The 260477-nt window shown below is 38.5% G+C and overlaps 4 protein-coding genes, 1 long non-coding RNA gene and 1 pseudogene across 9 annotated transcripts; 4 read left to right on the forward strand and 2 right to left on the reverse strand.

The window, feature by feature from the left end:
* Nucleotides 1-4040: 4040 nt before the first annotated feature.
* BIRC3 (baculoviral IAP repeat containing 3) lies at nt 4041-20390 on the forward strand. Of its 3 annotated transcripts, none has more exons than XM_022562061.3 (9): nt 4041-4169; nt 8132-11263; nt 11375-11474; nt 13146-13224; nt 14018-14066; nt 15655-15897; nt 19051-19305; nt 19574-19615; nt 19733-20390. In XM_022562061.3, the coding sequence occupies exons 2-9, from the start codon at nt 10411-10413 to the stop codon at nt 19924-19926; spliced, it is 1815 nt and encodes a 604-aa protein (XP_022417769.1). In that variant the 5' UTR covers nt 4041-4169; nt 8132-10410; the 3' UTR covers nt 19927-20390. The 3 variants fall into 3 exon arrangements, with proteins under 3 accessions (XP_022417769.1, XP_022417770.1, XP_089771581.1); XM_089915455.1 differs by lacking the exon at nt 4041-4169 and adding an exon at nt 5022-5044; XM_022562062.3 differs by lacking the exon at nt 15655-15897.
* Nucleotides 20391-39561: 19171 nt separating this feature from the next.
* BIRC2 (baculoviral IAP repeat containing 2) lies at nt 39562-82083 on the forward strand. Of its 2 annotated transcripts, none has more exons than XM_022562059.3 (9): nt 39562-40043; nt 41280-43443; nt 43539-43638; nt 48143-48221; nt 48794-48842; nt 54423-54665; nt 57706-57960; nt 58699-58740; nt 58821-82083. In XM_022562059.3, exons 2-9 carry the CDS (start codon nt 42543-42545, stop codon nt 59012-59014), a joined length of 1863 nt encoding a protein of 620 aa, XP_022417767.1. In that variant the 5' UTR covers nt 39562-40043; nt 41280-42542; the 3' UTR covers nt 59015-82083. The 2 variants fall into 2 exon arrangements, with proteins under 2 accessions (XP_022417767.1, XP_022417768.1); XM_022562060.3 differs by lacking the exon at nt 39562-40043 and adding an exon at nt 40161-40510.
* TMEM123 (transmembrane protein 123) lies at nt 81641-154060 on the reverse strand. 2 transcript variants are annotated; one of them, XM_089915456.1, is made up of 5 exons: nt 153715-154060; nt 149377-149433; nt 88115-88534; nt 86800-86953; nt 81641-84239 (listed from the first exon to the last, which is right to left on the reverse strand). In XM_089915456.1, the coding sequence occupies exons 1-5, from the start codon at nt 154043-154045 to the stop codon at nt 84215-84217; spliced, it is 987 nt and encodes a 328-aa protein (XP_089771582.1). In that variant the 5' UTR covers nt 154046-154060; the 3' UTR covers nt 81641-84214. The 2 variants fall into 2 exon arrangements, with proteins under 2 accessions (XP_089771582.1, XP_022417752.2); XM_022562044.3 differs by having other exon boundaries at nt 153634-154060.
* Nucleotides 109522-111530, forward strand: LOC149748769 (synaptobrevin homolog YKT6 pseudogene; annotated as a pseudogene).
* LOC111168377 (uncharacterized) lies at nt 153988-180064 on the forward strand. Its single transcript, XR_002643031.2, has 3 exons — nt 153988-154197; nt 167876-168341; nt 173046-180064. It is a non-coding gene; the product is annotated as an uncharacterized LOC111168377 (long non-coding RNA).
* Nucleotides 180065-220282: 40218 nt separating this feature from the next.
* On the reverse strand, nt 220283-232739 carry MMP7 (matrix metallopeptidase 7). The gene is made up of 5 exons (XM_022562067.2): nt 232552-232739; nt 229815-230041; nt 229581-229729; nt 228106-228234; nt 220283-221049 (listed from the first exon to the last, which is right to left on the reverse strand). Exons 1-5 carry the CDS (start codon nt 232666-232668, stop codon nt 220736-220738), a joined length of 936 nt encoding a protein of 311 aa, XP_022417775.2. The 5' UTR covers nt 232669-232739; the 3' UTR covers nt 220283-220735.
* Nucleotides 232740-260477: the final 27738 nt, after the last annotated feature.

Below are 260477 nucleotides of genomic sequence, written 5' to 3' on the forward strand. Positions count from 1 at the left end.
GCCTGTCTATATTAAATGATATTTCTTTGTAAATTTCTTCATTAGGACTTTTTCAAGGATGATCTAATTGTATTTTATTTGCAAGAAATGAAGTTGTCAACAGTCTAAGAAATTCCCAGAATTTACAATGACTCTCATATTTACTTTGGAATTAGAATGGTATGTTCCCTTTGTTAGATTTCACTTTTACTTTCAGTTCTAGGTTCCTGGTTAGAAGCTTTATGTATTTCTTTAATTAAAAATGTAAAAATTTACAATAGCAGTAGGCTGGAATTGAAGTTGTTACAATAGTATTATGTGGAATTCCTTCCAGAGAAAGAATGTTTTTTATCATGATTACCCTCAAGGAAAAAATACTTTAAAGCTGATTATTTAACAATAGGATATTGAGAACACACCACTGTTAAGAATTATCAAAGTTCCAAACCAGGAATGGGATGGAAACTCTTTCATACACTTCTTATACCTTGCTTGCACATTGCAGATAGAAGAAAACTGGCAAACAAGAGATAGTAATAACCATATGTCTGTCTACATTGTCACTTTCCTCAAATATTTTCTTGCTTATTTCTGTCTCTAAAGAGTATTTGGAGAGAAAATATATTTAGGAAAGTTGGATGTTAGGAGGAAAAGGGGAGTTTTTACATAAAATATTTGGGAGAGTCAAAGGGTTACAGGGAAAAAGTAAGATATTAAAAATTTGGGTGCAGGTTTAGGCTAGAGAAGGCCCAAGCAGCTAGACTGACTGCATTTTTGTCAGTCGGTCAACAAAGATTTATTGAGCACCTTCTGTTTGCAGGTTCCCCACTAGTGCTAGAATAATGTGGTTAATGAAATACATAGAATCCTTGATCACAAGCAACTCAGAATTACTACAGGAAAACAATTACTTTTAAAATATCCAGGACTTCCTGGTGGCACAGTGGTTAGAATCCACCTGCCGATGCAGGGGACACGGGTTCAATCCCTCATCCGGGAAAATCCCACACGCTGTGAAGCAACTAAGCCAAGCGCCGCAACTACTGAAGCCTGCGTGCCTAGAGCACGTGCTCTGCAACGAGAAGCCTGCACAATGAGAAGCCCGTGCACTGCAACGAAGAGCAGCCCTCGCTCATGGCAACTGGAGAAAGCCAGGGAGCAGCAATGAAAACCCAACTCAGCGAAAAAAAAAAAAAGAATCAATAATTAAAGTTGTGCAAAATTTTGCAAAGGAGACATATTGATCCATTTTAGGCCCTGACAGGTCTGATCCCAACTTTTATTACTAGTTTGAAGAATGTGGGAATCCTAGTTAGTTCAGGTTTCTTAGGCCATGGTCTTTAAATTGGGATAAACTTACCAAGTATTTACAGAAATTTAGCATTGGGTAAGTGGGAACTCAAATAGTTTTAAGGGAATTAACAACCTGATCCTCAGTTTCAACAATGTAGTTTTTCTTAAAACTGATCTGAGTGAAAACAAGAGCTGTCACAGCTTCCAGGCTTGTTCTGTCTTCTCACCAACCTTTTCACAATAGTTCTTTCTTCTTAAAAAAAACAGGCCCACCTCTCACCCATCTTGGGTTTTCAAATGGTATAGTATCGGCCATGGGTATAAAATATTCCTGGACAATTAGAAATAACTGGTGTTAATGTTGAGAAAATGAATGACTCTAATATCTGGGTATAGAGTTATCAGATAAAATATAGGTCACCCGTGGGCTTCCCTGGTGGCGCAGTGGATGAGAGACCGCCTGCCGATGCAGGGGACACGGGTTCGTGTCCCGGTTCGGGAAGATCCCACATGCCGTGAAGCGGCTAGGCCCGTGAGCCATGGCCGCTGAGCCTGCGCGTCCGGAGCCTGTGCTCCGCAACGGGAGGCGCCACAACAGTGAGAGGCCTGTGTACGGCAAAAAAAAAAAAGTCACCTAGTTAAATTTGAATTCTAGCTAATCAATGATTAATGTATTCAATGAATAATATATTGCATGGAACATACTTATACTAAAAAATTATTTGTTGTTTATCTCAAATTTAAATTTAACTAGGTATCCTGTATTTTAATTCCTAACTCTGGCTACCCTATCTGGGTAAAATTCCTGTGGTTTCTAAGTCACTGATTTCAACAAAATTGAGTTGTCTACTGATAACTAATTACATTTTAGGATTAAAGATCACTAAAGAATTTTTGGGCTATAAAACAGATGTTTAAAAAGTTGTGAAAAAATCGATATAATAACATTTCTTCTGGGCCTCTCTACTTATTTATGTGAAAAAGATTTTTCAACACTTACAATCTTTAGAAACTAAAAAAAGGAAGAGAATCTATGCTGAACCCTATAATATTCTAGTAATAGGTAATATTCATGAACACACACTTGAACAAATTGTTCAAATTTAAGCTGCCCCACTGAGATTGCATTTGTAAAAGAATTTTACTTTTTATCTTGAGTAATTATTAACATTTATATTTAGATGTTTTGATCAACTGACTTTCAATATACGTACTGAAAGTAATATATGATAATGCAATCAAGGAGAAATTTTTCTTTAAGTTACAGCCATATGATCACAGGAAAAAAGTTAAATTTCTATTTATACATATGTTTGTTTCAGAAATATGTGCCAGAGGGATCATAAAGATGTCCATTATAAACATATATTAAAATTCTGTGGGAGAAGTAGAATTTTCAAGGACAAAAAGCATTGATATAATATTTCCGATGATTAAAGATGAGCTGATATATAATGATGGGGGGGTATCAAATGGCTATGGTATTTGTAGTCCATTGAATACATTTAAAAGACTGCTGATCAATTTTATTCTAAAACATCTATGTCTACATTTTGTAGTTCCTTAGCAACTACAGCAACTTTTTTGTTTTAATCTTAAGTTAAAAATATGCAGAGGAATATAGTTTTTCAAAATTATTTTGGTAGGCACATGATCATAAGTATATAAGGATCACAAAATTTCTTCCACCATCTCAAGGGTGAGTTGAAAATGGCTTATAAAGTTTTGAACTAAGCAGGCTCAAAAATGAATTGAAATCTCCACATAAGTAAACTTAATCTTTTTGATATATTTCCAATTGGAACTCTAACTACTATGGGCAGCCAAATCCACCTAATCCAGAAGATACCCCAGCTCATCCTGACTGTACTGCATTCTTGTTTCCATAGGATGTTGAAGTACTGAGTAATATTATGGGTTCTGCCTTTAGTGCTTGATATCTTTGATTTACTGGAAGGCAGGAAAATCAGGTGAGCTCTCCCAAGCCATCTGTTACCCTGGCATGCACTGTCTTTAGATAATTATGCTTAAATTTACTGCTTAGGCAGGAAATGTTGAGGAAAATATGGCAGTGCAGTTAGACTCTGACTTCAGGTTTCTATGAGACTGTCATGGTAATTTAGACATCTCCCCTGTGAGACAAAAGGCTAAAAGGCGGAATTTGTTTTATAGCCAACTCCACCCTAGTTATAAAAACAACCAACGAACCAAAAAAAAAAAAAAAAGATTTCAATATAGCAAACTAAGATGGTAATCTCAATCTTTTAAAACACTAAAAATAAACTGAAAAGGAGAATCTTGTGATTTTTTTTTTACAAACCCCTACATTTCCATTCATGCTTTGCAATTATAACATAATTAGAACAAAAAGTAAAAATTATCAGAAAGAGTTCACAAAGTTTCGCGGTTTTTTTTTTATTATGTGGGAGATGGACCTTTTCCAGTCAGGCTGACCAATGCTTATCTTCCCCCTCACAGATTATCAAGATTTCCTCTGACCCACGAACAAAGAAGCAAAGGTATTTCAGTAAATGCCACGCCGATACGCCCCGGTTAAGAAACAGTCACGCTTTTCGGGTCATGGAAATCCCCGAGTGGGTCTGCCAGGCCACTGATTAAGGGGAAGTGTGTGTGGTTATTACCGCTGGAGTTCCCCTAAATCTTAAGAGGAAAGCACCAGCGAACAAGCAAACCGCTGGGACGAGTGCGGGACAAATGGAGCGGGGTGGGGGTGGGGAAGGGGAGGAGCGGGGGTGGGGGAAGACGTTTAAAAGGCAGCGTGAGACTCCAGCCCGCACCGAACAGCGGGCCGACGGCTGTCACCCGCCAAGCCTCGGCCGGCACAACCCGACTGCCGCGCACCTGCCGGGGTCAGCAGGCCGGGCGGTAGAGCTGAGGTGAGTGAGCGAGCGTGCGCGTGCGCGCGACCGTTTGTGTCTGTGCGCGTGTCCGTGCGCGCGACCCCCAACGTCTCCGCACTGCGTCCCGCGCGGGCGGGGGCCACGTCTGCCGCTCGTCTAGGGGCGCACGGTAGTCAGACCTGCTGCAGGGCCCAGAGGTCGGCTCCAGGCCGGCTCTCGAGCCGACCAGGGACGGCAAGAGAGTGGGAGCCCGGGCGGCCCTTCCCGGCGCGGCCGTGCTGGTCCGGCCGGTCTTCGCCGCCGCCCAGACTTGCCCTCCAGCCCGTGGGGCCTCCGGGTCCGGCGCTGCCTCGCCGACACTCACTTTCCGTCCGCCTTCCTGCCGGGTGTGCAGTTCCTGTTTTCCTTTTGCAATGAGTCAGTGGAATGGGGAAGCTTTGACAGTTTGTTTAACTCGATTGCCAAGGGATATCACCGGGCCTTAGACGGTGCCAGATGAGCTTCAGCACAGAGCCTAAAGCAGAGCTTGGGCATAGAAAGGACTCGGTAAAATCTTTTTTTAATGGACAGACGGAGGAGTGTTCCCAAGTGGTGGCAGAAAAAGCAGATTTTTGGTGGTTTTCCTGGTGATCAGCATGGAAACCCTGTAGTGCTCTTAATCTAGTTAGTAAAGTGCTGGAGGTATTTACCCGATCCTAAACTTACAGTAATATTAACTTTGTTTGCCATTATTTGTTGCTAACATTAGGTGTTTCTAATATCCACTGTATTCAACGACTCCCTTAGAAGACTTTACATGTGTTTTCAGGTTTAATTCTCACAGGCCTAAGAAGCACTTGCCCAGGATCACACCCCTGGTATGCAGAGACTGAATGATATTGGAAACTCAGGATGTCTGACTCCAAAGCCTGGTATTAAACCATCACTGAGCAGACTTCGTAGTCATTAATGTAAAATTGATATCCTTAATACCATGCAAATGAGGGTGCTGCGGTCCTGGGGGGCTCAGTCAAGTTAGCGAAATTCACTTCTCAGCAAAAAGTCTTAAGTGTCTACATTATATGCCAGGCTGAATGGATGGTGGGAGTGGGAGGGCTGGTACAGAGCTGAAACAGTTATGCTGTGAAGGAGCTCACAGACTAGGGGGAGGCAGAGAGAAAAGGCACACTTAAACTCCAGTGTCTGAAACATGGATGTGCTAAGTGCCCAAGAGGATAGACACACCCAACATCGCTGGCATCAGGGAGGTTGCCCACTGGAAATGATGGAGTAGGAAGAGATGAGGTTGGGGACTTGAGCCAACCTGAGAAGGAGCCACAAGAAAGGAAAGAGGAATCCCAAGAGAGTGGTTTCAGAAGCCAAGGGACTAGAACATTTCATAGAGGAAGTGGACCCCAGTGTTAGGTGTGAAAAATTCCACTGGTTTTGGGAAAGAAAAGATTGGTGTTACTCATACTGAGAGTGGTTTTCCACAGACACAGAAAACAAACGTGGTTACCAAAGGGAAAGGCGGGGGATGGATAAATTAGGAGGATGGGATTGACATATACACACTACTATATATAAAATAGATAACCAACAAGGACCTACTGTGCAGCATAGGAACTATACTCACTATTTTGTAATAACCTATAAGGGAAAATAATCTGAAAAAAAACATATATATATATATATAAAATTGAATCATTGTGCTGTACACCTGAAGCTAACACAACATTGTAAATCAACTATACTTCAAATAAATAAAAGAAAAAGAGAGTGGTTTTAAGTGGTGCTGGCTAAAGCCAGTTGTATTGGGAGACCTTCACCATAGACAGTTGTTCATTTCATTTGGCTGTGAAGCGAAGGTGAGATACAGGGTAGTTGCTAGAGTGAAAAGTAGGGTTGAAAGAGGGTTTTTTGGTTTTGTTTTCATTTGAAAGCTGAGACAGAATTAAGCATGCTTGTTATATTGAAGGAAAAGACCCAGTAGAGAGAGTAGAAGAAATGAGGAGGATGGGGTTAAGAGCAAGGTTTCTGAGGCCAGTGCGGGAGGATGGGATTCTTTTAAGTGAGGCAGTAAGTGGGTTGTGAGCAAAAAGGGCATGGATTTGAGAATGTGAAAGGATTACTACTCAATTATGTCTCTTTTCTTTGAGAAATCGAAGTCAAAACAATCTACTGAAAGTGAGATGGGGAGTTGTGGAGGAGAAATTTGAGGAAGGTATTGAAGGTTTAGAAGAGTTGCATAGGCCAGTGGGCTAGGCTTAAGAAGAATTGATGAGAGATAGTGAAGGGCCAGCCAAGGTGGAGCCTGACGTCATGCTGGTTTCTGTCTACAAGGTTGTAGATCTTCCCCAGCAGCATTTAGAATTCTAGGTGTTGGAAATGGATAGGACAGAGGTTGAATGGATCCAGGGTTGGCATCTTGGCATATTTTTGTATACTTATTGTATAACTGTTGCCTAAATGTCCACAGACATGCCTTGTTTCCACATCAAAGCTTCTTTAGGGCAAGATCTGTGTAAGGGGTTTGAAAACTGCATAGGGGCCAGGCAGGTGATATAAATGAACAAAACTAGGGGTGACTTTTTTAAACAAAAGCACACTTTGCTTACATATTTAACATGTAGGAATAGTCTTCCTTTCCACAAAGAAATATGTTACTCTCATTTTTCTCAAAAAATGTCCCTCTTTGTCTACCTTTCATTTTTGTTACTTTTGATAGACACAGGTATTAGAACAATTCCACTTTCTTCATAATTCTACTGTGAGAAAAACAACAGTGCCAGCTCAGTGACAAAAAGCAACTGACAGTCTCCGTATCAGAGCGCCAAAGGGGAGAGCATGTGCCTTCCCTAAAGGGTGCAGCCACTGCTCGGCACTAGCTGATTGTTGCCATGCAGGAATAAATGCCCGGTGTAGCCAGGTCTTCTGATTTTTCAGGATAAGGTTGGGATGTAGAATGTCCTGAGAAATCTCTTACTTTTTTTTTTTTTGGCCCCTCCATGTGTGGCATGTGGGATCTTAGTTCACTGTCCAGGGATTGAACCCGCGCCCCCTGCAGTGGAAGCGCGGAGTCTTAACCACTGGACCACCAGGGAAGTCCAGAAATCTTACTTTTATTTTATTTATTACTTCTTTTTTACAGAAATCCCTTTAAAATATTTTTATTTATTTTATTTTAATTTATTTTTGGCCACATTGGGTCTTTGTTGCTGCGCGGGGGCTTTCTCTAGTTCCGGCGAGCGGGAGCTACTCTTTGTTGCAGTGCGCGGGCTTCTCCTTGCAGTGACTTCTCTTGTTGCGGATCACGGGCTCTAGGCGCGCGGGCTTCAGTAGTTGTGGCACATGGGCTCAGTAGTTGTGGCTCGCGAGCTCTAGAGCACAGGCTCTGTAGTTGTGGCGAACAGGCTTAGTTGCTCCACGGCATGTGGGACCTTCCTGGACCAGGGCTCAAACCCGTGTCCCCCGCATTGACAGGCGGATTCTTAACCACTGAGCCACCAGGGAAGCCCAGAAATCTCTTACTTTTAAAAAATGTTGGTAATTAACTAAAACATTTAAATGTACTGTGGTATTTTTCTAAGAAAAATCTTACTTGGAAAACTGGTGAAATTCAAATAAGGCATATAGATTAACAGCATTGAATCAGTGTTACTTTCCTGGTTTCTATGGTTATATGTGGATATGTAAATGCAGGATATGTGGGAACTCTTATTTTTATGTTTTCTCTATGTATAAATTAATTGCAAAATAAAACGTTAAAAGAATTAGTGAAATGCTGGAGTCCAATTCTGTGCAAGCCAAACATAATACCTCTGCTGGCCACCAGTTTGAGCCTTCTGGTTTTCATCTGGGATTTCTTGGCCTCTGCAGTACCTAATACAGCACCTTGTATGTCACAGACATTCAGTAAATACTAGTGCTCTGCTTTGGAAAAAATGTTTAAAAAGAGATCATGGTGTTACATCTATGAATTATTTGACTTTTAAAATTGTCTTTTTTTTTTTTAACAGGTTTTACAAAAGAGACGAACTGTTCTACTTCTAGGTTTATTCCAGTTTTTTCTATAAATCAAACATCTCAAAATGGAGGCCTAAAACTCTTAAAAGGGACTTAGTCTAATCTCCGGGAGGTAGTTTTGTGCATGAATAAACAAAGTAGTTAACAGGAGTTTTTGGTATCGAAAGAATGTTAATTTTAAAAATATGATTTGGTTATAAGAGGTATAACTATAAAGTAATAATAAGTTTGATTCTGAATTTGATTTGTGGATATCAAGAAATGATTGTAGCTGGGACATATTGTTGAACTACTTTTCTCAAAGTTGGCCAGGCAGTCTCCCACTGGCTGCTGTGTAGAATAGAAAAAAGTACCTGTGTTTGGTAAAGATTTTAAAATGAGTGACAGTTATCTAGAACAAAGAGTTAATATTCAACCCTCTGCTAAATTAGAGAAACATGCATATAAAACCTTTGGCATGTTAAAAGATTTCTGCGATGACAAAGAAATGTCAAGAATAAAACTTTTTGATAGGTGCAACAAATTTAGAGCAAGTATGAAAGATAAACGTGATGATTGGTAAAGAAATTAACCATTTATAAGACTGTTGATATTTTGAAAGTCAAAACTTTAGTTTGTTCAAATGGGCTGTTATTTCTGAGAATAATTAGAATGAGAATGATGACTGGATGGTTACATTTTGGTAAATGAACAAACTTATTCCAAAAGAAAATTCACACAGAGACAGTAGTAACACCAAGAATGAAAGGAATACTGAAGTTAGACATAATAATTCACCTCTGAGGTCAGTTATCACTAGTGTTTAGATATGTTTCTTCTCCCACCTGGAAATAAAGCATTGAAGTCTGCAGTAAAAAGCCCCAACATATGTGGGACCCAGGAAGCATGCTTGCAAAACACTTCTAGAAAAAAAAAAACATGTTGACTTGTTTATTGGTTATTACTGACATTATTGACACAGAACCTACTGACTAATAGCTACTTATAATTGAGAAATTCTGAATTTTGAGATCTCTGCTGTTCAAAAGAAGTGGATTGTGACAAAATAAATTTATTATTTTTTGTCATGATAAATTCTGGTTCAAGGTATGCTATCTGTGAAATAATTTCTGACCAAAGCCAGATTTTTTTATCTATCTTTTTTTTTTTTTTTGATTATTTAGCTTGCAGACTCAGCACTCTGACTGTTGACTGTTTTTAAAAGTAAATCCATTATCAGGAGATTAGATTTTGGTTCTCAACAGCATGAAGCTGAGTCTAAAAGACCAAGTGAGCAAATATATTCATCTCTGATAATTTATTTGAAATGCATTGTTTAATTTGCTAAGATCTAGTGGCATTGCTATGACTAAGCAATCAGGTACCTATCTATGGGAAGTAATTATTATTTAATAAATCTTGAAACCAGGTCTTGAGATGTAGGAACCAATTCTATTATTACTTAAGCTCTTTATTTGGAAGAAAATTTTGAATTGTTTTGTTCTCCCTAATAAAATGATTGTAGGAAGAAAAATTAATTTGAGCAAGATTTTGGATAGACTGTATTTCATTGAATCTAAGATGTCATCATTTGTAAAGCACACCATTATTTTATGTACCTCTAAGAAATAAAAATGCTGTTAATTAAAATGTGACATGCCATTCATTAATTGTAAGATACCTCTCCATAGCACAGATGTTAAAACATGCATCTTAGAATCAATGAAATATGATAGTCCATTCTTTTCCTCTTTCGAGGTAGTCTTATGCTTTTTTTTTTTTCTGGCTACAAAATTTCACAATTTAAAAACAAACATAGTTTGAATATTTTTGTGTGTATAGAACACTTACACAGCATAGCTTTCTGCCAAAACAAACTAGCTATGTGAGACATTTTATCTTCAGGCTGACTGGATGTCACTGAAGCATACTAGTGGAGAGGGTGACCTACCTGTGGAGATATCTGACACTAAATGGCATCTTGATGACCTAAAGCACTCTACACTTTTATGAAGGGTTTTAATTTTCATCACAAGGTACTGTGTAGCATCATGTTTACATTGTATGCAAGAGTATACAAAGGTGCAGATACATAATTGGCCCTTAAACTGTATCAATATAGGATTTAGAATCTTGCCATGCTATAACCCTAAATGCATAGAAGAAAAAAGAATGAAAGATTTCCTGTTCTAAGTGTTCAGTCTAGTACTAAAATTAATAAAAATCAAAACCCATGCACAAAACTACCTCCCCAGAGAAAGGCTAGTCCCTTTTCCTCCCCATCCATTTCATTATGAACATAGTAGAAAATAGCGTATTCTTATCAAATTTGATGAAAAGTGCCAACATATTTGAATTGAAGTATGACTTTTCATGTGAGCTGTACCGAATGTCTACCTATTCGGCTTTCCCCGCTGGTGTTCCTGTCTCAGAAAGGAGTCTTGCTCGTGCTGGTTTTTATTATACTGGTGTGAATGACAAGGTCAAATGCTTCTGTTGCGGACTTATGCTGGATAACTGGAAACAAGGAGATAATCCTATTGAAAAGCATAAAAAGTTGTATCCTAGCTGTAGCTTTGTTCAGAATCTAAATTCAGTTAACATCTCAGGAGCCACTTCTCAGCCTACTTTTCCTTCTTCAGTAACAAATTCCACGCACTTATTACTTCCAAGTTTGGAAAACAGTGGCTGTTTCAGTGGCTCTTATTCAAGCTTTCCATCAAATCTTTTAAACTCTGGACCAAATCAAGATTTTTCTGCCTTGAGGATAAGTCCCTACCATTGTGCAATGAATACCGAAAAAGCCAGATTACTTACTTTCCAGATGTGGCCATTGACTTTTCTGTCACCAACGGATCTGGCAAAAGCAGGTTTTTACTACATAGGACCTGGAGATAGAGTGGCCTGCTTTGCCTGTGGTGGAAAATTGAGCAACTGGGAACCAAAGGATGATGCTATGTCAGAACACCTGAGACATTTCCCCAACTGCCCATTTTTAGGAAGTCAGCTTCAAGGCACTTCAAGATACACTGTTTCTAATCTGAGCATGCAGACATATGCAGCCCGCTTCAAAACATTCTGTAACTGGCCCTCTAGTGTTCCAGTTCATCCTGAGCAGCTTGCAAGTGCAGGTTTTTATTATATGGGTAAGAAACTTAATCTGATAATAAAAAACAAATATTCAACATGTGTTATCTCATACATTTTAGTGGTCAAATTATATGTATTCATAAGTTTTGGTCCAAAATTAATTTTAGGTCACAGTGATGATGTGAAATGCTTTTGCTGTGATGGTGGGCTGAGGTGTTGGGAATCTGGAGATGATCCATGGGTGGAACATGCCAAGTGGTTTCCAAGGTAATTGTTGTGAAATTTTCTTTGCAAATGTGTGTGATTATTGTGAGAGGAGTTATATGTGTTTACCTTATAATCAACTGTTGCTTTATTCTGTCTTTGTTTCAAAAATACATTTATGAATAAATTTAGGAGGGATTACTTAGAAAAATAATTACTTAAAAGGTTTCGATGGAAAGTTAAGATAAAGAGGAAATAATTTAGGGTTTCTTTGTGTGTGTAATTAATATATATACATGTATATTAAAATAACATATGCTCATTATAAAACCAAAGTTACACATTGTAGGAAAGTAGGAAAGTACAGAGACACAAAAAAATTTAAATGTCCAGAAACCTCACCACCTAAAGTTGACCACAGTCACCATTTTAGTGAACATCCCTCCAGAGACATCTCTTTATGCATATGTACATATATACATAAATGTATACAATTTTACATGAATTAGATGTATTTACTGTTTTGAAACTTTTTTCAGTCAACATGTTTTGAACATATTTCCATTTATTCAACACTCAATAATATTAACTGATTACCTATTATCAGGCACTATTGTAGATGCTTAATATACTCAGTTGAACAAAACCAAGACTCCTGGTCTCGTATGCTAGACTTACAGCAGGAGAGGACAGACAATGAATAAAAACTTAATAAATAAGTTATATAGCATGTTGGAAGATAATAAGTGCTATGGATAAAAAGAAAAAAGGGAGCTTGGGTAAGGGAGATCAGAGGCACCAGGCTGGTTACAATATTAAGTAGGGTCATCAGAGTAAATATAGACCCATCTCATCTGTTTTGATCACTACATAGCATTTTGTTGTCATGTCTTACACTTTTGATTATTCTATACTTGTTTACACTCTCCCTTTTTTACTAAAATCAGGTAGCCTATAATTTTTCATGGTCAACACTTTTAGTATTTTTAGTGTTGATTACTAAACTTAGTATCCTAACATTTGCATTATATAATTTTTTATATGATACTGTCTTCATTTATAGCAACTTTGCACTCCCCAAATATTTCAAATTTCAAAAATTATGAAGATTAAAAAGAACACCTTACATAGACATTTTTAAAAAGTGCTGCTAGCTTTCTATTGTGGTAATTTTGTGAATATATAAAAAGAACAGTAAATTTGCTTTGGTAGTGTCATGAATTCATTTTGTACTTAAATTTGACCATGGATATATATTATCTAGAAACTACCAAACTTGTGAATGTCTGACTTCTTAGAAAATGTGTTAAGCTTCCTCATTCTTTCTATGTATATTTTCAGCTTTTAAACATACAAAGCTTATGTATGAACAGTATCATTTATTAGGGAACTTTCTACCTGTCTCCTTGGCTCATGAATGTTCAGAATGTTTTTAGGAATCTTAGAATAGTTGAAGAGAGCAGCAAGGACCTTGGGGTGGAGACAGCCTTACTTATCTCAGTAGACTGAGAGCCGCACAATCCTTATCCACATCAGCCTTGGCCGAGTACCAGTTACAGCCTTCCTCTTGCTTACATCATCTTACCTTTGAGTGCAGTATCTCTTATCACTTCCTATATGCTAAATGACTAGTCAAGTGGTTATAATTATGTTTATGTTCACTTGAAATATTTAGCAGTCTACAAATGACCAGATTAAAATAACCCCCCAGATTTAATTTTCCTTACATTTTAGGTGTGAGTACTTGATACGAATTAAAGGACAAGAGTTCATCAGTCGAGTTCAAGCCAGTTACCCTCATCTACTTGAACAGGTAGGGACAGTTTTTTTGTTTTTTAAATCATTCATTAAATTGATTTTCTGATAAATTATTTTCTGATAATTACAGAGAGTAGAATTTTAGTGAAAAGACAAGTCAATTTAAAAATACATTTTCTTTTTTCAACACCCAGCATGATCTTAGAGAGTGCTATTCTTTGGATAACAGCAGATCCAGAATTAGAAACCTTCTGAAAAATAATATTTAAGTTATGTTTCTGAGTATTTCTCCAACAAAGTTGCAATAAATTAAATTATTTGAGGAAAAAATTGACTGGATAGTAGCATTTAATAATTTTACTATATAAATTTTTCTTAAAAGGATTTGAGGAAGATAATTGTATTCCTCTTTCTAATCTTCCCAGAAAAGTAAGTAAGAACTTAGAGAATAGTTTGAGGGTCAAACACTTCCTAGCCACAGTCAATGGGAATAAAGGGTCCAGCTTATCCCAAAGGAACACCCAGAAAATGGAAGATCTTTGGGATGATAGGCAAACAGTGATTGTCTTACAGGTCACTGAAAAGGTGTAGCCCTTTTCCTGCCTTAATGAAAATGGATTTTATTTGTTAATACACACATACACACGCACACACGAAGAAACTCTATTAGTTTATGGCCTACAGAATTGCTGTTGAATGTAAATGAAATTTTGCTTTTGACATAAAAAATTATGTTGCCAGTAAACAAGTTAGTTTGCAATAAATTGAATAAATTAGGTCTCTTGATTAATTTTTATTGCAATGAACAAGATAAGATTTACATTTTAATTTATATACATTTTTTTTAGCTGTTATCTACTTCAGACAATCCAGAAGATGAAAATGCAGAGTCACCAAGTATGTATACTAATAATAATTACTGCATTTAAATGTTAGAACCGTTTGATACTGTTAAGATTGAAAGTTGATAATTATAATAATGTACATTTATATTATGATTTATAATTTACAGTGAATTTTCAAATACATTATTGGTATTTTTCAAATTTTAGTGCATATCATAATTGCCTGAGGAACTCTAAAAAATATTACAGATTTCTAGTCTCCACTTTAACCCTACTGAATTGAATCATAGTATCTGAAGGTGGGGCTTGAGCATCTATAGTTTTAACAAGCTTCAGACATCCAGCCTAACCCTTGTTCTCAGACCAGTGTGGGAACAGGTGCACTATGACATTAGATTGCATACATATTCTTTCTATGAAACGGAGAGAGTAGAAAATAATGTTCTCATTTTTCAATAGGTACTCAGAGGCTCAGAGAGGTTAAGTGACTTGTCCACCACCTTAAACTTGAAAGGTGATAGAGCCAATATTTGAACAAGCTCTTCTCCCTTATCTAGTGTTAAATTCAGTTCAATAAATATTTGTTGTGCTTCTGCTATTCTGGGGAAAGAATAGACAACAGGATAAACATAACACCTGCTCTCATGAGCTAGTGTCTAAGGAATACAGGCAAATACACAGATAGGAGAACAGTATGGAAAGTAAAGTGTGCTCTGAGAGCACATGCGGGACAATTAGCCCAGACTTGGAAGATCAGAAAAGGCTTTCCAGAGGAAGTATTTGTCTTAGCACAGAATCAAAGGGAAGAATAGTAGTTAACCAAATAACAACGGGAGGAAAAGAATATTCTTGGCAGAGAGAACAGCACATGAAAGACTTAAGTAACAAAAGAGAACAGGAACACTTGAAGAACTGAACAAAATTCTGTATGGCTAGAAGTAGGATTTGCAAACAGGTAAATGAATGAAGCAGGCTAGCTTAAGAGTGGTCAGCACTGTAGGCAGAATTTGACCCAAGAGCCATCAGTTTGTGGCTTCTGGGATAGAAGGCGAATGAGTAAGTGGCAAGAGATGAGGCTGAAGGGGTAAACAGGGTCCAGATTGCATAAGATATTGTAAGGCACAGTTGAATGTTATCCTAAAAGCAAAGGAATCGTTGTTGGAATTTAAGAAGGAATGTGACACATTCAGATTTTTGTTTTTAAAAAGTCATTCTGGTTACAATGTTGAGAATGAATTAGACAGGAGCAATAGTTTAGGAGGCCATTGCAGTAATAGATATGAGTGATTACAATTGGCCTCTTTCAAAATTATGTTAAACATATTTAATTTAGAAAGCTCATTTGTTCGTTCAACATGGGGAAAAAGGAATCTCAGTGCTGGTGGGGATGATCCCAACATTCTGTTTCTTTCTCCCACTCATATTTATGCCAGATAATGCATATTTTGAGTCTGAATACAATATTCCATATTCCTATTTTAGTGACTGAACATGTATATCGTTATTTTAAATTTAAGAAAGGTAATACAAAATAGCACCTACACATTTTCTGGGCCTTATGTTTTTGATATTGTAATAACTCGCAATTTAGAAAATATACAGACTATCCCAATATGTGTTAAATTCTTTATTCCGTATAGTTGTTCATTTTGGACCTGGAGAAAACCATTCAGAAGATGCAGTCATGATGAATACACCTGTTGTTAAAGCTGCTTTGGAAATGGGCTTTAGTAGAAGGCTGATAAAGCAGACAGTTCAGAGTAAAATCCTAACAACTGGAGAGAATTACAGAACTGTCAGTGATCTTGTATTAGATTTACTTAATGCAGAAGATGAAATAAGGGAAGAGGAGAAAGAAAGAGCAACTGAGGAAAAAGAATCAGGTACACATATTTACTTACAGTCTCCATTTCCGTAAGGATGTCACTGCACATAAGTTATTGAAAATATAGTCAATGCAATTGGATTTTAAGTTCAACATTCTGCATTTGAATTCTGAAAACTTTCTTCACATTAAAATATATTTGAATTGCTTATTAGTAAATTGAAAATATAAGTACATATATTGAGTGAAAGCATTTCACAGGAAACCAAAAGTTTCCTGCTTTTTCTTAATTTCTATTTTTATTCTGGGAAATTGACTGTGTGTGTAATTATTCATGGCACATTTTTGATCCCAGACTAGTTGCTCACTCCTCTTTGCTATAAACTGGGGTGGGATCAGGAACAATTATTAATTTTAATATTAGTGTAACAGTGTGTCTCAGCCTGTGACTGTAAATTAATGTACAAATTATGATTACGTTTCCTATTTGCCCACACAAGAACTGAATTCCCCTTTGGAGTGTCCCTGTGTTATTTAGGGGAGCTCTAAGACACTGTTTCACATTCTCCCAAGACAAGTTATCCATGCCCTTCCATGCTAGCCTTGTCTGCTCCCTGTTGCCTCTACTGTGTTGAGGCTCATCCCCTCCTCTGGATGAGCATGTTCATTCTAATCTGGTTGCTCCACTGCTATCATCACTCTGGCCTAGACAAAGAGAAATGTTGGTCTCTCCTTTGCCACTCCTTCCAAAGCATGGACCAGATCCAAGAGTCCTTTCAACACAACTGAAAACAGATTACAATTTTTAACAAGCTCTTACTGGAGATTTAGGGATAACAGAAGGGCATTACATCACAGATGGCAGTTGACAGCTATAACTGTATGTGGTCTCTCTTGGTGCCCCTAAGCCCGTCCTCATGAATCTCTTGGCCTAGCTCCTGATTCATCTCTGTGTAGCTCTGGCCAGTTTTAACAAATGACTAGGAAAGTCCCAAGTGGAGCTCAGGTCCCCAAGTATCCACAAAGCCCAGAATGAGAAAGGTTTGCCCCATATCCTTGTCCAAGGCCATCTGGGACCTCTTTCTTCCCAGGATGTTGACGGTGAGATTGTTCACTCCATTCCCGGAAAAATCTACCCTTGGCCAACCCAGACAAACATATCAGATCACAGTAATACAGCATCCTCTATTTACCAAAGTGTGAATTATTCAGTTCTACATGTCACCAGTACAGCAGCAACGTAGTCCAAGTTCATCTTTGCCCAGCCAAGTTCTCCTTTTCATTGTGAAGTGAAGATAGGGCTGCATGTCCTTCCTGTAGTCCTCTCAGTCTTAACCACTGGTCGTCAGTGAACAACTGCTCAAAGAAGAGAACACCCATTTCCACAATTGTTTATAGACCCTATGAAGTCTAAAGCCATCCAGCTATAAAATACTTATTTTTCTTCCAAAGAAAAAAATCAACAGTTTCCAGAGTTGACTCCAAGTCAACAGTATACAATAACTTGCATTGTCAAAAATATCCGTTAGCTTCTCAGCTCACTGTTATATCCGTACTACCTAGCGCAGTATCTGTATATAGTCTATAGTCTGTGCTCAAGAAATATTTTTTTGAATGACAATGAAAATACTTAACGTTTACGTTACTGATTATTTTATAGTTTCCCAGAACAGTAGGTGAGTGATTTCTTGACAGATGTGTAAATAAAGAGGCAATTTAGGATTTCTTTTCCAGGATAAAAGAACATGCTTCAAAGGTTTATTCAAGTCTTTACCTCTTATAAACCGGAATACAGTCTATGACTTTGAAGTGAGACTATTTTCTGCAGCTACTAGCAATCCAATTTTAGAAATCTTAAGAATTTCAGAGAATTTCTTACATTAGTTTAAGTAAAATGTAATTAGAAAAATTAAAAAATTAATATACTTTAACATCAAGTATAAATTATATTTTAATTTTCTAAAATATCACTACTTCTTAACCATAGATTACTTAACAATATGTTAAGTTCTAATTCTTCCATTCCTCTGGCTGTTATTTCTTTGTTCCTACTGCTGTTTAAGTTGCCAAGGCCTGATGGTTCATTTGTTCAACAGGTATTTGTGGAACATTGACTTTGTGCCAGACACTGTTCTAGGTCCTGATCCTTTTCTCATTTATTCTCAGAGCTTCAATTCTCTTCAAAATGTGTATCTAGAGCCTGGACTTTCTGACTAAGCACTGTTTTTTATTCCTTATTAAACAGTTCTATTTATATGTCCTATTATTTGACAAAGTCAGAGTTTCTAAAATCTAATGATCATCTCCCCTCAAATAATTCTTCTTTAAACAGCCTAACTTCTCTTTTTATTTTATAGAAAAGCTTTATGGATCATGGTAAAACTATATGATAGTTAATTAATAAACTTGGAATCATAAGTCATATTCCAAAGAGATAATAAAATTGCAGAGTTTCAAATATAAAATATTTTACCACTAGATACAAAATCTAGATCTGGAAGAAGAATACGGAGATCCTATAGGACAGGAAGGTATTGACAAGTAGGATTTATTTTTCAAAATGCTGCTAGTGCCTTTCCCCCCTTACTATAAAACATTGAGGTAATAGCAATATCATGTCTAATTTTGGGAAATAATAATTAATTAATAATTTCATCTTAAAATGGAATTTTAAAGAAGTTTTATGGGTGACTGATAATTTAAGAAATGTTCTATCATTTTAATTCCCTTGATTTTGCCTTTCCCCACTTTGACTAGATTGGATTAAAATTTCAATTTTATTTGGTTCTAAGTTTTATTTGGTTAAAGGATTGGCAGTATTGCAGAATGGTAGAGAGCATAGATTATGAAACCAAATTGCCTCAGTTTGACTTTTGCTAGTTGTGTGTCCTTCAGCAATTTACTTGCCTCACTGTACCTCTATTTTCTTACCTGCTAAATAAGGGCACTAGTACCTACCTCAAAGGGCTGTTGTGAAGATGAAATTAGTTAATGCATGGAAAGTGCCTACCACAGTGCTCAGTGTTAGTTCTTATTATAAGTAGAGTTACTATCAAGCACAGGGCATCAGGTACCCCCAAAGCTAGCAATCAACTTCAGTGCCAACTGATTATGAATTATGGTTGTTTTCATTCAGTTATATGTGTATATGTGGGAGGAAGTTTGTGGGCAGAGTTTGAACGTGATTGTGTTTGTGTTATTTTCTATAAAGATGACCTATCATTAATCCGGAAGAATAGAATGGCACTTTTTCAACGTTTGACTTGTGCGCTTCCAATCCTGGATAGTCTACTAACTGCCAGAGTGATTAGCGAGCAAGAACGTGATGTTATTAAACAAAAAACACAGACATCCTTACAAGCAAGAGAACTGATTGATACGATCTTAGTAAAAGGAAATTTTGCAGCCACCATATTCAAAAACTCTCTACAAGAAATTGACCCCATGTTATACCAGCATTTATTTGGTGAGTGCTGGAAAATTACTTCTGGAACTTCCTAGGTCAATTGAAAATACGCTTTTATTAATGATTTGTGATTATTGAAAATAATTCAACCTAATTTATAAACTATTAATTGTACAAAAAGATTGAAGGCTTTCATTGCCTTGACATTATGAAAATTATCTATAGTATTTGGGCAGAGTCTAAACTGTTAGTTTAAAAATATATATTCTGTGACTAAATATTGTTAACCTTATTTGTCATAGTAATGCTTTTGCTTTTTCTCCCTTAGTGCAACAAGACATAAAATACATTCCCACAGAAAATGTTTCAGGTAAAATAGTATTAATAATTTAAATCAGTAGAAAACATTGTTTTTTTATTTTCTTGGCTTTTCATTGGAGGAGAAGCAGCAAATTGCCTTTTATTAAAATTTTTTTTCTCTTCTTAGATTTACCAATGGAAGAACAATTGAGGCGACTACAAGAAGAAAGAACATGTAAAGTGTGTATGGACAAAGAAGTGTCCATAGTGTTTATTCCTTGCGGTCATCTAGTAGTTTGCAAAGATTGTGCCCCTTCTCTAAGAAAATGCCCTATTTGTAGAGGTACAATCAAGGGTACAGTTCGTACATTTCTTTCATGAAGAAGATCTAAAACTATGTCTAAATTTTAGAATTAGTGGATTACATATATTGTAATTTTAACTTTGATACTGATTTGGTTTCTTTAAGATTTCTTATTTATTTACAACAATTTTGTTTTATATAAATATCTAAAACATGAACATACATATTTTATGTAGCATGAGAATGATAGGCTTTTGTTTTTGTGAACAAAAAACAGGGATAGCACTATAAGCACAATACTAAATGAAAATTTCAGCACTATTGAAATTGTAAGTGAAGTAAAATTTAAGATTTTGAACTGAACTTTCATAATTTTAAATATTTTGGAGTTGTATTCAGGATCAGGAACATGGATTCTCTTGCTTTTTCCATCAATGTCCTATACACAGAAGGTCTTGATGTTTGTTGAATGACTTTTTCGGGACATGATGTTTTTGTAAAGAATTCTGTGAGGAACATTTTAATAAATGAATCAAAATTACGCTTGTTCTTAATACCTTCATTTCTATGATAATCGGATAGTTTACTGACTCCCAGCCTCCTTCCATACCTCCCTAAGACCTCTTGAATATTGAACTACAGTTTAGGTCCCTTTCTGTAAGATGCTTCTTCATTTATACTTGTAGAGCACAGAGGTCAACCACACCTGGCTTTAATCTATAGGATTTTATAGGATGTCTGAGTCAAAATCAAATAATCTTCCCAGTAAATTTCTTTTTTTTTTTTTTTTAAACATCTTTATTGGGGTATAATTGCTTTACAATGGTGTGTTAGTTTCTGCTTTATAACAAAGTGAATCAGTTATACATATACATATGTTCCCATATGTCTTCCCTCTTGCGTCTCCCTCCCTCCCACTCTCCCTATCCCACCCCTCCAGGCTGTCACAAAGCACCGAGCTAATATCCCTGTGCCTTGCGGCTGCTTCCCCCTAGCTATCTACCTTACTACATTTGTTAGTGTGTATATGTCCATGACTCTCTCTCGCCCTGTCAAAGCTCACCCTTCCCCCTCCCCATATCCTCAAGTCCGTTCTCCAGTAGGTCTGCGTCTTTATTCCTGTCTTACCCCTAGGTTCTTCATGACATTTTTTTTCCCTTAAATTCCATATATATGTGTTAGCATATGGTATTTGTCTTTTTCTTTCTGACTTACTTCACTCTGTATGACAGACTCTAGGTCTATCCATCTCATTACAAATAGCTCAATTTCATTTCTTTTTAAGGCTGAGTAATATTCCATCGTATATATGTGCCACATCTTCTTTATGCATTCATCTGATGATGGGCGCTTAGGTTGTTTCCATCTCCGGGCTATTGTAAATAGAGCTGCAATGAACATTTTGGTACATGACTCTTTTTGAATTTTGGTTTTCTCAGGGTATATGCCGGGTAGTGGGATTGCTGGGTCATATGGTAATTCTATTTGTAGTTTTTTAAGGAACCTCCATACTGTTCTCCATAGTGGCTGAACCAATTCACATTCCCACCAGCAGTGCAAGAGTGTTCCCTTTTCTCCACACCCTCTCCAGCATTTATTGTTTCTAGATTTTTTGATGATGGCCTTCCCAGTAAATTTCTTTATTCATTTGTCTGTTGATTCATTCAAGGAAGTCTCATGCCTGCCCTACCCATTGGGAAAAGCCCCTAGTTTTATTCTCACCACTTTGGTATTAATTCTGGGACTTGAAAAGTACACTGGTTAGCAGCGTTTGGAACAAACAGCTTGTTCTCATAAATCAATTTGTTCTGTACTGCCAGTGCAGAAAAATTTCCTCCTTTGCATTACTTTTTGGTACTCAACATGTCCAATTCATAATTCTCTATCTTTGCTTCCTGTAGAGTTTTTAGGGCTTTAAAACCAGAAGTGACACTATAGTTGGGAATAGACTGGAGAGACAAGCAAAGGCCAATCATCTAAACCAGTTCTAGATGTCTGCTGGAGTTCTACAGAAAGATTAGGAACCAAGCAAGAGGGGAGATTCCATCTCTTCATTCTGATGCTGGGAGACTACTTAGGATGCAACTGATTTTGCCTCTTTGTTAGAAAATTCAGTTGGCTAGCCTCATGCTAACCACAGTGTCCTGCTGGAGTGCAAGGCTGAATCCATTGTATTATTGCTTAGGTGATTTGTAACTCAGCTTTAAGATAAATACTTAGTATATACCCTTCTTGCAGCAGCTACTTTTTATCTGGTTCTTAGTTCATACTACACTTAATATTTGAACTTTGCCGTCTCCACTGTGAAACTCTTGCTTATTTCTCATTTTGGTAATATATGTATAGCTAACATAACCAACTTATTTATCCAAATATTCTGTTATTTGCCTAAGTGTTAGTTAAATTGAAATTTTGTTTCGGAAAAAAAAAGTCACTGTAGATAATAATGGTAGCTTCACTTGCTGATGGCGTGTCAGGCATTAGGCATGTTTTTAGGTGCTTGACATGCATTCATTCATTTGATTCTCTCCAACTTCACCCACCATCCAACCTGGCCTTCAGTCCCCAGAATTGGGTAGATAATTTAAACCTCAATATACAATATATAATAAGCGTTATAATTCAGAACTTTGCAGTGGGCTTAATTTCATACTTAGGTTATGCTCCTTATAACTTCCATCCATTCTTTTTATCCATTTCCTTATATTACTTGATACTATTAGCCATTAAATTCCTTTGCAGTCACAGGCAATGTCATTCAAACATCTTTACCTCCTTTTGATGTCTTGCACATCATAGTAGATAGTGTGGATATTTACCATGTAAGTTCCAGTCAAAACTATCAGATGGAATGTTTAAGAGATTCACTATTTTAGAAGCAACACTATAGTACGCTTGAAACAAAGAGTATTAGTAGGTCAGGATTACTCATTCTTTTAAAAACTGTGCTGACCCCTACCCTTCTAGTAAAGAAGAGATAGGCAAGGTCCAACCTCTGGAGTTTGTACCGTGCAAATACAATAATAGGTATTTTGCTCTTTATCAGATTCTGACATGGCCCTGTATAGTTTTCAGCCTCATTTTCTACCACTTTCCTCTTGTTCACTATATCTCAGCTACCTTGGCTTTCTTCAGTGTCTAAATAAACATGGCAAGCTCTTTTGCTTCAGGGTCTTTGACTGGACTGTTCTTTCATTCACTCTTTCCCTGACAAATTTCTACTCATTCTTCAGGTCTTACTTAGCTTAGATGCTACTACTTCAGAGAGGCCTTCTCTGACTTCCTCCATCTAAATTATACCCCTTAGACTGTCTTTCTGATGGCCTATTTGTTCTTTTTCTTCATGACATTTACCACAATTTGTATTCATACATTTATTTGTTTAATGTCATGTTCTATTGTCAAAATTTCCATGAGAAAAGGAACTATGTGTTTTGTTCACCAGTATGTGTCTAGCACTGAGCTCAGAGCCTGACATAGAATAGGCCCTTAACTGAAAAAAATGAGTGAATAAATGACTTTCTATGAGTGGAGGTGGGATGTGGGAGGGAATTTTTTCCTCCTTAATTACCACTGTTGTTAAAGTAATAAGGCATAATCATTGGTGGAGAATCATGGGCCAAATTCTGCACTTCTTTAAATATCAAAGGGAATTTTTAGCAAAGAGCAATCAACTTAGTTAAAAAAAGATTTATGGGGGCTTCCCTGGTGGAGCAGTTGTTGAGAGTCCGCCTGCTGATGCAGGGGACACGGGTTCGTGCCCCGGTCTGGGAGGATCCCACATGCCGCGGAGCGGCTGGGCCCGTGAGCCATGGCCGCTGAGCCTGCGCGTCTGGAGCCTGTGCTCCTCAATGGGAGAGGCCACAGTAGTGAGAGGCCTGTGCACCGAAAAAAAAAAAAAAAAGATTTATGTAGGAGGTGGGACTTGGAATTATTTTCAGAATGATGAAGCAAGGCATTTCCAATTAGGAAAGAGCATTTTAGAAAGGTACAAATATGGGCATCAGAATCTTAATAATAACAATAATAAACTGACACTGAACTTGCATGTACTAAATGTCTGTGTGTATTATCTCATTTGAGAATCACTGTAACTTAAGAAAGACAGTATATAGCACGGGGATTAAAATTGCAGGTTTTGGGTTCAAATTACAGCTGAGTAATCTTGGACAAATTATTTAACGTCGCTGTGCCTCTGCGTGCATCTGTGTGGAATGGGGATAATATAGCAACATCTCATGGGATTGCGGTGAGGATTTAAAGAGCTGGTGCATGTAAGATGCCTAGAGTGCTCAACAAATATTAAGTAGATACTGTTCTTGTTTTTTAAAGATGAAAAAACAAAGGTTTAGAAAGGTTTAGTATGTTGCCTAAGGTCTCACAGCTGGTAAGTAAGAGAGTTGGGAGGAAAACCCATATTAAATACTACCATCAACTGGAAGAGACCTTAGGAATTCTTTAACAATCATCTTGCTACCAGGATATTTGAATCATATCTATAAGGAACCTCTCAAAAAGTGCTCATCTGTCAGCTTTATTGATCTTACTGTAATAGGGGTGGATACAATAGAACTTAGGTGATGCCTAAAAATAGTGAACTATATGTTCTGTCAGGCCAAAATCCAAATTCAAATTAGCTTAAGCATATTATGTGATATCATACTATGATATGGGATGATATATAATATCATATCTTAGGGTACCATTTTTCAAACACATGTAGACACTGTTATACAAAATCAACATACATGGAAAAGCATTGTTAAATTTGCTCAAAAGAGCTTTTTCAATATGATTTATCAATTGATGGATATTAAAAGTGTCAAACTATAATGTGGATATCCTCAAAGTATTTTGAGAGGTCTTCATACTTTAAGATATTGGGAACCATTAGTTCAAAATAGATCTGTGTTAGCTGATATATTATTCCCATGTCAGGCCATTGAGCACTTGAAATGTGGCTTAGTTTGAATTGAGATGTGTGGTAAGTATAAAATACAAAATAAATATAGAAAACCTAGAAGAATATAAAATATCTCAATAATTTATACTGATTACATGTTGAAATGATAATATTTTAGATGTTTAGATATGTTGTGTTATATAAATATATTATTAAAATAAATTTCACTTGTTTCTTTTTACTTTCTTAATATGGTTACTAGAAAATTTTAAATTAATTATGTATATCACATTACATTTCTGTCGGACAGTACTGATCTAGATAATATAATTGCTCCTAATTTTATCATTTCAAGACATTAGAGACTCATCAGAAATTATTAAAAGGTAATATGTAACTATAAAATATCTTCTCTAGAAAGCTACTCTCTCCATGCACCATCCACCCCCTTTTTTCTGGGCTGAGTTAAAAGTTTTCTTCATGCTCCATATTTAAAATTTTTTCATTTTATTGAAGTATAGTTGATTTTCCTTCATGATCGTTTATTGCCCCTGTACTTGACTTTATGCTAGCACTTATCACATTGTACAGGGTTCATTTATTGGTCTCTTTTGCTAGTTTGTGAGCTCTTGGGAAGGGACTGTTTTTTATTTGCACTGTCCTTAGAATTTGTGCACATGGTATGTACTCCACGATTCTTTTTTATTCCAGGTTTATTGAGATATAATTGACATACAGTACTATATAAGTTTAAGATATCCAGCATAATGATTTGCTTTACATACATCATGAAGCGACTATGACAAGTTTAATAAACATCCATTGTCTCCTATAGGTGCACAATTAAAGAAATAGAAAAAAATTTTTCTTCTTATGATGAGAACTCCAGGAATTTACTCTCACTTTCATATATAACATACAACAGTGTTGATTATATTTATCATGTTGTATGTTACATCCCTAGTACTTAGGTATAATACATTTAATACCCATGACTCATTTATTTTGCAACTAGAAATTTGTGTTTCTTAACTTCCCTCACCTAGTTCTTTTCTCCCCCTGCCCTCCTCCCCTCTGGCATATACCTCCTTGTTCTCTATACTATAACTCTGTTTATGTTTTGTTATGTTTGCTCATTTCTTTTGTGTTTTTAGATTACACATATAAGTGAAATCATATGGTATTTGTCTTTGTCTAAATTTTTTCACCTAGCATAATACCCTCTAGGTCCATCCATGTTGTCACAAATAACAAGACTTCCTTCTTTTTTATGGCTTAGTAATATTCCATTGTATGTATATATAGCACATCTTCTTTATCCAGTCATCTCTTGATGGACACTTAGGTTGCTTCCATATCTCGACTACTGTAAGTAATGCTGCAATGAACATAGGAGTGCATATATATTCTAGTGTTTTTGTTTTCTTCGGATAAATGTCCAGAAGTGCTGTTGCTGGATCATATGGTAGTTCTATTCGTAATTTTTTGAGGAATCTCCATACTGTTTTCTATAGTAGCTGTACCAATTTACATTGCCACCAACAGTGTACAGGATTCCTTTTTCTCCAAATTCTTACCAACATTTATTTGTGGCTGTTTTGATGACAGCCATTCTGACAGGTGTGAGGTGATATTTCATTGTTGTTTTGATTTGCATTTCACTAATAATTGGCAATGTTGAACATTTTTTCATATGCTTGTTGGCCATCTGTATGTCTTCCTTGGAACAATGTTTATTCAGATCCTCTGCCCATTTTTAAATGGATTGTTTGTGGGGTTTTCGTGTTTTTTTTTTTTTGATGTTTAGTTGTATGAGTTATTTGCATATTTTGCATAGTAACCCCTTATCAGTATATCGTTTGCAAATATTTTCTCCCATTCAGTAAGTGGCCTTTTTGTTTTCTTGATTGTTTCCTTTGCTGTGCAAAGGCTTTTTAATTTGATGTAGTGCCATTTGTTTCTTTTGCCTGAGGAGACAGATCCAAATAATATTACAAAGACCGTTGTCAAAGAGTGTACTGCCTATGTTTTCTTCTAGAAGTTTTATGATTTCAAGTCTTACATTTAAGTCTTTAATCCATTTTGAATTTATTTTTGTGCATAGAGTGAGACAGTAGTCCAGTTTGATTCTTTTGCATGTAGCAGTCCAGTTTTCACAAATGATTGAAGAGGCTGTCTTTTCCCCATTGTATATTCTTGCCTCCTTTGTCATACATTAATTGCCCATATAAGTTTGGGTTCATTTCTGAGCTCTCTATTTTGTTCCATTGATCTATGTGTCTGTTTTTGTGCTAGTGCCATACTGTTTTGATGACTGTAGCTTTGTAGTGTAGTTTGAAATCAGGGAGCATGATACCTGTAGCTTTGTTCTTTCTTAAGATTGTTTTAGCTATTTGAAGTCTTCTGTGTTTTCATACAAATTTTAGATTTATTTGTTTTAGTTCTGTGAAAATGCCATTGGTATTTTGATAGTGATTGCATTGAATCTGTAGATTGCCTTGGACAGTACGGGCATTTTAACAATATTAATTCTTCCAATCCATGAACATAGTATATCTTTCCATTTGGTGTCATTTTCAATTTCTCTCATCAGTGTCTTATAGTTTTCCAAGCACAGGTCTTTATTTCCTCAGTTAGATTAGTTAGACTTATTCCTAGGTATTTTATTCTTTCTAATGTGATGGTAAATGGGATTGTTTTCTTAATTTCTCTTGTTCATTGTTAGTGTAAAGAAATGCAACAGATTTCTATTTGTTAATTTTGTATCCTACAATTTCACCAAATTGTTGATGAGCTCAAGTAGTTTCTGGGGGGTGTCTTTAGAATTTTCTATGTATAGTATCATATCATCTGCAAACAGTGACAGTTTCACTTCTTTCGACTTGGACTCCTTTTATTTATTTTTCTTCTCTGATCGCTGTGGCTAGGACTTCTATTGATAATACTATGTTGAATAAAAGTGGTGAGAGTGGGCACCCTTGTCATGTTCCTGTTCTTAGAGGAAATGTTTTCAGTTTTTCACCATTGAGTATGATGTTAGCTGTCAGTTTGTTATATATGGCCTTTATTATGTTGAGGTATGTTCCATCTATACCCACTTTCTGGAGAGTTTTTATTGTAAATTGATGTTGAATTTTGTCAAAAGCTTTTTCTGCATCTATTGAGATGATCAAATGATTTTTTATTCTTCAGTTTGTTAATGTGATCTGTCACATTGATTGATTTGTGGATATTGAATCATCCTTGCATCTGTGGTATAAATCTCACTTGATAATGATCCTTTTAATGTATTGTTAGATTTGGTTTGCTAGTATTTTGTTGAGGAGTTTTGTACCTATGTTCGTCAGTGATATTGGCCTGTAATTTTCTTTTTTTGTAATATCTTTGTCTCGTTTGATATCAGGGTGATGCTGGCCTCATAAATTAGTTGGGAAGTGTCCCTGCCTCTGCAAGTTTTTGGAATAGTTTGAGAAGGATAGGTGTTAATTCTTCTTTAAACGTTTGGTAGAATTCACATATGAAGTCATCTGGTCCTGGACTTTTGTTTGTTGGAAGCTTTTTTTTTCTTTAATTACTGATTCAATTTCATTACTAGTAATTGGTCTGTCCTTATTTTCTACTTTTTCCTGATTCAATGTTGGGAGATTGTGCGTTTCTAGGAATTTGTCCATTTCTTCTAGGTTGTCCATTTTATTGGTGTATAATTCTTCATAGTAATCTCTTACAATCTTTTGTATTTCTGTGGTATCATTTGTAACTTCTCTCTTGTTTCTGATTTTATTGATTTGGGTCCTCTCTTTGTTTCTTGCAAGTCTGGCTAACAGTTTATCAATTTTGTTTATCTTTTCAAGGAACCAGCTCTTAGTTTTACTGATCTTTTCTATTGTTTTCTCCATCTCTATTTACTTTATTTATGCTCTGATCTTTATGATTTCTTTCCTTATATTAACTTTGGATTTTGTTTGTTCTTCTTTTTCTAGTTCTTTTAGGTGTAAGGTTAGGTAGTTTATTTGAGATTTTTCTTGTTTCCTGAGGTAGGCTTTTATCGAGGTAAACTTCCCTCTTAGAAATGTTTTTCCTACATGCGATAGATTTTGGATCATCATTTTTTTTTCATTTGTCTCCAGGTATTTTTAATTCTTTTCTCTTATCCTTTCATTGTTTAGTAGCATGCTGTTTAATCTCCACATATTTGTGTGTTTTTTGCAGTTTTTTGTCTTGTAGTTGATATCGAGTCTTATAGAATTGTGGTTGGAAAAGATGCTTGATATAATTTCAGTTTTTTTTAATTTATTGAGACTTGTTTTGTGGCCTGGCATGTGATCTATCCTGGAGAATGTCCCATGTGCACTTGAAAAGAATGTGTATTCTGCCATTGTTGGGTAGAATGTTCTGTATATATCTATTAAGTCAATTTGGTCTAATGTGTCATTTAAGGCCAGTGTTTCCTTATTGATTCTGTGTCTGAATGATCTGTTGATTGATGTAAATGGGGTGTTAAAGTCCCCTACTAATATTGTGTTACTGTCAGTTTGTCTCTTTATGTCTGTTAACATTTTCTTTATGTATTTAGGTGCTCCTATGTCGGATACATATGTATTTACAATTGTTATATCTTCTTCTTGTATTGGTCCCTTGAGCATTATGTAATGTCCTTCTTTGTCTCTTGTTACACTCTTTATTTTAAAGTCCATTTTGTCTGACATAAATATTGCTACCCCAGCTTTCTTTTCATTGCCATTTGCATGGAATACCTTTTTCCATCCTCTCATTTTCAGACTGTGCCTTTAGATCTGAAATGTGTCTCTTGTAGACCACATAAATATAGGTTTTGTTTTTGTGTCTATTCAGCCACTCTATGTCTTTTGATTGAAGTATTTAGTCCATTTACATTTAACGTAATTATTGATAGGTATGTACTTCTTGCAATTTTGTTAATTTTGGGGGGTTGTTTTTGTTGTTGTTGTTCTTTCTTCTTCTTTTGTTCTCTTTCTTTGTGATTTGATGACTATCTTTAGTGCTATGTTTGGATTCCTTTCTTTTGTGTGTGTGTATCTATTATAGATTTTTGGTTTGTGGTTACCATGAGGTTTATATGTAGCAATCTATCTATCTATCTATCTATCTATACATATGTATATATATATATATATATATATATAATCATATATATGATTATATTAAGTTGTGATCTCTTAATTTCAAATGCATTTTAACAACCCTGCATTTTTACTCCTCTTTCCCCCATTTACTCTTTTTGACATACTTTATATATTTTTATTTTGTGTATCCCTTAACCACTTATTACAGATATAGATGACTTTACTACTTTTGTCTTTTAGCCTTCCTACTAGCTTTATACATGGTTGATTTCCTACATTTACTGTATATTTGCCTTTACCAATGAGATTTTTTATTTCATAATTTTCATGTTTCTAGTTGTGGCCTTTTCTTTTTCACTTAGAGAAGTCCTTTTAACATTTCTTGTAAAGCTGGTTTGTTGTGCTGAACTCTTAGCTTTTGCTTGTCTGTAAAGATTTTGATCTCTCCATCAAATCTGAATGAGAGCCTTGAGGGGTAGAGTATTCTTGGTTATAGGTTTCTCCCTTTCATCACTTTAAATATATCATGCCAGGGACTTCCCTGATGGTCCAGTGGTTAAGAATCCATGCTTCCAATGCAGGGGTCATGGGTTTGATCCCTGGTTGGGCAACTAAGATCCCACAAGCTGTGCAGCACAACCAAATAAATAAATGAATGAATAAATAAATAAATCATGCCACTCCATTCTGGCCTGCAGGGTTTCTGCTGAAAAGTCAGCTGATAGCCTTAGGGAAGTTCCTTTGTATTGTTGCTTTTCTCTTGCTTCTTTTAATATTCTCTCTTTAATTTTTGACATTTTAATTATGTCTTGGTGTGGTCCTCTTTGGGTTAATCCTGTTTGTGACTATCTGTGCTTCTTGGATCTGTGTGCCTGTTTCCTTTCCCAGGTTGGGGAATTTTTCAGCTATTATGTCTTCAAATATGTTTTCTGCCCCTTTCTCTCTCTTTTCCTTCTGGGACCCTTGTAATGTGAATATTAGTGCACTTGATGTTGTCTTAGAGATCTCTTAAACTGTCCTCATTTCTTTTTATTGTTTTCTTTTTTCTTTTCAGCATCAGTGATTTCCATTATTCTGTCTTCCAGCTCACTGATTTTTTCCTCTATTGCATCTAATCTACTCTTGATTCCTTCTACTATATTTTTCATTTCAGTTTTTGTATTCATCTCTGGTTCTTCTTTATATTTTCTAACTAACTCTTGTTAAAAACGTCTAACATCTCTGTCCATTCTATATTCTCCTGAGTTCTTTGATCATCTTTATGTTCCTCTGTCACCTCATTTTGCCTAATTTGCTGTTTTTATTTCTGTGTATCTGATAGGTTGATTATGTTTCCTAACCTTGGAGAAGTGGCCTTTTGTAGGAGCCATCTTACACATCCCAGCAGCACACTCCCCTCTGGTCACGAGAGCTATACACTCTAGAGGTGCCCCCAATGTGGACTGCATTGGTCCTCTGTTGTGGTGGGCTGACTACTTTGTGTGGTCTAGTAGGTGTGGCTGGCCCCCAGTTTGGTTGGTTGCCAAGTTCTTCCCAGTGTGTAGACTGCTGGCCACTGGTTGGTGGGGCTGGGTCATGGGGCGGCTGGCTGCAGAGCCTCATGGGGTTCCCAGGGCTAGTACAGGCTCACTGGTGGGTAGAACCAGGTTACAGGGCCAGGGTTTCTAGATCTAGTGTCAGCCTGCTGGTGGGCGAGACCAGTTCCTGATGTGGCTTGCTGCAAGCTCTGTGGGCTGCTGGCCCACCTGTGAGTGGGGCTGGATCCCAGAGTGGCTGGCTGAGGGGTTCAGTCTCTTGTAGCTGGTGTTGGCCTGCTGGTGGGCAGAGCCTGGGCTCAGGATGTCCTGGGGCTTGTGCTGGTCACTGGTAGTCAGAGCCATGTCCTGGGTTCTCTGGGTGCAAAACCCTGTGGTCCTGAAACTAGTGTCAGCCCCCTAGTAGGTGGGGCCAGATCCTGGGGCCACTGGCTGATAGGCCCAAGGTTCCCAGAATTGGTGTTGACCTGATGGTGGGCAGGGCCAGGGCACAGGGGGTCCTGGGGCTGGGGCAAGTCTGCTGGTGGGTTGGCTGGGTGCTGACAAGGCAGTATGTGTGTTGTTGTATTCCTGGGACTAGTGCCAGCCCACTGGCGGGCAGAGCAGTGTCCTGGGATTATTGGCTGTAGGGCCCTAGGGGTTCTGGAGCTTGTTTGGTCTGCTGGTGGGTGGGTGCTGCCTGTGGGGTCTGGGGTGCCCTGAAGGCTTGTGTCAGCCCACTGGTGGATGGGGCCAGATCCTGGGGCAGCTGGTTAATTGGCCCAATGTGTCTCAGAGCTGGTGTTGGCTTGTTGGTGGATGGGCTGGGTCCTGCTACGGCAGGCTGTGGGGCTGCAGTGGTCCTAGGGCTTGTGCCCACCTACTCGTGGGTAAGGCCAAGGCCCAGGGGTTCCTGGGGCTGGTTCTGGCCTGGTAGATGGAGCTTGGTCCTGGCATCTCTGGCTGCAGGGCGCTGGGGTTCTGAAGTTGGTATATTGACCCACTGATGGGTGGAGCCGGGTCCCAGGGGGTCCTGGGGCTGGTGTCTGCTCACTGGTGGGTGGCTGGTTCCAAGGCTAGTGTCAGCTCCCTGGTGGGCAGGCTTCGAGATCCTGGGACTGGTGCCTGCCCACTGGTGGGTGAGGCTGGTCCCAAGGCTAGTACAGGCCCACTGGTGGGTGGAGCTGTGTCCCAAGGTCTCTAGCTGCAGGGTCCTGGGGTTCTTGGGGCTAGTGCTGGCTCACTGGTGTGTGGAGCCAGGTCCTGGACCCTCTGTTGGATATGACCATATCCCAGGATGTCTGTGGGCTCAGTGGTCTTAAGGCAGCCTGCCTTATTAGTCCTGATGCTAAGAAGCTAGAGTGAGGATTCCAAAATGGCACTTGCCAGCACCAGTGTCCTAGGGGTAGAATGAGCTGCCAAATGTGGTTGTCTATGTCTCAAGGGTGAGCTCCATTTGCCTCCTGCCTCTCCAGGAGGCTCTCCAAGATCATCAGGTGGCTCTGACCCAGGCTCATTTCAAATTACTGCTTCTGCCCTGGGTCCTGGAACATGTAAGATTTTGTATGTGCCCTTTAAGTGTGGAGTCTCTATTTCCCACAACCCTCTGGCTCTCCCCAAAGTAAGCCCCACTAGCCTTCAAAGCCAAATATTCTGGAGGTTCATCTTCCAGGTATAGGACCCCTGGGATGGGGAGCCCTATGTGGGGTTCCTTGGGGAGAACCTCTGTAATTGTAATCATCCTCCCCTTTGTGGATCACCCACCAGGGGGTATGGGTCAGGACTATACTGTGTCTCCTCCCATGCTACCCATCTCATTGTGGTTCCTTCTTTATAACTTTAGTTGTAGACAATCTTTTCTTCTAGATTCCAGTCTTTCTTATCAATAGTTGCTTTGTAAATAGTTGTAATTTTGGTTTGCCCATGGGACGAGATGAGCTCAGGGTCTTCCTACTCTGTTATCTTGGCCACTCATCTCCATGATTCTTAAATGAATGAAAGAGTTAAATAATTTATTCAAAGGCATGTTACTCAAGGAGAAACAGCAGAGATTAAAGCAAAATCTGTTTCACTGTAATGCCCAAGTTTTTGTGACATATTGCACATATTTCAAAGACGAATGATTTTGCACTGTCATCTATAAAAGGGTATGTTTTCACTAACATAGTTTACCTATGTTGTGAAGAGAGCTCAAATTTCTAAGTCACTTGAAGTTTTATTTGTCGCACTTTACTAAGGCTTTCAAATAATTCTACTACAGATTCAACTTCTCAGTTTCTCTCACATGATTATTTTCAGGAAAACCACAGGAAAAACTTTCTCTAGATCTGCATCAGCTTTTTGGATCCTAGAAGTCTTTTATCTTCTCCTCCCTTGACAGGAAATATGCATAGAAAGAACAAGGTCCTCTATGCCTTGCGTTTGCCAACATGACTTCTTGTGACTATTTTTCTCCAATCCTAAGGCTTTTCCTTTTGTTGTGAGTTCGAGGATTTCAGGACTTATTAAAGAAAAGACCACCAGGTGGCAGTAGCACACAACAAGCTTTATTTCGGTGTGCTTGGCAGGTTCGGACAAGGGGAAATCCCTCACAACAGGCGACCTTCCAGAGTCAGGTGTGGGGCCACCACCATAAGGGGAAGAGGACAAGGGAACTCCCAGGCAAGAGGGGTACCAGAGAGGAGGCTTACATAGCTAGGTGATGTTGCAGACAGCTTAGTCATGGATCTCGGAAGGGTAGCAGTGACTTGGGTTCTTAAGCTGAGGTTTGTCTTGCGGATGCTGGGCATGCAAAACAGGCAGGCTCTAAATGGCTTAAAATATGGTTATTTAGGATATAGTTAAAGCAATTAGATGTGTAAAAATTTGAATTTGGCAGAGGCAAGCTTTTGAGCTAGTGGTCCCAATCTGCTATGAAGTAAAAAATATAGGGCCAATATGCAGGGGCTATTTTTAATCCATTTATGTAAACCTTTATCATCCTAACTTTTAACTCATTGATTTTTTTCAATTAGAGCTGCTGAGATTCTACTTTATATTAAATAAAGTTCGCTAATTAAGCTTTTAAATATTTCTGATATTTAAAAATTTTGACTTGCTACAGACAACAAAATTTTAAAGCTGTCATGATGAAGATAGATATATAGTGTTTTTTTTTCAACAGGTAGAAAGGTAATGCTTGGGATGTTTTAAGTAACTAGACGTTGGGGAAGAAAATTGTGATGTGGCCAAAATTTCCAAGTTCTTAATGTGTTGGGTTTTGTTTATTGAATTTTTTTAATACTTCAAAAATTCAGGGAAGTATACATTTCATTCATGTACTGAGGGGTAACAGAGTATGCCACCCCAAAATGTACTTTTGGCAAATGGATTATTTTGAGCTAAAGGGTATTGAGATTTATCAAGAAAAGCTCTAAAGTAAATTTCCATTTGTAGAGGTGTCTCCCTCTTCAGTATCTGAAAGAGAAGTACTCTTAAAACTCTTATCAAAGGAGAAGGCAAGGACTCAAATTTGCATAACAAACCTCACTAAACAGCTCTTGTTTACCATGCTTTTCTTGGTGACCTTCCTATAACTTGCCTCTCTCACCCAGAAGCTCCAAACCTCTTTTCCTTTGTTGGTATTAAAACCCAAGTTCTAACCCTCTCTTTAAGGTTTCTCATCACTGAGGGTTCTTATTGGTACATGTGCAATGCACGTATTAATTAGCTTGTTTTTCTCTTGCTAATATATTTTTGGCTAGTCTAGTTTACAGGACCCCAGCTGGAGAACCTAAAATGGGCATAGGAAGAGATTTTTCCTTCCCTACGGTATATACTAACGTAGGGGAGAAAAAAATAATTTTCCCTCTACCTTTCTGAGTTCTTGGCTGACACCCCTGTAGTAAAAGACTGATTAACAAGAAAAACCAACAGAAGTTTCACATATATACCTCATGTATACATGGGAGATACCCAGGGAAAAATGAGTAACTCCCTGAGGTGGACTAAGCCACAGGCTTAAATACCATTTTCAGCTCAAGACAAAAGAGAGAAAGAAGGGTGTGAGGAAGCCAGTTATGTGGAAATTACCAGGAAAAGCATGGTAAACCAGGGTAAAGTTTGTTATGTAGATTTAAGTCAGTGCCGTCTCCATTTGTCACCCCCCACCCCATCTTTGGCCTGTCTAGCCCAGTCTTAGCAAGAATCCTGCTAAGTCAGGTTAGTGAGAATGCTCCCACCCTTGATATCTGACTAAATTCTTTATCTTCCACTTTTGATGTATAAGCCCTTGGCCAATCTTCAGCAAGAATCCACCTGCCCTTGATGTCTCCACTAAGTAATTTTTCTTCCACTGACCCCTTCATTCCATTGTTTGGCTACAAATCCTCAGCTATCTTTGCTGTATTCAGAGTTGAGCCTGATCTCTCTCCCCCATTGCAATGCTCTTATTGCAGTAGTCTTGAATAAAGTCTTCCTTACTTGTAGTTCCTTACTTGTTAATGTTTTAACAAGTGTCAGAATAATTTTTCTTTAATAATACCACATAATCAATCCTAACATTCCTTTATACTTTCAAAAAAATAAACCATTACATATGCAATTGATACACTAAAAAGATTATCGATCTTATTCATAACACAGCAATGAAATTAAAACCATACTGAGATTCTATTTAACAGACTGGCAAAAATCCAAAAGTTTGACAACATACTCCCCTGATGAAACTGTGTAGAAAAAAGGAATTTACATACATTGCTGACTGGGTTGCAAAATGCCAACAGTTCCATGGAGGGGGAGGGGTATTTGATCATACTTAGCAAAATTACGTATGAATTTGCTATTTGACCTAAGAATCCAACTTCTGGAACATATCCTAAAACAAGATATCCATAACTATTCATTACAGCATTATTTGTAATAGCAAAAGATTGGAAACCACCCAGATGTCCATCAATAGGGAAGTAGTTGAATACATTATGGTATATGAAATAAAATTATATTTTATGGCAAAACAAGAAAAATTTAAACATAAAAAAATTTTCTCTGCTCTTTGGTCCCCTCTTCCCACCTCTACTGTGCATTGTGTATCTGCATTATGCATCAACCAAACCTCTCCATTGGCAGGAATACCTGCTCAACAATAAAGAGCAACATTCTCCTAGCCCCAACAAGCCAACTCCTTACAAGATAACATTCCTTCTTAATCTTATATGGGGCCACAATGACCCATGACCCACTACATGCTAGATTATATTAACTGTCAATAATACATCATTTAACATACAGCCCTCTGTCTCAAAAACTTATACAACTGTGCTTTGACCTGTAAAAGGCAGAACAGTTCTTGGAGCTTTCTGAGAGACTGTTCCTGGGTTATAACCCTCAATTTGGCACAAGTGGGCTTTCCTGGTGGCACAGTGGTTAAGAATCCAGCTTCCAATGCAGGGGACATGGGTTCAAGCCCTGGTCCGGGAAGATCCCACATGCCACAGAGCAACTAAGCCCGTGTGCCACAACTACTGAGCCTGCGCTCTAGTGTCCACGTGCCACAACTGCTGAAGCCCGCATGCCCAGAGCCCGTGCTCCGCAACAAGAGAAGCCACCAAAATGAGAAGCCCATGTACCGCAACGAAGAGTAGCCCCCCAACAACTCACCACAACCAGAGAAAGTCTGCACGCAGCAACTAAAACCCAATGCAGCCAAAAATAAATAAAGTATATAAATTTATTTTTTAAAAATTTGGCTCAAGTAAAATTTCCATTTCTTTCTTAGATCAAATGATTTTTTCATCAACAGGGACTAGTTGAATATATTGTGCTACATCTACACAATGGAGTACTGTGCAGAAATGAGGAATCTCTCTCTATATATACTAGTATTGAGTGATCTCCATAATTTATTAGTAAGTAAAAAAAGGTGGAAAAAAGTATGCTACCAGTTATCTAAGAAAAAGGGAGGTATGGATAAATGTGCATAAACCCTATTTTTAGAATAAAAAAACATTAAAAAAATGTTTAAATCATTGCCTACAGGGCAGGAAGGGAGTACAGGTGAGAGTAAGGATTTTTCCGTGTGCAGGAAGGAAGGGAGCTGTACAATCAATGAGGTTAAATGAAACCTTGAATTCCTGAATTTGAATTGGAAGTTAGAGTTCATGATGCTTTTTATTAAAAAAACCAAAAGGCCATATTTACCCAACTGTGTCCACAGAACAGGTTATAAAAACAATACAACTCAATAACAATTAGTACCACAAACATTCAGATTATGGTCTTTATATATCATTTCCCACTAAAGGAACCAGAGCACTTTGAATAAATGGTTAATTATAGGTATTGGGTAAGAAATGTACAAAGCCAGCCAACAAAGCAATCAAAGACTACTATGGCCATGTCAAAAGGACTCAGGAGCCAACGTGAATAAGCTCCCATTGGTCTACTATGGCCTACAATAACTGCAATGGATTATAACTCAAAAAATATGTTTTGATTCACAATCATAGCTGTTCACTTTTAGGGTCTTTATCCATCAGGAATTTTTTTTAACAGTTAGGTGATTATCTAATTTTATTTTTCATTAGAATAACCATTCATTCAGTATTACTTATTGACCAGTTAATCCTTTTCTCACTGATATGTAATACCAATGTCATATATCAAATTCACATATACATACATATCTTTTCTGGGCTATTTATCTTGCTCTTTTATTTGTCCATCCTTGTGCTAATACTATCTGAATTACTATGACTTTATATATAACTTATCTAGTGGACAAGCCCCTTCAGTCTTATATTCCTCCTCAAATTGTCTTGGATCCTGTAAATATTTTTCTACATAAATGTGAAAAATATTAGTATAGCAACCTCAGCAGAAAAACACAACTTATTTTTAAAAATCACCAGCAATTCTACACTGGAACTATGAAAAAGATTAACTGAATAAGTGGATAACTGAATAAATTTAACACTCAACTACAAGGTTATATAGGATTAAAAGTTGTAAAGTAGTATTTATTATACCTGAATGTTATTACGTGGTTTCTTGGGGAAAATATATAAGGACTTTGAGTTTTTGAAATATGAATTTTCCCCTATACTTTTTTGGTAAGGACAAGAACTGAAAGAGAGAAATAATCTTTAATAATCTTGAATCCAGAACGAACAATTCTTGCTAATATATATTTTCCCACACATAAAAGTCCCGTAACTTTCCCAGAAATTGCAACTTGAACTACATACTGAACTACTATCAAAACTCATGTGCATATTTGTAAGTTTTTAGTCATTGGGAGCCATGGCATTTCTTTTCTCTGTATCACAAACTGTTACAAATACTTTCTTTTTACTATTAACACTGGAACAGAAGCCCTATTCTGTGACTGATTGGCATGCAGAAATGACAGGGACAGGAAATGGGAAACGGTTCAGGGTCTTGGAATTCCCCCGGCTGCCTAATTAAGTGGCTTGTTATTTGGAAGTTTTTGAAATATTTGCCCCCTGGAGTTCCCCTGAAAGAAGAAAACATCTGATTTCATTGACAAAGAGTGTCTTCACGGAACATAAACTAAAAAATTCTCTCGCTGCAATGCAGCAAATATTTACTGTGTTCACCGCACTGCTAGAGAGGGGGGGAGAAAAACGTCCCTGACTAGGAAAACCAAGATTTTGTATTTACAATTTTTCTATCAGTTAACTAGTCATTGATATGAAATGAAACATGTCATTGATACAGGGCTCCTCTGTGGTTCACGTATGATTTATATATACACACGTATATGAATGTATACACTCCATCCTAGTCACATTCAGGAAAAAAAAAAGGGGAGTGAAGCCTGGCCTGAAGCACCGAACCGTTGCTAGTGATGAGCTTCTGAAATTAGGACACTTTCGTCAGTGCATTCGCCTCCAGAACAGAAAAACAAAAGTTTAAAACTAAAAGATACAGTGGTTGATTATAAAATAGATATACTCCCCAAAAGACTATAAAATCAAAGCTTCACAATTAATCCTCTGATGCTGTTCTGCTTTCCAACCCTCGTCTTTTTTCCATTTTCACGGCCAGCTGTTTAAGATTGACATCACAAAGCTGCTGAGGAAAACGGTTACAACCGTTCACTTAATCGAAGCCGAAACGCCGCCGGGTTGACTCCACCCCCGGACGACGCGGTCACCCACGCCGAGGGGAGGCCCCACTAGAGGAATCCGGCTGGGGCTAGACCCCAACCGGGTGACGCGGGGGAGGCGCTCACCGCCCGCGCTGGGGCGTTTCCGCAGGGCTTCCCGCGATTCACAATCTACGGCTCACGCTTCGCCACGTCCCCCTCAGGAGAATGTCAGGAACTGCGAGGGAAGGAAACGTCAAAAGTGCTCACGCGGCGAAATTAAAGGTTGGAACGCCGAGGGGACGCCCGGCCCCGCCGCCCCCGCGGGCTAACAGACTGCGTACGGCCTAGCGCCCGCTTCGGGCCGCTCTTCGCCTGCAGACGCCCCGGCGCCCTCGCGCGGCATGACGCGATCCCGGCCGGCGCGCTGTCGTCACTGCGCGTCGGCGTGGGCCCTGCGCGGGCGGGGGGCTTTGTGAGCACCGGAGACGAGCTGTCCGGCTTCTTATTCTGTCGGCGTAGCAGCTCTCGGGGCTGTGGAGGATCCAGACTGCCGCGCCGTTTCCGCGTTTGCTACGCCGGCCCAGCGGTGAGTGCAGCTCCTTCCGGGCCCCGGCCGCGCGAGGCGGGTGGGGGCGCGCGGGCCGCGGGGGCCCGCTTCCCTGAGGCTGCAGTTGGGTGACGGAAGACAGGGCCGGGGGCCGAGGCCGGGGGTCGCAGTGAGCTCTCTGTTCTCTACTCTTCACTCTCGCCGAGGCTGTTTAATTCGGAAGCTCCAGCTCCAAGACTTGCTGTCGAAAATAATTTTTTTTCAGTTGACCTGTTTGCAAGTCTGCTCTGGCCGCCGCCCACTTCTCCGGCCCTTGGACTCTGACCAAGATGTTCGTCAAGTTTTTGCAGGATTTTAAACTTAACCCTCGGTATTCCTTTGTTTAGTATGTTCAAACGGAGACAGTTGTGTGGCGGCAGATTCCCTATATCAGATAGTTGCAACCGCGCTCTGCCACTTTAGTAGTCTATTGTGTATTGTGAGAAATAGCTCCGGGAAATTAATAGGTAAATTCCATAGTTTCTCTTATTTTCCCTTGCAGTTTGTCTCCCGCCTTCAACCCCCAAAGCCACAGTTTGCCTAAAGAGGGCAAATCCACCGTACGGTGCTTGTAGATAAAAATCTGTAAAGACAGGACACCAAGTTCTGGTGTAACGAAAGCATTCATGCAAGTAGTCACATTCCCAAGGCCAGTGTTTCACAAGCCGTTACTGTATATTGTTTTCAAGTTGCTTTCTGTGGTTGTTGCTTTGGAATTGTGAGGGCATTGTAGAGTTGTAGGGTTTTATGGGTGGGTTCCTGATGCATTTACTCTCACTGGTCAGTTTGCCTAGTCCTGGAGAGACTTGACATTAAAAAATTAACGTTACAGTCTATTATGCCATCTAAATGGCTGCTGCACTGTTGCTGATGGGTGCAGTCTCTTTCACCACTAGTCCCCCTTTGCCTGTAGCAAACTGCCAGAGATATTATCCTTAAACTATTAAAAGTTGTCACCAGAAGAGGGGAGGAGACCAAGGCCAAAATATGTTTCTGTGTCCATCTGTCTTCAAAGTTGTGCATTAAAAAAAGTATTCTTAGTGCTACGGGGAGTATATTGCATTTATTTTGATTAAAAGCTTTTCTAATTAGTTTTGTTGACAAATAGCTGAATGAAGCTGTATTATCTAAAGTGTAAATCACTTTTAGAATTTACTGAATAAATTGAAAAGAATATAAATTGTATTCATCGTGAAAATACAGTTTTCTAAAATAGCGTTTGTTTTTTCTTTTCAGATTTACAGCCCTGAAGAGTCTACTTTTTCCCCCTCATTTTTCCCCCTGCAGTAATAAATCCTATTATGGAGACTCAGAAACTTTATAAAGGGATATAGTTTGAATTCTGTGGAGTGTAATTTTGTGTATGAATTATACTTTTAAAATATGAAGGGTTTTCAGAAAGAAGGCTAGTAGAGTTAATTACTGGTTTATTATGCATGAGCAGTAATTTTGTTGGTAATACAGTACCTTAGGCATTTGTGATAACACTAGAAAGGACAAGCTGTACCTTGATAAATTGATTTACCTTTAATTACAAAATGAATGATATTATAGATGCATGATTCTTAAATGAAAGACAAGTTATTTAATATTTTTGTAAGAAGTTTCAAGTGTGGAAATTTTATGGTTAACTAGTTTATGGAGAAAATACCTTCATTTGATCAAGTATACTAAAGTGGTAGGCAAAGTTAGGAAGAAAGACAACATAATAATGATGCTGCAGGAAATGGAAACAAATACAGACAATATTTAACAAAGACAGAAGAGTTAGCAGTTTGTGAGTTTTAAGCAAAATTCATTTCATTTGACATTGTACGCAGTATAACAGGTTTAGGTTCAACAACACTTGTAGGTGTTGACATCTCCAAAAGTTGTTAGCTGAAGCTAGTTTAACCTTCTTAAGTAAATACTATGATGATAAACTTTGTGAAATTGGCCTTTAGATAATGTGACCATATGAAGACTTTAATTCTTCTTGTTTACTAGAATAAAAGAAGATTAAAAAAAAATATGTTAAAGTGCTCATAGGGAAAGAAGCCTGCATATAGTTTTTTCCTCTTGTAGCATAGTCATTAATTGGCTTGATATCCTGGCTTTGTAGCTTGTAACCGAAAGCAAATTAAAGGCATAATTTAGGTATTCTATCCTTGTTTAGAATTTTTGGAATATAAACCTCCTTGAAAAGTCAAGGAGTCTTAGCATATTTTTGGAGGTGTGTCAGCTTCTTTCAGGCTATTAGGTCAGTATTACACCAAATAACGAGCAAATAACATTTGAGTTAATATAATCCCAGAGAGTATTAAATAGTATCTTCATAATTTAGGAGAGATATTCATCCTACCTGAGTATCAACTCAGGTATAAATCCAGTAAAGAAGGTGTAGTGAATTTTCCATTAGTAGGGGCCTATCATTTGATTCTTTTTTATGGAAAAAATCTAATGTGAAGGGAAGAGAATTGTCACGTGAAGGGTTTTAGCAGTCAAAAAGTAAAATGACTCATGCACAAAACTACCTCCCAAAGACTTTTCCCAGATCCCTTGTATCAAAAAATTAAGAGTATGATGGAAGATAGCACGATCTTGTCAAATTGGACAACTGTCAACAAACAAAAAATGAAATATGACTTTTCATGTGAACTCTACCGAATGTCTACATATTCAACTTTCCCCGTTGGTGTTCCTGTCTCAGAAAGGAGTCTTGCTCGTGCTGGTTTTTATTACACTGGTGTGAATGACAAAGTCAAATGCTTTTGTTGTGGCCTGATGCTGGATAACTGGAAACAAGGAGACAATCCTATTGAAAAGCATAAACAACTGTATCCTAGCTGTAGCTTTATTCAGAATCTAGTTTCTGTTACTAGTCTGGAATCCACCTCTAAAAATGTTTCCTCTTCAATGAGAAACAATTTTACACATTCATTATTACCTACTTTGGAACATAGTAGCTTGTTCAGTGGTTCTTATTCCAACCTTTCACCAAACCCTGTTAATTCTAGAGCAGTTGAAGACTTTTCCCCAATGAGGACTAACCCCTACAGTTATGCCATGAGTACTGAAGAAGCGAGATTTCTTACTTACCAGATGTGGCCATTAACCTTTTTGTCACCATCAGAATTGGCAAGAGCTGGCTTTTATTATATAGGACCTGGAGATAGAGTAGCCTGCTTTGCCTGTGGTGGGACTCTAAGTAACTGGGAACCAAAGGATGATGCTGTGTCAGAACACCGGAGACATTTCCCCAACTGTCCATTTTTGGAAAATTCTCTGGAAACGCTGAGGTTTAGCATTTCAAATTTGAGCATGCAGACACATGCAGCTCGACTGAGAACATTTATGTACTGGCCTTCAACTGTACCAGTTCAGCCTGAGCAGCTTGCAAGTGCTGGTTTCTATTATGTGGGTAAGAAAATGTATAGCTATACATTTTATCTAGTTCATTTTGATTTATATATTAGGACACGTATATATTCAGTTTTATTATTGTGTTTTCTTTAGGTCGCAATGATGATGTCAAATGCTTTTGTTGTGACGGTGGCTTAAGGTGTTGGGAATCTGGAGATGACCCATGGGTTGAACACGCCAAGTGGTTTCCAAGGTAATTGTTTTGAAAGGTATTTCTACACAAATTCTGTGCTTAAAATGAGTAGTAAAAAAAAAAAAAAAAAAAAAAAAATGAGTAGGCATGCTTGCATGATTAAGTTTACATTTCAATATAACAAAGCTTCTTTATACCATTAGGGAATTAGCCTTTTTAAAACACCAAATTGTAACATTAATTGTTTTGGTACAAAATGTTGTAGAATGTTGTATGATTTCTTCTTTTGTAAGCCATGTATTCAGGATATAATTTAACTTATTCTTGATGACTCACTTACAATTATGGCCATACGTTTCATTATGTTTTCCATTTTGCTTTAAAGAAGACTTAAGTATTATAAAAATATGTAAAATAGAATGAAAAGGAGATAAGTAAGAAAAAGATAAGGAAAAAGGAAAATAAGAAGGGACATGAAATGGATCTAGGAATAGGATAAGTACAAAAATGCATATAATGAAAGCTGATTGTACAATCAGTATTAAGTCTGATTATAATTGTAAATTATTTTTTCTCTGTACAATTTTATCTTGTCACGATATGTCAAATATCTCCCTTTAGTCACTCTGTTTCTCCCACTATGTCCTATTTTTTACTATAGCATAGAAAGAATTTAGAGGCAGTGCTGTTGATGGAAATAGAATTAGAAATTAATTCTGTCTTTGTTACTGAGTAGCTATGTGAACTTGGACAAGTCATGTGACACCTTTGATCCTTTCCTCATTTGTAAAATGAGGGAGTTGAAATAGATAATACGGTCTTTTAAAAAAATTGTAAAATGTACCTAACATAAAATTTGCCATTTTAACCATTTTTAAGTATACAGTTCTATGACATTAAGTACATTTACATTATTCCTCATTCATTACCACCATCTATTTCCAGACTTTTTAAAAATCTTCCCAGACTGAATCTTGTACTCATTTCATTAATTCCTCATCCCTCCGTCCCTGCAGCCCCTAGCAACCACCATTCTGCTTTCTGTCTCTATGAATTTGACCATGCTAGGTACTTTATATAAAAGTGGAATCACATCATGTAGGTAATGTTTTGACTGGTGAGTGCCTTTCACAATAATGAGGAATCTCTTGAACCTCTTTAATATTCATAATGTATCAAGATAAATTGTGACTTTTTAATTCTCAAAAGTGATACATATTTTGTTTACTTTAAATTATTATTGTAGGAAAAAAGCATGTTCCATTGTCAGAATTGTATTTTCTTTTCTTTTTTTATTTTTGGCCCCACCACATGGCTTGCGGGATCTTAGTTCCCCAGCCAGGGTTGGAACCCAGGCCACAGCAGTGGAAGGGCTGAGTCCTAACCACTGGTCCACCAGAGAATTCCTGATTGTCAGAATTTTAAGTGATTTGATTGTGCTTGGCTCTATGAGAGTATGTACATATAATTTGAAATTTAATACTGTATTAAAAAGACAGAAACAGCTTTCCAATTCCAGTGTTTCAGTTGCTACATTTTGTCCTTTATAAAACAAAACCAAACAAAATCTTGGTTTACTTCTGTAATTTGTGTTTTGTTTTAGATGGTTAAGTAAGGGAAAAGGCCAGTGGTGCTTTTTGTAAGCAACAAATTTCAATTGTGGATAATCTTTAATCTCAGAAAATGAAAAACTAAAGTGGATAATCATTATCACTGTATTTCACACAATTTATTCATTAATTAAATATTTATATGCCTACTGGATACTGTTTTATTTTATTTTTTCCCTCTTAACATTTTTAGTAATAATCATTTGAAAGAAGAGGTAATAGGGTTTACATTTCTATATACAAAAGGAATTTCTGTTTTTCATCAGTATTGGTATTTACACAACAGTGTGGAGTCAAATAAAAAATCAAGCCAAAGCAAAAGAAAGAAGAACCAAATTAAAGTGAAAGGCAAAAATTGTGGTACCATTGCATATGAGGTTGAAAATGAAATTAATAGGCAGACAAATGCAGATTTTGCAGCAGACCAGGAAGAATACTGGGATTCATTTCGATTGAGCATGATAATTCATGACAGTAACAGCATTGTCTGAAGGCAAGAGTCCTAGGAATAAATAGTTGAAAGTAATGATGGGAAATCAGACATCATCATGAGGATCTTTTTTTCCCTTCTAATATCTTTTTTTTTAATTGAAATATGTGACACAATATTATATTAGTTTGAGGTGTACTACATGGTGATTTGATATTTGCATACATTATGAAATTGTTACCATGATAAGCCTAGTAACCATCTGTCCCCATACAGAGTTATTGCAATATTATGACCATATTCTTTATGCTGTATATTACATCCCCATGGCTTATTTATTTTATAACTCAGGTTTGTACCTGTTAATCCCTTTCACCTATTTCCCTATATCCCCCTGATAACTATTTTAGATGCTGGGAATATATCAGTGAATAAGACAGACAAAAATCTCTGTCCTCATAGAATTTATTGGAGAAGGGGGAAATACGGGGCAGCCAATGTTCATTATACTTCCTGTCTTTAGTCGTTATGAATATAAGTTAGTCCCAGAATAAAAATACTTTAGAACTATATTAAGATCATGAACAATGACAAGCTGTATTCTCTGCATGATGAACTTGAGTCTTGAGCATGCTTACATGATCTCTACTAAATCTAACCATTTACCAGTTGAAGGACATTTGGGGCAATAATGAATAAAGCCACTCTAAACATGAATAAACCTTTGTGAACATATGTTTTTGTTTTGCTTAGGTAAATGTTGTACTTAGGAGTGGGATTAGTGGGTTGGATGGCAAGTTTTGTTTACTATTGTAACTTTAGCAGGAACTGCCAAATCGTTTTCTGAAGTGGCTGTACCATTTTAAATTCCCACCAGGAATGTATGATACCTCTAAGAATTCCAGATTCTTAATGACACACGGTATTGTCAGTCTTTTTGATTTTAACCATTCTAATTGATGTGTAGTGGTATTTCACTGTGATTTTAATTAGCATTTCCTTAATGATTAATGATGGTGAGCTTCTTATTTGCCATCTATATACAGTTGTCCCTCAGTATCAGTGGGGGATTGGTTCCAGGACACTCCCAGGGATTCCCCTCAAGAAACCAAAATTCATGGATGCTCAAGTCCCTCATATGACATAGTACAGTCAGCCCTCTGTATCTGTGGGTTCTTCATCCTTGGAACTGTATTTTCTTTGATGCAGTGTCTCTTTTAAATTTTTTTTTGTTTTCATTACTAAGTTCCAAGACTTTTCAATATATTCTGGATACAAGTCTTATATCAGATGTCTTTTGCAGTCTGTGGCTTGTCTTTCCTTTTCTTATTAGTGTATTTGATGAGCAGAAGTTTTTAATTTTGAAGATGTCAGTTTATCAATTTTATCTTTTATGGATTGTGCTGTTGGTCTCTTAGCTAAAAAATCTTTACCTAACCTAAGGACAGAAAGATTTTCTCCTAGGGTTTCCCTGGTGGTGCAGTGGATAAGAATCTGCCTGCCAATGCAGGCGACACAGGTTCAATCCCTGGTCCAGGAAGATCCCACATGCATGAGCAGCTACGCCTGTGTGCCACAACTACTGAGCCTGTGCTCTAGAGCCCGTGAGCAGCAACTACTGAAGTCCTGTGCCTAGAGCCCATGCTCCGCAACAGGAGAAGCCACTGCAGTGAGAAGCTCGTGCACCGCAACGAAGAGTAGCCCCAGCTTGCCGCAACTAGAGAAAGCCCGCGTGCAGCAACGAAGACCAACACAGCCAAAAATAAATAAATAAAATAAAAATTAGAAGAAAAAGAAAAGATTTTCTCCTGTGTTTTCTTCTAGAAGTTAAATTGACAGGTTTTGTATTTAGGCATATGATTCATTTTTAGTTTGTTTTTGTGTATACTATGGACATAAATCAAGGCTTGTTTTTTGCATATTATATCAAGTTGTCTAGCACCGTTTGTTGAAAAAACAAAAGAGAAGAAACAGAAACAGAAGTTCATGTTATATGAACTTCCTGGAACACCATTGAGAAATTCTAGTAGTTTGAAAGCGAGTATTTGGGAAACACTGTCACATGTATAGATGAAAATACTTGATTCTCTATTTTTTAGAGAGAGGGTTTGTGTTAAGTATAATGGTAGAGTGGACAATGGAGATAGATTAGCAGATATTTTGTGAAAGATCACATTTTAGGAATAGCAAATTAAAGTTTCTGCTATGTTAAGTCCCTAAAGTAAATTATCTAGAACAGTATTTTTCAAGCCTTAGCTTGTGCTCCTTTGAGATCCAGACCTTTTTATTGTTGTGATTGTATTAGTGCAATCAAACAAAATATGACAATGCATCAATGCATAGTAAGAATTTGTAATATTGTATGAGAGTTTTGTTCCTGTTAGATGTGTATATGTACTAGGTTGTGATGTAAAATGTTTGTACTTTGGGGTACAATCAAATAATTTGAAAGCCACTTTTCTAGAATAATCAGATTATATTTTTGATATAAAAGAACTTAAAAATTTTTCCTCTTACGTTTTAGGTGTGAGTTCTTGATACGCATGAAAGGGCGGGAGTTTGTTGATGAGATTCAAGCTAGGTATCCTCATCTTCTTGAACAGGTAAATATGTTTTTATAATTGGCAACATTGAGTTCTCCTAGATAATAATTACAAATATGATTAGAAGTGACAATTACATCTGTTTTCTCATTAATTATAGTTACATGTTTTGTGTCCATCTTAATGGACATGTTTGTTCAGGGGCTTTTAAAAAAAGACTCTTTTTTCCTTTTTTTTGAAAAATCACTCAACCTGCCACTGTACAAATTTGTGGTGGGGTTGGAGAAGAGTCCTTAGTGTCTCCTCCATATTTTTGAGAAAAACAAAATAACTTGTTAGCAGTTTGGAGTCTCTGAGAGTGATTCAGCTGAAATATGACTTTCTAAGTGGGATGAGAAACCATTAATACTTTTTCCTGTTTTCTTGAAACTAGAGAAATACTTGAATTCTAATTTGGAATTGGGTGATGTATAAGGAAATGTTTTTTGATGATTAAAGTAAAACATAGCAAATTGAAGTATGTTTTCAAAAGCGTGTATACAGTAATTAAGATAAACTTATCTTAATGTTGCTATGTTCAGGTTGTTTGAGATTTCTGATTTTATCTATTATTTTTTTCTCCTGTTTCATAGCTATTGTCAACTTCAGATACTCCTGGAGATGAAAATGCTGATCCACCAAGTATGTATGAAAATATTCCAAATGTAGGATAGGATTTTTTTGTAAGAATATTAAGAATTGAAGTATGTAAACAAAGGACTTCTGAGGTCATAGAAAAAAGTGCTAGAAAGTTAATAAATATTATGTATCTACTAAGATTCATGACATTTTTAGAGGATTCTTGGAAGTATTCTAGTTTTTGTTCTTAAAGTGCTGACATTCTCACTGGAGAGACAAGACAAGTGCAAAAGAAAAACAACTTCAGGGAATACCAAATGAGAAGAGCAAATAATAAGCCCTCCAAAGAGGAAATGTTTGTATAAGCTAGCATGTTTGGAAAGACCCAGTTCACATGGTTTGAAAATCGGGCTAGATATTAGGTATTTGCCAGGTATGTAGTAGTTTAGTGCAAGGATAGGAAATATGTCTTCTGGTTATAATCTAATTTTAGCCACATCTGGCATTTAGTGTATAGTGTTATTCAGGTCTCCTTTTTCCTTATTAACTTTCTGTCTGGATGATCTAGCCAGTCTTGAAAGTGGGATATTGAAGTCCCCTACTATTATTGTATTGCTCTCTGTTTCTTCCTTTAGTTATGTTAATATTTGCTTTAAATATTTAGATGCTTCAATGTTTGTTGCATATAAATTTACAATTGTTTTGTGTACTTTTAATGAGTTGACCCCTTCATCACTACCTACAGTGATCTTTGTCTCTTGTCACTGATTTTGACTGAAAGTCTATTTTATTTTATGTAAGTATAACCATTCCTCATTACTTTTGATTACCATTTGCATAGAACACCTTTTATATCTTTTCATTTTCAACCTTTCTGTGTCCTTAAAACTAAAATGATTCTTTTATAGGCAGCATACTGTTGGATCTAGTGGGGTTCTTTTAATCCATTCAGCCATTCTGTGTCTTTTGATTGGAGAATTTAGTCCATTTACATTTAAAATAATTATTGGTATTGTAATTATTGATATATAAGGACTTTTTATTATGATTTTATTAATTGTTTTCTGACTTTTTTTAGTTCCTTCGTTCATTTCTTCCTCTTTTGCTCTCTTCCTTTCTGATTTATTTTCTGTAGTAGTGTGCTTTAATTTCTCTATTGTATTTTCTGTATGTACTATAGGTTTCTTCTTTGTGTTTACCATGAAGCTTATGTAAAATATCTTAGATACAATAGTCTATTTTAAGCTGATAACAACTTACCTTCATTTACAAAAACTCTACAGTTTTACTTCTTCTCACCCCATGTTTTACACTATTGATGTCATACTTTTTATCTTTTTATATTCTGCATCCAGTAACAAGTTATTATATAGTTAATAATATTATTGTTTTGTGTTTTTTATTTTTATGTTTTTTTCTATAAATATTTCTTTTTTCTTTTAACTTTTATTGGAGTATAGTTGGTTTACAATGTTGTGTTAGTTTCAGGTGTACAGCATAGTGATTCAGTTATACATATACATATATTCGTTCTTTTTCAGATTCTTTTCCCATATAGGTTATTGTAGAATATTGAGTAGAGTTTCCTCTATAAGTCCTTGTTGGTTATCTATTTTATATATAGTTATGTGTGTATGTTAATCCCAAGCTCCTAATTTATCCCTCCCCCCCACATTTCCCTTTTGGTAACCATAAGTTTGTTTCTGAAATCTGTGAGTCTGTTGCATTTTGTAAATAAGTTCATTAAATCAGTTTTTAAAAAATTAGATTCCATATGAGTGATACCATATGATATTTGTCTTTCTCTGACTTCTCTTAGTATGATAATCTCTGGGTCTATCTATGTTGCTGCAAATGGCATTATTTCGCTCTTTTTTATGGCTAATATTTCATTGTATATATGTACCACATTTTCTTTATCCATTCCTCTACTATCAGTGGACGTTTGGGTTGCTTCCATGTCTTGGCTATTGTAAACAGTGCTGTAGTGAACATTGGGGTGCATGTTTCTTTCCAAATTACGCTTTTCTCCAGATATATGCCCAGGAGTGGGATTGCTGGATCATATGGTAGTTCTGTTTTTTAGTTTTTTAAGAAACCTCCATACTGTTCTCCATAGTGGTTATACCAATGTACATTCCCACCAACAGCATAGGAGGGTTCCCTCTTCTCTACACCCTCTCCAGTGTTTATTGTTTGTAGACTTTGATAATGGCCGTTCTGACTGGTGTGAGGTGATACCTCACTGTAGTTTTGATTTACATTTCTCTGATAATTAGTGATGATGAGCATCTTTTTATGTGCTTTTTGGCCATCTGTATGTCTTCTGTGGAGAAATGTCTATTTAGATCTTCTGCACATTTTTTGATTGAGTTGGTTTTTTTTTGACATAGAGCTGCATGTGCTGTTTGTATATTTTGGGAAGTAAGCTCTTGTTGGTCGCATCATTTGCAAATATTTTCTCCCATTCTGTGAGTTGTCTTTTCATTTTGTTTATGGTTTCTTTTGCTGTGCAAAATATATTGTTGTTTTTTAACTTATGCTAGAGATACAGTATAGGGTGTTATGAATTTGACTACATATTTACCTTTACCAGTAAGTTTTATTTCATGTTGTTACTTAGCATCTCTTCATTTTAACTTGAAATCACTTTAGTATTTCTTCTAAGGCAGGTTTAGTGTTGATGAACTCCCTCAACTTTTGCTTGTCTGGAATGTTTTTATCTCTCCTTCATTTCTGAAGGACAGTTTTGCCAGTGTTCTTGGTTGGCATTTTTTTTTTCTTTTAGCACTTTGATATATTAAGTCATTCTCTCCTGGCCTTCAAGGTTTCTGCAGAGAAATGTGCTGATAGCCTTAGGGGGTTCCTTTGTATATGAGGAGTCATTTTTTTCTTGCTGCTTTCAAAATGGTTTCTCTGTCTTTTCACTTTTAATATTTTGACTATAATGTGTCTTGGAGTAATCTTTGGGCTGATCTTACTTGAGGTTCCTTGAGCTTACTGTTTGTGGATATCCATATCTCTCCCAAGATTTAGGAGCTGAAGTTTTCAGCTATTATTCCTTTAAGCTTTCTTCCCTTTTTTCTGTCTTCTGGGATTCCCATGATTTGACTGTTTATTCATTTGGTTGTGTCCTATAATTCATGTAGGCTTCCTTCACTCTTTCATTCTCTTTTCTTTTTGTTCCTATAACTGGCTAATTTCAAATGATCTCCATTTGAGTTCTCTGATTCTTTCTTCTGCATGAGCAAGTCTGTTGTTGAAGTTCTCTATTGATGTTTTTCAGTTCTGTCCTTGTATTCTTCAGCTCCAGGTTTTCTGCTTGATTCTTTTTTGTGGTTTCTGTTTCTTGATTAAACTTCTGATTTTGTTCATGCATTGTTATCTTCATTTCATTTAGTTGTTTATCTTTGTTCTCTTGAATTTTGTTGAGTTTTTTTAAGGTGACTCTATTGAGTTCATTGTCAGGCAAATCATAGATCTTCATTTCTTTGGGGTCAGTTCTGGATCTTTATTGGTTTCTTGTGATGGTGTCATATGTGCCTGATTTGTATGATATTTGTATGTAGCCTTGCCTTGGTGTCTGTGCATTTGAGGGAGCAAATGCTGCTTGCAGTCTTTATTGACTGGTTTTGGCAGGTAAAGACCTTCTGCTTTCAGTCTTGATGGATACTGAGCTGTTTCTGGGTTTGTAGCTGGGACCTTGGTCAGGGATTCAGGTGCCTGGTACAGGCCAGTCTTCTCAAAATGGCTCTCCTTGGTCTTGGAATACACTTGGGTTTCATAATCTTATACCTAAATCCCAAAGCCTCCCACAAAAGGCACTTTTGTCCTTGGATGGATTCTAAAATGTTGTTGTGTGGGGTACAAGTTGGGGGCATCTTAACCGGCAATCTTGCTATCATAGTTTCCTGCATCCTTCTTAAGGTACGTTCCTCACTTGGCTTCCTGGACACCACATTCTTTTTGTTTGTTTGTTTTTGTTTTTTTTCGGTACGCGGGCCTCTCACTGTTGTGGCCTCTCCCGTTGCGGAGCACAGGTTCCGGACGCACAGGTTCACAGGCCCAGCGCCCTGCGGCATGTGGGATCTTCCCGGACCGGGGCGCGAACCCACATCTCTTGCATTGGCAGGTGGACACCAGAGAAGCCCTGGACACCACATTCTTGGTTTTCCCCTATTTCCCTGGTTGATCATGAACAATTTCCTTTGGTGGTTACTCCTTTTTCAAACCTCTAAATGATGGAGTACCTCTCAACATTCAACCCAAATGTATTTCTCCATTTCCTGAGCTGCCGACTGTTCAACTACCTGTTTAAATCTCTACTTGGTTATACTGGGTGTCTCAGAGTTAATATAACCAAAGCAAACATTTTCTCCCCGTCCTTCATCCTTCAAATTTGCTCTTTCTCTGGTCTTCCCAACTCAGTTAATGGCACTCACTTCCTAAGGTCAAAAGTTGACTTAGGTTAGACATCATCCCTGATTCCTCCTTTTACTTTGTATATTTAATCTGTTAGAAGTCCTTCCATCTCTGCCTTTGTAATATGTCCCAAATCTTACCACTTCTCTCCATCTCCACCACTATTAGCCTGATTCAAGCTGCCATGAGTGCCATAACATCATTTTATGACTTTTTGTCATAAAATCCTAACAGGGCTCCCTGATTCCATTTTACCTCATTAAAATTTATCACAGAGCTGCCAGAATCATCTTTTGAAAAAACAAATCAGGTTTTATCAGTACCCTACTTAAAACCCTCTTAGAATATTGTAGCAAACTTAGAATGAAATATAAATTCCTCAAAAGGCTCTACATCTAGGCATCACCCTCGTCTCTGACTTTGCATCACCTTTCTGTTTCTTGAATATATCAAGCTTTTCTCTTGACTTGAGGCTTTTATACTTGCTGTTCTCTTTGCCTGAAAGACTTCTTTCAGATGTTCCCATAGCTCACTCCTTATCTTTCAGGTGTGTGTTCTGGCGTGTTCTCTCTTCAGACAGGGTTTCCACATATGTTTGAGCAAGGGAGCACATGCACATTGTATATTTATTTTTATTATAAAACAGTTTTCCAGCAGATGGCGGTAAAGTGTCTTGAAGAATTATGTCATTTTGTAATTTTCACAGAAGTGCCATATTGGCTAACATTGGCCCTGTTCTCAGAAAATGCTTCTCTGATCACACTCATCTATCCACCTTTCTAGGTCTTGTCCATCCTTTAAGTTCAAACTCTAATGCCATCTTTTCCATGAAGTTTTTTTTGATTTACCCCACTTTTCTAGCTGAATTAAGATAATTTTTCACTTCTAAATTTGTGTAGCATCTCAGTTTCCAAAATTGACTGTACATCAGAATCATTTGAGGAATATTTAGAATATTCCTATGCCCCATCCCTAAGAGTCTCTAATTAAGTAGGTCTAAGATGTGGGAAGTGGTATTTTTTAAAAGTACAGCCTATTACTACACTCTCATTTGATGCTTATCAGGTTCAAACGTTTGTTGGAGTTATAGGTAGTTGGTGTATATAGCTCATCTCCCTTACCAGGACATAATCCGTACTAGAGTAAAGACTGTATCATAGGCATTATTCTCTGTATTTTTATATTTATGGAATTTATACAAATACATGTCTTTTAAACTAGTTGTTCATTTTGGACCTGGGGAAAGTTCTTCAGAGGATGCAGTCATGATGAATACACCTGTGGTTAAAGCTGCCTTGGAAATGGGCTTTAGTAGAAGCCTGGTAAAGCAGACAATTCAGAGTAAAATCCTAACAACTGGAGAGAATTACAGAACAGTTAATGATATTGTGTCAGCACTTCTTAATGCTGAAGATGAAAAGAGAGAAGAAGAGAAGGAGAGACAAACTGAAGAAACAGCATCAGGTATTTGGGAATGTTAGTCACCTGCGTTACTTCCATTGAGGGCTCATAGGACTGTCTCACATGTTGCAGGACAGTGAGCATCCCCCTCTGTCCACTAACTGCTGGTGACAGCCACCAGTCATTTCTAGCCTCACATCCCCTTCTCCACTGTGGGCAATGTATCACCCTAGTCGAGAAGCACTGACTACAGTTGTTTTTGTTTTTTTGAATGCTTATTTTCCAAGAAGATTGCTGATTTATGCTAATCAGAGGATTTTAGCATAATTCCTTTCTTGAGCTATATTGCATTTCTTCCTCATACATTAACAAATTTAAACTATTTTGAAAAAGCAAGATTTTATAGTTGGGTGCCTGTCTTGTTTCTACCTTTTTTTTTTTAAGTTCCTTCAAATCATATTCTTAACATGGTGTTTGACTGTCTAATCCTTGCTTAGTGATCCTTATGCAAAAAATAGAACCCATGATGAAATCCTAGGCTTTGATGAGAAGCACCTGCCCAGTCCAAAGATAGTAGAGAACTGATTTTGGTATTCATCCAGATTATGTTAAGCCTCAGACTCCCAAAACAAGTCTTTTGAGTAATCATTCCTTTAATAAATGTTAATTGAGGATGAGCACCTGTGCCAAATACTGTGCTTGCTATTCATGGTGCTTGCTTTCAAGGAGCTTATAGACTAGCTGTGGAAACTAGTATGCAGAAGATAGGGTTAAAGGGCCAGCAGAGGTGAAGGTTGCATATATAGTGTAAATTGGGGCATTTGGGTTGGAAGACACTTTCTCGGTTCAAGCTCTTAAGTAATGTTAGGAATAGTTTGAGAACCTCATTGTTTGGCCATATTACACAGTGTTTGAAGTCTGATTTCTAGTTGAGACAGGTTTGTGTTTAAACCCTGGCTCTGTCAGTTACCAGGTTGGCAGTTAACTTAACCAGACCTCAGTTTTTCTCATCTGTAAAATGGGGATGATAACAGTACCAATTGCATGGAGCAGCTATAGGAATCAAATGAGATGTTACAAGTAAAACAGTTTAGCACAGTGCCTAGAACATCAAAAAAAAATTCTAAGTAGATTTATTTGGGAAATGGGAAGGGCTTCGTGAAAGAAAGGGCCTGAGGAAAGTGAAAAGATTTTAAGATTGTTAACCAGTAATAAAACACAGGTTAAATGAAATCACTCTAATAAAACTGGTCACCATAGTTTTGTGACTTTCTTATTCTTTGTAAGGTTCAACGAATAGTCTTAAATTATGGATTTTTTGTTGTTTGTTTTGTTTTGTTTTTGGCCAAGTGGCATGTGGGATCTTAGTTTCCTGACCAGGGATCGAACCATGCCCCCTGCAGTGGAAGTGCAGAATCTTAACCACTGGACTGCCAGCGAAGTCCCTTGAATTACGGATTTGAAATTGTTTCTTAATAAGCAAACAAGTCAGAAAAGGAATAGGGAGGAAGAATTTAGGATGCTAATAAGAGAAGATCATTGAGACACCTGACTACATCTAGACTAGAATGGGAAGTAAGCAAAGCCAGGAGACAACTCTTGTGTTAGTAGATGGGAATGACATGGAGATTGAAGAACAAATGTTAGTAGTGAGGTGAATTAGTAAGGTAGAAGGATATAAGTTGTGGTCAGAGAAGGGAATTCAATAGTTTTGAGATGAATAGAGCGTTTGACTTCTAGAAAGAAGTAAAAGGTGAAGGAAATGGTCTTTTTTTTTTTCCCAGAACTTTACAATAGACTTCTTTTTTATTTCTCATTAAACTTGTAAATATAGAAATGTACTTTTTTTTTTTTAAGGTTGAAAGCAGGCAATTAAATATTATGGTGATTGCAGGCAACAGAAGAGGAACTTTTTGAAAAATACTGTAGGAATTTATGCCCGTATTCCATAAATGTAGGAAATTTAACAATGGATTTTGTGCTTTTTAAAAAAGATTAGGCTTGATTCATACGCAGTCTTTTTTAATTGCTATAAACCTAGACCTTTATTATTTTTTATTTTATTTTATTTTTTTTGCGGTACGCGGGCCTCTCCCTGCTGTGGCCTCTCCCGCTGCAGAGCACAGGCTCTGGACGCGCAGGCTCAGCGGCCATGGCTCACGGGCCTAGCCGCTCCACGACATGTGGGATCTTCCCGGAACGGGGCACGAACCCATGTCCCCTGCATCGGCAGGCGGACTCTCAACCACTGCGCCACCAGGGAAGTCCAAACCTAGACCTTTATAAGACAATATTGGTAGCTAATTATGTGCCAGATATTGTGATAAATACTTCACATGTATCTCATTTAATCCTTACAACTCTTTGAGAAAGGTACTATTATTATCTGCATTTTACAGATGAGGAAACTGAGGTGTATGGAGGTTAGGGCACATAGCTAGTAAGTGGCTAAGCCAGTGTGGGGCTCTAGATCTGTCCTAACTCTACAGCTCAAACTCTTCAACACTGCTTACTGCTTCTTAAACATGGAGTTGAAGACACTAATCTAGGAGACCTGATTCTATAACTGATTCTTTCTGTGACCTTGGATAGTTCACAGTTAATGATATTGTGAGTCTGTCTCTCCCTATCTGAAAATGAGAAGCAGTCATACCTGCCTTGTTTAATTGATAGGATCTTTTTATCAAAGGAGACAATTCATATGAAAATGCTCATAAAAGTAAAGTGATATAATGCAAAGAGAAGTCAGTAGTAATTCCATGGGGGCAAGGTACAGAGGTTGCAAATTTATACTGCCCTCTAAAATTCTCTGCTTACTCAGCAGGATAAAGCAGGGTTCTAAGACAGGTAAATATATAGACTTTAATAAGTTAAAGAAACAGAGACCATGTGTGTACTTATATATAATATGCCTTAGCTAAATCTTCTGAAAGTTTTCCAAGTGACAGACATTAAACTGCAGAGGAGTAATTTTGTCCTTCTTTTTCCAGCTCCTATTTATTTAGTGTCTGAATTGTTCATAGGGTTGGTTGTTAGTATATGAGTGTAGTTGGAGCAGTTTATAATCTAATGGATTTTTCTTTCTTTTTTTTTTAACATGAAGATGATTTGTCCTTGATTCGGAGGAATAGAATGGCTCTCTTTCAACAGTTGACATGTGTGCTTCCTATCCTGGATAATCTTTTAAAGGCCAATGTAATTAATAAACAGGAACATGATATTATTAAACAAAAAACACAGATACCTTTGCAAGCAAGAGAACTGATTGATACCATTTTAGTTAAAGGAAATGGTGCTGCCAACATCTTCAAGAACTGTCTTCAAGAAATTGACTCTACATTATATAAGAACTTATTTGGTGAGTTTGTTGGTAAAGTTATTTTAGAAATTCTTGGGATTATGTTCATCTTTGTGTTTGACAAACAAAACGAATCCAATTAGCAAACTATACATTTAACTTGTTCTGAAAAGTGAAGTCTTTTATTACCCAAGTAGCATGGCTAAATAATTTCTGATGATAAATGGCTAGAATCTGTGTTGTTCGGGATATAGTAGGTGAAAAATAATAGGTAGTAGATGAAGCAGTCTTGTTTTTGGTAGAGTGATGCCTTAAAAAATTTTTTTTTAATTGAGGTATAGTTGATTTACAATATTATATAAGTTCCAGGTGTACAGCACAGTGATTCAGAATTTTTGTAGATTATACTCTGTTTATAGTCATTATAAAATATTGGCTATATTCCCTGTGCTGTACCATAAATCCTTGTAGCTTGTTTATTTTATACATAGTAGTTTGAACCCCTTAGTCCCCCTATCCTTATCTTCCCCTCAACTTCCCTCTCCCCACTGGTAACCACTAGTTTGTTCTTTATATCTTTGTCTTTATCTTATTTGTTATATTCACTAGTTTTATTTTTTAGATTCCACATACAAGTGATAAAATAGAGTATATGTCTTTCTCTGTCTTATTTCACTAAGCACAATACACTCCAGGTCCATCCATGTTGTTGCACATGACAAAATTTCATTTTTTTATGAAAAAAAATTTTTAATGAGTTATTAGAGTGATATTTTTGTTATGTTTTTCTTTCTTCAGTGGAAAAGAATATGAAGTATATTCCAACAGAAGATGTTTCAGGTAAAACAAAATTAAGACTTAGGACCAACATGAAATATTACCCTTTCAGTTTTTTTAATGGAAGTTTCTGTTGTTACTAGGTCTGTCACTGGAAGAACAATTGAGAAGGTTGCAAGAAGAAAGAACTTGTAAAGTGTGTATGGACAAAGAAGTTTCTATTGTATTCATTCCTTGTGGTCATCTGGTAGTATGCCAGGAATGTGCCCCTTCTCTAAGAAAATGCCCTATTTGCAGGGGTATAATTAAGGGTACTGTTCGTACATTTCTCTCATAAAAGGAAAATAGGCTATATGTTGCCTACATATAAAAGTCTTTAAAATACTGTTTGAACATTTGAAGCTATCTGAAGTAAAAAAGGAATTATTGGTTCTTTAATTAGTAACATTTTTGTTCTACTCTGCTTTCTTTGGTACTAGTAATCTTGTTTCCAAAAGAATACCATATATAATATTTAATCTTAACCTCTGTTTATATGAAAGGTAAGATTTATGTTTGAGCTATATTACTGTACATGTATGAACACAGGAGGAGTTAAAGGAGCAGTCTTAATGCTATTATGTATCATTTTAGGAGTGACTAGGTTTGGTATTCTTTCTGAAAGCTTTGAGTACTACTGTAGAGTGTAGTTGAAAGAAATGGAAACCAGGAGCTCTGGAGTTTATCACAGTTATATTGCCAAATTCTCATTGGTGTTTTTTCAGTTGTGTTGTAAAATAAGGATTTTTCTCTTACAGGTAAAAAAGCTTTTCCCTAATTTGTGAGAAACATCTTAATAAAGGTCTTTAAAAAGACTACATTATCGATTTTTTTCCTCTGATTTAAAAAGTAATTTCCGTAAGCCTTCACAGGGTTATATAAGGATGAGATAATGTACATAAGCATAGTATCTGTCACATCGTAAGCACTTCAGATGCTAGTTATTAAGTTAAAAAATTGAATTCATGAAACATTACCATGAAGTGTTTTTTTTAATAGTAATGGGATTTATGAGAATTTCCTTTAGATGGTAATATCTGTCTAGTTGCTTTGTATATTATAGATATTATTTGAATTAAAAATCCATATCAAAAATTATTAACAAATAGAATTATGTAAATCTTCATTGGAATTTTAAAAAATAGTTTAATCATTTTGTTGTTGAGTAAGTGTTGGTGGGATGAGGAGGTGGAATACAGGCAATGGTAAGTATCTTTTTTTGGGTCCAGTCATATTTGACCTTTCCCAGGTCTGGGTCTATGGCAGACTTCTGAGGCCAGGTGGAAAGGAGGTCTAATATTAAAAACTCTTCTTATCCTAAAACTCCTTTAGATCCCTTTAAATAGAGAATATAGTAGGAAGAAAGAAAATGTATCTTTTTTTTTTTTTTTTTTTTTTGCCACAGAGCATAGGTGCTCTTTAATGACGGTTAAATAAAAATAGGCAGGAGTTCTATAGAAAACAGTATCCACAAGGCCCTGGCATGCATCCCAAGGGCCATGGGGGTGGGTTCTGTGCCACCCTGGCCACAGCATGGCCCCTTTCTTCTGTGACTTGTGGGACGCTCACCACTTTTGGCCTGGGCCTGGGTTCCCAGAAAGCCCGAGTCCTCTGCTGGGCAGAGAGCTGCCCTGCAGGCTCCACGAAATTTCCATGGGCCCAGGCCTGGCCCTATAAGAAGTCTGAGGCTCTGTGTCTGTCAGGGAGCTGCAGCAAGTTTTCCATGATGCAGGAGAGGTCCTGGCTGATGGGGGTGTGTGTGGCAAAGCCAGGAGCAGGTGTGCTTGTAGAGAGTCTGGGGCCCACCAGCCGGGCTCTTGCTTTGTTTCCATCCTGATGTGTTGATGCATTTATTTAAGTCCAAATGCATATGTCTTGGTGCAAGACCTTATGTCAGTGAGAGAAAGTTTCTCCCTGCCATCATAGAGGGAATCAAATCATTTTTGACACTGGTCTTTAATAAAACCTATATTGAGGATTCACTGTGTACCAGGCACAGGGCTACTAGATTCTTTTAATAATTAAGATGTGTTGTCAGCTGAATTGTGTCCCCCAAATTTGTATGTTAAAGTCCTAATCCTGAGTATCCCAAAATGTGACTGTATTTCACGATTGGGCATTTAAAGAGGTAATTAAGGTAAAATGAGGCCATGTGAGCCCTAATCCAGTACTGTATGACTGGTATCCTTATAAGAAGAGATTAGGGCACAGACACACCCAGGCAGTGGACCATGTGAAGATACCTGAGGAAGACGGTCATCAGCAAGCCAAGGTAAGGACTTCCCTGGTGGCACAGTGGTTAAGAATCCGCCTGCTAATGCAGGGGATATGGGTTCGATCCCTGGTCTGGGAGCATCCCACATGCTGCAGAGCAACTAAGCCTGTGCACCACAACTACTGAGCCTGTGCTCTAGAGCCAGCGAGCCCTGACTACTGAGCCTGCGTGCCACGACTACTGAAGCCCGCACACCTAGAGCCGTCTGTGCTCTGCAACGAGAAGCCACCACAATGAGAAGCCCATGCACTGCATTGAAGAGTGGACCCCGTTTGCAGCAACTAGAGAAAGCCTGCACGCAGCAACGAAGACCCAACATAGCCAAAAATAAAAATAATTAATTTTTTAAAAATCTTGGGGAAAAAAAAAAAAGCCAAGGTAAAAAAGCTTCAAAAGAAACCACATCTTCCAACATCTTGATTTCAGACTTCCAGCCACCAGAACTCTGAAAAAATAAATTTCTGTCGTTTAAGCCACCCAGACTTAGTACTTTGTATGGCAGCCCTAGCAAAGTAATACAAGGTGCTAAATAATTCAAAGCACGTTAGCTGTAATCCTTTTGTTTGGCTGTACCCTGCAGGCCTGCAAGCCCTTTACTTGCCCCACCTGTAGACAAAGACCGAAGAAAAAGCCCAAAGTCAGTGACAGAGACATCAACGGTTTAATGCAGGGGTCCCCAACCCCCAGGCCACAGACTGGTACTACTCTGTGGTCCATTAGGAACTGGGCCACACAGCAGGAGGTGAGCGGCGGGATCTGTATTTACAGCCACTCCCCATAGCTTGCATTACCGCCTGAGCTCCACCTCCTGTCAGATCAGTGGCAGCACTAGATTCTCATAGGAGCATGAACGCTACTGTGAACTGAGCATGTAAGGGGTCTAGGTTGTGTGCTCCACATGATAATCTAATGCCTGATGATCTGAGGTGGAGCTGAGGTGGTGATGCTAGTGCTGGGGAGTGGCTGCAGATACAGATCATTAGCAGAGAGGTTTGCACACAGACCATAATAAATCAGTTGCTTGCAGACTCATATCAAAACTCAGCGAGTGGCAAGTGAAAACAAGCTCAGGGATCCCACTGATTCTGCGTTATGGTGAGTTGTATAATTATTTCATTATATATTACAATGTAATAGTAATAGAAATAAAGTACACAATAAATGTGCTTGAATCATCCCAAAACCGTCCCTCCCCCCACCCCCAGTCCATGGAAAAATTGTCTTCCATGAAACTGGTCCCTGGTGCCAAAAAGGTTGGGGACCACTGGTTTAATGGATAGGGGGATTTTCCATGTCTGAAGTAAGGTCCCCCTGGAGTGACATTTCACTGTCTGGTAGAAGGGGGCGGGACATGGCATCAGGTACCAGTTATAAGGCGAATTGATGTCAGGTTGGCTCTTCAGTTACCAGGGAAACCAGCAGAGGTGCCATGCCCCTCACTGCCCCTTTGATAAGCTATCTTAGTGGAGATGTTCTGATCTAAAGTCAGAACAATCATTAGCTGGGACATAGTGCAAGTAGGTAAGGTCAGTAAGGTGAGTAGGGTGTAGGTGAAGCAGGCACTGGTTGAGCAGGGGATGTACAGAGAGCAAGAGAACAGCCATCTTGAGGGCCGGACCATGCACCTTTAAACAACTGCAAAATAAAGTTTGAACATGGGTCTTCTTTGACTCCTTAGCTTGTGCTTTTTAGGCAAATTGTCCAACTAAGCTGTATTAATATTTTTGAAAATTTCATGTGCTACCATCCAGCATAAAAATTAACTTTCTATTTGAGTTTGAGAGTATCTTGTTTGGCTTTATTCAGCTAGTCAGTTTTAATAATGTATAAAAACATTTTCGCATTCAGTAAAAATACTGCATAAAGTATAAGTAAATGGTAATGTAATTAATATGTTATCCACTAGCCAAATCCTCTTATGCACCTAGATCAGAGAGTAGGATTTAACCTCTTGCTGGGTAAGTCCCTTTTTGCCCTTCTAATGATAATAATCAGTGTCATAATGGGATTCATTATGTTGAACAAATAGGTGAAATGTCAGATCTTTGTTAGGTTTATTTATTGCCTTATTTAATCCTTAATACCTTAAGAGACTCGTTATCCCTTTTTTTGTAAATGTGGAAATTTAGGCTCAGTGAAATGATGCAGGTTGCCAGAGATACGTGTCTCAGCATGTTGCTCCTTGGGTTTATCTGTCTGGGACTCTGTGCTTCCTGGACTTGGGTGACTATTTTCTTTCCCATGTTAGGGAAATTTTCGACTACAGTCTCTTCAGATATTTTTCTCAGGCCCTTTCTCTTTCTCTTCTTCTTCTGGGACCTCTATAATGTGAATATTTGTGTGTTTAATGCTGTCCCAGAGGTCTCTGAGACTGTCCTCATTTCTTTTCATTCTTTTTTCTTTATTCTATTCTGTGGCAGTGATTTCCACCATCCTGTTTTCCAGCTTACTTATTCATTCTTCTGCCTCAGTTATTCTATTGATTCCTTCTAGTATATTTTTGTTTCAGTTATTGTGTTGTTCATCTCTGTTTGTTCTTTAAATCTTCTATCTCTTTGTTAAACATTTCTTGTATCTTCTTGGTCCATGCCTCCATTTTTTCCCCAAGATTTTGAATCGTCTTTACTATCATTACTCTGAATTCTTTTTCAGGTAGATTGCCTATCTCCTCTTCATTTAGTTGTTCTTGTAAGTTTTCATCTTGCTCCTTCTCTGTTGTCTCATTTTGTCTAACTTATTGTGTTTGTGGTCTCCTTTCTGCAGGCTGCAAGATTGTAGTTCCTCTTGCTTCTGATGTCTGCCCCCTAGTAGGTGAGGTTGGTCCTGCTGCTTGAGCAGGCTTCCCGGTGGGAGGGACTGGTGCCTGCCCTCTGGTGGGTGGAGCTGGGTCTTGTCCCTCTGGTGGGCAGGGCCGTATCAAGGACTGTGTTTTGGGGTGGCTGTGAGCTTAGTACAACTTTAGGCAGCCTGTCTGCTGATGGGTGGGGGTGTGTTTCTGTATTGCTGGTTGTTTGGCTTGAGGTGTTCCAGCACTGGAGCCTGTAGGCTGTTGGGTGGGGCTGGGTCTTGGTGCTGAAATGGGGACCTCTGGGAGAGCTCATGCCAATTAATATTCCCTGGGGCCTCTGCTACCAGTGTTCTTACCCCCATAGTGAGCTACAACCAACCCCCACCTCCCTAGGAGACCTTCCAAGACCTGTTGGTAGGTCTAGCCTAGGTTCCTATGGAGGGACTGCTTTGTGCTGGGTCCCAGTGCATGTGAGACCTTGTGTGTGCCCTCCAAGAGTGGAGTCTGTTTCGCGCAGCCCTGTGGGGTTCCTGCACTCAAGCCCCACTGGCCTTCAAGGCTAAGTGCTCTGGGGGTTCTTCCTCCCAATGCCAGACCCTCAGACTGTTTTGGAGGGCTATTTTTATGTGGAAATGCCCCTGTGTAGCCTGTGTGGGTTTTTTTAAATTTAATTTTACTTTATTTTACTTTACTTTTTACTTCACTTCACTCCACTTCACTTCACTTCACTTCACTTTTTTACCCTCCTTCCTCAGTGTATGCTGGCCATTACCCCTTTGATAGGGGGTGTAAGTGATGTTGTGGTGACCAGAGCCTGCACCGGATGTTGAGTGGGGCCTTCCCTTTGCTCTTGGTTGTCACTGCCCTGTCTGGGGTGGGGCCTGCTCCCTAGTTGTTGGCATAGAGGCCCCCAGATCTGTTTCTTAGCCGAGCTGTGCAGGCAGCTCAGACTCTGGACTGGCCCAACCCCTGCATGTACATGCCCACAAAGCCCACAGCTGCTAAAGCCACACCCATCTCAGCTACGGGAGCACTTGTCTGGGTGTTCCGCAGGCGCTGGATTTATGAAGCCGTCAGCAGAGGTGTAACTCCTCAGTTTGCTCATCTGCGAGGAGAGATTTCAGCTCTTCTTCCTTAGTCACACAGTCCCTGGGGCTCAACTGTGGTTTCAGCCCCACCTCTGCGTCTGCTCCCAAGGCTGCCAGAGCACGCAAGTCCATCAGGTGGGAGGGTGCTGGGGCAGCAATCGGGGGAAACAGGCAGCCCAGGTGGGGAGGGGGTAGAGGAGGTGATGGCCAGGGCTGTGTGAGCCTACTCCAGCGGGAGCCCTCCCTAGTGTCTGTGGAGGCAGGGGCTGGTGCGCGGGGAGAAAGGCTGAAATGGCGGCCTCACCCTTTGCACGTCACTCACCAATGGCACTTTGCTTCTGTGGTGCTCTGGACTTCCTTCCATGAGCATTCCTGGTTGTGGAGCTCCTCACTCCCATTGTTACTGGGCCCAAGCTCGTTCTGCTCGCCACATGGCAGGCCAATAAATCAGGAGACAAGTTGTTGGAACAAGGAATAATGATTTTGATTGGAAAGCTAGCAGACTGAGAAGATGGCAGACTAGCATCTTCAAAAAACCATCTTACCTCAGGCTGAGTTAGAGCTCCTTTTATACAGAAGAGGGGGAGGGGGCGGGCCCACTGTGGCATTGACCAATGGCTGAGCAGGACCACTAGCTGTTGCTCGTTGACAGTTGCTTGCTTGTGGGAGGGGCCCACTGTGGTGCCTGTCAGTGGCTGAGTGGGACCACTACCAGTGGCTCATTGATGGCCGCTCACTTCGGGGAGAGACCCACTGTGGCACCAACCAATGGCTGAGCAGGGCTGCTACAGCTCATGCCTGCCCCGCCAGTATTACTATTACCCACTGTCAATGTCCATTCCACAATCTTGTGGGAAAGGAGGCAATGAACTTTCTGGCCAGTTCCTGCTGAACAGGGGCAATGAGGGAGTGATTGTGAAATGGAATTGATCAGCTTTGGGTCGGGAATACTCCTTAAAACTTTTAGTAACCAATACAATTCTCTTTGTCTACAACTATTTGAATCTGATGAAATTACCTCTACAATGAAATTTTCACCTCAATACTTATTCTTTTTGAAGAGCAACCTTAACCCTTCTGAGGGTTCACAAACCCATTGCTCTCTAGGCCTCTCAGGAGTTATGTCATTTTCTGATGACAATGGTGCTGCTTTAACCCAAGTGTGATGAATCCATGGCTTTACTCCAGCTAACTTGACAGATGAGTGTGTGGTAAGTAATATCACTTGTGGTCCTGTCCACCTTGCAGTCAGCTGGTGTTCAGGCCCTTGCTCTCTCCAGGTTTTAAGGAGAACTCAGTCTCTAGGCCAGAAAGGATATAAGGCTACCTTAGTTGGATAGCCAGACCTGCTGGAAGCAAACTCATGAACAAAGGTTAGTATAGTGCCCAGAGTTTTAACATAATTGGCAATTGCTAGATCTTTCAGAGCATTTATATCAATAGATTCTCCCACCTGGGCAGACACCCGAGTGGCCTACCATATAATATTTCAAAGGGGCTAAATTTAAGTCTCTTCTGGGAGCCACTCTGATCCATAGCAGGGCAACTGGCAAAGCCTTATCCCAAGTTAAATTAAACTCGACTTATTTTAGCAATGCTCCTTTTTAATGTATAGTTCATTTTCTCAGCTTTTCCCATTGATTGTGGTCTCCAGGATGAATGTAGCTTCCAATTAATTTGCAATGCTTTAGACACTTGTTAGGTTATGCTAGAGACAAAAGCAGGCCCATTATCACTTTGAAGGGAGTTAGGCAGTCCAAATCGGGGGATAATTTCCTTAAGGAGGACTCTAATTACTTCAGATGCTTTTTCTGTCCTGGTGGGATATGCCTCTACCCATCCTGAAGGTGTCCACAAATACAGGTGTCTGAAATTTTCTGTGGCTCGAGGCATTTGAGTAAAGTCTATTTGCCAGTCCTCAGTGAGGTAGGTTCCTCTGTGATGAGTCCCCATCTGGGGAAGTCTGATAGCAGTCTTTGGGTTATTTTTAGCACAAAGCATGCAATTTTGAGTGACTCACTGGATGGCCCTTTGTAAGTTAGGACCTATTATATATTTTTGAATCCATTATAAGGTGGCATCTCTCCCGTAACGGGTACTATTATGAATGTGCCGCAGCGCAGTGTCCAAGAGTGCCTCAGGAATCAAAACAAGGCCTTGTGCACTACACTTCCAGCCAGATGAGTTGTGATCGAGAGGGAATCCCTACTCTTTGGCCCTCTCCTTGTCCTTTCCTGAAAACACTGGCTGGTATTTTGACAAGTCAATCTGTGGGAGGAGTGACCCTATCAGGGCAAATCTAAGTATTGGGAAGCTCTCAAGCTCACAGAGGTAGATACAAATTTTCTAAAATTTTAAGTTTTGCTTAAAAGCTTGATTCTTTATCATTTAGCTACAACACTATCAGCTGTTTTCTCAGACTCACTTCAAGAGAATGACTGTCAAATTCTTAAGACTGTCAGTATTTTTTCAGTCATTCTTTTAAATAAAAATGCTATCCCATGAAAAAAGCAACTATTGTACCATCAGTGAAAATGGTAAATAACATCTTAGTATTGTTTTTGAATTTCCAGAGCCCCAAAGAGTTTCAGGAACCCTCAGAGATCCACGAAGCACCCTTTAAGAACCAGTGGTGTGTGGTAACCATAAAGTATTATTCGCTACAAAAATTAATCCAGAAAAAACTGTGTTAAGGGAGAGCATTTAGTCTACTTCTTTGAGGTTTCCTTTGGCATAGAAGGAGCTCTAAACTTTGCCCCTGCAAATTACCTTCTTGGTGCCTTTTGGAGAGAAACTTGGGTATGCCTAGTAGCTCAATCTCATCTTCCCTCTTTTTCCTCTTTGGGAAATCCAGACTGCCTGCAGATTTTGTGATTTTTGGCAACACAGCGGCCTGCTTTGGTTTTTCAGTATTTCCAGTAACTGAGTAGTAAAGTTTCATTTTGGGATTCAGTATAGGAAATCTACACCTAAGTGTTGTCCTCAAAGTCTTTATCAGTAATAAAGATGCCATTTTAATCTATGTGTGATCATTTCTTTTTTTCAAATATTTATTTACTTATTTTTGGTTGCATTGGGTCTTCGTTGCTGTGCGCGGGCTTTTTCTAGTTGCGTCAAGCGGGGGCTACTCTTCATTATGGTGCGCAGGCTTCTCATTGCGGTGGCTTCTCTTGTTGTGGAGTATGGGCTCTGGGCACGTGGACTTCAGTAGATGTGGCACTAGGCTCAGTAGTTGTGGCTCGTGGGCTCTGGAGCACAGGCTCAGTAGTTGTGGCACACGGGCTTAGTTGCTCCACGGCATGTGGGATCTTCCCAGACCAGGGATCAAACCCACGTCCCCTGCACTGGCAGTTGGATTCTTAACCACTGCGCCACCAAGGGAAGTCCCATGTGTGTGATCATTTCTTTTACTCTTTATTGGTTCTGCACTCGGGTAAAAGAGGGGTGTATTATTTATTGGGCCCCACAAGCCCACAACAGATTGTATTGCCTGGTTGATCTGTTGGGATATATGTGATTAGCTTAGTGAAAGCAGAAAAACCATGATAACAATTGATAATTATGCGAGGTCCTGTTACATTTCTGGTATAATGGTGTCCAGACAGGTTTTAACCAGTGAATCCCTGGCACTTTTATTTTATTTTATTTTTTTTTTTTGCAGTACGTGGGCCCCTCACTGTTGTGGCCTCTCCCATTGCAGAGCATAGGCTCAGCGAGCCCGCTCCGCGGCATGTGGGATCTTCCCTGACCGGGGCACGAAACCGTGTCCCCTGCATCGGCAGGCAGACTCCCAACCCCTGCGTCACCGGGGAAGCCCTCCTTGGCACTTTTAATCCTTTGCAGCTCTGGCAATAAAAGGTAGTGTATAATTATCTTGTAAGCCAAGTGACTGTGTATTGTGGTACTGTGAAAAGAGCCCAGAATTTCAAATCCAAAGACTTTGTCTCTAAGCTCAGTTCTACCATTTAATAAGGGTTTTAGCAAGCCCTTTATAACCCTCTTTGATCCTCGGCTTTTCTTTGCAGATCAATTTCTGCCTTACTTATTCCTCATAAGATTATAGTGGGGTCTAATGTGGGGCTGCATATAAGAATTTCTGTGTTCTCTGTTAGCGGGCAGTGCTGATGACAGTGTCATTGGTCTCATCCCCAAGTAGCAAGCATCTTCTTCGATGTCAGACCTGGATAAACTGAGTCACAGCATTGTGTTCCACTCAGTGTTTTTTTGTTTTGTTTTGTTTTGTTGTGCTTTGTTTTTTAAAGGCCAGGTAAAACTTGAACAGATACTTGTTGTAAAAGATTCAGAGTATTGATATATAAAGTAAATGTTGAAGTCCTCCTTAATTTCTCCCCACTGCTACTTTCAATCTCATTCCCAGGGCTTAATCACCCAGAGGTAATCATTAAATTTGCTATGTATTTAATGTGTGTGAATGTGTATACATACATGTGCATAGAAAATATGAATGTTCTTGGGACTTCCCTGGTGGTGCAGTGATTAGGACTCCACACTCCCAATGCAGGGGGCCCGGGTTCGATCCCTGGTCAGGGAACTAGATCCCACATGCATGCCACAGCTAAGAGTTCGCATGCCACAACTAAGGAGTTGGCAAGCCGCAACTAAGCAGCCCGCCTGCCACAACTAAGACCCAGTGCAACCAAATAAATAAATATTAAAAGAAAATATGAATGTTCTTTAGGTTGCTTTTTCACTCAACAGTATGCCTTGAAGAACTCTACTTTTCCATGTCAGTAGGTAAATACCCCATGATTTTTCTATGAAAATAGAAATCATAATCTTGGTTTCAAAGTTACAAGGAAACAAAAGATTTTTCTCTGTTCTTATCTGGTATATATAATCTCTGTAGCATTTCAGATGATTGCATGTACAATCTCCGTTTCCACCAGAATTCACTGTCTCTTGAGGAAGTTATCCATTTTGAAGCTATTGTGATTGCTAAAGTAATTCATAGAACAATGTAATTTGGAATAATTAGGATATGCTTTACAGATGTCAAAGGTGAAAAAGCATGGGGGCAGGTATAGAGACTGGTGATAGGTTTGGCATGTGTAAAGGCACAGAGGTGCAAAAGAATAAGATGGGGTACTGAGGCTCTGAGAGATATGTTTTAATTCAAAGTAGAAAATAATTGCTGTAAGAGAGGTTCAGATAAAGTGCTATGGGGATTTTTAAGAAGAATTTTAACTAAGGTAGCAATCAATTGGGTATTGAGGATTAAATAGGATTAGAGTATACAAAGTTGGAGAACAGAGTTATTGGGAAGTATTTTCCAGGTAGAAGGAAAAATATGAAGAAAGAGAAAAATGCATGAAGTAGTTTTCGGAAAAAGTGAGTAGTTGTAGGATCAATGAAAGTATTTAGGGAAACAAGGTTAGAAAGTTAGGATGGGAACCAGATTTAAAAGGGCTACAGATTATGGGCTTTGCTGTCTAGACATCATTCTAAAGGTAAAGAAGAACTACTGATTTTTTCAGTAGATGAGTTATATGATTGTAGCTGTTATAAAGAATAATGTAGTGGCAGAATTGAATTTCTATATAAAAGGAGTTTGGGAAGGCTAGTTGGTTGGACTTAAAGCTCAATTCATAAACACCATAAATAATACTGAAAAACATCATTTGTGCCAAAAAAGGGAGAAGGGGATGTAGATTATGCAGATGACTAAAGCCAAAAGAGAATCCAGTACCCTTTAAGCAGTCAGTCCCCATGCCCTCTTCCCCATTGCCCCTGGCAAACAATTTGCTTTTTGTCTGTGGGTTTATTTAATTTGGGTATTTTATATAAATGGAGCCAAACAATACGTGGCTTTTTGTGTCTGGCTTTTTTCACTTAGCACAATGTTTCACATTGTAGCATGTATAAGTACTTCATTCCTTTTTATGGATGAGTAATATTCCGTTGAATGTATATACCATTTTATTTATCCATTCATCCATTGGTGGACTTGTGTAGTTTCTACCTTTTGGCTACTGTGATTAGTGCTGCTATGAATGGTCTTCTACAAGTATTTGTTTGGGTACCTGTTTTCAGTTCTTTTGGTTATATACCTGGAATGAGGTTATTTAGGAACTGCCAGACTGTTTTCAACAACAGCTGCACCATTCATTTTACATTCCAAACAGCAATCCACAAGGGATCCCATTTCTCCACATTCCCTGCAACACTTTGTATTTTCTTCTTTCTTGCTCTCTCTTTTTTATACATGTCCTAGTGGATATGAAATTGTTTCTCATCATCGCTTTCATTTGTATTTCCCTAATGGCTAATGACGTTGAGCATCTTTTCATGTGCTTTTTGGCCATTTGTATATTTTTGGAGAAATGTCTATTCCAGCTCTTTGTCCACTTTTCAATTGGGTTGCTTGTCTTTTTGTTGTTGAGTTGTAGTAGTTCTTTATATATGCTGTATATTAGACCCTTCTTAAAAATATGATTGCAAATATTTTCTTGAATTCTATAGGTTATCTTTTTACTTTCTTGATAATGTTCTTGATGCAAAAGTTTGGTTTTTAATTTTGATGAAGTTTGATATATCTAGTTTTTCTTTGGTTGCTCATGATTTTGGCGTTATATTTAAGAATCCATTGCCAAATTCAGGGTCATGAAGATTTACCCATTTTAAGAGTTTTATAGTTTGGCTTTTATATTTAAATTGTTGATCCATTTTGAATTAATTTTTCTATATGGTGTGAGGTGAGGGTCCAATTCCATTCTTTTGCATTTTTGAACAGGGACAACAGGATATTCGTTGAAGAGACTATTCTTTTCCCATTGAATGGCCTTGGAACCCTTGTCAAAAATCAATTGAACATTGAAGGAAAAACTTAAAGAAAAAAATAAATGAAAAGATACCTTGTATAATGAATTGGAAGAATTAATATTGTTAAAATGTCCATACCACCCAAAACAATATACAGATTCAATGCATCCCTATCAAAATTCCAGTGGCATTTTCCACAGAAATAGAAAAAAATTCTAAAATTTGTATGGAACTACACACACACACAAGACCCCCAAACCTCTGACTTGCTACAGCCATCTTGAGAAAGAAGAATAGAGTTGAGGGCATCACACTTCCTGATTTCAAATTATGTTGCAAAGCTATAGTAATCAAAAGAGTATGATACTGGCATTAAAACAGACACATAGACCAATGGAACAGAATAGAGGGCCTAGAAATAAACCCAAGCATATATGGTCAGCTAATTTTTGACAAGGGTGTGAAGAATACACAACAGGAAAAGGGTAGTCTCTTCAATAAAATGTATAGGGAAAATGATATCCACATGCAAAGGAATAAAACTGGACCCATATCATACACCATACACAAAAATAACTCAAAATGGATCAAAGACTTAAACATAATACCTGAAACTATAAAACTTCTGAAGGAAAAAAAATAGGGAAAAAGCTCCTTGACATTACTCTTGGCTATAATTTTTTGTATATGACGTCTAAAATTCAGACAACAAAAGCAAAAATAAACAAGTGGGACTACATCAAACTAAAATGCTTCTGCACAGCAAAGGAAACAATCAACAAAATTAAAAGGGAAAAATATTTGCAAACCATATATCTGATAATGTCCAAAATATGTAAGCAACTTGTACAACTCAATAGCAAAAAAACAACTCAATTTAAAAAGTGGACAGAGGAACTGAATAGACATTTTTCCAAAGAAGACATACAAGTGACCAATAGGTAAATGAAAAGGTGCTAATGTGACTAATCATCAGGGAAATGCAAATCAAAGCTACAATGAGATAGCAACAAACACCTGTTAGGATGGCTACTATCAAAAAGACGAGATAAGTGCTGGTGAGAAAGTGGAGAAAAAGGAACCTTGTACACACTTGGCGGGATTGTAAATTGTATACTCACTATGGAGTTTCCTCAAAAAACTACAAATAAAACTATCATGACCCTGCAATCCCTCTTCTGGGCATATAAACAAAGAAAATGAAATCAGTACCTTGAAGAGATATCTGCTCTCTCATGTTTATTGCGGCATTATTCACAATAGGTAAGATGTGGAAACAACCTAAGTGTCCATTCAACAAAGAATGGATTAAAAAATTGAGAGATTTTATATATATAATATATATATTTCAGCCTTGAAAAAGAAGGAGATCCTGCCATTTGCAACAACATGAATGAACCTGGGTGACATTAGACTAAGTGAAATAAGCCAGACACAGAAAGAAATAAAAACATGATCTCACTTGTATGTCAAATCTAAAAAAGTCAAATTTAGAAGTAGAGAGTAGAATTGTGGATGCTGGGAAGAAGAAAGTGGGGAAATGGGGAGATATTGGTCAAAGAGCACAAAATTGCAGTTATATTGGATGCATACATATAGAGATCTAATGTACAGCATAATGACTATTGTTATTATAGTTAATAATATTGTACTGAATAATGGAAATTTGCTAAGAGAATAGAATCAGGCGTTCTCATCACAAAAATATCACGTGGTAAATATATTTTTTATTTAAAATATAAAATTTTAAAAAATGGGCACTTGCTCTCAAGTGTACAGCACACACACACATCTTAATTGGCCATAGATTATGGGTTTATTCCTGATGTTCAGTTCAATTCCATTGGTCTATATGTCTATCCTCTGCTAGTATAACACTGTTTTAATTACTGTAGACTTGTAGTAACTTTTTAAATTGGGAACTGTGATCCTCCAACATAGTTCTTATTTTTCAAGATTGTTTCTGCTATTTGGGGGTCTCTTGTAATTCCATATGAATGTGAGGAAAAAGCTGATGGACTTTCAATAGGGACTGCATTGAATCTGTGGATTGCCTTGGGTAGTAGTGCCATCTTTACAATATTAAATCTTCCCATCCATGAACATGGGGATTTTTTCCATTATTTAAGTCTTTAATATCAGCAATGTTTTGTAGTTTTCAGTGTACAAGACTTGCACTTTCTTGGTTAAATTTTCTCCTAGGTGTTTTATTCTTTTGAATGTTGTTTTCTTAACGTCCTTTTGGACTGTTCATTGCTAGTGTATAGAGACACAACTGATTTTTGTGTGTTGATCTTGTACCCTGCAACTTTGTGAATTTATTAGCTCTATATTCCTTGTTGTTTTATTGGGAATTTTTATGTCTAGAATCATGCCAGCTACAAATAGAGATAGTTTTACTTTTTTTCCAGTTTTGAAGATTTTTCTCTCACCTAATTTCTTTGGCTAGAATTTTCAGCACAATGTTGAACATCAGTGATGAAAGTGGGCTTCCTTAGTGGGAAAGTTTTAGTCTTTTACCATTGAGTACGTTACTGGTTTTTGTTTTGTTTTGTTTTTTAATAAATGCCATTTGTCAGGTTGATGAAGTCACTTCCATTTCTAGTTTTCTGAGTGTTATCATGAAAGATGTTGGCTATTGTCAAATAATTTTTCTCCATTGAAATGATCATATGATTCCCCTCCACGTTTGTTTATTAATGTGGTATATTGCATTGATTGATTTTGTTGTGTTGAAACACCCAGCATTCCTGGGATAAATCCCATTTGATCAGGGTGTATAATATTTTTAATATGTTGTTGGATTCAGATTGCTAATATTTTGTTGAAGATTTTTGCGTTTATATTCATAAGGGATATTGGTTTGTCATTATCTTGTGGTGTGTTTGTCTGGCTTTGGTATCAGGGTAATGCTAGCTAACTTCACAGAATGAGTTAGGAAGTGTTCCATCTCAGCTGATTTTTTTTTTTTTTTTTTAATATCCTTTGGTGCAGAGCATTTGAAGTTCCTAGAAACTTCCTTCCTGATCCCACAGCAAAAGCAGCAGGACAGGACGTTTTGAGAATCCTTTTGCTATATGCCCTCCTGTCAACACTTTGAAGCAGCAGCAATAGCAGAAAACACAGAACAGAAGAAAAAGAGCAGGCTTGGGGGCATGAGAAAAGTTATACATAAAAAAGGTGGCACTTTAACTGGTTCTTAAGAAATTATTAATGATTATGGTATTTTATTAATAAAAATAAGCAAGGCTTTTGAGTAGTCGGGAGGTGATAAAACTAGACATTTTGGGGCAGAAATCTATCTCTTCCTGAAATGGAATGGAAGAGGGTTAGGATGGATGGATGTGTGTAGGGGGAAGATAGGTGTAGTGGTGCTGCTGCAGGAAAAGGGCAGGAAGCTGAGTACTTTCTATTCACAGTAGAAATTTTCTAGGACTTAATTACAGATCTCCAACTAGTTTTCTTCTTAGTTATCAGCTATTTATATCCAGAGATATGTATTAAATTGTGTTCTCCCCTTTACTACAAACTCACTAATGAATCTGTGAATCTGCAATCACACAACAGCAGAGTAAATATAAAATGTTCATACTTATTAAATGTTTCTTTTTATCATGCATTACTTCTTAGGAAATTGTCAGTCACTGCGCTCTTACACAAAGTACTTGCAGGGATAATAACAAACATTTCTTTTGCCAGAAACATATTTAATGAAAATATACCATATGCTATTTAAATTACACTCTTAGTTCCTTGCATAGAACAAAAATTAATTTTCCTATATTTATTAAATGTAAGCTATGGATTTGGAGAGATATATTTGTACACATATTACTGATGAAAACTTACATCAAGGATATACAGAAAATTACAAATCAACAAAAAGACAGAAAACCTATCAGAAAAATGGGCAAGAGATTCAAACAGGAACTTCCCAAGAGTATAGCCAAATGGCCAACAAACAAGTGAAAATGTGTGTAACCTTGTATAAAGAGTTATCAGAGAAATGCAAAGTACACCCACAGTGGGATACCACCACACATCTGCCAGAATGACTAAAATCCAGGACAGATAAATCAAGTGCAGATTAGGATATGAGACAATTAGAACTCTCAGGCTACCATGGGGGTGCAGACTGATTGAATCACTTTGAAAAACTGTTTAGCTTTTTTTTTTATGTTCTTTTTAAAAATTTTTTTTAATTTTATTTTTTATACAGCAGGTTCTTATTGTTTAGCATTTTCTACTGCAGCTATACTCACAAATTATCTGACCCAGCAATTCCTGTCCTAGGTATATACCCAAAAGAAATGCTTACAGATTTGCATCAATGGCCATGTATAATTAGTTCATATCCATGTTATTTGTGTAAACCAAATTCTGGAGACCCAAATGTGCAGGAGATAAACAAATCGATATGCTCATAATGGAATACTAAACAGCAATGACTATAAATTAGTGACTGCTTACAATAATGTGAATGAATCTCACAGACGTTGACTGAAAAAACCTAGATGCGAAAGTAGCATGATTCCATCACATGAAATTCTAAAACAGGCAATACTAATCTATGACCTTAAAAGTCAATGGGCTTCCCTGGTGGTGCAGTGGTTGCGAGTTCACCTGCCGATGCAGGGGACACGGGTTCATGTCCCGGTCCGGGAAGATCCCATCTGCCGCAGAGCAGCTAGGCACGTGAGCTATGGCCGCTGAGCCTGCGCGTCCGGGGCCTGTGCTCTGCAACGGCAGACGCCACAACAGTGAGAGGCCCCCGTACCAGAAAAAAAAAAAAAAAAGTCAAGCAGTTGTTAACCTCAGAAGAGAAGGAGAGAAGTGTGGTTGGGAGGGGGCAGAGAGGGACTTCTAAAGTGTTGGTAATTCTAGTCTTTGACCTGGGTGGGGGTTAAAGAGGTTTTCTCACTTTGTGATAAAACTTTGTTCACTTTGGGATAATTCATTGTGCTGTATATTTATGATTTATGCATTTTTAATTTTATTGAGATATAATTGACATTTGACACTGTATAAGTTTAAGGTTTACAGCATAATGATTTGACTTACATACACTGTGAAATGATTACCACAGTAAGTTTAGTTAACATCCACCATCTCATATAGATACAAAAGAAAAAAATTTTTTTCCTTGTAATGAGAATTCTTAGGATTTACTCTCTTAACTTTCTTACATATCATACAGCAGTGTTAACTGTTAGTCATCATGTTGTACGTTATATCCCCAGTATATATTTATCTTATAACTGGAAGTTTGTACATTTTGACCCCCTTTATCCAATTGTCCCCTCCCCCTACACCCCACTTCTGGGAAACAAATCTGCTCTCTTTTTCTATGAGTTTAGGTTTTTGTTTGTTTTTTAGATTCTACATATAAGTGAGATATTCACTATTTGTCTTTCTCTGTCCATGTATTTCACTTAGCATAATGTCCTCAAAGTCCATCTATGCTGTTAAAAATGGCAGGATTTCCTTTTTATGGCTGAATAATATTCCATTGTATATATATGCACCACAACTTTTTTATCCATTCATCCATTAGTGGTCATTTAGGTTGTTTCCATGTCTTGGCTACTGTAAATAATGCTGCTAATGAACATGGGGGTGCAGATATCTCTTCAACATAGTGTTTTTATTTCCTTTGGTTACATTCCCAGAAGTGAAATTCCTAAGTCATATGATAGTTCTATTTTTAATGTTTTGAGGAACCTCCATACTGTTTTCCATAGTGGTTGTACCAGTCTACAATCCCACCAACAGTGAACAGGTGTTCCTTTCTCTCCACATCCTCACCAGCATCTGTTATATCTTGTTTTTTGGGGGATGATAGCCATTCTAACAGATGTGAGCTAATATTTCATTGTGGTTTTGATTTGCATTTCCTAATAATGAGTGATGTTGAGCATATTTTCATATGCTTGTTTGCCATTTGTATCTTCTTTGGAAAAATGTCTATTCAGTTCCTTTCCCCCTTAATTTTTTTTTTTTTTGCTATTATTGCATGAGTTCATTATACACTTTGGATATTAACCCCTTATTAGATATATGGTTTGCAAATATTTTTACCCTTTCCATTGGTTGTCTTTTCATTTTGTTGATCATTTCTTTTGCTATGCAGAAGCTTTTTAGTTTGATGTGGTCCCACTTGTTTATTTTTGATTTTGTTGCTTTTGCTTTGTGTCATATCCAAAAACCATTGCCAAGACCCATGTCAAGGAGCTTTGTTCCTATGTTTTCTTCTAGGAGTTTTATGGTTTTTACATGTAAGTCTTTAATCCATTTGAGTTAATTTTTGTGAGGAGTGTAAGATAGGGGTCTAATTTCACTCTTTTACATGTGAATATCCAAATTTCCTAGCACCACTTATCAAAAAGACTTTTTCTCCACTGAGAATTTTTGGCTCCCTTGTCAAATATTACTTGACCATATATGCAGGGGTTTATTTTTGGGACCTGGATTCTGCTCCATTGTTCTATGTGTCTGTTTTTATGTGTCAGTACCATACTGCCCTGATTACTATAGCTTTATAATATAGCTTGAAATCAGGAAGTATGATGCCTCCTGCTTTCTTCTCTCTCAGGATTGCTTTGACTCTTTGGGGTCCTTGTGGTTCCATCTAAATGTTTGGATTTTTGTTCTACTTCTGTAAAAAAAATGCCATTTGAATCTTGATAGGGATTGCATTGAATCTCTAGATGGCTTTCGGTAGTGTTGATATTTTAACAATATTAACTCTTCCAGTCCAGGAACACAGGATACATTTCCATTTCTTTGTGTCTTCTTCAATTTCTTTCATCAGTGTTTTATAATTTCAGACTAGAGATCTTTCATCTCCTTGGTTAAGTTTATTACTAAGTATTTTATTGTTTTTGATGCTACTGTAAATGGGACCATTTCTTTATTTCTTTTTCAGATAATTCATTGTTAGTGTATAGAAATGCTACTGTTTTTGAATGTTAATTTTGTATACTGCAACTTTACTGAATTTGTTGAATAGACCTAAAGTTTTTGGTGGCATCTTTAGGACTTTTTTATATATAAAATCATGTCTTCTGCAAATAGGGACGATTTTACTTCTTCCTTTCCAATTCTGATGCCTTTTATTTTTCTTGCCTGATAGCTCTGGCTAGGACTTCCAGTATTATGTTGAATAGGAGTGTTGAATAGGAGTGGTGAGAGTGAACTCTTGTCTTGTTCTTGATCTTGCAGGATAAACTTTCAACCCTTTCACTAATGACTATGTTAGCTGTGGGCTTGTCATATATGACTTTTATTATGTTGAGGTACATTCCTTAATACATAAAATGTTAAGTTTTTTTAATCATGAATGGATGTTGAATTTTTCAAATGCTTTTTCTGTGTCATTGAGATGATATTTTTTCATTCATTCTATTAATGTGATGTATCAGACTGACTTATTTGCATATGTTAAATCATCCTTGCATCACCGAGATAAAAATCCCAGGGATTTTGGTGAATGATCATGGTGAATGATCCTTTTTGTGTATTGCTAAATTCAGTTTGCTAATATTCTATTGAGAATTTTTGCATCTATATTCATCAGGGATATTGGCCTCTGGTTTTTTTCTGGTAGTGTCCTTTTCTGGCTTTGGTATTAGGGTAATGCTGGCCTCATAAAATGAGTTTGGGAGTGTTCCTTCCTCTTTGATTTTTTGGAAGCGTTTGAGAAGGATTGCCATTAATTCTTCTTTCAATGTTTTGTATAATTCTCCAGTGATGCTATCTGGTCCTGGTCTTTTTGTGTTGGAAAATTTTTGATTACTGTTTCAGTCTCCTTATTAATAATTGGTCTGTGCAGATTTCCTATTTCTTCTGAATTCAGTTAGGCAGTTTGTATGTTTCTATTTTTTCCATTTCAGCAGTGGGCCAGGATATGACTCAACTTTCTGGGATGGGGGTAGACCAGCCTCCAGGGCTGCTAAGTCTCTTTGTTTGAGGACCCAAATCAGGCAGACCTGCACCCCACTGAGTTCCCTGGTTAGACTGTGCCACCAACTTGATTCTGCAGATGAGCCAAGCTGCTGGCTGGGACTACACCTGCATGCTGCAGGTTGGAACTGTCTGCCACATTCTGAGTGTTGGTTATTGCAAGCCCTTCCCCTCTTCTCTGTCAGATTCCTGGTGGTCAAGCCCCACAGACTTCCCTGCAATTCCCATGGGGTGAGACTGGAGTGTGGGCTCCCAAGAAGTGAACCACAATACTGGGGGAGCTAGATGTCCACACTGGGCTCTTTTCCAAATGGGGTAACCAGAGGTTCAAGGGAGACATCTTGGCATGGTGTTGTGCCAGGCTGGGGGGAGGGGCAGTGCAGTCACCATGTAGCCACTCCTCTTACCTTTTTTTTTTTTTTTAATTTATTTATTTATTTTTGGCTGCATTGGGTCTTTGCTGTGCTTGGGCTTTCTCTAGTTGTGGCAAGCAGGGGCTACTCTTGGTTGTGGCGCTCAGGCTTCTTATCATGGTGGCTTCTCTTGTTGCAGAGCACAGGCTCTAGGCACATGGGCTTCAGTAGTTGTGGCACTTGGGTTCAGTAGTTGTGGCTCACGGGCTCTAGAGCACAGGCACAGCAGTTGTGGCACACGGGCTTAGCTGCACGGCGGCATGTGGGATCTTCCCGGACCAGGGCTCGAACCCGTGTCCCCTGCATTGGCAGGCGGATTCTTAACCACTGTGCCACCAGTGAAGTCCCTCCTCTTACCTCTTTAATGTGGTCTCTCTTGGTTTCTGTGGTGCAAGGGGGTGTTTCACCCTCACTCCTGCATTCCAGGATTTTCTCAGTGCATGAATAGTTATTAGCTGTGCTTCTGTTGCCATCTTGGTGAAGACAATCTGCATTTTTTTTTGTTATGTATAACATACTTCAATAATTAGCTGAAACTTAAAAGGGTATTTTTTTCTGGACACATGTGATGTTTATTATATCTACACTCATACCATTGTTGACCCAAACAAGACACACATTCAAGCCTGAAGTTGCTGGGGGAGTAACTTTGCCCAGAGTGAAGCCGAAGTAATGATGGGGAGGAAGAATTGTGTACAAATATTGCTGAAAGAGTACTTTTTATTATATAAATTTTCTGAAGACTGCACCTTTTCCCCTTGGTTACCTTATAATAACATATAAGTTATCCTTAGATATAGTTAAATTATTTCCAGTTGTAAAAGAAGTGTTGAAAATACCATACTATACGTTAATGCATTTGCAGCTGATTTACATAAGGAATGGTAATTTTTAAATTTCTACCACGAATATACCTGTTTTTTTTTTAAATAATTTATTTTATTTTATTTTTGGCTGCATTGGGTCTTCATTGCTGTGTGCAGGCCTTCTCTAGTTGCGGCAAAAGGGGGCTACTCTTCATTGTGGTGCATGGGCTTCTCATTGCTGTGGCTTCTCTTGTTGCAGAGCACGGGCTCTAGGTGCACGGGCTTCAGTAGTTGTGGCATGCGGGCTCAGTAGTTGTGGCTTGCGGGCTCTAGAGTGCAGGCTCAGTAGTTGTGACACACGGGCTTAGTTGTTCCACCGGCATGTGGGATCTTCCCGGACCAGAGCATGAACCTGTGTCCCCTGCATTGGTAGGTGGATTCTTAACCACTGTGCCACCAGGGAAGTCCCGAATATACCTGTTTTTAAAGTTCTACCCAGAAGAACAAATAAGAGGCTTCAAATGAAAATCCTTTGAGCAGTGCCTCTCATACTCTGGTGTTCATCAGAATAACCTGATAGGATTGCTAAAACACTGCTGGGCTCCACCCCAGAGTTTGTGATTCAGTAGGTTTGGGATGGGACTCAAGAATTTGCACTTTTAACAAGTTTCCAGGTGATGTTCCTGCTGCTGCTGAACCAGGCAACCACACTTACAGTGTCAGATTAGCCCCCACGATCTGCCTTTTTACTTTGGACATTTTCTATTTGTTAATTTCTCTTGAGTTTGATAAAATGAAGCAAAACCATGTACTACTCTTAACAAAATTTTATTCTAAAAATAGATCTCAGTAACAATGAAATGCCAAAAGTTGGTCATTGTAATAAAAAGAAAAAAAGTAACAGAAATTTGCGTTACATTTTTTTTCTGAAAAATACAAAATTATCACTGTAATATACTGCCAGCTCTCATTATCTGTATTTGAATTATTCATTCTATGGATTATCCAAGGAAATTTTAAAATCATAGGTTGAATTCTACCTAATATTTAGACATACATCTGAATTGCTTTTATCTTCAAGTAAATACATTATCAAAGAATGCAAATAAAACTGAACATTTGCTGAAGTAAACATAATAAGGAAGATAAATTTATGCTTAGGAAATGTGCTCCGAAGGGAAATACTGGTTTATATAGCTGTTTCCCTCAATTCTGCAGATAACCAAAAAACAAAAACAAAACAACAAACCAAAAACCCCCAACACCTGATTGCATTGAAGTACTGATATTTGAAAGTAACAAATTATACAACTTATATACAGAAAAAAGACATAACTAAAATATTTCGAACCTAAAGCACAGGAAACTTTAAAGGCAAATAATGACATTTAGTACTTAAAAAGTGGTTTTATATTTTTCAAAGTGCTAAGAAACAAGTATTCAAGAAAAGTTCAGTCCTGTCTACAAAGTTCTGACTGACTTAAAGTACTGAAATATCAAGAATGCAGGAGACAAATCAAATTTAGAAAGCCCCCATTACTATAAAACGTATCTTTAGTATATTTTGCAAAGAAATGAAGCAGTGTTTAAAAGACCAGTTATGGTTAAGTTAGTAACAGACAACTTATCAGCCCACATCTCTTTTTTCAAACTAATGCAAACACATGTGTTTCATAATATTTCTTCCACATTCCATGTGTCACATCCATCCATCCTGTCATATCCATATTCTGGATAATTTTTATTATTCATTTTCGTCACATCAATTGGCCATAATGCATAGTGAGTAGAAATGATCCTTTTATATCAGAATTCTTGATTCTCTGCAAACCAAAAGCTGATCACAAAAGTTACATTTAATTCCTATTAAATGTAGGTACATATTTTTTAGGACTTCTTAGCTCATTTTTGGACTGTCAGACATTGGTGTGATTTACTGTGACCATCTAAGGTAGAAGAAACAATATCTTAGTACACAGTATGACTAAATACCTCTTTTGTCAAAACTTGACCCTGAGTTTTGAGTGCTGGAATATAAACTGTAAAGCTGAAAACACTCCAAAATATGCTGGCTGATAATGGTGTCCCTCAATATTGCGTGCTTCCTCTCCATTAACATGGTATATCTGAACGTGCCTCCCCTTGTCAGCATGGGAGGAAGAGGACCCAAATAAGGAAGCAGGAACTTTTCTGTCTTAAATACTCCGCAGGAATTTATTCCAAAGTACATTGGTGTCTTAGTATAAAAATGCTGTTTCCCCAAATCTTTGAGTAACATTGACAGTGCACGAAAATGCGGCATTTTCATCCTATAGGTTTAGTAGCCTGAGGGGAGGAGCCCCACAATCCCTGGCCTGATAAACAGCATTCATCTATCGTTTGGACTAAAGAGGGTTCTAAATGTTGCTTTGGAAATCATATAAGAGTCTTTTTTTTTTAAGGCTAGGTGTGTTTACATTACGTTAACCATTTCTAGATATTGAAAGCAGTTCTACATCTGTTAAAAATATTCACTAAATATAAAATTAACAGCTGAACATGAAGTAAAGCAATTTCCAGTGGTGACAGTATTCTCACAGTAGCAAATAATCTAACTTATTATTTAACACTAATAACTAAGTCTTTAAAACATTATTATGTTAAACATTGCAATTTACTGGAATTACAGAGGAAAAAAAAGGCAATTACATCAACTGCCATTGAAAGCGCCAAAGAAGTTATTAAAAATACAGGCTCTCCAATGGCTCTCTAACAGGGATAAGCCCACATATTGTTTCTAGTTTTATTTGACTTTTTTTTTTTTTGGTGGGGGAGGGCATGCATTTTGTTTCTAAACCAAATAACTAAGCTTTAAACATATGAAATATGGATGCTTTCTGAAGAGACACTTTAACTAAAATTATGCTTAAGACTTGGCTTATTCATATAATTTCTGCTATGTGGCAATGGTAATTAGGATATATCCAGCTCTTAACAGCACTGAGGTTCTTTGTGTGACCAACAAAGACATCAAAATCCTGAGTGCTGAGACAAGCTCCTTATTTGTATGAACACATGGCATCATACCCTTCACTGATGATGTTTTCCAATTACTGGCCCTATGTGACCAATGACACAAAAAAATGGGACAAGACTTGTCTTACTATATATTTTCTAACCATTGCATTAACTGTATGCTACATATGTTCATTAAAAAACCCAAATCAAACACTTTTTACCTTTAGCAATCATGAGGAATCTTTACATATTTATATAATACATTGTATATTATATTCATGGCCTGTTTATGCTATTTTCAAGAAAAGAATACTGTTCTAAAGTAATAATAAATCAAAATTAATTGATAGGGTTGTATCAATCTTCTTTCCATTGATCCTTGGAGTCCCTTAAATGATGGCATCATGTTCATCGCTGTAATATATCAAAAGTTAAAGTTACTTTGTTTTGTATTTGTATCAAACTACTTATAGTTCATAATTTTAAGTAATAAATAAATTTCAGAATCAAAACTGTCATTGCTTTGTGTAAAGTTTCTTAAGAAAAAGTACCTGGTATACTGTATTGGTTAAGGATTCAAGCAGTGTATTCAGGTTGCGAAATGGACCTATGCTCAAATCTCTGCAGTGCCTGTGTGACCTTTCATCAATTAGCTATTATAACCCTCTTTAAAAAAGAAAACAACCAAAACAGTGATCATTTCTTGAGCATCTTCTATGTGCCAGGTGTTATGCTACAGACTTTACATCCATATCTCATTTAATCATCACAGTACCCCTAAGCAGAGAGAGGGCACTTAAAAAAAAAAAAATATATATATGTATATATAAAATGTTATTTATTTATTTAATCAATCAATTCCATTTCGCAGAAGATCAGAAGCTAAGCAAGCATGTGAACTCTCGTCCTGACCACTGTACACTGTACAACATCATTTATATAAACGTGGGTAGGCACCCTGCTAGTCAACAGTAGAACCAGAATCAAAATTAAGTCTGTCTGCCCCAAACCCCATCTCTTACCACTTCACTCCACTGTCTCTCCATGCAACTCTAAGAAACACAGGAGTTAACACTATAATCAGTGTTTTAATCAGTGTTATTATCCAATAAGTGAAAACTAGAAATGCTAATAATTACTAGATATAGAAGGTCTCAGGTTCCTTAATGGGACAAATATTAAGTCCTTACTTATGGAATGTCATTATTTATAACTTCAAAGGAACTACTGGCTTTAAAATGCACTCTTTAAAAAATGTAGCACTAAGAAAAACATGGCCTATTAAACTACAACACAATGCTTTCTCATCCCATAGACTGTAAGATACATCCATTTCAGAGGTGTTAAAATGTGGAAATACACAAAAACAAAAATGTGTACTTAGACTCAACTAAATATGGTGTTTTCACCATCTACTGGTTCTGATATGAATAAGACTCCTGTTAGAGTCACACTGCCTTCCTTACATGCCACACAGCTCTGTCCTTACAGTTATGGGGATTCTGGACTCTGATGTCCTCCACAGGGCATGCAGCATCATGTGGTCATGTATACGTGAGGAAAAAGTCCATAAAGCTAAAATTATATACTTTGTAGTTAAGGCACATTAAAATGAAAACAACACATTTAAATTTAATTCCTTCAATATTTTATAGCCTCAAGTATATCAATAAATATTGATATTATAAAAAAGGAGTTGCATTAAATTTACTATAATCAAAATGTGCTTTCTGTTTAACTGGTGAAATTTACCAAGAAAACAGATGGTAAGTATTTCTAAAAACACAGTGGTTTTAAAAAATATTTCAAACTTTAAAGCATTTTTAGAGTCAACTCTGTTTAGTCAGTTTCCTTCATGTATTTTTTTCTTTTACGGGTTGATCTAAAAGAGAAAAGAATGAATGTTTCTGAATGTGCTTTTAATCTGACAAAACACCACCTTGATGCGCTTTTAAAGTAAGTTCGATATGATGGATACTGTATGTGGAAGGTAACTTCTAATTTAAATATACTTTTTTTAAAGTCTGGTTTGCTTAGTTCAATGAAAAATTTGAGACATATTTTCATACTATATTCTCCTCCTAAAAATTCATAATGTACATCAACATATCAAAGGCTTACAGTATTCTTATAGTAAAGTAACCTATTCTATTTTACTTTGCTCAATTAGTAGTTCCCAAGTGTTTCTGACATGGAAACTCTGTGTGAGACACATATGCATATGACAACTTAAACAAATCTTGGATAATGGTCATCTATTCTATGGTATTTATTTTATACATACATTAACAATCAAAAGAATGGATTTGCTCTTGTACATATAAGGCTCAAAAGAAAAAACCGAAAGGACTTTGCTGGAATAATAAAAATTGGGAGATGATACCTCCAAAAACCATCAGATCTTTAGAATGACATAGTTTGTTGTTGGGGACTTGTTGATAAAGCTCACCTGAAAAGACAGTTTTGCTACAGATTAACTGATAATGTATATTATACTAACAACTCAGTATCAGGGAAAATGAGGCTGTCAGAAGAATTTATTTTCTTTGTCACAGAAAGCAAAAATCACATTTTTATCAAGGATGTTATTTTAGTATGTCTTGTGTTTGTCAGTAACACTAGGTCAACAGCCTCAGGAGACCTGATAATGGTATTTCTTGCAATTAGAGGTATAAGCAAGTGAAAAGGACTGGCTAAACTTGGGTCTCTGGTAAAAAAAAAAAAAAAAAAAGTATGACACTAATAAAATACAATCATTTTTATAGGTATATCCATTTGCATTTGCAAATAATTATAATCACAAGCTTGCACATAAACAATTTGCTTTGGGCATAGAGGATTAATGGGAATATAACTCATAAATCTATAAATTATTAATCCCTGAGATGAACACTCGCTCTACTCTGATATTTTGTCATGATATTTAAATACAGAATTAATAATAATAAAAAAGTCCTGGCCAATCAAAACTTACATGGTTCTATACCGAATGCCTCTTCTTGAATAATACATTTTGCATCCAATGTAAAGAAAAGATAAAACTCCCAGTGTTAATACAATACCACCAACAAAGCTGCCAGTATCAAATTTTGATCCTTTATTTTCCTTAGAAATAATAGTTGCTGTGACTAGAAGAAAACAAAAGGAAACAAAAAAATAAGGCTTTAGTGCTTTTTAAACATATTGTAATAAGCTAAAACATTCTGAATTTCTATGTAAGAATGCTGATCTGGGGACAAGGGGGAATCGTAAGCACATCAAGGTGCTCTCCAGATGATTTTGTGTCTAGTGACTGGTTCTAGTTTTCTTCACTTGATCCAACACATCCCTTAAATCCCCAGTGCCTACAACCCCAAGATCTTAAGGTGAGACTGGGCTTGGATGGTCTACCAAAACCTCAGAGGCAGCAAGATTTGGTTAATTCTTTTATGAATTTTCTTAAGAGTTCATGCCTTAAACAAAACAGGTCTGGGTAACAGCTGAAATCTTGAAACTGGATCCAATTTGAGTAAATGTTTCTAATTGAAATTTCTCCTTTTGAATAAATTGGGAATTTTAACTATTTTAATTTTATGGAGTCAAGAGCCCCTGAGACATTAAAGTTGATTTCAATACATAAATTGTAGTAATAAAAAAAATAAACTATTTGGAATAGAAGTATATAAAAACACACAAAAGAAACCATGAAGTCTGCTATTTGTTCTGATAAATGTAATCACTAGCTTTTAAACAGAACTTCAACTTTGGATAACTTAAAACAGAATCTTAAGGTTTTTGAATTCATGGTTTCACAGGCATTATATTTTAAACAAATGCAAAAAAATAAAGAGTGCTGAGACTAATACTACATATGTGACTATATATAATACCATTAAAAAATATTTTTATGGCACAAGTAAATTAAAACCAAAGTTCTCCATGATTTAGGTTTAGAAATCATGGAGACTGAGCCTGCCTAATTCCTTTCTAGAATGAGGTTCAAAGAGTTAAAGGTATGACAAGTTTTCAAACCATGCAAAATAAAATCCCATGTTAGGATAAATTATTTATTTACGGATGGATCTCATACAGTCATGATTTGGCATGGTTAAGTTGGAAGCTAATTTTTTTAAAGGGACAAGATAGTTACTAAGTCAACTGACTCTTCCTGATCTCTACAACTAATTTATTCAGGAAATGAGAAATAATTGTCTAAATTTCTACATTTTTACAGAATTGAATGATGTAAATGTGGCATTTTAACAACTATTTTTTCAGCATAGGAAAAATAGGTCCATTTTTATACATACTTGTTACTGATGAAGAAACAGACGTCACCGAACTATTGTGAATTGTGGTCATTGTGGATGTTGATATCTGGGATATATTTTGTGAAACACTTGTGATTTTGAGTGTAGACCTTAAGGTGGTGGAAGTCATATTTGTTGAGACCTCTGGTGTTATCATTTTAGATGTTGCTATGGGTTTTGAGGTGGTGGCTGTCCCGTTATTTGAGACTGAAGCAACTAGAATTGTTGATGGTTTTGCTATGGTTTTCAAGGTAGTGGCGGTCCCGTTATTTGAGACTGAGGCAGCTGCAGTTGTTGATGGTTTTGCTATGGGTTTTGAGGTGGTAGCTGTCATCTTTGAGACTGGGGAAACTGGAGTTTTTGATGGTTTCACATTGAAGTTGGAAGATTCACCTGTATGGCTGAAAAGTACCTGTGGGGCTGCAAGAATATGAAGAAACATTAAAGCCAGAGCTATGACGTAGATAATTAACTCCCACTTCACTGACTTTCGTGGTCATACATAAAGAAAAAGGTCTAACAAACACAGCATCATGAAAGATACTTAGCTTATTAATACTTTGTACTACACAGCAAGAAGCCATAAAACGTATAGTAAAATATTCAACAGGAACCAAGCCTGGATTTACGTAAAGTAAGAAATTTTTGTGAACGTATGGGAAAAAAAGAAACAAGCCGGAAGACTGAGTTCTTTCGATAGAGGGACAGTGTCTTAACCATCTCTGTGTCTGAATGTTCCATGCTTCATGTCACAAATATTAGTTGAATGGATTATGAAACCAATGGATATAAAAAGGGTTTTTAAAGTTTTAAGGTTTCTCTGCCACATTCTTCCAAAAAGCTTTGAGGACAAACAGTAGCTGCATGCTTCTAACCCCCCAGTAGGATGTGAGCATGAGCAAGATACTCTTCCTAAGAGTAAAACCAGTTCCCATGGTGCATTAGGAAGTGAAACAACATCACAGAACGTGGCTAGTTGGAAATCTCACACTGGTGATAATTTTCTGTCATTGGGAAGGTATTTCTAAAATTATTTCTGAAACCTTTAAAAATGCAAAAGCCGGGCTTCCCTGGTGGCGCAGTGGTTGAGAGTCCGCCTGCCGATGCAGGCGACACGGGTTCGTGCCCTGGTCCGGGAAGATCCCACATGCCGCGGAGCGGCTGTACCCGTGAGCCATGGCCGCTGAGCCTGCGCATCCGGAGCCTGTTGCTCCGCAACGGCAGAGGCCACAACAGTGAGAGGCCTGCGCACCGCAAAAAAAAAAAAAAAGCAAAAGCCAATTTTGTAAAGGAGAACCATTGGTGTTAATTTAAAATAAACAATTGGAAATAAATAAATAAGCACTATGACCAAAAATAAATACTAAATATCTATATATGTACAAAATGCCCTATGACCAAAAGCAAACCTTTCTGTCTTAACAATATTCTTTCATACTCTATCTTCATTGTAACATCACAACCTAACTGATGTTTACAACTAAAGATACTTTAGTTATTATAATTTAGTATATACTATTTAAGGAATGAAAAATCTCTTTGCCCTATTAATAGGATGTAATTTATTTCTGTGTTAGTTTCCTAGTCTCAAAGTTTACTTGCAGGTTTAGTGGTTTGTTATGTTGCCTATATACTCCCATTTTACTCTTTATGGCCAAGAACTAAAGTGGAAAGAATTACCCACCGGGCTTGCCTTCTCCTTTTCCCCAGTGACAGCAGCACAAGGCCTTCAGGTTCTCTGTACCACTGCTGCTGTCACATACCAAAAGTGATTACTTCATGCATTATCACCCTTTCACAATTATTCTGGACTTTTTTTTTTCTTTTCTTTTTTTTTGCGGTATGCGGGCCTCTCACTGTTGTGGCCTCTCCCGTGCGGAGCACAGGCTCCGGACGCGCAGGCTCAGCGGCCATGGCTCACGGGCCCAGCTGCTCCGCGGCATGTGGGATCTTCCCGGACCGGGGCACGAACCCGCATCCCCTGCCTCGGCAGGCAGACTCTCAACCACTGTGCCACCAGGGAAGCCCCTATTCTGGACTTTTTATTCAAAGAATTCAAATATTTATTTTCAATTTTACAGGCTGGTTTTAATAGTGCTTATCTGCCCATCTGCTTTTACTCTTTAAATTCCTATCACATTTTGTGAACTTTGGGTCTTTACTGTGTGATCTCTTCCACTATTACCTAATTTTTTAAAAAAGACCAAAGGAATCAGTACTTTTGTATTATATAGGTGAATAAATCATAATTATTCAAGTAGAATGCTATGAACTTGGACTAGTCTTTTATTATTCAATTCTGAATGCTCTATAAACATATAATATAATTTAGCGTTGAAATAATCACCTATTATTTTAATGTAGAGAATGAATTCTATTATAATGAAATTAAATACAGCAAAGAACCATCATTTATATCATATCTTTAGAACAGAATGATCTTTGCAGAGCAAAACAATGAACACAATTCTGCTTTTGGATTCCACATACACACACAGCCTACTCTCTTCTCCCTGCCATAATAAGATATTCTTCAGAGATACGTATGAAGTAACACGGGCAAAAACAGGGAGCTGTAACAGGTTAGTTCTTCACTAAGAAAATTCAAATGTGTTACAGAAACCACTAAGCAGCTAAAATTTTCTATAAATTGACAAAACAGGCCAATAATTTTTATGTTAAGGTGTATTTCATGATGTTTAAATGTGATAACTGCAATGCAAGGATGCTCTCTTCAAGGTCAGAACTCACATTCCATGACTCAACCCCCTTGTCTGTAATATAAGTAAACGGTCATTTGTGCTCCTCTGCAAATGAGACCATCCCACCATGGACGTCTGGGTGTCTTCCTTCTCCCTTAACTGTTCAGCTACTGAGCAGTGCCCTGCAGAGCGTGGCTCAGTGAGTACCTGCAGAGATGTCAGAAGAACAGAGCATCCATGCAGGGCTTGGAAAGGGTGTAGCCCTATCTGACTTTGCTGTTTTAGCCAGTCAGTCTCCCGCTGCCTCTGAGAAGCAGAAGTTGTAACGGCGTGGAGGGTGGGTGACATGAGTGAAGGTGGTCAAAAGGTACAAACTTCTAGTTATAAAATAAATAAGTCATGGGGAGGTAATGTACAGCACATGATGGCTACAGTTAATAATACTATATTGTATATTTGAAAGTTTTTAAGAGAATCTTGAAAGTTCTCATCACAAGAAATAAAATTTTGTAACTAAATATGATGAAATAGGTGTTGTATGTTATATACATTATTATAGATTATGATAGATGTTACTTATTGTGATCATTTTGCAATATATAAATCATTATGTTGTACACCTAAAACTAATACAATGTTATACGTCAATTATATCTCAATCAAAAACAGTACAAAAACATCAAATCAAAACAAAACAAGTTATAAAGGCCCAAAGAGGGTACGTTACTGGAAAGTGTCAAGTGTGCTCTGTGTCCACCTCCACCTCTGCCCACGGAGGAAAAGAGGAGAACGCAGCCGCTCACCTCAAACTAAGCCGAGGGAATCACCCGAAGAGCAGGCCCAGTATCTCCTGGACCTGAAGCGACAAAGACTAAGATTTGACTCAAGCCTGAAAAGTAACTCTAAAGGCGAGAGGCTATGGCTGAGCTGTCTCTACCTGTCAGCAGAGTGTAAAAGGCTGCGCTGGGAGTAGACTCTTATTTCCACTGACAGCAAAGGTGCGTGTTTCCCAAGAACCAAACCAGGCCCCGTGAAACATAGCCAGCATGGGGCTGCCTTAAAAGATAGCCTCCCCAGAGAGTTCTGCGCAGAGGGATGAAGATAACCAGCAGAGAAGTGGAACACCAAAAGCTAGGGGCCAAGGGTGTGTAGTGAGAGGGTCAGCTGGAGGGGAGGCCCTACTGCATCAGGGGAGCTGAAGGGGGAAGCCCCAGCTGTAGGGTCTCCCCGGAATCTACCAAAGAGAACCACATCCGCCACCTAGGGGGCACCTTCGTCAGATGAAAACATCCCAGCTGGCTTTTCCCCTTAAGCCCCTTTAGGCCTGATCCTGGAAGGGTAAAAACCAGGAGAAGTGAGGGGGAGAAAGGCAGAGCAAGGAAGGAAGCCGACAGTGTCAAATTCCCCACTGTCGGTTCCAAACGCGAAGCAGGCCCAGGCTGGCAGAGGGAGAAATTCCAATCATTGTAGACTTTTATTTATTTTGGTATTATTCTGAAAAGGAGAGACACCTTACTAAATACAACTCATTCAATAAACTGGACCTACGTACTACGGATAACACCTCAGCTAACGTAAGTGGAGCTGCGGGAAGGGGTGTATGTGGCACACAGTTGTTAACACTTATTTAGTGTTATATGTCCCCCTAAAATTCATATGTTGAAGCCCTAACCCCCAGTAGTTTAGGATGTGACCGTTTTTGGAGACAGGGTCTTTACAGAGGATTATAATGAAGTTAAAATGAGGTTATGAAGATGAGCCTTAAATACCTGGTGTCCTTATAAAATGGGAAATTTGGAGGCAGACAGACAAACGGGAGGAACACCATGTGAAGACGAAGGCACAGATCACGGTGATGCTTCCAACAGGCCAAGGAAAGCCAAAGATTGCCAGCAAAACACCAGAAACGAGGCGAAAGGCACAGGAAAGATCCTCTCTCAGGGGGCAGCAACCCTGTCGACAATCTGACGATACATCTCTGCTGTTTACACTACCTAGTTAGTGGTCCTTTGTGTGGCAGCCCTAGCAAACTAATGCACTCAGGACCACAGTTCTTTCACTGCTAACAAAACGCGTCTTCAGGCAGCTGAGACACAGCACTCGCCAGTGGCTGTGCTGAGCTTGTTCCTTTCACAGATCCTTGCAACTAATCACTGTGAGATGAATTAAGTCATTCGGTACTTGTCAAACTACTCTCAAAACTTCTTAAATGAAACCTAAGATCACCTATAGATTTCAGAGCTGTAAGAATTTCTTGACCCTAATTCTTGGTTTCAACTAACATAATCACAGGAAAACAAAGTGAAGGGCTGTAGTAAGAGCACCCATGCACCCTCCGTCCCAGCAACTGCCATGTTCAGGCGCAAAAGGGACAAAACAGAGAAAGTACAAACAGGGATGAGTTGATGTTTTGTCACTGCTGAAAAAATACTCAAGACAGTCCCATCAGCACTCCGTTCCTGTTCTGTAATAAGAGAACTATCCCTGGAGCACAATTTTTCTATGACAGAATTCGCACTTCCATGTACTGAGCTCTTCTCTTTACCAAGTGCTAGTGATATTTTTCAGGCATGGTGGGAACGAGCTCAAGCTCTGGATCAGCTCAGCCACTTACTTGCTGGGTTACCTTAGACAAGTTACTTAACCTCTCTGAGATTCAGTCTCCTTCCTCATCTATAAAAAGGGATATCACAGGGGTTTGGGAGAAATAACTGACATAATTTGTATTGAGCACTTAGCACAGTGCCTCCTACGGAGGACCTGCTCAATGAATGGTTACTCTGTATCTCAGCATTTGTTCTACAGAATATACCTCTCCTACAGAGCTGCACTACACAGTTCCCTTACAGGAGGCTGAGTAGTAGTCAGTCAGATCTGCTTCCATGATTATCACCACTGCCATCTGAATAACAGCACATCGAAGAGAATGCTCTTAAAGGTATTTTCAGTTCATTGATATAAATATCCAAGAAGAAAAAAGTGATGTTCCAGGTCTTTTTCTATTAACACCAGCCGGCCACCTTCTTATTACAGCAAGACCAAGGACACTATGAAGCAGACTGTTTTTTCCTGGTACCAGGTAAAAGTACTCATCCTCTTCAAAGTCTGGATTTATTCCAAGTATCTTTGTATAACTATGTTGTGTTGAAATAACTTTCTTTATTCCTATAACCTTAAGCCCCAAACTATCTAAGTGCCATTTTTGTCCTTTAACCTAAATATTTCAAAGTTAAGAGTGACAATTTGTTTTCTTTGGGGTATCAGATACACACTTAAACCAGAGTTGAAAATTCACATTCATTTTTTTAAAAAATCTCAGTTATTTTAAAACGGGATAGTAGTAGTTTTTCATTTCCTATTATAGTTGTCAAAAATACAGAGCTATTTAAGATCATGGATCATAAATTTTTGGTGCCACAGAGTCATTTTGAGGGTTCTATGATTCTAAGTACAGTCTGCAGCTAGTACTAGTCTTGTGTGTGTCTCTTGGAATATTTTTAAACACTGAGAACCTTGAAAATCTCTTTCCCATAGATTTCCACGGATGGAGGTGGGGATGGTTTTGTGATGATTCAAGCACATTTCATTTATTGTGCACTTTATTTCTATTACTACATTGTAATATATAATGAAATAATTATACAACTCACCATAATGCAGAATCTGTGGGAGCCCTGAGCTTGTTTTCACTTGCCACTCACTGATAGGGCTTTTTAAATTTTTATTTATTTATTTATTTTTTGGCTGCATTGGGTCCTCATTGCTGTGCGTGAGCTTTCTCTAGTTGCGGCAAGCGGGGGCTACTTTTCGTTGTGGTGCGCGGGCTTCTCATTGTGGTAGCCTCTCTTTGTTGTGGAGCACGGGCTCTAGGTGCACGGGCTTCAGTAGTTGTGGTGCATGGGCTCAGTTGCTCCACGGCATGTGGGAACTTCCCGGACCAGGGATCAAACTCATGTCCCCTGCATTGGCAGGCAGATTCTTAACCACTGCACCACCAGGGAAGTCTGCTGATAAGGTTTTGATATGAGTCTGCAAGCAAATGATTTATTATGATCTCTGTGCAGTCAAACTTCTCTGCTAATGATAATCTGTATCTGCAGCCACTCCCCAGCCAGATCATCAGGGATTAGAGTCTCATAAGGAGTGTGCAGCCTAGATCCCTCACGTGCACAGTTCACAGTAGGGTTCGAGCTCCTATGAGAATCGAATGCCGCCGCTGACCTGACAGGAGGCGGAGCTCAGGTGGTAATGCAAGCAATGGGGAGCGGCTGTAAATACAGATGAAGCTTCGGTCACTCGCCCGCCGCTCACCTCCTGCTGTGCGGCCCAGTTCCTAACAGGCCACAGACTGGTACTGGTCTGTGGCCTGGGGGTTGGGGACCCCTGCTATAGAGAATCTAAGTATCAGTGTAATCCCAGAAGTACTCATTATTTAGAAAGCAAAGGGGCCTTTCCTCATTGTACATTATGAAAATTCTCCTTGAATTCAAATTACCTGAGGACCAAAAATCCACAGAACTGAAAAATATAGATTAGAAAAAAAATCTTAAAAAGTTCTTTTAAAAAAATCAAGAAAAATCTAGATTTAAAACAATCTAAGAGAAAATTGGGCTTTAAAAAATATATCATCATAAAGAGCTGTCCATTTTCTGAAAATCAAATATATTTTCCTAAACTTCTAAATTCAAAAATTAAAATTCCAAAAAGGAAAAAAAACCTCTCTCTCTCTATACATATATATGAACACAGAAAAATAACAACTGGGGTGTTTTAAATAAGTTATAGTACATCTGTAATAAATTCTGTTCCCACATTTTATTACACTATCATCACTCTACCTAAATCTTTTAATATAAACTCTGGCAGGAGCTGAAAGAGGCATTTTCAGTCAAGGCAATTATCTGCCTTACAGACAGTGAGAACTAACAATTGTGACACAGTCCAGGTTTGTTTAAGGAAATTCATTCCGAAGGGCGATCCTGTGCATTCCCAGAGCTGTACAGAAAGCAGATGAGCAAGAGAGGGTCAGAAAAGGAACTTGGCTTTTCAAGGCAGTCAGAACCCAACTCAGCCAAGGCTGAGCTGGCCGGGGCTGTGTAGACAATATCCAGGCTTTGTTATGATATTGCCATAGGTCTTTCCCATTCTATTTCATTACCACAGACCCAGCCCACAATTTGTAACCCTAGCTAATTAAAAATAAATAAATAAATAAGGCAAGAATCACATTCACAAGGGCATCAGGCAAGCTGATATTATTTTTCCTCTGTTCCTGCTCCAAACCTTCCCAGCCTCTCATCCTGGCAATCTCCACTCTCCACAGAATAGAATTCACTCTATCTGCTATTCTTCCCCAACACATTCCAGTCAGCCTGGCTTCTCACTCCTCCCAGCACTGAGTATTATTGGGCTGGCCAAAAATTCATTCAGGTTTTCCCCTAAGACGTCACAGAAAAACTGGAATGAACTTTTTGGCCAATCCAATACCTACTCAGCGCCAAGAACAATGCTAGGAGGCTCTGCAGAAACAATAAAGATGCAATCCTTCTCAGATACTCCTTTATTTTTAACTTTATTTTATTATTTATCTCCTTATTTTGCATTTTTCTGGACTCTTAATTGTATTATCTTACCTTTTAAATGGAATTAGTTGGTTATTAATTGCAAGACCTACATCTTGCATTTTCATTTTACTCTATGTAAGTGCCAGGCACCGTTTTGGAAGAACTCGATCACTTCTAGCATGTGCTCCACACTATGCAAGGAGGGAAGAGGCCAAAAGCGATCCCTTCGCCGTGATGACAAGGCCACGGTCTCCTCTGCTGCCTAATCTTCTGCTACTCTTTTCCGCCCCAGCAGATTTACTCAGCTTTCCCTATGCGGTCGATTTACTTCTGTTGCTTTGTTATAGTACTTCCTCTGCCTGGGATGCTTCCCACCCATTCTTTACCTGGTGAAACCCTATTACTGCTCCTGGCCCAGCCCAGAAATTACACTGAAGTTATATTAAATGTACAAAACAGGCCACGTAAAAGACAAAGATTATCAACTGGATAGCAAAATTATGAACTGTTCATAAAAAATATATCTTAAAACTAAGATTCCAAAAAGCTGAGAAGTATTGAAAGTGAAGGTATAGGAAAGAAATATACTATACAATTACTAATCAGAGAAAAGGTGATGAGTGGTACTGGTTCACGATGATGACATGGGAAGATCCTAAACTCACCACTTCCCATAGACACACTGAATCTACAGCCAATTACACAACAATTTCCTCTGGGAAAAAAGACACCCCAAAACTGGCTGAGTGACTCCTACACATCGGGCAAATGAGAAAAAAACCAACACTGAGGCAGGAAGGAGAGGCTGACACAATCTCGCCATAAACTCTGCAACCCGCTCCTGCCCCCAACCTGCTGCAGTGACACACAATCAGAAGGGAACTCAAAACCCGTAGCTTCTCCCTGAGGAGTGAAAGGTTTGAACCCCACATCAGGCACCCGACTTTTAAGACCTGCACCTGAGAGGTGAGCCCTCTAAGCTTTGAAAACCAATGGGGCCATGTCCTTGAGACCCCCAAGGCCATAGCCAACTGAGAAATGGCTCTTAAAGGGCACTCATCTTCAGACTCACCCCACCCCAAGGACCAGCTCAGAGGCAGTCAATTGAGAGGCACCCAGACTTTATGTGAAAGAGGCTCATTTGCTAATCTTCAAGTTTGGTATGAGCAGAAGGAATCTAATCTAACACATGTCTAAGGGCCTACTGGGGTGCCCTCTAGGGACAGAGGCTGGCGGGCACCATCTTTGTGCTCTCCCTCACTCCAGCTCACCAGGATCTCCCAGAAAGGAGCCTATGCCCATCTCTGGTGCCCCAATTTTTGTGGTTGCTGCCAGGGGAGACCTTTAGAATGACTGGCTCTGGTCAGCAGGGTATATGCTCACAAGTTCCATAGGACTGTAACCAACAGAGAAAGAGCTCTCAACCAGCTACCACTCCCCAGGGCACAGCAAGAGGCAACAGACCCAGGAGCTCAGCCTTTCTGTGAAAGAGGCCCATTATCTTATCAGCTAGGCCTGAGGGGCAGGCTTCTAATTAAACACACATCTAAGGGCTGATCGCAATCCTTTCCAGAGACTTGGGGGGTGGGTGCTATCTTCATGTTCTCCCTCTGCCACACTCCAGAGCACCAGTGTATCCTGGAGTGGACTTGTATATGTGTCTGGTGCCCTGTTTTTTGTGGCTGCCGCCCCCCACACCGCCAGGGGATGCACTTGATTGCCTGGCTCTGGAGGCCAGGGGGGCTTGTGTTCCTAGGTCCCATGGGACTGTAACAAATGCAAAGGTAGTTCCTGGCTGGCTACCACCCCCAGAGAACTGTGCAGATAGCAGATCTTTCTGAGAGAGAGGCCTTCTTGCTTGTCCAGGAGCTTTGGCCTGAGGGGCAGGCTTAGGGTTTGGCACACTTTTAGAGGCCTACAAAGGCGCTCTCGGGAATGGAGGCCAGGGGACACCATCTTTGCACTCTCTCTTTGCCTCATTCCAGGTCTCTGGGATCTTCTGGAAAGGAGGCTGTCCATTTTTCTGAGGTACCAATTTTGTGATGCTGCCCAGGGGATACCTCCAGATCACCTGGCTCTAGCTGCCAGTGGGACTTATGTTTGTGGTCCAGGAGAACTGTATATATTTGCATACTTTGAAAGCTGTTACCTGAGGGTTTAGCTTCCAATCAGGTTTAGTCTAGGTGCGGACTGAGATCCTCTCCTACACTGACAGGTCTTGGCATACTCTCAGCTACTAGCATCCATTAAAAACAAAATAGACTACTTAACAATCAAAAAAGTTTGAGAGACAACCAAGAGCTAGGGCAGGATTGAACAATAAGGTTCATCTCCTGCATGGACTCACTCCTTCAAGTCTGGGCAAGGTGGCTGTTTCATCTAATGCATAGAAACCAATGCAGAGAATCAAGGAAAATGAAGAAACAGAGAAATATGTTCCACAGGAAAGAACAAGATAAAACATCAGAAAAAGACTTTAATGAAACAAAGATAAGTAATTTACCTGATAAAGAGTTCAAAATAACTGTCATAAAGATTCTCACTGAATTTGGGAGAAGAATGGATGAATACAGTCAGAACTTCAACAAAGGGAAAATGTAAGAAAGTATCAAAAGAAGTCACAGAGCTGAAGAATACAATAACTGAAAAATATACTAAAGGGGCTCAAGAGTAGACTAGATAAAGCAGGAGAAAGGATCAGTGAACTCAAGGACAGGACAGTGGAACTCTTCCAATCAAAGCAGCAAAAAGGAAACAGAGTGGAAAAAAAAGTGAAGATACTTTGAGGGACTTACAAGACAACATCAAGCAGACCAACATTTGCATTATAGGGGTCCCAGGAAAATAAGAGAGAAAGGGGCAGAAAATTTATTGAAAGAAAATAATGGCTGAAAAGTTTCCCAACCTGGGGAGGGACTGATATCCAGATCCAGGAAATCCAGAGAGTTCCAAATAAGATGAACCCAGAGAGACCCACACAAAGACACATTATAATTAATGTGTCAAAAGATAAAGACAAGGAGAAAATCTTAAAGGCAGCAAGAAAACCCCCCAACCTATTCCATATAAGGGAATCCTCATAAAACCAACAGATTTTTCAGCAGAAACTTTGCAGGCCAGAAGGGAGTGGCACAATATATTCAAAGTGCTTAGAGGAAAAACTGTCAACCAAGAATACTCAATCTCGCAAAGTTATCATTCAGAATTGAAGGAGAGATCAAGAGTTTTTCCAGAAAAGCAAAAGCTAAAGGAGTTCACCACTAAACTGGCCTTATAAGAAATGTTAAAGGGACTTCTTTAAGCTGAAACAAGAAGGTGCTAATCAGTAACAGAGAACATATTAAAGAATAAGTATCACTGGTAAAGGTAAAATTCAGAATAATCTAATGTAAAGGTGGTAGATTAATCACTTATAGAGCTAGTATGGAGATTAAAACACAAAACTAATAAAAATAACTATAATTATAATAATTAGTTGAAGAATACACAGGATAAAAAGATGTAAATGTGACATCAAAAACATAAAACGTGGGGGTGGGGAGAGCAAAACTGTAGAGCTTTAGAACCTATTTATATTTAAGTTGTTACCAGCTTAACACAGACTGTTATAAATAAGTTCTTATATGTAAGCTTCAAGGTAACCACAAAGAAAAAGACCTCTAGTAGATACACAAAACATAAAGGAATCTAAGCATACCACTAAAGTATGTCACCAAACCACAAAAGAAGACAACAAGAGAAGAAGAAAGGAATACAGGACCTGCAAAACAGCCAGAAAACAATTAACAAAATGGAAGTAAGTCCATACCTATCAACAATTACTTTAAATGTCAATGGGCTAAATTTTCCCATTGAAAGATACAGAGTGGATTAAAAAAACCCACCCATCTATATGTTGCCTACAGGAGACTCACTTCAGATACAAGGACACAGAGACTGAAAGAGAGGGGATAGAGAAATATATTCCCTGCAAACGGAAACAAAAAGAAAGCTGGGGTAGCTATACTTACATCAGACAAAATAAACTTTAAAACAAAGATATTAATAAGAGACAAAGAAGGGCATCACATAAAGGTGTTAAACAAATAAGAAAATATTTGTAAATATTTATGCACCCAACATAGGAGCACCTAAATATATAAAGCAAATATTAACAGACCTACAGGGAGAAAAAGACAGCAATACAATAACAATGAGGGACTTTAATACCCCACTTACATCAATGGATAGATCAGACAGAAAATCAATAAGGAAACACTGGCCTTAAATGACATGTTAGAACATAGAGACTTAACAGATATATACAGAACATTTCATCCAAGAAGCAACAGAATGCACAATCTTCTCAAGTGCACATGGAGTATTCTCCAGGATAGATAATATATGAGGCCAGAAGACAAGTCTTAACAAAATTAAGAAGACTAAAATAATATCAAGCATCTTTTCCAACCACAATGGTAGGAAACTAGAATTCAATTACAAGAAGAAAACTGGAAAGTGCACAAATATGTGGAAATTAAACAACATGCTACTGAACAAATGGGTCAAAGAAGAAATCAAAGAGGAAACAAAAAATACCTTAAGACTAATGAAAATGTAAATACAGCATACCAAAACTTATGGGATGCAGCAAAAGTAATTCTAACAGGGAAGTGCATAGCTATAAATGCTGACGTCAGGAAACAAGAAAAATCTCACATAAACAACGTAACTTTACACTAAAGAAACTAGAAAAAAAAACAAATGAGACTCAAAGTTAGAAGAATTAAAATAACAAAGGTCAGAGTAGAAAAATGAAATAGAGACTAAAATGACAATAGAAAACATCAATGAAATCAAGAGCTGCCATTTTGAGAAGATAAACAACAAATGGACAAACTTTCAGCTAAAGTCAGAATTGAAAGAGGTGACATCAAAACAGATACCACAGAAATACAAAGAATTTTCAGACACTACTATGAACAATTATATGCCAAAAAATTGGACAACCTAGGAGAAATAGATAAATTCTTAGAAACATAAAACCTTCCAAGACTGAATCATGAAGAAACAGAAAATCTGAACAGACCAATAGGGAGGTTGAATCAGTAATCAAAACCTCCTAAAGATAGCCTCATCCACCAGAAGGCAGACAGCAGAAGCAAGAAGAACTACATTCCTGCAGCCTGTGGGAAAAAAAAAAACACATTCACAGAAAGATAGACAAGATGAAAAGGCAGAGGGTTATGTACCAGATGAAGAAACAAGATAAAACCGCAGAAAAACAACTAAATGAAGTGGAGATAGGCAAACTTCCAGAAAAAGAATTGAAAATAATGATAGTGAAACAGACAAAACCTCAGAAAAACAACGAAAGGAAGTGGAGAGAGGCAACCTCCCAGAAAAAGAATTCAGAAAAATGATAGTGAAGATGATCCAGGACCTCGGAAAAAGAATGGAGGCAAAGATAGAGAAGATGCAAGAAATGTTTAACAAAGACCTAGAAGAATAAAGAACAAACAAACTGAGATGAACAATAAAATAACTGAAATGAAAACTATACTAGAAGGAATCAAGAGCAGAATAACTGAGGCAGAAGAATGGATAAGTGACCTGGAAGAAAGAATGGTGGAATTCACTGCTGTGGAACAGAATAAAGAAAAAAGAATGAAAAGAAATGAAGACAGCCTAAGAGACCTCTGGGACAACAGTAAACGCAAGAACATTCGCATTATAGGGGTCCCAGAAGGAGAAGAGAGAAAGGACCCGAGAAAATATTTGAAGAGATTATAGTTGAAAACGTTCCAAACATGGGAAAGGAAATAGGCACCCAAGTCCAGGAAGCGCAGAGAGTCCCATACAGGATAAACCCAAGGAGAAACATGTTGAGACACAAAGTAATCAAATTGGCAAAAATTAAAGACAAATAAAAATTATTGAAAGCAGCAAGGGAAAAATGACAAATAACATACAAGGGAACTCCCTTAAGGTTAACAGCTGATTTCTCAGCAGAAACTCTACAAGCCAGAAAGGAGTGTCATGATATACTTAAAGTGATGAAAGTAAAGAACCTACAACCAAGATTACTCTACCCAGCAAGGATCTCATTCAGATTTGAAGGAGAAATCAAAAGCTTTACAGACAAGCAAAAGATAAGGGAATTCAGCACCAACAAACCAGCTCTACAACAAATGCTAAAGGAACTTCTCTAAGTGGGAAACACAAGAGAAGAAAAGGACCTACAAAAACAAACCCAAAACAATTAAGAAAATGGTCATAGGAACATACATATCGATAATTACCTTAAATGTGAATGGAGTAAATGCTCCAACCAAAAGACACAGGCTCGCTGAATGGATGCAAAAATAAGACCCATATATATACTGTCTACAAGAGACCCACTTCAGACCTAGGGACACATACAGACTGAAAGTGAGGGGATGGAAAGAGATATTCCATGTAAATGGAAATCAAAAGAAAGCTGGAGTAGCAATACTCATATCAGATAAAATAGAATTTAAAATAAAGAATGTTACAAGAGACAAGGAAGGACACTACATAATGATCAAGGGATCAAATCCAAGAAGAAGATATAACAATTATAAATATATATGCACCCAACTTGGACCACCTCAATAAATAAGGCAATTGCTAACAGCTATAAAACAGGAAATAGACAGTAACAAAATAATAGTGGGGGACTTTAACCAATGGACAGATCATCCAGTGGACAGATCATCCAAATTGAAAATAAATAAGGAAACACAAGCTTTAAATGACACAACAGACCAGATAGATTTAAATGATATTTATAGGACATTCCATCCAAAAACAGCAGGTTACACTTTCTTCTCAAGTGCACAAGGGACATTCTCCAGAATAGCTCACATCTTGGGTCACAAATCAAGCCTCAGTAAATTTAAGAAAACTGAAATCATATCAAGCATCTTTTCTGACCACAACGCAGTGAGATTAGAAATGAATTACAGGGAAAAAAATGTAAAAAACACGAACATGTGGAGGCTAAACAATACGTTACTAAATAACCAAGAGATCACTGAAGAAATCAAAGAGGAAATCAAAAAATACCTAGAGACAAATGACAATGAAAACACAACGATCCAAAACCTATGGGATGCAACAAAAGCAGTTCTAAGAGAAAAGTTTATAGCTATACAAGCCTACCTCAAGAAACAAGAAAAATCTCAAATCAACAATCTAACCTTACACCTAAAGGAACTAGAGAAAGAAGAACAAACAAAACCCAAAGTTAGCAGAAGGAAAGAAATCATAAAGATCAGAGCAAAAATAAATGAAACAGAAACAAAGAAAACAATAGCAAAGATCAATAAAACTAAAAGCTGGTTCTTTGAGAAGATAAACAAAATTGATAAACCATTAGTTAGACTCATCAAGCAAAAGAGGGAGAGGACTGAAATCAATAAAATTAGAAATGAAAAAGGAGAAGTTACAACAGACACCGCAGAAATACAAAGCATCCTAAGAGACTACTACAAGCAACTCCAGGCCAATAAAATGGACAACCTGGAAGAAATGGACAAATTCTTAGAAAGGTATAACCTTCCAAGACTGAATCATGAAGAAATAGAAAATATACACAGACTAATCACAAGTAATGAAAATGAAACTGTGATTAAAAATCTTCCAACAAACAGAAGTCCAGGACCAGATGGCTTCACAGGTGAATGCTATCAAATATTTAGAGAAGAGCTAATACCCATCCTTCTCAAAATCTTCCAAAAAATTGCAGAGGAAGGAACACTCCCAAACTCATTGTATGAGGCCACCATCATCCTGATACCAAAACCATACAAAGGTACTACAAAAAAAGAAAATTACAGAACAATATCACTGATGAATATAGATGCAAAAATCCTCTACAAAATACTAGCAAACAGAATCCAACAACACATTAAAAGGATCATACACCACGGTCAAGGGGGATTTATCCCAGGGATGCAAGGATTCCTTAATATAGGCAAATCAATCAATGTGATACACCACATTAACAAATTGAAGAATAAAAACCATTTGATCATCTCAGTAGATGCAGAAAAAGCTTCTGACAAAATTCAACACCCATTTATGATAAAAACTCTCCAGAAAGTGGGCATAGAGGGAACCTACCTCAACATAATAAAGGCCATATACGACAAAGCCACAGCAAACATCATTCTCAATGGTGAAAAACTGAAAGCATTTCCTCTAAGGTCAGGAACAAGACAAGGATATCCACTCTCACCACTATTATTCAACATAGCTTTGGAAGTCCTAGCCATGGCAATCAGAGAGGAAAAAGAAATAAAAGGAATACAAATTGGAAAAGAAGAAGTAAAAGTGTCACTGTTTGCAGATGACAAGATACTATACATAGAGAATCCTGAAAATGCCACCAGTAAACTACTAGAGCTAATCAATTGGTAAAGTTGCAGGATACAAAATTAATACCAAGAAATCTCTTGCATTCCTACACACTAATGATGAAAAATCTGAAAGAGAAATTAAGGAAACGCTCCCATTTACCACTGCAACAAAAAGAATAAAATACCTAGGAATAAACCTACCTAGGGAGACAAAAGACCTGTATGCAGAAAACTATAAGACACTCATGAAAGAAATTAAAGATGATACCAACAGATGGAGAGATATACCATGTTCTTGGATTGGAAGAATCAATATAGTGAAAATGACTATACTACCCAAAGCAATCTACAGATTCAATGCAATCCCTATCAAATTACCAATGGCATTTTTTACATAACTAGAACAAAAAATCTTAAAATTTGTATGGAGACACAAAACACCCCGAATAGCCAAAGCAGTCTTGAGGGAAAAAAACGGAGCTGGAAGAATCAGACTCCCTGACTTCACACTGTACCAGAAAGCTACAGTAATCAAGACAATAGGGTACTGGCACAAAAACAGAAACACAGATCAGTGGAACAAGATAGAAAGCCCAGAGATAAACCCACACACCTATGGTCAACTAATCTATGACAAAGGAGGCAAGGATGTACAATGGAGAAAAGACAGTCTCTTCAATAAGTGGTGCTGGGAAAACTGGACAGCTACATGTAAAAGAATGAAATTAGAACACTCCCTAACACCATACACAAAAATAAACTCAAAATGGATTAGAGACCTAAATGTACGACCGGACACTATAAAACTCTTAGAGGAAAACATAGGAAGAGCACTCTTTGACATAAATGACAGCAAGATCTTTTTTGATCCACCTCCTAGAGTAATGGAAATAAAACAAAAATAAACAAATGGGACCTAATGAAACTTAAAAGCTTTTGTACAGCAAAGGAAACCATAAACAAGACGGAAAGACAACCCTCAGAATGCGAGAAAATATTTGCAAATGAATCAACGGACAAAGGATTAATCTCCAAAATATATAAACAGCTCATGCAGCTCAATATTAAAGAAACAAACAGCCCAATCCAAAAATGGGCAGAAGACCTAAACAGACATTTCTCCAAAGAAGCCATACAGATGGCCAAGAAGCACATGAAAAGCTGGTCAATATCACTAATTATTAGAGAAATGCAAATCAAAACTACAGTGAGGTATCACCTCACACCAGTTAGAATGGGCATCATCAGAAAATGTACAAACAACAAATGCTGGAGAGGGTGTGGAGAAAAGGGAACTCTCTTGCACTGTTGGTGGGAATGTAAATTGATACAGCCACTATGGAGAACAGTATGGAGGTTCCTTAAAAAACTAAAAATAGAATTACCATATGATCCAGCAATCCCACTACTGGGCATATACCAAGAGAAAACCATAATTGAAAAAGACACATGCAACCCCAATGTTCATTGCAGCACTATTTACAACAACCAGGTGATGGAAGCAACCTAAATCCCCAACAACAGATGAATGGATAAAGAAGATGTAGTACATATATACAATGGAATATTACTCAGCCATAAAAAGGAATGAAATTGAGTCCTTTGTTGAGACATGGATGGATCTAGAGACTGTCATACAGAGTGAAGTAAGTCAGAAAGAGAAAAACAAATATCGTATATTAAGGCATGTATATGGAACCTAGAAAAATGGTACAGATGAACTGGTTTGTAGGGCAGAAGTTGAGACACAGATGTAGAGAACAAATGTATGGACACCAAGGGGGGAAAGCCGTGGGGGGCTGGGGGTGGTGGTGTGCTGAATTGGGCAATTGGGATTGACATGTATACACTGATTTGTATAAAACTGATGACTAATAAGAACCTGCTGTATAAAGAAATAAATAAAACAAAATAGAAAAAAAAAAAACCCTAAAAACAAAAAACGAAACAAAAGAAAAACCTCCTAGCAAACAAAAGTCCAGGACAGGACAGCTTCACTGGTGAATTCTGCCAAATATTCAAGAATTAATACCAACCCTTCTCAAAAGCCTTCCAAAAAAACAGAAGAGAGAAGACTTCAAAAGTAATTTTAAGAGGTCAGCATTACCTTGATACCAAAATCAGACAAGGATGCCACAACAAAAGAAAATTACAGGCCAATACCCCTGATGAATATGGATGCAAAAATCCTCAACAAAATATTACCAAACTGGGTTCATCAATACATGAAAAGAATCATACACCATAATCCAGTGGGATTTATTCCAGTGATGCAAGGATGGTTCAACATCTGCAAATCAATGTTATATACCACATTAACAAAATGAAGGATAAAAACCATATGATTATCTCATTAGATGCAGGAAAAGCATTTAGGAAAATTCAACATTTATGATAAAAATTCTCTGCAAAGTGGGCACAGAAGGAATGTACCTCAACATAATAGAGGCCATATATGATAAGCCCACAGCTAACATCATACTCAACAGTGAAAAGCTGAAAGCTTTTCCTGTAAAATCAGGAACAAGACAAGTATGCCCATTCTCACCACTTTTATTCAACACAGTATTGGAAGTCCTAGCCCGAACAATTAGGCAAGAAAAAGAAATAGGGGCTTCCACTGGTGGTGCAGTGGTTGAGAATCTGCCTGCTAATGCAGGGGACACGGGTTCGAGCCCTGGTCTGGGAGGATCCCACATTCCGCGGAGCAACTAGGCCCGTGAGCCACAACTACTGAGCCTGCGCGTCTGGAGCCTGTGCTCTGCAACAAGAGAGGCCACGACAGTGAGAAGCTCACGCACCACGATGAAGAGTGGCCCCCACTTGCCACAACTAGAGAAAGCTCTCGCACAGAAACGAAGACCCAACAGAGCAAAAATAAATAAATTAATAAACTCCTACCCCCAACATCTTCTAAAAAAACAAAAAGAAATAAAAGGCATCCAAATTAGAGAGAAAGAAGTAAAATTGTCAGTATTTGCAAATAACATGGTATTATAAATAGAAAACCCTAAAGACTCCACAAAGAAAGTGTTAGAACTAATAAACAAATTCAATAAAGTTTCAGGATACAAAATCAATATACAAAAATCTACTGCGTTTCTATACACTAATAACAAACTATCACAAAGAGAAATTAAGAAACCAATCCCATTTACAATTGCATGAAAGAGAATAAAATACCTAGGAAAAAATTTAACCGAGTAGGTAATGGACCTGTATACTGAAAACTATAAGACATTGATGTAAGGAATTAAAGAAGACACAAATAAATGGAAAAATATTCTGTGATCACGAATTAGAAGAACATTGTTAAAATATCCACACCATCCAAAGCAATCTACAGAGTCCATGCAATCTCTATAAAAATTCCAATGGTATTTTTCATAGAAATTGAACAAATGATCCTAAAATTTGTATGGAATCACAGAAGTCCCTGAGTAGCCAAAGCAATCTTGAGAAATAAAAACGAAGCTGGAGGCATCACACTTTCTAAATTTAAGCTATAATTACAGAGCTATAGTAATCAAAACAGTATGGTATTGGCATGAAAACAGACATATATATCAACAGAACACAGAGCCCAGAAACCACACATGTATGGTCAATTAATTTATGACAAAGAAGCCAAGAATATACAATGGGGGAAAGAACAATCTCTTCAATAAATGGAGATGGGAAAACCGGACAGCCATATGCAACAGAATGAAACTGAACCGCTGTCTTACACCACACACAAAGCATTAATTCCAAGTGGGGTAAAGACTTAATAGTACCTAATGTAAGACCTGAAACTATAAAACATCTAAAAAAAAATAGGTGGTAAAGTCCTTAAGTCTTGGCTATGATTTTTGGGATTGACACCAAAAGCAGAGACAACAAAAGCAAAAATAAACAAGTGGGACGACATCAAACTAAGATGCTTCTGCACAGCAAACGAAACCATCAACAAAATGAAAAGGCAACCTATTGAATGGGAGAAAATATTCGTAAATCATGTATCTGTTAAGGGGTTAGTATCCAAATTATATAAAGAAGTCATATAACTCAATAGCAAGAAAACCAGTAATTTCATTTAAAAAATAGGCACAGAATCTGAATAGACATTTTCCCAAAGAAGACATACAACAGACATATGAAAAGTGTTCAACATCACTAATCATCAGGAAAATGCAAATCAGAGACACAATGAGATATCACCTCCTAACTGTTAGAATGGCTATTATCAAAAAGACAAAAAATAACAAGTCTTAGGAAAGATATGGAGAAAAGGGAATCCTTGTGCTCTCTGGGTGAGAATGTAAATTGGTGCAGCCACTATGGAAAACAGTATGGAGGTTCCTCAAGATAGACCTACTGTATGATACAGCAATCCACCCCTGGGTATTTATTCCAGCGCCCCCCCCCCAAATGAAAACACTAAGTTGAAAAGATATATATATATACACACTGCCATGTTCAGTCCAGCATTATGTACAACAGCCAAGATATGTAACCTAAGTGGCCTTTGATGAGTGAATGGATAAAGATGTGACACAGACACACGCACACGTGCACACACACACACACACACACACAGTGGAATATTGCTCAGCCATTAAAAAAAAAAGAAATCTTGCCATTTGTGACAACAGGAATGGACCTTGAGTGCATTATGCCAAGTGAAATAAGTCAGAGGAAAAAAAATACTGTACGATGTCACTTTTATGTGGAATCAAAAGAAAAAACTGAGCTCACAGATAGGCGGCTGTCAAATGTGGAGAAGCTCGGGCGGGGCGGGGCAGGGGTGGTGGGTGAAAAGGATGAAGAGGACAAGAGGTACAAACTTTGAGTTATACAATAAATAAGTCAGGGGATGTAATGTACAGACTGGCGACTATAGTTAATACTGTACTGCACATTTAAGTTACTAAGAGAGCGGCCGACCCGTCAGCAGCTGATGGCGGTCTTGAGGGGCAGCGCCATGCTGCTCCCTGCAAGCTGGTCCCGCGGCCAGGCGGGTAGCTGGCCCGAGGGCGCGGTGCCATGAAGCTGTACAGCCTCAGCGTCCCGTACAAAGGCGATGCCAAGGCGGTGCCGCTCAAAGCTGCGTACGACGTGCCCTCCTTCAGCTTCTTCCAGTGGTCCAGAGTTCAGGAATTCATGACCTTCACAAGTCAACTGATTGTGGAGCGCTCTTCAAAAGGCAGCAGAGCTTCTGTCAAAGAACAAGAGTATCTGTGCCATGTCTAAGTGAGAAGCGACAGTCTGGTGGGAGTGGTCATTGCTGACAGTGAATACCCATCCCGGGTGGCGTTTACCTTGCTGGAGAAGGTACTAGACGAATTCTCCAAGCAGGTCGAAAGGCCAGACTGGCCAGTTGGATCCCCCAATACCATCCAGTATGCAGGCCTGGACAGTCACCTCAGTAGATACCAGAACCTCCGAGAAGCTGACCCAATGACTAAAGTGCAGGCTGAACTAGATGAGACCAAAATCATCCTGCACAACACCACGGAGTCTTTGTTAGAGCGAGGCGAGAAGCTAGATGACCTGGTGTCCAAATCCGAAGTGCTGGGAATACAGTCTAAAGCCTTCTATAAAACGGCCTGGAAACAAAACTCGTGCCATGCAATCATGTGACAGCAGCTGGCAGAGGCCCCTGAGCTGGAACGTCACCGTCATTCACATCGCAACTGCAGCCCCCAGGAAGCAGAGCCGCTGTGGAACGACCCGAGTGGGACAGACTCAACTTTGGCTTTGGAGCTCCTGGGAGGAACCGAAGGGTGGAAGGGACCTGGCAGTGGGGAACGTTCAAATTCACATGTCTAGTAATTTGAGGCCCCCTAAAAGTGTATTTTTGGGGCCAAATGAAACCATAAAGCTCAGTGACTCCCGTTTAAAAAAAACAAAAAAGTTACTAACAGAATAAATCTTAAAAGTTCTCATCACAAGAAAGAAAAAAAATTTGTAACTATGTGTAGTGTTGGATGTTAACTAGGCTTATCATTTTGCCAGTATACACGATTATCAAATCATTATGCTGTATGACTGAAACTAATATAAAGTTTCACATCAATTATACCTCAATAAATAAAAGGAATGACCTTTGCCTCTTTTAAAATTAAGTTTTATACACTATGCTTATGTAATAAAACAGATTCCATAGTCCTTCTCCTACCAATTTTGTCACTTAAAAACATGGTCAAGGGCTTCCCTGGTGGCGCAGTAGTTGAGAGTCCGCCTGCCGATGCAGGGGACGCGGGTTCGTGCCCCAGTCCGGGAAGATCCCACATGCCGCGGAGCGGCTGGGCCCGTGAGCCATGGCCGCTGAGCCTGCGTGTCCGGAGCCTGTGCTCCGCAACGGGAGAGGCCACAGCAGTGGGAGGCCCGCGTACCGGAAAACAAAAAACAAAAAACATGCTCAAGATTATAAGATAATTCAGTAAAGAGACTTTTTTTGGTGGGGGAGGTTTCTTGTAAATTCAAGTCAGGAAAAGCTACGAATAAGGGCAGAAATCAGTTGTGATAAATTAAAGGAATAACTAGTACCTACCAGCCATGAGTAAAAAGAAAAAAAACCCAGAGATAAGACACTGATAACACAAGCCAAATTATGACCATAAATAAAGTTTTCCTGGCACACAGCTACACTCATTCACTCAAATATTGTCTGTGTCTGCTGTGGTGCCAGGACAGAATTGATTATAGTTGCGATGGAGACCATATGGGCCCCAAAGCCACAAGTATTTACCACGTGGCCCTTCACAGAAAAAGTTTACTGATTTCCGTCACAGGTTGTGGGTTTGTTTAATAAATGTTAATGGTTTGTAAAGGCTCCTGTAAGAATCAAACACATAAAAATTACATACCAGCAGCAGACTCCTCCCTAACAGAAGAATGTGTGGTTTTTCACACCATTACTGAAATAACTGTATCCTAAGCAAACACCCTGGCCATCAACTTTTTTCTCGGGAAAGTACCCATAGCACTTATAGCTTCGAGCAGTATAACTCCCCGGTATTCCTTTCAAGATAAACTAGTCGCAAAATATACTTCTAGGCCACACATGTAGTCACTTAAAACACCATTTATAAGCTTCCACTTGTGGAGGTCATAAGTACGAATGGACGGCTCAGCTGGGTCTCTGCTCAGGGTCTCCTGAAGGCTGAAATCAAGGTGTGGCTACGCTTGCCTCTTATCTGGAGGCTCTGGGAAAAAACCTGCTTCCAAGATAATTTAGGCTGCCGATAGTATCCAGGTCCTTGCATGAGGGTCCCATTTTCTTACTGTCTGTCAGCTGGGGCCACTCCATGCTCTTAAAGGCCACCGGTATTCATGTGGCCCCTCTGTCTTCAAAGCCAACAGCAGCATGTCCTTCTCACGCTTCAAATCTCTCCGACTTCCACTTCTGCCACCAGCCAGAGAAAACTCTTTGCTTTTAAAGGGCTCATATGATTATGCTAGGCCCACTCAATAGTTTATCTTAAGGTCAACTGATTACTAACCTTAAGTACATCTGCAAAAACCCCTCTGCCAGGTAAGATAACATAATCACAGGAATGATGTCTCATATTCACAGGTGAGGGAATAAGACAAAGGGTGAGGGTCACTGGGGGGGTCATCTTAGAATTCCACCTCCCACACAGTGTTTTGGGTAAAGTTGATCCTGATTTGCAAATCTGGGAAAACTAAATTCCTAGCTGTTGAATGGGAGAAAGTGTCAGCAACCCCTCATTAAATTCAAAGGCTCAAAAGTCGGGCAAACAAAATTGGCTCCCAACCATAGGCAGGCTAAAGTTCCCCTATGTGAATTTATTGAATATATTGCTTTTGGAGGGGGAGGGAAGGTTACAAAGATGTGTTTCCTCATGTCCTGAATAATTAGTTATTAGCTACCAACAACTAATTGTCAAACCAGGGTTAATTAGGTCCCTTGTGTACCTGAACACAGAATTAACCCAGTGCTGTGAGGCAGGTGAGCTACCTTCTCAAGGCTCCAGGGAAGAAATTTAAAATGGTCCTCTAGCAACAAATCACCAAGAGAATTAAAGCCTGTTCATTCATCATCTCTCAGCTACCTCAACTCCCCAGGACAATGTGTGTCCAGTCTGTTAGACAATGGTTTCTTCTGAAGTGTTCTTTTAACCACTTTTCTTATTCAGAAAATTCCATATCAGCTTTACCTCCCATTGAAGACGTGAACATCAGAGTGAGCTCAATGGTACTCTAGTAGAAGAAAAATGAAAAAACTGATTTAGGCATAGATTTATTACTCTAAAAAGAGAATTCAATATATCTATTTATGAACAGGAATCATTGGTGCAGATTAGAAGCATATGGCATAAAGACTGGGGGATAGTTTTGCCAGCATTTCTACCTCGGAGGTAGCAGTATCAATTCTATCTATCAGCTCTTTAACATTTCCTACCATGCTTGGAATGGCTTTTCTGAATTAAGTGGAAAATGAACTGTGTTCCTCCTTTGTTTAAGCCAGGAAGTAGTAATACTGGAAATACACTTTAAGTGACTGTGAGACTTTTTCGTTCCAGTTACATGCCGAGATCACACTTCTTTCTGTAGAAACTTAGAAAATATATTGAAAGATAATGGAAAATTTATATAGAAATATGCACATATCTACATATCATATATGCACTATATATAAATATGCACTTTGTCTTAGAAACTGTGATGGATATTTTCTGTTTGTCCCTCTAGATCCCTCCCTACCCTTGTCCCACCAGCCCTCTGCCCTAAAAAATGACAGAGGTTCCCTTAACCCCTAGGCTTCTGGTTTGGTTAAGCCAAAGGGAAGGCATCATCTGTGGATAACTTTATATTCCTCCTTATCCTTATTAGCTTGTATAACTAATCTGACTGAAAGGACAGTGCCTTTTACTGTTTGGGGACAGATCCAATCTGGGATGAGCCCACAGAGCCAAGCCCAGTCCTGTGTGCTCTATGCTCTACAGCTGTCTGTCTGCTATATTTATTTGATGTGTTTATTTAATGAATCTTTAAACAGTCCTCATTCTGAGCCAGACACTGCTCTAATATATTGTAAATATTAGCAATCTTCATAATCCGAGAGGCAGATGTTAAGGTCATCCCCATTTTACAGATGAAACTGAGGTACAGAGAGGTTCAGTGACTTGAGAACAAACTAGTAAGGGGAGGAGCCAGGACGTGAACTGAGCCTCTGCTTTCAAGCACTGTGTTCCGTTGCCAGTCACGAAAAGTAGTGGCACCAAAACAAAAAGCTTTGGTTGGGATGGGTGAGTGACTGTGTCATTGCCCCAATGTTGACCTTCAACATGTTGTTAGATAAGAATAAGCTAGAAAATAGATTTTAGGGGGAAAAAATGATAACATACTCAGAGTTACTCTATTTAACAAACCTCAGCTGGGTATATACCGAATACTCTTGCTGTTCCATGTTCTACAATCCTACATATAGCAAATACTACCAGTCTGTCTCCATTGTAAAATACACAAAAAACAATAACAATAACTTCTCATATCCTGAAATATCATTTCATTGTCCCAGTAGCGCTAAAATGTATGAGAAAACAGGTCTGAAATATTTTGAAATAACATTATTAGTGCTATATCTGCAACATCAAAAGACTCTGCAGGTGGTGTTGTCACTCAGTCACAGAAGATTTATGGTCTGAACATGGAGAATAAGCATGTGTAATGTGCAGCTGCCACATAAGAATTTGGTCGTTAACGAGCTCAAAGCAACACAACAAAGAGATATTCAGTCAGCAAAAAAGCTGTCTGCTCAAATGTCAGCAAAAAGAAATCCCTAGAGATGACAACCGTACAGTTTATAATCCACTATTAAATAATTTTAACTCATTGTATAAAGGCATTCAAAAATTTAATATTTAATACTGAACATTTTTTCTTACATGACAAAAGAAAAATGCAAACTTTACATAATTACCAAAAATACATACTTGCTTAAATGCTAGACATGGTACCAGAATCATGATGGCAGTAATCTGTGGGAGTAGGAAGAAAATAATGAACATCTGCTGCGCCAGTAACTGGACTAGGTGCTTTTCATATTTTTAATTTTTAAAAAATTTCATGTGATCTGTATAATAGCACCGAGAAGTGGGTTTGCTCCCTGCAATTTACAGATGAGAAAACTGTGACTCAAGTTAACTAAATGCTCCAAATCGCTGTCAGACGTGGTGGTGAACAGACCATAACACAGGTCTTTGGACTCCTCCGAGCCTGGTAATCTTTTCATTGATTTGCTCATTGTCTCCTGATGAAAATCCACCTGAATTCCAGAGCCTACTGTATTTACTTTAGGTATTAACTTTACCTAAAAATTAATTAATTTTTGACTATCTTCACTGCACTAAAATCACCATCAATAAACAAATGTATATACTTAATACCCCAAAAGTTGAAGCTAAAATAAGAGCTCAGAATTTAAAAATCAAGAGCCTCTCATAATTTTCATTGTGATAACTGTAGATGTACCAAAAAAGTACAAAGAATAATACCAACATCTGTGTCCTCATTATTCTGATAAAGAAATAAAACTGCCAATTAAGAAACCCCCTAAAAGTGTGTACCTCCTCAACTGCAGTCCATTCCAAGTAACCACTACCCTGAATTTATCATAGATTTCTTTATATTTTTACCGTACACTATTTCTAAGCAACAAAATACTGTTTTTCACATTTAAATTTTATATAACTAGCATCATGCTATATATTTTCCTGTTCTTGTTTTTTGTACTCAATATTACATTAATAAATTTCACTCATGTTGACATCTATACCCCTAATTCACACATTTCTCATAGTATTAAACTTGTTTTTAATACCGAGAATATTTTGAGATGTTTTCTGTTTGTATGAGTCTGATTACATGAAATGACTAACTCCAATATCTTTCTGAACTATCTAGCCAGAACACAGCTGAAAGGCAAAACATGCCTTCATGCATCCCAGCTCTTTAGTTTTAAGGGATCCATCCCCTTTGGCCCACCTTCAGAACCCAACAACTACTTTTACGTATCTGGCTAAATTCTAGCTCAAGTTGGTAAAGGTGTATGTGTGTATTCTCTGAAGCACTGTTTAGAAGAGTAACAGTATCTACTAATGGGGGCATGGTTAAGGAAATTATGGTACCTCCATACTATGGAACATAACACAAACATGAAAATGAATGAGAGAGCTATACATACTTTGGTGGTTTAAAACATATCCACAAATTCTTTGATATGCCTCCCTTCAAAAGGTGAAGTCTAATTTCACTTCCCTTGTATGTGGACCTAACTTAGAAACTTGCTTCCAGCAAAGAATATGGCAAAATGATGTAACTTCGGAGGCTAGGTCAGAAAAAGGATTGCTTCTACTTGGCTCTCTCTAGGATCTAGTGAATCTCTAAGATGGCTCATTCTTGGGGAAGCCTGCTACCATGTTGTGAAGATCCTCAAGCAACCCTATAGAGAGAGGAACTGAGGCCTCCTGCCAACAGCCTGTCTGTGAGTTTTTTCACCTTAGAAGTAAAGCCTTCAGCCCCACTCAAGCCTCCAGTACTGCAACCTCAAATCTACCTCCAGCTAAGCGCCCAGTTAAGCCGCTACTGAACTCCTGACTCACAGGAACTCAGGTAATAAATATAGTCAAACCACTAAGTTCTGGGGTTCTATTATGTAGCAATAACCAATAATGTACTGACACTAAAAGCTCAACAGTTTGGTCAAAAAAGCAAGTTGCAGACCATTATGTGCCTATCTCATATATTCATACCAGTAAATAGTGATTATTTCTAGGGAGTTGTTGGGAAGGAAAGGGAGGATGGGATCAGATCTTTTTATTTTATATGCTTTTGCATTGTTTGAAAGATTAAGTGCACGCATTATTAATTTCTAAAAATGCTTAAAAACTTATGATTTAAAAAATTAATATGAAATTTTAAGCCAATTGAGATCAAAAAAAATTTCCTCTCACCCCTTGTTAAAGAGAAAACAAAATTTCTTTAATTTTAGACACACTGCCAGCAAGTTCTATTATGTGGTTTCCTAGTTGACTGCTGATTAAAAGCAAATTGAGAGAGGAGTGGGCTATTGGAGGGAAGCATAATGACAATACAAAGACATGACAGTTGAGTCTGTTAGAAAAAAGGAGAAGCTAAAATAAGCCATCTGAAGCCACTCAAGTGTAGGAACAAAGACCCCTATGTATCCTCTGAGGATGTAACTGTTTCACAAGACTATGATTATAGAAACAATATTTATAAGGCAGTGAATAGTTTATGAAGTATTCCATGTACTAAATTTTATCTTATCCCACAATAAACCTTGAGGCATATAAAAGTATTTTTACTGCTATTTTATAGATCTGGAAACAAAGCCAGGAAGTGAATGGAGCCAAGGCACAGAGTCCCTGAATTCCATTCTGAGTTTGAACTTGATTACACAGATAACGCTATTTATCTGATACTGAAAAGGGAGAGGGTCCAGCTTGTAGATGTGGGACCCCAAGTCACTACAGCCAGAACGACCATCCAACTCTGCACGGACTGTATGCTCACCAGCAACCTTTTCAGAAACAGTCTTGGGGAAAGACAAACCTTCTTATCAGGGGTTTCTGGGAAACGCTGGAGGCAGAAAATCTGTTTGCTGAAACTGTAGAAGTGGTAATGAAGAAAATTCTAATTGGTATCAATTAGTATTCTCAAGACGGTGGAATGTGTTTAATTATCTGTCAACCAATCGCTTGCGATTTTGAAGAGGCAGCCAGGTATGTTAGAAAGAAACCCAGGCTTTTGCCATCAACCACTCCTGTGCTTAAATGGTTGTGCAGTTACTTTCTAAGTATACAACTTTTCCTCACCTCAAAAATAGGGAAAATAATACTTAGCTCATCTGGTTATTGTACGGAATTCAGTAACAAGTGTGAAATACCTGCAAAATGCTTGGCAGCAGTAGTATGTTCAACCAGTATGTACCATTTTTAGCACCTCCACCCTCATTTTACAACAGGGAAGGTACAACTAAAGACAGCCTGGACCACCTTTCCAGCACAGACCCACTCCTTTCCCCACTCCTTTCCTCACATCGTGTCCTCCAATGACAAACCTGTTTCTTCCTCACTCCACCTCTGAACGTCACATCCACTCAGACCTAGTTCAAGTGCTATTTACTTCAAGATTTTCCTAACTGAAAGTAAATCTCTCCCTCTTCTGAGTGCAAGTTCCTACTATACTTAGCATATTTTTTTATTATAGCTAATTTTGTTCTTATTTAAGTATCATGAGGGCAGTGTCTATATCCATTTGGGCTCCATAGCTCTCACAAAACCTGGCACACTGCCCGACACATTAGGTTCAGAATGAACATTTGCTGAGTGGATATAACAAAAGAATACCAGAGGCTTATGTAGCAGAATTATCACTGAACTTTGATAGGAAGGTCAGCTAAATTTTTATAGCTTTGAGTCTAAGTTACTATAGCAACCTATTAGAATTCTGACTTCTCCACTCTTGAGCACTGTATTTGGATCGTTCTTAACAATAACAATAGTTAACATATACATAGTGTTTATTATGTGCCAGGCACTGTTCTAAGTCCCTTACATGTATTAACTCACTTAATCCTCACAACAACCCTATAAAGAAGTACTAGAAGAAAACTGAGGCACAGAGATTTTAAGGTCATATCATAATTCCTTTCCCTCTAACTGTGTAAGAAAAACAAAGGCCAATGAAAACTCAGATTGGTAAAAATAAGAGCCGACAATTTAAAAAAGCTATAATGGCCAAAGAGAATTTATTATGTATTGTAACACTCCTCAGTTTACCTCAGCCAATCTTCATAAAACCCCTGTGGGTTGGAATTAGTTCTATGCCTTATTTTCCATTCTTCCCCTATTCATATTTTAATGGATATTATTGACAATATTTATGTTCTCCTCAAGGTAAAAGAAGTTTCTACTATCTAACATCCAAAATCAATTTCCACTGATCTACCGAAACACTTATAGTTACTTCTAACTAAATAGTGTCAATGTCAAGCAAAATTGTCTCCCTATCTCTAGGTACTGGACTTCCCAAGGGACTTAACTTTGCCTGAGGTCAACTGCTTTGCAGCTAACTAGTAGATGGACACAGCATGTATAAGAGATTTTAAAACAGAACAAAAATGTATTTAACCAAAACCCTGTCCTGAGTAGAAAATAATGCAGGATCAATTTCTTTATAATAATTTATCCCTACTTAAAGAGGTTGCTATGTAAGTTTTAGCTATCTCAAGGAAGTTATAAATTTGTCTTTGACTTCATAATAATGTAAAACCCCAGAAAAGTTTACACCCAAAGGTATACAAGGATTTTGGTATGCCTTTTGTTGCTGTTGTTTAACACGGAAAGCAAATTTACTTACTAGGATATGAAGATAAAGATTGAATGAGCATGTGGCTTAACGTTTACAAAGGCTGTTTCATTTCCCACTTATTGATCAAAATCCATGGCTGGCTAATACATTCACAATTAGAAAACTTCTATTTGGTTTAGTGATATCCCAACTACCACAGAATAGCAAATAACTGATGTATATGCCCATTCACAAAACTTTTTATTAACTGAACAGCAAGCTGTGGATAAAAAGGTTTGTGTCTGGGCACATGCAGCAGTTATTTGCTGTTCTATGGTAGTTGGGATATCACTAAACCAAACAGAAGTTTTCTAATTGTGAATGTATTACTGTCTACTGTGGGACAATTTAAGTTGCAGAATCAAGTTGCAGGGTTTTGGCTTCTTGCAAGTTCTCTTTTCACAGCCTTTAGTCTGTGGTTGGAACACACTACATGTATCTTATCCACCCTCTATATCTAGCTAGTGGGCTGAAAAACACTAGTATTCACAGTTGGCTTAATGTCCCAAACAGTATATGCTTTTTCCCTGTAAAGGTTGGATTATGTACCTCAGGGAAGGAGGCTGAGTCCTTCTTGGCAGCTGTTTTCCTTAAAGCTGCTCAACCCCTCCCTCTTCCTCTAGGCACGGATGTGTGTCCCCACCCTTTTCCTCATGAACTTGAGGGCCCACTTGTCCTTGGAAACCTTGACAGTCCCACGTGTACACTACTCACACAGAGCGAAACCATATACCTCTGGGATTAGTCCAGCACAAACTGAGCGTGCTTGGCCGCCTTGTGGTCCTCGCTGAGGTCTGTGGCCACGGCACAGAGTAATGACCACTGCTTTTCAGTGGCCGCTGCAGCAGAAGGTTGAATTAAATTAACACATTTAAATTAATTCTTGTTCCCTGGGCTTTTTGATTGTATTTAGTTTCACGAAAGCCACCCCAGGTCCCTGCTAAAGTAGTACACGCCCAAGAACCATGAGGAACAAGGGGAAGGGTAGAAGTGGTAGAGAAGGAATAGGGTGGGTATAAGTTCTAAGGAAACAGACTTTAAATGTAAACAATCTGTCAGTCCATTCAGGGAGACAAAGAATATTTTCTCTACGTTGAGATGTAGAAAAGAAGAATATACATATACCTTTTGAGAATTATCATGATAACTTTCTGGCAAGACATACTTCTAGTGTAAGAGCTTCCTGAAAAAAAAATGAAAAGCAAACAAGAAAAGTGATTCTAGAATATTTTTACTCCATATCAGAAATTCCTGGCCATCTGGACAATTTACAAAGATAAATGATAATGATACTCTGAAATTCATGAGAAATGGTCCCTCTCCATCAAAGTGGCATAATATTTTTCCCACAGCTCACATATGAATACAAAGCTGACAAGAGATGTTTCTGAAGAGAAATACCAATAACTATTGGCCATGTACTCTGGTCGGGCAAAATCATTACTACTGATTGTGGCTATGTGGTGTAGTGAACATCCACTGTTTTTTCCCTGTCCAGCTCCTGATGCTCATTTTTTTTTTTTGCGGTACGCGGGCCTCTCACTGTTGCGGCGTCTCCCGTTGCGGAGCACAGGCTCCGGACGCGCAGGCTCAGCGGCCATGGCTCACGGGCCCAGCCGCTCCGTGGCATGTGGGATCTTCCCGGACTGGGGCACAAACCCGTGTCCCCTGCATCTGCAGGCGGACTCCCAAACACTGCGCCACCAGGGAAGCCCGTGATCCTCAGTTTCTGTCACAGTTTCCACTCTTCCTTAGAGATGCATCCCTCACATTCCATGTAGTTTGGAGGGACTGTCAATGGGTGGGCAAGTGATTCAAATTAAGCCAATCAGACTCTCCCAGGAATCTGAAACTCGAGCAGTGTACACTAGGATGGAAAACAGTTGACAGTCATTTTAATGGCAACTCCCTAAAGATATCTTCTGTTCACTCCTGCCCTTGAAATCCCTAGGACTAGGTCTAGTTGTTCAGTTCTTTCTCTTTGATTTTGTGAGTGACCCCATTGGTGTCCAATAATTTCTTATTTGCCTAAGTTAGCTAGAGTTGGTTTCTGTTGCTTGCAACCAAATACTTTCAACAATATGAAAACTAAATCTGTGACGATGTCTACTTTATTCTTCCTGTTCTTTTTCTTCATAAACAAGTTTATCATTTCTCTTCAGTTTTTTCTTTTTCCTTTCCAACAATGTACTTTTCAACTTGTGCCAGCAGGAAGATTACACAAGCTATTTATTGAAAGGCAAGCTTGGTGTGTAAACTGCAAGCTTCTAAAATTAGACTTTTCTCTTTGAAATGGACTTTGATACCCCTCTATGAACCTCTGGCTCTAAGCTAACAAACACGAAAACATGAATGCCTGTGTCTGTGTGCTGTAATGCTACTATATTTATGCCAAGCCAACTGGATTATGTCTTGATTGTAAACTGTTATAATCATAGCACTCAACTAAGAAGATGTTTTACATCTTATACATAGCACCTTTAATTGGTAAGCGAGTATGTATTTCAGATGCAGCTAGACTCACCGAATTTATAGGGACTTAGCATCATATAAAGCACTTAGTCTAAAGATTTTATTCTGGGTCAGTATGATCTAGAGCTTATTTATAAACAGAATCATTCTCAATCAAACCTAACATGAAGAGAGATTAACCTCTTTACAGAGATGGCAACACATACGTTGTACATGTGATGCCAAGTCTCATCAATACAACTATGCAATGCAACTAAGAATGTATTATCCTTGGTGTGTCAGAATTACTACGGATTGCTTAATCTCAAGGCTACTTTGTGAAACAGAAGCTTTTTGAATAAAAAGAAAGAAGTCATGGCAAAACTTGGATTACATAACAACTCTTACAAGAAAATTTAATACCTAGGACAATTAAACTCAACTGAAAAAATTAGGAACTGAATACTTTCTCCTCTCTGGTAAGTTTAGGCATTCACTGAGGAACTATATAGTACTTTTTGGTTTATAATTTTCACACATAATTAAGCATTAGCATAGCTACCAGCATAAATAGGTTAAATAAGCAAAAGAAAAAAAATCATACAACTAAGGGAAAGACAAGTGATGTTTCCTGCTGACATCTTCTAAATCCTATGGTTTCTCCATGATAAACCCCTGAGAAGTTGGACAGTTGACTTTCCTTCGGAGGGAGATTCCACAGAGACTTTCATTTTTCACCTATGCCCTTGGACTTTCTGTTGCCTCAATCTGGAGTGTCCTGTTCTTCTCCTGGTGAGCTCCTATGGGTCTGGCAAAGCTGGTGACTTGTTTCCTCACTGGGTCTTGAGAACACACATCACATGGTGCTGGTCACTCTCGTTCATGACCATAGAGCATGATCTTGACAAGAGCAAGGATTCCCTTCTTTCACTGTTGTATACTGAGTCTAGCAGTGTTCCTGGGACTTGGGAGCCACACATTAATTGTTTACTAGATGTAAAAAGACAGCTTCTCATCTATGAAAGGAAGCAGATCATAAGATCCACATTTTGAAAATTTTAAAATTCACCCCTCCTTTTACTTAGAAGTATTTGTATTCTTCCTCTTCCTGAAATGCTGAAAGTAGTACATGTTGATGAAAAACAATTCAAACAGCAGTGACTGCATATTTGCATATACTAAGAAACTCTTCAGAGTGACATCACCAAGATGGCAACATAGAACATTCCTGACTTCACTCCCCTTCACGAGAAGAACTAACGATGACTGTTCACTGACAAGACACCACTGAGAATCCAAGAATACGAGAGTGAGGCTAAAGCACCCCCGCCTCCACCGCACCACAGAGACCAAGACAGACTCCCCTGGACAGCACAGCACCATGCCAGGAGGTCCCCCTGCGCCTACAGTTCCTTTAGGGGTAAAGAGAGCCCAGCGTGGACATCCAGCTCCCACATTTTGTGGGTAGCTTCTCGGGAGCCCCCACTCCAGTCTTGTCCCCTGGGGACTGCAGGAGAATCTGTGGGGCTTGACCACTGAGCACCTGACTGTGATGAAGAAGGGGGCTAGGGGCTTGCAATAAGCGGCCCTAGGATCGTGGTAGACCAAGTCCCTGCCTGCGCACCCAACTAGTAATCCCAACTAGCAGCTTTGCTCATCTGCAGAACCAAGTCGGGGCAGTCTGACTAGCGAACTCAGTGGCATGCAGGTCTGCATGCCTCAAATGAAGAGATTTGCTGGCCCTGGAGCCTGGTCTCCGTCCACTCCCAGGCAGGGGAGCTGAATCATACCAGGTCTACAGCTGAGGGCAGCTCCTGGCCCCTCCAGACCAGAAAGCCTGACAGGGAAAACCTGCAGGTGTTTGCCCTCCCACCATACCCAGGCAAGAGAGCTGAGTCATAGTCCTGGCCACTGAAGAGTGAAGCTCCCAGCCCTACCCAGGAGCTTCTGACAAGAATGCCTGGAAATAGCTGAGCAGTCAGAGCTGGCAGTCAGAGCTGGTAGTCTGCAGAGCAAAGCAAGTGGCCCTGTTTGGCCAGGAAGCTTGGGGAACAGGTGGCTTGAGTCAAGACCACAAACAGCCTTACCAGCCTTGGAGCTGGTTCTCCCCCTGTGCCTGGGTAGGAAAACTAATTTGTAGCCCTGACTATTGCTGAATACAGCCTTCAGCCCATCTCAGCAGAGCACATGGGTGGCTGCGTGGCCCATCCAACAGCCTTGCTTACTGTTCCTTGTCACGTGCTCACAGTGACACCTGAATAAAGAGCCAGTGGCTCTATCTGGCCAGAGAATTCAGTGTACAGTCTTGCCTGATTCAGGTTCCTAAACAACAAGCTGTGTAGGCCCTGGGACCCATTTTGCTACCACACCAGGGGAGAGAAGCTAACTCATAGCCCCATCTACTTCTGAATGTAGTACCCAGTCTGGACTGTCTACTAGGATTGACCAGAGAATCCAGGCAGTCGTGGAGCAGGGGACAAAGTCAGCAATCCTATCTACCTGCTCTTGGTTAGTGGTACCACCCCCTTACCCCTGACCTTAAAGCCCAGGCAGTGGCCTCACTCAAAATATACCCTGATAGCAAGCCCCACCTGCCCAAGGATGTTACCAGCAGACATATGCACAGACCCAAACTGAGCTGACTGGTAAAGAGCTGTCTCTGCCAAACCAGACCCGTAAAGACTGGAAGCAGAGGCCACTTACTCAAATGTGCAGATACCAATACAAGGAATCAAGGATCACGAAAAATTTGTTGAGCATGACACAACCAAAGGAAACTAACAAAGCTCCAAAAACTGAACCTAAAGAAATGGAGATCTATGAATTGTCAAAGAATTCAGAATAATTAAAGAATTTTAGTGAACTGCAGAAACACACAGGCAACTAAATGAAATTAGGAAAACAATGTATGATCAAAACAGAAAGTTCAACAAAGGAATATAAACAATTAAAAAAAACCCCACAAATCCTAGAGCTAAAAAATACAATGACTGCACTGAAGAATTCAACAGACAACTCAAAAGTAGACTTGACCATGCAGAAGAATCAGTGACCTATAAGACAGAACATTTGACATTATCCAGTCTGAAGAGCAAACAGAAGAAAGAAAAAAGAGTGAAGAAAGACTATGGGACTTATAGGACATAATCAAAACAAACAATATCTGCATTATGGGAATTCCAGAAGAAAACAGAAAGTATATTTAAAGCAATAATGCAATGTTCACAGCACCACTATTTACAAGACATGGAAACAACCTAAATGTCTGTCAACAGATGAACAGATAAAGATGTATGCATGTATACACAATGGAATATTACTCGGCCATAAAAAAGAATGAAATTATGCCATTTGCAGCAACATGGATGGACCTAGAGGTTATCATACTAAGTGAAGTAAGGCAGACAGAGAAAGACAAATATATGATATCACTTATATGTGGAGTCTAAAAAAATGATACAGATGAACTTATTTACAAAACAGAAATAGATTCACAGACGTAGAAAAAAAAAACTTATGGTTACCAAAGGGGAGAGCAGAGTGAGGGGGGAGAGATAAGTTAGGAGTTTGGGATTAGCACATACATACTGCTATATATTAAACACATAAACAACAAGGACCTACTGTATAGCACAGGGAACTATACTCAGTACCTTTTAATAACCTATAAGGGAAAAGAATCTGAAAAAGGAAAAAAAAATATGTATAACTGAATCACTTTGCTGTACACCTGAAACTAACACAACATTGTAAATTAACTATACTTTAATAAAAGAAAAAAAATAAAGCAATAATGGCTGAAAAAATCTGAAACTTGAAGGGAGAAATGGATTTCCAGATCCACAACGACTAAAGGACCCCAAATAGGTAGAATCCAAATAGAACTACACTGAGATACACTATAATTAAATTGTCTAAAGTCAAAGACAAAGATTTTTTTTGAAAATAACAAGAGAAAAGAGTACTTACACACAGTGAAACCCCATAAGACTAGTAGTGGATTTCTAAATAGAAACATTTCACTCCAGGAGAGAATGGAATTATATATTCAAAATATTGAAATAAATATTCAAAATATTGAAAGAAAAAAGCTGTCAACCAAGAATTCTATACCTGGCAAAGGTGTCCTTCAGAAATAAAGAAGAGATAAAGATTTCCTGAAAAAACAAAAGCTGTGGGAGTTCATCACACTGGACCTGCCTTGTAAGAAATGTTAAAGAAATAAAATGGGACAATATAACTACTAAATGACAGTTTCTAAGATTTATCCTGCAAGAAACCCCTAATAACTGGCTCATACAAGAAGTTAAAACTGCCTAATTTTCACATTGTAACCCCTACCTCCCATCTTTCTCAAAGGCAAGGAAGTGTAATAAAGTGGGATTCTCTTCACCCTTCACTTATGTAACCCCCAGCTTTGTCCTTACTCTTTTCCTCTTTCATCATGAGGCTTTACCTCTTTGGATACTGCCCACTCTTCCCCTCCAGCCTGCCATGATCTCTCAGCTGTTCTCATTCTTAACTTCTCCCCTGTAATAACCGCCCAGATACGTGGTGGCCAGCTGTCTGGGTTTGACTGGGCCAATAAAACATTTGAGCTCAAACTCAAATACCCAGCCACCAGCCATCCCTTCCTCTTACCTGCCATACCCAATCCATCAGCAGAATCTATCTTCATCTCCACCACTAGCCACCTGGCCCATCATCCATTTAAACTAATTTGTTTAAAATCCTGCAATGGCTTCCCACTGCATTATTATCAAATCCATACTCCCTAAGGAACTTCAGCAACCCCTTCCCCTCCCTCAACATCAGTAAAGCCTCCCAACACCTCTTCCCTGCATCACCTTTATGACCCTCTTATGTCATGCGGAGCACAGATGTCTTGCCAGAAGGTCACCAGGGCTGAACAACCTGGGTATCTCCTACTCAGCAGGAAGACTGACCACAGCACAGCCCTGGTGAGCCTGGCAAGGTCCTCTCTGTCCTCTTGGATCTGAATGGCCCTGTCCCGCCCTTTCCCCACACCCCTCATTGCATCAGGGCCTTGTTGGAGGGGCTTTATGTGAACAAAAAGAAAGAAAAGAGTTGTCCACAGACACAGTAATAGAATTTGTAAAGTGAAAAGCCTGGGTCTGGTTAAACGTCAGGCAGAGAGCAGGTGGTGATTTATTTTGACCAAGGAGCTCCCAAATAACCTCGCAGGTAAGCCTGGGGCAGCAAGCGCAAAAACTGGTTTCCTCATCCCAGAGCATTCATTTATCCTATGTTTCAAAAAAATGGGTCAGGTCTGAGCTGAGCACCAGCGATGTGGTGCTGAGTGAAATCAGCATTGCCCCTGAAGATGACTTTCTGGTCGGGAAGGCACTCTTAGCTAAAGCATCACACAAACATATATGGTCCTCTGAAGGCCTGTAACCACAGGTCTATTCCCTGAGGAATTGAAGCTGGCGCAGAGATCTTAAGGCTGAATGGGTGTTAACCAGGCAAAGGCAAAGATGGGAGGGAAGAGCTCTTCAGGGAAACAGAACAGCATATGCAAAAGCTCTGCGGCAAAGAGCACAGATGGGAGGAATAAAAAAAAGGCTCATTCTCACAGGTACAGAGAATAAACGGGTGGTTGCCAAAGGGAAGGGGGTGGAGGAACAAGCAAAATAGGGTGATTAACAGGTACAGACTTCTAGTTATTTATAAGTCTAAGTCATGAAAAGATAATGTACAGTATAGGGAATATGATCAATAATATTGTAGACACTTTGTATAGCGACAGATGTTAACTAGACTTATTGTAGCGAACATTTCTTAATGTTTAAGAATACCACATTACTGTGCTATAAACCTGAAACTAATACACTATTTTAAGTTAACTATATTTCAATGAAAAAAAAAGGACCATTGTGGCTAGAGAGCAAAGAGGAACACATTTATTTACTTTTTAGTCTGTGTCAGGTGCTATTTTAAAGCCAGGCGCTTTACTTGTTATTTATCCCATGAGACAGCTATATTATTTTACCAGTTCTAGTTTTTACAAAAGGAAATGAGGCACAGAGGGGTTACGCAACTTGCCCAAGTTCACTTAACAGCAAAGCAATTATTTTTCTCTTTGTATCTTCCCCAAAATACAACAGGGCACACACACATTGGGTGAAAAACACTAAAACTAGTGAATCAAATTCATCGCAGAGTGAAAAAAGTTGTCAAACCAGTTCTTATTGAACAGTCAGGTAACACACTAAAATTGTCACTTTTCAACTAGTTGTTTTCATGTCATAAGTTGTAACCATAATAAAATGTCTTTTATTAGAAGAGGATTAGTTTCCATTTTAAGAAACTGTGCCTATATATTAAGTTTGAGTTTAAAAAAACCTAAAACCACTTGGTGGGAATAATTTGAATAATTAAAAAATACTTGCTCTAGTTTCCAAAATTTTGACAGGAACTATATATACTATTTTATAATCAGAAAAAAATTAATAAAAAGACACAAACCACTCCCTCTTGTGAGAGCACCAGAATCACAACTAACTACTGAACATTCATCAACAGGAAGACAATGGAACTCACCAAAAAAGATACCCCACATCCAAAGACAAAGGAGAAGCCACAGTGAGATGGTAGGAGGGGCACACTTGCAATAAAATCAAACCCCATAACTGTTGGGTGGGTGACTCACAAACGGGAGAACACTTATAAAACAGAAGTCCACCCACTGGAGTGAAGGTCCCGAGCCACACGTCAGGCTTCCCAACCTGGGGGTCCAGCAATGGGAGGAGGAATTCCTAGAGAATCAGACGTAGAAGGCTGGTGAGATGTGATTGCAGGACTTTGACAGGATAGGGGAAATAGAATCCACTCTTGGAGGGCACACACAAAGTAGTGTGTGCATCGGAACCCAGGGGAAGGAGCAGTGACCCCACAGGAGACTGAACGAGACCTACCTGCTAGTGTTGCAGGGTGTCCTTCAGAGGCCGGGGGTGGCTGTGGCTCACCGTGAGGACAAGGACACTGGCAGCAGAAGTTCTGGGAAGTACTGCTTGGTGTGAGCCCTCCTAGAGCCCACCATTAGCCGCACAAAAAGCCTGGGTAGGCGCCAGTGTTGGGTCACTTCAGGCCAAACAACCAACAGGGATGGAGCCCAGCCCCACGCATCACCAGACAAGCTGATTAAAGTTTTACTGAGCTCTGCCCACCAGAGCAACAGCCAGCTCTACCCACCACCAGTCCTTTCCAACAGGAAACTGGCAGAAGGCTCTTAGCCTCATCCACCAAACGGCAGATAGCAGAAGCAAGAACAACTACAGTCCTGCAACCTGTGAAACAAAAACCACATTCACAGAAAGAGAGACAAGATGAAAAGGCAGAGGGCTATGTACCAGATGAAGGAACAAGATAAAACGCCAGAAAAACAACGAAATTAAGTGGAGATGGGCAACCTTCCAGAAAAAGAATTCAGAATATGATAGTGAAGATGATCCAGGACCTCAGCAAAGAATGGAGGAAAAGATTGAGAAGACGTAAAAAATGTTTAACAAACACCTAGAAGAATTAAAGAACAAACAAACAGAGATGAAAAATACAATAATTGAAATGAAAAATACACTAGAAGGAATCAATAGCAGAATAACTGAGGCAGAAGAATGGATAAGTGACCTGGAAAACAGAATGGTGGAATTCACTGCTGCAGAACAGAATAAACAAAAAAGAATGAAAAAATTAAGACAGCCTAAGAGACCTCTGGGACAACGTTAAACATACCACCATTCGCGTTATTGGGGTCTGAGAAGGAGAAGAGAGAGAGAAAGGACTCGAGAAAATGTTTGAAGAGATTATAGTCAAAAACTTCCCTAACATGGGAAAGGAAATGGCCACCCAAGTCCAGGAAGCGCAGAGAGTCCCATACAGGATAAACCCAAGGAGAAACACGCGGAGACACATAGTAATCAAATTGACAAAAATTAAAGACACAGAAAAATAACTGAAAGCAACAAGGGAAAAATGACAATATACAAGGGAATACCCATAAGGTTAACGGCCGATTTGTCAGCAGAAACTCTACAAGCCAGAAAGGAGTGGCATGATATACTTAAAGTGATGAAAGGGAAGAACATACAACCAAGATTACTCTACCCAGTAAGGATCTCATTCAGATTTGATGGAGAAATCAAAAGCTTTACAGACAAGCAAAAGCTAAGAGAATTCAGCACCACCAAACCAGCTCTACAACAAATACTAAAGGAACTTCTCTAAGTGGGAAACACAAGAGAAGAAAAGGACCTACAAAAACAAACACAAAACAATTAAGAAAATGGCCATAGGAACATACATATAATAACCTTAAACGTGAAAGGATTAAATGTTCCAACCAAAAGACGTAGGCTCACTGAATGGATACAAAAACAGGACCTGTATATATGCTGTCTAAAAGAGACCCACTTCAGACCTAGGGACACATACAGACTAAAAGTGAGGGGATGGAAAAAGGTATTCCATGCAAATGGAAATTAAAAGAAAGCTGGAGTAGCAATGCTTATATCGGATAAAATAGACTTTAAAATAAAGAAGGTTACAAGAGACAAGAACACTACATAATGATCAAGGGATCAATCCAAGAAGAAGATATAACAATTATAAATATATATGCACCCAACACAGGAGCACCTCAATATACAGGGAAACTGCTAACAGCTACAAAAGAGGAAAATGACAGTAACACAATAATAGTGGGGGACTTTAACAACTCACTTACACCAATGGACAGGTCATCCAAACAGAAAGTTAATAAGGAAACAGAAGCTTTAAATGACACAATAGACCAGAGAGATTTAATTGATATTTATAGGACATTCCATCCAAAAAAGATTACACTTTCTTCCCAAGTGCACATGGAACATTCTCCAGGATAGATCACATCTTGGGTCACAAATCAGGCCTCAGTAAATTTAAGAAAATTGAAATCATATCAAGCATCTTTTCAACCACAACACTGAGATTAGAAATCAATTACAGGGAAAAAATGTAAAAAACACAAACACATGGAAGCTAAACAATATGCTACTAAATAACCAAGAGATCACTGAAGAAGTCAAAGAGGAAATTAAAAAATACGTAGAGGCAAATGACAACGAAAACACGATGATCCAAAACCTATGGGATGCAGCAAAAGCAGTTCTAAGAGGGAAGTTTACAGCAATACAAGCCTATCTCAAGAAACAAGAAAAATTTCAAATAAACAATCTAACCTCACACCTAAAGGAACTAGAGAAATAAGAACAAACAAAACCCAAAGTTAGTAGAAGGAAAGAAATCTAAAGATCAGAGCAGAAATAGATGAAATAGAAACAAAGAAAACAATAGCAAAGATCAATAAAACTAAAAGCTGGTTCTTTGAGAAGATAAACAAAATTGATAAACCATTAGCCAGACTCATCAAGAAAAAGAGGGAGAGTACTCAAAGCAATAAAATTAGAAATGAAAAAGGAGAAGTTACAGGAGACACTGCAGAAATACAAAGCATCCTAAAAGACTACTACAAGCAACTCTATGCCAATAAAATGGACAACCTGGAAGAAATGGACAAATTCTTAGAAAGGTTATAACCTTCCAAGATTGAACCAGGAAGAAACACAAAATATGAACAGACCAATCACAAGTAATCAAATTGAAACTGTGATTAAAAATCTTCCAACAAACAAAAGTCCAGGACCAGATGGCTTCACAGATGAATTCTATCAAATATTTAGAGAAGAGCTAACACCCATTCTTCTCAAAGTCTTCCAAAAAATTGCAGAGGAAGGAACACTCCCAAACTTATTCTATGAGGCCACTATTACCCTGATACCAAAACCAGACAAAGATCCTACAAAAAAAAGAAAATTACAGACCAATATCACTGATGAATATAGATGCAAAAATCCTCAACAAAATACTAGCAATTAGAAACCAACAACACATTAAAAGGATCATACACCATGATCAAGTGGGATTTATCCTGGGGATGCAAGAATTCTTCAATATATGCAAATCAATCATTGTGATACATCATATTAACAAACTGAAAAATAAAAACCATATAGTCATCTCAGTAGATACAGAAAAAGCTTTCGACAAAATTCAACACCCACTTATGATAAAACCTCTCCAGAAAGTTGGCATAGAGGGATCCTACCTCAACATAATAAAGGCCATATACGACTAACCAGCAAACATCATTCTCAATGGTGAAAAACTGAAAGCATTTCCTCTAAGATCAGGAACAAGACAAGGATGTCCACTCTCACCACTATTATTCAACATAGTTTTGGAAGTCCTAGCCATGGCAATCAGAGAAGAAAAAGAAATAAAAGGAATACAAATTGGAAAAGAAGAAGTGAAACTGTCACTGTTTGCAGATGACATGATACTATACATAGAGAATCCTAAAGATGCCACCAGATAGAGCTAATCAATGAATATGGTAAAGTTGCAGGATACAAAATTAATGCCAAAAAGTCTCTTGCATTCCTATACACTAATGATGAAAAATCTGAAAGAGCAATTAAGGAAACACTCCCATTTACCACTGCAATGAAAAGCATAAAATACCTAGGAATAAACCTACCTAGGGAGACAAAAGACCTGTATGCAGAACACTATAAGACACTGATGAAAGAAATTAAAGATGGGGCTTCCCTGGTGGTGCAGTGGTTAGGCATCCGCCTGATGATGCAGGGGGCATGGGTTTGTGCCCCGGTCCGGGAAGATCCCACATGCCGCGTAGCGGCTGGGCCCGTGAGCCATGGCCGCTGAATCTGCACGTCTGGAGCCTGTGCTCCACAATGGGAGAGGCCACAACAGTGAGAGGCCCGCATACCGCAAAATAAAGAGAAATTAAAGATGATACCAACAGATGGAGAGATATACCATGTTCTTGGATTGGAAGAATAATATTTTGAAAATGACTATACTACCCAAAGCAATCTACAGATTCAGTGCAATCCATATCAAATTACCAATGGCATTTTTTACAGAACTAGAACAAAAAAATCTTAAAACTTGTTTGGAGACACAAAAGACCCTAAATAGCCCAAGCAGTCTTGAGGGATAAAAACAGAGCTGGAGGAATGAGGCTCCCGGACTTCACACTATACTACAAAGCTAGAGTAATCAAGACAATATGGTCCTGGCACAAAAACAGAAATACAGCTCAATGGAACAGGACAGAAAGCCCAGAGATAAACTCACGCACCTATGGTCAACTAATCTATGACAAAGGAGGCAAGGATATACAATGGAGAAAAGACAGTCTCTTCAATAAGTGCTGCTGGAAAACTGGACAGCTAAATGTAAAAGAATGAAATTAGAACACTCCCTAACACCATACACAAAAATAAACTCAAAATGGATTAGAGACCTAAATGTAAGGCCAGACACTATAAAACTCTTAGAGGAAAACATAGGAAGAACACTCTTTGACATAAATCACAGCAAGATCTTTTTCGACCCACCTCCCAGAGTAATGGAAATAAAAACAAAAATAAACAAATGGGACGTAATGAAACTTAAAATCTTTTGCACAGCAAAGGAAACCATAAACAGGACAAAAAGACAACCCTCAGAATGGGAGAAAATATTTGCAAATGAATCAACGGACAAAGGATTAATCTCCCAAATATATAAACAGCTCATGTAGCTCAATATTAAAAAAACAATCAATGAAAAAATGGGCAGAAGACCTAAATAGACATGTCTCCAAAGAAGACATACAGATGGCCAAGAAGCACCTGAAAAGCTGCTGAACATCACTAATTATTAGAGAAATGCAAGTCACAACTACAATGAGATATCACCTCACACCAGTTAGAATGGGTATCATCAGAAAATCTACAAACAACAAACACTGGAGAGGGTGTGGAGAAAAGGGAACCCTCTTGCACTGTTGGTGGGAATGTAAATTGATACAGCCACTATGGAGAACAGTATGGAGGTTCCTTAAAAAACTAAAAATAGAATTACCATATGACCCAGCAATCCCTCTACTGGGAATATATCTAGAGAAAACCATAATTCAAAAAGACACATGCACCCCTATGTTCATTGCAGCACTATTTACAATAGCCAGGAGATGGAAGCAACCTAAATGTCCATCAACAGATGAAAGGATAAAGAAGATGTGGTACATATACACAATGGAGTATTACTCAGCCATAAAAAGGAACAAAATTGGGTCATTTGTGGAGACGTGGATGCATCTAGAGAGTGTGATACTGAGTGAGCTAAGTCAGAAAGAGAAAAACAAATATCGTATATTAATGCATATATGTGGAACCTAGAAAAATGCTATAGATGAACTGGTGTGCAGGGCAGCAATAGAGACACAAATGTAGACAACAAACGTATGGACGCCAAGGGGGGAAAGTCCCTAGCGGGGGGTGGTGGTGTGATGATTTGGGAGATTGGGACTGACATATATACACTAATATGTATAAAATGGATAACTGATAAGAAAAAAAAAAAAGACAAAAAACAAATAACCTAATTTAAACATGGGCAAAATACTTAAATATTTTGGAGTGGGAGGTTGGGGTTAGCAGATGTAAGCTTTTTATATACAGAACAGATAAACAACAAGGTCCTACTCTATAGCACAGAGAACTGTATTCATTATTCTACGATAAACCATAATGGAAAAGAATATTAAAAAATAATATATATATGTATAACTGAATCACTTTGCTGTACAGTAAACTAATAAACAGTAGTTAACACATTGTAAATCAACTATACTTCAATTTAAAAATACGTAAATAGCTATTTCTCAAAGCAAGATATGCAAATAACCAATAAATACATGAAAGATGCTCAACATCATTAGTCAACAAAGAAGTGCAAATCAATGAGATACTATTTCATACCCACTAGGATGGCTAGAATCAAAAGTTTAAAAGTGCTAGAAAGGGTGTGGAGAAATCAGAATCAGGATACACTGCTAGTGGGAATGTAAAATGGTACAGCCATTTTGGAAAACAACCTGGCAGTTCATTGGGCATGGTGTTACCACATGACCCAGCAATTCTGCTTCTAAGAACATATATCCACACAAAAATGTGTACACAACTGTTTACAGCAGCATTATTCATAGTAGTTCAAAGGTGGAAACAACCTAAATGTCCATCAATGGATGAATGTATAAACATCATATGGTATATCCATACAGTGGAATATTATTCAGCCATAAAGGGGCTACAACTTGGATGTATCTCGAACACATTATGTTAAGTGAAAGAAGCCAATCACAAAAGACCACATACTACAATGATTCCATTCATATGAAAGTCCAGAATAAGGAAATCTATAGAGGAAGTAGATTAGTGATTGCTTGGGGCTGGGGGTCGGGGTGAGATGGGGGATAAGGGGATGATGGCTAGAGGGCACAGAATTTCTTTTCTGAGATGATGAAAATATTCTCAAATTAACTGTGGTGATGGCTGCACTTATCTGAATATACTAAAAACCACTGAATTATACACCTGCAATGGCTGAATTATATCTCAGTAAAGCTGTTTTTAAAAAAAGAACCAAAAAACCCCCCAAAACCAATATGAAAATATTCTAAACTTAAAGGACTGTAACTCCAAACGATAAGACTTTTTATTAATCACGTATCAGACTGGCAAATATTAAAATGTTTGCTATTACCCAGTGCTGTCGAGGCGTGGAAAGCAGGCACCTTTTACTGCCAGTGGGAGTAAACTAGTGTAATTTTCTTGGAAGAAAATTTAGCAATATATCACCAATTAAAATACATGCATGATTTGACTCAGCAATCCCACCACTAGAAAAGAACACCACAGGTGCCCTAGCAGAGGTATACCAGCATGGAATAGGAAGGATGCTCACTGCAGCACTGCTTAAGTTAGCAGAGACTGCAAACAACCTAAATATCCATCATTGGGGGCCTGGGTGAATGACTTATGCTGCATCTGTACCGTGGAGTCCACACAGCCATTAGGAAGGATGAGGATAAGTGAGACCAGCTGAGTAGAGAACAGTGTGCTGCTTAGCAGTATCCATTCACGTTCGTAAAAAACACATATGCTAGATTTGCATTATGCTTAACTTGTTTTTTGGAATGATACATGTAAAACTGGTAACCATTTCTCGCTTTAGATATGAATGGTTGGTCCCTCAAGTGAGATACGAAATACAAGGGCAGATCTTTGGGTGGATAATGAATCTGGCTTTTGACTGTTGAAGTACATTTGGGAAAAGGACTGAGTGGGACTCCACAGAGAAAAGAAGATTGGTATTATGTATTTCATATTTTCAAGTACTGTTTGAACTTTTAAATTATGTACACGCATTACTCCTATTGTATAATAAGTTGTAAACAAAATTAAAATATGAAGGAAAAAAAGAAGATACTGCAAGCAAAAAGATGAATGTCTGATACCAACTACCGCTTAACTCTATAATCAGTACATCAAAGTCTCTTCCTTGGAACATTATGCATCTGGGGAAGTTATTCTTGAGAAATCTCTATGTATTACTGCACATAATTGGGTAGGTAAGTCACTAATCTTAGTCTGAAAGAAGTCACGAGAGTCCAGAGCAAGCCTACCAGATTTCCATGAAAAAGAAAGATAAAAAAGAAGTGCTGTGTATTCAATTCCAGTTGAGTCCATTTTCCTGTTCAAACTAGAATTCACATTCAACAGAGACCCATGGGGCACTCAATGTGTGGCAGCCCCTTCATGGGCATACTGAAAGACAACAGGAACCGAGGGTCTGATGGATGGCTTTTCTGCCCTAAGCCTACTTTTGCAGGGAGAGAGGACCTATGTTTATCTTCTACACCATCTTTTGTTTTTCTGGCTTTTCAAAAGGAACAAAAGCATAAAAAATTGCTCAAACTTTTCTCAGTGCATGTGCATCAGCACTGTTTCTCTCTCCTAACCCCCGTTCATCATGACCTTCCCCCCTCCCGCTGACCCCACGAACTGAAGCTAACATTCACAATTTCCTGGGTTTTCCCAGAACTCATACAGCAGGCTGGTTACTCAGCCCCATAATCTCTAACCCTTAAAATGATTTAAACGTTAGATATTCCCTTAGATGTTCACATCACAATAAGGTGCAAGCAGCGGTTCTTCATCTGAATTGGAAGCATTTCATTTGGCTCCTAATTGTAACTTCAGGATAGAGGCACGCTTCAGGAAAGAAAACACCAGAACAATTCCAATTTATTATTACACCTGCTGTCTTGAGTGCACAGTATGAAGGTGCATAGTGGTTTAGAATCACTGTAGCATTTTAATGCTTGAAGAAATAACACCCACCTCCCAGCAAAAAAAAAAAAGACCCAGAAAAATTAATGAAGTCGGCAGAATCCACATCCCTCGGCCTCCTCTTCTGGAGCCTGCTTTGCTTTTGATGTTTCAAAATATAACTCTTACATCTTAAATACTGTATTTCCACTTCAGAATTTCCTATATGTGATAACATAACTGCAGTGTACACCCACAGCTGCATGCCACATGACCTGCAGGCAGCCACATGACCTGCCTGTGCTCTTTGGACACAAGAGGCTCACTCCTGTTTCACACCTGCACCATTTATTCCTTCTGCCTGCAGTGCTCTCTCCCTGGTATATGCAGGGCTGGCTCCTCCCTGTTAGTCAGGGCTCAGCTCAGATGACCCCATCTCAGAGAGGTCCTCCCTGACCATCCAGTCTGAAGCAGCCCTTCCTCAGTCATTCTCTACCACATCACCCTGTTTATGTATTTACATATTTATATCATCTTGTTTATTTCTAAAAATCACGATCTGAAATCCTCTTCTTTAGTTGTTTATCTCCTTATAGTCTGTATCTCCCCTCCTGATTATAAACTTTTTGAGAGCAGGGACTAATCTGTCTTATTTATCACTGTATGCCTTGTGCCTAAAACAGTGAATAGTAAAGTGGGCATTCAAAACAAACATCTGTTCACTATATAACTGAACATAATATTGCATGATTTCCCACTCTACATTCCTTGAGACAAAACCCGATGCTGTTAAAAATTACCAGCAATTTTCAAATGCAATCTCAAAAACATGAGTTGAACACACTAAACAGTCTTTGAGGAGTAGAAGCAGTTCCTTAAGTACGAATTAATCCTTCAGAGTGGTCAGGGAAATTCTTTCCTACATCAACTCTCTAGTTAGACACAAGTATCAATATCTATACCTACACGTCTGTCTGTCTGTCTGTCTATCTAACACCATTTGCATCTGAAGCAACCTGTCAGGCCAACTGGCTCCTGTCTTATAGCAGCTTACAACCTAACAGGAAGTTTCCATCTAATGTTTCTTTCACACATAAAACATTTTACCCAAAGTGAATAAAAGAAGGTAGTAAGGAATATGGGATTATATACCTGAAGTAAAATTCTTTCCACTTCAGTAAGACTTTTAGTGTTTCCATTGGGGGTAAAAACTGGAATAATTACTTGAGTAAGCTGTTCCCAAATTTCCGCTGCCCTCTTCTGCAGAAATCTAACCTCCAAATCAGGTCCATCTGTTCAAAATTGCTATGGTCCTGCCAGGTCTGTGGATAAAGCCAGCCCTACTAGAGTGGCCCAAGTGACTGTACCAAGGATGGGTTACCAAGCCAAAGGCAATTGTGTATGGATAGAACGTTAAGGAAGATCAACTGCTTTGAATCTGGTTTTGTAAAATTATGCCCAAGAAAAGCGCTTCAGACTGGACAGTGATACCCTTAACCTCTGAGATTCCCTTTTTGGGGAAAGCACTGATGCTAACTGATTGAGGAGAAGGCTGTATCCTGAATGATACTGAGCTGTTGTTCTGAGATCTACTGTCCATTCTACACCATGTTACATCTCCTTGTATCCTTGCCCAAACCCCTTTTATGAAAAATAATCTGGACATGTGCCTTCCTTGCACCATGAAGAATAAACCCATCCATCCACAGACCCTAAATTATAAGCCCCTGACTGTACATGAAATGGGGGAAATTATTTTCTCTATAAGCTTATAAATCATCAAACAAGTCCCTGCACAAAAGAATGTCAAAAGTATGTCTGTCTTCAAATAATGATTAGAGCATATTAAAAAAACAGAACTGTTACATATAATTCGGTGGTACAGTTAGAAAGTAACCTTAATTCCTGTTTCTTTGACCTCCAGTATCTACCTTACTCTATAAACAAACAAAAAAAAATCCAGCTACGATAATGGATAAGATTGGGGCATGGACCAGTCTTGTCTGAAAAACATATATAATGGTTCTTTGATAAGGTAAATCAGCAACTACAAAATATGTACTTGGTTCCACAGTCAGTTCAACCAACATGTGTGCATACCTACTATATGTACCAGGCATAGTGTTAGGTGCCAGGATGAATAAATCATAGATACCACTCATAGAACTTAGACAGAGACCAAAAAAACAAACAAAATAGAGAAAAATTGGATTTGTTGAATCCAATGTGGTGAGTCCTACAAAAGTGATAGGCACCGATGCTGTAGTATTGCTGGCTGTCCCCACTTTTCCCAACAGCACATTCCTGGAATACACATCATACAGGATTCCCCAAAGACGTTGTTCTCCTTTTGGGATTGGTGCCAAATAAACTGTGCTAAATTGCATCCAATAAATTGGCAAATGGTACGTCCAAAAGACAACCTTTCAATGATTAGAAGTGTGTTACTACAAAAGAGAAAATAGAGGATATAAGAGGAATAAAACAGTGATGGAAAATGTTACACAATGAACAAAACATTTTAATAATATTTGTATTATCTGGTTTCTTCAGAAAAATATTTTGAGGCAATGCTTTTTTTCCCCTCAGAATAAATTTCCCTGTGCTAGAAGGGGTATTTGAAATCATCTCACTGACTCTGAAGCTGTTCTCAAAGTACTGAATTGATCTTTAATGATCATTCAGCAAGAAAAATAACTTAGTATGATCAGATTGTCATAATTAATCTAAATATAATTGTTAAAAGCAAGTAAATAGGTGTACACAGAATACAAAGTTTTTGGGTAAACTTTTAAAATAGTTCCCCAAATCTTTTGGTAATCTGGAACCTTAAAGTTTTGCTAAGTTCAGTTAAATAATGAGTTAAGTTAAATTCATTGAATACCTGAATCATTTCCAAATAAGATACAACACTGAAACACTAAATACTGAACCCAGGTTTATCCACTTTGGGCTTTCTTTTATAGAGTCACTAAAGATATTAAGTTCTCTTACTAAACATGTTTTGTGCCATGCTAAAAAACTGTACTATGAGAAAGCATATGTTTCTAGAAATTATGAAATATCTCCATAAACTGACCAATCTAAAGAATGCTGGCCTAACAGTTCACAGTTCTTTTTCTTACTTTCACTAGAAACTAAGGTTACTTAGTGTTAAGAATTTTAATGCTTCAACATAATTAAAGCTACTAGAAATAATAAGGGAAACATCTCCATATGCAAGAAAACTAGGATGTGCGTTTTTGGTAAAAGAAGGTATGAGAGATGTGTTTTTGTTGAGAGAAAAGAAAGTAATTTGTCCTAAAGTGAGGCTTGTTATTTCAGAAAGGGAAAGAGGAAAAAACACAGAACAAAATCTGAAGGGATATTAAGAAAGTTGTAGGAGGTTTGTGGAAAGAGAATCTTGGGAAAGAAGTATTATGTGTGATCAAGCTGGATAAGATTGAACAACTTTGTTCTAAGGGTTTCAAAAAATAACCTTTAATATCAATAGTGTACTTATGTAAAACTGGAACTTAATTTTCTTTCATCTACTAAAAGAACAAAGTTTGCTTGGACTATTGATCTGCTCCTGATAAGATTCTGTGAAAGGTTTATTCTTATCTTTTAAGTAACCTGCCTAGAAAGCAAAGATTTTGTGTTTTATCAAAATTATTTCCTGTGCTTCATGTTATCTTAATCAGGTCTTTGATTACTTGGGAAAACAGAGTCTTCTCAATTTTAAAAGAACTAAGTTTTGCTCAGAACTATGTAAACTTTTTAGATAATAAAGTATTGCTTTATAATAATCTGTGATTTCATTTAGTCAAGTGTACAAAACCTTTTGATAATTTTGACAAACTTCCCAAAAATCAAATTCTAAATAATGTCTTTTTGATCTGAAAGTAACCCTGGGCATTTCCAGAGCTCCTACAACATCTCAAAAGATTTGTTCTCTCTCTTTACAAAGAGATATTAAACTAATTAGGCTTATTTGGTATGTTAAATTACATGGGAAGCATTGTCAAATAAACGATAATAAACCTTTTTAAGTTATATTGCATGGGTGAATGTTATTAACATAAATGTTCTAGAAATTGTATAAAATTCTGATACGTCCTGGTATGATGTTATCAGTCATAATTCTAGTTAGCATCCTAAAATGTGTGTCACAAAAATAACCATACTTTAGTAGAGCAATCTTTTCATAGTGCACTCCTGGGAGATGAAGGCCTCAAACAACACACACTGCAGCCTGGAGGTTTCATCTATTGGAAAAGACATCTCTAGAAAGACTCCTTTCAACCCCACTAGAAAGGCCTCTATCAGGTACTGTTAACCAACCCTTGTGTTGCCAAACTTCAAAAAAATAGACTCTTGGATTTAACACATCACATCTCAAGAAAGCATCAAACACTAACTGGACCGGTACACCAACTGGTGACCTGAAAATAAAGATTTACAGGAATTGAAGCAGATGACACCTGAAAGAGACAGCTCTTCCAAGATGACTGAACCAGGCCTGTACAGGTATACACCTTTTTCTCCCCTTCTTTCTTGAAAAGACAATTCTCTTATCTGCATTTCCCAATGTATTGCAAAAGGGGAAACCTCTCTGACTGCTGGATCTGTCACTAGATACTCCAACCTGTTCATGATGTTGGAGATCCATCGTTTTTACCTGTAACTGATTTCTCATTAGTCCCAAATGCCACTGTCAATTATACCTACAAGCCTACAGGTGTTACCTATTTGGTTAGGCTGTTACATGCAGGTGTTCCCATGCCTTGTTTCAATCTTTCTCCAACCATAACAATACTAGTTCAATAAAAAACCTCCACCAACTGTATGACCTTAACTCTCCCACACCCTTTTCCTTATTAAAATACCATCTGTTTTCCTACACCCAAGGGAAATACAAGCAGGCAAACTTCTCTTTGCAAGGCTTTTAGAATAGACCCCTTTAGGCTAGGACAGTACCTTACAGAATGTCATCCCAATTCCTCTGACCCTTGGCTTGAAAAGGTCAATCAGGAAATTCTAGCTAATGAAGAACCAGACCTTAGATGGAGTTCTCTGCTCCACCTGGTTTTATCTTTTTCTGCAGTGGATGACATTTCTCATGGGTATATGAATGTTTAGATAGATGGTGAACTGGAGGCCAATGCTTATTGGGACATTTAACTGTCAACATTTGTAACAAATCAGAAGCCTCCCATTTGTTCTCCCCATTAAACCTCCATGGCTGCCTTAAACAGGAACTTCCAGGAAGCACACATGACTCTGGGTTTGCCTCCACAGGGAGAGCCCTTCTCCCATGGGTTGGGGTAAGAACCAGGGAATGCATACTCAAAAATCTTTCCCTAACATCAGAAGAGCTAGCCAACTCCACAGCCGAGGCAGTAGCTGCCTAACAATAATTACATGACTCGTTGGCTAAGGTAGTTTTGGACAATAATATAGCCTTTGTTTATCTACTTGCTGAGCAAGGAGGCATTTGTATAATAGCAAATACCCCCTGTTACATATGGGTTAATGTCTCTGGGAAGACAGAAATTCAATTGTACAAGATCAGGGAGCAAGTGTACTGGTTACAAGGAATTTCACCTGACTCTCTCCATGGTCCTTTGATTTGTTCAGCTGGCTACCTTGGGGTCTAGGGTTATGGTTTAGAATCATCAAATAACTTGGATTTGTCCTGTTACTTTTGTTTTACATAATTATTTTTCAACTTTGTAGTGGTTGCCTGTCAAATCTCTGCAGAGGCTTTGCATCAAATAGAGAAAATGCTAACTCAATACTCTGAGATGATCTCCAAATGCTATGACCTTGATAAGATATAAACTTTAGATGAGAAGTGTCTGAGAGTTCTCCCTCCTACCTTTCCCTGTTACTCAAATGTAGCTTCAACAGTTTCCAATTTGTGCATTTTCCCTCCAACGTGGGATATGACAACCAGGAAAGGACCTTCCTCAAACCAAGGAACAGAATCACCAAAACCTGACTCTTGATCAGTGATGCTTCTGAGGAAAGATACTAATCAACAGGGGGAAATGTGAAAATAAAGGAACTCTTACTTAAAAATGGAGTTGAGAATCCCTGAAGGGAGAGCTCTCATACACTACCTCTCACTGCCAGTTGCAGACCCAGCAGGAAGAAGCTTACTTTACATGCCGCAGAAGAAGGAAGAAAGACTTTCTCCTTGCCCAGCAACAGCCCAGCCCATGAGAAACTACCACATTCAGCCAATGAGAAGCTGCTATTACCCTGCACTCCTGCTCTGCTCCAGCGAACTTCTGTTTGAAGCAGGCCCCCCCTAACTTCCTCCCTTCCTCTATAAAAGCACGCTTCTCTCCTTTGTTCTCCAGACTTGCCTATGATTCACCATATTTTGCTTGTCCTGAATTACAATTAGTCTGCTGTTCCCAAATGAACTCATTTTGCTGGTAAAATAACTGGCTATTTAGTTTTTAAGGTTGACACACCATACACAAAAATAAAATCAAAATGGTAAAGACTTGAACAAAAGACCTGAAACCATAAAACTACCAGAACAAAACATAGGTGGTAAGCTCCTTGACAGTGATGTTGGCATGGTAATGACTTTTTTTTTTTTTTTTTTTGTGGTACGCAGGCCTCTCACTGTTGTGGCCTCTCCCATTGTGGAGCACGGGCTCCAGACATGCAGGCTCAGCAGCCATGGCTCACGGGCCTAGCCGCTCCGCGGCATGTGGGATCCTCCCAGACCGGGGCACGAACCCATGTCCCCTGCATCGGCAGGTGGACTCTCAACCACTGCGCCACCAGGGAAGCCCGGTAATGACTTTTTTTGAATCTGACACCAAAAGCAACAAAAGCAAAAATAAAGAAATGGGACTGCATCAAACTAAAAAGCTTCTGCATAGCAAAGGAAACCATCAGCAAAATGAAACGGCAACCTATTGAATGGGAGGAAATATTTGCAAATGATATATCCAATAAGGGGTTAATGTCCAAAATACATAAAGAGCTCATAAAACTCAACATCAAATTAAAAATTGGCAGATCTAAATAAACATTTTCTCAAGGAAGACATAAAGATGGCCTACAGGTACATGGAAAGATACTCTACTTCATTAATCATCAGGGAAATGCAAGTCAAAACCATAATGAGATATTGCATCATACCTGTTAGAATGGCTATTATCAAAAAGATGAGAAATAACTACTGTTGTGAAGGATATGGACAAAAGGGAACCCTTATGCACTGTTGGTGGCAACATAAATTGATGCAACCACTATGGAAAACAGTATGGAGATTCCTCAAAAAATTAAAAATAGAACTATCGTATGATTCAGTTACCACTTCTCGGTATTTATCTGACGTAAACAGAAACAATAACTCAAATAGATATGCAAACCCCCATGTTCATTTCGCATTACTTACAATAGCCAAGATATGAAACAATCTAAGTGTCTATCGATAGGTGAATGGATAAAGAAATTGTGGTATATACACACAATGGATTATTATTCAGCCATATAAAAGAAGGAAAATCTTGCCATTTGTGACAAATATGGATGGACTGTGAGGGTATTATGCTAAGTGAAATAAGTCAGACAGAGAAAGACAAATACTGTATAATATCGCTTATTATGTGGAATTCAAAAAATAAACAAAACAAGCCCATAGATACAGAGAACAAATCAGTGGCTGCCAGAGGCTGAGGATGGGGCCATGAGAGTAAAGAGTGAACTGTGCTTTATTTTTAGTCTGTTTAAATAAATTGAATTTTTTAAAATGAGAAAAAAAGTCCAATAGGAAAAGACACCAAACAACTGAGTAAAGTATTTAAAAACAAAAAACCATTCCCACAACTGCCCAATAATAATCACAAGTACATTTAGGGTAATCTATCTAGTCATTTTTTTCCAATTGAAAATTTTTCTGTAGAATTACTGTAACTAGAATAAAAGTATATTCTGACTATGTACAGCAGAAATAATAAAAAGCAAGCCCAGAGGCAAGTGAGAATATGAACTACATGGAGCATTAGGAAACCCACAACAATAAAAATCCATGACAAACACAAGAAGAGGATTTTTACACTTGTCAACATGTATGTACCTAAAATAGGAGCACCCAAATACGTGAAACAAATACTAACAGACATAAAGGGAGAAACAGATGGAAATACAATAATAGTAGGAGATTTTAACACCCTACTCACATCAATGGACAGATCTTCTAGACAGAAAATCAATAAGGCAACAAAGATCCAAAGGATACAATAGAGCAGTTAGACTTAATTGATATTTTCAGGACATTACATCCAAAAAACCCAGAATACACATTGTTTTCAAGTTCACATGGAACATTCTCTAGGATTGACCACATACTAGAGCACAAAACAAACGTCAACAAATTAAGAGTACAGAAATTATTTCAAGCATCTTCTCTGACCACAACAACATGAAACTAGAAATCAACCACAAGAAAAGATATATGAAAAAAAAAAACGATTACATGGAAACTAAACAAAATGCTACTAAGAAACCAATGGGTCAATGTGGAAATCACAAAGGAAATTAAAAAATAGTTTAAGACAAGTGACAATGAAAACACAACCATACAGAATCTATGGGATGCAGCAAAAGCAGTTCTTAAGAGGGAAGTTCATAGCGATACAGGCCTTCCTCAAGAAACAAGAAAAATATCTCAAAAAATAACCTAACCTATCACCTAAAAGAATCAAAAAAAAGAAGAACAAACAAAACCTAAAGTCAGCAGAAGGAAGGAAATAATAAAGCTCAGAGAGGAGGTAAATAAAATTGAGGTAAAAAAAATAGAAAAAAATCAATAAAACCAGGACCTAGAAGAAAAGACAGAACCCAAATAAAATAAGAAATGAAAAAGGATAAATATCAACTGATACCACAGACATGCAAAAAACCATAAGAGAATACTATGAACAATTATATGACAACAAATTTGACAAACTAGAAGAAACAGACAACTTTCTAGAAGCATACAGCCCACCACAAATGAATCAAAAAGAAATAGATAATTTGAACAAAGCAACCACTAGAAGTGAAATAGAACCTGTAATAAAAAAAAGAACTCCCTACAAACAAAAGTCCAGGACCAGATGGCTTCACAGGCGAATTCTACCAAACACACATAGAAGAAATTTTACTGATCCTTCTCAAACTCTTCCAAAAGACTGTTGAGGCAACACTCCCAAAGACATTCTACAAAGCCAGCATCACGCTGATACTAAAACCAGACAAAGATACCACTAAAAAAGAAAAGTACAGGCCAATATCTTTGACGAACGTAGATGCAAAAGTTCTCAACAAAATACTAGCAAACTGAATCCAACAACACATAAAAAAGATCATATACTGTGACCAAGTGGGATACATCCTAGGTTCACAAGGAAGGTTCAACACACGGAAATCTATCAATGTGATACACCACATCAACAAAAGAAAATACAAAAACCACATGATAATCTCAATAGACAAAGAAAAAGCATTTGACAAAATTCAACATTCATTCATGATAAAAACTCTACCAAAATGGGTATAGAGGGAACATATCTCAATATAATAAAAGCCACTTTTGACAAACCCACAACCAATATAATACTTAATGGTGAAAAGCTGAAAGCCCTGCTAAATTCTTGAACAAGACAAGGATGCCCACTCTCACCACTTCTATTCAAAACAGTACTAAAAGTTCTAGCCACAGCAATCAGACAAGAAAAAGAAATAAAAGGTATCCAAATTGGAAGGGAAGAGGTAAAATTGTCACTATATACAGATGACATGGTACTATATATAGAAAACCCTGATGACGCCACACAAAAACTATTAGAACTGATAAATAAATTCAACAAGGTAGCAGGATACAAGATTAACATACAGAAATCACTTGCATTTCTTTACACTAACAATGAAATAGCAGAAAGGGAATGTAAAAAAAATTACTTTTTAAAATCACACCAAAAAAACCCCCCAAAACTTAGGAATAAACCTGACCAAGGAGCTGAAAGACCTATATGCTGAGAACTATAAAACATTAATAAAGGAAGTTAAAGATGATTCAAAGAAATGGAAAGATATCCCATGCTCTACTACCCAAAGCAATCTACAGATTTAATGCGATCCCTATCAAATTACCCATGACATTTTTCACAGAACTAGAATAAATAATCTTAAAATTTATACAGAACATAAAAGACCCAGAATTGCCAAAGCAATCCTGAGAAAAAAGAACAAAGCAGGAGGTACAACCCTCCCAGACAATACTACAAGGGTACAGTAATCAAATCAGCATGGTATTGGCACAAAAACAGACATAGTGATCAACGGAACAAAATAGAGAGCCCAGAAATAAATCCACACCCTTACAGTCAATTAATCTTCAACAAAGGAGGCAAGAATATAAAATGGGAGAAAGTCTTTTCAGCAAGTGTTGCTGGGAAAGTTGGACAGCTGTATGTAAATCAATGAAGTTAAAACACACCCTCACGCCATGCACAAAAGTAAACTCAAAATGGCTTAAAGACTTAGATATAAGACATGACACCATAAAACTCCTAGAAGAGATCATAGGCAAAACATTTCTGACATAAATCATACCAATGTTTTCTTAGGTTAGTCTCCCAAGGCAATAGAAATAAAAACAAAAATTAAAAAATGGGACCAAATCAAATTTACAAGCTTTTTCACTGCAAAGGAAACCATAAAAAAAAGAAAAAAACAATATATAGAACGGGAGAAAATATTTGCAAAAGATGTGACCAACAACGGCTTAATTTCCAAAATATACAAACAGCTCACAAAACCCAACAACAAAAAAGCAGACGACCCAGTTGAAGACCTAAAGAGGCATTTCTCTAAAGAAGACATACAGATGGACAATAGCACATGAAAAGATGCTCAACATCTCTAATTATTAGAAAAATGCAAATCAAAACTACAATGAGGTACCACCTCACACCAGTCAGAATGGCCATCATTAAACAGTCTACAAATAACAAATTCTGGAGAGGGTGTGGAGAAAAGGGAACCCTCCTACACTGTTGGTAGGAATGTAAGTTGGTGCAGCCACTATGGAAAACTGTATGGAGGTTCCTCAGAAAACTAAAAATAGAATTACCATGTGATCCAGCAATCCCACTCCTGGGCACATATCTGGACAAAAGTATAATTCAAAAAGACACATGCATCCCTATGTTCATAGCAGATGCAAACTATTACATACAGAATGGATAAGCAACAAGGCCCTACTATATAGTACAGGGAACTATATTCAATATTCTGGAATAAACCATAATGGAAAAGAATATAAAAAAGAATGTATATATATGTATAACTGAATCACTCTGCTGTACAGCAGAAATTCACAGAACATTGTAAATCAACTATATTTCACTAAAAAAATTAATTAATAAAAAACTCCATGACATTGCACAACAATGTGAATGTATTTAATGCCACTGGGCTGTACACTTAAAAATGGCTAACATTGTGAATTTTACGTTATGTGTATTTTTCTACAATGAAATAAAACAAAAAACAAACAAAAACTCCAAGAAGTAAGGGCTTGGTCCATTTTGTAATGTGTCCTTACATTAGAGGCACTCAATAAATATTTGTTGAATAAAAGTAGAGAAAATGGGTCCAGTGATAGGATTTGTGTACCTTTTTCTAGTTTCTACCTCTGTCAACTCTTAATAACAAGGACAGTAAGAAGATAAACTAAATACTGCTTACAAGAAACATGCCTTGATGGTTCACTATTTATAACATCAGCCTGGTTCCTATCTTTCCATGCTAATGAACTCAGAAAATCAAGAAAGAAATCCATTTGTCCCAAACTAAAAGCACAAGAAAAGTGCTTGAGCATCTTTTTGGGACTTCCCTGGGGGTCCAGTGGTTAAGAATCCGCCTTCCAATGCAGGGAACGCGGGTTTGATCCCTGGCTGGGGAACTAAGATCCCACATGCTGTGGGGCAACCCATGTGCTGCAACTAGACAGGAGCCCGTGAGGTGCAATGAAGACCCAGTGCAGCCAAAAAGCAAAAACAAACAAACAAAAAGGGCCTCGTCTATTGTTTCAATAGGGAAGCAAGAGGGTGGGTTGAAATCTAACTGATGGGTGAAATATAAGTAGGGTCTCCCTGGAGTCCACCAAGGCAAATTAAGGCTACTGTGGCTGACCAGCTTAGCGTGACTTGTTCTACCGGCAAGATCAGCAGACTTACATATTCATAGTTCATATCTACAGGCAGAGTGCAAAATGTCATACCTAAAAATGTGCTTCAGAACTCAGTAATAAATTCCAGTATGCTTTTAGTTTCAGAATTTATTCACATCTTTGCTAAACTGAGAAAGACTATTAATCCAGTGAACTATCATTTACTGATGTCCACTAAGGGCAGCCCTTGATGGTAGGCTTTAGGGATTCACGAATGAACAAATCATGGTTAAGACAGGTCAGTGTACCAGCTTACATGTACTTGACTAGCTGATATTACTTTATGTATCCTAGACAGATAATCTGTTTCCGGACCTTTTTAAACTCACCTATTGGGTTATCATTGGAGTCTTCCACAGACATAGGATTCTTCTTACCTGGAGATCCTATAAAAACAAAGAAATATCCTGTGATGAAAGGACATTTAATATTTAACTAAGAACACTGGCAATATGTTTCTTTCTGTCTCTGGGGTGGTGGTGGTGTGGAGGAAGGGTAGATTATTCCACAGGAAGTTCTACTTTTGCCACTGTTGCTATGAAATATACCTTGAAACTGTCAGTAAATCTGGGACTGTATTATTGGATTTTTCAAGACAGAAAACATATGGCTAATGTAACACTTATATAGTACTTACTATGTGCCAGCCAATGATACAATAGTTTGCCAAAGTTCATTCACCCACGTGAGGACACAGTGGTTGGTAAGGAATTTTTGCTACTGACAACTCTGCTCTTCTGAGTAGAGTGGACCATCCTGGGAGGGGCCCTTACTATTAATGGGTGCTCCTAGGTCTTGTACCACCAACATGCCTAACTGCATACAATGGAGAGAAGATGAAGTGGGTTAGGGTTTTCATTTAAAATTGCAAGCCTTCTCAGTATAATTCTTTGAATTTTTAGCTAGTACCTTAAATTTTGGAAAAAGTTTGGAAGAATTCTATGCCCCAGTTAAGCAACTTTTCAGAGTGGATTATTCATCTTTGGTCTTTGTATAATGGAAGATTGACACATATACTACATGGGAGGCAAGTAAGTTTATTATTGTGTACTTTTCACAAAGATAGTTTTCCCCTACCCAAAAACCCTTCAAAGTACAAAGAAAGTAAGCAATGACAACTTTGAAGGAGCTATCTTTACTGTGCGTTTCTTCCTCTTGCTGGAACCATAATCCATTTATCACAAAAGGATATAGTGTGAAGATTAAACTTGAAAAAGATCAAGGTCAGTAGACTGTACAGATGTATTTAGCAGCAGGTAGCAAATAACTGCCAACATTATTAAGGGCTTACTACATGCCAGGCCTCATGGGGAGCATGTAACTTGCATTAGCTCATCTAACCCTCCCAACAATTCTGTGACAGGAACACTGTTGTGCAGTGACAGAACTGAGACCCAGAGGAGGCCACCCAGCCAGTAAGTGGCAGAGTCTGGATTTGGACCAGGCTGTTTGATTCCAAAGCCTGTACCTGTGAATGCCAAAACGGAACCGTTGATTTTCTGCTATAAACCTGCTTCTGCCCCAGTGTTCCCAGTTGTTGCATTACCAGTTGTTCAATCCTAAAACCAAGAGGTCATCTTTTGATTCTTCCTTCTTCCTCACTCCACCATGCAATCCATTAGCAAATGATTTCAGTTCTACCCCCCCAAAAAGATCTAGACTCTATCTACTTATCTCCATTACCACGTGCCTTCATCTTTTGCCTAGACTGCTACGAGAGCCTCCTGTTTTTTGTCTACCTACTGTTGTCACTCTTATGAGGGATGATTTCCTGGCAACCCATTTTTTTTTTTTTTTTTTTTTTTGCGTGAGGAAGAAGGCAGAAGCAGCGTTCTTTCTAAGCTCTTTCTAGCTTTAGGACCTTTTCTCCTCTTTTCAAAAAATACTTATGAAGTACCTACTATGGTCAGGCACTGTTTCTGTGTCCTAAGAGATAAAGAATGTCATGGACAATCTAAGAACAAGGAGGCTGATGCTTTACCTGACAAAACGACCAAGTATTAAAATAGAATATTGCACTAAATAGAAGAAAAGAAAGTTAAGTTCGTGAAGTGGCATAGGCTCATTAAAGATTAATTTCATATCCTAATTGGCTACCCATTATGGTGGCTTTTGAAGCCTGAGAATCACTTTAGAAAGTCCGGGTTATTTGGATTCCCCCTGCAGGCTAAGAACACTTTAACTAGGGCTTGCCTATGGTTTGATAGATGTAATCTAGAGAGTCGGAAATGGCCATCTCTTAGCAACCTATCTGAACTCTTTAATACAGCATTTCTGGAGCCACCTTAATCCTTGGACTTTTCCATTTAAGGGTCAATAAAGTCCTTCCTTTCCCCTAAGGCTGTTTAAGGTGGGTTTCTGTCACTTGCCACCAAAAGTCCTGATTAATAGCCTCCCCCCACCCTTATGTCTTTCATTGCACTACCACAATCTATCCCGTCTGCTGGCTTGCTAACTTGTTCATAGTATCCCTCCTCCTTCAACTGAAGATATTTATGAAACTATGCAGCAGACTGTGAAGGATATTTTAAAAGAAGAATTTCAATAATGTTTTTATCTTCTCCCACAATATTCTGGGCAATGTCAGTATTGTGGATAAAAGTATTATCTACTTGAAGAGCCAACATCACCTACTGTAGCTTAGCGGCAAAATGGTTAATTGAGAGTTTAGATTCTGGCCTCTGAAATCAAACATGTATTAGTTGTTTCACTTTGAATAAATTAGGTAACTTCTAAGCCTCAGTTTCCTCATTTATAAAATGGGGATAATACTGCGAGGATCCAATGGGAGGAAGTATGGACCTCAATTAGCATAGTGTGAGGAGCACAGGAAAAGTGTCTAGTAAAAATTAGCTATATAAGCTCTAGTATGACAAAAATCACTGTACTTCATAATGACACTTTATACAGATTACACACTGCATATAAAGACTAGGACAACATTTACTTGCTCTTTTGAGACATCCTCTACAGAACCTTCCTTTACTCTAGTTTCAAGGTGACCTTATAGTCTGCAGAAATGGATTCCAGCTCACATTGGTTATACTAGCTCATGAAATCAAGGCTTTTATATAGTCGAGCATTCCAAGTTTCCCAAATAGCATTAACGTCTAGTGAGACATCAAGTAACAAACAGAACAAACAGTGAGTACTAAAACAGGGCAAAAAAAATCTGTTATGAGGGCAAAAGAAAAGCAAGCACACTCAGTTTCTCTACTCAGTAATTCTTTAGAGAAACAATAAGCAGGTATCCTTTCACAAAGTAACAAATAAAAAAATGGAAAGCAACTCACATAAATATTGGCATAAAATTAGCAGCAAAATATACTGTTTAATTCCAGATAGTTCACTTTTACAATAAAATACCTCATAATATTGAAACTATGACGGACATGATTTTACTGATCATTCTTTCCTGAAATGATCTCAAAATTAGCTCTACAAAGCCAGTCTGTCACATGTGCAATTCAGCAAACAAAAAAATTCAGCAAAACAAACAAAAACTGTTATTGTCTAAGTCACCCAGATTATTCTGGCAAAAGCAGGTGTTGTGCCTGAACCCTCTGGTTTTGCAAACTGCTGGATAAAACTAATGTAATATACAGTGGATAGAATTTAAAACCAGGAAAAACTTGGGTCATGTAAACTAACTTTTTCTAGTTTACTGACCATTAATCAGTGACCTGACCTCTATAAGAGCTGACAAAGAGAAAACAGAATTTACACAGCAAATCAGTTTTCAGGACTTTATCCAAAAAGTCCCCAAAGGGCCAAGGGCCTAAAGGGACACCTCCACTTCCCCCAGAAGAGAAATGTCAAAATCATTTTGTTATGATTTTACTGACGACGTCGTGTACTCCTAACAATAGTGCAGCTGTGATCCTAAGGCTGCACAGCTGATATGCGCCTCGGCCCGCCTCGGTCGGTGTTTACGGTACACGAAGGGCCGGTAGCGCCCATCCACAGAAGCACAAGCATCACCGGCGCCCGGGAGCGCTGTCCGCACCCCAAAAGCTCCCAACCAGCTACACTAGCCCCAAAGCGTCTGGGGTCCTTAAGACTATAAATAATTGGTTTGATATTACACAATTAGGCGATGAAACGCCGGAAAACGCCTAAAGGTTCCGCAACTAACTGGTAGACATGTTTGCTCAGGAATCGGTAGACATATTTTTCAATCCATCTAATCGTTTACAAAAGGAAGGCTTAGATAATCTCTAACCTCCCAGGAAAACATTAACTTCGGGGAAAGACTGTAACAACTGAGTTGAACCCCTGCTGAAGGCCCATCCTTCGATAACTCAACAGGTTATACGCACTCCTCCAGGCCTGCGTCCGCTGCTTGCAGAAAAACTGAGGGGAAGGACTGGACCATTTCTTAAGCAGGCGGCCTTGGGGCAGGTGGGGGACTGGCCCAAGTCTCAGTTTTCCCTCTGATGGGGCCATCAGGTCACCTCCAGGACTGCCCCGTGCGTTCGGCCTAAGACTTGCAGAACTTTCTGCACAACCAGATCCAACTTGGAAACTCCCGATGGGCAGCGCGACTCCTCCCGGAGCCGGGGCTGGCGACCCCCGCAGCCACTTACCCTCCGGGTCTGTGCTGTCGGCGATGATCTTCAGCAGCGCTACCCCCACCACGACCCCCAGGGCCAGCACAGCCAAGATACCTCGCGAGCCGAGTCCCATTGTTCCGAGGCAGGACGCAGAGGCCGCGTGGATTCCCGAGGAGGTGGCGGCTGCGCTGGTTAGAGCTGTGCTTTGGCGCACCCGAGCCCGCCCCGCGTCCCCTTCCGCCGCGCACGCCTCACCTCCCAGCGCCTGCCCCCCCAAAGACCAAATAGGGCGCGGGAGCCTGGCCTGGAGAGGGCGTCGCGTGCCTGCCCCGGCGGCGGGACGGGGCGGGGCTGAGGCGGCGGGGCGGGGCCGACACGCGGGGGCGGGGTTTGCCATTCGAAGCACCCGGACCCTCCTAGCCCCTTCCCCGTGTGACGCGCGCATGCGAGTCTCGGAATGCTGGAGCAGTTTTCTTTTTTTTCCGGAAAGGGCAGTTTTGTTTTTTTGGATATAAGCGAGTACCTCTGCCTCTCCAGAAACTGCGTACGCCGGGCTTTGCTGGGCCCGGAAGCAAGTCTTTGAAGAGTAGTTTTCAGGTGAGGCACGGAGGCTGCGTGCGGCTCAGAGTGAGAGGGAGAAGTCGCAGGCGAGGACAGCATAAAGGGAGGTACAGGAAAGAGGGTGTTTTTCCTCCGAGTGACCCAGCCTAAGATGGGGCGGGGGTGAGGGGCTCGACAAATTCATTAAGTGCATACGTAAAACATCCATGATCTCTATACCCCACATAACACCTCATCCTCTTCCACAGGTTCCCTGCTTCTCTGGCTAGCTAACGTGCCTAAAGAGATTATCCGAGTGGACGCGGGGGGATGGTGGCGGGGGGATTTGGAAGAATTGGTAGCTGTTCATAGGCAAGTATAGCCAGCAAGGCCGAGGCTGCACACGTCTAACCTAGTCCCTTTTCTCCTTGGTGTCTGCTGTCCCAGTTCAGATGGATTAACCTGTTTTGAATAGTTTTTGGCTAGTTCCTCTTCAGCCCTTGGAGCCAATTCTACTCACCTGTCTTGACTTGCAGTGCTCCTACAGACTGCATTTTGTTTTTGCTAAGAAACTCCGAAGTGACCTGTAGCAACCCGTGGCTGATGTAGGAGAACGACAAAGATTGAGTCCTCATCTGGGTGGGAAACCTTCAGTTGAAAAGGATCCAGGGCACTTAAAATCCTGGTGAATCCACCCCCCTTCCCAACACTCTAAATGTTGCAGATCTAAATGTTGTTGATTCTCTTGGTACCTGACCCAGATTCATGACATAAGGACCACGATATCATAGTTGTATTCCCAAAAATATGTTATGAGAGATAGTACTTTCTGACCTCAGGTAAGGCTATCAGTATAGACATGATTAATCATAGAGATTAAGTGGGGCAGTCTGTCCTAAATTTGCAGACTCCCATCTGTTGTTTCAACCAAACTAGCAAATACTCATTGGCATCCACCATGGGCAAAAAGCAAGCACTGCACATTTAGCTTTTGGTTACTCCATTTGATTGGGGAATCTGGTTTAAGAATAAATTGTTCTGGTGACTGCCTATACCTTTGTTCAAGCATTTCACAATCCAGGCTCAACCTGTCTTTCCAACCTTGGTTCAGCTACCAATGAACAAGGGTGCTCTCTGGTTCTTTGGCATTTGATAGGAGTAGCAGCAGAGGTGGCTGACTTTGTTGGCAGCACTGGCAGCAACAGCAGTTTCTCAGTGGTTGCAAGATTGAGTTTCCGATGCAGAAGTGGCATGGGTGGGGAACTGCAATGGAGACAGTTTCCTCACTGGACTAGTTCTGCAGTGATTTTGTGCATTATTCCTGGAGGCCTAGCGTCTGCCATGATTCTCTTTACCCTCCAGTAATTCTGAGAGCCACCCAATATCTTCAACATGCTCCTTTTCTGCTATATCAGCAAGAGTTAGCTCTTCTTTCTCAAAACTAAGAATCCTGACTTTATACGGTTCATTATGTCTTTTCCCCCTAGTAGGCTACAATTTCCATTGGTAAATTGGTAATAGCTGGTAAGGCATCTTTAAGCAGATGCTTTACCAGCTATTTACTGAGTGCTTACTGTGTGATGGGCAGTGTCCTAATAGAGCTTACAATATAGTGGCAAGACAGATACATTGACAGTTATAGTCTAGTATCTGAAACAGAGTGTGATTAGAGGCTATGATGTAGTCATGGAAAAGCACACATTGGATCCAGGGTCTGTATCTTTATATTTGTACTTGACGGTATAACACACTTCCTGTGACATAGAAGTCATAGAAGGCATTCAGTTTCTATTCGTGGAATGAATTTTAGGTGGAGATAAACAAAGCAGCAAAACTCTGGTAATCTTCTCCCTCAATTATGTCCTTTTTAAAAATCCATCCTGTATTTCCCGTATGTCTGTATCTTTGGCTTAAGTTCACCTAAGGGTGCATCAGAGATTGGAACCATCATTTATTCATTAATCCAATCAGTCAGTATCCAAAAATTTATTGCACACATGACATGTACCAGGCACTATGCTAGGTGCTAGGAAATAGCAGTGAATAACACTGATCTACCTGATAGACCAAGTGAGTGGTTTCAAAGTGAGTTAGTTTCTGGATAGGAATGGCAGAAACCGCTTCTGTTATGACTGTACAAGAGATATTGAGATTTCATGTTATTCCACTGAAACTTACTTATATCCCACAGTAAGTTTTTAGTTGTAAAAAGAAAGAGGTGATAGAGGAAGGCTCATCCGGTTTGATGTCCCCAGATGATTATTACTTTCTAGCTATGTATAAATCAGTCTGTTGATAAATCCATACTTGCATGAGGAACAAATCGGAATCTACCTGGCTTTGAGACCGTGAGGTAGCTGCAAATAAGGCAAGGCAGTGGAAAGATTTAACACAAGAGTATAACTTGGCCTGTGGCCATTTCCCTGTCTCTGCCAATTTCCTGTCAACTTCCATTTTAGCAGATTGACAACATGTTATAAACTGTGATTAAGTCTTCACAGTGAAAGCTGATTTTTTGGGTCCTTTCCCTCTTCTGCACCCCTGCTTCCTTTCCCTGTATATTAGAGTCCCTGTTTTTCTCACACCTTCTTCTTCCCTCTCCTTTTAGTGTTTCCTGCTTTTTTTTGTCCCTGAGGGTACAAACTTCAGCCAGAGTGTGAATCTGTTCAATTAATCCAAAAAAAAAAACCCCAAAAAACCTTACTGGGTATCTTATGTTCAGTGCTACATAGGATTCTAAGATTAAGACGAGCAAAAATAAAAATAAAACAAGCAAAAAAGAAAAAAACAAGTAATGGTAAAGATAAACAAACAAAGACAGACCAATGAGCTCCACAATTGGATTTTACTTTTGAAACAAGGAGGTCAGAGAAGAGAGTTCTGGGTGGACTAAAGTTTTAAGGAATGACTTCTCAAAAAGGAATTGGAGAGTTGTGTCTGAATCTGAAGGGTTTGGTTGGGAGAGAGGTGGTGATGGTGAGTTTTCAGTACGGATCTGGCAGGATTATGTTGTGCTATGAAGACAGTAGGAAGGTGAGATCTGAGTTCAGAGATTTCAGTGGCAGTCACTAGGAAGTCCCATGGGCCTTTCCGTTGTTAGTTCCAGGTTATTTGTCAGCTCCTACTTTGACTTTTTGTTTCTTCTCTATAGGAGGCTATAGGGATTCAGCATACTTTCCTTTCCTGTTTGAAGTCACTGCCACCTACCCCATTCTTTGGTGTTCTTATTTCTTCAAGACTTCATATGGAGTTAGTTGCAAGTCCCCATGCTATTCTATAGTAAGAGCTAATGACGATGGAGAAAACTGACAATAGATAAAATAGCTATTGTGAGGAAGTTAAAGAAAAATCTGAAATAAAGTTCTTGGACATTTTGTTTTTTTAAAGAACTTCACATTACCTTTTAATTAATTAATTAATTTTTGGCTGTGTTTTAGGTCTTTGTTTCTGTGCGAGGGCTTTCTCCAGTTGCGGCGAGCGGGGGCCACTCTTCATCGCGGTGTGCGGGCCTCTCACTGTCGCGGCCTCTCGTTGCGGAGCACAGGCTCCAGACGCGCAGGCTCAGTAGCTGTGGCTCACAGGCCTAGTTGCTCCACGGCATGTGGGATCCTTCCAGACCAGGGCTCGAACCCGTGTCCCCTGCATTGGTACGCAGACTCTCAACCACTGCGCCACCAGGGAAGCCCCAAGTTCTTAGACTTTTGATCCCTGCTCAGTATTTCCTATCTCGCATATAGGAGATGGAAGAGTAAGGCTTACCATCCATTCACCAAAAGTTTGAGCAATTGAAAACATACATACACACAAGAAACAACTAGAAATGTGTCATGCTGATAAAACACAGCAATGTGATGGAGAACTACTAGAAATATGTCATGCTGATAAAACACAGCAATGTGATGGGAGAACAACTAGGTGGTTACTTTAGAATAAATAGGTAAGTCCTCTCTAAGTAGGTAAAAGTTAAACTGAGTCCTTAAAAGGAGCCATGTGAAAACCAGGGGAAAGTACATTTTAACCAAGCTTGATGTGTCGGGGAAACAGAAAGAAAGCAAGTGTGGCTGAAGAAGAGAAGTATAAAATGAGGTTTGGGGCTTTTCAGGTTAGTTGGGTGTTAATTTAAGTATGATGAAAAGCCATTAAAGAGTAGGCAGTGGCATTTTATGATTTATATTTTTATAAAAGATTACACTAGCTGCTATAGAGAGGAACAAGAGTAGAAACAGGAAGTGCAGTTAGAGGCTGATGCATCGTGGGCTTGAACTAGGGTAGAAGTAGTGAAAGTGGAAGAACTGAATGGATTTGGGATGTGGATTGAGTGTGGAGTCAATTGGATGTGGTGTTTGAGGGAAAGAGAAATTAAGGCAAAATCCTAAGTTTGTGGCTTGAGAACTGGATGAGTGGTAGCTCTACATCCCTTATCCTGGAATATTCAGTCACACTTTCTGAACTCCGTCCCACTGTCCTTCTGTCCTTCTGAGTCTCTGCATACAGAGATAGCCAGGGAGAACAAAAAGTTTCAGTGATTATCTGTTGGTACTTACTCGACCCATGTCAAGTAGTATTAAGTGTTACTTAAGTCTGCTGTCACCTAGGAGTAGTGCACTTTGAATATTACTGGACTGGGGGAAGAGATGAAATAAGAAATATAGTTAAACAGATGTAACTGTCGTTTGGAGGACCATATCATAGTGCTGGGGAAAGAAAACAAAGACTCCATCAAAAGACCCCTCTGTACCAATATAGAAGAGAGAGAGAATGTAATTTTACTATTAGGTAAGCATTATCAGTGATAACATGCATATATCACAAAAGTGAATACAAAATTTGGAGAAATTTCCACACAGATTTATGCAGAAAGTAGAAGAGAGAAAAATGAAAACTTATCTCTGTGAGAGACAAGATGATGTACCTTGTAATTGTCTCATTATACCCATGTGAGACCTCTGAGCTAATTCCAGAGTAAATGTTTACAGTTTCAAGGGTCAGAAGGCCTGTGACTCTGCTTTGTAAGATCAAAAGATCAGACCATTTTTATCAGCCTATTATATGCCCTCAAGGTGACACCCCAAAGAGGAGAGGGTGGGTAGGCCGTGACCTCCATCCTCAAAGAAAATTTCATCATTTTACCTTTACAACTTGTCACATTTTTTTCCAAAGAACTTTCATGTAGCCCACCCCAAATAAATAATATATGAGAATTTCATTGCTTGATGAGAATAAAAAAAAGGACAGTACATTATAAGCATTTGTGATTTCTCCCACTTCCTCCGCCTTCTTCTCCCCCAGTCCTAACTCCTGGGTCTCCTTCCAAGAGAGGGGCTGAGTGTGCCTGCTCTATTCCTGAACTTTCCTGAAAGAGAATCAGAGACTGAGGAGAGAGGGGCTGAGCTGAAGAAGTAAGAATGAATGCCAAGATGATACAAATGGCTGTAATTTTTTGGCTGAAAGGAAGAAGAAATAGAAGATAAAGGGGATGAAAAGCAAAACCAAGAACCACAAGGGGTGAAGCTGAGAGAGAATTTTTGGTGAAGATTTTGAGACTGGGCCTTTAAGTCAGCTGTGGACTTGAAATGTACTGAAGTGAAAAGAATGGGGCCAAGGAGGTTTTAAGAAGTGCTACTGGGCTTCCCTGGTGGCGCAGTGGTTGAGAGTCCGCCTGCCGATGCAGGGAACACAGGTTCGTGCCCCAGTCCGGGAAGATCCCACATGCCGCGGAGCGGCTAGGCCCGTGAGCCATGGCCGCTGAGCCTGTGCGTCCGGAGCCTGTGCTCCGCAACGGGAGAGGCCACAACAGTGAGAGGCCCACATACCGCAAAAAAAAAAAAAAAAAAAAAAGTGCTAGTGTGGGTTACAAGTTGAATTACCTATAGTATTCAAGTAATGGAAGTAAAGATTCAAATGACTTTTAAATTATCTTTGATTATGGAACCAAATTCTGTGGAGTGTGAAGCCCTGCCGAGACTGGGTCCTGCAGTGCCTGAATTGGGTTACCCCTTATGGAGACTCTGAGGGGTGTTAACCTTGAAGATGGTATGAAATCAGTAATAATCATTCAGAAGTTCTTTACTGAATACCAACTGTATTTGTAGCACTTTATGAGGCACAGAGGGAGAAACAAAATAGTGTATCGTGTGGCCATGTCCATATGGACAGGTAAGTAAGAACATACCACCAAAAGGGATGTCATAAGACTGTGAGGGCTGAGACTTGGTAGGAAGGAGTGCTAACTCTATGTTGGGTGCTTTCCTAGACTTTAATATCTACTTTTCCTTATTCTGTTTTTTAAGCTTACTCCCCAAATTGTAATAATTTTCTTAAGCTTTAAGATTCTATCATTTCGACCATGTATACCAAACAAAAACACCATGTTTAGAATAACTAGCATGGAAAAAAGTACTAAAAAGTGAATATTTTTCAGGTTGACAGTTCTCTAGGTGACCCTTTCTTTTTCCTTTCCACTTTTCTGAATTTTCCAACTCCTCTAAAATAAGTCCTTATTGCATTTCAAGGAATTTTTTTAAAAAAAGCCCTTAGTTCAGAATGTTAAGACTAATAATGATACAAAAATGTTTCTATGATTATTCTACAATTAGGTACTAGGCTTAAGACAAGTATGACTTAATCTCTTAGAGCTTAGACCTGAAGAAGAAAAAATTCTCTCCATTTTGGAGAGCAAAATCCAGAACTTAATTCAAATTCTTTCCTCCAATATATCAATTTATCTATTTCCAATGACCCACTCTTTGTGTAGAAAATACTGCAATTTGCCTAGTCATCTGAGTTAAATCCTAGTGGAGTTAACCTTTGAAAGAGGACTGTATTGGGAGTCAAGATACTTGGTTTCTGATGTCAGCCCTGCAGTTGACTTTCTGTGTATATAGTCAAGCTATCTAACAAGTTTTACCCTTGCTTTCTTCGTCTTAAAAATGAGGGATTTACATGCATTGTTGGTAGGAATGTAAAATGGTGTGGCTGATGTAGAAAACAGGTTGTCAGTTCCTCAAAAAGTTAAATACAGAATTACCATATTACCCAGAAGTTCTACTCTTAGGTATATACCCAAAAGAATAAAAAATGGACTCAAACATATTTTTATACAAATGTTCACAGCAGCATTATTCACAATATCCAAAAGGTAGAAACAACCCACGTGTCCATTAACAGAGGACTGGGTAAACAAAATGTGCTATATGCATACAAATGGTTCTGAAGACAGTTCCATAGTGGCAGCAGAGGGGGGTTTCCCAACAAACAATGCTTTCACACCAGTTAGGTATCCTGCAATTTAACTCAATTTTGATACTTCCTACCAGGAGATAGCATCAGATTCCACAGGTCAGGGGCTCAGTTCTACAAGGCTACCCTGTACTTCACATGCCAATCAGAAGTCCAGGTTGTTACCTGTGCTTCTGACCAACTGGCTGTAAATCAGAGGTTCCCATGACCCCCTCTTTGGGTTCAATTTGCTAGAGTGGCTCACAGAACTCAGGAAACCAATTTATGTACTAGATTATGGGTTTATTATAAAAGGGTATAACCCAGGAACAACTAGACAGAAGAGCTGCATAGGGCAAGGTATGGGGAAAACGTGCCGAGCTTTCATGCCCTCTCCAGGTGCATCACTCTCTCTCAAATCACATGTTCACCAAGCTGGAAACTCTTCAAACGATGTCCTTTTGGGTTTTTACAGAGGCTTCCTTAAATACTCACAGTTGATTAAATCCATAGACATTTGTGATGATTCAACATCTAGCCCCTCTCCCCTCTCTGGAGGTCAGGGGGATGGAGCTGAAAGTTCCAAACCTCCAATCACAGGGTTGGTTCCCCTGGCAACCAGCATCCATTCTTAGGTGACCTAGGGGCATTCCAAATATCACCTCATTAACATAACAAAAGAAGCCTTTATTTCTCACACCACTTAGAAAATTCCAAGTGTTTTAGAAGCTTTTGTGCTAGTAATGGGAACAAAGACCAAATACGTGTTTCCTAATATGAATCACAATATACAATGAAATATTACACAGTTGTAAAAAGGAATGAAGTTCTGATACATGCTGTGCTGTGGATGAACCTTAAAAATATTTAACTAAGTGAAATAAGGCAGACACAAAAGGACAAATATTATATGATTCCATTTATGTGAGGTACCCTGAATAGGTAAATTCATAGACAGATAAGAGGTTACCAGGGACTGGGGGAGGGTGGGGTGGGGAGTTATTGTTTAATGGGTACAGAGTTCCTGTTTGGGGTGATGAAAAAATTTTGGAAAGAGCTGGTGGTGATGGTTATGAAACTGTGCAACTCAGACTGGGACTTGAACCCATGTCCCAGGACTCGAACCCAGCCAAAACCCAGATTGAGACTTGAACCCACATCTTTTAATTGAGATCACACACCTGGTCTCAGGACTTAATGAAGCTCAGGTTCTTGATGTCTCATTGCAAAAAGAATTCAGCGAGAGACAAAGTGTTAGATAAGAAGTGGATTTATTTAGAGAGAAAAATACTCCACAGACAAAGCAGACATCTCAGAAGGCAACAGGCCCCAAAATATGGCATGGTTAGTTTTTATGGACTGGGTAATTTCATAGGCTAATGAATGGGAGGATTATTCCAATTATTTCAGGGAAGGGGCAGTAATTTCCAGGAATTGGGCCACCACTCATTTTTCTTTTTTTTTTTTGAAATTTTGGATTTTATTTTATTTTATTTTTTATATAGCAGGTTCTTATTAGCTATCTATTTTATACATATTAGTGTATATATGTCAATCCCAATCTCCCACCGCTCACTTTTTGACCTTTTATGGTTGGCCTCAGAATTGTCATGGCACTGGTGGGTGTGTCATTTATCTTGTTAATGTATTACAATGAGCATATAGTGAGGCTCAAGGTCTACTGGAAGTCGAATCTTCTGCCATCTTGGACCGAGTTGATTCTAACCAGTCCTTGTCATGTCCTATGGCTATGTCATTTTTTTTAAAGCTTGTGCCCTGCCCCCTTCCCTCCTGCTTCATTTGCATAGCATTGTGAATGTAATTAAGGTCACCAAACTGTACACATAAAAATGGCTAAAATGGCAAATTTTATGTTATATGTATTTTGTTACCATAAAAAATTGATATTTTAATGAGATTTAAAAAAATATGTTTGAACTCTAATGTTCTATAATACCATGGCCAAAGTGCTAATGGAAGAAGAGGGAACTGATCTGGGTGATGAAGGATGTGTCTGTCAGAATTAGTCCACTAGAACTCTGTGGAGACAGTGAAACCCAAAAATGGCAAATGGGAGGCTGCAGGCCACATCCAGCTAGGAGATGTGTTTTGTTTGGCTTGTGCAATGTTTACCAACGTAGCATTTATTTATTTATTTTTTAAAATATTTATTTATTTATTTTGTTGCACCAGGTCTTAGTTGTGGCACTTGGGCTCCTTAGTTGCAGCATGTGAACTCTTAGTTGCAGCATGCATATGGGATCTAGTTCCCTGACCAGGGATTGAAACCAGGCCCCCTGCCTTGGGAGTGCAGGGTCTTATCCACTGTGCCACCAGGGAAGTCCTCCAACATGAAATTTAAGATTTTAAGAAATCGGTTGTTAAAATGTAAAACCTGGGTGTATTGCTATTAAAAATTCCGGTTTATGGCTTCCCTGGTGGTGCAGTGGTTGAGAATCTGCCTGCTAATGCAGAGGACACAGGTTCGAGCCCTGGTCTGGGAGGATCCCACATGCCACAGAGCAACTAGGCCCATGAGCCACAACTACTGAGCCTGCGCATCTGGAGCCTGTGCTCTGCAACAAGAGAGGCTGCGATAGTGAGAGGCCCGCGCACCACGATGAAGAGTGGTCCCTGCTTGCCACAAGTAGAGAAAGCCCTCACACAGAAACGAAGACACAACACAGCAAAAATTAATTAATTAATAAACTCCTACCCCCAACATCTTTTAAAAAAAAAAATTCTGGTTTCTGATTTCCTTTGAAATATTAAAAGATCTGATAACACCAGATCCATCTTCTCACTTAGCTGGAGTTTTGAAGTAGCTGCTCCCTTTAAGCAGTACACACTCTCCAAATAGTCCCTCTGGTCCTTGCTGTCTTATTCCCAGCTGGCCTCATTAATCTGTTACTTTCCAGTCTCCTCTGGCATTTGTATTTGTGGCCCCTAGCATAAATCAATGATCAGGTGAATTATTTCTGAGAGCCCTCTGCTTGGTTTGTCAATTTCTTTAAAAAAAAGTGTTGTCAACTAAAAAACAAAAAATACACAACCTAAAAGTTGAAAATTATGTTTTATTCGGTGGACTTACTGAGGACTTAAGCCTGGGAAACACACTCTTAGATAGCTCTGAGGAGCTAGCTGTTCCAAAGAGGTACAGGAGTAGCCAGGATATATGAGTTTTTGCAATATACAGGTAGTTGGAACATCAAAAGATTACTGTTAATTAAAGAAAACCAGACATCTCAAGTTAATGACTTTAGCCCTTCTTTACGTATGGGAAGGTGCAAGAGCCTGGGCTTATTAAAATCATTCCTTTGATATGCACCTTAACTGTTTAGGGCCAGTATCCTGTTCTTTCCCATCTTGAGTTCCCTCAGGGTGTACACTTGGAAGGTGTCTGCAGTTGATGGCTTGATGGCTGCAGCATCCTTTGTTTACTGATAACAGGTGACATTCTTCGTACACAGTGTTAAAGGAATTTCTTTTTTCCTTTCTTACCTCTTCTAAAACATGGAATGACTGTTTTATGCTACCACATAAGGTTTCAGGTTTTGGTAACTGACACAAATACGTGTGAATAATTTTGTGAGCATAGAGTTCTAAAGAATACTTAAAGAGATAATTCATGCACGCAGTTCCTGAAAGTTTGATCACTGCTTTTGTGAATCTTCAAACATTTTATAACTACTTTAATTAGGTTTATTTTTTATTTCAGAAAAGTCAAAAGTATTACTTTGATGTTGCAAGAAAATTTAAACAATGCATAGAAATACACAACAGGAAAAGCCCTTCCTGCTTTACCTCCCTAGGGGTAACTGCAGTTAGCAGTTGGGTGTTTTTCTTTCCAGACCTTTGTTTTTGTTAGTATGTTCGTTTTTTTTTTTTTTGCGGTACGCGGGCCTCTCACTGTTGTGACCTCTCCCATTGCGGAGCTCCGGACGCGCAGGCTCAGCGGCCATGGCTCACGGGCCCAGCCGCTCCGCGGCATGTGGGATCTTCCCGGACCGGGGCACGAACCGGTGTCCCCTGCATCGGCAGGCGGACTCTCAACCACTGCTCCACCAGGGAAGCCCGTATGTTTGTTTTTATTTTTGTTTTCGCACATAGAGTTATGTAGAAATTTGTGTATTTATATGAACACAGAAACATGGAACACGTCTTTTTTCCCCACAAAAAAGAAATTATACATTTACTGCTTTGCAACTTGCTTTTTTTGGACAATATATTGTGATCACTTTCCCATACCTACATATATAGATATGGTTCATTCTTTGTGATGGCTATGTAGCATCAGAGTATGAATATAATTTACTTAAACATCTCACTTTTGACATATTTAGGTTATCTCTGATTTCTACTAATATAAATTTAATGGCACTGGGAACATTCTTCAGCCAATATCCTGGCAATATGGAAAAAGTTATTCTGAAGAGTAGATTCTTAGAAGTGGGCTTATTTAGTAAGGAATGTGTGTTTTAAAAATTTTGATCAGTATTGTAAAGTACCTTTTAAAATTTACATTCCCACCATTGCTGACACTGAACATTATCTGTCTCTGCCTTTTGCCAGTGTGGTAGGCAAATGATGGTGTCTCATTTTTTTCCATTTGCATTTCCCTCTTTATTAACTAAGATGGCACATCATTGTCTATTTCATTAGCCATTTGTATTTCCTTTTCTGTGAACTATCTGTTTTTGTCCTTAGTTGCTTAACTCTTGTTTGATCTATGTACATGAGAGTATGTAATCGGGAAATAGATCTGTATGTCTGCATACTAAGAGAGGTTTCAAAACCTGGCTCCTGGCTTGCAGTGTATGTATGCTCTTGTTCCTTGCTAGTGTGTTAGCTTCCTCTTGTTGTGGCTTGTAGTTATACCTCAGTCAACCGTCAGACAAACAACATTTGTTTTTTGCCCAGAACAACTAGCTAGGTACAGTGTGTAACTTAAAGAGAAATTAAAAAAAATAAATGGGTCTCTTACTGGCCTTTAGAAGATCATAATCTAATGGATGTGAAATGTACATGGAGGCAAGTACAACAATAAAAATGAAAATTCCTTGCCTTTGATCAGTGCTTTACAGTTTAGATTCTTCTGATAAAGAAGACAAGAACATAAGTAGTGAAAATATTAGATTAAAAAAGATAAGTACCATAACACTGTAATAGCAGTTTGGAGGATATAGAGATAAGTTGGGAGCATGGGGCTTGGGATTGTGGAACAGCAGAGTATTCCAAGAAGGACGACGGAGAAATGAAAGATGAGATGGAAAGGATTTTTATGGGTGGAAGAAAACCATGTGAAGAAACAGGACAAAAGGGTGAGAGTCTATCTTGGAAAGAAAGATCAGTTTCCTTTGGATTTGAGCATGGCATTTGGAATGCTTGGGAAGTGACCGTAGGAGTGAAGAATCCCTTACTAACTTTTCTTTGAGTATCATACTCTTGTTAATATCAAGGTTATATCATAATTTTTTTATCAGCCACATCTCACTGCTGGTTTATGTTGAGTTTGAGAGAAACTTAAATCGTCTGCTGTTTTCACACAGACCTTGTCTGTGACCACAGAAGGAAGATGCCATAACCGAACCATCCTGTCCCTGACCTTCAGTCTCACTCACATCCGTTAACTCATTGACTCCTTCATTTGTCTAACCTTTACAACATTCCAAAGCCAGGTATGGCCCACCCGCTAAGCATTAGGACCATGCTAGGTGCTGGGGAGACAAAGATGAACATGGCAAATTCCCTTCCCTGTGGAAGTTTCAGGCTGGAATAAGTGAAGCCCTTAAACACTTAGCTAGCTAGAACACCATGAGCATCCCAGTCTCAGAGATAGCATGTCCAGACCTGAATCAATTTGAGGATCTCCTGATCTTCACTCTTGTTAATGAGGACTAACTTCGCTGAGAGGGGCTGCCAAGTGGCCTGCTGGTACCTGAGACTCAAGGAACTAGTGAGATGAGCTGAGTCTGGGAGGTGGTAATTCCCATTCTCATTCAGGACAGCCTTAGTTTTATTTCTATTGTATTTTGCTATATCTGTTCACAGAAGATGAGTATGCTTCAGTGGAAGGAGGAAGTTTTACTGAGGCTTGAAACATTTTTTTTCTCGCTAACCAGGTGGTTCACGTGACCCTCTAGCATATTAGAAAGATGGTGTGGCACTAATGATGGCGGCATTATAATCCAATCTAGTTAAACCTATTTCTCCTTTGAAGATACTTTTGCTCAAATTGCTTGGTTTTGTATTATTTGTTTTATTGTTTGTTTTATTAATATAGAAATCCAGCAAGTTCAAAACGTTTTCACCTAAGTTTATTATTGTTACATTTATAATTTACATATCAAATAACTCAGGTGGTGTGAATTCAGATGGCGTGAATAAATAAAACTTTGGCTTCAGGATTAAGGAAGTAAATGAATAAGTGTTAGAGTGTTGTGTTAGAAGGCCTCATTTCTGCCACTTCTAATTGTGGAGCCCAAGTCACAAACTTACAGCCCCAATTTCCTCCTAGGTAAAATGGAGAGGATTCATTTGACAAAGGAGTCTTCAATGTCCTATCCAGCGGCCAAAACAACAGCAACATGGAACCAAACCCATGAATTCAAGGGATGAAAGCGTGAGCTGACTCCAGAGATGTGCTGCCCACCTTCTTGGTTAAACATACTCACTGTGAGGTCTGACAGCCTGACTTTGAATCTGGGCCTTCCTCCATCACAAGCCTAAGTAAGTCCCCTTACGCTGGGCTGCACCCCGCAGGCCTGCAAGCACTGTACTTGCCCAGCCTCAATACCGAAGGAAGAGACCAGAGTCAGCAACAGAGACATCAGCGGTTTAATGGATGGGGGATCTTACATGTCTGAAATAAGGTCCTGGAGTGACACCTTACCGTGTGCAGCTGATGGCCGGCAGGACATGGCAGCAGTCTTCGCTTCAGGGGAGAGAAGAAGGTTACCGGTCAAAGGGGGAATTGACGTCAGGTGGGCTCACTGGTTACCAGGGAAACCAGCAGAGGAGCACTCTCCTCATTGCTCCTTTGATAAGCTATCATAGTGGAGATGTTTTGATCTAAAGTTTTGAACTATCACTAGCTGGGACCAGGTGCAAGTATGTAGGCATTCACTGATTAGGATCTATAATTAAGAGGGAAAGTCAGTTAGATGAGTAGGGTGTAGGTGAAGCAGGAACTGGTTGACCAGGGGGTGTACAGAAAGCAAGATACAGCCATGTTGGGTGGCCCAATCATATACTTTAGCTTCTCAGAACTTCCATTCCTTAAACTGTAATATGAGAAGAATAATACTACCTGTGTTACAGTGACGTTAGAAAAAAAAGATAATTCATAGAAAGTCCTTACTGTTATGCCTGGCACAGTAAGTGTTCAGTGTTAATTCTTTTATATAAAACACTTGGGTCTTGTTTCTCTAAGGCTCGTATGGGTATGGCTTTTATATGGTTTTTGAGCCAATGAAGCACAGGCCTCTAGGATTATGTGAAAAAAAGTCACTAATTTATAAATGTTGTCACTGACAGGTGCCAGGTAGTTACACTAATTTTAATAATTTAATCATATTACAGTTTTAATGGTACAAAAAATATAACACTATGTGGCAAGCTATGTTCTAAGAGCATTACATATATTAACTAATTCAGTCCCTAATGTTAAAAGATTCAGCCCAGTAAGTTTGAAGATCTAATTGGCCTTAATGAATGATTCATGAATCAGGCAGCATCCCGTCTAGAAAACAGAAAGGCACTCTGAGGGGTTGTACTAAATGATAGGTTTTTATAGGAAGAAGTGTGGGATGAGGAAGCTGTTAGCAAAAGAAAAGAAAGGATATCTTCTTGGGGGGAGGAGAGAGAAGGGCAAGGGTTTTATCATGTAGATTGCCTCTTATTCCTCTGGGATGGGGGAGAATGGAGAGGGCCCACTGTGGCAGATTACCTCCTTGATACTGACCAGGAAATTCCAGACTGGATGAATAAGATTACATTTCTGGGGAAGGTTGAAACTGCAATTCGGTTAGGTATTAAATCTATGTTTGGCATCATGGTCTTTAGCAGAAGTGATGCCATTTTGGGCCTGTGGTTTTCTCTTTAATACTAACAGGAGGGTACTATTATTATCACTTGCATTTTACACATGAGGAAGTTCAAGATACAGGTCTCCCAGCTAAGTGGCAATGAGTGTTTGAGCACAGGAAGTTTGGGTCCAGAACTCATGCTCTTAACTACTCTGCTCTACTGATTATTTTATGAAAATTGCTCATACTCCTGACCACTTACTTGCTTTAGTCAAAGGTTAGAAAATTGTAAGACACCTGGGAAAACTTAGACAAATTAATCATGAAATATGAGAAGGAAAATCATATAGACTAAGACATTAAAATATTCTACAATAATAAAGATAGAAGACGCTAAATAAAGGAAAGATTTTTGAATGAAAACAGTGGAAGTCCGTAAGAATAGTAAATAAAACTACCAGTCAGAGACTTGTGTTTCTGGCGAAATGGCAGTCTAGATATCTTGGTTGACTCTCACAATAAAAATGCTGGATAAAGGATAAAAGGACATTTAGAAAACAATAAATGGATGAGGAAGTTAGGAATTTTAGAGGCTAAAAAGTAAGTGAAAGCAGAAACACAAAAAGGTCAACAAATTGGCTTTAACTGTGGGAACGTTTGCCAAACCAAGCTCTGGTTTTCAAGTGATAGGGTTTAGGACACGCTATCCTAAAATATGACGTCTTGGTATATTGAATATTTTAAGTTGAAGGAGTCCGAGAAAATGGCAGAAGCAGGAGGGTCTCTCTGACCTTCCCCTGGCCCTTCCCGCATTAAGCAGGTCATGAGACCCTCATGTGAGAGGGACATAACAAGAAAGGTAGACATATTTCCTGTCCTTCCAAAGCTTACAGTCTGACTCTAAGAGTGGGCTCTTTTTATTCCCAGATAGCAAACAAGGCAAATGAAGCTCAGAGAGGCTAATAGTCACATAATTATTAAGTGGAAAAACTATATTTGTCTCAATCTTTAACCCTTTCTCTTTCTACCACACAGGCTACTTATTGAAGGTTTGTATTAATGAAGGCTTTTGGGTTGCAAGTGACAGAAAAGGAACTCAAACTACCTTAAACCAAAAAGGAATTTTTTTGTTTTATGAAACCAAGCCCGAGACAGGGAAGAGAACGTGCTGGCTTCAGGGATGACCTGGCCCAGGGAATCCCACAGTTTTGGGAGTCTCTCCTTTGCACTCTTGTTCTCATTCTTGTTCTATCTCTATGTCTCTCTGCATTTTGAATTTATTTTTTTCCCCATGTTGGATAGATTTTTCTCCATGTACTGGGGAATACGCTACTGGTGACCTGTACCATGTCCTAATGACTCACAACAAAGGAAAAAGGGCAACTTCCCTGCTACCTATAGTTAGAACAATTCTGGGGAAAATTGACTTTTTCTACATGGGTAATGAACACACCACTGGATCCATCATTGAGGCTAGAAGGGTGAGGTATTTTGATTGGCTCTTATGTCGCTTACCAGCTTCTGTAGCCAAGGATGACAAAGCCTATTATCAAAAGAAGGGGGAGTGGCACAAATGTGGCTGCCAAAGGGACCATGAATGGTGCCAACATTTAGTAAGTACCTGATAAATGTTAAGTAAAGAACAAATTCTCACAAGTGTGTAGTACAGCACCTTTGCATCAATATTTACTAATGACATTGCACTAGAATTTTCAAATGCTATATTGATCAGGTTTGTTTTACTATGATGGCTTCTAAAAAATTAATTGGAAAGCCTGTCCTGTTTTATTCTTGTCTAAATAACATTCGATATATATGTTCCTTGAATTAAAAAACAATCACCCATAAAAGTCCTTGTACTTTTTGTGGAATAGGTTTTGAAATAGAATGCTAATATTGATTTAGAATTGTTTCCTGGGAATTGGATGTATTTAAATGTGCACAATTAATAACATATGGTAGACACTCAAAATATGTTAGTTTCCTCTCCAACTGGAAAACAGAGGAGATCGTAATGTTGGAGATGCTTGAGAAAGAGCACAATATATTGAAAGCAGACTTTTCAAAAGATTAATGTGATAGCAGCATTGAAAAAGAAAAGAAAAAAGTCCTGTAGGACGATGCCTCTCAAACAATTTGTAATGGAGTATCAGTTTCTTTTTTTCTTTTTTAAATCTATTGCAGATCATTTGTAAGATATAATTACAAATTACTAGAAAAATAAAATTTAAACAACTGGTATACAAAATATAAGCAATCTTCTATTTTTAGATTCAACAGACGTAAAATTACTGTCTCAAATGGTTGTCAATGTTTCTAAACAGCAAATCCTAATTTTTACCTTGCATTGGACTGGGAACGAACTGTTCATGGAAGGTTACTGGTCCCCACTGACTAGGAGGTTGTGCAATAATTCTTATGTCAATGCCGTCCAGTCAAAGACCACAGGAACACATCTCTTCCTGAGAAAGGTGGTTATTACTTGTTGTAGCAAGATGAGTTACACACCCTGCAACATCTTAGTAAGAACAGTAATATCCCCCCCATCCTCGGGGGATACGGTCCAAGACTCCCAGTGGATGCCTGAAACTGTGGATAGTACTAAACCATATACATACTACATTTAAAAAAAAAATACATACATACCTATGATAAAGTTTAATTTATAAATTAGGCCTAGTAAGAGATTAACAACAGTAACTAATAATAAAATAGAATACTTATAACAATATACTATAATAAAAGTTATGTGAATGTGGTCTCTGTCACAAAATATCTTATTGTACAAATTTAAGATGGCTTTTCCATCTTAACTAGCACTTATCATGCACTGTGGTTATAACTTCTTCAGTCTGAGGTGCAGCAGCAAAACTGGCATGAATTTCTTTTTCCTTTTTCACAATTTCATGGATAGAAGACTTGTTCTTACTGTAGATCTTAGCAACCTCAGCATACTATTTCTTATGTCGAAAACTTTCACCTTTTCACTTAAAGGAAGCACTTTGCCTCTACTCTTGGGCAGATCTGAATTGCCAGCATCATTACTCTTGAACTTGGGGACCACTGTTAAGTAAGGGTAACTTGAATACAAACACTGATACCGTGACCAGTCGGTCTGATAACTAAGTTGGGTACTAAGTGACTAAGGAGCAGGATAGCTGGACAAAGGAAGGATTCACATCGTGGGTGGGATGGAGCAGACGGTGTGAGATTTCATTATGCTACTCAGAACCACACACAATTTAAAACTTATGAATTGTTTATTTTTGAAATTTTCCATTTAATATTTTTAGACTGAGGTTGACCACAGGTAACTGAAACCACTAAAGTGAAACTGCAGATAAGTGGGGGCTTATGTAATTAGAAAGGACTTATTTTAGGATTTGGGCTTGTGTCAGGTAATATTGAGAGATGGGGCTTTGTCTGGGATTGGATGCTGCCAGGAAGTGGGGGCAATTCTATGATTGGGTATCTTATAAATCTTATTGGAAAGGGGCAGGAATAAAAAGAGCCTAAACTTTAATTGGCAAAGAGGCAGTGGCCGCTTATATTAGCTAGGATGGAAAATATTTTGGTTATTTTTGTGGTTTGGACATGTTCCTGTTTTTGTCTGTGTTCAGATGTGATTTCGGACTGGGTTTGTTTTTGTCTTGATCACAGAGTGGCCTGATCTGATGATGTTCTGTGAAATTGAATATGTTCTACACCAAGACCTAAGCCGTGAGCGCCAGATCAGCTCCCAGATGTCAGTGACTACTTTTCTCTTTCTCACCTCTGTAAGGTGACAAGGCCCTGTCTAAGGGTAAGAACATTGCATTTGAAACGTACAGGAAAGGATGTGGTGAACTGCTATTACAATACAGTGTCAATCCTCAAACTTTAACGTGCATCAGAATCACCTGGCAGACTAGTTAAGACACAAAATGTTGGGCCTCACCCCCCAGAGTTTCTGATTCAGTAGGTCTGGGGTAGGACTTGATAATTTGCATTTCTAATCAGTTCCCAGGTGTTGCTGATGCAGCCAGACCACACTTTGAAAACCACTGAAGTAGATGGAAGTATCAGAGGTGAGGATGATTACAGGGAAAGAAAAGACCTATTGTAGTTAGCTGCAATTCCCAAAATAAAAATCTACCACTTTGTCCTGGTAATACTCTGATGCAATTCTGACACTGGACTGCACTGTGCATTTTCCTGTTTTAAATTACAAATCTTTGAGGGGGAAGTTCACAGAGGAAAATCCTCTCCAAAATAATTTGTGCAAATTGTTGACTACTAAAGTTTGTACTTAACGTGAAAGTAAAATTTATGTGCTTATTATCCATTTTCCAGGAAGTTTCCAATTACAAATAGGCAGATCCATTTTAGAAAAATGGGTTAGAAAACCAGCTCTTCAACTGGATTATCTGCAAATTGGCTTATTTGCAAATAGACGTTGTACCTACTAAAAGCAACCCTTACCATCCCTCTGTTAATTATTCTACTCCATCAATTTTAAGACAGAATTCCTTAAAAGGTATGTAACTGCCCATGCCTTTGAAATATTTAAATGTCTTTACTAAAAATTTGACTTTGTTTACTTAATTTTGTTCATTCTTTTCTGGGATAAGAAAAAGTGGTAAATAGAAAAGAGGAAGTGGTAAATCAGGGTGGGATGGGTGATCCCTTCTTGTTCCAAAAAATTCGTTTTAATTTAATTTCCTCTACATTTGCCTGATATGGGATAAAAGAAAAAAGTGTGGCATGGACCTCTCGTGGTTCAGCTGGGTTGCCTCTGTCATATAATGTACATTGAGATTCAGTTAGTTCTTGAACTAAAAAAATTTAAGTATCATGCAAAGAATCTGTATAAGAACTTAATAAAATGATTTTTATAGCTCTTATAACAAGTTATAAACCATTTTATTAACTCTCTTTAAAAGGCTACCAAGAATCTGGTGATTCATGAAAAACAGCTTCAACAAGTGTAAATTATTGCTTATAGAATTAGGAAACTTGGCCTTCTTTTTAAAATAATTTCATCACATCTCTAGAGAGAATAGTCTTTGGCAGAGAGCTAGATTCTGCAAATCTAAGCTTTTTCAGTTTAGCATCCAACTAAGAATTCAAGTAGAATAAGATGATTAATCTTGGGGTTGAGATGGGTCTACGCCTGATTAGCTACTGGACCAGGAGCAGGTCTTGCTCTGATGAGTAATTTAACTTCAGTTTCTTCATTTGTGAAATGAGGAGCTTAAACTAGTTAACCCCTAGGGATTCTCTGAACTCTTTAATGTTCAAGTTGTTATACTAGGCCTAGGGCTGTGGGTTTTAATTACATTATACCCCTCTCTTTCACAGCTCCTCTTAATTATTTTTTCAGTATCAGAAGGATGTTGATGATAAGGGCATGCATGGAGATGGCAAAGGGACTGGGAACAGATTAGGAAGAGTTGAAGGAACTGAGATTGTTGAGCTTGGAGAAGAGGAGGTTCATGGTGGGGGAGATATGAGATCTCCCTGAAAAATATGTGGAACTTGTCATGTGAAGAAGAAAAACATATATTCCAAGTTCAAAGGGTGGAAATTACAAGGAGACAAATTTGGGTTCAGTGTCAGGAAAAACTTTTCAACTATTCATTCAAACATTACTAAATATTTGTTGAGCATCTACTATGTGCCAGGCACTGATCTAGGTTTTGGGGATTTGCCAGTGAAAAACACACAAAAACTCTTGTCCCAGTGAGGTGTACATTCTGTTAGGATAGTCTTACGTGGCAGTCACTGGAGGTTTTCAAACAAAGATGGGCTGATCAGAGAGAATACAGTGGCTGGGATTCCTTCTTTGGACTGGATAACTTCCACAGTCTCTAAAGTCTCTGTGTGTGTGAACATTAATCAGTCAACACACATTTATTAAACAACTTCTAAGTGTCAGGTGTAGCCCTGGGCGCTGGAAATGCAAAAATGCATAGACAGATCTTGCCTTCAAGGAGCTCTCAATCTTGTTGGGGAGAAAGACATAAACAATGTAAAAGTTTGGTATGAGAAATAGACAATGGAACAAGAGTATGCCAATGGGGAAGAAAAACTCAGCTTGAAGGTGTTCTGAAAGAGGGGACACCTGAGGTAAGTGTTAAGTGTTGAGGACTTCACCAGACCTCAAAACAAGGTCATAGAGGCCATAAACATATGGTGCATGTAGAAAACTGCAGATAGTTTTAGGATCCTAGTTTTTATTTTAATTCCCCATGGATAAAAATGGGATGGAGACCATAGTGACTTAGGATTATACAAGTATCTATGCCCTTTGAGGGTGGATCCCAAGATTTGGTAAGGTAAACTGATCATATATATTGACTTATTCCTGCATTCTTTCAAAAATCATTGAGTACGTATTATGCATTAGATACTCCATTACACTGATTGGGTTACAGAAAAAAATTAGACCAAGTCTTTGTCCTCAAGGAGGGTCCAGTCTACAGGAAGGAAACAGACAGATATGAGGTAGAATAAAGTGTCAGAAGTACTGTGGTAGACATTTGTGTAGGGCATTTGAGGCCCTAAAAACTAAATGAGAAATGATGAGACATGAGGGAAGAGAGACTAGGAAAAGCTTCATTGAGGAGCTGACCTTGGAGTTGAGTCTTGAAATTGAGAGGATTCCACCAGGAGAATGGACAGCAAAAGGGAGGCAAGTCCATGGGAACTTGGTAAAACAGCAGGGTGCACTAAGAGTCAGTCTTGTTAATGCTTGTCTTGAGTGTGGAATGCAGGGTACCACATCATGAAAAGTTTTCCTTATCACGCTAGGGAATTCTAAAAGTATCCTGAGCAGACCTAGGGAATTCTAAAATATCCTTATACTTGTGGGGCCCAGGCCAAAAACACAAGTACAGTTTCCTGGCTGGTCCCCTTCTCATCTTACCCTCTCTCCTGTAATTCTCCTCACACACATGTGTGAACAACCCAGCTTGCATGTCCAGGCTTTGTCCCATCTCCCTGAAAATATCTGCCTTTGGCCACTTCTAAGGCCTAAGAGTGAGCCCTAGCAGTGGGATCAGGCTGTTTCGGTTGGGAATTCCAGGACTGTTGTCTGGAAGGGAGGAGGACACAGGCTCTCAGTGGGACCACCCTTTAGATAGATGGGGACTCCTGGCCCTGAGTGGGGAGGGGAGTGGTTGGAGGAGGGCCAAAATGGAGTCCTTTAAACTTAAGACGGGCAGTAAACATTTTCTGTAAAGGCTAGATTGTAATATGTTAGGCTTTGTAGGCCATATATGGCAATTGTTGGGTATGCTTTTTTTTTTTTTTTTTTTTTTTTGGTTAAAACACTTAAAAATGTGAAATCCATTCTTATCTTGAGGGCTATACAAAAAGAGGGTACAGGCTGGATTTGGCCAGGGTCCGCAGTTTGTATGACATGGGACAGCAGAATAGTGAGGTACAACTGAAGGATGCTAAAAAGGGGAGTGACAGTCACTTTGTGTTTTGGAAACATTGATCTGGCTTTGTGGAAAGTATATTGGAGTTTGATGGGTTAGGAGGCTAACAATCCAGGAAGGAGATGATGAAGTCCTGAATGAAATCAGAAGTAATGGGACCTGAGAAGATGGAGAATAAAGAACATTTAAAAAGAGTTGGTGACTTTGGGTTTCTGATTAAGGCAACTGGTTGGTGGTTCTAATTACTGAGATAGGGACATCTCAGGGCAGAGTGGCACAAGCTAATGAGTTCTAGTTTTAGCATCTGGAACTTGAGTTCTAGGTAGGGTACCGAGGGGATGTCACATATATGAACTGTTATTCTATAGTCAGAACAGGGCTGGAGATACAGACTTGAGAGTCACCAGGGGATAGATGGTGAACATTTGGAAAGTAAAATTGAGGAAGAGAAACTTCTCCATCCTACAAATATGTCTTTCTTGAGATAAACCACATCAAGACAAGGTGGGAGAGAAGATACAGAAGGCTTGCCCTGGACACCTGGCAGGACTGAGGATGGATGCTGAGGCTGGTGAGCAGTGTCATGCCAGAGCCTGAGGCATGGTTGGTGTGGCAAAAATGAGTCTGGAAGGGTGACCAAGGAATGGTCAACAGAGATCTCTCCTCCTGGGGTTAGTCCCTCAGCTACTGGATTTACACCCCGAGTAGGAATCTACTATATTGTAACAGGTCTGAATCTAAGACCTTCTGGTGTGCAAGAAATATCACATTTCTTTGTGATCCCTGAATCAACCTAGTTTTGACTCCAAGGTGCCACTCCACTGGGCTGGTAGGAAGGTGTACACAACTTATTCTAGCAGCCTTGCATTGCCGCCTCAACTGTGCTCCCTCATTTCACCAAGCTTCTGGAGGCCTTTCTCACTCATGAGTCATCTCTCCCACCCAAGTTACTGCTGGTCTGCCCGTTGTCTCTGTCCGCACAATCCTGTCAGGTCGGGCAGCTTTTGGCAGTTTCCCTGACACATTTAGCATACTAGAATATTTGTCAAAGCTCTGAAACCCAGTGCCTAGGCCTCTGCTTCCCTAGGTAAACCACGTACCTCCTTCTGGAGTCTTGCTGCTTCCTGGGGTAATGACTTGGAGCAGAGCCTGGCTTCCTACTGCTTCTAGACCTATGGACCTCTTCTCCCCACCATTGCCAAGTAATCTCTATTATGGGTGGAAGTTCCTCCCTCTTGCTCCTTCACCATACACTTTAAGTTCATTAAATCTGTAACTTGAAAAACATGTTCTTCTTTGCTCCAGGGAAGGGAGGGCTTTCTTCACCAAAGATGAGGAAAAATATTTGCATTTCACTTTCTAGTGCATCAAAGAAAAAGAAGAAAAACAAAATCAGATAAGATTATGCATTGGAACAGTGTGAGTATTTGTATCCTGACACATATTGGTAGAGAGGAGATTGGCAAGTGCAAGGAAGAACCCAGGCCTCTAAAGGGCTTTATGAATGAGGTGGGACTGGAGATGGGGACGAAGAGTAGCTGAAGGTGACATCTTTGGACTTAGGCTTCCCTGATTTTTAGAATGGAGCATTGCAGGGAGCCTGCACTCAGGGTCATAGATCAAACCTTGAATATCCCCAGTTACCTAGTAAACAGGGTTGCAGGTGGTGGTGGGGTGGGGAGGGGGGAGCACTGGGCACTGTTGCCTGTGTAGGAAAAATACCCAGTCTTCCTCCTGTGTTTCTTCTTGACTTCTACATTGCCACACTAACAACACTTCTGACACCAGATGTGTGGAGATTTTCCCCAACAATGAGCAACACCAGGTGGATGTCCTATAATTTAACTCAATTCTGACACTGTCTACCTGGAGATAGCCTCAGATCCCAGGAGATCCCCCTCCCCCAACCCACACACACACTTCAGATGCCAATCTTGAGTAATAGGTCCTAGGTTACCCACAACTTCCTTCCAACTTGGCTACAAATCGGAGGTTCCAAAGAACCCCCTTCTTAAAGTCAGTGATTTGCTAGAATAGCTCACAGAGCTCAAGGAAATATGTATGTTTGTCTACCACTTTATTAAAGGATGTGATAAAGAATACAGATGAACAGCCCGTAAAAGAGATACATGGGGCAAGAATTCTGGAGGCTCCTGAGCTTCTGTCCCCATGGAGTTGGGGTACACTAACATGGATATGTTCACCAACCTGAAAGCTCTCCAGACCCCTTACTTTGGGGGTTTTTATGGAGACTTCATCACGTAGCCATGACTGATGATTAACTCATTCCTTCTCCCTCCTCAAGAGAATGGGGTGTGGTTGGGAAAGGGGCTGAAAATTCCAAGCTTCTAATCATGGTTTGGTTTTTCTGGTGACCAGCCCTCATCCAGGAGCCCACCCAGACTTGCCTTAGGAGAACAAAAGTTTATATCACTCAGGAAATTACAAAGGGTTCAGGAATCCTGTGTAAGGAACTGGGGTCAAAGACCAAATATGAGAAAAGAATATGTTCTTGGTGCTGTTATCACTTCGGAAATCACAAGGGTTTTAGGAGCTCTGTGGCCTGAAGTGGGGGCAGAGACCAATATATATTTTGTCTATTATTTAACAGTGGTATAGCCTCATACATACTTTCCTACCTGTAGTCAAGATGGCTTTGGAATTCTGTTGGGTTGTATCTGGGTGCTGGGATCATTGCTCTAATCTGTGGATTGCTGGGAATGGCTGGTGCTGGAATGAGCTAACTTTTGTTTAGAAGTTAAGCATTTACTTGCTTTATTCAATTATCTCTTTAAACCACCCAGGGTGGTAAATTTTACAATTTCCTTTCTGCTGATGGGAAACCTGAAGCTCAGAGAGGCCAGGTGAATTTACCACAGTAACACAGCTAATGTGTGGCCTAAACACTTGTCAGTTGTAGGTTCAACCTATGGATGATTTATTGCCCAACAGCAATATTTTCAGAATGAAAGGGGCTGCTCTTAATAATTATGCCAGCACACTAGGTGTACAATGGAGTTCTCTTCAGCAGATTGGGATGTGTGGGCAACTGGTTATTTTTCTATTTTTATTAACTTTTTTAAAGAACGAATTGTAATTTTGGTAAGCATTTCTACTTTAAAAAATTCTCTACCTTACAGATTTGTAACAGTTTTATTATTTCCTTCCTTTAAGAAAGATATGATTGCCACCACCTTTTATGAAGCCAATTTAACCCTAACCTCAAAACTTAATAAAAGCTGTACAATAAACATAGATTACAGCCCAGTCTCACTTGTGAACAAAGGTGCAAGAATCCTAATATGTACTGGCTAACTAAATTCAGTAATGATTAAACAATGAAATATAGAAATATAAACAAGCCCCTTAGATAGCCTCATCCACCAGAGGGCAGACAGCAGAAGCAAGAAGAACTACAGTCCTGCAGCCTGTGGAACAAAACCCACATTCACAGAAAGATAGACAAGATGAAAAGGCAGAGGGCTATGTACCAGATGAAGGAACAAGATAAAACCCCAGAAAAACAACTAAATGAAGTGGAGATAGGCAACCTTCCAGGAAAAGAATTTAGAATAATGATAGTGAAGATGGTCCAGGACCTCGGAAAAAGAATGGAGGCAAAGATCGAGAAGATGCAAGAAATGTTTAACAAAGACCTAGACAAATTAAAGAACAAACAAACAGAGATGAACAATAAAATAACTGAAATGAAAACTATACTAGAGGGAATCAGTAGCAGAATAACTGAGGCAGAAGGATGGATAAGTGACCTGGAAGACAGAAAGATGGAATTCACTTCTGTGGAGCAGAATGAAGAAAAAAGAATGAAAAGAAATGAAGACAGCCTAAGAGACCTCTGGGACAGCATTAAATGCAACAACATTCCCATTATAGGGGTTCCAGAAGGAGAAGAGAAAGAGAAAGGACCAGAGAAAATATTTGAAGAGATTATAGTAGAAAACTTCCCTAATATGGGAAAGGAAATAGCCACCCAAGTCCAGGAAGCGCAGCGAGTCCCATACAGGATAAACCCAAGGAGAAACACACCGAGGCATGTAGTAATCAAATTTGCAAATATTAAAGACAAAGAAAAATTACTGAAAGCAGCAAGGGAAAAATAACATACAGGGGAACTACCATAAGGTTAACAGCTGATTTCTCAGCAGAAACCCTACAAGCCAGAAGGGAGTGTCATGATATACTTAAAGTGATGAAAGGGAAGAACCTACAACCAAGATTACTCTACCCAGCAAGGATCTCATTCAGATTTGAAGGAGAAATCAAAAGCTTTACTACAAGCAAAAGCTAAGAGAATTCAGCACCACCAAACCAGCTCTACAACAAATGCTAAAGGAACTTCTCTAAGTGGGAAACACAGGAGAAGAAAAGGACCTACAAAAACAAACCCAAAACAATTAAGAAAATGGTCATAGGAACATACATATCGATAATTACCTTAAATGTGAATGGAGTAAATGCTCCAACCAAAAGACACAGGCTCGCTGAATGGATACAAAAACAAGACCCATATATATGCTGTCTACAAGAGACCCACTTCAGACCTAGAGACACATACAGACTGAAACTGAGGGGATGGGAAAAGATATTCTATGCAAATGGAAATCAAAAGAAAGCTGGAGTAGCTATACTCATGTCAGATAAAATAGATTTTAAAATAAAGAATGTTACAAGAGACAAGGAAGGACACTACATAATGATCAAGGGATCAACCCAAGAAGAAGATATAACAATTATAAATATATATGCACCCAACATAGGAGCACCTCAATACATACGGCAACTGCTAACAGCTATAAAAGAAGAAATTGATGGTAACACAATAATAGTGGGGGACTTTAACACCTCACTTACACCAATGGAAAGATCATCCAAAATAAAAATAAATAAGGAAACAAGCTTTAAATGACACAATAGACCTGATAGATTTAAATGATATTTATAGGACATTCCATCCCAAAACAGCAGGTTACACTTTCTTCTCAAGTGCTCATGAAACATTCTCCAGGTTAGATCACATCTCGGGTCACAAATCAAGCCTCAGTAAATTTTAGAAAATTGAAACCATATCAAGCATCTTTTCTGACCACAACGCTATGAGATTAAAAATGAATTACAGGGAAAAAAACATAAAAAACACAAACACATCGAGGCTAAACAATACGTTACTAAATAACCAAGAGATCACTGAAGAAATCAAATAGGAAATCAGAAAATACCTAGAGACAAATGACAATGAAAACACAATGATCCAAGACCTATGGGATGTAGCAAAAGTAGTTCTAAGAGGGAAGTTTATAGCTATACAAGCCTACCTCAAGAAACAAGGAAAATTTCAAAAAAAAATCTAACCTTACACCTAAAGGAGCTAGAGAAAGAAGAACAAACAAAACCCAAAGTTAGCAGAAGGAATGAAATCATAAAGATCAGAGCAGAAATAAATGAAATAGAAACAAAGAAAACAATAGCAAAGATCAATAAAACTAAAAGCTGGTTCTTTGAGAAGATAAACAAAATTGATAAACCATTAGCCGGACTCATAAAGAAAAAGAGAGAGAGGACTCAACTCAATAAAATTAGAAATGAATAAGGAGAAGTTATAACAGACACCGCAGAAATACAAAGCATCCTAAGAGACTACTACAAGCAGCTCTATGCCAATATAATGGACAACCTGGAAGAAACAGACAAATTCTTAAAAAAGTATAATCTTCCAAGACTGAACCACGAAGAAATAGAAAATATGAACAGACCAATCACAAGTAATGAAATTGAAACTGTGATTCAAAATCTTTCAACAAACAAAAGCCCAGGACCAATGGCTTCACAGGTGAATTCTATCAAACATTTAGAGAAGAGGTAACACCCACCCTTCTCAAACTCTTCCACAAAATTGCAGAGGAAGGAACACTCCCAAACTCATTCTACGAGGGCACCATCACCCTGATACCAAACCACACAAAGACACTACAAAAGAAGAAAATTACAGACCAATATCACTGATGAATATAGATGCAAAAATCCTCAACAAAATACTAGCAAACAGAATCCAACAACACATTAAAAGTATCATACACCATGATCAAGTGGGATTTATCCCAGGGATACAAGGATTCTTCAATGTATGCAAATCAATCAGTGTGATATACCATATTAACAAATTGAAGAATAAAAACCATATGATCATCTCAATAGGTGCAGAAAAAGGTTTTCACAAAATTCAACACACATTTATCATAAAAACTCTCCAGAAAGTGGGCATAGAGGGTACCTACCTCAACATAATAAAGGCCATATACAACAAACCCACAACAAACATCATTCTCAATGGTGAAAAACTGAAAGCATTTCCTCTAAGACTAGGAACAAGACAAGGATGTCCACTCTGACCACTATTATTAAACATAGTTTTGGAAGTTCTAGCCATGGCAAGCAGAGAAGAAAAAGGAATAAAAGAATACACGGCTTCTCTGGTGGCGCAGTGGCTGAGAGTCCCCCTGCCAATGCAGGGGACGCGGGTTTGTGCCCTGGTCCGGGAAGACCCCACATGCTGCGGAGCGGCTGGGCCCGTGAGCTATGGTTGCTGAACCTGTGCGTCCAGAGCCTGTGCTCCGTAACGGGAGAGGCCACAACAGTGAGAGGCCCGCGTACTGTAAAAAAAAAAAGAAAAGAATACAAATTGGAAAAGAAGAAGTTAAACTGTCACTCTTTGCAGATGACATGATACTATACATAGAGAATCCTAAAAATGCCACCAGAAAACTACTAGAGATAATAAATGAATTTGGTCAAGTTGCAGGATACAAAATTAATGCACAGAAATCTCTTGCATTCCTATACACTAATGATGAAAAATCTGAAAGAGAAATTAAGGAAACACTCCCATTTACCATTGCAACAAAAAGAATAAAATACCTAGGAATAAACCTACCTAGGGAGACAAAAGACCTGTATGCAGAAAACTATAAGACACTGATGAAAGAAATTAAGGATGATACCAAGAGATGGAGAGATATACCATGTTCTTGGAATGGAAGAATCAATATTGTGAAAATGACTGTACTACCCAAAGCAATCTACAGATTCAATGCAATCCCTATCAAATTACCAATGGCATTTTTTACAGAACTAGAACAAAAAAGTTTTAAATTTGTATGGAGACACAGAGGACCCCTAATAGCCAAAACAGTCTTGAGGGAAGAAAACAGAGCTGGAGGAATCAGAATCCCTGACTTCAGACTATACTACAAAGCTACAGTAATCAGGACAATATGGTACTGGCACAAAAACAGAAACATAGATCAATGGAACAAGATAGAAGGCCCAGAGATAAACCCACGCACCTATGGTCAACTAATCTATGACAAAGGAGGCAAGGATATACAATGGAGAAAAGACAGTCTCTTCAATAAGTGATGCTGGGAAAACTGGACAACTACATGTAAAAGAATGAAATTAGAACACTCGGTGACACCATGCACAAAAGTAAACTCAAAATTGATTCGTGACCTAAATGTGAGACTGGACACTATAAAACTCTTAGAGGAAATCATAGGAAGAACACTCTTTGACATAAATGACAGGAAGATCTTTTTTGATCCACTTCCTAGAGTAATGGAAATAAAAACAAAAATAAACAAATGGCACCCAATGAAACTTCAGTGCTGTTGCACAGCAAAGGAAACCATAAGCACGACAAAAAGACATCCCTCAGAATGGGAGAAAAGATTTGTAAACAAACCAACGGACAGAGGATTAATCTCCAAAATATATAAACAGCTCATGCAGCTCAATATTAAAGAAACAAACAACCCAACCCAAAAATGGGCTAAAGACCTAAATAGACATTTCTCCAAAGAAGACATACAGGTGGCCAAGAAGCACCTGAAAAGATGCTCAACATCACTAATCATTAGAGAAATGCAAGTCAGAACTACAATGAGATATCACCTCACACCAGTTAGAATGGGCATCATCAGTAAATCTCCAAACCGCAGATGCTGGAGAGGGTGTGGAGAAAAGTGAACCCTCTTGCACTGTTGGTGGGAATATAAATTGATACAGCCACTATGGAGGATGGTATGGATGTTCCTTAAAAATCTAAAAATAGAATTACCATATGATCCAGCAATCCGACCACTGGGCATATACCAAGAGAAAAGCATAATTCAAAAAGACCCATGCAACCCCAATGTTCATTGCGGCACTGTTTACAATAGCCAGGTCATGGAAGCAACCTAAACGCCCATCGACAGACGAATGGATAAAGAAGATGTGGCACATGTATACAATGGAATATTATTCAGCCAGAAAAAGGAATGAAATTGAGTCCTTTGTTGAGACATGGATGGATCTAGAAACTGTCATACAGAGTGAAGTAAATCAGAAAGAAAAAAACAGATATCGTTTATTAACGCATGTATGTGGAACCTAGAAGAATGGTACAGATGAACCGGTTTGCAGGACAGAAGTTGAGACACAGATGTAGAGAACAAACGTATGGATACCAAGGGGGGAAAACTGTGGGTAGGTGGGGATGGTCGTGTGCTGAATTGGGCGATTGAAATTGACATGTATACACTGTTGTGTATAAAATTGATGACTAATAAGAACCTGCTGTATAAAAAATAAAATTTAATTTAAAAAAGTATATAATATATTGTGACCAATTATGGTTAATTTTTAGGAATGCAAGGAGAAAATTCTATGTGAAAAGAATCTATTAATATAATTTCCCATACTAACAAATTAAAGAAGGAAATACATTTCAGCAGATGCAGAAAAAGCATTGTTTAAAGTTTTATACTTATTTATGATTTAAAATAGATGTAGAAAGGAACTTCCTTAATGTGATAGAAAGGTATTTATCCTTTTACCTGGAGAAACTTGAAAAGCATTTGCCTTAAGATTAGAAACAATGCAAGGATATATGCTATCACAATGTTCTGCATAATGCTGGAGGTTCCAGCCAATGTTATAAGATAGGAAATAACACTGAGAAATACAAGATTGGATGGGAAGAGATAAAATTGTCATTTTCAAGTGTCATGATCATTTACATAGAAGACTAAAGAAAATCAACAGACTCTTAGAAGTAATAAGAGAGTTCAGTAAGTTTGCTGATTATAAGATCAGTATACCGAAATCAGTAGCTTTCCTCAATACCAGCAATATTAATATCAAGAAGATAGTAGATAGTAAGATATCATCCAAAACAACAACATCAAAACTGGAAAATTTCAAGGACTTACTGGATAAAAACTCACAAGACCATTACAGAAGAACATTTAAAAACTCTACAAAAGGGCCTAAAGAAAGAGTTGAATTAATAGTGAGGTGAATCATCTTCATGAATGAGAATGCAGTATTTAGACATAACAAGTTTCCCCAAATGTAATGCAGTTCCAAGCAAAGTCATAGCTGCCTTTGGGGAGATGCTGCGCCTTTCATATTTTGAATGAACCATCAAATGACTCGTGATGGAAGGCGGGACTCTACCTCTGTCTATGGAAGTAGAAGGGTCAGACACTCCTTCTCACTCTTTGGAAGCTAGCACATGAGTATGTGATCCCAGCTTGGACATGAAATTCTCCTTCCCAGGACTCTGAATCTTGAGTGAGTGTTACAGTAGTGCAGGGAGAGTTCAGAAGGCTTTTCATTGTGGTGGCATGGTGGCATCTTAACCAGGTGTCCCTTGCATTGTAGCCTTGTCTGTCATTGCTACTGCCAGGCCTCCCTTAGTTCTTGCCCATTTTTGAGGCTTCTTCTATAGCCTCCTTCCTGAGAACTTCTGTGAACTCACTGATATCTTCTCCAATAAATTTATTTTGCATTAAACTAGACAGAACCAGTTTCTGTTGCTTGCAATCAAGAACTTGGAACTGGGAAACTTGCCAAAATGATTCTGTAATTTATGTAGAATTCAAGTCAGTGAGTAACCTAGACCAGGAGTTAGCAAACTTTTTCTGTAAAAAAGCTAGATACTAAATATCTTAGGATTTGGTGGCAGGATGCAGCTACTCAACTCTGCTGTTGTAGTGCTCAAAAGCAGGCGAAGATGGTATGTAAGCAAATGCATGTAGTTGTGTTCTAATAATGCTTTATTTACTAAAATAGTGGGCAAGGTTTGGCTCAAGGACTGCAGTTCCCTGATCCCTGATTAAGACAATCATGAAAAAGAAAAGCAAAGAAAAGACAGACTCGTTCTACTAGATATTTAGACATATTACCCAGCCATCCTAGGTAAACAATGTGGGACTGGTATAGAAACATACAAATGCACTGTGGAACAGAATAGAACTCAGAAAGATGCACATGGGAGTTTGGGTTATTTAAATATTTTGTAGGAAAATTTGGTTCGCTATGTGAAAAAAATTAAAGGATTCCTACCTCAGGCAAAATATAAAAATAAACTCCAGAATATAAAAGTAAGGTGCTAAATATGAAAGATTAAAATTGCTAGAAGAAAATATCAACTATCTTTAGGACTTTGGGGTAGGGAAGAATTATGATTGTTAGGCCAATATTAAACTACTTTGCATTCTCGGAGGACACGTCACCAGAGAAATTGATTGTGTTATTAGGGCAAGTTACCCTGTAGCTGAAATCTTCATGGTAAACTCAGGTGAGCATAGGCTCAATCAAAGAACCGAGGACTGGTGATGCGCTGGTGGCTGAACCATTGTCTGTGTTGTGAAAAGAAAGGAATGCCAGGCTGAATAAAGAATGATTGTTTTTTTTGGTCGACAACAATGGTGGGAAAACCTGAAGGGGCAGACTTTGGAGGCAAAAAGCAATATGAGGCTCTGATTGATGATTCAATTGCAGGGACAAGAATAAAACAAGTGACCAAGTCCAGACACAGAATTAGATATACAGTAATTTTGTTTGTTTTTATTTTTTATGTATCCTTAGTGTTATCTTCTTGGAGAGGCAGTAAAAAAAAAGGCTGGAAATATACAAACATAGCTTCAAATCCAAGTGCCATTATTGGCTGTGAGAATTTCCTCTTTTATGAAATGGAGAAAATAATACCTACTTTTCAGGGTTGCTCTAATGATTAGAATGTAAGTATGTAGGGTGGATTGAAGATGGTTACAAATTTTTTGTTGTGTTCTCCCGTTGAGAAATGGAGTTTATTTTCCTTCTCTTTGAATCTGGGCTGACTGGCACTGTGGCTGCTTTAACCAGTAGCACTTGGAAGAAGTGATACTTCTACTTCTTCCTCCTTGGAAGCAGTAGGTCCGGGGATTCAGTCACTGCATACAGAAGAGACCATTTGTGGGGAGAGAGGTCCCAGCTCTCCAGCCATCCTGCTAAGGCACCAGACATGTGAATGAAGCCATCTTGGATATTCTAGCCCCACCACCATCTGCCTGAAGACTTATGAGAGACCCTAAACAAAACTAGCAGAACTACCTAGTCAAGCCACAGAATTATGTATTAGAAAATGGTTGTAGTAGTTTCAAGACACTAAGTTTGGGGTTTATTTGCTATGTAGCAATAGACAACCCAAAGAATATATTCAACAACCACCAGAATGCTTGGAACAGTATTCCAAGTAATTCTTCTAAGCATTTACATGTTAGCAATTATTATTCCGGTAAGCCCAGCACATGGAGGAATCATTCAGGAAAAAGTCAATTTCTAGCCAATGCTTTTTCAGGCCACTAATATATACATTAATTAATTCCTTCATTCAGAAAATATTAAATGGGTGCCCTACTCTTTGTCACATACTCTTCTGGATACTAACAAAGCAGCTAAATTCCCTGCCTGAAAGTAATTAAGATGATATCCTTTAGTCTTTGTGATATTGATATAACCAGAATATTAGGGTTTAGCTAGAAAGGACTAATTATCTGATATGAACATATAAGAAATGAGGTTCAAAGGAAATTTGTCCTAGGTAAGTTATAATTAACATCTTCTAAGTATTAATCCTTAATAAGCTGAATAGAAACCATTAAAGTATTTCAAATTTAAATTAGCCTCCACCTCACCATTCTTGATTTATACCATCATCTTTTAGAAGATGTCTAAAATGAAAATTTTAATTGAGCAAGTTAATTCAAATACTGTATTCATTCAATCATTCAACCATTCAACAAATAAATTTATCAGACAATCTTTATGTGCCAGTGATGGTGCTAATCCTTAGGCTTCTAATTCAGAACAATTAACTCATAGACTGCCTTTTCTGTCAAGAACTACACTTTTCTTATCAATGTCATGGGGGAGAAGAAGTTTTAAAATACATTAGATTAATCATGTTTTTATACCAGAATGATTCCTTAGATAGAGGTTGTAATCTACTTACTTTGAGGTAGATTCATCCCTGAATATGATCTAGTTATAGATAACCAAAAAAGTATATTAGGTATTAAGTTTGAATAGAAGTCCAATTCGTTATTTAAGTTTCCCAAAATTTTCTACATAGTTGCTTGTTTTTATTCAGGGCTAGGTGTATTTGCTAATTTGAGGGGCAAGAAAAAGAAGCCTGTCGAATGTATTTGCTCTGATGCTGAGGTAGTTCTCAAGGCTTCTTCCATGTGAATGTTTAGCCCATACACATGCACATAAAACAAACGACAATCATTACTATTAAAGTCTAGGAAAGCAAGTCCACCCTTACTTGGGTACTTTATATCCAAGGAGAATCATTGGTTCTTGGCCCTAAAGTCTATAATCCTCAGGAAAATGCTTCAGCAAAAGAAATCAGGGATTGGGCTTCCCTGGTGGCGCAGTGGTTGAGAGTCCGCCTGCTGATGCAGGGGACACGGGTTCGTGCCCCGGTCCGGGAGGATCCCACATGCCGCGGAGCAGCTGGGCCCGTGAGCCATGGCTGCTGAGCCTGTGCGTCCGGAGCCTGTGCTCCGCAACGGGAGAGGCCACAACAGTGAGAGGCCCGCGTACCGCAAAAAAAAAAAAAAAAAGCAGGGATGAAAGACTGTTGTTCCTTAAAATTTAACCCATTATCCTTTGGTAATCACAACACCATGCTTCTTTCTCACCAATTAAAGTTGCAGTAGTAGCTCACAGCTCTCGTTTAGCTGGAGTCAAGCCAAAGGGCAATTCACCATCCTCCTTATGCTTGCTATAATGGGAATAACTCTTTCACACACTTAGCATGATCACTGAATAAGTGGGCAGGGGTCATGTTGCATGACAGCCTTCAATACATGCAGAAAGTAAAAAAATTACCCCCAAAGAAACAGTTGTGGTCACAAGGGTCATGGTCTACAGGTCTACACCTGAACAGTAAAGCACTCTGAATTCCCTTTTTGTTCATCGGGGTATTGACATCTGGGCTGTGATGGCAAACGAGGGTGCAAACTAAAACTTAATTCTGCTGATACATACAGCATTTTTATTGTAGCAAGTATACTTTCAGTTAGAATTAATCTCCCCTGGTTTAAATGATAGATGGTTTTGTAAGAGGAAGGGTGACCCCATGTGGCAGTTTTAAAACATGACTGCAAATTCTTTGGCACTTGTATCAAAGTGGGAGGTGTTCCCCCTCATCTTTACTCTGGGTGGCCTGTGATTACTTTGACTAGTAGGGTATAGCAGAAGTGATGCTATGTGTCTAAAAGGCTCTACAGCTCCTCTTTGTTTGTGGGAACACTTGCTCTTGGAGCCCTGAGCCACATGTGTGAAGTCTGACCACCTTAAGATCTCCATGCTGGAGAAGGCATGTGTGGGCCATATGGTTAACAGTCCCAGCTGAGCCCAGATTTCTAGCCATTTATACCAAAGTGGCAGACATATGAGTGCACCCATCTTGGACCCTCCAAACCGGCCCATCTGCCTGATGAAACAAAAGAATTACCCTGTGGAGCCTTGCCCGCATTCCTGACCCACAAAATCATGAGATTTAATAAAATAATTGTTTTAAGTGATGGTTTAGGGCAGTTTTAAATGCAATGATAGATAAACAGAACACCGCTTGTATTACTTTGGGTCCTCCAAAGAGCAGATGCTAAGAGAGGATTAGACATGCCAGAGATTTATTTTCTTTCAGTATTATTGAAAGTATTATATGATTTCAGTATTATATGATTGACATACAACATTGTATAAATTTAAGATGTATAGCATAATCACTTGACATACGTATATATTGTGAAATGATTACCACAATAAGTTGACGTCCATCGCCTCATTTAGTTATGAAAAATTTTTTCCTTTGTGATGAGAACTTTAGGATCTACTCTGTTAGCAACTTTCAAATATACCATACAGCATTGTTAACTATAGTCATCATGTTGTACATTACATCCCCAGCACTTATTTATCTTATAATTGGAAATTTGTACCTTTTGACCACCTTCACCCAATTCCCACACTCCCTACTCACTGCCTCTGGCAAACACAAATCTGATCTCTTTTTCTGTGAGTTTGGTTTTTTTTTAGATTAGACATGCAAGAGATTTATTCTTAGGCATCCTTCCTGGAGTTAGGAAGGATAAAGGGGGGAGGGAGTGGAGTAGGTAGGGAGAGCCTTCAGACCATGATGCAGGTCTGGTATCTGTGAAGTCTTAGGATACATCACAGTTCTAAAAAAGTTTTGATCAGGCCGGTGGGAAGTCCCAGGCCTATTTGAGAAGTCCTACTTATCTGGAATACTTTATGATCAAACTGGAGTTTTGGTCTTGCATGTTATCTGTGGTATGCTAGAATTTGTTGAATGTAGCTCAGAAATTCATTAAAATAACTCCTGGAATCTCACTATTAGGACTTTCTCCCTCACACATTGTAAAATGCTCTATTATGACACTTAAAATACTGTATTATAAATATTTCTTGAGTAAATGCTTTATTAATTAGACTGACTTTGAGATTTTTGAAGGCAGGTTTTATGTATTTTTCACCTTTGTATACTTCTTTGACCCCCAAGTTCCTGACTTAATGAGTGTTTTTTGAATGGTTAACTGAGAATAGTGGTCAAATCATGGTTTCTGTGTAGTTTTTAGAATAAGTTATAACTATCTGGTAAGTACAGGGATTCATTGTTGATGAAATAGATGAATGTTAATTACCACTTTTAAAATGTGTTAAAAATTAATAGACTTCTAAATAATCTTGATGAAGAAAATCACATTTGACCTAGGAATATTTTTTTAAATTGTACTTTGCTGTTCCTACCATGGTAAATATTTTTTACAGTCTTGCCAACTAGTACTGGTCTCCTGCCCTTTTTTGACAGGGTTATAGATAGGAGAGTTCATAATTCATAAGGCTGACATTTTAGTTGACATCTAGAAAACAAAGCTCATCAGTGAGTTCCTTACTGAAAACCTTCCCTGTCTTTGTAGCCTGCTACAGTGATTTCCAGATTTTTGGATTTTATGGACTAGTATCATTTAAAAAATTAGGGGCACTGACATGTATGTATGTATGTATGTAGTTATTTATTTTTAAACATCTTTATTGGAGTATACTTGCTGTACAGTGTTGTGTTAGTTCTACTGTATAACAAGGTGAATCAGCTATATGCATACGTATGTCCCCATATCCCCTCCATCTTGCGTCTCCCTCCCACCCTCCTTATCCCACCCCTCTATGTGGTCGCAAAGCACTGAGCTGATCTCCCTGTGCCATGCAGCTACTTCCCACTAGCTATCTGTTTTCATTTGGTAGTGTATATATGTCAATGCTACTCTCTCACTTCATCCCAGCTTACCCTTCCCTCTCCCCGTGTCCTCAAATCCATTCTCTGTGTCTTTATTCCTAACCTGCCCCTAGGTTAGGAATAAAACTTTTTTTTTTTTAGGTTCCATATATATGTGTTAGCATATGGTATTTGTTTTTCTCTTTCTGACTTATTTTACACTGTATGACAGACACTGGGTTCATCCTCCTCACTCCAAATGACTCAATTTCATTTCTTTTTATGGCTGAGTAATATTCCATTGTATATATGTGCCACATCTTCTTTATCCATTCATCTGTCGATGGACACTTAGATTGCTTCCATGTCCTGGCTATTGTAAATAGTGCTGCAATGAACACTGTGGTCCATGTCTCTTTTTGAATTATGGTTTTCTCAGGGTATATGCCCAGTAGTGGGATTGCTGGGTCATATGGTAGTTCTACTTTGAGTTTTTTAAGGAACATCCATACTGTTCTCCATAGTGGCTGTATCAATTTACATTCCACCAACAATGCAAGAGGGTTCCCTTTTCTCTACACCCTCTCCAGCATTTATTGTTTGTAGATTTTTGATGATGGCCATTCTGACCAGTGTGAGGTTATAACTCATTGTAGTTTTGATTTGCATTTCTCTAATGATTAGTGATGTTGAGCATATTTTCATGTGTTTGTTAGCAATCTGTATATCTTCTTTGGAGAAATGTCTATTTAGGTCTTCTGCCTATTTTTGGATTGGGTTGTTTGTTTTTTTGTTATTGAGCTGCATGAGCTGCTTGTATATTTGGAGATTAATCCTTTGTCAGTTGCTTCATTTGCAAATATTTTCTCCCATTCTGAGGGCTGTCTTTTCGTCTTGTTTATGGTTTCCTTTGCTGTGCAAAAGCTTTTAAGTTTCATTAGGTCCCCTTTGTTTATTTTTGTTTTTATTTCCATTACTCTAGGAGGTGGATCAAAAAAGATCTTGCTGTCATTTATGTCAAACAGTGTTCTGCCTATGTTTTCCTCTAAGAGTTTTATAGTGTCTGGCCTTATATTTAGGTCTTTAATCCATTTTGAGTTTATTTTTGTGTATGGTGTTAGGGAGTGTTCTAATTTTATTCTTTTACATGTAGCTGTCCAGTTTTCCCAGTACCACTTATTGAAGAGACTGTCTTTTCTCCATTGTATATTCTTGCCTCCTTTATCAAAGATAAGGTAACCATAAGTGCGTGGGTTTATCTCTGGGCTTTCTATCCTGTTCCACTAATCTATATTTCTGTTTTTGTGCCAGTACCATACTGTCTTTATTACTATAGCTTTGTAATATAGTCTGAAGTCAGGGAGCCTGATTCCTCCAGCTCTGTATTTCTTTCTCAAGATTGCTTTAGCTATTTGGGGTCTTTTGTGTTTCCATACAAATTGTGAAATTATTTGTTCTAGTTCTGTGAAAAATGCCATTGGTGATTTGATAGGGATTACATTGAATCTGTAGATTGCTTTGGGTAATATAGTCATTTTCACAATGTTGATTCTTCCAATACAAGAGCATAGTATATCTCTCCATCTGTTTTTATCATCTTTAATTTCTTTCATTAGTGTCTTATAGTTTTCTGCATACAGGCCTTTTGTCTCCTTAGGTAGGTTTATTCCTAGGTATTTTATGCCTTTTGTTGCAATGGCAAATGGGAGTGTTTCCTTAATTTCTCTTTCAGATTTTTCATCATTAGTGTATAGGAATGCAAGAGATTTCTGTGAATTAATTTTGTATCCTTCTACTCTACCAAATTATTTGATTAGCTCTAGTAGTTTTCCAGTAGCATCTTTTAGATTCTCTATGAATAGTATCATGTCATCTGCAAACAGTGACAGTTTTACTTCTTTTCTGATTTAGATTCCTTTTATTTCTTTTCCTTCTCTGATTGCTGTGGCTAAGAGGTCCAAAACTATGTTGAATAATAGTGGTCAGAGTGGGGAACCTTGTCTTGTTCCTGAGAACAATGTTGGCTGTGGGTTTGTCATATATGGCCTTTATTATGTTGAGGTATGTTCCCTCTATACCTGCTTTCTGGAGAGTTTTTATCAGAAATGGGTATTGAATTTTGTCAAAAGCTTTTTCTGCATCTATTGAAACGATCATATGGTTTCTCTCCTTTAATTTGTTAATATGGTGTATCACCTTGTTTGATTTGCATATATTGAGGAATCCTTTCATTCCTGGGATAAAAGCCACTTGATCATGGTGTATGCTCCCTTTAATGTGCTGCTGGATTCTGTTTGCTAGTGTTTTGTTGAGGATTTTTGCATCTATGTTCATCAGAGACATTGCCCTGTAGTTTTGTTTCTTTGTGACATCTTTGTCTGGTTTTGGTATCAGGGTGATGGTGGCCTCGTTGAATAAATTTGGGGAGTGTTCCTCCCTCTGCTGTATTTTGGAAGAGTTTGAGAAGGATAGGTCCTAGCTGTTCTCTACATGTTTGATAGAATTTGCCTGTGAAGCCATCTGGTCCTGGGCTTTTGTTTGTTGGAAAATTTTAAATCACAGCTTCAATTTCAGTGCTTGTGATTGGTCTGTTTATATTTTCTATTTCTTCCTGGTTCAGTCTCCAAAGGTTGTGCTTTTCTAAGAATTTGTCCATTTCTTCCAGGTTTTCTATTGTATTGGCATATAGTTATTTGTAATAATCTCTCATGATACTTTGTATTTCTTCAGTGTTAGTTGTTACTTCTCCTTTTTCATTTCTAATTCTGTTGATTTGAGTCTTCTCTCTTTTTTCCTTGATGAGTTTGGCTCATGGTTTATCAACTTTATTTATCTTCTCAAAGAACCAGCTTTTAGTTTTATTGATCTTTGCTATCATTTCCTTCATTTCTTTTACATTTATTTCTGATCTGATCTTTATGATTTCTTTCCTTCTGCTAACTTTGAGGTTTTTTGGTTCTTCTCTCCCTAATTGCTTTAGGTGTAAGGTTAGGTTGTTGATTTGATGTTTCTTGTTTCTTGAGGTAGGATTCTATTGCTGTAAACTACCCTCTTAGAACTGCTTTTGCTGCATCCCATAGGTTTTGGGTCATTGTGTTTTCACTGTCATTTGCTTCTAGATATTTTTTGATTTCTTCAGTGATCTCTTGGTTATTTAGTAACGTATTGTTTAGCCTCCATGTGTTTGTATTTTTTACAGTTTTTACCCTGTAATCGATATCTAGTCTCATAGCATTGTGGTCAGAAAAGATACTTGATATGATTTCAATTTTCTTAAATTTACCAAGGCTTGATTTGTGACCCAAGATATGATCTATCCTGGAGAATATTCCATGAGCACTTGAGAAGAAAGTTTATTCTATTTTTTTTGGATGGAATGTCCTATATATATCAATTAAGTGCATCTTGTTTAATGTATCATTGAAAGCTTGTATTTCCTTATTTGTTTTCATTTTGGATGATCTGTCCATTGGTGAAAGTGGGGTGTTAACGTCCCCTACTATGATTGTGTTACTGTCGATTTCCCTTTTTATGGCTGTTAGCATTTACCTTATGTATTGTGGTGCTCCTAAGTTGGGTGCATAAATATTTACAATTGTTATATCTTCTTCTTGGATTGATCCCTTGATCATTATGTAGTGTCCTTCTTTGGCTTTTGTAATAGTCCTTTTCTTAAGTCTATTTTATCTGATATGAGTATTGCTACTCCAGCTTTCTTTTGATTTACATTTGCATGGAATATCTGTTTCCATCCCCTCATTTTCAGTCTGTATGTGTCCCTAGGTCTGAAGTGAGTCTCTTGTAGACAGCATATACACGGGTATTGTTTTTATATCCATTCAGCCAGTCAATGTCTTTTGGTTGGAGCATTTAATCCATTTACATTTAAGGTACTTATCGATATATATGTTCCTATTACCATTTTCTTAATTTTGGGAGGTTTGTTATTGTAGGTCTTTTCCTTCTCTTGTATTTCCTGCCTAGAGAACTTCCTTTAGCTTTTGTTGTATAGCTGGTTTAGTGGTGCTGAGTTCTCTTAGTTTTTGCTTGTCTGTAAAGGTTTTAATTTCTCTGTTGAATCTGAATGAGATCCTTGCTGGGTAGAGTGATGTTGGTTGTAGGTTTTTCCCTTTTGTCACTTTAAATATGTCCTGCCACTCCCTTCTGACTTGCAGAGTTTCTGCTGAAAGGTCAGCTGTTAACCTTATGGGGATTCCCTTGTATGTTATTTTTTGTTTTTCCCTTGCTGCTTTTAATATTTTTTCTTTGTATTTAATTTTTGATAGTTTGATTAATATGTGTCTTGGCATTTTCTCCTTGGATTTATCCTGTATGGGACTCTCTGCACTTCCTGGACTTGACTATTTCTTTTCCCATATTAGGGAAGTTTTCAACTAAATTTCTTCAAATATTTTCTCAGTCCCTTTCTTTTAGACTTCTTCTTCTGGGGCCCCTATAATTCGAATGTTAGTGTGTTTAATATTGTCCCAGAAGTCTCTAAGACTGTCCTCAATTCTTTTCATTCTTTTTTCCTTATTCTGGCCTGTGGTAGTATTTCTACTATTTTATCTTCCAGGTCACTTATCCATTCTTCTGCCTCAATTATTCTGCTATTGATTCCTTCTAGAGAATTTTAAATTTTATTTATTGTGTTGTTCATCATTGTTTGTTTGCTCTTTAATTCTTCTACGTCCTTGTTAAACGTTTCTTGTATTTTCTCCATTCTATTTCCAAGATTTTGGATCATCTTTACTATCATTACCCTGAACTCTTTTTTAGGTAGACTGACTATTTCCTCTTCATTTGTTTGATCTGGTGGGTTTTTACTTTGCTCCTTCATCTGCTGTGTGTTTCTCTGTCTTTTCATTTTACTTAACTTACTGTGTTTGGGGCCTCCTTATCACAGGCTGCAGGTTTGTAGTTCCCATTGTTTTTGGTGTCTGCCCCCAGTGGCTAAGGTTGGTTCAGTGAGTTGTGTAGGCTTCCTGGTAGAGGGGACTAGTGCCTGTGTTGTGGTCAATGATGCTGTATATTGTCTTTCTGGTGGGCAGGACTGCGTCCGGTGGTATGTTTTGGGGTGTCTGTGACCTTTCTATAATTTTAGGCAGCCTCTCTGCTAATGGATGGGGTTGTGTTCCTGTCTTGCTAGTTGTTTGGCATAGGGTGTCCAGCAATGTAGCTTGCTGTCTGTTGAGTGGAGCTGGGTGTTAATGTTGAGATGGAGATCTCTGGGAGAGCTTTCACCATTTGATATTACCTGGAGCTGGGAGGTCTCTGATGGACCAATGTCCTAAGCTCGGCTCTCCCACCTCAGAGGCACAGGCCTGACACCTGGCTTGAGCACTTAGACCCTGTCAGCCACATGGCTTTTGGGAAGTCTGGGGTCTTCTGCCAGCGTTCAGTAGGTGTTCTGTAGGAGTTGTTCCACATGTAGTTGTATTTCTGATATATTTGTGAGTAGGAAGGTGATCTCCACATCTTACTCCTCCACCATCTTGAAGGTCTCCCAGAAAGTTACTATTTTAATCATAGCTGTTTCACAAGCTAATGATTCAGGAGAAAGTTTAGATTGAATTAGGCCAAAAATACTTTACGTTTATTTTCCAGAAGTGAAACATTTCACTGAAATATTCCTATTTTATTTTGTAACTCGAAGTCAACGGCTTCATTTAAGGCAATTTATTGTTCTGGGTGCCAGTTTAGCTTGCACAGATATTTGTAAAATTAGCTTGTGGACAAAAATCACTACTTCCTTCTCAATCTCCTTCTGTTATCATAAAACAGAATAAAGGATTAGAGCCATAGCCTTTTGGTAAGTCAGCCCTTTCCCCAGTGTGAAAGGTCTTCCTTGGTTTTGATTCCCTATTCAGGCAAAGGCAGCAGAGGTAGATTCTAATTCAGCTCCAAGGCTATCTGGGTTTTTATCATAGCTGCTTTAAAATCCATGTTAGACATCTGTGTCATCTTGGTGTTTGTATCTATTGATTACCTTTTCTCAATCAAGTGGAGATCTTCCTGGTTCTTGGTATAAATTTTTATTGAAACTAGGATATTTTGAGTATTATGTTATGAAATTCTGGATCTTATTTAAATCTTTTAGCAGGTGTTCTCTGACACAGCTTTGTAAAGGAAAGGGGGACATATATTACTCTGTCATTGCTAGATGGGGATGGAAGTTCAGGTTCTCCTCTTGGCCTCAGTGGATACTGAAGGGTTACGGGGATGCCTGGCTCAGGTTTGCTGAAGCATGGACACCGGAGCGAGGTTCATTGCCTAAGGCAGGACCTGTTCCTGTTTCCACAGGAGATAGAAATGTGCTCACCACCGGCGGCTTTCAGGATGTTCTGCTGCCCCCAGGACAACCCTTCAGGGAACCTTGTTCAGGCCTAGGTGACACCCGGGGTGGGAGGGAGGGGTGGGTACAGGTCCCCATGGGTGTGGGTCTTGTGGGTCTCGGGGGTCTCGTGCTGTGGCCAGTGTGCATCTCTGTGGTACATATTTATTGAAAAAATCTGCATATAGCTTACATTCATATTTGTTGTACAGCCAGCGCCACAGTCCATCTCTAGAACTCTTTCATCTTGCAGAACTGAAGCTCTATACCCATTAAATAATAACTCCTCATTTCCTCCTCCTGCCAGCCCTTGGCAACCACTGTTATATTCTGTCTCTGTGATTTTGACTACTCTAAGAACCTCATATAAGTGGACTCATACAGTATTTGTCTTTTTGTGGTTGCCTTTTTTCATTTGGCAAAATGGTCTCCATATTGTAGTATTTGTCAGAATTTCCTTCATTTGTAGGCTGAATAATATTCCATTGTGTGTATGGACCATATTTTCCTTATCTATTCATCCATCAATGGGCACTTGGGTTGTTCCATGTTTTAGTTATTGTGAATAATGCTGCTATGAATATATGGGTACAAATATCTCTTCAAGACTCTACTTTCTTTTGAATATATACCTAGAAGTGGAGTTGTTGGATCATATGGTAATTCCAATTTTAATTTTTTTTCTCCTCCTCCTCCTTCTTTTAAGCTAAATTATATAACAGTTGTTTAATTGAAACAACCATTGGTAGTGGGCAATTTTTATTTTGTTTTTTTTTAATTTATTTTTTATTGTTTTATACAGCAGGTTCTTCTTAGTCATCCATTTTATACACATCAGGGTATACATGTCAATCCCAATCGCCCAATTTGTCACACCCTCCCTGCCCCCGCTGCTTTCCCCCCTTGGTGTCCATACGTTTGTTCTCTACATCTGTGTCTCAATTTCTGTCCTGCAAACCGGTTCACCTGTACCATTTTTCTAGGTTTCACATATATGCGTTAATATACGATATTTGTTTTTCTCCTTCTGACTTACTTCACTCTGTATGACATTCTCTAGATCCATCCACGTCTCTACAAGTGACCCAAATTTCTTTCTTTTTATGGCTGAGTAACATTCCATTGTATATATGTACCACATCTTCTTTATCCATTCATCTATTGATGGGCATTTAGGTTGCTTCCATGACCTGGCTATTGTAAATAGTGCTGCAATGAACTTTGGGGTGCATGTGTCTTTTTGAATTACGGTTTTCTCTGGGTATATGCCCAGTGGTCGGATTGGTGCATCATATGGTAGTTCTATTTTTAGTTTTTTAAGGAACATCCATACCGTCCTCCATAGTGGCTGTATCAATTTACATTCCCACCAACAGTGCAAGAGGGTTCCCTTTTCTTCACACCCTCACCAGCATTTGTTGTTTGTAGGTTTTCTGATGATGCCCATTCTAACTGGTGTGAGGTGATACCTCATTGTAGTTTTGATTTGCATTTCTCTAATAATTAGTGTAGTTGAGCAGCTTTTCATGTGCTTCTTGACCATCTGTATGTCTTCTTTGGAGAAATGTCTATTTAGGTCTTCTGCCCATTTTTGGATTGGGTTGTTTGTTTTTTTAATATTGAGCTGCATGAACTGTTTATATATTTTGGAGATTAATCCTTTGTCCATTGGTTTGTTTGCCAATATTTTCTCCCATTCTGAGAGTTGCCTTTTCATCTTGCTTATGGTTTCCTTTGCTGTGCAAAAGCTTTGAAGTTTCATTAGGTCCCATTTGTTTATTTTTGTTTTTATTTCCATTACTCTAGGAGGTGGATCAAAAAAGATCCTGCTGTGATTTATGTCAAAGAGTGTTCTTCCTATGTTTTCCTCTAAGAGTTTTATAGTGTCCAGTCTTACATTTAGGTCTCGAACCCATTTTGAGTTTATTTTTGTGTATGGTGTTACCGAGTGTTCTAATTTCATTCTTTTACATGTAGCTATCCAGTTTTCCCAGCAGCACTTATTGAAGAGACTGTCTTTTCTCCATTGTATATCCTTGCCTCCATTGTCATAGATTAGTTGACCATAGGTGCGTGGGTTTATCTCTGGGCTTTCTATCTTGTTCCACTGATCTATATTTCTGTTTTTGTGCCAGTACCATGCTGTCTTGATTACTGTAGCTTTGTAGTATAGTCTGAAGTCAGGGAGTCTGATTCCTCCAGCTCTTCTTTTTTCTCTCAAGACTGCTTTGGCTATTCAGGGTCTTTTGTGTCTCCGTACAAATTTTAATATTTTTGTTCTAGTTCTGTAAAAAATGCCATTGGTAATTTGATAGGGATTATATTGAATCTGTAGATTGCTTTGGATAGTATAGTCATTTTCACAATATTCTTCCAATCCAAGAACATGGTATATCTCTCCATCTGTTGGTATCATCTTTAATTTCTTTCATCAGTGTCTTATAGTTTTCTGCATACAGGTCTTTTGTCTCCCTAGGTAGGTTTATGCTTGGTATTTTATTCTTTTGATTGCAGTGGTAAATGGGAGTGTTTCCCTAATTCCGTTTTCAGATTTTTCATCATTAGTATACAGGAATGCAAGAGATTTCTGTGCATTAATTTTGTATCTGAAACTTTCCGAATTCATTGATTAGCTCTAGTAGTTTTCTGGTGGCATCTTTAGGATCCTCTATGGATGGTATCATGTCTTCTGCGAACAGTGACAGTTTTACTTCTTCTTTTCCAATTTGTATTCTTTTTATTTCTTTTTCTTCTCTGATTGCCATGGCTAGGACTTCCAAATCTATGTTGAATAACAGTGGTGAGAGTGGACATCCTTGTGTTGTTCCTGATCTTAGAGGAAATGCTTTCAGTTTTTCACTATTGAGAATGATGTTTGCTGTGGATTAGTCGTATATGGCCTTTATTATGTTGAGGTAGGTTCCCTGTATGCCTACTTTCTGAGGAGTTTTTATCATAAATGGGTGTTGAATTTTGTCATAAGCTTTTTCTGCATCTATTTAAATGATCATATGGGTTTTATTCTTCAATTTGTTAATATGGTGTATCGCATTGATTGATTTGCGTATATTGAAGAATCCTTGAGTTTCTGGGATAAATCCCACTTGATCATGGTGTATGATCCTTTTAATGTGTTGTTAGATTCTGTTTGCTAGTATTTTTTTTTTTTTTTTTTTTTGCTGTACGCGGGCCTCTCACTGTTGTGGCCTCTCCCGTTGCGGAGCACAGGCTCCGGACGCGCAGGCTCAGCAGCCATGGCTCACGGGCCCAGCCGCTCCGCGGCATGTGGGATCTTCCTGGACTGGGTCATGAACCCGAGTCCCCTGCATCAGTAGGCGGACTCTCAACCACTGCGCCACCAGGGAAGCCCTGTTTGCTAGTATTTTGTTGAGGATTTTTGCATCTATGTTCATCAGTGATATTGGTCTGTAGTTTTCTTTTTTTGTTGTATCTTTGTCTGATTTTGGCATCAGGGTGAGGGTGGCCTCATAGAATGAGTTTTGGGAGTGTTCCTTTGTGTGCAATTTTTTGAAAGAGTTTGTGAAGGATAAGTGTTAGCCCTTCTCTAAGTGTCTGAAAGAATTCACCTCTGAAGCCATCTCATCCTGGACTTTTGTTTGTTGGAAGATTTTTAATCACAGTTTCAATTTCAATACTTGTCATTTGTCTGTATATATTTTCTGTTTCTTCCTGGTTCAGTCTTGGAAGATTTTACCTTTCTAAGAATTTGTCCATTTTTTCCAGGTTGTCCACTTTATGGGCATAGAGTTGCTTAGTAGTCTCCTAGGATGCTTTGTATTTCTGCAGTGTCTGTTGTAACTTCTCCTTTTTCATTTCTAGTTTTATTGATTTGAGTTCTCTCCCTCTTTTTCTTGATGAATCTGGCTAATGGTTTATCAATTTTGTTTATCTTCTCAAAGAACCAGCTTTTAGTTTTATTGATATTTGCTATTGTTTTCTTTGTTTCTGTTTCATTTATTTTTGCTCTGATCTTTATGATTTCTTTCCTTCTGCTAACTTTGGGTTTTGTTTGTCTTCTTTCTCTAGTTCCTTTAGGTGTAAGGTTAGATTGTTTATTTGAGATTTTTCTTGTTTCTTGAGGTAGACTTGTATAGCTCTAAACTTCCATCTTAGAACTGCTTTTGCTGCATCCCATAGGTTTTGGATCAGCATGTTTTCATTGTCATTTGTCTCTAGGTATTTTTTGATTTCCTCTTTGATTTCTTCAGTGATCTCTTGGTTATTTAGTAATGTATTGTTTAGCCTCCATGTGTTTGTATTTGTTACAGATTTTTTCCTGTAATTGATATCTAGTCTCATAGTGTTGTGGTTGGAAAAGATGCTTGATATGATTTCAATTTTCTTAAATTTACCAAGGCTTGATTTGTGGCCCAAGATATGATCTATCCTGGAGAATGTTCCATGAGCACTTGAGAAGAAAGTGTAATCTGCTGTTTTTGGATCGAATGTCATATAAATATCAATTAAATGTATCTGGTCTATTGTGTCATTTAAATCTTGTGTTTCCTTATTAATTTTCTGTTTGGATGATCTGTCGATTGGTGTAAGTGTTGTGTTAAAGGTCCCCAACTATTATTGTGTTACTGTTGATTTCTTCTTTTATAGCTGTTAGCAGTTGCCTTATGTGTTGAGGTGCTCTTTTGTTGGGTGCATATATATTTATAATTGTTATATCTTCTTGGATTTATCACTTCATCATTTTATATTGTCCTTTCTTGTCTCTTGTCACATTCTTTATTTTAAAGTCTATTTTTTCTGATATGATTATTGTTACTCCAGCTTTCTTTTTATTTCCATTTGCATGGAATATCTTTTTCTATCCCCTCACTTTCAGTCTTTATTTGTCCCTAGGTGTGAAGTGGGTCTCTTGTAGACAGCATATATATGGGTCTTGCTTTTGTGTCCATTCAGCAAGCCTGTGTCTTTTGGTTGGATCATTTAATCCATTCACGTTTAAGGTAATTACCGATATGTATGTTCCTATGACCATTTTCTTAATTGTTTTGGGTTTGTTTTTGTAGGTCCTTTTCTTCTTCTGCGTTTCTCACTTAGAGAAGTTCCTTTAGCATTTGTTGTAGAGCTGGTTTGGTGGTGCTGAATTCTCTTAGCTTTTGCTTGTCTGTAAAGCTTTTGATTTCTCCATTGAATCTGAATGAGATCCTTGCTGGTAGAGTAATCTTAGTTGTACGTTCTTCCCTTTCATCACTTTAAGTATATCATGCCACTCCTTTCTGTCTTGTAGAGTTTCTGCTGAGAAATCAACTGTTAACCTTATGGGAGTTCCCTTGTATGTTATTTGTCATTTTTCCCTTGCTGCTTTCAGTAATTTTCCTTTGTCTTTAATTTTTGTCAATTTGATTACTATGTGTCTCGGTGTGTTTCTCCTTGGGTTTATCCTGTATGGGACTTGCTGTACTTCCTGGACTTGGGTGGCTATTTCCTTTCCCATGTTGTTAGGGAAGTTTTCTACTATAGTTTCTTCAAATATTTTCTCTGGTCCTTTCTCTTTTCTTCTGAACCCCTTTAATGAGAATGTTGTTGCATTTAATGTTGTCCCAGAGGTCTCTTAGGCTGTCTTCATTTCTTTTCATTCTTTTTTCTTTATTCTGTTCCACAGCAGTGAATTCCACCTTTCTGTCTTCCAAGTCACTTATCTGTTCTTCTACCTTACTTATTCTGCTCTTGATTCCTTCTAGTGTAGTTTTCATTTCAGTTATTGTATTGTTTATCTCTGTTTGTTTGTTCTTTAATTCTTCTAGGTGTTTGTTCTTCTAGGTGTTGGTTAAACATTTGTTGCATCTTCTCAATCTTTGCCTCCATTCTTTTTCCGAGGTCCTGGATCATCTTCACTATCATTTTTATGAAGTCTTTTTTTGGAAGGTTGCCTATCTCCACTTCATTTAGTTGTTTTTCTGTGGTTTTATCTTGTTCATTCATCTGGTACATAGCCTTCTGCCTTTTCATCGTGTCTTTCTTTCCGTGAATGTGGTTTTTGTTCCACAGGCTGCAGGATTGTAGTTCTTCTTGCTTCTGCTGTCTGCCCTCTGGTGGATGAGGCTATCTAAGAGGCTTCTGCTAGTTTCCTGATGGGAGGGACTGGTGGTGGGTAGAGCTGGCTGTTGCTGTAGTGGGCAGAACTCATAAAACTTTGATCTGTTTGACTGTTGTTGTGTGGGACTGGGTTCCCTCCTTGTTGGTTGCTTGGCCTTAGGTGACCCAACACTTGAGACTACCCGGGCTCTTTGCTCATGCTAATGGCAGACTCTGGGATGGTTCACACCAAGGGGTACTTCCCAGAACTTCTGCTTCCAGTGTCCTTGTCCTCACGGTGAGACAGAGCCACCCCCACCTCTGCAGGAGGCCCTCCAACACTAGCAGGGAGGTCTGGTTCAGTCTCCTGTGGGGCCACTGCTCCTTCCCCTGGGTCCCAAGTCACACACTACTTTGTGTGTGCCCTCCAAGAGTGGAGTCTCTGTTTCCCCTAGTCCTGTCAAAGTCCTGCAATCAAATCCCGCTAGCCTTCAAAGTCTGATTGTCTAGGAATTCCTCCTCCCATTGCCGGACCCCCAGGTTCAGAACCTTCTCTCCAGTGGGTGGACTTCTGTGGTATAAGTATTGTCCAGTTTGTGAGTCACCCACCTAGCAGTTATGGGATTTGATTTTATTGGGATTGCGCCCCTCGTACCATCTCACTGTGGCTTCTCGTTTGTCTTTGGATTTGGGGTATCTTTTTGGTGAGTTCCAGTGTCTTCCTGTTGATGATTGTTCAGCAGTTAGTTGTGATTCCAGTTTTCTTGCTGGAGGAAGTGACATCATGTCCTTCTAGTCCACCATCTTGAACCAATCTTCCCAATTTTAATTTTTTGAAGAACCACCTACTGCTTTCCACAACAGCTGTGCCATTTTACATTCCCACCAACGGTGCACCAAGGGTTCCAGTTTCTCTGCATCCTTACCAACACTTGTTGTTCTCTGTCTTTTGATAGTAGTCATCCTAAGGGGTGTGAGGTGGTATATCATTGTAGTTTCAATTTGTATTTCTCTAATGATTAGTGATATTAAGCATCTTTTCAAGTGCTTATTGGCCATTTGTATATCTTCTTTGGAGAAATGTCTATTCAAGTCCTTTGCCTATTTTTGAATCAGGTTGTTTGTTTTATTATTGAATTTTAGGAGTTCTCTGTGTATTTTGGATATTATTCCTTTATCAGATATGTGATTTGCCAGTATTTTCTCCCATTTTGTGGATTGCCTTTTTACTCTGTTGGTAGTCTCCTTTTTTTTGCGGTACGTGGGCCTCTCACTATTGTGGCCTCTCCTGTTGCGGAGCACAGGCTCCGGACGCGCAGGCTCAGCGGCCATGGCTCACGGGCCCAGCCGCTCCGCGGTATGTGGGATCTTCCCAGACTGGGGCATGAAGCCGTGTCCCCTGCATCGGCAGGCGGACTCTCAACCACTGCGCCACTAGGAAAGCCCAGTAGTCTCTTTTAATGCACAACGTTTAAAAATTTTCATGAAGCCTAATTTGTTTATTTTGTTGTTGTTGTCTGTGTCTTTCATGTCATAATTAAAAAATCATTGCCAAATCCTGTGTTGTGAAGCTTCTGTCCTTATGTTTTCTTCTAAAAGTTTTATATTTTAGGTCTTAACATTTAAACCATGGATCCATTTTGAGTTAATTTTTGTATATGGTGTTAAGAAAGGGTCCAGCTTCATTCTTTTGCATGTGGATATTCAGTTTTACCAACATTATTTGTTGAGAACTGTATTTTTTCCATTGAATCATTTTGATACCCTTGTTGAAAATCATTTGATCACATATGTGAAGGTTTATTTTTGGACTCTCTATTCTATTCCATTGGTCTCAATGGCTGTCTATATGCCAATGTCATGGTTTTGATGACTGTAGCTTTGTAATAAGTTTTTTTTAATTTTATTTATTTATTTTTTATACATCTTTATTGGAGTATAATTTCTTTACAATATTGTGTTAGTTTCTGCTGTACAACAAAGAGAATCAGCTATATGCATACATATGTCCCCATATCCCCTCCCTCTTGAGCCTACCTCCCACCCTCCCTATCCCACCCCTCTAAGTCATCACAAAGCACCAAGCTGATCTCCCTGTGCTATGCAGCAGCTTCCCAGTAGATATCTGTTTTACATTTGGTAGTGTATATATGTCAATGCCACTCTCTCACTACATCCAGCCTCCCCTTCCCCCACTGTATCCTCTATCTAGTAAGTTTTGAAATTAGGAAATATGAGTTCCCTAGCTTTGTTATTCTTTTTCAGGATTGTTTTGGCTATTCAGGGTACCTTGAAATTTTATATGAATTTTAGGATGAGTTTTTCTATTCTTGCAAAAAATGTCATTGGAATTTTAATTGGGATTGTATTAAATATGTGGATCACTTTGGGTAGTATTGACATGTTAATATTAAGTCTTCCAATTCATGAACATGGGATCTTCCCATTTATTTATTTGTCTTCTTTAATTTCTTTCAGAAATCGTTTATAATTCTTATTGTACAACCCTTTCACTTCCTTGTTAATTCCCAAGTATTTTATCCTTTCTTTTTTAAAAATTTATTTATTTTTGGCTGTGTTGGGTCTTCGTTTCTGTGTGAGGGCTTTCTCTACTTGCGGCGAGCGGGGGCCACTCTTCATCGCGGTGCGCGGGCCTCTCACTATCGTGGCCTCTCTTGTTGCGGAGCACAAGCTCCAGATGCACAGTCTCAGTAGTTGTGGCTCATGGGCCTAGTTGTTCTGCAGCATGTGGGATCCTCCCAGGCCAGGGCTCGAACCCATGTCCCCTGCATTGGCAGGCAGACTCTCAACCACTGCACCACCAGGGAAGGCCTATTTTGTCCTTTTTGATATTATTATTAAGGGAATTGTTTTCTTAACTTCCTTTTGGAATTGTTTATTGTTAATGTAAAGAAATGCAACTGATTTTTGTGTGTTGACTTTATATCCTGCTACTTTTCTGAATTTGTTTATTAGTTCTAACAGGTTCTTTTGGTGTGTGTGTGCATGTGTGTGTATATAATCTTTAGGGTTTTCTGTATATAAGATTATATTATCTGTGAATAGAGATAATTCTGCTTATTCCTTTCCAATTTGGATGGCTTTTATTTCTTTTTCTTGTCTAATTGCTCTGGTTAGGACTTCCAGTACCATTTGAATAGAAGTGGCACTAGCAGGCATCCTTACCTTGTTCTTGATTTTAGAGGAAAAGATCTAGGTCTTTCGCCATTGAGTATGACATTCACTGTGGATTTTTCATATATGGCTTTTATTATGTTGAGGTAGTTTCCTTCTATCCCTAGTCTGTTGAGTGCTTTTATCATAAAAATGTGTTAAATTTTTGTCAGGCACTTTTCATTGATTGAGATGATTATGTAGTTTTTTCCTTTTTTCTGTTAATGTGGTGTATTACACTGATTTTCATATTGTTGCACCATCTTTGCATTCCAGAAATAAATCACACTTGGTAATGGTATATAATCCTTTTAATATGCTGCTAAATTTGGTTTACTAGTATTTTGCTGATAATTTTTGCATCAGTTTTATAAGGAATATCGGTCTGTAGTTTTTTTTTTTTGTAGTGTCTTTGTCTAGCTTTGATAGAAGGATAATGCTGATTTTATATAATGAGTTAAGGAGTGTTCCTTTTTCTTCAGTTTTTGGAAAAGTTTGAGAAGGATCGATGTTAGTTCTTCTTTAAATGTGTGATAGAATTCACTGGTGAAGCCCTCAGGTCCAAGGCTTTTCTGTATCAGGGGATTTTTGATTAGTGATTTAATCTCCTTACTAGTTATAGTGTACCCAGATTTTCTATTTCTTCATGGTTTAATCTTGGTATGTTTTGCATTTCTAGGAATTTGTCCATTTAGTCTAGGTTATACATTTTTTTGGTGTAGAATTGCTTATAGCACTCTCTTATAATCCTTTTAATTTTTCTAGGATCAGTAGTAATGCCCCCACTTTTATTGCTCATTTTAGTAATTTGAGGCTTATTCCTTTTTTTCTTAGTCCATCTAGCTAAAGGTTTGTCAATTTTTTTATTTTAAAAAGTCCAGATTGTAATGTTATTTTTAACCTATAGTTTTTTAAGTTAAGACTATTTTTAAGAGACATCTTAAGATCACAGCAAAATTGAGTGGAAGGTACAGAGATTTCCCACATACCTCTTACCCCCTTACACATATAGCATCCGCTGTTATCAACATCCCCCACCAGAGTGGCACATTTGTTATGAGTGATGAACTTTAACTGACACATCAAGATTACCCAGAGTCTATAGTTTACATTACAGTTAACATTACTTTAGATGTTGTACATTCTGTGGGTTTGGACAAGTATATAATTACATGTATCCATCATTATGGCATCGCACAAAGTATTTTCACTGCTCTAAAAATCCTCTGTGCTCCACCTTCATCCCTTGTCCTCCCCACATTCCTGGGAACCATTGATCTTTTTACTGTCTCCATAGTTTTGCCTTTTCCAGAATGTCATATAGCTGGAATAATACAGTATGTAGCCTTTTCAGATTGACTTCTTTCACTTAGTAATATGCATTTACATTTTCTCCATGTCTTTTCATGACTTGATAGCTCATTTCTTTTTAGTGCTGAATAATATTCCATTGTCTGGATAAATCACAGTTTATTCATTCACCCACTGAAGGACACCTTGGTTGCTTCTACATTTTGGCAATTATGAATAAAGCTGCTTTGAACATCCATATGCAAGTTTGCAGCTTTTTGGGGTAGATACCAAGGAGTGTGACTCCTGGATCATATGGTAAGATTATGTTTAGTTTTGTAAGAAACCACCAAACTGTCTTCCAAAATGGCTCTACCACTTTGCATTTGTTGATCATTTTCAAGAACCAACTTTTGGCTTCACTGATTTTCTGTATTATTCTTCTATTCTCTATTTCACTTATCTCTGCTCTAACCTTTATTATATCTTTCATCCTGCTATCTTTGATTTAGTTCATTCTTCTTTATCTAGTTCCTTAAGTTGTAAAGTTAAGTTTTTGACTTGAGATATTTGTTGTTTTTTATTGTAAGCATTTGTAGTTATAAATTTCCCCCTTAACACTCCTTTGGCTACATCCCATAAGTTTTGGTATACTGTGTTTTCACTTTCATTCATATTTAAATATTTTCTAATTTCTCTTGTGATTTCTTCTTTGATTCATTGGCTTTTTAAAGGTGTGTTGCTTTATTTCCACAAATTTGTAAATTTTCCAGTTTTATTTCTGTTATTGATTTCTAACTGCATCCTGTTGTGGTCTGAGAAGATACTTTATATGATATCTATCTTTTAAAATCTGTTGAGACTTATTGTGACCTAGCATATGGTCAGATGTCCTGGAAAATGTCTCATGGCTCTTGAGAAGAATGCATCTTCTGTTGTTGTTTAGAGTGTTCTGAATATTTCTCTTAGATCTAGCTTGTTTATTGTGTTGTTCAAGTCCTCTGTCTCCTTACTTATCTTCTGCCTGGTTGTCTTATCCATTGTTGAGAGTGAGGCATTAAAGTTTTCAACTATTATTGTAGAACTATCTATTTCTCCCTTCAATTCTGTCAATTTTTGTTTCATATATTTTGATTATCTGTTATTAGATGTACAATATCTATAATTGTTATATAATCTTTTTTTTTTGGCTGCGCCTTGTGGCTTGTGGGATCTTAGTTCCCTGACTAGGGATTGAACCCAGGCCATGGCAGTGAAAGTGCCGAATCCTAACCACTGGACCACTGGGGAACTCCCAAAGAATTTGGGTTTTTTTGGCTGTGCCACGTGGCTTGTGGGATCTCAGTTCCCTGACTAGGGATTGAACCCAGGCCGTAGCAGTGAAAGCTCCAAATCCTAACCACTAGACCACCAGGGAACTCCCTGTTATATAATCTTGCTGTATCAAACTTTTGTTAATATATAATGTCCTTCTTTGACTCTTGTAAACTGTTTTGATTTAAAGTATATTTTATCTGCTACTAGTATAGCCACCCCTGCTCTCTTTTGGTTACTATTTGTGTGGAATATACTTTTCTATCTTCTCACTTTCAACCTATTTGTGTCTTTGTATCTAAAATGAGTCTCTTGTAGACAGTACATAGTTGTATCATATTTTTAAAAATCCATTCTGCTAATCTCTGTTTTTGATTGGAGAGTTTGATCTATTTACATTTAAAGTAATTACTGATAAGGAGGAAATTACTTCTGCCATTTTGCTATTTGTTTTCTATATGCCTTATAATTTTTTGTGCCTCATTTCTTGAATTACTGTCTTCTTTTATGTTTAGTTGCTTTTTAGTAGTGAAATATTTAAATTCTTTTTTCATTTCCTTTGTGTGTATTATTAAGCTATTTTCTTTGTGGTTATCATGGGGATTACATTTAACATCCTAAAGTTATAACACTCTAATTTTAATTTATACTTGCTTAATTTCAATAACATACAAAAACTTTTCTCCTTTAACAGCTTCATCTCCACCCCTTTCAGTCACTGATGTCACAATATTACATCTTTATACAATTGTGTGTCCCAAAATATAAACTAGTAATTTTAAAAATCTCTTAAGTTATGTAGAAAACAATGTGGAGTTACAAACCAAAGTTACAATAATCCTAGTTTTAGACTAATAATTTAAAAAAATCAGTCTCTTAAATCATGTAGAAAACAAAAGTGGAGTTATACATCACTATTACAATATATAATTGGCCGTATATTTACATTACTGAGATCTTTATTTATTCATATGGCTTTGAATTACTGTCCTTTCACTTCAACCTATGGGACTCCTATAAGCATTTCTTGCAGGCAGGTCTAGTGGTTATGAACGCCTTCTGCTTTCATTTGGTAATGTCTTAATTGTTCCCTCACTTTTTTTTCTTTTGGCTGCACTGTGCAGCTTGCAGGATCTTAGTTCCCCAACCAGGGATCGAACCCAGGCCCACAGCAGTGAAAGCACTGACTCCTAATAACTGGGCCTCCAGAGAATTCCCTTCCCTCACTTTTGAAGGACAGTTTCACCAGATATACAGTTCTTGGTTGACAGTATTTTTTCTTTTAGCACTTTGAATATATCAGCTTAATACATCTGATCTCCAAAATTTCTGATGAGAAATTTGCTTATAATCTGATTGAGGATCCCTTGTATGTGATGAGTTGCTTCTCTCCTGTTGCTTTCAAGAGTCCCTCTTTGTCTTTGCCTTTCAGTTTGATTGAAATGTGTCTTGGTGTGGGTTTCTTTAAATTTATCTACTTGGAATTTGTTGAGTTTATTTGACATTTATATTCATGTCTTTCATCAAATTTGGGAAGTTTGTTGGCCATTATTTCTTCAAGTATTTCCTATGTCCTTTTCTCTTGTCTCCTTCTGGGACTCCCACAGTGTGTATGTTGGTCTGCTTGATGGTCACTTTTCTTCAGTCTTTTTTCTTTCTGTTCCTATAATTTAATAATTTCCATTGTCCTATTTTCAAGTTTGCTGGTTCTTTCTTCTGCCTGCTCAAATCTCTTTGAACTCCTCTAGTGAATTTTAATATTTTAGTTATTTTACTTTACAGCTCCAGAATTTCTTTTTGGTTTCTTTTCAATATTTCTTTATTGATATTTCCATTTTGTTCATACATTGTTTTCTTGATTTTCCCCATGTCTTCTTTTGGTTCTTTGATCATCTTTAAGATAGTTGCTTTAAAGTTTTTTGTAGTAAGTCCACCATCAGGTATTTCTCAGGGATAGATTTTTTTTTTTCCTTTGAATGAGTCATACTTTGTGGTTTCTTTGATTGCCTTGTGATTTTTTCTTTTTTCTTTGTTGTTGTTGAAAACTGGACAGCTGAATCTAATAATGTGGTAACTGGAAATCTGATTCTCTGTCTTTCACAGTGTTGGCTGTTTTTTTGTTTTTGTTTATTTATTTTTTATTGTTATAGACTATCTCTGTTCCAAGGATCTGCCTGGGGTGCAATTTAAGATTTTCTTATGTCTTTTCTGAGCCTACACCTTCTCCAGGGCATGTGTGGTAACTTTCTAATTTTCCCTAGATGTACAGTTGCTTTTGAATTTCCTAGTCTTCTGTCTGACTCCCAATAGGGAAAAAAGACAAAAATGAGGGAGAAAAAAATTACTGATCCTTTAAAGCAGCTGGAAGTCACTTTGGCAGGAGTGGGAGGGACTTGCAATGATGGGAGGAATTGCAACCACAATGGCTGTTGCCTTTTTGTATGCACCTGTGTGATAAGAAGCAGCAATCAGTGATAAGATATCAGATCTCTAGTACTTGGAGGACACCCTCACTCCCACAGCTGTGTGCAAGCTGTGTACAGGCTGCTCCAGGAGCATGTGCACAGCTCCCTGCCATGGGGCTGAGAGGTGGGTAGCTACCAATATACTAAGAACTGAAATTGACCAATATTGACTGTAATTTACTGTCCAAGCTTTCCCCTGGAAGTTTCAGGCCTTCAATAGACTCCATAGTTCCAAACGAGTTGCATCAAACAGAGTTTGCCAGTGCATTTTTTTGTCTAGGTGGGGAGATACATTTCTGATGCTTCCTACTCCACCATCTTCCCAGACTCCTCCTCTGTGTTTCTTTGTAAAGTTGTGTTTTCTTTTTCATAATTTCTAGGGCATCAGTCCAATTACATTCTAATGTATAGCTTGATCTTTTGTCTTTTAGAAGTGTTTGAATGATTTATTAATTTGGACACAACCTAAATGAGAGGTTTCTGTGAGTGAACCTTTCATTGTACTTCAGGAATAATTTTTCTTTACACAAAAACATATTCAGTTTCATCAAGGAGCTTTCAATCTAGTGGATATTGTCATAATTCATCAGAAGATTATAATTCAGTGAGATAAAAGATGACTGTGAGGGGTACCTGTTTGGTACCATGGAAAATCATAAGAGGGGAAGCTAGGCAGGTGTAGGGGAGTGTGAGGTCAAGTAGAGGTCTTTTTGGCATGGAAATGTCAAGGCTGAGGTGTGAAAAACTGTAGGATTGCCAGGTGAAGAAAAGGAGATGCCTATATATATATATATATATTTGTATCTTCTTTGAGTGCTGTAAACTAAGGTTGTTTCTCTTGTAGAGCCTCGGTGAGTGATTCTGATGGCACACGTTTACCTTCATATCCTTGTTTTTCCTGATCAAATTGATAGGTAAATTTAGTCAAGAGTGAAACCTTAGTTGATCATTGAATTCTAGATCTTAAGTCCTGCTTTATGAAGTGAGAGAATTAAAACAAAGGATAGCGCATAGCCAAGAGAAGGTAAGGAAGCCCAAGTCTTCCTTACTGTCTGTTAAAACATAGCCAGGATCAAAACAGAACTTCAGACACAGTTCAATACTTTTTTCATTACATATCATTATTTTTACATTATCAGCAATGGCAATGACAACAAAGTAAGAGAAGCTTTGGTTAGCTTCACACTGGGCTGGCACAGTCTACACCACTTCAGTCACTTTGATCTGATCTTTGTTCTGTATTGTTGGTGTTCATTTTTCTGGAAGATTTCATGGCAAAAATGGTAGATGATGCTAGTGAAGGGAGGAAGAAGATGCCTATATTATACTGTTTCTCTTAATTGTTGGACTTGTTTGTTTTGGTATTAGCTTAGTTGAAAAGGAGATTTATTGGAAGGACATTAGACTGCCTATGGAATCCAGAAAACTATTGAACAACAAGGCCTTGGGAAATGAAAGCACTTCAGAATTTCTGAGATCTTTAGCCACAGAAATTTATGGATCTTTCCTATAGAATCTCACCAGTAACAAGGCTCAGCTCAGAAATCCCAGTCTCTGGGTCTCTCTGTTCATTGTTTTTGGTGAGTTTGTGGGATCCATGTGCATAGTGATTTTCTTTGTTTGGAATTATATCCTCAAGGTTAAACAGTGCCTGGAACGTGGTAAACACTCAATAAATATTATTGAATAAATAAGTGAGTGGACTCACAGTCCCCCTGGAGAAGATACCTAAAGGGCCTTACCTGAGGTGGGTGTCTGCCCTTGTTCCAGACACCTGTGGCAGGAGGTGGGATAGTACACACTTGCCGCCTGAGGTCCACTGTGGGTCAGTGGCACTTCTCAGAGAATAAGAACTGTCAGGGGAAGCGGTCAACATCCTGAAGGTGACTGTTATTTGTTTTTATCCCTAAAAAGACTGACAAGAAATCAGCAGTTCTGGAAAAGTGACATTTAAAATAAGGGAAGATTACCGTACAAAGTTTTGTGTCTTTTCACATACTACATCTAAACTTCGTATTCCAATTAGCACATTTTGGTGAATTAAAATGTCATCTGTTGTAGGATGAAACCACCTCTTTGGGTACTGTGAAAAAAGAAAAGATGTTCAAGAAGCAGACTCTAACAGGGGATCCTGACTTAAAGCTGGGAGACCAAATGGCTGGTCTTTCAGTGCAAGGATAAAAGAGAAATAAACCTGCAACACCAACAATGCAGCAAGGGCACATGGCTGCCTCAGTCATAGTACTGAGAGGAAAAAGACATACTTTCTGAATATGTGGTCTCCAAGCTGGTACTCCTACAGATTTGCTGACTGAATTCACATGAACAGTGTAGTCTGAACAACCCCAAGCAAATGATGTAATATAAAGTGATCTCAGGTTGATAGGCCTCCATGTGATGGGCAGAAGCAAACCCAAATCTCCTCCTGGAGAATTGCCAGCCCCAGCTGCAAGATGTCATCTTATTTTTAACAATGTTAATATGTAAACATGTATGTTTTATAATATGTGAAATTGGCAATGTGCTCCAACTTCCTACATTTTTACCTTGTCATGATTGATCAGATTTACATTTCATCCTGTAACCATAGTTAACTCCCATTTCCACCTGAGACCTCTTCACATATCCCAGGCTAAGTCTGATATGTTTCACCTATCAGCTGTATTAGGTCGTCAGAAATTTATTGAAATTCCTTGTCTATGGATAGACCTCCTCCGCCTATTCTGTTTTATTTCCCTACTACCACTTAAATGGAAACTCAGAGGGGAGTGAAGACAAATTCTTGTGCTCAGCCCTCTATCTTAAACTGAAGTTTGACATTAAAATTAGAAAAGACAACAATAAAAATAATTGACAGAATACAAACAAGTTTTGTGAACTTCTATAAATATACATCATCTTGGCTTTGGCACACAGTTGGTTTTATTCCTTAAAATATGACAGTCCTTTCCTCAAATAAGTGTCAAAAACAGACAAAGCCACATTAATGTTTTATTGGTTTTCCTTTCTCATGGGATGACACAGGATTACCAGATGGTAGGGATAAAAAAAGGTAAAAAGTGACATTGAGTATAATGCAGTGAAATAGGAATTTATTTTCTTTAGCTCCATGGATCTCAACTGGGGGCTGTTTTGCCCCTCAGGGGTCATTTGGCAATGTCTGAACACATCTTTGGTTTCCACGACCGAGGATGTTTTACTGGCATCTAGTGGGGAGAGGCCAGGGGGTGCTGCTGAGCATCCTACCATGCACAGAATAGCCTCTAACAAAGAATTATTCAGTTGAACATGCTAATAGTGCTAAGGGTAAGAACATTCACCCTTGTACAACAATGTGAATATACTTAATACTGAACTATATACTTAAAAATGGTTAAGATGATAAATTTTATGTTATGTGTATTTTACCACAATTAACAAAAAGAGAACATGGTTCCTTATTTTCTAGGCAAAATTTCTCTTTAGAAGTCAGCTTTATGGTTTTTGGATAGGAATAAGAAAATTCAACTTCTATGCTCAGTTAGAGCTTAACTTCATAGGGTTAAGATTGGAGTATGTGGTGAGATATATAACAGAGTCCATATATCAGATACCATAGAAGAGCCATTCAAGCTACTGTGTCAGGGATTTGCAAGCAACAGACATAAACTGACTCTTGCTAACATAAGCAAAAGACAAAATTTATTAGAAGGCAATGCAGTCAGCTGCAAAACATGGAAGAGACGCCCCGTACCTAAGCTGTTTGTAGGACAGGACCCAAGGCGGCTTCAGAGATTTATCTGGGTGCAGGAATGAATAGGCGGTATCTCCAAAACTCACTACCAGGGTGAATCAGTGTCTGGTGTTTTCAGAGGGAGTGTCTGATAGGCCAAACTTGGGTCCTGTACTCCCTTCTCAGCCCTGGCAGCATGTGGCATACTAAAGTATGTCTCACTAAGATAATATACAAAGGGGAAAGACTGTCCCTGTCCCAAAAAGTAGGGTGAAGGGATGCTGGGCAGGTAAAAACAATATCCAATTCAGCTACAAGATAGATATTGCCTTCTGCTGCCCAAACCAAAATGCAAACAGGCAAACAAACAAACAAAACGCTTTAATCACAGGACACATTTGTTTACTGCAAAATTTAACCTCTCTTGGTCTGTTTTGTCATCTACAAAGTGAGGAGCTTAAATTTAATGACTTCTTCCTTTTTATTTTTATTATAGACCTATTCCCTTATGTTTTAAGAGAATCTTTGAAAATATAACTCATTTTGCCTAGGTTGTAGATTCCCCCCCTCATTTTATCTGTCCCTGGAATGGCTCCTTTAATGGTTTTGGTGGTATTTCTGAGTTTTGGATTATTGATCCATTTTGGGTGAAAAAAAATCCTTAAATGAATTTTAAAAAATGAATACATCTTTTCAGGGTGCTTATGTGTGGCATAATTTATATCAGTAAGAAAGTACATTACAATTATTTATCTCTCTATTTGTAGAGAAAACCATGCATGGGTGCAGGGAGTATGGAGGAGGAACGGCTGAAATGGAAAAGCCTTTGCCAGCTCTGTGTCCTGCTAAAGGGTTAAGCCCCGCATAGAGTGTTTTTACCACAGAAACACAGTAGCGAGTCTCTGTGCACGGAGAGGGAGAGCTACTTGAACCTCAGGAAATGAGTTTCTGAGGGAAGTCAGAAGGACTGGGGTTTAGAGATTTGAGGATTAGGGAGAGATGTGGTAGGAGGTTGGAGCCTGCAGAGGTAGGTGGCCAGTGCGAAATTCCTGATGCTGGGATGGGTAAAGGATTTGAAGGGTGAGGATAATATCCAATTTGAGTTTAGTTCAATTTCATTGTCCTTGTGCAGTGTAAAATCTCACCGTTGATACAAATCTTCAGCAGTGTCAACAATCTCACAAAAGCCTTGTAGGACTGGTTTGGAGAAAGTAAAAGAGAAGAGAGTGAGATTGATATTTGGGTTGTGATGGGGCAGAGGAAAGGGAACACAGAGCAGCTGTGGTCGGAGAGATGCCATGAAGTCAGTTCAGGGGCAGGAACTTGGTGCCAGAAGGGACTATGAGAATGTAAATCCCTGGGAATTCACACACATTTTGTGGGAAGATTTGGACTTCCCAGAATACTCAGAGTGAGGGATTGGACCAAAGGATGAGAGGAACTTAAGGTACCTTTGGGTTATACTATCTTGGTTTATACTATACTGTACTATACTATACTATACCTTACCCAACTGGTGATAGGGTGAGGTGCAGCTGAAGTCCCAAAATAATGTGCTGGGGTTATTTAATTCTTTTTTCTGGTCTTAGTCTTAGCATATCTTCTCTTGCCACAGAAACAGTACTTCCAAATAGAAATTATTTTACCATGGAATAAAAATTTTATTTATCTATGTATTTAACATTTATTGACATCCACCAAGTGCATGTTGCTTGAGGAGAGTCAGAGATGAGTAAGACATAGTAATGTCATAATAGGGTTTATCCCCGTAGGGGGAGAGAGATGTATAAAAACCAACCACAATACAAGGATGGAGGCAGCAAGGGGTAAATGGAGTGCAGCAATAGTGTTCTTTAATTCTGGTTGGGAACAACTATATAGAATCCAATGAATGAATGTGTGTTCTCCCTGAAGTTTCTAATTTTTTCTTGAATCATTTCTCTTTCCTGTGAAGAGATAAAATAAGAACATTCTGACAACGTATAAAACATATTAAAAAATCCTAAGACTATAAAAACACAAGAAATGTCACAGTATGTACAGTCCGTCATTCACCCAGCCCAGTTTCTGTGCCTGGGACAACAGTTCTGAAGAACAACCTCCAAAGGCTAAAAAGGCAACACTGTGTGGAGTGCAGTCCCTGGGTGGTCAGATATCTTTGCACCCTGTCTTTTCACTCTGTCATTTTACCAGCCATGTGATCTTGGGTAAGTTATTACTTAGCTTCTCTTCATGTTAGATTACCAGCCTGTAAAATGAGGACAGTAACAACTCATTGGATTGTTGAATTAAATAAGCTATTGCACATGAAATGCCTGGTACACTATAAAAACTTGATGCATTTTAGCTATTATTTTTATTATTCTGAAAGGAACATTGGGAATTTTATATCCATGAGTTTAACCATATTCTTTTGAATTTATATTTTCTTCTCACATCACTTATTGTATTAATAAACTACCTACATGAAAAACCTATGTAATTAAATCTTACTTTCATTTGTCCAGAAGCTACCTCTTTCCAACTTTGACTAGAGGCACTTCACTGTCTAATACTTAAGGATTTAATGCACTAATCCGTCTTCTTTATGTTAAATCTAATCAGTCTGCCGAAGAACATTTTTCAGGCCCTTTCTAATTTTCTTAAGGTTCAAAGATAGTTATACATGCCATAGAGTATTCTGTAAGTTCCGTAGTTTTATATAAGGGGAGGTACTATTTTCTGTTTTGTTGGTGTTGACTTTACCAACAATTGTCAGTGTTTCGTGAACTTTTTTGGACAGCAGCAGCTCCTTAAGTCAGAACTTTGTGGTACAGTTAACGGTATTTTCCAAAACGTGTTCTCTGAAATGCTATTCTGAGAGGGCTCAATGGGTGTGCCACAAAAAGGATTATAATTTGGGAAGCACTGAGTTAAATGACAGTTTGTTAGATCCTTTTTAACATCCTGTGCACTTTAAATACAGTAGGTAGTGGTTTTTGAACTTGTTTCTCCAAAGCATCTTTTTTTTGGGAATTGTCTGGTAGGACCAGTGTTCCGGGAACACAGTTTGGGAGATGCTGATTGATAGTAAGTTATAGGTTCAACGGATAGCTTAAATCCATTATCCTACAGGAGTAATTTCCCCCTGAGGACATTACATTATTTATTATGTGGAAGCACTTTCACTGCTCTTCTGAACATTCAGAGACTCTTATGTTATCTTTTTGCCGAATATTCTTATCATCCTGGTAATTTGCCGGAAAGGTTTAATTATATCTGTGTACTTAAAGATATCATTCTGTATGTATTTTCTTTTCCAAATTGCTTTTAGAAGCATACTAAATAGTGATAGGCTGAAATATGAAGTAGAAAGAATGTGAAATCATGCAGCCCTGGCTTGGAATCTTTGTTCAAGAATTCAGCAGCCTCTTGTCCTTGGACGATTTATTTAGCTTCTTTGACTCTTACTATTCTCATCTAGAGACATGGCTTTTTATCCTTGTCCTTTGATTCCTTTCTCACATTACTCTTTCTGACTTGATCAAGCAAATACAAATCAGTTTATTCTTTTAAATTGAATTTGGAACTTGATTAAAACAAAAAAGTGTAGATTGGGACATGGTATATTCATACCCATCATGACCAGCAATAATAAGTCACTGTCTATGGTTAACCCATTTCCCTATGCATATATACAGGCAGGAAAAATTGGGTAACTTTTAAGCACCTAGGGCCAAACCCTTGGGAGTGGGAAGCTACAGTGGAAGGTGTTATGTTCCTCTGTCCATCCCTATGGGGGAGGCTCCCTAAATTATTTGAACCAAGCAAGAAAGAAGAGTGAGTGGCAACTTATAAAAAACGTTTGAGAGCATCATTTGCATGATTTCACCAAATGATACTATATTACTTAAAACTTAAAATCAATATCCTCATAGTATAAAATAGCATGATTAAATTTCAAGTATCTAATGTCTCAAATTTCTCCCCTCAATAGGCTTTTAGATATAAAAGTTCCAGTGTGTTTTTCCAAGTAAATACCTATTTCCCAGCCTTTCTCATTCAAGCCTACCCAAAGGAGGCAATGTCTTAAGGAGACATTGGAAATATGGAAATCATAAATATTACCATATAATTTCTGAATTCCATTGATATCATCCTGTGAAAGTTTGAAATTCTTGTAATCGCCTTCTCCATAAGTTGGATACATCACAGCATTAGGATCAGATGAATGATCCAGACCCAAGGAATGGCCAAGTTCATGAGTTGCAGCATACAGGAAATTAATTCCTGCAACAAAAGAGACATACAGTAACTGTAAAAAATAACTATATATATAATAAAATCAAAATAGATAATAATAAAAATAAAATAATTATAAAATACCTAACCATTTAAATTCTCCATAGTTTGCTTATTTGTTTCCAGGCCTTCACAAGGGCAGAAGGTTTAGAAGAGGAATCAGAATAGTAGTGCTTTCCTCAATACATAAGGCAAATGCTAACAGCCATGAAAGGGGAAATCAACAGTAACACAGTCATAGTAGGGGACTTAAACAACTCACTTTCACCAATGGACAGATCATCCAAAATGAAAATAAATAAGGAAACACAAGCTTTAAATGATACATTAAACAAGATGTACTTAACTGATATTTATAGGACATTCCATCCAAAAAAAACAGAATACACTTTCTTCTCAAGTGCTTCTGGAACATTCTCTAGGATAGATCATATCTTGGGTCACAAATCAAGCCTTGGTAAATTTAAGAAAATTGAAATCATATCAAGTATCTTTTCTGACCACAACATTATGAGACTATATATCAATTACAGGAAAAAATCTGTAAAAAATACAAACACATGGAGGCTAAAAAATACACTACTAAATAACCAAGAGATCACTGAAGAAATCAAAGAGGAAATCAAAGAAGGAAAGAAATCATAAAGATCAGATCAGAAATAAATGAAAAAGAAATGAAGGAAACAATAGCAAAGATCAATAAAACTAAAAGCTGGATTTTTCAGAGATAAACAAAATTGATAAACCATGAGCCAGACTCATCAAGACAAAAGGGAAGACTCAAATCAACAGAATTAGAAATGAAACAGGAGAAGTAACAACTGACACTGCAGAAATACAAAAGATCATGAGAGATTACTACAAGCAACTCTATGCCAATACCATGGACGACCTGGAAGAAATGGACAAATTTTTAGAAAAGCACAACCTTATGAGACTGAACCAGGAAGAAATAGAAAATATAAACAGACCAATCACAAGCACTGATATTGAAATTATGATTAAAAATCTTCCAACAAACAAAAGCTCAGGACCAGATGGCTTCAAAGGCAAATTCTGTCAAATATTTAAAGAAGAGCTAACACCTATCCTTCTCAAACCCTTCCAAAATATAGCAGAGGGAGGAACACTCCTAAACTCATTCTAAGAGGCCACCATCACCCTGATACCAAAACCAGACAAAGATGTCACAAAAAAAGAAAACTACAAGCCAATATCACTGATGAACATAGATGCAAAAATCCTCAACAAAATACTAGCAAACAGAATCCAACAGCACATTAAAAGGATCATACACCATGATCGAGTGGGGTTTATCCCAGGAATGCAAGGATTCTTCACTATATGCAAATAAATTAATGTGATAAACCATATTAACAAATTGAAGGAGAAAAACCATATGATCATCTCAATAGATGCAGGAAAAGTTTTTGACAAAATTCAACACCCATTTATGATAAAAACCCTCCAGGAAGTAGTCATAGAGAGAACTTGTGTCAACATAATAAAGACCATATATGACAAACCCACAGCCAACATCGTTGAACCCATTTCCACTAAGATGAGGAAGAAGACAAGGTTGCCCACTCTCACCACTATTATTCAACATAGCTTTGGAAGTTTTAGCCACAGCAATCAGAGAAGAAAAAGAAATAAAAAGAATCCAAATCAGAAAAGAAGAAGTAAAGCTGTCACTGTTTGCAGATGACATAATACTATACATAGAGAATCCTAAAGATGCTACCAGAAAACTACTAATGCTAATCAATGAATGTGGTAGAGTAGCAAGATACAAAATTAATGCACAGAAATCTCTTGCATTCCTATACGCTAATGATGAAAAATCTGAAAGAGAATTTGAGGAAACACTCCCATTTACCGCTGCAACAAAAAGAATAAAATATCTAGGAATAAACCTACCTAAGGAGACAAAAGAGCTGTATGCAGAAAACTATAGGACTCTTATGAAAGAAATGAAAGAGGATACAAGCAGATGGAGGGATATACCGTGTTCTTGGATTGGAAGAATCAACATTGTGAAAATGACTATACTGCCGAAAGCAATCTACAGATTCAACGCAATCCCTATCAAATTACCAATGGCATTTTTCACAGAACTAGAACAAATAATTTCACATTTGTACAGAAGCACAAAAGACCCTGAATAGCCAAAGCAATACTGAGAAAGAAAAATGGAGCTGGAGAAATCAGGCTCCCTGACTTCAGACTACAGTACAAAGCTACAGTAATCAAGACAGTATGGTACTGGCACAAAAACAGAAATATAGACTAATGGAACAGGATAGAAAGCCCAGAGATAAACCCATGCACCTATGGTCACCTTATCTTTGACAAAGGAGGTAAGAATATACAATGGAGAAAAGACAGCCTCTTCAGTAAGTGGTGCTGGGAAAACTGGACAACTACATGTAAAAGAATGAAATTAGAACACTCCCTAACACCATACACAAAAATAAACTCCAAATGGATTAAAGATCTAAATGTAAGGCCAGAAACTATAAAACTCTTAGAGGAAAACATAGGCAGAACACTCTATGACATAAATCACAGCAAGATCCTTTTTGACCCACCTCCTAGAGAAATGGAAATAAAAACGAAAATAAACAAATGGGACCTAATGAAACTTCAAAGCTTTTGCACACACAGCAAAGGAAACCATAAACAAGACAAAAAGACAACCCTCAGAATGGGAGAAAATATTTGCAAATGAAGCAACTGACAAAAGATTAATCTCCAAAATATACAAGCAGCTCATGCAGTTCAATATCAAAAAATCAAACAACCCAGTTCAAAAATGGGCAGAAGACCTAAAAAGACATTTCTCCAAAGAAGATATACAGATTGCCAACAAACACATGAAAGGATGTTCAACATCAGTAATCATTAGAGAAATGCAAATCAAAACTACAATGAGGTATCACCTCACACCAGTCAGGATGGCCATCATAAAAATATCTAGAAACAATAAATGCAGGGGGGGGAGTGAGGAGAAAAGGGAACCCTCTTGCACTGTTGGCGGGAATGTAAATTGATGCAGCCACTATGGAGGTTCCTTAAACAACTAAAAATAGAACTACCATGCGACTCAGCAATCCCACTGCTGGGCATATACCCAGAGAGAGCCATAATTCAAAAAGAGCCATGTACCCAATATTCATTGCAGCACTATTTACAGTAGCCAGGAAGCAACCTAAGTGTCCATCGACAGATGAATAGGTAAAAAGATGTGGCACTTATATACAATGGAATATTACTCAGCCATAAAAAGAAACGAAATTGAGGTATTTGTAGCGAGGTGGATGGACCTATATTCTGTCATACAGAATGAAATAAGTCAGAAAGAGAAAAACAAATACCGTATGCTAACACATATATATGGAATCTTAAAAAAAAAAAAAAGGGTTCTGAAGAACCTCAGAGTAGGACAGGAATAAAGATGCAGACATAGAGAATGGACTTGAGGACATGGGGAGGGGCAAGGGTAAGCTGGGATGAAGTGAGAGAGTGGCATGGACCTATATACCCTACCAAATGTAGAATAGAGAGCTATTGGAAAGCAGCCACATAGAACAGGGAGATCAGCTCGGTGCTTTTTAACCACCTAGAGGGGTGAGATAGGTAGGGTAGGAGGGAGATGCAAGAAGGAGGAGATATGGTGTTATATGTATATGTATAGCTGATTCACTTTGTTATGCAGCAGAAACTAGCACACCACTGTAAAGCAATTATACTCCAATAAAGATGTTAAATAAATGCAGATGTGGTACATTTATATGATGGAATACTACTCAGCCATAGAAAATAATGCCATTAGCAGCAACATGGATGGACCTGAGATATCATACTAAGTGAAATAAGAAAAAGACAAATGCCATCTGATATCACTTATATGTGGAATCTAAAATATGACACAAATGAACATATCTATGAAACAAAACCAGACTCACAGACATTGAGAACAGACTCATGGTTGCCAAGTTGGGGTGTGGGAGGGAAGGATTGGGAGTTTGGGATTAGCAGATGCAAACCATTATATATAGAATGGATAAACAACAAGGTCCTACTGTAAAGCACAGGGAACTCTATTCAATATCCTGTGATAAACCATAATGGAAAAGTATATGAAAAAGAATATGTGTATAACTGAATGACTTTGCAGTACAGCAGAAATTAACACAACACTAAATCAACTATAATTCAATAAAGTTTAAAAAAAAAGAATAGTAGTGCTTTAATCTCATCACCTTTTTTTTTAATATAATGTATTTCTGCCTATTTGCTTCTTATGTAATCACTCAGATAGCAGTATTCAGTAGAGGAAAGCAAAGGCTTCTAAGTATTGTATAAAGACCTGGTTTTGAAACCCAGCTCTGCTACTTACTAGCTGGACAACTCTGGACAAATTAATGGGTATTTCTGAGTCTCAGTTCCTCATCTGTTAAATGGAGATAATAATTCCTACCTTGTCGATTTGTCATAATGAGTTTCCCAATATCTGGAAAATAATAATGGCTATTCAATAAATGATAGTGACTTTGAATAGCAGGAGAGAGAAAGTTGGCTTTGAGAAAGCACGACCATAAGGCAGGAACTCCAGGCGATGCTGGGATTTGCTTTTGATTTGTTAAAGTGTGTTATGTATGTGCTCTCTCTCCCTCAGACTCATAGAAAGGCTTTGCAAATAAGGGGGAAGGTGTGAATGTGTTTGAGTGGCCAGAGTTCCAATTGTGGTGCATTAGATTGAAGGAAGCTATCTTTAGCTTACCTTGAGTGGGAAGAAGGAAGAATGAAAAAGGTATGCAAGATGTGAAACGGAAGCAGTGCCATAATTTTACATAGGTTAGATTTTCACGGCAAGGCATCACTGTAGTGGTGAATTCCCATTGCCAAACACAAGTACTCATTTCACTTTCAGGGTCAGTAACCAGTAGCCACTTTTTAAAAAATGTACAGTGGAGAAAGGACAGCCTGTTCAATAAGTGGTACTGGGAAAACTGGACAGGTACATGTAAAAGTATGAGATTAGATCACTCCCTAACACCATACACAAAAATAAGCTCAAAATGGATTAAAGACCTAAATGTAAGGCCAGAAACTATCAAGCTCTTAGAGGAAAACATAGGCAGAACACTCTATGACATAAATCACAGCAAGATCCTTTTTGACCCACCTCCTAGAGAAATGGAAATAAAAACAAAAATAAACAAATGGGACCTAATGAAACTTCAAAGCTTTTGCACAGCAAAGGAAACCATAAACAAGACCAAAAGACAACCCTCAGAATGGGAGAAAATATTTGCAAATGAAGCAACTGACAAAGGATTAATCTCCAAAATTTACAAGCACCTCATGCAGCTCAATAACAAAAAAACAAACAACCCAATCCAAAAATGGGCAGAAGACCTAAATCGACATTTCTCCAAAGAAGATATACAGACTGCCAACAAACACATGAAAGAATGCTCAACATCATTAATCATTAGAGAAATGCAAATCAAAACTACAATGAGATATCATCTCACACCAGTCAGGATGGCCATCGTCAAAAAATCTGGAAACAATAAATGCTGGAGAGGGTGTGGAGAAAAGGGAACACTCTTGCACTGCTGGTGGGAATGTGAATTGGTATAGTCACTATGGAGAACAGTATGGAGGTTCCTTAAAAAACTACAAATAGAACTACCATATGACCCAGCAATCCCACTACTGGGCATATACCCTGAGAAAACCATAATTCAAAAAGAGTCATGTACCAAAATGTTCATTGCAGCTCTATTTACAATAGCCCGGAGATGGAAACAACCTAAGTGTCCATCATCGGATGAATGGATAAAGAAGATGTGGCACGTATATACAATGGAATATTAGCCATAAAAAGAAACGAAATTGAGCTATTTGTAATGAGGTGGATGGACCTAGAGTCTGTCATACAGAGTGAAGTAAGTCAGAAATAGAGAGACAAATACCGTATGCTAACACATATATATGGAATTTAAGAAAAAAAAATGTCATGAAGAACCTAGGGGTAAGACAGTGATAAAGACACAGACCTACTAGAGAATGGACTTGAGGATATGGGGAAGGGGAAGGGTAAACTGTGACAAATGAGAGAGTGGCATGGACATATATACACTCCCAAACGTAAACTAGATAGCTAGTGGGAAGCAGCCGCATAGCACAGGGAGATCAGCTTGATGCTTTGTGACCACCTAGTGGGGTGGGATAGGGAGGGTGGGAAGGAGGGAGACGCAAGAGGGAAGAGATATGGGGACATATGTATAACTGATTCACTTTGTTATAAAGCAGAAACTAACACACCATTGTAAAGCAATTATACTTGAATAAAGATTAAAAAAAAAAAAAGCATTGTCTCCAGTTAGGATTATTTATCTAGAGCTTCTCTTCGTTAGTCTTCTGTTTTGTCTATGATCTTCTACTTTGTAAAGTGATGAATATGATAGGCTGGGTTATGGTGTGGGTTCTTTCCGAAAAACAGTGAATAATATCAGAACTGTATATACTTCTCAAATATCATAGTCTCTGCTCCTCTTTCACCTTCAATTAAAAAACTTATTTTGGGGATATATATAGAAGAGCTATAATTTATTGAATTATTAATATATACCAAGCACTGTGCTAAGCACTGCATAAGTATTATCTCATTTAATTCCAACAGCAATCCTGTGAGGTAGGAATTATTTAAAGTCCCATTTCATAGATAAGGAAACTGAGGTTCAGAGAAGTTAAATAACTTGCCCAAAGACACAAAGTGAGTAATTGGTAGAGGTAAAGCAAATTGAACCCAACATTTTTTGACTCTGTAGCCTGAGTATCTATCTTCTATATATGGAGCATTATGAGCATATTAAATGCAATAATGCATTTAAAGCACAGAGGTGGCAGTTAGCAAGTGCTCAATAACTATTATTAATTGCTTTCAATTGTCAAATTAAAGATAGTTAAGTATAAAAAGTTCAGGATTTTAAAAAGGATATGTAGTGGAAGAGATTTGGGATGCTGTACCTATACTGCTAGCATCAGTCCAGCGTTCATCCTCATCAAAGTGAGCATCTCCTCCCAGGCCTGGCCCAGGTGCAAAGGCATGAGCCAGTGTGTTTCCTGGCCCATCAAATGGGTCGGGGTCCCCGTGAGCTGAAAGAAAAAGTGGTAATTGCCTTTAGTGACTGAATTTATCTCCAGTCATTTCATCTTTTAGTTTACAGTACATGATTATTGAGGTTAGAAAGATTAGCCCCAAGCAGTCAGCTGCATACACAGGGTGGTTTGGGTGTTTATTTGTCACAGGGACTTTTTCTTTCACAGAACCACTGCTCATCCCTGATAACCACCACATGTTGAAAGCTTACTGATATGGACTTTAAATACATTCACATCCTACTTATGGTGGCATCTAAGTGTTATATTTGATCATTTTCCTTAGCTGGATGGTGGCAGAGTGGACAATGAGTTTGAGTACTGGATTCAGCAGGTAACTGCATACCATTTAATATACGTTTTCTTAAAAGCCCAGCTTTTTCTTTGCGGATGTAGTAGACAGTCCCTTGAAGAACTGTGCTCAAGGTGTCTTAAAATAGATTTTGATAGTGCTTTTATTTGTGATGCAGAGACATTTATTTTCAAATTGGTGTCAGGCCATATCCAGTTTATCCAGTTCTTGAAAAACATGGAGTGCCATGATCAGTGCTTTTCTGTAAGGTTTTCTTCAGTCTTGTTGATATTGTGGTTGAAGCTCAAATTTCGGCTAAATTCACAGCACCCAGGAAGTTTAACATTAAAGCAGGCCAAAAAGACCAACATTTTCCTCTAAATTTGCACCATGAAACACCAGCAATTAATAGCAGTTCATGTATATGGGTTATATCTCCTTAAGCCCTTTAATATGAAAGTTCTCTATTTTCTACTTTTTACTACATGAAGGGTGTTGGCAATAAGCCACAGGGACTGTTCACTTCTTGGAGACCACTTAAGGCCTTTGGAAGTTGTAACCTCTTCTTTTGGTTTAATGTTGATGTTAGTTAGATATATTTTAAACTGTCCCATAAATATATATGTATATCATGATTCATGTTACAAAACAGAGGTTGGCAAACATTTTCTGTGAAGGACCAGATTTGTGGGCTTGAAGACCTCTGTCGGAATTGCTAAAGTCTGCCATTGTAGCCCCAAAGCACTCATAGACAATAGGTAAATGAAGGACCATGGCTGTGTTCTAATAACTATTTACAGATTTGGCTCATGGGCCATAGTTTGCCATCTTCTGCTATAAAAAGTGACTCGAAGTTAATGGACTAGAAAAAGTGTAAGAACATTGATCTTTAATGAGATGATCTATCTATCTATCTATCTATCTATCTATCTATCTATCTATCATCTATCTATATCTCTTTAAAGATTTTTAAATCCCAGAAAGAGGAGGGCACTGATATAAACAACAAGCAAAATAGCACACAGGATCAGCCTGCAGGAATCTTCCTTACCTCCTCTTGCAAAGCCAATCATGATATCAGCAATTCCCCAGCTAACTCTCTTGAAGCTCAGTGGGATCTCTTTGCTCCACACGTTGAAGGCCTTTGCCACTAATTGATTCACTATGACATGTGGTAAGTCTCGAGTATATGACATGATCCTGGTAGAAAACAAGAAAACAATGTTTGACCTTTTAGGAAATAGGCTTTACTGTTTTTGCTAAAATGAGCCAAAGCAAAACTAACCTGTAGGTGACTACTCTGGAAGTCCATTTTGGGCGATCTGGGAATAGGGAATATTCTGCAACATCTGGCACTCCACATCTGGGCTTCCGCATGATTTCTATAATATGGGAGCTTAATGTTCCAGTTATAGGCAGGCGAAAGAATTTTTGCATCTGCTTGAGTTCGACTTCTAAACTATTGGGGTCCCTTATTTCTGAGTCAGATGGATAAAATCTCTTCAGATAGTCCTATTGGAAAGAGAGAAATTGATCTACAATTCTTGTTTATTGTCTTCTTTTAGCTCAGAAGTCTGCACATCTTTGCCTCTGACTCCTGTGGACCCAAATAGTAGTGTGAAGGCAGAATACTTACATAGTAACCAAGTAAAACAAGAGTGCATTAATGAAAAGAAAACTTAATATTGATGATGAAGCACTGCCATTTCATTTCATGAGCAAAAGAGTCCCTCCATTTTTCTTTTATCCCATTAAATGTTTTGAAGAGAAACACACTGTATACTTTATAAAACATAGACTTGTTTGTAATAGCCAATCAGGAAGAGTGCCCAGTGTGCCCTCAAGGGGCACAGCTGAGACCTCCCCTTGGCATCAGAGACCCTATGGGGAGATCCAAAGTCACCCAGCCCTTTCTAAAATTCTCTGGAGATCAGGTCCCAGCTGAGGTTAAAGGTCTTAATATTTTAGTCCTGGGAAAGGTTACTATGACATTATTTTGTTTTATATACGTATTTTCCAGGTGAAGAAATCAGAACTCTTAGTAACTAAATGATTTGCCCTGGGGTCACATGTTAAGTTAGTAGTAGAACTGGCTCTGAGTTTCTTGACTGCCAGGCCAGTGCTCTTTCCATGGATAACTCCTTAATAAAACCCTCTTTGTGAGACTGCAGGATAAAGCAGGTCTCTCAGGTGTATTCCATGGGCAGTTGGGTCCCTGGGAATTTCTTAAAGGACACTAGTGAATGGGTATGAGGATGGCAGTCCAGCAGCCTAAATAGGAAAAAATAGAAAGCGAATGAAATAACAACAGCAGCAAAGGACTTTTATTAAGCACTTACTAGTGCCAGGGACTATACCAGGAGCTTTACATTACTTATCTCATTTAAACCTCATAACCACCCTGTGAAGTAAGGTATGGCATTATTTTCCTATTTCACATTTGAAGAATCATGGCTCAGGAGAGTGAAATAAGTTGCACGAGGTCACCCCATGAGTAACCAAAGGAGCTGGTATTTGAACTTGTGTTCTGATTCCAAAGCCCATTTCATCAGAAAAATGTATAGTGTTATATAATGTGTGATAATATCTTTGAAATGATTTAAACATTGGCTCACTCATTTGCAATCTAATTTGGAGTAGGTGGTAATGTTTACCTGTCTGAGAACCGCTTAGGAGTATGCACTTTATATAAGTAACCTTAGCAATATTGTGCTCTGTCTTCCTGTTACCAACGACTGTATTTCATTCAACACAACAAACACTTATTGTTCACCCATGACAATTAGCAATTAATCCCTGATTTGAAAACAAATAGCTCATTTTTTTCCCTTCCAGAGCTATAGGCTTTACAAAGGCACCCTTTGTAAGAAATCTCTCTGCATCCTTAAGATGAATTTTCCTGCCTTCCTTTAAACTAGAGAACCTCCCTCTGGTTTATTGGCAACGTGCACCATGGGTAAAGGGACTCAATACTCTTGCAAGTGTACTCCTTCTGTAGAGTCCATTAGGTGGACCCATATGAAATTGCTCCTTTGGAGAAAAAAAAACTGTCAAATATCACTGATTTCATTTGGTTCAGTCCAATGTATTACATGGACTTTTAAAAAGTCAAAGTTAGTGTGAAATAAAACACAACTTTTCTTATGCTTAAGGCTTAAATTTATAAACAATACTTAGGAGTAGATGTCCCATTATTTTACCAGGTAATAATTACTTACACTTATTAGGCCACTTATTAAGTAGTATATTGGAAAGAACATGATTTTTGAACCAGAACTTGTCCTTGACTCTTATCTCTACAGTTAGTAAGTATGTGAATTAACCTTACTTTGGTTTCTTCTTTTTCCCAGGATAGAGCTAAGGATTCAATGACACAATGTATATGAAGTACTTTATAATCTGTAATTGTTACATACATGATAATTGGTATTGTTACCACTTCCTTTATTCTCTAGAATAATCCTGTGAGGTATAAAACACAGTATTATTGTCTCTATTAGATATATGAGAAAACAAAGTCAGAAGTTCATGCCTTGCCCATCATCATTGGCTTGTCAGTGGGAGGACTGCAACTTACACCCTCATTTTTTCTTTTCAAGTCTCTCCATCACAAGCAGTCCTCATCTTAAGAGGCAACACTTTGCTCATTATGAGAAAAATCTCAAGTTACAATAGATAATAGTAGCAATAAGGACTTCAGTTTATTGAATTATGTCTCAGGTACTCTGTAAAGTGCTTCACAACACCCCGATTTGGTTGATATCATTATATTATCTAACTTCCAAATTAGAAAACTGAAGCTCAGAGAAGTTTAATAACATTCCTGTGTTCATCTACACAGTTGAGTGGAGGAGTTGGAACTTGAATCCACTTTGGGAAGGCTCCAAAGCTTGCTCTTAACAGCTACTTGATTAAAACATATATTACCTATATAATCAGAAAAATTATTAAAATTGAAAAACATACTTCCTAATGCTGATGGTGAGCCTGTGGAGGCCCAGGTGAGTGGGCCAGTGACATACCTGAGCCTGTTCCCACGGCAGCTCACTCATGCCTCCTGCCTTCTGGGGAAGCTGCAGGGCCAGGGTGCCAGGCAGCACACTCACAGCGTACAGCACGGTCAGCACGGCCAGCTGCATAGCTGCTGTCCAGAGATGATTGCTCTCGGACTTACGGTTGGTTTGGTGTTTTCTGCCAGAGGCTGGAGAAATTTATATAGCTTCTCAGACTTGAATGTGGAAATAGGTGACGCATTTGAGTGTTTTCTTTCTTTTTAGTGTCTACAGAACTTTGAAAGTATTATCTTTTATTAATGACAATGAGGAAGTATTACGTTCTTATTGGCAGGAAGCACACAATGTGTTTGTTTTTCAAAGGATTTTTCTCCCACCTGTCTTCTGTATAAATTTGACCCATGAAATTTTAAATTTAACACACTTTATTTGCCAGGATCAAATTGCTACTTAAACATGTCTTCTCAGTTTAAAAATTTGGGGAGCATTATTCAGGACATATTTTATCTTAACATAATTTTTTTAAAATTTGAAATGCATGGAAAAGTACGTAAAAGATACAAATACTCAAAGCACTATTAAGCAAACATTTTGTAACAGTCTCCAAAGTCATAGAGGGGAATGATGGGAGGAGTGGCAAGTGGAAATGCTCTGCTGTGATTGGGTCGGTGGCCATCGTAAAGCCTGTGCTCCACTCCCTCACCTTCCAGGTACATTAGTGGAGCCCTGAGAATTCCCTCTTCAAGTCTCCCTTTAATCAGATTATTTCTTTTCTTAGTGGTCAACATCACTTGAATTCCTCTTGAATCACATGAAAAAATATTAAACAAAAAAAACCTTCAGGCATGGGCTTGCCTGTTCATCTACCATACTTACCATGCTTCACCTTCTGTAGCTGCAGGTTTCTCCAAAGCTGGTCTTCAACTTGGAAATCACTTTCTCCAATCTTTCTCTTCCAATCACCCTGACACTGGCTGCTGACCAGCCACCACTTGGGCTAGTTTGGTCCTCAGCACACATAATGGTTATGCTGCATATAGCAATTAAAGACCCATGACCTAGAGATTCTAGTCCATTTACTTCAATTTTCCTGAAGATGAAACTGAAGCCAAGACAACAGGTTCACTTATTTCTCCAAGGCTCACACAGCCAGTTAATAGTAGTCCTGACTCCCAGTCCAGTGCTTTTTGTGTCATATCACACTACCTATTCATTTTGTCATTATATAGAATACACATTTCTTGAGAGAGCACGTGGCTTTTTTACTATAATAAGTCATGGGAAACTCCCCAAATACGCTGAAGCTGAAAAATATAATAGAGGTCTTTGGCCGCCTTAGGTAGGTTTATTCCAGGTATTTTATTCTTTTTGTTGCAGCGGTAAATGGGAGTGTTTCCTTAATTTCTCTTTCAGATTTTTCATAATTAGTGTATAGGAATGCAAGAGATTTCTGTGCATTAACTTTGTATCCTGCTACTTTACCAAATTCATTGATTAGCTCTAGTAGTTTTCTGTTAGCATCTTTAGGATTCTCTATGTATAGTATTGTGTCATCTGCAAACAGTGACAGTTTCACTTCTTTTCCGATTTGGATTCCTTTTATTTCTTTTTATTCTCTGATTGCTGTGGCTAAAGCTTCCAAAACTATGTTGAATAAGTGGTGAGAGTGGGCAGCCTTGTCTTGTTCCTGATCTTAGTGGAGATGGTTTGAGTTTTTCACCATTGAGAACGATGTTGGCTGTGGGTTTGTCATATATGTCCTTTATTATGTTGACGTAAGTTCCCTCTATGCCTACTTTCTGGAGAGTTTTGTCATAAATGGGTGTTGAATTTTGCCAAAAGCTTTTCCTGCATCTATTGAGATGATCATATGGTTTTTCTCCTTCAATTTGTTAATATGGTTTATCACATTAATTTATTTGCATATAGTGAAGAATCCTTGCATTCCTGGGATAAAATCCACTCGATCATGGTGTATGATCCTTTTAATGTGCTGTTGGATTCTGTTTGTTAGTATTTTGTTGAGAATTTTTGCATCTATGTTCATCAGTGATATTGGCTTGTAGTTTTCTTTTTTTGTGACATCTTTGGTCTTGGTATCAGGGTGCTGGTGGCCTCTTAGAATGTGTTTGGGAGTGTTCCTCCCTCTGCTATATTTTGGAAGGGTTTGAGAAGGATAGGTGTTAGCTCTTCTTTAAATGTTTGATAGAATTTCCCTGTGAAACCATCCGGTCCTGGGCTTTTGTTTGTTGGAAGATTTTTAATCATAATTTCAATATCAGTGCTTGTGATTGGTCTGTTTATATTTTCTATTTCTTCCTGGTTCAGTCTTGGAAGGTTGTGCTTTTCTAAGAATTTGTCCATTTCTTCCAGGTTGTCCATTGTATTGGCATATAGTTGCTTGTAGTAATCTCTCATGATCCTTTGTATTTCTGCAGTGTCAGTTGTTACTTCTCCTCTTCATTTCTAATTCTGTTGATTTGAGTCTTTTCCCTTTTTTTCTTGATGAGTCTGGCTAATGGTTTATCAATTTTGTTTATTTTCTCAAAGGCTAGCTTTTAGTTTTATTGATCTTTGCTATTGTTTCCTTCATTTCTTTTTCATTTATTTCTGATCTGATTTTTATGATTTCTTTCCTTCTGCTAACTTTGGGGATTTTTTGTTCTTTTTTCTCTACTAGCTTTAGGTGTAAGGTTAGGTATTTTATTTCAGATTTTTCTTATTTCTTGAGTTAGAATTTTCTTGCTATAAAATTCCCTCCTAGAACTGCTTTTGCTGCATCCCATAGGTTTTGGGTCATCGTGTTTTCATTGTCATATGTTTCTAGGTATTTTTTGATTTCCTCTTTGATTTCTTCAGTGATCTCTTGGTTATTTAGTAGCATATTGTTTGGCCTCTATGTTTTTTGTGTTTTTTACAGTTTATTTTCCTGTAACTGATATCTAGTCTCATAGCGTTGTGGTCGGAAAAGATACTTGATACGATTTCAATTTTCTTAAATTTACCAAGGCTTGATTTGTGACCCAAGATATGATCTATCCTGGAGAATGTTCCATGAACACTTGAGAAGAAAGTGTATTCTGTTGGTTTTGGATGGGATGTCCTATAAATATCAATTAAGTCTATCTTGTTTAATGTGTCATTTAAAGCTTGTGTTTCCTTATTTATTTTCATTTTTGTTGATCTGTCCATTGGTGAAAGTGGGGTGTTAAAGCCCCCTACTATGATTGTGTTACTGTTGATTTCCCCTTTTATGGCTGTTAGCAATTGCCTTATGTATTGAGGTGCGCCTATGTTGGGTGCATAAATATTTACAATTGTTATATATTCTTGGATTGATCCCTTGATCATTATGTAGTGTCCTTCTTTGTCTCTTGTAATAGTCTTTATTTTAAAGTTTATTTTGTCTGATATGAGTATTGCTACTCCAGCTTTCTTTTGATCTCCATTTGCATGGAATATCTTTTTCCATCCCCTCACTTTCAGTCTGTATGTGTTACTAGGTCTCAAGTGGGTCTCTTGTAGACAGCATATATATGGATCTTGTTTTTGTATCCATTCACAAGCCTCTGTCTTTTGGTGGGAGCATTTAATCTATTTACATTTAAGGTAATTATTGATATGTGTGTTCCTACTACCATTTTCGTAACTGTTTTGGGTTTGTTTTTGTGGGTCTTTTCCTTCTCTTGTATTTCCTGCCTAGAGAAGTTCCTTTTGCACTTGTTGTAAAGCTGGTTTAGTGGTGCCGAATTCTCTTAGCTTTTACTTGTTTGTAAAGATTTTAATTTCTCTGTCGAATCTGAATGAGATCCTTGCTGGTTAGAGTAATCTTGGTTGTAGGTTTTTCCCTTTCATCACTTTAAAGATGTCCTGCCACTCCCTTCTGGCTTGCAGAGTTTCTGCTGAAAGATCAGCTGTTAACCTTATGGGGATTCCCTTATATGTTATTTGCTGCTTTTCCCTTGCTGCTTTTAATTTTTTTTCTTTGTATTTAATTTTTGATAGTTTGATTAATATGTGTCTTGGTGTGTTTCTCCTTGGATTTATGCTGTATGGGACTCTCTGCCCTTCCTGAGCTTGACTATTTCCTTTCTCGTATTAGGGAAGTTTTCAACTGTAATCTCTTCAAATATTTTCTCAGACTTTCTTTTTCTCTTCCTCTGGGGACTCCTATAATTAGAATGTTGGTGTGTTTAATGTTGTCTCAGAGGTCTCTGAGACTGTCCTCTATTCTTTTCATTCTTTTTTTCTTTATTCTGGTCTGTGGTAGTTATTTCCAGTATTTTATCTTCCAAGTCACTTGTCTGTTCTTCTGCCTCAGTTATTCTGCTATTGATTCCTTCTAGAGAATTTTTAATTTCACTTATTGTGTTGTTTATCATAGTTTGTTTGCTCTTTAGTTCTTCTAGGTCCTTGTTAAACGTTTCTTGTATTTTTCCATTCTATTTCCAAGGTTTTGTATCATCTTTACTATCATTACTCTGAATTCATTTTCAGGTAGATTGCCTAGTTCCTCTTCATTTGTTTGGTCTGGTGGGTTTTTACCTTGCTCCTTCATCTGCTGTGTATTTCTCTGTCTTCTCATTTTGCTTAACTTACTGTGTTTGTGTTCTCCTTGTCACAGGCTTCAGGTTCGTAGTTCCCATTGTTTTTGGTGTCTGCCCCCAGTGGCTAAGGTTGGTTCAGTGCGTTGTGTAGACTTCCTGGTGGAGGGGACTAGCGCCTGTGTTCTGGGGGATGAGGCTGGAACTTGTCTTTCTGGTAGGCAGGACCAAGTCTGGTGGTGTCTTTTGGGGTGTCTGTGCACTTGTAATGATTTTAGGCGGCCTCTCTGCTAATTGGTGGGGTTGTGTTCCTGTCTTGTTAGTTGTTTGTCATGGGGTGTCCAGCACTGGAGCTTTCTGGTTGGAGTGGAGCTGGGTCTTAGCATTGAGACGTATATCTCTGAGAGAGGTGTTACTGATTGATATTATGTGGGGCCAGGAGGTCTCTGGTTATCCAATGTCCTGAACTCTGCTCTTCCAACTCTGAGGCTCAGGCTTGACACCCAGCTGGAGCACCAAGTCCCTGTCAGCCACACAGTTCAGAAGAAAAGGGAGAATAAAAATAAAGAAAGAAAATAAAGTTATTAAGATAAAAAAATTAAAAATACTATTAAAATTAAAAAATAATAAAAAAATAAAAAGAAGAGAGCAACCAAACCAGTAAACAAATCTACCAATGATAATAAGTTCTAAATACGAAACTAAGATAAACATAAAACCGGAAACAAATCAGTTGCAGTCAGCAAACCCCAAGTCTACATTTTCTCCCAAAGTCCACTGCCTCAGTTTGGGGATGATTCATTGTCTATTGAGGTATTCCACAGATGCAGGGTACATCAAGTTGCTTGTGGAAATATAATCTGCTTCTCCTGAGGCTACACGGAGGAATCTCCCTTTCTCTTCTCTGTTTGCACAGCTCCTGGGGTTCAGCTTTGGATTTGGCCCCGCCTCTGTGTGTAGGTCACCTGAGGGCATCTGTTCCCCGCCCAGAGAGGGTGAGGTTAAAGTAGCAGCTGATTCGGGGGCTCTGGCTCACTCAGGCCAGGTGGAGGGAGGGGTACCGAATGCGGGGTGAGTCTGCGGCGGCAGAGGCCTGCATGAAGTTGCAACAGGCATGCTGTGTGTTCTCCCGGGGAAGTGGTGCCTGGATCACTGGACCCTGGCAGTGGCTGGCTGCACAGGCTGCCGGGAGGGGAGGTGTGGATAGTGACCTGTGCTTGCACACAGGCTTCTTGGTGGCTGCAGCGGCAGCGTTAGCATTTTTTGCCAGTCTCTGGTGTCCACGCTGATAGCCGTGGCTTGCGCCTGCCTCTGAAACTCATTTAGGCAGTGCTCTGAATCTCCTCTCTTCGCGCACCCTGAAACAATGGTCTCTTGCCTCTTAGGCAGGTCCAGAATTTTTCCCGGACTCCCTCCCGGCTAGCTGTGGCGCACTAGTCCCCTTCAGGCTGTGTCCATGCAGCCAACCCCAGTCCTCTCCCTGGGATCTGACCTCCGAAGCCAGAGCCTCAGGTCCCAGCCCCCACCCACCCTGGCGGGTGAGCAGACAAGCCTCTCGGGCTGGTGAGTGCTGGTCGGCACTGACCCTCTGTGCGGGAATCCCTCTGCTTTGTCCCCTGCACCCCTATTGCTGTGCTCTCCTCTGTGGCTCCGAAGCTTCCCCCCACCCTGCCCACCCCCCATCTCCACCAGTGAAGGGCCTTCCTAGTGTGTGGAAACTTTTCCTCCTTCACATCTCCATCCATCCCAGAAGTGCAGGTCCCATCCCTATTCTTTTGTCTCTGTTTTTGCTTTTTTCTTTTGCCCTACCCAGGTACATGGGTAGTTTCTTGCCTTTTGGGAAGTCTGAGGTCTTCTGCCAGCGTTCAGTAGGTGTTCTGTAGGAGTTGTTTCACATGTAGATGTATTTTTGATGTATTTGTGGGAAGGAAGGTGATCTCCACGTCTTAAGCCTCTGCCTTCTTGAAGGTCCTTCCGAGGCTATACTATTTTAAATTCCCACCAGCAATGTATGAGGATTTCTATTTCTACATGTTCTTATCAACATTTGTTATGTTGTGTTAAATTTTTTAAAATTATAACCATCCTAGTAGGTGTGAAGTAGTATCTCATTATGGTTTTAATTTGTATTTCTAGTGAGTAGTGACTCATGTTGAGCATCTTTTCATGTGCTTGTTATCCATTTGTAAATCTTTGGATAAATGTCTATTCAAGTCTTCTACCCATTTTAAGAAATTGCGTTGTTTGTCATTTTGCTGTTGAGTTGTAAGAATTCCTTATATATTCCGGTTGCTAAGCCCTTATCAGATATATGATTTGCAAGTATTTTCTCCCTTTCTGTAGGTCGTCTTTCCACTCTTGATAATGTACTTTGATGTACAAAGTTCCTAGTTTTGATGAAGTCCAATTTATCTATTTTTTCTTTGGTTGTTCATGCTTTCGGTGTTGTATCTAAGAATCTACCATGAAGTCCAAAGTCATGATTATTTATGCCTATGTTTTCTTCTAAGAGTTTTATGGTTTTAGCTCTTATATTTAGGTCACTGATCTTCATGCTTTATTTTTGATAGTTTTCCTTTCTATACCTTTAATTTTCCCCTGCTGTACTGTGATTTTCTGCTTTGGTGTTCTGATCACACTGACTGAACTTGTTTTCATGTTAAAGGAGTCAGTTTCCTTCTGTGTCATAGTGACAAAGTACTTAACCTCTCTGTGCTTCAGATTCCTTATCTAAAAATGGAGATAGTACCTTTTTCTTTGGATTGTGTTGGCAATTAAATGAGAGGATTAAGTGTATAAAAGACGTAGCAGTATTTATGGAGCATGGTGTGGTAAGAGTTCTATAAATGCTGGCTAATATTTTTGTCATTGTCGTTATATGTTAGGGGTTTTATATACTGTAATGCCCTTTTTCTTTCACCTCTATAAACATAGCATGGTGATCAGATTAAGTATAAAAGAAAAACAGGAGGTTTAAATAGTTTTGTTCTAGAAGTTTTACTGATGCTAATAATGCCAAAGTCTTCTGAGACACAAGGAAGTAACTACTTTAAATATTACAATGTGGTGTATTACAGTAACCAAAGTAATCTTATCATAGATGTTACTTACTTTTTAAACAAGAAAAGCATTTGTGGTATTTATCAATAAAATTTTTGTGTGGAGAATATGAGCAAAAAGCCAGAAAGGCACAAAGAAGAAAAAGGCACAAAGATTGGAATAGAGTAAGTCAGATGTTAGGACTAGTGACACAAATTTAATTTTTAAATGCATGGAAACAGTTCACATTCAGGAGAAGATGGGTTTATACAGAGGAAAGGAAGGCAGTGAAATACCTTAATGGATGCAGCTGACGATACATACAGCCCTCCCATTCCATCTGGATGAGAGGTGACCGAACAAAGTGACATTTAAGCCTGTTCTGAGTGGAGTGTGAGCTGCTGCAGCAATGTTGCCTCTCATTGCAGCGCCCCCCTCAACCTGCAGCCCCATGCATCAGCTGATGGAAAGTTCTAGAATTGGGAAACAGGAGGAAGAAATAGCGCACAGAGGGAAGGGAAGTGAGAAGAAAGTGAAAGACAGGATGAGCTGAGTGACCACAGTCTCTGCTTAGGTTCCATTCTTTTTGAAGATTCCTTCCTCTACCACCAAAGGGAGAAAGTGAAAACAAAACCATTTACTCTTCCTTTCTGTCTATCCCTTTCTTTCCTCTCAAACCATAACCTGCAATGATCTAGACTGTGCGTAACCAAGCCCACCTCCCTTGCTTGCAAGAGGAAGGGCAGGGAAACTTCTGAATGGAGCTAGACATTTTTTCCATCAGTGCCAATTTTTACAAGTTATACCTCAGGAAGGAAGGGAAGCGATTGTCCTTGTCTCAGCCCAACCCTGAAGTAGGATATAACTTTGTGTGCTTGACCTCCTCCAGATGGACTTGCAAGCAGCAGTTCTGTGTAACAGATTTGACTGAAGAGTAAGGGGTAAGGGAAGGAGAAAGTAATTCTCCTTACCCAGCACGGTACCATAGATAATTTAAAATTTAGTGATAAGCTTCCCTGTTCTAAAAAAAAAAAAAAAAAAAACTGTCACCATCTAGATCTGCCTCCTGCCCTGCTGCTGGGCTTTTTCTATTTCTACTGGTTTCCAACCCTAAACTTTTGCTTTATTATTGTTTTTAATTAGGGACCTATTAGTAATCCTTATCATGCAAGCACTCCCTTTCTATTACCAAACAACTCATCAAGGTATTTTTCTCAACAAAGGCAGTTATTTTTCTAGGGGGACTCTATGCCTACTGGTAAAACAAAAACTTAGCTCCTCAGCTACATCAGATTGCATGACCTACACTTTGTAGAAGTAATTCATATTCATGTCTATATTGCTTTTTGTGGTTTTAAAAAAAGAGGGAGAAGCTAATAATTTACTTCAGATTGTATCTATAACTGCCACGGCAATCAATCACTCTGGGAATATTTACTCTACTCTGTCCCCTCTTCTCCCATATTTTGATTGACATTGAAAACAACTGGATTGTTTTAGAGACAAAACAGTTATTGGGACTTTTTACTGTGTGTGTGTGTTTTCTAAGGGCATAAGATTTTCTTTAATGTATCAAAGAGGAACACAGATTTTAAAAGGTAACAAGTATCATTTAAAATCATTAAAAGAATCAAGATCAAAAAGAAGTCACAGAATCCAAATAGTTATCAAGGAATAGAACACAAAATAAAGGTCAAGGAAAAGAACATGTATAAGTAAGGAAAATTATATATTATAGCCTAGTTATATATCATTTCTATTATAATATATAACTAAGTGACAAATGATAACAAAGCTTGCAAAATTCAAAGGTCTCTATTATAGAAAGAAAACTATAAAGCTAGATTAAAGTAAGAACTAAGACATAAGACTACTAAGAACCTATAACTAATTATAATGAAGAGTAATTTAGAAGATTTCCCATGAAAAAATAGAGGCAAAATGAAAATTTTGATAAACATAAATACAGTACTATATTTTAAACCCTTATATCTAATCCTCCTTCCCTGCCTGACTCTCTCTCACATACACAACTAACAAATGCTGGAAACAGTGCAGCCAAACAGGAACCTCATTCACAACTGGTAGACATGAAAGCAGTGAAACCCCCTTTTAATAAATGTGTGCAGTGGAAAAGAACCCCAAATTACTTATGTCTAAAGGAAGCTCTCACAAAGTTATACTACTCAAAGAAACTAAAGACTTCTTAAATCAAAACACTTTTTAAAGCAACATTAGTAGCAAAATTGGTCATTTCTACATCCTGGAAACAAAGGATAATGCTATCTATTTTTTTTAAAAATTGAAGTATACTTGATTTACAATATTAAATCAAGTTAGTGTTAGTTTCAGGTGTACAGCATAATAATTCAGTATTTTTGCCGATTATGCTCCATTGTAGGTTATTACAAGATAATGGCTATAATTCCCTGTGCTATATAGTATATCCTTGTTGCTTATCTATTTTATATAGAGTAGTTTGTATCTGGTAATCCCATACTCCTAATTTGTCCCTCCTCCCTTCCCTTTCCTCTTTGGTAACCACAAGTTTGTTTTTTATATCTATGAATATGTTTCAGTTTTGTGTATACATTCATTTGTATTATTTTTTAGATTCCACATATAAGGGATAACATACAGTATTTGTCTTTGTCTGACTTATTTCACTGAGCATAATATTCTCTAGGTCCATCCAAGTTGCTGCAAATGGCAGTATTTAATTCTTTTTTATGGCTGAGTAATATTCCATTATATATAAAGTAATATTCCATGTGTATATACCATGTCTTCTTAATCCAGTCATCTGTTGATGGGCTCTTGGGTTGCTTCCATGTCTTGGCTATCATAAATAGCACTGCTGTGAACATTGGGGTGCAAGTATATTTTCGAATTAGTGTTTTCATTTTTTTCCACATATCTAACCAAGAGTACTTCTACTTTTAGTTTTTTGAGGAACCTCCATACTGTTTACCATAGTGACTGCATCACTTTACATTCCCACCAACAGTGTATAAGGATTCCCTTTTCTCCACATCCTTCCAACATTTGTTATTTGTAGACTTTTTGATGATAGCCATTGTGACAGGTGTGAGGTGATACCTCATTGTGGTTTTGATTTACATTTCTCTGATAATTAGTGATGTTAAGCATCTTTTCATATGCCTGTTGGCCATCTGTATGTCTCCTTTGGAGAAGTGTCTATTCAGGTCTTCTACCCATTGTTTGACATGGTTGTTTGTTCTTTTGATGTTGAGTTGTAAGAGCTGTTTCAATGTTTTGGATATTAACCCCTTATCAGTCATATTATTTGCAAATATTTTCTCCCATTCCGTAAGCTGTCTTTTCATTTTGTTGATGGTTTCCTTTGCTGTGCAAAAACTTCTAAGTTTAATTAGGTCCTATTTGTTTATTTTTGCTTTTGTTTCCTTTGCTTTAGGAGACAGATCCAGGAACATATTTCTACAATTTATATCAAAGAGTGTTCCATCTATGTCTTCAACCAGGAGTTTTAGGGATTCAGGTCTTACATTTAGGGCTTTAATCCATTTTGAGTTTATTTTTGTATATGGTGTTAGAGAATGTTCTAATTTCATTCTTTTACATGTTGCTGTCCAGTTTCCCCAGCACCACTTATTGAAGAGACTCTCTTTTCTCCATTGTATATTATTACCCCCTTTGTCACAGATTAATGGACCATTAGTATGTGAGTTTATTTCTGGGCCTTCTATTCTGCTCCATTGATCTATGTGTCTATTTTTGTGCCAGTACTGTACTGTTTTGAATACTGTAACTTTGTAGTATAATCTGAAGTCAGGGAGCATGATACCTCCAGCTTTGGTTTTTGTTTGTTTGTTTTCCTCAAGATAGCTTTTGGAATTCAGGGTCTTTTGTGGTTCCATATAAGTTTTAGGATTATTTGTTCTAGTTCTATGTAAAGTGTAATGGGTATTTTGATAGGAATTGCATTAAATCTGTAGATTACCTTGGGTAGTATGGTCATTTTAAGAATATTAAGTCTTCCAATACAAGAACATGGTAAATCTTTCCATCTGTTTTTGTCATCTTCAGTTTCTTTCATCAGTGTCTTACAGTTTTCTGAGTATAGGTCTTTTGCCTCCTTAGGTAGGTAGGTTTATTCCTAGGTATTTTATTCTTTTCAATGCAATTGTAAATTGGATTATTTCCTTAATTTCTCTTTCTGATAGTTCATTGTTAGTGTATAGATATGCAACAGATTTCTATATATTAATTTTGTATCCTGCAATTTACTGAATTCACTGATGAGCTCTAGTAGTTTTTTAGCAATGTCTTTAGGATTTTCTATGTATAGTATCATGTTATCTGCAAACAGTGACAGTTTTACTTCTGGCTTTCCAGTTTGGAAGTGCTGTTTATTTTTGTACTTTATAATATAATCATAATAGCAAACATTATTATAAAGTTTACCATGTACTCAGCTCTAAGTGTTTTACATATTGTTAAATCCTCAAAACAACCCTGTGGTAGGTACTATTATTATCATCCCCTTTTACTGATGAAGAAACTGAGGTGTAGAGTTTAAGTAACTTACCCAGTATCACACAGCTATTAAGTGGCAGAAACAGGCAGTCTGTCGTCTTCATCACTGTGTAACACTGCCTGTATCATGGGATGAAATATTGTTTCATAAATTATTTCAAGGTCATTTCCTGCCTCAATAGGACTACAAGGTCCTTGAGAGCAGGAACTTGTCTTTTTTTGCTGTATGCTGCACTTTGAGTGTCCTCCAAGTACTTTTCTCTTTTCATATTTGCATTAAAAAAACTTTTTAGTTTAAAATAATTTTAGATTTGTAGAAAGTTTTCAAAGATGAAACAAGGAGTTCCTAAATACCCTTTACTCAGCTTCCTCTAATATTAACATCTTATATAACCATGATTCATTTATCAAAATGAAATTAACATTGGAATATCACTTAACTAATTTACAGACTTTATTTATATTTCACCAGTTTTTGCAGTAATGTTCTTTTCTGTTCCAGGGTCCAATTCTGTATACCAAATTGCATTTGGAGTCCTTTCTTTTCTTTCTTTAAATCAGCAAATAAGCAAGAGAGGAAAGCTGACTATATGAGCCAATTTGATAATGATATCAAATGGCCTAACTCTAAATACTCAGAATTTTTAACCACCAGGTTCTCTTCCTTAGTTTTCAATGATACCAATAATTTTCTGTTTTTTAAATTAGGGCAGTATGACACACAAAATTCAACATTTAAAAATAAGTGGGTTTTTGTTGTATTCAAATAAGGAGAAAATTCAAATTGAGTGTGTAATTCTTGTAATTACATTGAACTCCATTCCCCTGAAAGCTTTGTTATTAATAAAGCTGCTATTTGTTGAGTGTTTATTACTATTTAGTAAGTGCTTTACATGGGATTTTGCTGTTAATCATCACATCAATGCTGAAAGATAATTATAGTGCAAATATGTTACTCTCTGTCTGCTTGGAAATTTTTCCTTTAGTGAACTGTCTCTCCCCAAACTTAAGTAATTCTTCATGTGCTTTCACTGGCCTCCACACCCTTTTCCAAGGTTTGGATACAATGATTAGTCGAATGGGCAGGTATCCCAGAAGTACCAGTGAGAACCTTTTCTGGGTTTGATGCAGACAACTGCTGAGAAAGGGAACATCTTTGTTGTTGTTCTTTTTTTGGAACATGAGCTATATAAACCATGGAAGCTTGGAGCATCTAGCAGCCATCTTGCTACCACGTGGAGAAAAGTTGTCTGAGAATAAAACTAAGCAGAGGTTGGTCTTCAGATTTTCAGTCATATCATTTGATTCCTTGGGTGCAAACAGAGCTGAAGAGATTTCCACTACTTGAATTTCCCAATTATGCAAGCCAATGAAATTCCCCATGTATTTGTTTGTTTGTTTTTTATTGTGATTGTTTGGGATGGTTTTCTGATGCTTTCAACCAAGTAATTCAGAAGGTATTATTATTTATATTTTAGCTTCAAAGTTACATAGATATTAAATGGTAGAGCTGGGAATAAAATCCAGGTCCACCTGTCTGTGAAGCCCATAGTACTTTCAATATTCCATGCTGCCTTTCATTCATTAATTTGGACATTGAGTCATTCATTCTACAGACATATATAGAGTGTTTGTCTCATGCCAGGCACTCTGCTAGGTGCTAGTGCTATAGTAACATATGACAGATTTTTTATTTTTATATCTTTATTGGAGTATAGTTGCTTTACAATGTTGTGTTAGTTTCTGCTGTACAACAAAGTGAATCAGCTATATGTATACATATATCCCCATATCCCCTCCCTCTTGAGCCTCCCTCACACCCTCCCTATCCCACCCCTCTAGGTCATCACAAAGCATCCAGCTGATCTCCCTGTGCTAGGCAGCAGCTTCCCTCTAGCTATCCACTTTACATTTGGTAGTGTATATATGTCGATGCCATGCTCTCACTTCATCCCAGCTTCGCCTTCCGGCCCTGTGTCCTCAAGTCCATTCTCTATGTCTGCGTCCTTATTCCTGCCTTGCCATTAGGTTTATCAGTACCATTGTTTTAGATTCCATATATGTGTATTAGCATACGGTATTTTTCTCTTTCTGACTTACTTCACTCTGTATGACAGATACTAGTCCATCCACCTCACTACAAATAACTCAGTTTCGTTCCTTTTTATGGCTAATATTCCACTGTATATATGTGCCACATCTTTATCCATTCATCTGTTGATGCACACTTAGGTTGCTTCCATATCTTGGCTATTGTAAATAATGCTGCAATGAACATTGTGGTATGTGTAACTTTTTGAATTATGGTTTTCTCAGGGTATATGTCCAGCAATAGGATAGCTGGGTCATATGGTAGTTTTATTTTTAGTTTTTTAAGGACCCTCCATACTATGGAGGAGGAGAACTATGGAGATACAGTTCTCCATAGTGGCTGTATCAATTTACATTCCCATCAACAGTGCAAGAGGGTTCCCTTTTCTCCACACCCTCTCCAGCATTTATTGTTTGTAGATTTTTTGATGATGGCCATTATGACCGGTGTGAGGTGATACCTCATTGTGGTTTTGATTTGCATTTCTCTAATGATTAGTGATGTTGAGCATCTTTTCATGTGTTTGTTGGCAATCTGTATATCTTCTTTGGAGAAATGTCTGTTTAGGTCTTCTGCCGATTTTTGGATTGGGTTTTGTTTTTTCTGATATTGAGCTGCATGAGCTGATTGTATATTTTGGAGATTAATCCTTTATCAGTTGCTCCATTTGCAAATATTTTCTCTCATTCTGAGGGTTGTCTTTTTGTCTTGTTTATGGTTTCTTTTGCTGTGCAAAAGCTTTTAAGTTTCATTGGGTCCAATTTTTTTATTTTTTATTTCCATTACTCTAGGAAGTGGGTCAAAAAGGAACTTGCTGTGATTTGTCATAGAGTGTTCTGCCTATATTTTCCTCTAAGAGTTTTATAGTGTCTGGCCTTACATTTAGGTCTTTAATCCATTTTGAGTTATTTTTGTGTATGGTGTTAAGGAGTGTTCTAATTTCATTCTTGTACATGTAGCTGTCCAGTTTTCCCAGCAACACTTATTGAAGAGGCTGTCTTTTTCCATTGTATATTCTTGCCTCCTTTGTCAAAGATAAGGTGACCATATGTGCATGGGTTTATCTCTGGGCTTTCTATCCTGTTCCATTGATCTTATTTCTGTTTTTGTGCCAGTACCATTCTGTCTTGATTACTGTAGCTTTGTAGTTTATTCTGAAGTCAGGGAGCCTGATTCCTCCAGCTCCGTTTTTCTTTCTCAAGATTGCTTTAGCTATTTGGGGTCTTTTGTGTTTCCATACAAATTGTGAAATTTTTTGTTCTAGTTCTGTGAAAAATGCCATTGGTAAATTGATAGGGATTGCATTGAATCTGTAGATTGCTTTGGGTAGTATAGTCATTTTCACAGTGTTGATTCTTCCTATCCAAGAACATGATATATCTTTCCATCTGTTTGTATCATCTTTGATTTCTTTCATCAGTGTCATAGTTTTCTGCATACAGGTCTTTTGCCTCCTTAGGTAGGTTTATTCCTAGGTATTTTATTCTTTTTGCTGCAGTGGTAAATGGGAGTGTTTCCTTAATTTGTCTTTCTGATTTTTCATTGTTAGTGTATAGTAATGCAAGAGATTTCTGTGTATTAGTTTTGCATCCTGCTACTTTACCAAATTCATTGATTAGCTCTAGTAGTTTTCTGGTGGCATCTTTAGGATTTTCTGTGTATAGTATCAGACCCATGACAGATTTTTAATAGTAGGCTTTTGTGTCATTTTGATAATCATGGTGATTAATAACGAATAAATAATAAAATAGTTTCACCAACCAAATTACTGTCTGGTCTGATTCTCCTTCTACCCTGATCCTAGTATGGTTTTGAAAGGCTACCTAGTCTTTTTTTTTTTTTTTAACATATTTATTGGAGTATAATTGCTTTACAATGTTGTGTTGGTTTCTGCTGTATAACAAAGTGAATCAGCTATATGTATACATATATCCCCATATCCCCTGTCTCTTGCATCTCCCTCCCACTCTCCCTATCCCACCCCTCTAGGTGGTCACAAAGCACCGAGCTGATCTCTCTGTGCTATGCAGCTGCTTCCCACTATCTATTTTACATTTAGACTATCTAATCTTGCTGTGGTGACTCTGACAGGGGCATGCATGGACTGATGGACAAAGGACAGAGGATTCTCTAAACCCACTGCCACTGCCCCAGTTATAGCTCTTAGTACCCCTCATTTGGGTGTCTGCATGAGTTTTTTTAACTTATTCGTTTACTTACCAAATATTTATAAAGCATGTGGTGTATGGTCTGGCCCTGTAATAGGGCTAGGAAACTCATGAAAAATAACACCTAGACTCTGCCATCAAGAAATTGGCAGCTTGGTTGAAATATACACAGAAAATTAGAATGCAGTATGGTTAGTGATAAGGTTTTGCTGAGATACTGAGGAATATGGAGGAGGAATATTTAGCACAGCCTGGTGTTGCTGGCTGATGCACTGAGGGTAATGAAGGCAAACTCATACCTGCAATATCTGATTTAATCAGATATATTGTCTCACGTAACCGGTTGGCCCCCTTGAGGAATGGTACCATATTGAGGGCTCAGATTCAGTCCTTAATACTGACAAGTCAAATCTGTAGTAGCAGTGGCAGCAGCTAGGTGAACTGTAGTTGGGCTCATGAATAGCTTCCATGTCCATTACTATGCCATGTTGTTCATAGGCCCATTATGTTCATGGGGTAACTGAGGAGAGAGGCAGGCTGACCTCCATTATATGCATGATTACATCCACACAGGTGTTCAGTGCTTCCTCCTAGGTAGATGTTCTCCTTCAGGCATTGATGTGCATAAGACACAAAGATCCACACATTTTGTGCTTACTTGTGTAAGTTCATTCAGGTGTTACTTTCCCAGACCTCCTTGTCCTTGGTCTTATAATATTTCTATCTTGTTTGTTCCAGACCCTTGATGAACCAGTCAAGTGACTTGTGATTTCCCAGGAATTTATGTATATTCTTACTTACGATCACTTCCCCCTCCAGGCTGAGTTGATGACTGCTTATCATCAGCAGCATCAATACCAAATGTACTGCTCAATGTTCTGCTTACTGGAATGATCATCCCTCATTCCTGTCTTTCAGAGTCACCCCCTGGGAAGCAAGAGTACAGCAGCAGTCTACAGTGAGCTAGGCATGAATTTTTTCCGTCATCAACAGTGAAAGGGGAGCAGAATATGCCACCCCAAAATATGCCACTTTGGCATAAGGCTTGTTTTGAGCTGAAGGCAAGTGAGAAAAAACAGAGATAAGAAAAGCTCTCTGCCCTTTCCCTATTTGCCTAAAAGAAGGGCATAAATTTATAAAGTTATCCCCCCTCCCCTGTCTACCAGGAAGGACAGAAGTTAATCACCCAGGTCAACTCTAGACACCTATGAGCTCGGAGACAGCACTAGAAGAATCTATTTAACAAACTTTACTCACTAGATCGTCTATTAGTTCCTCCACAATTTGTTGCCCTGGAAACTTAAAGCCCTTTTTCTTATCTTGTCATTTCTCAGATTCATCTTCTCCACTGAATTAAACCATCATCTTTATCCTAAATTAAATGATCCTTGTGCACTCTCATGTAAATGTTTCAAGTATCCAGAGACATATAGGTAAGTTAAAAGCAAATAGCTAAACAAAATGTTTAGTATTATTCCATTTACATAAATAAATATATATTTAAATATAAAATATATGTGTAATAGTGATTTCTTTTGAGGAGGGGAGGGCAGTGGAATACAGATAAAGGGAGATTTTCACTTTTTACTTTATAACAGGTAATAAAAGCTAACATTTATTGCATGTGGCAGACCCTCTCCTAAAGCTTTACCTGTTTCATTTCATGTACTCATTACTACCCCAGGAGGAAGATACCAGTGGTTAAGAGTGTAGGCTCTTCTAGTCTACAGACATTTCAGAGTTCATACCTCACCTTACAGACTAGCTGTGTGACTGTGAGCTTTAAACAAGTTACTTAAATGCTCTGTGCCTCAGTTTTTTTCATCTGCAAAATGTAAATAAAAGTGGTACCTAAGTAATGGGGTTGCCATGAGGGTTAATTGAGGTATACACGTTAGCTCATTAGAACAGGGTCTTCCCCGGTGGTCCAGTGGTTAAGACTCTGCGCTCCCAATGCAGGGAGCTGCGTTCCATCCCTTGTCGGGGAACTAGATCCCGCATGCCGCAGCTAAGACCTGGTGCAGCCAAATAAGTAAATAAATAAATAAATAAATATAAATATATATATATATATATTTTAAAAAGCTTATTAGATAAGCCCTTGACACGTGGTAAGCACTCATGAAATTATTATCATTATCATCATCTCCATTTTATAGATGAGCAAAGTGAGGCACAAAGGTTTTAAGTAACATGTTAGTAAGTGGTAGAGCCAAGTTTTAAATCCAGTCTGTCACCGAAACCTATGCTTCTAATTATTTAGTCAAACTGCCTTCTCAATTCTCCTGCGTTATTGAATTTTTTGTAAGCATGCTTATGAATACATGTGTCACTTATGTATCTTGGAGAAATTAAAAACTATGAAAAGAAATGTGAATGGAAAATAAGTAAATTTTTACAAGATAAAGAGAATTTTAAACTATCATCTGTGCAATTTTTAAGAGAGCCTCGAAGATATTAATAGCGTTTTTTTAAAAAACAGCTTTATTGGGGTTTAATTTACATACCATAAAATTCATCTGTTAATGGTGGTTGGTTTAGAAAAACAGAAAAGTCTTGGTTAGAGAGTTTTGTTTTAGCTCATGGTAGTATTTTCAAATTCACTGCGGTATTTAGTTTGGTGTCCAATAATTTGGTTCAATTCAAACCCACTCATAATCGTTAAGCACCTACAGAGGAGAAGGCCTTAATGCATGTGAAAAGTCCCCATCTTCCCTTCAGTATAATAGCTGGTTTTTTTTATCATTTGCATTTGATTATTTTTGGCCTTTTTTTCTCTTGATGTAAATCATGATTAAATTAGACATGTAGCCGCTGTTCTTTGTGTGTGACATTAGGTAACAAATTCAATAATTTTGCTATCAGGATTTTCTTTTGCCTACTTTTTTGTTTTGAAGAAGCTGAATTCATTTATGGTGAAGGAAAGACTTCTGTAATGTTCACTACATCCTTTAGAAGTAATTCTAACATCACGTCTTATTCCAGTCATTCTAAGTCAGAATTTCCCAAAGTGTACAGTCAGAAAGATTCCCCTTGGTTATTAGGAAACCCCACCAGTTCTCCTTTCATGGGGTCCTCTTCATTACTGAATTTCCCACATCCCATGTCTAGCCTTCATCACAGACTGGCCTGAATTGACATCATGTCTCTATATATTATAAGCCGAGTTATTTTGTGTAAGGGGTGGTCTTTGTCCTTAGGGACCTGAGTTTCGTGTATGTTATGAGCCAGACAGAGAACATCAGTTGGGGAGGCAGAATGGAGGTTACTGGAGGATTATAGATATTTGGGGTGGGTAATATCATGCTGGAAGGGTTACTGTAGCCCCCACAGAAGACTTGACTACATTTCCGAATCCCTTGATGGGGCAGTGACCAAGTCTGACCCTCTGTTTGTACTGATGGAGATGGTTTGTTGTCTGACAGGCAGGAGGCAATATAGGGTGGTAGAAAGAACACAGACTTTGGAATCAGATATATATCAATACATATCAATACATATTGATTCAAATCCCAGTTTTATCACCTTGGACAGGTTAGTTAACTTCTCTGAGCCCATTTTTTTACCTCTACAAAGAGGTTCTAAAACTCTCTTGTTTCTGGTCCCCTGGGTCTTGGTAATTTTTTTTTGCAGTGCCTCTAATCCAAAAGAAATGTCCAACAGTCCTGTTTTTTAAGTAGCTAGGTCCAAATCAACTTCATAATTATGTCCTAACAACTTAGGAGCTATTTGAAAAAAGAATACACATAAATTGAAAGAAAAATAATTTTTATTTCATCCTTAAATAATCACAATTTCTTACTAATGGAATGTATGTGTGCTCCTGGTGGACACTGCACAACTTCTGGATTTTTGGGAAGATCAATCCACACTGATTTTCACACAGTACTTGCTTTTTTATCACAAAACCTGTGGAAAACCCAGTTTTGCAAAGTTTGATGACATCTAAAGGAATGTAGCATGATCTAATATTGAAACTGTGAACTGCTTTAAACTACTACTTTGTCCAATTTCCAAGAAACATTAAGCACTGCTGTATTTCCCCTGAAAATTTAAGCTATCCCATGAGTCCACTTGTGTTTCTGGAAGTTTGGGAACCATGGAGTTGGGAGAATTTAAGTGCAGGGATTTTGGAGGGATGAATGTAATAATGAGTGGGCAGTGCCTCAGTTAACAAGATCTAAATACTTTCCTATCTATAGTTCCTAGTCAGTTCAACAAAGTCAACTAGATCTGTGTATTTTATTCACTCTGCTGACGATGGACAATAGGGTCATTTCCAAATCTTTGTTATTTCAAACAATGCTTTAGAGAACAGCTTTGTATATAGGATTTCTGGGTTGTATTTATGTTCACTTTTAACTTTTTAGGAAAAGTCAGCTTGCCCTCCAATTTCCACCTCTACTGGCAGCGTGGGAGAGTTCTGGTTTCTCCATATCTTGACCTACTTTTTTATATTGTCAGACCTAATCAAAATGGGCAGAGAATAGCTTCTCTGATTGCTAAGGATCCTGCACATCTTCTTGTAGTTATTGGCCATTTGGATTTCCTCTTTTCTGAGTTACCTATTCTAAAGCTCTGCCTACTTTTTTTGGTTTGACTATTTTTTGTTCTTGTTATGTAGAAGTTATGTGATATTCAGAATACTAATTCATTGTCTATTTCACGTATGATGACAAACTTCTCCTAGACTGTAATTTCTTTGAATTTTTGACGTCATTGTATTAGGGTTCTTCAGAGTAATAGAACCCATAGGAGATATATGTATAGCTCTTAGTAGGGGAACTCATTCATTTGGTTATGGAGGCTGAGGAATCCCACGATCTGTCAGATGGGCCGTCTGCAAGATGGAGAATGGGGAATATGGTTGGGTCTGGGTTTGAAAGCCTGGGAACCAGGAGTGCCCATGTCAGATGTCCCAAAGCAAGAGAAGACGGATGCGTCTGCTCAAGCAGAGAGTAAATTCACCCTTCCTCTGCTCTTTTGTTGCATTTGGGCTCTCAGTGGTTTGGGTGATCCCAGCTGCAGTGGTGAAGGCGATCATTACTCAGTCTACTGATGCAAGTGCTAATCTCTTCCCGGAACAGCCATGCAGAACACACAGAAGTAATGTTTTACCAGCTATCTGGGCATCTCTTAGCCCAGTCTACATGTGAAATTAACCATTACAGTCATTAGTTTGGAATCATTTAAATATATCCGACATTCCCATCATGGTGCTTTTGGTTCTCTAAGACATTGTTCCACCCTGAGTTCATAAAGACATTCTTCAATATTTTCTATTAAAATTCTATGTTGTATCCGTCTTTAATGCACCTCAAATTTATTTATGTAAGTGGTATGCGGTCAAGCTCCAATTCTACCCCCCACAATAGTGCCAATGCCACTACCACATATTGAATAGCCCATCCTTGCCCATTGCTTTGGTACACTACCTCCATCATAGGCAGACTCCCACATATCCATGTGTCTGTGTCTGGCCTCTCTATTCTGTACGTAGATATATTTGTCCATTGCGGCTCAAATATCACAGTTCGGTGGAGGAGAAGTCACCCCTCTTTGTTCTTCTTTTAAGGAATCATCTTGGAGATTCTTGCTTGAATACTTCCCTACTTACTAGCTCTGTCACCTTGAGCAAGTTTCTTAATATCTCCTTGATGTGGTTTCCTCATATGAGAAACAGGATTCACAGGATTTCCCTTATAGGGTCACTATGAAGATAAGGCATAAATAAATTCTTCTGTGCAGAGTGCATTGCACAGTGTCTGGCATTAGATAGTCATCATATATTAGCTTTTTTTTTTTTTTTTTTTTGCGCCGACGCGAGGGGGCCCGGGGGCCATCCTAAGAGCCAGGACGCGATTCGGCCGCCAGGGCTCCACACGGGGTCTCACCGCCAGAGGCCTCCAGCGCAGGGGCGGTCCCGCGGCACCCAGGACGCAAACTGTTCTCCTCGGGCCCCCCCCCAGGGGCCCCCCTCGCGGGACTCAGGACCACCACCGCCAACACGCACGAGCCGCGGCCGGCCAGCGACAACACTCTCCCGCGCGCACACCGGCCGCCCCACGGGCCCCACTCACACCTCCGCCGGGCCCGACTCCCCCGCCTCGGGAACCGTGAGCACTCCACCCGGGGACGCCGCCGGCCGAGGCGGCCAGGGGGGTGACACCCTCACGTGGGCGAGGCCGGCTCGGTCCCAGACAGGGAAGGGGGAGCGGAGGGGTGGGGGCGGGTGAGGGCCGGCGGCGACGGAGAGGTGGCGGCACGCACACACGGCGAGGGCCGCGGGGCAGGGGCGCGGGGCGCTGCCCAGGGAGAGGAGGGGCCGAAACACGACCGGGCCACCAGGAAAACAAGCGCGGGGCCCCACCGCCACACACACGAGGGCGGTCCCACGACGGCTGAGACGCCGGGCGGCCCCAGCCACCCTGGGGCCTCCCACGACCCGGCCCCGCCGCCAGGGCCCGCGTGCGACGGTCCACCGCGTGGCAAGAAGGGACCCGTCCACCCAAACTCAACCTCTCCGTCCTCGACAGATCCGCCTTCATCTAAGTCCGACCCCCAGGGCTCGCGCCCCAGGGAAACGCTCCCGAGCGAGGCGACCCGCACCGTGCCCACACACCGCCACCGGCTGCGACTCGCGGAGAGGGCAGGCGCGACGGGCTCCTCGCGGCTGCGGGACTGGGGAGACGGGACATCCGGGCGTCTCCGCCCCCTTGGGCCCGCCACCGGGATCACCGCACGCGCACGCACACGCATACGCGCGGCCCCCCGCCGGACGCAGGCCTGGCGGGACCCTCCCCCGACTCAGAGCGGGGAGGCACGGCCCGCCGTAGGCAAAGAGCGGTGCTCGGCCCCACCGCAGGGCCGGCGCAAGCCCTCGCGCGAAGGCGAGGGGCTCTGCCCAAGTGCTCTGGCAGCCGCCACCGTGACCACTGCACGCTTGAGAGGGGCAGCGGCTGGGGGTCCGGTACCCCAAGGCTCCCTCTCGGACAACTAGAGAAGGCTTTCCCACCGACGGTGCGTCATCCCCCACCCATCGACTCTCCCCTTTGGGCCCACGGAGGCGCTCCACGAGCCGCCAAGTCCACGACTGGGCGGGGGGTGGGCGGGGGGTCTGCGGTATGGGTAAGAATACGGCCCACAGGAGCGTTCGCGGCCACAGCCGGAGGCACAACCTCTGCCGCCCCCAGGCTATCCATCAGGCTCCGGAAGGAGGGAGCACGCCCGAGAAGCGCGACAGACCCCCTTCTCACAGGCCCCGGCCCAACACGATTATATGGTTGAATACATTACAGCACTGAAACAGAAAAGTCCAGCTGCATGCAAGGGCGTAAGTGATGAAAAACTACACCAAAAATACACTAAAGGACATAAATACAATTGTGTTTCTTCAAGGTTATATAAAGTTTTCAAAAATGGACAGAGTTTTAATTTTATAATGTTTCCCAAAATTACTATGTGAATAGTTAGGATAAGGTCAGTCCAGGAGGCAGAAGGGGCTGTAATGTGGGCAAAAGAGCACAAGTCAGGCAGCCAGGTGCCTGGCAATGTTGCATTTCTTGACCTGGGTAGTGGCTCCACTTCTGCTCACTCTATAGTTATTTGTTGAAGTGTACATATATGCTTTACAGATTTCTGTGAACACTTTATATTTCATAATCTAAACTTTTTAAAAGTGCTCTAAAAGAATATGTCACATAGTGGTTCATAGAATCATTTGGTTTATAATGTGCTGTATGGTAGACTGTTTCCAAAACTCAGATTATGTTTCAAATTATTTTCATTCTAATATTGTTTATCAAATTATTTTCATTCTAATATTGTTTATGCCTTCTCCTGTTTGTTTATTATTTACAATATTATATTTAGTAATACCTAAATTTTTGGGTAGTTTTAGATTTACAAAACATTGAGCATGTGGATCAGGGAGTATTGACCCGACCCCACTCCCATGTCCCCCTATTAGTAACATCTTAATTCCCACGGTATATTGATGACAATTAATGAACCAATGTCAATATGTTATTGTCTACTAAAGGCTACCATGGTTTCAGATTTCCTCACCTTTTACCCAACGTCCTTTTTCTGTTCCAAGATCTCATCTAAAATATCAAATTACATTTAGATTTCATGTCTCCTTAGGTTTCTCTTGGCTGTAACAGATTCTCAGACTTTCCTTGTTTTTGACCAAAAGTTTGTATAGAAACCTGACAGTCTGGGGGAATACTGGTCAGGTATATTGTAGGATGCCCCTCTATTGGAATTTGATGCTTTTCTTATGATTATCTTGGGTTTCTCTGTTTTTTTGGAGGAAGATTACGGAGGGAATTTTGTCACATTTTAATCACATCATATCAAGGACATATACTATCAAAGTGATTTATGGCGTTTTTTTTTTTTTTTTTCGGCCACGCCTCACAGTTTGTGCGATCTTAGTTCCCTGGCCAGGGATCGAACCTGGGCCCTAGGTAGTGAAAGCGCGTAGTGGTAACCACTGGACTGCCAGGGAATTCCCAGTTTATGACTGTTGATGTTGACCTGGTTAAAATGGTGTTTGGCAGGGTCCACCTCTATAAAATGACTACCCCTCCCTGAGTCCCATCACCGCTTGCCACTCTGCACCAGCTTCTCCCACGCAGGGAGCACTCTCTTCCTGTAGCCGGGAGTAATATATAATTTATTAACCAGTTCTTTCTTTATTTTATCTTTTAAGTAACAGACTTCTATTTTATTAATCATTTATACTTTTGTATATGGTTGTTTTCCCTTTTGTTCTTTGAATTGTTTTATCATTTTTATCTATTTTTTCTTTCAAATAATTCTAAGGTATTTCGCTTTAATTTTTACTAACTACTTGCAGACAACAGAAAAATCAATAGATTTTTAGCTATTATATGGATATTGTTGTAGATGTTATGTGGATATTCATTTTTAAATAAATATGGTGGTGTTCCCTTTTTTCATTATTGACTTTCAATTTTACTTCATGATTGAAATAAAAGATTGATCAAGAGGGTACTCGACACGTAGATTCTGTGGAATTTTTATTGAGATTTATTATGTGGTCTTAACAGCGGTAAATTTTTGTAAATGTTTTATATGTGTTGAAAAACATTTTGCTATGTGGTTGCTGCAGGAAATATAATCAAAGTTGTTAACTTTATTGTTTATACTTTTATAACATTATTAATTTTCTTCTCTCCTCATGTATCAGTTTCTGGAAGAACGGTGTTCGAAAAAAAACCTCACACCATGATTGCAGATATGTCAGTTTTACCTTGTAATTCTCAGTCTTTGTGTTCTGTGTCTCAGTGCTATGTGTCTAGGTGCGTAAAGTGCATCATTGTAATCTTTCCTAGGAGTTTTTCTTTTTCATAACTAAAGCTGCCCTTCTTTTACCTTATAAATACATTCGATATTAATTGCTGCTAGACCAGGTTTCTTTTGTTTAATAATTGCTTGGTTTGACTTTCCCACTCCTTTTATTTTCAACCTCTTAGTTCGCTGTAAGACTGGTTTAAAAAATCAAAGGGGCGCAGACAGAGTGGGCTGACCAATGAGAGTAATTACCGTTGACTGGTGCTGATCAAATTATACCTTTGCCCAGGTAGAAAGCCAGAGCCATCAGGACGTGGGTCTGCATTTGGAGGCCAGCTGCCCAGAGAACACTGTCTGTCTCTCTGGGTCCTTGAATATCTCCAACTGGAATCAGGATTTTGTTGGTAGAAGGTAGGTCACTTTATTTCTGTAATTTGTGCTTATGAGCAAAAGAGTTATTTTCCTACCAGAAGTTTTAAAAAATGACACTATTTATGCATATATATAGAGAGAGCGAGAGAGAGGGTACTATACATTGGGATATCCTTTCCTTGAGTTTTTATTTTTAAACTATTTTCCAACTTGTGAAGTTAATTTTTCTCTTAATATTTTCTTGGTAAAAATCACAAAGATTTTCAGGAAAAAGCACCTCATTTAGTGAATTGCGATCTAATGTGAATGAGAGGGTTTCTAGAACTGGGTAAGGAGTGTGTCAATTGGAAGGGACTTGAAAAATATGTGGGATCAAATTAGAGATTTTGATTGGATATGAGGGTATTAGATTTGGGGTGGTACTGATTGAATTGGAATTGGTGTGGGACATATCTAGCCAGACTTTGAGCACAGCCTGTTTCATTCAGAGGCTGAATCCTTCAAGGAAACCATTTTCTGGGTCCTGTGTATCATCATTTGGATTTAAGATTTTAGACTGGCAGAAGGCAAGCACTTTTTTGAACTTTTATTTTTTTTCCTTTAAAGCATAAAGATGAAAAGGATGACATTTTATACCAGAAAGCACCTTTTTTTCCCTGGTAAAATTCACATTTATTTATGCATTTAAAGTACAAGCATTGCATGCATATCATTATTAGATTTCTTCATTGGGGCCATGTATTTCTGTTATTAAAGGGATTAAAACCTTTTTACTCTTTCACTTTATAATTGATTGTTAACTGGTGCATGGGATCTATAGATTTTGTTTGCTAATCAGTGTCTAGAAACTTGGTTGAACCCTATATTTCTTTTTTTTTTTAACATCTTTCTTGGCGTATAATTGCTTTAGCATGGTGTGTTAGTTTCTGCTTTATAACACAGTGAATCAGTTATACATATGTGCCCCTCTCTATTCCCTCTTGCAACTGCCTCCCTCCCACCCTCCCTATCCTGCCCCTCTAGGTGGTCACAAAGCACTGAGCTGATCACCCTGTGTTATGTGGCTGCTGCCCACTAGCTACCTATTTTACATTTGGTAGTGTACATATGTCCATGCCACTCTCTCACTTTGTCCCAGGTTACCCTTTCCCCCCAACCCATATCCTCAAGTCCATTCTCTAGTAGGTCTGTGTCTTTATTCCCATCTTGCCCCTAGGTTCTTCATGACAATTTTTTTTTTTTAGATTCCATATATATGTGGTAGCATACAGTATTTGTATTTCTCTTTCTGACTTACTTTACTCTATGTGACAGGCTCTAGGTCCATCCACCTCAGTACAAATAACTCAGTTTCGTTCCTTTCTATGGCAGAGTAATATTCCATTGTATATATGTGCCACATCTGCTTTATCCATTCATCCTGTTGATGGACACTTTGGTTGCTTCCATGTCCTGGCTATTGTAAATAGAGATGCAATGGACATTTTGGTACATGACTCTTTGAATTATGGTTTTCTCAGGGTATATGCCCAGTAGTGGGATTGCTGGGTCGTATGGTAGTTCTATTTTTAGTTTTTTAAGGAACGTCCATACTGTTCTCCATAGTGGCTGTATCAATTTACATTCTCACCAACAGTACAAGAGGGTTCCCTTTTCTCTACACCCTCTCCAGCATTTATTGTTTGTAGATTTTTTGATGATGGCTATTCTGACCAGTGTGGGATGATATCTCAGTGTAGCTTTGATTGGCATTTCTCTAATGATAAACGATGTTGAGCGTTCTTTCATGTGTCTGCTGGCAATCTGTATATCTTCTTCGGAGAAATGTCTATTTAGGTCTTCTGCCCATTTTTGAAGTGGGTTGTTTGTTTTTATAATGTT

Source organism: Delphinapterus leucas, chromosome 7 (genome assembly GCF_059928025.1).
Source record: "Delphinapterus leucas isolate spDelLeu-1000000601 "Yukka" chromosome 7, BTC_Dleu_Yukka2, whole genome shotgun sequence".
NCBI classification, from domain to species: Eukaryota; Metazoa; Chordata; class Mammalia; order Artiodactyla; family Monodontidae; genus Delphinapterus; species Delphinapterus leucas.

Bases quoted from the DNA above. Each gene is read 5' to 3' on its own strand.
- BIRC2 (XM_022562059.3), top strand. From the start codon at position 42,543: ATGCACAAAACTACCTCCCAAAGACTTTTCCCAGATCCCTTGTATCAA. The intron at 43,639-48,142 runs GTAATTGTTTTG...CTTACGTTTTAG, and splicing joins CACGCCAAGTGGTTTCCAAG to GTGTGAGTTCTTGATACGCA. The intron at 48,843-54,422 runs GTATGTATGAAA...CTTTTAAACTAG, and splicing joins TGAAAATGCTGATCCACCAA to TTGTTCATTTTGGACCTGGG.
- BIRC3 (XM_022562061.3), top strand. From the start codon at position 10,411: ATGAACATAGTAGAAAATAGCGTATTCTTATCAAATTTGATGAAAAGT. The intron at 11,264-11,374 runs GTAAGAAACTTA...AATTAATTTTAG, and splicing joins TGCAGGTTTTTATTATATGG to GTCACAGTGATGATGTGAAA. The intron at 13,225-14,017 runs GTAGGGACAGTT...CATTTTTTTTAG, and splicing joins ACCCTCATCTACTTGAACAG to CTGTTATCTACTTCAGACAA.
- TMEM123 (XM_022562044.3), bottom strand. From the start codon at position 154,045: ATGCGCGCGTCACACGGGGAAGGGGCTAGGAGGGTCCGGGTGCTTCGA. The intron at 149,434-153,633 runs GTAAGTGGCTGC...TTGTTTTTATAG, and splicing joins CGACAGCACAGACCCGGAGG to GATCTCCAGGTAAGAAGAAT. The intron at 86,954-88,114 runs GTATGTATAAAA...GTTTTCTTCTAG, and splicing joins TGTTTCTTCATCAGTAACAA to TCACAGCAACTATTATTTCT.
- MMP7 (XM_022562067.2), bottom strand. From the start codon at position 232,668: ATGCAGCTGGCCGTGCTGACCGTGCTGTACGCTGTGAGTGTGCTGCCT. The intron at 229,730-229,814 runs GTTAGTTTTGCT...GTTTTCTACCAG, and splicing joins TCCAGAGTAGTCACCTACAG to GATCATGTCATATACTCGAG. The intron at 228,235-229,580 runs GTAAGGAAGATT...TTTTTCTTTCAG, and splicing joins GATTGGCTTTGCAAGAGGAG to CTCACGGGGACCCCGACCCA.